The sequence below is a fragment of the Calypte anna genome, chromosome 5, assembly GCF_003957555.1.
Source record: "Calypte anna isolate BGI_N300 chromosome 5, bCalAnn1_v1.p, whole genome shotgun sequence".
NCBI lineage: Eukaryota > Metazoa > Chordata > Aves > Apodiformes > Trochilidae > Calypte > Calypte anna.
Window position 1 is genome coordinate 11,044,020 of NC_044250.1, and position 271,118 is coordinate 11,315,137.

The following is a 271,118-nucleotide window of genomic DNA, read 5'->3' on the forward strand; positions in this document are numbered from 1 at the left end:
TCGGTGGCCAAAAGGGAATAATGCACAAGCACTATACATTTAGTGACAGGTGAGCTTGGGACATCAAGCCAACACAGTGAGGAAGGGCACTTGGGGTACCTCAGTCAGGGACTGTGTGATACAGAGTTCCAGCAACTGCAGCAGGAGCCTGACAAAGGAAATGTCAGACTGCCAGGAAAACCCAGCTCTCACAATGAAGTCAGAAATTAGCAAAAGCAACACATCACAAATGCAAGTGTACCCACTTCTTTATCTTGCTGCAAGAGAAAGAGCAGCTTGTCAAGTAACAAATAATGTTTCTTTAAAAAAAAAAAATTAAAAATAGTAATTTCTGGAGGAACCAAACCCCTTGTGGGGTGAGACACTAAGTGACTATGAAACACTGAAGTACCACTGGGATACACCCAGCCCAGTAAAAGAAATTAGACCAAGTTATACCTAGAGATATCTATGAAAAAAAGCTAAAGCAGGAAGGACTGCAGAGAAGTTGCTGCATATGGTTGGTCACTAAGGCAACCAGTTTTCAAAAGAATTATCATATGTTACCCCTTAAATAACCAGTTTTTCAGCTCTTTTAAGCTTTACTGTAAAGAGTAAGGTTGGTACAAGAAAGCTTTGAAGTGGACATAAGAAAAACCTTTTTATAAGATGTTCTAAGACTTCAGACAGCTAACCACATCTGCTGCTGCCTGCGCTTGCAATAGCTACATGCAGGCAGGTAGTGGAAATAAGACATCTAAGATATGCAAGATCTCTGCATATCCTTGAGATCTCTCTGGCTCTGGGGAGAAAGAAGGTGCCTGCATGTTGCTGCTCCTTTCATACAAAAAGGATGCAGCAACATTGCTGAGAACTGAAGCAATGTCCCTCACAGTACATGTGGCTGCTATGAACACACTAGATGCACTGAATGAGTAACACTCCTTTGAGTACCACACTTTCTACAGCCATAGTTTTTTTGCCACCCTTGACCTACTAATTTTTAAGAAACAAAATACCAAGCAATGGATCACAGACTTCACTGAGTCCTGAGTGCCCAGAAACAACACCCAAGTATTGTGTGCTTATCCATTTTTGGATGGAGCTGTACCCTGTTTCATTTTTGTTATTCAGACACTCAGACCACCATCTTACATATTTTATCACTGGAGATATTCACAAGATTTCCAGCCAGTAATTTCTTCTTCCATTGCACAGATCCACAGGGAGAACTTAGCCTTTACAGTGAAAATCCTAACACCAAAATTTACTTCTTCAAATTAAGTGAAATAGTCAAACTATTTAGAAAAAATTAACTATGCTGAGCCTATTATGGAACTTTAAAGTTAAAGAAGATGCACTCTGGTTTTAGTTAGAACTCTACATTGTAGAAGTGGAAGCAGGCATCCAATTTTCACAACAGAGGACAGCACCTGAGTGGAAGAGCTCTTCTGAAAGAAGTTGGTTCAAGTAATTTCTTCCCCCTAATGTCACTTGAAAGTGTTAACCACAGTACACAATTATCTCAAAAGTGAAGACCTGATACTACCTTTCTTCAAACTCCAGACATGTTGCAACACAGAATGATTAGTGCTGTGATACCAACATCCCTACTTTAAAAATATACGCATGCTAAAACTAACTACAGACCCTTCTGAATTTGAATTTTGCAGCATGGGCACAGTGCACGAGAGGAAACAGGATACATTGTGCTAACATGACTATAGTATTGATGAATAAAAACCATAACCCCCAGGCTAAGCTGCCAAATAAGTAGTGAATTAATTTCTGTAAAGTACTCCAATATTACAAAGGTGTGTTGAAAGGTGTCTGCTCATGTTTCAAATTAAACGCACTGCTGGTCAGCATTAGCACCTCAGCTTTGAACAGCAGCCATTTGCCTATAACACTTCAGGGGCTGGGAAAAACGGATTTGCCGTTCACACTGGAATAATTAGAACATGTCAGGAAGAATTAATTTCCTCATTTTTCAAAAGGATACACAGAAATTACCATGTTATTATATGACAGGGTCCCTTGGAGAATTGTATTAAATTTAATTTCTAGCGCAGCCCACACAACAAATTAAAGTCATAAATAAGATGGAAAGAAGCGGGACGCAGAGCATATGTTTATGGCAATGAGTGAAGCCAAGGGACCAGAAACAACTATCTTCATTTCATTTTATTTAAATCAGCCAGACACTGTGTATCTGAATGACAGCACTTGTTAATGGTGCTGAGATTATAGGCTCCTTAATTTTAGGAAACAGAAGCAGTCACTCAGCATTTGAAATGTTGGGGGTTTTTTTCTACAATACAGTTATTAGTTTAGAGTTGGTCCCTTTCAAGGCAGCTACTCATGGCCTTCCAGCAATGTGCATCTTCCTAACATGAGATGCACTTTTAATTGTTTTGCCTTAGTAACAGAGCAGGGTTGACACGAGTATTTTTGACAGAAATACAAAGCCAGGAATAAGTGGTTGGTAATTGAGACAACTAAGCCTTTGGGCAGGCAAAATACTGCAACAGTCAGAAAGAGTGGAACTAGCCAGTTGCCACCATGGTTTTATTTGCTACAGTACTTAACTGCCAGTATGTAACGTAACTTTTTGCTTTCACACAATCCCAAATGTTTTGATAGAATAAAAAAGTAATCAGTGCAATATTACTGCTTGCTAAGATTCCAATCACACAAACTTCAAAGCAAGACTTACCTTTCCTAACATGCCTCAAACTCTTAGGTCCCTCCTCAGACCCAGGGAGCCATATAAAATCCTTTTACCCCCTCAGTCAGGAACTCACACTTACAAAAGGATATGTGAAAGCAGTCATTTTATACAACACTGAAGTCAACCCAACTGTACTTTAATAATGTTTATAAAAAATTAACACAGTTTTATAAAATATTAACAGTATTTTAACTTATTTGAATACCTTCTATATTATTCTCTGTAAGTTTCAATTTTTAATTGTTGTGAAACTCATGCACTAAGATTTTAAAATCAGAGAGCACTACATTGAACATTCCTTCCTGTCTCTGCATCTGCAGCAAGTAAGAAAACTTTTTGTTTCAGCTTCTGTACGTACAAAGGCACAACAAAGTCATTGTAAAACAGGATTTGATAGCTTAAATTCTGGACTACAGGTTGGCATAATTACTACTCATCTGTATATTGGAACTGCTGCATACCACAGCATTGTATGAAATGTATTTCAGCTTAACCCTCAGAAGCTTTTTCAGAAATGCTCACTAGGATTTCCTTTGACAGGAAAGATACTCCACAAGTATCAGAAACAAAATGTGACAACAGGTGGTAAGGAAAGTCAACAGAAGCCTTCAAAATTACAAAAACAACTGTTATAAAAAGACAGACTACTGTTCATTTCCAGACAAGACATTACCTTTTCTTATTGATAGTTATAAATTTTTTTCATATAGGTATTTGCTGTGATGTGAGGTAAAAAAACCTGGAGAAATCCTTTTAATACATTAGCTGGCACACTACAACCTGCCAATATTGAGCTTGCAACCATTTTGTCAAGCTTGGTGACTAAGACAAGCTTAAAAAGAAAAGAGAGTTTGCACAGTTTTAAGAAGTAGCTGCCTTGGATCTGAGCACTCCCTTGGGTGCAACAAACTTAAATAATTTGTGAATCAATTAACTGGTGACTCTCTACATAACACAGATTTCACACTCCCAGGTCACTGCATTATCAGCTTGATACGAATCACAACATTTTGGAGAAAAGTTCATAATTGAAATCATTAATTAATTTAACAGGAGCTTTTAGTTATGCATAGCATTACAAGCTGTAAAGGAGCAGAGATCAATTAGATGTTCGTATCACAATTTTCTCTACTTGGTGGAAAACTTTTCTGTTCATGAAGCATATTAATTATATAGTTTTTTATAACTACTTTAAACTCCAAATTGCTTTGTACAACTCTACATAAAAACTTGGGTAATATGAGGAAGAATCCACTATGACTGCAGAAACAGATACGGCTGCACTTAACAGAAAATAAAAATAATTATATTTAGATTGGGATCAAATATGTTTTACAGAAAAAGCAACATAACCAGGACCCAAAATTATTGACCCAACTTACTGAATTTTCTTAATTCTACTTCTACTAATAGGTGATATGTAAGAAAGCTGCAGCACTTACATGAGAAATGCATCAGCACTGTATGAGAAGCATTTGCAAAGTGTATAATAAACAGGGAAAGTCTTCACCAGAATCTACTTGGTGACAGCAGAAGCGCTACTACCTCTCCATAGGATTCCTTTAGAATTACGAAAAGCTAATATAGAACCATGAGAAAGATTTAATAATGTAGTGGAATACATAATCTGCAGTGAGGCAGCCAAATGCCTTAACTCCATCAAAGTTGTTGGGGAAAAAAAAAAAAAAAGAAAGAAAAAGAAACCTTTAGGTCAGAATCTAGCAGTGTGCACATGGAAAAGAATATATAATAACAGAATCTTTCAATCAAGTAGACAACCATGGCTGTAAACTTAGATTAAAGCAAGTCAGACTAGAATTATGGCACACAGCTTAATAAGTGAGAGAAATTAAACAGTAAAACAACTTAACAAAAGGTTCTGGTACATCTTCTATCACTGCAAATTTTTTCTGGTCAGGCTGCATCCCAGGAAGATAGATTGTCTACTCAGAGCCAGGGGACTTCAGGGACGCTTCTGTGCCTGCATTATGCAAGTCACACTAAATAATTACTATGGACCCTCTAGTCTTAAAAGTTATGAACCTATTAGAGGTGGAGTTTTTCAAACATGAATGTGGTCTTTCACCACAGGACTTTCAAACAAGCACTAGGGGAAACACAACAATTAATCTCTGGCCCATGTTCACGTACTCAAAGCTCCTTTGATTAGTTTTTTCCTGAAGGATGGGCAACTGAACTTTTACAAGCCTGTCAATTATAATAAATACAGAGACTGATTTAAATATTTTCTGTCCTCTACCTCCTGTCTGCATTGTCCACTTAGAAAGTAAATTATCAACAGATTCTTTCACTTCAAAGGAGCTCTGCTTTTAGTTGGAGGCTCTACATACTGTAATGCAAATAAAATAACAACAATAGGAAACCAATGATGCCCATCTCAGTAATGTCTCACACCTTTGTGGAAACCACTTTTCAGCTTTTCATTATTATGACATACCAGTAAAATGGGCATTTCATGCCTGTTTACTGACATGGAAACTGACATGTAGAAGTGTAAAAGAGATCACTCAATGACACATGAATTCCACCATAGGGCTAATTTCTAAGTCCTGCTTCCAAGTCTGCTGAACCAGATTTAGCCCATGTTGCATTTCAGTTTTGCCATGTAGATGCTTTCAAGTACTAAAACCAGGATATATGATTTTGTTCAGTATAACAATTATTATTTTTAAAAGAAAAAGTAAGAAAGATTCTTTGTAGGTGAAGCCAATTTTCAAAAATATTGCCTCACTTTCTCCATTTGGCAGGTTATATTTCAGTATTTAGCTCAATCAATTTCTAATCCATGGTCCTATAAATAAAGCAAAGCCCACTCTCTTCATTTATTCTAAATATACAAATCAAAAATAAAGTTGTTTCAGAAGAGTAAGGAGTAATTAGACATTAATAAATACAAGTTTAAAAAATACTGAGAATAATAATTAAAAATAAGTAAATTAGGTTTTCTACTTCCCAACAGATCTCTCTAGTTGAACATTTTCAAAATTAAATATTTTACAGTAATTTTTGTCAGAATAAATAAAATTTTGAGGTAACTGGGATTGGGTTTCCTCCCTCTTTGGAAGCTGTTTGGATAACAAATGTACTTCAAGCCATTATTAGTTTTTCAACACCTTGTCCATTCTAAGTGTGACCTATTACCACTCAACAGATGCAACCTCATTTTTAGAGCATCTAATGATTATTTCTCCCTTTCTGGAAAAAGTTTAGCTACTGTATTTAGTTACTTGTTTGCTGACACATGTCTTTCAGGAATGATTCTTCTGTGCAGCTACTTGGATTTTTCCAGTGAGCTAAAATAATAAAATTGCTCAGCCATGGTCAATTCTTATCTTTTTCTTTGAAAACATTGGATTATTTTAATATAATGAATCAGCTGCTGTAATATAAGCACCTGTGCTAGGGAAATCACTGCTGTTACAGTATCTCACTATATATAAATCTAAATCTCACTATCTCACTATATATAAATCTGAACTGGAAGTTTAGCTTTATTGCAGAGCACCATGGTGCCACACTTTATAGACCCGTAACAAATGTTTGATGACTTTTGGGGTGTTGTGATACACATATAAAAAATTAACTATTTGAACATAGGTAATAATGGTTTGAACTATGGACAGAGTGACAGGCTTACAGACTTCTCAAAAGCCTCTCAAACTCATCATTTTCAGTTTACTGAACTAAGGATTTTTTTTAAATATTAAAATTTGACTACAGATGTTTCAAAAAGGTATTCTGCAGGCAAAAACAGGCCAAGTAATACATGTGAGGGTTTCATTACCATCTAAAGAGTAAATAAGTCAGAATAAACGTTTACATGGAGGAAGACTTAGAAGCAGTTCATAATTCCTTGTTTGTATGTGTTTTAATTAGACCCTAAATGTAATCTGTACATATTTTTTTGTGGTTTCATAAAACATTGTTCTACTGTCCAGCCTGGTGATAGGTACTATCTGATGCTGCAGAAGGTTTACTGGTGTCAAACTCCCAGCTCTCCAGAAACAAACAATCACTTCCATCTGCGAAAGGCACCAGAATAAAAATAAAACCTAAATTGTAGTAGAAAGAAACACATAGACAGCAGGGAAAAAGGATCAACTGCCTCAATTGCCACGATTTATTACTATAGTTTAAATGATGCAGCAACTTTAATAGTGTAGCAGAGGCAGGGCACTTTACAGCAATATTGTTCTTAATAGAGCACTGCACTGTCAGAAAAAAGAAAAAAAGAGTTCATTCACAGACATTAAATATAGCACAGAAAATGTGGGGAAGTGATTTGTACTTCATGGCAAAGTGGTATATCCTCCCCTTTCCTGTCATGGGCCGTACTGGAACATACCAGACAAGTAGTGAATGTGGTCCACTGTTCAAAAGCAAGATTAATTGAGGTGCTCGCCATGGCAAGCAAAGAAATTTGTTTCCACTGAAATAATTTTTCTTATAGAATGTCATTCCCTCTCACAGCATAGAGACAGGTGATGACATTCAATAAAATGCAATTTTTATTCCCATTTATGGGACTACATGACATGGAGAGATATGTGACTTACTCAGCTCCTTTGAATTATATGCTCTGGGGTCACGACTTATTTTTTTTAGGATGCCATCACTGACTACATAATAGTTAAGTGACTAGGAAAAATGGGAATATTATTTTCCATTCAATATAACCCTGTGTATGTATCTGAAAGGGCAGCTACCCGTGCAGCATGCCCAGCAATATTGCAGTCTTTGTTTCTGCATTTTCAAAAGCTAATGCTATGTACATTTAAGCTATTTAGGCATATCTATGGCAAGTTACTATGTGACAAGTGTTCTAAATATCACAAGAGCTATTATCTGTAAAGAAAAAACAGAATCTATAACTCTTTGTACCATCTAATATTCCTTAGCATTTCAAGTAATTAGCAGCTTATTCCAAAAACATTTGAATAGTTAACAGATTTGATACCTACAGTTAATCCTCATTAAAATTACGATTACATGATATAATTACATGTAAATAAGAAAAATGAATTGAATAAAACTTTTACCCTTTTTCAGTGTTGGGCATTATGTTGGGAATCATACACTACATACAATTAGATTTATAGTGCTAAGCTAAAAATATTGGTGAAGATCTAAAAATGACGAACAGTGCCTTTTAAATTAATGTCTTATTAGTTGAGTGAAGTACACTGACAAAGAATAATTTATGCTTATTCAAACTGCTCTCGACATCTTCAGGTGTTTCCAAATGAGCTCACAGAAGAGTGATTAAATGCATCTGATAACAAGCCACACATTGCTGAAATTACTTACCGCCTCATTTTATGATTAATTAAACATGTAGATTAAAGTTGCAAAAGAATTTAGATTAATGAGCAAGTTAAGTCTTGCTGATATAAGTGAATTGGGAATTGGATGCTCTGTGGAACTTTATAAACATGCATTTTATAATGAGTAAGACAAGGCTACATGTTGAATCCTGGCCACAAGGGCCTTTGACGATGCAGTCTTTTTTAACATGGTTTGACAGCTTTCAAATAACATTCTACTATAGACTTTAAACTTTGTGCATTGCTGTAAAACACGAGACTACATAACTCATGTATTAGGAGTACGATTATTTCAAAGCTCTCCAAGGTAATGACCCCCTGTAGCAGCAGCTGTTCAGAAAAATTACAAGCTCAATTGTTATTTTAATCAGGGAGAGTTTAGCAGTAAAAGCAGTTATGCAACTAGTAAAATTATACGACACTCCATCAGTAGCCTTATAGCATCCTTCATAGCTCTGTTCCTCTCCAGTTCCCCTGCCCAAAAAAACATTGATCCTATTAGTAAAACAGGGTGCTCAGTCATTCATGAGATACTCAAGGCCATTTATTAAGTATGGTTTCTGTGGAAGGAAAGGCAACATTTAAATTTATGATGATTCTTATCGGCTCCAAAAGTGTGCCAAAATATCTGCTTAGTTTGCCAAGTGTCCAATTTTTCTCTTTTAAGATCAGCTATACCTAATCCACATATCTTAGTCAGTGTCAGAAAGCCAAGTTGGACTTGATGATCTGATTTGCCTTTCCCTACAAAGTCATGGAGATGTAGTACACTTTGTAGAAGGATGATGAAATTGAAGCTACAGAACTAGCTGTATGCTTATGTCATTTCTAACAACTTTCATGACCCATGGCACAAAGCAACTCTTGCAGACTCAGATGGTTATTTTTGAACCATTCAATTCTTACTTTTAATATTTAGAATAAGAATGCATTTCCTTGCTCTGGCTGCGTCCTTTCAATTTATGCTGTAACCTCAAAATGTCAAAAGTCTGTCCAACAAAAATCAAGGAAAACAGGAACCAAAAAGGTCCACATAGCACAAGTGGCACAGCACAGACATAAAGCTCAGGTCATTTACATACGTTCCTCTTTCCCATGCATGTGTACCAATACAAATACAATGCCTTAATTTAGAATTCTACAGCAGAACACATGCTTTGAATTCTTTAACTTTATTGATTCATTATAGCACTTTAGCATAAATTAATTCTCAAACTTCAGTTGGACTGATAGACGTAAGTATATTATTTACAATATCAAGACTGCTGATTCCTACTTCCTCTGTGCAGAGTGATGCTCTACAATAGTATCTACTGCCTTGGGATGACAAGCCTCATCTGATTTATTAAATACAGGACTGAATATGTTATTTAAGGTAAGGCATGTCTTGCAACAAGATATTAAAATTCTTAGTGTTCTTTTTTCTAAATAATTGTGAACTTTCTGTATAAAACTTCTTGGGTAATTTATTTGAAAACATTTTAAAAAACACTTCTAGGCTACTGCACTACACCACACACTACTTCAAATTTGCACAAGGATTTAGACTCCTCAATTTAACTGACTGGAGTTTTCCAGATCCATCAGCATACTATAAACAAACTTATCACAGACACCATGGTGTCTCCAAACTTTTGCCAAAACTAATGCACAAATACAGGTTGGGAGGAGAAAGTATTGAGGGCAGCCCTGAGAAGAAAGACTTGGGTGTGATAGTGCACCAGAAGCTTAACATGAGCCATTAATGTGCACTTGCAGCCCAGAGAGTCAACCATGTCCCTGGCTACATCAAAAGAAGCACAGACAGCCCAACAAGGGAGGTGATTCTCCCTTCTACTCTGCTTTTGTGAAACCCCACCTGGAGTACTGTGTCCAGTTCTGGAGTCCCCAACACAAGGACATAGAGCTCCTTGAGCATGTCCAGGGGAGCCAAAAAAAAGATCAGAGGACTGCAGCACCTCCTCTATGAAGCCAGGCTGAGGAAGTTGGTGTTGTTCAGCCTGGAGAAGAGGAGGCTCTGAGGTGACCTTATAGCAGCTTTCCAGTACCTGAAGGGGGCCCAAAAGAAAGTCAGAGTAGGACTTCTTGCATGGGTGTATAACAAGAGGACAAGGGGCAATGGTTTGAAACTTGAAGAGGGGAGATTTAGATTAGATACTAGGAAGAAATTTTTTACTATGTGAATGGCAAGGCACTGACGCAGGTTGCCCAGCAACTTTGTGGCTGTCCCTCTCTGGAAGTGTTCCAGGTCAGGTTTGATGGGGTTTAGAGCAGCCTGGTCTTGTGAAAGGTGTTTAAGAAAACAGTCATTGAGAACTATTACCTTTTCCTTTTTTTTTTTTCTATCTCAGAATTGCACAGAAACGTTGCTGAAAGTTGCACCAAAGAACACTGTGGCTTTGTGGTTTTTTTGTTCCACACTGCTTGACAGAAGACAAAGATGTAAAAGGGCTTGAAATTAATTGCTTCAAAAGAAGACACCTTCACACTGTAATGTAGAAGAAAAGAAGAAACCTTAGGTGGAAGGAATTAAGGAGTGGCCTTTTAAGTTATCATGCTAACACATGAAACAGATATAAAATTCTCCTGCTAGTAGAGCTAGCTTGCATTCAGGGTTGATGGAACAAATGTTAACACATGAATAAGCCCAATACATACCACTAAAAAATGGACAGAAATATGTACATGTGCCAGTAGCATGTGGAAAAGCCCAAAGAATGCTCAGATGTTGATATCTGACATCAACACATGACAGACTGCATTATATTTAAAGATAAGAACCAAGATGACATGTGTAAGCTTCTAGAGCTCTTCATGCTCCTTTCTCACTTGCCTTCTAATATCCATCCTAAATTAATCTTAAGCGTTTCCCTGTGCAAGTCTAAAAACAGAGAAAAAGTAAGGTGCATATTGTAGGCCATGACACAGATGACATTTCACCAATTTTGTGAGATGAATTAATGCAAAGTGACTTCACAAAAGTCATTTTGATATAGTTGAGAGGCAGTAAAGCTAAATTACTTGCACATCCAGCATGCGTTACAGGCTTTTCAACATCTTTCCTTTTCTCCCTGGGATTAGTTGGAGAATGGAAGAGAGAATTTGGCAAACAAACATATATCTCTGCTTGGAGAGAATTAAGCAGAATGAGGACAGATGAGTTCCCTTATTTTACAGGCAGGAAAAATCATCCATTAGAATGATAAATACTGTACCTTTATACGGTCAAGGCCCATCTGCGAAGGTCTCAGAATTTGAGCAATACAGTGGTACTATTGTGAACTCATTGCTAATTTTATGTTAATTTGCTTTAAAGCTATGCATTTAACAATAGAAAATAACTTCTGAAGACATCAAGTGACAGTGCTTTAATAATAACTGAACACCTTAGAACATGAGTAGGCTACTCAAACTCTGAAAGACAAAGACATAGATTGTTTTTTCAGGTCTTGGGTTTTTTTTTTTATTTGGTTTGTTTTGTTTTGTTTTTTTATATGAATGGTAAGGAAGGCCAGGAATGTCAGCTTGTGTTTTTTGGTCTATTTATGTGAATGGATCAGATGTAAATTTAAATTTGTATAGACAATGAACCTTATGATCTCTATTGGTACATTAAACAGCAACTTTAGGAACTTCTCTAAGAAATCATTTGAGTTTGGAGCTCTGTAGATTAACAGGATGCCCAAACAAATCCAGGAGTCTAGAAACAAGACTAAGTGGATAATCTTAAAAGACTGTACTTCAATAGACCTCTCATGTGCCAGAGCTTGGATAGAAAAATAATGACTACTCCACTTCATCATCTAATATCTGTTAAAGACATTTAAATACTTCCTTAGTAATATTACTTCCTGTTTAAAACAACTGCAGACTGAGCTGTCCTGGGAAAATATTCTCTTATCTATAGAGCCTCTGTTTCTGTTACTATGAAACTTCTATCCTTCATTAACATTCAAATCACCTTCTTTCTCTGCAGCTGGTGGAGAGGCACTTCAGTTTTTTGTCCTAGCAGTGATATAGCAGAACCTTTAACCAAGAACAGGATGTGTCTGGGATCACCTTTGAAGTTTGTAAACTCTTCAGCTTTTTAGCAACGTGACAGCACAACAGAGAAATTGTCCAATAAAACGCTGCAATTAGGAATCATCCTTTTCTGTATGTTTTTTTCCCTGTTTTTAGAACCAGTATTTTAAATGTACTGGACTTAAACATTACATAAGAGGCTATCCCACTAGCTTGTTCTTGTGAGAGAAGTATTTAAGTTTCTTTTCTTTTTTTTTTTTTTTTTTTTAAAAAAAAGCATCATGTCAAAAGTATACTGCTGTCCCTAATACCAGGTAACTTCTCTCTTTCACTCACAGGAATACTGAAAATTGTAACCTTACATCTTTAAAGAATGAAAGAAAATTTTAGGCCAGCAGAATTCAAGACTTCTCTCAGCATTGTCTAGTAGGCTTAGGAAGTGATTTTGCAAACAGACTTTGGCAACACTACCAAAGAGATCTTTAGGCTGCCTGAATTGGCAGAGAAATGAGAAGATAAGTTTGCAGTGAAAACGAGATTACTTCTCTGAGTCAGAGAGCTAAAGACTACAACCCTTCATTTTAGTTCTATTACTTATACTGTCCCTGAACAGAATTACACAGTTATTACATATTTCAGTGACCTTCCACATGCAGTACAGGGAGGTAGGGGTAAGGGAAGAGGGTTTGCTGGGGAAGGAATCTGTTTAAATGACTCTTGGTGATTATTTAATATATGAAAAACACTTAAGGTATTTATTGTAAATATAACTTCCAAAAAAAAAAAAAAAAAAAAACTACATAAACTACATAAAACCCAGAATATTTCTAGGCCTTGGATCTTAAATTATAGTATTTACTCTCTATGTCAGGTTACCATTCCATTTTTAAATTATTTATATTTAAAGTTAAGTTGTAGTTATCAATTACATTTTTCAAACACAAAAATAATCCTCTTTTATTCTGTTCAGTGCACAGTACTGTGTACATCACTGAAGGTATTAATGGTAACATTGTTATTATTAGATTAACAATGAATGGGCAGTCACTTTTTACAGCGCAGATGCTTAGTTTTGTGCAACTTAATAGTTTCAGAAGGCTGTTTTTTTGGTGTTCACTTGATTTTATAGTTCTACCTTGGAATAACACAAAACATTTAATAGAATCAGAGACTATAATTTTTTAAAGAAAGCTTAAGCTATTTAATATTTTTTTGTTTCATGTTTGTATTTATTGGTCGTATTCTCAAATTATGCTAAGCCTATAGTGTAATTAATTTACCCAGTTTGACCTGGAAGAAAGAAAATATAACAAGCTAGCATATTTTAAAAGAAATAGTATTAAGCTGCTGGATGAAAAGTACTGAATGCATTAACATCATTAACACTAAATGCTCTGTTGTGATACATGGAAAACATGGTCATATCTAAACAAAAAACCCACAACTTTGAAGTTGTTTTTTCTATAGCTATCTATATGCAAAATTATGATTGGCCAAAGGGTTATTTCTACAACTGAATCTAAAAATAATTTTGTGCATTGAAAGTGGTGCTGCAGTAGAAAAACATTTAACATCTGTATCAGAACATGCAGAAACTTGTACCCTTAAAAGCAGTAGGACATGATGGCTGTGGGCAGCTTTAGAGCTATTATTATCTCTGTAGTTTAAAACTGCACTTAGTGAACTGTACTACAGGTAGCAGCAGTTGCTACTACTGTGTTTTTAATTATAATAATAATCATAATCAGTATTACAGCCATTTCTGGAGGCCTTCACTAATCCCACTTTTAGGCACCAGAGTTTACCTTCCATGATGAGATTACACTTTACAAATGTAAAATAGTTAGTCCAAGATTAAGGAAAAAAAAAATTATGTGAACTTTTCAGAACCATAAAGCCAGGAATGAACATCAACCACTGGGCTTACTGCAAGTCAACCTGATTAGACAGAATCACTGAATGACCTTGTAGAGTTTGCATTTTCGTAATTCATGAGTACTTATCAGAACAAATATCCTCTCTGTACATCCAAACGGGAAAGAATCTGAGTGCCCACCAAGAAAAATGCTTAGGAAAAACATATCAGCATATCAGAGCATGGTACCAACTGAACAAAGTGGAGCTTTCTACTAACTCTCAAGGAGAAACAAGTGCATGCAAGTTGATCCCTCCCATCTTTACCAACTCAAACTTCCCTTCCACTTGGTGGAGCAGCTCCCCTGAATGCTAACACTGATCACGTATCCTTAAAAAGCAAATTGCCCTACATTTCATTGGGCTGGACAGAACAATGTTGCAAAAAGCAGCTGGTTTTGGTAGCGTTCAAATTTATCTGCAATCCTTATAGAACTGCCCCCCATAACACGCAATGGGTCTGATCTCAAGAAGGCTTTTCTCTAAAGAGTATTGAATCATTTTAACATAGATTCTACTGCTTGCTGGCTTACTCTGCTTTCAAGGTAGCTTGTAAATTCAGCTTTACTACAGTACTATAAAAATGTAAAAGAACTGTAACAGCATCTAAAAATGAGCTGTTACCAATATATTGTTCATTTCAGAAAACTCTAAACAGAATACTGATGAAAAATGTTAATGATAGTTTGCTGCATTGCCAAGAGGAATGAGATAAGACAATTCACTATATTTTAGTTATAAAGCATAAATTATAATGTCCTAAAGAATCCGCCACAACTCCAAGGACTAAAAAGAACTTATAAACAACAGGGTATTTCAGTAATTTAATTTTTAAAAAGAGCTATCCAGGAGCCACACTTACATAATCAGTACTGTCTCAGCAAATACCCTCCAGTATGCACAGGATTTTGGCTTCTGCAAAGACCTGTCATTTGCAATGAAGTACCTCAAAGTACTTAAAGCACCTTGCTGAATTAAGGCCTAATCATATATGTATATACCTCTGAGCAGTTTGCATTAGATCACCAATAGAGTCTCAATAGACAGGATAAGTAGGGAAATTCAAAATTTCTAATGTAAAATGTTAGAAATGAACCTTGAGTCTATGATCCTTTAGCTTTGAAGAGGTGAACTGTCTCATTCACCCTACCCTGGCTTCTTACCCTGAATTTCAAGGCTGAAAATGAATAATTTTTTTCTTGGGCAATGATAATGAAATTATTTTGTAGTCCCTGCCTATTCCCAGACTCTGTAAACTAAGTCGATGGTATTGCCTCAGTCCTGCAGCTCATAAATGGCACAAAAGGTACTGAGAAAAGGCAAAAAGGGTAGGCAGTGTATCTCCTGGCATCTCTGCATGGCAGCTGGTGAGACAAAACAAAAAATCAGATCACTGCCTAGAGAGTCTATTGGCAACTCTCAGTTGCATCTGGGAACAATGGGCCATCAAAGCTAACTACGTATTGTTAATATCCCTACCTAATCCAGGCAATGGGAAAGAAAAGTACAAACTCCTCTAGCACATCTTATAACCTTTCAATCACTTGCATCTCCATTTTCCTGAGTTTTCCATGCATACCCACAATGTTGTTACAGCAGCTTCCCTGTGCTGCCACAAACACCACATCGGTGAGGTTGGGGCTGAGGGTGTATTCACTGCTGCCAGAAGGTATTTATTCCACATTTCCACAAAACACAGGGAAGCTGATAAGGTCCCATGCCATACTCCCACCTCACAAGTCCAAGGAGAAATTAGGATAGTGCAGAACTTCTCTACCTGAAAACCCTGGGGGCTGGGAAACTTGTTTCTGAGGGCTGGGTTATGATTTTTTGCGATACAGAAATTTTGAGCTATTGGGTTCTAAACCTGCACAGTCTTAAACTTGCAGCTATTGACATGTTTGACATTTTAAACTATGAAATACCAACCTATTTTGAAATTGTCCAAATCATTAGTTGTGGAATTTTCCTAGCACTTCATGAATACCACTGTTAATTGGGCAATTAACTCGAAACTACAGAATATGCTGTGATGGCATGATATGATATAAGCCATGTAAAAGAAGGAACAGCCAAGCAACTCAGTATGTTGAAAGATATTAATGAAGTGGCAAAATCTGCCAGAAAAATAATAATGGGTGATTTTAACTACCCCAATATTAACTGGTTGAATAACACATCTGTACATGGTTTGGAGAAGCAGCTTATTGATACTATAAATGGCTTCTTTTTGGAGCAGCTCCTTCTGGAGCTCAGCAGAGGAGGAGTTCCACTCAGTTATTAATTTGTGTGTGTGTGTGTGTGTTTGTGTAGAAAGCAAGCATGGGTGTTCTGCTAAGCAACAATGGCCACAGGACAAATGAGTTTGAATCTCAATGATGAAGTATTTGAAGTGGTAGACAAACAGTTAATGGCAGGTGGGTGGGTGAGGAAAACCCCATAAACAACAGCCAAAGGAAGGCTGTTTTGGAGGAACTGAAGAGTTTATTCACATGCAGAAACAAACCATCAGAGTTAAAAAGAGAAGGAGAAAAAATAATTTTAAAAAATGGCAGGCTGGAGTGTATCTGGGGTAAATTACAAAGAACTCACAGGGACTTAAAAAAACACCCTTTGAATGCATGAACTCCACCTTAATGCTTTTAATAGGACAGAACATTCATTACTGTTGTCACTTGTTGCTGAATATTGCACAATCTGAAATAAACCTATAATGTCAACTGTGGCAATCATAATGTATGAATTCAGGTGTTCTGTTTTTTTAAATCATATTTAAATATTATTACTTTTTGTTTCAATAATTCTATTCTATTATATAATGAGATAATTACACATATTATATTATTTAAGTAAATTGCAGAGGATGCATAAACGTTAACTAAAGAATCTGGAGTAAGAGTATACAGGTCTTGCTGTTTTGAAAAATTCAGCAAAAAAATAAATTGTTTCATAAACAGGTACATTCTGGAACATTTTCAGTTGTCTCTTAAATGCAAAGGGCTACCTGTTTTTCATTGATAGATTGGCTAATCAGGAGCCTGAAATGATCAAGGAACATTACCACACACTCCAAAGCTAACCACATCTCTGGTCACTTGTGCTCACTGTAGGAGCACCTCTCAGGTTTTAGGCAGTTAGTTATGGGTTTAGGGAGTGAAGTTTTTACTTCACTTTTATCCTGCACGTTACTCTGATCAGCAGAACTAACTGTATGTTAGTGTTATATCAGTGACAGGAAATTGTTTAAAAATATGTATCAAATACTAAGCCATTCACATAGAAAACAGACACTAAACCTGCAGGAATTCTGTACATAGCCAGTTTCCTAGCCAGTCATCCATCTTCACCCTGGTGCCCTACAGTACTTTGGACTTTTTGCAGAATCATGTCTCGGTCCAACACTCATTCTTGCCAATTTCCAGATGAAGATCATCTCTTTTTCTAAATCAAGCTTTTCTTTTTAAACTGAAAATAAGAACTTCATATTAAGTCTTCCATTTAGTGGACTGTCTCATTGAGGAAGGCAAAAGTGACAGGTAAAAGATCAGAAAGTCATGTAATCTGCTTTGTTTTAGCATCAGAGAATTGGATTACTCCCTGAGGCTTTTTGGCTCCTACAGGGAGCATCTTTCAGACTAACTTTCAGAGCCAGGATTATACAGTAATCTCTAATAAACCCATAAAGATAATATGGTTTTACACAATTAAGTGTAGTCTTTGATTGTTTTATGATGCATAATACTGAGCACATCACACACATTAGGAACAGAAGCTGCGACCTCATAGTTCAAATAGATTTTGTTAATCTCTTTAAACAGATACCCCAAAATACTAGTTCATCATCACTGTGCACGTACTTGAACTATTAAAACTATTTGATGAATATTTTCACATTTGTATTTTATAAGTATTTTTATTTTAATTAGTAACTAAAACACTGACAAGAAAAAAATTCTAAATTCACTCAAAATAAAAGTAGATACTTATTTCTAAAATGTACTTTTGTACTCTCTGTTATCTTTAATATATTAAAGATAACATTTTTCATGAAGGTTTCGCTTTTATCATCTCTTTTTAATTAACTTTAGAAATGTGGGTGTTTTACACTAGTCTTTTTTTTTTTTTTTTCTTTTAATTTAGCTATTAACAGTACTATTTTGCCTTCAATAGACCATTATCAGATTTCTATCAAGTTAGGCTTTGGTATACACCAAAGATCTTGATACATCTAGCAAGCAGTTAACCTCTTACCCCCCACTCTCTTGTAACTGTGATTATGATGAATGAGTGGTTAGTTCTAAGCAATTTTGGTTCACGTCAATAAATTATCAAGTAACCATTGGTATATGTGCATTAAGAAGACAGAGAGAAAATGAAGCTGTCTGTGGACATTTTATAACCCTCACCCTTATAAGTAATGTGATTTGAAAAGTTAGCACTGACATCAACTGTTCATATTGCTCATCCACACTGTAGAATAAGAAATGCTTTCTGTAATTTACATAGAATGAGAAGCACTGTATATAATTTACTGCTTGCAGCGTGGCTTAAGGAAAATTCTCTTTAGAGCTTGTCTAAGATCCTGCATTGTAGTTATTACATAACCTGAGGCTTTGCTTTTGTGATGAACAACCATTTCTTCTAAAAATATTTTCACGACAAATGCCAATCAGTTACAGAAAGCCTATAGGACTCTGTCCACGTATGGACTTGTACAAATACTTGGCTTTCACATTCTTCATTCAGCTTCTTAGCACAAATATTTCCTAACAGATTCCTCTCCCAAGCATTGCATGTAATTTCAACAGCATGTAGAATTGTTTGGATGTGGATTTCTATTTTATTGCTTAGTACTTTGACAAAGAATTTTTCACAGTAGATGGATCTTGTGCATTACATGGATCTCATCCAGCACACACGGAGAAGCAGTGGAGCAAGGAGGTGCTCGCTTACACCCAGAGCATGATAAACCTTTGAAAACCTATTTCTAACAGCAGCCCCACTAAATGGCTCAAGTTTACCTAAAATATGGAAAGACCACCTAACACAGCCTCTGTGCAGTGTGTCAGAAGCTGGCTGGATAGCTCTCTCACCTCAGTGGTGCCCTCATTTTAATAAGTGGTAAACAGTCTAATAGCACGAAATGCTTTGGGTTTACATGAATGAAAACTGACATTTTGTGTATTTTCTCTTGTGGCAAACATTTCATTCTTCATAAATAATTGAAGATTTCTGTATTACATTAAATAACAAAATCCTAGAAGTAGTTTAAGTGCCTTATTTGCTTATTATAAGGACAACTGGCTAACATGAATACAATGTATATTACTTCTACAACATGAACATTCTGTATCTCTACTAATTTATTTACTTCCTACCAAGTAGCAGTCTGCAGGGTCAATAGAGAAGCAGCCAAAATAATGTCTGCTGCAAACAGAATGTAAAAGGGAACTTGGATAGAAACATGCTTCTGTGCCAGTATCATGCAACAGATACTGCTTCTATCAGAACCATTAGTCCCCAGGTGACCCTGCACAACCACACGGCTTTAGAAGAATTAACACAGGAGGGACCATCAGACACCTGAGCTAGAAGCATAGAGCAGGGAGGCAGAACTTTTCATAATTTTGATTGGACTTCTGTACTGTACTCAGTAGATTAATGTCCTTTCTCTCTCCTTCAGTCTTTTTTCCACACCTTCCTCTCTTCAGAGCTACAAAGCTCTGGAGGGATACAACCGTGCAAATACACAGTAGCTACTACTTTTAAAAAAGCTGGTACAAATATAAAGTATGAATCTATTTGGTCAGACACTCTATATTGTCAATAAACACACTCTATAAACTTTAAATAGAACCACTACAAATTAAAAAAGCAAATTATAAAAATGCTTTAAAAATAAGACTGAGAAAAAAGTGTTGCATTTGAAGTGAAGTATACTCCCTGATGATTTGAATAGATTTGACTAGAATAAGTGTTTGAAAAAGTTTACCTACTCATCATATCAGCTTTGTTGTGGTGCAGTGTGTGTGTGCATTCATGTGTGTCCATTAAGTGTTTCTAGTTTTGTTTTTAAGCCTTCCATGAAAAAAAATCGCTGCTCTTTGTTTTTAAAGCAATTTGACTTTAGTCTCAAACACTTTTATTTTTACCATATTTCAATAAAGGCTTTGCACTGAAGAGCTGTTCTTGCAAGACACTGAAGTTTCATGGGATTTAACACCACTTATTTCAGGGGTTTTTTTTCCCCCCTTCTATCAGTGTCTTCACTTTGTAGTCAAGTCACAGTAAGATGTTTACACAAAAACTGAACTCCTAGTAAAAAGGAATTTCTAATTGCTGATGAACAAGCAAAAAATTTTAAATGCTGTTATTAGGGAACATTCATTTTGCCAACTGTAACTTTAAATAACCACTGTAGTTTACTACTGGACAAGCCTACTTGAGAAGAACAATTAAATAAATTAAACCATGTTAAGACCGCATCCTTGAAAAAAAGTAACCTTTAGTTAGGACAATTACTCTGTGGGCATAACACAAAAGTACAAATGTCACATTTTCCATGAAATTTACTTTTGCATGAATCATCAATCCAGTTTTCTCCTGAACAAAACTATCCAAATATGACAAAAAAAAAAAAAAAACCAAACCCAAAGTTGTCTGAACTGGATGATCCAAGTAATTACATGTTAGAGCAGACTGCATCTATGACAAAACTTCCAAAAATTTGAGGAAAAAGTTATTATAGCCCCTGGTTGAAATATCTTTGGTATAGACCTATAGCAGTATTTAGTTGATCTTGTATTCCCATGTAACAAATATGCAGTTTCAAAGATCAGTCTTCCTAGAACTGATATACACTCCTTCCCTTTGGAGTACAGATCAAACAAACACACTATAAAACATGCACAAATATTGTAGCACAACAAGGAAAAGATATAAACTTCTAATTAGCATTTTTCAAATGCTGTGTAGAATTTACTCAAAACTCCTTACATATGCAAACTTTTTGTCTTCCACAACAACCCCACAACACTCCCAGCTCATATGGTAGCATTTGCTTACAGCCTATTTGTTCTGCTTCAGGTATTGATCCTGATTTCCTCAGCTTCCACAGTCACCTCACATGAGTAAGTATCTGCAGAAATGAAGCCTTTGAACTGAAAGATACTTTAGGTAACAGCCTGACCTATTAATCTGTAGAGCACAGGGAAAATTTATGACACTGCATGTATTACTGTTACTGAACAGAAAGACTCTGTATTTGCTAAAGTAGTGTATTCTACAGAATGTTTGCAGATTTGGAGAGGTACAATATAGATGATTTAAAAATATGTAAGCCTGTGCTACTGTAGAATGAATACTTCAATCCTGTTTGCATTATGTGAGGAAAAACTGGGCTGAATCCATCACTTGTACATCCTATATTTTCTTCTCAATTTATATGAACTCAAAGCCTGTGTATATTCCTAGATATACAATGCTAAATACTAAAAGAAGTGCAAGAGACTGCTACAGTTTTAGTTTCTCCAGATGATCATGCCAGTGTGATAGAACTTTGAGTTTCAGAGAATACCTACAAAAGACCAGACTGTGGTTCATTTTGACAGTCATTCCATGTAGTCATTCACTTAGCTTCACTGGCAAGGCTGCTGAACCCCGTTCCAGACCTCATGGTCACAATACTTTACAGTGTACACTCCACAGTCCTCATTAAAGTTAAGTAGTTACTTGATTGACCTAAACACAAACACTGTTTCCAAAGAAGTTTTTATGTCAATTTTGTTTACCAAGGCTTTTTATCATTGTCAAGTAAGAAAAGCAGGGCTCAGATCAGGAGTCCACAATACAATTACTAAAGTTCTTTATATGAATGTGAATTAAACATATGAACATGAATTAAACAATACTTATAGGCTTTCATCCAATTAGCCTGGTGTGTGCACAAATAAGTTCACCATGAACCTACCACTGCATTTATTCCATTGTTTTGATTGGAAAGTGTAATTCATATTGAGGTATAAAGAGGTATTGTTTGCACTGAGGGATATATAACTATTTCCATTTATAGATGAGAAGAATGAGGCACAGAACACCTAAATGATTGCTTGGGAAAAAAAAAAAAAAAAGTCAGGAAGAGCTACAATCTATTCCTCACTCTCAGTTCACTAATTACTTCACGATGCCTTCTCAGGACTATTTTTGAATGGTAATACTTTTTAAAAGGTTTTGGGGTTTTGGTTTTGTTTTGGGTTTTTTTTGTAACAATGTTTTCTTTAAATATGGCTGACAATGCTCATTAAAAAGTTACTGACCTGTAAGTGAAGGAAACTGCAAATATAACACCAAAATTATATACGAAAATAAACATTTCTAAAGACGAAATGTTACAAATTGAGTACATTTCCATATTAAGAGGAGAACCAGTCATATTTTTACCTGATGAATGTAGTTTTATGAACATCTTTTTCCACAAATGATCGAATAAATAGTTATTTATAAACTATATTCATGACTTAAGAGAACAAGCTGCATAGACTTGTTTCATTTGTACCACAACATGCAAGAGGTATTGCAATAACTTATATCATGCCAAGTCTAAGTCCCATTAGATTTTCCTTATTATATTTGACTGAAGGTGAATAATACCCAAAACAACAATTCTGAAAGCTTCCTATTTGTTGCTTAAATAACTATCTTCCTCTCAGATCTTCTCCTCTTTCTCTTTCTTAAAGCATTTATGTATGGGCCTAGTTCCATTTGCTTTATTTGAACCTGGGCAAACAGCAAAACATATTTTAGGGTCATGGCCTAAATGATTACAGTCTCGGTCATTCTGCTGTAACCAGTCAGCTTTCCCCAGTGTATATAAAAACGCATTCCCAGTTCAGCAGGTACTGGTCATCCTACTGTTCCCTCAATAAACTCATGTAGCATTTCTTGTAAAAGTTCTATCACTCTTAAATCCCAGCTCAAATTAATTTTTAGGAATAATTGTCTTCACAACAGAGAGATGAGCTGCTACCATTCCTAAGTGTGATAACTGATGTGTTATTGTAAGCAACACTGTTCTCTCATTGTTACAAAAACCAAAAGAAAACTTGAAATAACAAGAATATGAACTGTTAATTCAAGCATCCATAGCCCCACTGAATAACCGAGGCATTAGTTGATAACAAAAAAGCTACAAGAAGTTTGTAAGCATTTAGATATATTTCTTAATAAAAGAACATTATAAATCTGTGATCTGACAGGGTTTTAAAAGAGCTTTCATTGTTCATGTTAAAAGAGTATTAGAAAGAAATAATAGGAAAGCTAATCAATAAATACTTACAAGTACACGAGAAAATCAGCCCCAGCTCCCAGAAATCACTGGTAAGTTGCTTTTGAATTCATGAAACTGACCTGAAAATGTAAAAGAAAAAAAACCAAACTGAAACAAAAGAAAGCCCAGACCTGATAAATGTTACTTTTTTATTATTATTTAATAGTTACAACTTTTTGCTATGAATTTAAAAAAAAAAAAATCTCAGAAGACTGCTGTCACTATTTCAGCCAAGGAGTTTACACAGAATTTGTTTCCAGGAAGCCAATACCAATAGAAACAATTATTTCATTGTTCTGCACCTCACACCATAGCAACCCAGTCCATTACAGCTTCTAAGAACTATCATAAATGCAAGCATGGTTATCCTTTAATAAGGAAAATAGCTGTGAGCTGTTTTTTGGCTGGCTGGGGTTTTTGCTTGTTATTTTGTTCTCTAGTGTTACAGAACATTCATTACTTTTTTACGTATCTTACTAACCACATTTTGCTGCTTAACTGGTGTAAAATAATATTGTTTAGGTGTGTTTAACTGGAAGCCATTGAAGGCAAAATTTATACAGAAAGACAGACGAAAGATTTTGTTCTCCAACAGTCTAGATCCCAGTTAGAAGGTTAGCTTAAGCACAATGCCTTCACTATAAGGCAAGATTAAATTCAACATTTTTGCCTGCATACCCCTCAGTTCTAGTTGGAAAGGTAACAGATGCAACTCAAACCCACAGAGCTCGCCTTATAAAATTCTTGAACTAGCACAATGACTCACTTTATGCCTCTAAATATCCATGGTTTCCTCTCTCCAGAACCCCCATGCATTAGAAGGTAGCTCAGTAGTTTATTTTTATTGTTTGGTCTACATACAGCACATTTTTAGTTCTTATGAAAACAAAGAAACTTTGTTGCACAGCCCTTGTTTTCTTTCCAAGATGTGAGGATGGATATGGGTAACATTAAACTGAAAATAGGAACCAAGCCTGGGCAACTAGTTCAGGTCAAAACCTTTTTGTTCTCTGGGAGCTATCTGATTAATTTGCAGTTCATAAAACAGTGGGTGTAAGCTCAGTTTTAAAACATGTAACTATATTTAAAATGAAATCATCATTTTTGTTAGCCTCCAGTAATCTGTAAGAAACACCTTCCCACAACATTTCTGTATCCTAAAATGCACCAGCCAGTACTGCACAGTGCCTAGAGACAAGGAGAGAATACCAAACTTATCTTGATGTAGAATATCCTCCTTATTTCATACACCCACCCTGAAGTGCATATTATTCATTCCAACCAAACCCTCCCCCATCCTGAAAGTACATACTTAATTGTGTCTTCTCTCCTGTAATACCAACAGAGTCAACAAATCTCATTTATTATATCAATGCAGCATTATATATATATATATTATTTTTAAAAAAACAAGTCCGAATATCATTATTAGCTGATTTATACCATTAGTATACTTTGGAGCCACCAATTAAGCAAGAACAGTACTTCATAAGGTCACAGTTAATTTATCTCAAAGAGTGCAAATGCAATTTAATGCACACCACCTCATGTAGAGAATTTAGGAACAAAACACCAAACCTGGACAAGCTGGACAAGCAATTAAGGGGATGGGTTAATTTCTCAAAATTCTAAATTTTGCTTTAGCAATCTGCTAATCTATCAGGGGAAAAAGTTCAGTATGGTAAAAAAGCCTGCAGAATAATATCTATGTGAAGCCTTGATTCTTATGGCAGCAGTGCAAGTGAGGGAGAAGGCATAAGGGGGCAAACCATACCCAGTGATCCTGAGCAAATGAAGGCTTGTTGCTCAGGTAACACCTCAGAACTGGGAGGCTGCTGGAGGCTTATCTATGATGTAGCTGGTCAGGGGGGGAAAAGCAAAAAAAAATGCAACCCCAAAGAGCCCAGTCTGTTCCAAATAGACTCATCTGAGCTAGACTGTTGTATTCAGTACTTTACAGAAAATTAAACTTTTCCTTCAGCTCCATATCTTTTACTAATTCACTAAAATAAAGAAATCAATTAGTGTTCAGTAATAGCAGGAGTCTACTTGCACAGTTCCTTCCTCAAAAGATAGATGATGTAACTAGCACACATGAAGAAAATTAAAGGAAATCTTATTACCTAATTAGATTAAATATTAGCTAACTAACTATATACATAGTTCTGCATTTCTGTTCTACCACTTTGTTAAAATGAAAAAAAGTTTTGTCAGCAGAGGAAAAACAGTGTAAAGGCTGAAATCTGGTACCACTCAGCATCTCAACCTGCAAGCTGGAGCACAGCTGCAGAGAACTGAAGCAGAAGCAGATGCAATATAGCAGATCTGCATGAACTTACCAGCCACACCAGCTACACCTCTGTGACACTTGCTCTTGAGAACACTCAGAGATAACACCACAGCCTCCCAGGTCTCGGGAAGTAGGAAAAAAACCCAAACACAAACTGCCAACACCATGAAAACAATAAACCACAAAAACCTAACAGGTCAGGCAACCAGCTTTCAATGAAAGCTGCAAAGGTTTATTATCTCCTCATTAACCTCAAAAATGCCATTTCAGAAAGCCATAAAAAGGTTACATTCTAAGTGAAAAGTTTTGGTTAAGAGCAAACACCATTTCAGTTTTCATGGGTTTGACAGTTTGTTTGTTTAGGGTTGTTTATTCAAAAAGGACAAGTTGTCCTAACATCAGATAATATGAAATAAGACTAAGGTCACTTCTGAAAATAGCAAAAAGTCACTGACTGGGCCTAAACAGACTGCTAATAAAATTAACCATCTCTCATTGACTTGACTAAGAAAAATGTAAAGTGATCAAAGAATTTCACAGAACCTTTCAAAACAACCCACCTTTCAAAAACCTAAGCTTTTGCTTGTCTTACAAATGCATATTGACACCAAGAGAATGCTCGGGACAAAACAGATTATGCTCACCACTAAAAGACTGCAGGACCTCATATGCCTTGAGTGTTATGAATTAAAAAAAAATAATCTGTAAACTGCCAAATGTCACTTCCAAAATAGTCCTCTTGTTGCCCATTTACTGTCAGCTCCAATAATTCAAAAAGATTTTAGTTTTTAGAACATAAGATTTCACTGCATTTAGAAAGCAGAAAAAATTCTTAATTTAAAAAAATACTTAATCAATAGCTTTTTGATTCTTCTAAGACAGAACCTCAACAGGTAGCCTGTGTTTTCTGTGCACAGTCATCAATAAGCATAAAGGAATGCTGCAGGTAGAAAATGTAAGCAGCTATTTAGCAGAAAACATGGCATCACGTTGTATCATCTGAGAACCTGGCCTATAACTGTGGGCTGCTGGGACTAAAATATGTACCATTCAACTACTGCTAAAAAACTGTTTTCAGAATTATAAGCATAATGTGAAATGAGAGAATGGAGTAATACACAAATGAAGCTATAGATTCAGGGCCTGAATCACATAACAATTTCACACCTTGAAATACACAAAATTTCACAATTAAAACAACATTGATGACCTGTAAGCCTCTAGCCACAATCTCAAAGTATACAGAGGAGTAGGCTGATTACGGTGAGATCCTTTCAGATGGGTATCTAAAAATCTTTCTTGAGGTAAAGTGTGCAGTTTCAAGAAGACTCAATGAAGAATGCTTTACTTACACACAGAAAAATTTTCATACATGATCATTTTGAAACAGGGAAGTAAGGACAATAATTAAGCACTGTGGATTTTTACAAAATACACAAGGAATTCTGTGTTGTCTTTATGTTACTTCTCTTCAATAGCCTGGGACTGTGTTTTACTGCCTTTGCTGGCTTGTTTCTTAAACTGCTCAGTCTCCTTGGATCCATGTGTTATCAAAAACAAAACAAAAACACACAGCCAAATGAAAACAACCACAATGTTGTTTATATATTGATTTTCATTTTAGAACAGTATCTCTGCAAGGATCCTCATCTGGATTTTTGTACCCTTTAACAGAGATTGCAGCCAAATGATCTATCAAAGCAAGAATCAGACCGTATCACCTGTTACAGCTCTGGCCATTTTAAAACACCTCAGTGAGTTAAGAACAGTAACATGCTGCATCCGATGTAAACGATGCTCCAAAGCTCTGGAGTCTGCCACTGCCTTTGCTACAGATTTTCTGCTCAACCTTCATCAAAAGAGCTTCTTTGTGCTTCTTAGCTTCTTATTTGCAATAAGGACCTATTATTTCTTCCTTTTATAAAAGTGATGCTTTACAGTTCTACATACCAGAAGCTGTGATGCAGTTATTACAGAAACTAGGCTCAAAAAAATACCGAAAATAGGATACATCTCCACAGCGTTTTGCAGGGAGATGTGAGCTCACTCTGCCCACACTTGGAGATGACTGGCCACAAACCCACTCTAATCCAGTTTAGCTATGGTTAGCACTTACGTAAACTACATGACTTCCAGTTTAGAGCAACCTCACATCTGCCTACAAAAAGCAAGCCGCCATACATATGGCGTTTCTGTAAACTACCTCTTAAAAAAAGGAACGCAATAAGCATCAGCACTCAACAGTTGTTCCCTGGCTCTCCCAAAAGGGTATCACTCAGCAGTGGCACGTGATCTGGCAGCATTATATTATATAACTGGCTATAAGAGCTCCTTATAATCTCTTCTGTAAGTGCATTTGCATTTGCAACATTGCACTGTGTCTTCAACAGGCAGTTCATGAAGCTTTCTCTGCTGTGTGCCTGCATATCTATAAAGTACCCAATCACTGCAGGACCTGAGTACAGAATGCAAAATTCAGGTCTTTTCACTGTATCACTTCACGGTGTAGCATCAGCTTAAGACTAAAAAGGATTTTGATCAAAAACTACTGCACATGTCCAACAACTCATTCAAATGTATTACTATATTTGCCACTAAAATTGCACTCAAAAACACAAAAAATGTCTAATTTGCTGTACAGATGAAAGAAATACCTAAATGTGTATTTACTCTTTTGTACAAAAGGAAGAGGGCTGGCATTCCAGATCTGATAAGCTCTGTACTCATACTTTCAAGCAGATAAGAACCACAAGACATACAGCACGCTGCTTGGAAGGCTGAAGGGAGGGGAGGAGCAGCAGTTATAACTCATGGGTTAGAGATAGCAAAAGCCTCCTCAGTGGCCTGGGGCAGGCTGGTGAGCACTGCTGGCTCCCTGCTCCCACATCAAGGGATTTGGATTTCCCAGCAGTTCCTGCACCAGCCCACTGCCAGCCACATGATGTAGCTATGACAGAAAAAAAACACATCTTGTAAGATATATGCCATTGTAATAGCCATGGGCTGGGTCATTCCCAGTCAATATGATTGAATTAAAGAAAACAAAGAAAGCTTTCAAAACAGGGATGCGTATGTAGCACATACACAGATCCATGAGCTGAAGGCACTACAGGGCAAATTAGGCATTACAAGAGACAAAAAGTATGACTGGTGTTCCATAGACCAGAAACACTTCCAATATATGGTACTGCTGAAACATATATCAAACACAGAGAAAGTTTTACAGCAAATACAAACCGCACTTGAAAAGTTACTTTCTACACCTAGAGAAGCAGCAGTGTGCAGAGCACATGGCTTGGAAACAGCATCCAGTCCCACTCTTCAGAGCCTCACATTTGTCAGTCATTGAAAGCAATTACACAAAGACAGATTTGGCTGTTCTGCCACTGATCTGCATTGTCATATTTGGCAATTTGATTCTCTTCTCTCTGTCTGTGCCCCAACTGTACCTTTTAATAGCTTTGGAATAACAGCTTTTTAATCTCTTCCTGCGTGTGTGTCCAGGGACCTGCAGATGTAACAGGGTCTTGGGGCTGTACAATTTGACAAAGGTTCTCTGGATACAACTTGAACACGAAGTAATAACACTGTTTCTGTGAAAAACATTCTGTGATTATGTGTATGTGTTTATTACATAACATTATGTAATAATTACTGACCAAGAAGAACAACATACATAACAGAAGCTGTTAGTCTACCATAATGATGTATTTTTGTTGGACAAAATCTCTGAAAATTAATAGCAATTTTAAGCTCCCTTTATCTTTTGAGAACGTAACATTTGTCAGGTTTCCTGCTCTTTAATATTCAGATCAATGTTTAAATAATATTACTGAAGAATCATGTTTGTTTGAAAGATGTTACACTCATTCAGCTCAGTCATATGACCAAAAAGGTCATACCAGACACAAACTCCTTGGTACAATTTCTGATAGTGTAACACCTACACATGCATAAGGCAAGGCTTAGTAACAAGAAGCCTCTTCAAGGGGAAACTAAAGCCCTCAAAGGAAAGCCATGAACAGGGGGGAGGGAAGGAAGTGCTAATTATGAAAGCCCAAATTTACCATAATTTCCAAAAGCTACAAATGGTAAGAGAGGCAAAATGTCCAGCTGATATTTTAGAGATATCAATGACAATACTAGTGCTTAGGAACACATCGCCATATTTCAAATGCCAGCATAAATATACCATATAGCACTTAAATTCTTGGATTTGAAAATTCCCTGAAAATTGGAGATTCTGCTTGTCACAATTACAGTGCACTTACACAACAATGAAAAATTAGATTCATGATCTTAGATTGGGGGGGTTGAACAAAACAAGCAACAATGTAGCATTACCTTCAGAACTTAATGCAAGTAAGCTGTGAGCCAGTGGCCAGGAGCTAAGAGAGCTGTACACAAACTTACTTTTTTTTTTTTTTTTTTCTGTCAACTCTATTTTGTAAAATTACAAGTGTTTCGTTTGCTCCCTCTGAAAATGGCACCAAGCCAGAAAAAAATATTGGGGTTCTCTATTAGAGAAAAACGTATTAGTGAAGCTCAGACTTTCAAAGCTAGTTAAGTAGGACATAAAAATCAAATAGAAAGTCTTAGGAATCTCTGCCTTTGGGTCTACTTCCTTGGACTCCCTGAGGGACAAAACCTCCTTACTACATATCTTGGTGGTTTTGGGTTTTTTTTCCCTAAAACCCAGCAATTGTATTTAAAACAAAACAAAAAACACAAACAAAACAAAACAATCATTTTTTTTAAATGCTTCATATACTAACTTCCCCTCTCAGCTCTGATTTTTAAAATTCATTTCTCCTGACATTATAACCAGAGAAAAGGAGGTCCAGGTGCTCTCATTTTAATTTCACTTTAGAAGAATCATGAATAAATAAAACTTTTTTCTTTCAAGGATCTGTTCAGTCAGTTAGGATCTCATCTTATGAATCTGCCAGAAAACTGTTCTCCCAGGTATGTGGCACAGAGTGCTAACAGCAAGGACATGGCTTTGTATCCTTCCCAAAGGACCACTCCATTTGTTATTATCTGCAATAATCAATCTTGAAGACAATTAACTCTCACCTGCTGGACCAATAAATCACATGGAAGGAGGAAAAAAAAATAAATAAATAATTATGTTACCTCACCACCTCACCAAGCCCTCAAAATAAGACTCTCTGCAGTCTCTCCTAAACCGTGACTACTTCATTAGCAATAGACCAAGAAAAAAGCCATATTTTGTAAAGGAAAGAGTACATCTTGAAATACATTTGCCTTCCATATTAAAGCTATCAATTTGGTATCTGCAAGATATATTGGAACCAGAGCTAAAATATGTTCAAAATGTGTTCATATGTTCATAGAAATCCTTGCAGGCAATACTGACCACCAAATAAATGATTTGACAATACCTAACTTCAGTTTATGCTAAGCCCAGTCACAAGGACTAAAAGTTAAGCAGGTTAAAATGCACTACTATCAGTCCACAAAAATTGGCCTTATGTTCCTAGCCTAGTTTTTGTATTTTGTAGAGACAACATATTACTACACTTTCCATCCTTTGCACTTCAGGGCACCAAAGAAAGGCTGACTGCTAGAGGAGTGGCTACTGAGTGCTCTGCATGTGATGTTTTAAAAATGTAAATGGAATACTAATCTTAAAAAATATATTAAAAATTTTGAAAATCGTAAAGTCAGAAAGTTGGCATTAATCTCAATAGCAAACTCAAGTGTTTGACAAAATTAACTCATCAGCCTGACATGTCTCATTACAGGATCTCAACACTGAATAAGAAAAAAAAAATCAGGAAAGAAAAATATACAGGGAATAACATATTTCTTGAACAAGAAAGTTCTTTAGGAAATGCTTCAAATATATTTCTGACTTATGCTAAATGAAGCTGATATTGCTCTGGAATTTTAAGGTGCTGTTTTCTCCATTTTCTTTTTAACAAACACCAGAGTGAACATTACAGTAACATCCATCTGAAATCATTAGAGCTCAAGTTATAACTGCACCCCAGCAGCTATGAAGCATGTAGATTGCTTGCTTGCTTGTAAAATTTTCTGATTCCACAATTTACTACAACTAGACATGTTTGCTCCTTTGAGCTAGAAATGTCTCTTTTTCCAGGTGACCCTGGCATATGCACTCTTTAGAATTCAGTACAAAGTTATTTACTTACATATAAGTAAACTTACACTAAAACATTCCTGGAAATCAAGGAAAGGGAAAAGGTTTTAAATCTAACCCAATGACACTCTAAGAACCAAAACCACATTGATAGAACACCTTTCTCACTTGGCATAATTTTAATCCTTATTCTTCTCTTTCTTCATTTTAGAGACTGTAAAATGTTAGTTATAATCCCAATTATTACATTTAAAACATATTATTGCTCCTTTTATATATATGTATATATAAACATATATATGCTTCTTGCTTCGAAATAACTTAGTCCTTTGCTTTGTTTCCAAGTGCATGAGGTTGGTGCTGCAGGCCATGGATCCCATCATGCTCAGTGCTGTTTAAATTGCCAGAAAGTGTCAACAGTCACACTACTCAGTGTGAATAACTATGGTCCCTCAACAAAACAGAGCAAATTCTGGGGACTCTCACGATCTTACAGGAAGGCACAATTATTTTTAGAGTGCTAGGGTAAAACCCAGCTATATTTGATTCACTGAAGAACAACTATGATTTTAATAGATCTAGGATGTTGCTCTTTACTCTCTTCACCAATGAGCTAATGAAATTTTCAGTATTTTTTTGAACTACCGATACCTGCTTGTACTTGTATTACTCATCACCTCAAGAATATATTGTGCACTGATATAAAGCTTTCAAGATGAAATTTTAAATTACAAGAAAATAGATATTTAAGAATAGTAGAGCTGGATATTTCTCTCTTTGGAGTGGCAGCATAAAAGTCTGGAACTTTCAAACTATAACTTGTGGATCTAGGAGGGAGTTACAGACATTTCAAATACCTGTATTTATAACAGCTTGTATTGTGGTCATTTGTGCAATTAAGCAACACCTAGGCAAGTCTCCTCCTTGAAAATCAGGAAATTAGAATCTACTCAGAGACAGAAGAATCTGTCTTTGACATGTAGAGCTTTGCAAAAATCTGTAAAAATAGCATTAAAGCATTTTAAAAGTTGGAAATATAAAAAAAATACATTATTCTCAGAAGTCAGATGAACCTCCTCTGTAAGCATGCTGACTCCAGTTTTAAGATGAACTAATCACAAGTTGCTTAAATGCATGTACAAAAACTAGGAGAGATTTATATAAAAGTTTACAAAGTGGCTCAATGCCAACAAGAGAGTCTCCCATCAATCATATACAATACTTTTCTTGATACCTTTCACTACCTGAAAAGTGGCTGTGCTCTATATCAAGTCCCAACAATCTTTAAAACCTGGCTCCTGCAGACACAGTAAGAGGGTCTGAAAACATAACCACTTAGAGCTTTCTGGTTTTGTTCACTATTATGTAGCAACATAAGAAGCAGGGTTCTCACATTTTATTAACCTCAAATTTCACAGCATTTCACAGTTGCACCAGTCCAATACTATAGAAGCATAAGGACTTCATCTTTATGATGGCTACACTTGGCCTCATCCTCTCAACTATACCTCATCCAGGATGTCTTTCAAAGCTGACCCCAGTGAACAATTCAGTGGCAATAACAAGTAAAGCTTGAGACAAAAGTAATACTATTCTTGTGTAAATACTGGTAGCAACTACTAACATCTCCAGGTCCTCTAACATTACTAGGATTTAGCAGACATACAAATGCAAGAAAAAACATCATAGACAGAACAGTTAATTCAAATCCATACAAAGTCCTTTGTGATTACAGCATGCAAATTACTGCTGTGCTGGTATTAGGGCTGGCTGAAAGGTATTGAAATCAAAAGTCAAATTTTAACATTGCAGAAGCAAATCAATCAACACTTCAAACTTCTATGGACTTACTTGATAAAACCAAGCAACATTCGGGAAGGTATAAAACATTCTGTGTGACCTACAATTTGTTTAGTTCCTCTGCTCTCTAGATGTGGCCTGTCCAAATTCCTCTGATGGGAAAATCTTCTACAAAACCAGACCACTCTTGAGCCATTTCAGACTGTATGTGAAAAACAAATTATTTTTATATACCTGAATCCAAAATTGGGGATATATTAATATTGTAGGCGAGTTAACAGCACCTTGTGAAAACCAAGCATGCTGTGAAAATTTCAAGGTACTTGACCAAAACAGTATCCTTCATAAGATAGTTTTTCAACTTTAGAAGCATAATTTGGCACCCTTTCTATGAGGTCCAAGTATTATCAGTTTCAGATACTCCTACAGAGATGCTAAGTGGCTTTTATTCAGCTACATGCAAAGAAATAGATGGTTCTTCCTTTTTTGTGTCTGAAAATAACTTGTTCACTCTGATAAAAGCTATGCTGCTAGAGAGGTTGGTAATTAAGCCTTTGGAGCATGCCATCCATTAAAACTTGGTGATCCCACCCAAAGCACTTCATCATCAGAACCATCTGGTGTTCTTCCTGCATAATTACCAAAATACAGAACATATTTTGACTTGGCACTTGCATTTGGTAGACACTTTAGTCATTTTATAAGTAACAAGACAGCACCTTGCCAAAGCATGGCCTCAAAAAAGAATTTCAATACACCAGAATCTGACTTCTGTCCTAGGAAGTCTTACCAGAATAGAAAGAAGAAACATCTTTCGCTAAAGTCCTTGCCTTCCCATACAAGACACCTCTTACCAGCTTCACTATTCTGTGCTTCCTCTATATGCTGCAGATTCAGAGTATTATCTAACAGATTATGAGTAAAGTGAATTGCCTTTAGTTCGAAACTCTATTAGTTTTAAAATGCCACAGTCTGAAATCAAACCAATGATCTACCATAAATTAAACCCTCCAAAGTAAAAGGAATATTCACAACAATACTCTGAAGAACAGTATCAAGAGTATTTTGCATCAGGCTCTGCCACCACATTTTTCTTCAGTGCCTGCACATGTAATAATAATATAAGCAAAGCTCTAAATGCAGGAAAGTCTGAAAAGTAAAGGGAAAAGACAGGAACACAGACTACTCTTAAGGGATACTAGATTTCTTTTTGGGTCTTAGTTTTCAAGATAAATATAAAAGAAATGATGATGATTGAATATATATCAACTGGCATGAATAAATCTCTCTTTTACTTATTTTACTAATTTGTGCCATTAAAATTTGCTGCAAAAGGTGAAAAATTCTATGCAATAATGATGCTACTCACAGCTTGGTCAGGATAGTGTGGACAGGATGAAAAAAAATCAGAAAGTTCAGAAAAACTGATGACAAATAATTCTCAGATCTAGAAATTTGGGTTTCTTTGGGGAATACTGAGGAAAGGTCTACATTTAATGTCCCTCACCTACAATCATCCCATACTGAAGGACACAAAATTATGCAGACTTGTCAGAACATATGCTCTAAGGAATTTACTTTTTATCATATCCTAGGTAGAAAAAATTGTTTCTCTCAAAGACTTCTGCTTATTGAACATACATAGTATTAGTCAAGTTAGTGTCAAAACAGGTCAACTGCTCTGCAATTAGAGAAAATACATGAAAAAGCAACAGGCAAGTATTCAAAAAAATACTTTAGTGTAGAAAATATACCCCAAATGAAAAGTACAAATGCCACAGTAAATAAGCTGCTACACTCAATATTGCATGGAAACCTCTAAAGTAACACAGCAATATACACAAACCAGGAAACTGGCTTTCAGACCAGTGGAATTAATATTTTGGTTTAAATTTCACAATATCTAGAAAAGATCAAACACAATGGAGCAAACATATTTTAACTTCACAGAAAAAATGGGGTCTCATTTGCTAGTAGACAAAGTAAATAGGTCTAATATCTGCATTAAAAGAGATATCCTAACACCTCCATCTCACTAAAAAAAAATTCCATATGTGACTTTTGCTTTACTTTTTATAATAAAACAGTTTACCATTTAGGTAACTGATACATTCTGACATTTTTTGATGCAAATTCTGCACAAGTAAGGACATGGGACAGCAGTAGACATAAATTTCTTGAGCACGTTAAGCTCTGAAAAAAGAGATCGTTTTTGCAGAGAGTGTGAGCTAGTCATGAGCCTAGCACATGGCTCTCCCTACAATTGCACTCTGATGAAAGCAAGGAGAAGCTGGGAGATGCAAACAGAACAAGATACTGTCTGTCCCTACTCTTATCTACCCAAATGGTAACAGGACCCAGCAGAGATTTGCCAAGTCCTCCCCATGCACAAATATATGTATTTCTAGATGTTTTGGCCTTCACAACTGTGGATCTGAAACCAGGATCAGGCCAGAAATAACTGCAGTCTGCTTTACACAGAAATGCAATTTTCTTGTTATTGCCTGCTACAGTTATATATCTTTCAATGTTATTCTTGTCACATTCTAAAAATCTGCATCACTTTTTTTTGCTTCAGGATGAATTCTGCCTTCAGCTGCAAACTAGGAGTTCCCACAAAAGACATGCACAGTGGCATACCAGGAAAAACAGAACTCACACTTTGAGTTAATAATATCCTATGTATTAACATACTTTTATAGTAGTATAATACACACAGTTTATGTTGTGATTTAAGAATTAAAAACTAATCATATGTAAAATCAGGCCATTCAAGAAATAACTGCCACATAAGCTGGAATTAGAGCTGCATATGATCCATTCAATGCTTGCACTTGCATCAGTGAACTGGAAAAGCTCAGTAAGCCAGTAAGGCTTAGGTATGGAAGCTGACACTAGAATTATCCACAATCTCCTCTAAACAGCTAAAAGAATCCTGCCATTTGATGGCAAAGAACAGGGAAGGAGCAAAGAGGAAAAAGGAAAGAACGAATAAGGAAATAAACCCTTAACAGTATAGCCCAGAAGGATTAACCTTTTCCAGGGTCTGGTCAAAAATTAGTCCATTCTGTTTTAGTTCTGAATGCATGTGAAGTTCTTCCTTGTTTCACATTTAATTATAATAAAAAATTATGAGAGGAGATAATGTCTTCTCTAAACCTCAATTAAAAAAACCTGAGGTCTGCCAATAACAAAATGTTCTATGAGTTTCTCGACTTCCTGTATAATTATTCCTTCACTGTCCGGCTGCAAAACATCTGTATTGAAGTAAACAGGCTATTTTTCACTAACTCAATGTAGATATTTTCCTAGAATTTAGAACTGCAAGTCAGTCACATGCTAAATTAATCCAGAATATTAATTGATCCATATATGATCAGGTTGCAGCCAGCCATATTAGTCTTAGCAAATTATTGTGTTGCTCATGCATTGGCATCAGCAGTTTTTAGTTTATTTTTCTAGTCCCTTGACTGTTAGATTGAAATTTTCACCAGCTCTTTTGATGAACAGAGGATATAAAAGCTGAGCTGTGACAAACTGCTTTGGGGAGTATTATTTAAGTTAACAGAGATATAACTTCAAATTATAAAACATGTTTTCACAAACCTATACACATATATTCACACTCACAACTAGCCAGACACACAAAAAATACTCCTGAACCAAGAGATATTCTAGAAAAATCAGAACATGACTGCTTCCTTCATACATATGTAACTTTCTTCAACTTTTGAAATCCTAAGGGAATCTATAAGCTCAATCCATTTATTTTTCACAATTTCTTCTTCTCCTCCCCCTTTCTGTTTTCCTCCTCTCCATTTCATGTACAGAAATTCTGCCACACCAGTATATTTTTAGTCAGACTGCTGCTGCCTTCAAAACTGTACCTTGACTTTTGGATACTGTTTTTGATACAAAACAACATGATGAACAGAAAAGGTGGAAGACAATGCAGAGAAGCAGGGACACAAGGAATCCTGAATATGCAAAAGAAAAAGTGAAGTCTTTCAAGGAAAATAAAGGTTAAATAAGAATATGCATAAATGTACAAAACTGCAGCAGGTAGTTTAAAGACTATAAGTAAATCTGCTCTTAAAAGTAGCCAATCATTTTTTAAAACTCCATCTTGAGATGACCCTGATTTTCCTAAAGATAATGCCAAACCACAATTCTACAGAATCTCAAGTTTAACCCTAAAAAAAACCCACAGACAATCAATTTTGATTTGAAAATGTTGACCTTTCATATCTTTTGAGCTCCTGTAAATACACTGAAAAATTAACTGACCTTGCAAGCTATGGAACAGGTATAAGGAACCATTAGCAAATTCTAGCTTAAATTTTCAACATAGCTTTCAAGAGAAAAATATATAACCACTTATGAAGAGAGATGAAAATATATCATACGCTAAAGAAAACAGCTGGCCTTGTGAGATGCCTCAGAAATAGTAACAGTAGCATATTTGGCCTGTTTCAGGCCCTTAGCAAAGTTTCCACTCTAACAAAATGAAAATAAATTCATAAATTTGGGCAGAATATATATATATATATTTTCACACACACATATGTGCATATATATATATGTATATAATATATATATGTGTGAAAATGTGAAATATATCTTTTCACAGATGCAGATATATGGACATGATATTTAAATATCTGTGTAATTACAGAAGAGAGAGAATATGATACTTAACAAATAAGAAATGGAAATCTTATTGAAAGACCCTGTTCTTACTGGAAATCTGGACTAGCCAGATGTTTCTGCATAATGGATTAGCTGTTTGTGGATGTTACACAGTTTGAGATGGTCTGGAGGACTAACAGGGTTGGTAGGGCCACAGATTTGATTAGAGGCCTCTACTGAGGACCTACAGCTTTGGTAACTAACAAAACCATACAGCTTCTGTATAGGCTGCAAGAGCTACTGGAGATATACCACAGTACATCCTCTGATTGTGGTTTTGTCATGAATACCATGGAAATTAATTTGCACACTTCCTGGCAAGCCTACAGTTATTTGCAAAGTAAATCTGTACCAGCTTTGCTGCTAGGGAGAGTAAGAATAAGTGCAGGTGAGGAATTTGACTCTCTATCCTTAACTGCATTTGATTAGGTTTCCCTAAGTGACACACCTGAATGAACTGTTCGCCAAACCCACATATCTGAAACAACAAGTCAAGAGACTCAGCTGCATGCAAAAGCAGATGAGAAGTACTGACATATGCAGAAGCTATCTCTGGTTTTGTCTAGTCTTATCTGTACCACAACTGTCTTTCAATGTATCATTTGTGCTCTTATTTAACAAAGCACATCAGGAAAAAAAATAATTTTACAGTAAAAGAATAGTAATATATGGCCAGGTGATGGCTCAAATCAAAACACTCATCCTTGCTATTTCAGTGCTAAGAATATGAAAGATCAAATTGGTGACAGCACTCAAATACAGCAGTGCTTTATTTTCACATCTGAGATACGTAAGATTTTTCCACCATAAAAACTCCAAGTAGAACATTTGTGAATTATGAAGGTCCTTCCTTTTAAACAAATTTAGAAAATGTAATCATCCTTCACAGGTGAGATATTCTGTTTATTCTATGGAGAATCATTTCAGTCTAAATTAAACTCTTCAAATGGTTTTAATGATTGCTGCAATAAGGACACAACAGGGAAAAAATCTGGGGAGAGTAACACGTGTTAGATGAATGGCTGACAGAAATGTTTCAAGTACATGATAACCAGTGAGTTTTGTTGGGTTTTTTTAACCACATATCAGTATTACTTTTTAAAGCATAAAAAATAATGCTGCTTACCCCTCCTAAGTGATAATGCCACTCTGCACTCTCCTCTTCAATTATCTTCAGAATGGACTGCGAACTCCAAAGATCAATAAAAAATACAGATCTTTTCAGTATTAAAAAAAACCCACCAGTGGTACCAGTGGTAACTTTCTAGATACTAGATGGTCAGAAAAACCCATCTATTTACCATTTAAAAACGGGGTCTTTTGGGGTGTCTTTGTCTTGAATGACCAAACACAGGGCAGAGTGAAAATGGCTTGTCTATTCAAAATTCAAGACTCAAGTCCTGTCATAGATCTCCTAGAATCTAAGCAACTCAGTATCTAAATTAGATTTTGACAAAACAAGTAGAGACAATAAGAAAAGAAAGAGATTAAAAGCACAATATGGATCTCTGGCATTATCTGTTTTTTCTGACCCTAACCTCAAACATCACAGAAAGAACATAACCAAATAGATGCCCATCAAAAAAATCCCACAGGATTGTTTCATGTGTTCCCCTCTTCCAAGCTGTCTCTAGATTCACACTTGTTTAACCATGTGATTAAGAACACTACTGACAGCAATCAAGAGGCATTCTAATACAAAGTTACAGAACTACAAGAGTATTGAGAAACAAGTGCAAGATATCCTACAGATTTTGGTTGTTTGTAGGATGACATGCTTTCCAGTTCATGACTTAAAGTATCTCAATAGCATATGTATTTTTAAGAGAAATCTCAAAAGAGTATCTGGGAACATTGAAACCCAGATAACTTAAAGCAGATGTCTGAGGCACCCGATAAGCTGTCTTTTGAAAGTATAACTCGCTCATTCCCAGTGCTAACACTCTTATTTCCGAGGAATACTCAGTGATTCTTTACATGCTGTTCAAGGTAAACTGCAGTAAATCTCTGTTTGTAAAGTGGCTTCTACAAGTATCACTTTTCTTTCTTAAGGATATTTGCTTTTCATAGCAATGTACCCCCTGGAGGCCACCTTGTACACACCAAGCAGTCAACAAATGGGCTGAAGACAGAGGAGACCAAGACAGACTCATTTCACCTCCCTGGATGATGTTCCCATGGAGGGTCTTTACAAAGACAAGTCGGCTCCAAGCTGCACCATTTGCACAATTTATCCTCCTCTGTAATTTCGAAGTCTCACTGAAACCAAAGTGGGTTTGCTGGTATTGTCAAGATGGGCACACTGATCAGGGTTTATGCATGGCAATGCTCAGTCTGCAGAGCAAAGGAGCTGAACTGCAGCTTAGGGTTTTTAGACCCTTAAGGCAAGTGAGGGGAATGAAGAAAAGGACCTGGGACATGGTTCTTGCTAGTGGGGCAGTTTGCAGTATAGAGCTCTTGGATGAGAAGGGGTCCAACCTACAAAAGTGCCATAGGTTTAAAGTTACAACTGTACATAATTAAGCAATAAGAAGCCTATTATATATTTGGTTGAGTACCTCATAATTAAGGGCTTGTAGCAACACCTATTCAAGCCAATAGAAATCTCTCTATTGACTTCCCAGGGGCTTTTGATCAAGCCCTGCTTATTTAGTAGGATACTTCTCTCCCCCTGTCATAACTTGGCAGTTGCCATCAGGAGGTACTCAAACTGGGTCTCATTGCTTAACTACAAAGGGGCTGGTGAGAGGACATTTTCATTTAAGGACATCTGACCCCCCATTTTGTAGCTCCAGCCATCTTCAGGACTTGGGACATCAACCTAGCAAGAAGAGAAAAACTTCACAGACATGACTTAAGGGAAAGGGTAGAACTGAGAGAGCCCTTGTGTTAACTGGACCTAATTTTTGTTGGTGCATGTACAACAACATAGACTGCTGGCACAGAATACAAAATGTACATAAATATTTTTCAAGGCAAACAAAAAAATGCAGGAATGACAAAGTTCCCTCAGACACACATAATACATTATTTATATACTTCCCTGACCATTCAGCAGTATCACATAATAATAATTTACACAGTTACATATTTCTGCATACATATGAATTCTGAAAATGCATACTCCATGGCCACACTGTAACTTGTCAATGACAGACATTGTAGAAATCCCCCTTATTTCATGGATCATTGATCCAATGTGTAAATCCTTCTTAGCTTGCAAGCCATTGACCAGATAAGCCATAAGGGCTCCGAAGGGAAAGAGCCTTTCTGGTCTGTCGAGCAAATTCAGGAGTAGCACATGTACTTCAAGTCCAAAAACTCTTTGAAATTAGGGTCCTGATCCTGCAAATCCTTATGCCCATATCCTACCAGTCATCCCAATACAAGCCTAATAATCAGGCACATCAAGACAAACAACATTGTGCTATTCAAGATAAATATTTGTTTCAAGAATCAAGACCTAAATACAACTGGAACAATAGTGCCTAAAAATAATTCAGCCTTTTAGGATTTTCCACTCAAAATAAACACTATGTACTGTTTGAAACAGGGAAAAATGTTTTTTTAAAAAACAGCAAGAGGGAAAATTTGCATGGATATATACTAGCCTTTCTAATTTGTCCAGTCTCCTACCTTTCAGAAGAGGCAATTGGACTTTTCCTACCATTTTTTATACTATTAAGAATCACAGATTTTAAGCCAATTCTGCCATTCTCTTTACATCTATGATTCAGCAGCTGAATGCTTTTGAAAATGTATCTACTAGTAATCCAGACAATGCTCTTACAATAATATTTTGCCTTTTAAGCATTTTGTTAGAAACCCTATATTTTCCTTAATTTCAGATCTGAGGCAAATACAAATCCAAAGTACAGAAACACAAATGTTATTTTCTCTGGTGCTGGCACACTGTTATTTTCCAGATCACCCTAACATGAGGTAACTATTATCGATTGTGAAAGCACAACAGGTGGGTCACATGAAAGGTCACATTAGTTTTGTTCACAGGGCCAAACAGAAGGTTTTCATTATCCTTAATAAAAACAGAAGCAAGTAATAAAATATATCATTGCAATAATATATATCTCCATTCATATGCAATAACCTCATACATTAGATCCTACCATTTCAAAATACTGCTGTTGGCTCCAGCAGCATGATTATTTTTGCGGTTGCTACTTGTAAAAATAGTATTATAAATCATAGCTTTACTTGCAAATTTCCACACAGTTCTTTTCAACTGCTTTTTGAAATGTTTTTCTGGATAAACGTCCTCAAAGCATGAGTTTACTTAGCACTATTAAGCCACTTTAAATGGTCAATAAGGCAGCAAAAAATTTTTGTAATTTCTGCCTTCAGTGTAATAGCAAGTCATGGTACTTAGAAGTAGTCAGGCATCTTGATCAAATATTGGTGGTAAACAAAAGTAGAGTTGTAACTGAGACATGATGTAAAAAAAGTCAAAACATATCAGATCCTTTCACAAGAGTCTTCAGGACAAACTAGCTGACCAGCTCTCTTCTGCCTGCAGGACACACACACACACACACACACACACACACACACGTATCAGCGTTCTCATCAGTGCACCGGCATGGAAAACAAAGGTTTACAGTTTAAAGTAAATATAACATTCTTGCACCTATTGAAAACATATTTTATTTTTATCACTTCAATTTCTTATATGTATATCATCTTACATACACTTCAATACAAACTAAAAAAGCCCTGTATTTAAAAGAACATTGATCAGTTGCTTTTGACATCTATTTCAGAGAAAATGTTAGTTTCTTTCCAGACAAGTACATTTTCTATGTAAATTTTACTTTTATTTACTTATAAATGAAGCCTAAATATTTCTAGGCTGAATGATAATTACTAAATTGGCTTTTCTCACTAGCTGTTTCTAACTACACTGTTCTCCAGTGCTGCTTTTTCTGCTGTGCATCCCCATCTCAGGATGAACATACCAGGCTATTCTATATAGTTGAAACCAAAAAATATAAAATAATTTTGCATTTGCTTAAAACAATAATTCCAAAATAACATGGGTTATAGGCATCAGTAGTAACAGTCCAGTGCCTTCCCACTGATACTAGAGCAACAGAGAAAGCCTGCTCCTGAAAGCACTGCCTTGTTATCCAAAAGCAACATGTGTTATTGGAAACAGCAAATGTATAGAACAATTTACAGCTATCTCAAAATGCAAAATACCCCTGCTGAAGTGACTTTTGAGTTTGGTTCCAAGAAAACGAGCTGCTTATCAGTCTGTCAGCTAACTGTGCAAAGCTCATCTTGGGGCATGTTGTGTCTGCAGAGTGACTTCCACTCAGGGAGTGAGGCAGCCACAGCCCATGCAAGGCCTCACTCCCCGGAGCCCCCCCATTCCCACAAGTTTTAGGACAATGCATTTATTTTCAGAGCCACACCTGCTGGCACTTCTGAGAGACTACTTTGTTGTGTGCTCCCTTAAGAGGTTTAAAAACCTTTCTCACAATTTGAAAATACTAAGCTGCAACTTTTTCACACCTTACTCTTCCCCTCTCACAGCTTGATGTGATAATATTAAAAATCCTAGAACATAAATCAGTAAGTATATTTCCATGTTGGGTGAGGCAAGGGTGCAGAGGATCTCAAGCATTTTAGGTCAGGAAAAAAGTCTCCTCAATTACAGTATAGCTGATACAGACACACACTGTGTGGTATACTCCAGTTTACAGAGTATGCCAAAATCTTTATCTATAAAGTGCTAAAGTAAAAGTAGTGGCAGGTAAATAATTTAGACATGACAAAAATGCATTTTGAAAGCATTGTTTGACCAAACAAATGTGTTTTATTCTTTCTGCTTGTTAAAAATTCCAAGGAGTTATTGGAATTATTCCAATCAATTTAGATAACCAAATTTCTGTTTCCCTTTTTGTTTGCTGTACTAAAAGCACTTTTCAAAATAAATATAATTTTAAAAAAAATATAAATCCTCTAATTGTCTCTCTGAACTTTAGAATAAAATAGCAGTTTGACAAATTATCTAAAGCCACAGTGATAAAGAAGTAAAAGGATTTTTTCCCCTCCCATATCCCAGGGTGGTGGAAAGCTAAATGAGCCTAATCTAAAGCATGGTTTGTAGCTGACATTTTGTAAAGAAAGCCTAGTTTAAAAAATAAAAACATTGGAGGAAAATTTTCTATGTCAATAACATGATTTATATGATTTTAAAAATGGCAGTCATTTCTGGACAATCTTTAGAAAGATTTACAATATTTACTATTCAACTATTTCTACATCTTTTATGGTATTGGAACACTAAATTGAATATTTAGTTTCTTCAGTGCTCATATCAAAGCATTATCTATACTACAGTTAAAATGGGGCACCCGTGTACAAATGGCTTATAATCAAATACAGTCTCATCTCCACTATAGACTTTTCCTCTAAGAATCCATGAGTAACCAGATTTGTTGTAAGTGTAGGGTGAATTAAAAATAATGCTGTTTTAGGATTGGCACCAATGGTTGCTGTTTCTAAAAACATAACTGGTAAAGCAGCTGAAACAGGAGAACCAAAGCAAGACTTCTAATTTCCTTTTGTAGCCACCAAGCCAAAAGTTCACCTGATTTTGAGAAGTGTTTGGCAACATCTCTTCCTCCCTGATTCCAAGGACTTGCACCTTTCCGAAGTCAAACATACTCACTTTGAATTGCCAGTGTCAATCAGAACACTATTACTACTTTAGACATTTTATTCTGAGAACATCATCCCAGTGACAGTGGCTCAGTTTCAGCAGGACTTCCCCACCCAGCATTTGCAGCTTGTTTTGGTTCCCCCCCCCCCCCCCCAAGACCTTTCCTGATCAATATGTATCATGACAGACTCATTCCTGCCACCCATCCCAACCTCCTCTATATTCATATAGAGGAGTTTACACACCTTTGTGACTTTGTTTCTCATCTGACACTAAACTGTTGTTTTCACTCAAGCTATTACCCAACAACAAACCTAGCATTTCCTTCAGTATTACACACATGCCTGTGCCCACTCATGCACACATTTTAATGTATATGTGCTACACACCCTTTTCTAGACAGAAAGATCAGTTCCCTCCAAAAATATATGAAAACAGATGACAGACACCTGTTGCATCCAGACCTTCTGTAGTGTACAAGATACAGACTGAAGTGCTTCTGTATTGTTCCTATTTGTCCCATTTCACACTGAGAGCTGCAGGTATAAATGGCTGTTTTCATAAATAAATGTTATTTTTTGTCTAGAAAAGGAACGGGCAGTTTGGACTGAAATTTCAAAAAGGTCATGAAAATCTGGAAGAAAGTCAAAGCGTTCTTCCAAAATTGCAAAGCCCATTTCACAAATGTATCCTCCTCCCTCTTGCTTAAGTGCTGTTCTTAGTTGTTCTCAATCACATTTCTTCAATAGCAATGAAAATATATGCTAACTTTGGCTGGCTGGAAGAGCCATCTCTAAAGAAGACCAAATCACTTGGATTTTATTTGTATGATTTATCAGCAGTGTCTATAACCTTGATAGCATTCATACACTACTAATTAATTCCACTAATTCAGGCAGCATACCCATTGACTCAAGTAAATTTCAGACTCTGGTCAGTATAAGAAATTATGTTACATCCTGTAGATGATGAAAAAAAAGGAAGGAAAAACCTTTGTACCTACCAAATTGAGCTGTTGTGATCTCAAATCAGTTGTTCTGCACGTACGGATATAATGACAGGAAAAAAAGTAATTATAATTAGGTGTCTATTTTGATTTTTCTCTTCGTAGTATCCGTACTGAATGTCATTTGATTTTAACAAACTATAAAGTCATTTCAGGCAGGCACTGTATATCCTTGAAGTTACTGGCATACTTGTAGTCTCTAGTCTATTTCAACATTTTCATATGAAAGCATTTAAACATTTTTAAGGCTTAAGCAAAAAAGCAAAAAAACAACAAAACAAAACACACCAGACTTAAACAGCACGGTGATAATCCAGAAAGACAAAAGAAAAAAAAAAAATCACTGAATTGAGTAAATTTTTGAGGAATGAAAAGAGAGAAAAATCTCTCAATAATAATAATATTTTTTAAAATATGCTCAGCTCAATAAGTGGTCTGATTTTGAAATTGGAGCTCTACTACATTTATACTACATGTGTGTCCTGAGCCCAGAAAAAGTTGTATTGGACTTCAATGGGAATCAATAAGGTGCCTGTACCATATAAGGAGTCCTTAATTTTCAAAAGATGTCTTTTATTAAACTAATTTCTACTACTAAGATGCCCAGTGTGTTACCCATACCTGCCTTGAAATTTTCTGTAACATCAACCTGCTTGGCAGCACTAGACCACACTTTATCATTATCCAGAAATTGAGAAATTCCTATTAGAGAATATTCACTCCACTTCAGATATGTAACATAAATGTCTAAATTAGGAGCTAGGGCTCTCTATACAGCTACTGACATTACCAAAATCATAAAAGCAAAACAAATATGAGATGCACTCTTCCTACTCACTGCATAAAAAAGCCTGAAGTTAGATAAACTGTGAATACTACAGAAAACATTTTCATTTGTATTAAGCTTCTCCAGGAAAAAAATATCTCAGGTTAAATAAATGGAATATTTCTATAGAAAGAAAATCCTGCAGTGTTCAGGGCACATCTAAGAATTACACTTTGGGAGAAGTTAGTCTTGCAGTTTCAGTAAGTATTAATGCAGATTCTTACCCCAGGATGTTCAGATTAGTACTGAAGATTTATCATTGGAGAAATAAGTTAGGTAAAGGAAATTAATTCAATCCTGATGAAAAAGATGATGATCATAAATCCATCAACCTAAGGAATGTTTCCCCAGAGATAGCAGTAGAAGTTCAAATGTTCCATGAAACATTTAAAAATATACTCTATGTGATAAGAAAGATATTGATGATAATGAAGAAACATTTACATTAACAGTTGCAGAATAATTTAACAATTTCCATTTGTTACAGTAGCACAAATGGGAAAAAATGCTTCTTTAACAATAGTACTGCAATAGCATCTGTCCAGTAAAAAAAACAGTAGTCAATCTTCCTGGAAATGCAAACTACTTTCCATTTCATATGCATACAAAATGCTGCCATTTATAAGCAGTACCAGGCTTTCAGCTAGTTACGTCAAGGAGCTGACCTAAAACTTCCTGAGACCATTGCTCTCATGCCTCTACTGGAGTTTCTTCAGTCGTCCATATCATATTCAACACTTCAGTATCTCTATATTTTTCACAAGACCACAAAACTGCACCATAGTAACTTGAGTTATGTGAAAATTAAATTAAGATGACAGCATTACCTTCATATCAAGGCCATTTGTCTGCCACCATGTTATAAACAGACACTGTTCATACAAATTGTTTCAGAAACATAGCTTTAGAAGTGTCACAGTTTATTTTAAAAAATGTTAATATGTCAGGATGTAGACTTATTTCCTATTTCCCTGCTCTGTTTCCTCAAGTTAAAGAATTTGCTTCTGTACCCTATCTTAATCCATCCCTAAAACACATAATGTCAGATGCTTTCCTAATCCACAAGAGGCTTCCAGGACAGTAAGAGTACCTTACAGTGCTGAAGTTGTATATATTGAAAAGTAAGTTTTTCCAGCCTAGTTTTCCTTCCCAGGTCGCCTCCAGTGTGATACTACCTTCATTTGGATTTTCAGACCAAGTAAATCACTTCCTGAATGCTATGCCTCATTTTCTTTTACAGGCAGTTTCCAAGAGGCACTGGCATTGAATGAGTTGTGAAACTACACTGAAGACTCTGACTCAAAACCTTAGCAACTGGATGTTTTTGACCTCACAGCAAGTAAGCTTCTGACTTATGATTCCTGAAAGACCAAATATTTTTAATTAGAAATACTAAGCAGAAAATTTCAACCATCTTTTTTATGCTTTTATGTGTCCTGTAATGCTCTCTTTATCGAAGACAGACAATCTAACCAATGCATTTCCTTCTTCATTTGTCTGGCTTAATTTAAGAAAACAGCTGGCACAGTAAGGGTTTTTTCACTGTTCCTGACCAAATGCTGCCTATCCCAGTTCAAGAGGAAAAACAGTAAGACGAACCTTAATCTACTTCTCTCTGCTACTTTTGCACATGGGCACCAATTAAAATATTGAATCCAGGAGTTTAATAGGTCTCTCATTCAAAATTAATGACAACCCCCTCCAATACATTTCCTAACACTTAAAATGCATCTGTTTAAAAAAAATACATTGTTTTTTAGTACCAGCAAGCATCTTAATTGTAGTAAAATGAACAATACTGGAATTGTTTGAAGATGGAATTAATTTTAATGAAATTCACAAACAAACCCCTTTTAGAAAGTAACAACTATTTTTCAAACATTAAAGACAAGCTCATTATATCAAGACAACTCCAATGTAAAAGGCAACCCGACTTCAATCACTGCAAAGCTGCATGTTAATGAACTTGCTGTGTGCAGCAGGGACTGAACAGAGTAAATAATGGGAAGACTGTCTTAAAGCATACAGTACAGTTAAAAAAACAAAACAAAAAAAAAAAAACGCCACCTTTAATCAATGAAACACCTTTTCATTCGTACCTTAATAGCATCTGAAATGATTTCAAACGTAACACAAAGGGAAGATGATACTTAGTAAAGGTTTCTTTAAGACATAACATTTCTTGCACATTCTTTCAGCATTCACATGCTGTCAGCATCACTGTGGCAAAGACTTTCAAGTTTCAGCAGACAGATACCGCCTAGTACAAAGTCTTTGTCATAATAATTTCATTGCAGCCCCCTGATCAAACATCTAGACAAATCTGAGACTGAAAAGTGAGAGCTAACCAGTGACCTTTGATTAGAACCACAAGCACCAGTTTTAATAAAATGCCTCATTCATTGCCTTCCACTGCCAACAAGGAAGGTGTGTTTGAGCCTGAAAAACATAGTCAATATACCATTTAAACCCATATAATGATTCCTATTATTCACAGGTAGAATTTGTGACTGTAGCAAGTGAAACGCAGTCAACCTAAAATAGCTAAATGAAAACATACTGACAACATACTACCTTTAAAATATATTCAGGAGCCTGCCTCTAGCTTTCTTTTGCCTGCTTTCATGTCTTGCTGATTGTATTGTAATAGGTTTGGCTTTCCTACTCCCCCCCCAAAAAAACACCTTCATTTACAGAATGTTTGGTTTGTTACTACTTCTCAAAATCTATGGCTACTGGCGAAGTCCACTTAAGGGGCCTTTAACTTTGTACTTCACTCAGGTAACACTGCTCCATTCAAATATATGTTTACAAAGCTGCATTTTTATTAAACATCAACATTTATTAAATTTTGCAAATTCAACTCATTTCTGGAGCTTAATATCCTATGAAACTTTGAGGCAAGGTTGTAAAAAGAATTTGCAAACTTGAGCACTTGTTCAACACACATATTTGCTTTAAACTATCCCGGTTGCTGGCCTCTAACACAGAGGCTCAAGGAAATACAAGTAAATCCATTTCACATATTTGTGCTTTAGTATATCAGGCAAGAGGACAGAAAGGGGTCTTATCACATTTATTTCCCACTTGAAAAGCAAAAGTCTTAAGCAGGGTAATAAATATTCAAATTACTTTGAACCACTGAGCTACCATATCAAGCTAATGATCTGTAGTCTGGAGCTCTATAAAAAGCAAGCTTACTGCCTGCCATCACCTAGAGGTGTTGCTGTAAACACTGTGGGGGGATATTCACCTCTCAGTGTGTGTGCGCATAACTACACTTAATGTTGTTTTCAAGACAGAAGATATTGCTGAGTCCTAAAACAGTAAGACAGGATGAAACAAATGCAAAAAAATGCAAGGACAAAATGAATTAAAAGAAAGTTTCTGAAGATTTAACTTCTTCCTTCACTGTGTTATGTAGGAGTGGGTTTGCATTTCAGGCCTCACTTGCATAGCCAAAAACAAGAGAGATGTTCAGCCACACATGAAGTGGGAGCCCATGGCTAGTTAACTAAGAGCAAGGTGGGTGAACTCCACAGCCTGCTGGAGTCTGCTGTAATCTTGAATTCACTGTATCAGAACTACTAATGCAGTCCTCTTCAGTGAGGAAGAAAACAGGAATAAATGACAGATTTGTTGTGAACAGTCTGCATCCCTGCTCAAGCATGGATCAAGCAGACATATGGTCCATCAAAAATATGCTCCATCATCATGGAAAGGGTGATCAAGCATTGGAATGGGCTGCCCAGGGAAGTAGTGGATTCTCCATCCCTGGAGATATTTAAAAAGAGACTGGATGTGGCACTCAGTGCCATGGTCTAGTAACTGCAGCAGTAGTGGACCAAGGGTTGGACTTGATGATCTCTGAAGTCCCTTCCAGCCCAGCCAATTCTATGATTCTATGGAGAAAAGGCAGCTCCAAGTACACAAAGAACTATTTTGAACTGCATATGTAATGGTATAAAAAGTCTTATCTTTATTACAAAATATTGCATAAGAAAAAGAGAGAGAGATGGTCTGCAATTTAAGCATAGGCCTGGAAATGAGCCATATCTTCCAAGTTTGAATTCTGGCTGGGACTCAAACCATCTTGAAACCTTCCTGCTACAGTTTCCCAACTGGAAAAGCGAGAATAAACATACTTGCCTACAGTATTTCTCTCTCAAGACTGAAGGATTTATTAAACACAGTGTACTACTATCTTGTCTATTTAGGAGGTCCAATGTCTCTTATAATCTGTAAACAGAGATAAAAGAGAAATAGCAATCATGCATATTTCTTTTACATACATTCCCTTCTAGCCTGTGAGGGAGTTTAGACATGATTAGGTAGGTGATTTACAGAAAAATAGAAACTGAAAGAAAACTGCATGGAAAAGGCACGTAGAATCAAAACTAAAGCTCCTCCAAGGTCCACATTTACTTTCTTCTGAGTCTTCCTCTTAATAAAAGAACCAACCAAGTAAACCTGTGCCTACAGAGAGTGTCATCAAACCCTCAGGTAGCTTCTCACTAAAGCCAACAGGGCTACAAACGACAAGTAACCTGGAACTGGATAGCAAGGGAGGATGAAACAGCTTGTCTCTCTCCCAACACAGTAGCATAAACCAGACTTACTCTGTCTCTGCTTTTTTTTTCTTATAGACTACCTAGCAATCCCTCCTGGCCCAAAGATGGCCGATTGTGTCTTCTTGCCTAATGCATACAGCAAGTTCTTTTAGCTTTTAAATCATTCGAGAGATGCAATGTTCTGTTCAGTTATAAAAATAATACATTATCAGATACTAAGTTTTGACTTCTCATGACTCCATTAGGGCTGAACTACACTATTTTACCCAGCAGCCATTCTAACTCTAAGACCTGAATCAGCCACAGTTTTTCCCATACCAGGATACAGGTTAAGATCCTGTTTAGCCTCAGTTCTGGAAGACAGTGTTCACAGGATTTCACAGTTTCTTTCCAACACCTGCCTGAAGTATATCCAATGACTCTTGCATTTCCAAATACAGGAATAACTCTCCAAATACAGTGGCCAGTCTCCTCCGACTTTTAATTTCTAGCAGAAGCAGAACTGTCAGAAAGAAAAAAGATGCCTGACTCTTTGAACAGGAGTGGGATGTTGAATTAGAATGAGCAACTAAGACAGCTATGACTATTGGAGTATCAAAACAACTATTTTAAGGGGGGAGAAAAAAAAAAAGATCGCTTTTATGTTTCATTTGAAGGAGAAAAATATCTCCATATTAACTGTAATTCATAAGGTTTGCTCAACTTCCAAAAGACACCTTCTGAGCTGTCCAAGCACATAAGTCTAGTTCATGCATATCATACATGCCAAAACTTTGCACACTTTGCAATTACTGAATCAGGCTCAGCATTCAATTCTGTTTACCCAAGGCCTGAACGATTCCTGAAAATATATACAAGTTTATTATCCTGGTTCATTAGGTGTTACCAAAGCAAAATTGAAAGGCTAAGAGAGGAAACTTTATCACCTTCAACTAAGCCTTTCTTACTTCTACTTATACATTGTAAATATGCAAGAGACAAAGATCTCAGAAGCATTTTAAGTACTGTGGAGACTAAAAAAAGGCAGGAGAAGCCTGAGCTATCTATTGGAAGCTGCCAAGGGATACTGTCTGTGTATGTATGTACCACACCTTTATTGACTCTGTACTTCTCATTTTCATTCTATAAGAGGAAAAGCTAGCAAGGGACTAACATATCCTAAGGTTAGATTTCTTAGGTTTTTCTTAAGTGGGGTCTGTACAATCATGGATTTAAAGCATGTTTTAGATTTAGAATATAATTAGTCTTTGTTTCCACTAGATGACTGAAAAACTGCTTAATGTACATTCATGGGCTGGACATTTTTTCAACTTTTCACTTGCAGACAACTAAATATAACTGCTTCTGCAATACAATATAATACAACTGTTTGTTTCTTCCCTGGTAGTGCCTGGCCTTTACATGAACATTGCCACAAAAAAATGGAGCAAACCAGACTGTTAAGCATTAGCCCTAAGTTAAGTGGTAACATGATCTGTTTAGTGGCACACTTATCAAGTCAGTTCTACTGCTGTTTATTTAAACAGAAATTGAAATATTAGCTGTTCAACAAACTCCAGGCATTCTATGCAGGAAATTGGGAGGACTCCAGACCTTCCTATAATGAGAGAATTTTTGACAAGTCCTCCCTAACCAGTTTCTCAAATACAGTAACATTTCTAATAGTCAAGGAATTAAAAAAAATAAAAAATAAACCAAAACAAAACCATAACCCCATAATGAAGCTGCAAGAAGAAACATTATTTACCTAGGACACTGCGCAGATAAACTAGTAAGCATCGTTATTTTAATGTAACAAAGTTCTTAGCCTTTGCTTTTACAGGAAAATGAAAGGATATGCTGTCCAAAATTATAAAATACTCCAATGGATTTCTGATAGAACACACTGTTTGCTAAGATTTGTTTTAAAACAGTTTTACATTATAACTTTTAAATCATAGATAAAAGGAAGGGAAATCTACCTACACTCTCACACTTCTGAGGACATTAAAATGACTATCAACAAATATTTTAGGTATGGTAGCTAACCAGGTTATGTCATGTACCTTTGTAACAGTTAAATTCTCTGCAAGACCTAGCTCAACTACCCACCATTTTCTTTCTGTATATATACTTCAAAGGATGTGACTTGAGATTACAGCACTGAAGGGCAATTCTGTATTTCACTGTTGCCACCTTTCTGTATTTCCTAAGGGTAGTGCTACCATACCCAGAGCTTCACACAGGAGTACACAGGCCTAGTTTTCCTCCTAAGCTAGATGCCTCTGAATGTTCAGCAACGAAGATTTTTATTTGCTGATAGGTGTGTTACAATGCAGGAAAACCCAAGAAGTCAAGCTATGTTATCTAAAAAAACCTAAAATCATCCTGCCAAATCAAAGCTAACAAAGCTAACTTTGGTCGACTGACATAGCTTAAATAGCATTTTCTACTGCAATATCAACTATAGAATTGATCCTGCAAGCTTTCAGTGAACAGAAAAGCCCACAGAATAACCAGATTATTTGTTTAACTTAACAAGAACCTAGAGACCTATCTCTTATTCCTGACTACACTGAAAAACAATTCACAACAAAGAAAGAGGTATATTCTTCATGTCATTTTACTCATGCCTTAAAGTATTAAATATATAGCACAAATAAGGCTGGTGTCTTCTCTATGACTAAACAGTACAGTTCAGCTTCTTAGTTTTTTTTCTTTTTTTGCTAAAGAAGTATTACTCTATTGTACACATTTTCATTTTTGATAGATGACTCGCTTGATACTAAATGGAAAAAATGCCTTAGTAATGTAATCAAAAATATGCAGACATGTGTTTCCAAAATTAATTTTGATATTTCCTGTCACTGAACTTGCCTCATCAGAGCATAATAGTAATTTTATAGTTGTAGCAAGGCTGATTTCACCACATAAGAATCTACAGGAACACTGAAGTTGCGCATGTTCAAGAATTTTTTTTTTTCCTGAACAGCTACACAGACAGTTTCAAGTTTCCATCATCTTCTCTTTAAGTCAGACAGAAAGTGGATTAACAGTTTCCAAAGAAAATAACTGAAACTGCAATCTATACACAGCTAGTTTCTCTCTTACAAAAAAGATGCAAGATTCAGAAATTACTTTTATGCTTTTGCTTGCCATTTAAATTGCTTTCATACTATTTAAAATGTGTATCTTGATCCTTTTAAGTAATTAGGCAATCACTAAAAAAGAATTTGGGCTATTACAATTATTGTTCAAGGCTTAATTTATATGTGCACTGCAGGGGCTATACTGAACACTTACTTTATTAAAGTACTTTTCCTCTTGTTTCACATACCATTTTTCAGAAAATAAGCAGTTGCACAAAAATGTTAACATATGGCAGTATTTTTGGAAGTGCTGTATAAATTAAAGACAATAAAAATTGCCTTGGACAAGAAAGGACAAATAGGCCAAACCAAATAATTATTCTTGCAGCTTTCTTTTACCACTAACTCCATTTTATATGCAGTTTCCAATCTCTCATATTAAATCTGATCATATATTTTTAATTCCATTCTTAAAAATTTCAGTAGACAACTTCAGTGCTACCCTACAACTGCCCTGTCAGAAAATCTTTGATGTCACTGCGTAATAGCTCCTGAAAGAACAGCACTAATACTTAATGTAACATGAAACCAGGGCCCTGCAGTGGGGCTGTCTCCTGTCAGGAACAAACAGTTTCACCGCCCTTCCCCAGAAGTGACAAGATTGAGAACTAACAGGGCAGCACCTCCTCAGTGCTACAGGAGACCTGTGCACCAGAGTCACTTGCAAATCCAATTTCATCAATTTAAATATAGCACCTCTACTAAATAAAGAAATAAATATGCCCAGCATTGCAGCCATTCTTCATCCGAGATGCTCTCCTCAGCTATTGTAAATACAACTTTTCTGATGTGAAAAAGAGTTACTTGTATGCTGGAAATGATGAACCAGGAATCTGTGTTTATGTGGAATTTCTTTAAATTTCATTCTTGTAAATAAAGATACTTTTGTTGATTGATGTATCCTCAAATCTATTCTGGGATTTACTATATTGCTTGCTATGACCTTTGGGTCTCCTTTGAATTGGATTTTTAAGGTTAAAAACATTGCTATATAGCCTTCAGCATAAAGCATAAGATTTTTCTCCATTTCTAACACAGGAGATTATAGGCCCACCTGTGAATTTATTATCAGAGTTTAGCTAATGAAAACCATTGCATCTGACAAAAAAGCACTAAAAAATTACATTCTAAAATCCTATGAGACCTCTCTTCTGGACAGTACTGAATGTCACTTGTTCAGTGCCCCTTTCAATGGAACAAAAGGCTCTCAAGGAAGTATGAGATCCAGAATCAGGCCCCATACATCTCCCCTTTGCACTCCAGATTTTTACTTCTTCAAAACATTTTTATGATTTGCATGTAGCATTGCTTTAGGTCAAAATACATTATTATACATGAGAGTACCAAGTTCCTATGGAAATCAGCTCCATTGCTGGATTTATTTTCTCTCTTGGGAAGCTGACTGGTCTATTTTATAAACTATCAATAGCTGTATTTTTTAAGTTTATAAAACCTGGCCTCTGGCTAACTTGTAAACATAGGATACATTATCCTTTTGTTTGTAAAGCTTAATCCTACAAATGTCAAGCTGAATAAGCCTTTAGAAGAATAGGAAAAATATATAGCTAAAACAAAACAAAACAAAAAACCCAACACACAGTTGCTGTTAACAAAAAACTGAACTCACATTAAGATAAAAATGTCAGTTTCACAATTTTTCATATGGGTGATAGTACACATAGAACTGGGGACAGTTTTTCACATTCAAATTTCTCAAAATCATTTTTGGGCCACTCAATTTTAGAAGTCACAGATCAATAAATACTTTTTAAAAGTATCTATGCTTCACCATTCTCCTTCAATGAAACTCTAGTAGTTAACAAAAAAATAATTCATAATGTTTTAATCATGTAGGACCTTGCTGACACAGAACTGGAAATGAAATTCTTTTTACAGCTTCAGAGCATGTAACCGTACAGCAGCATTAAAAACTATCTGCTTATGTATTTGCAGCTCTTAGCATTTGTTCCCAGATCATACTTAAATACAATACCCATGGTACAAACACTGAGTCAGAAACATTCCTTACACCTTGTAGTCTAAGTAGATTACACAAGAGAAAAAAAGGATACTGAGTAAATTAAAATGTTTGTAATCATGGTCTGTGGCAGTGTCAAAACAAAAGACAATGCCAAGTTTTCCTACCTCCCTGTTCAGTGCCCTAAGTACCAGCACCCACCACTCCCTGAGCTACAAGAGAGGCAGATATTGTTCCTCCTCTTCTGACTGCAACTGGAATTGTTTAAGAAGCCACTGCTCTCCTTGCTAGAACTTACTGTCCCTTCACTTAGACATTACATGGTTTGTGCTGTGGTTTCAACTAACTCCCTTTGCCACACAGTGACATTACATTTGAAGCATTCACACAGTCATTTACTGCATCTCAGCTGAGAAGCAGAAAAGAACAGCTAAATGTATGATTTCTTCTGTCCCTTCAGCTAGACACGCAACAACATGCCTGTGTACACTCTAATCTAGGCTATATATATACTTTACCTCAGCTATTTTAAAGATAGAGCATAAAAAGAAAGACAGTCAAGATTTAAGCTAGCACTTAACTGTACCCCTATTCCATCGTAGAGGAAGCAAGCAAAAACTCTTATGGAAACAATGACCTGGCCTGAAAAGACCAAGGTTTGTTCCTGTAAGGAGAAACTGCACCCACTACCTTTGCCTGAGACATCCAGGATTTTCCTGAGGTTTTTTTTTGGTTTTTTTTTAATTCCATTTGTTGGAATCTTTGGTAATTAATTTAGAGAGAAGAATGGACAAATACATAGGTAAACATTTTAAAATATAATTGGGAATAATTGCGCAATAACAGAAGAAAGTTTCTCTGGCTCCTGTAATTCTAATACCACTGAGATAGAGCCAAGATTATGCTTTGTAACAAAACAGGTGAGAGGAGGAAGAAAACAATTAGAAACATTACTTTATGAGGCAAAGAAATTTTGAGTGAAGACCAAATATCTGACAGAACTGTTTAGAGATCTCAGTTCAGATAAAGCCCACTGCCAATTATTACCTGAAGAACACTATTTTGGAATTTCAAAAAATGTTAGAAAGCAGAGACAACTTGGAAAAATAAACAAGTAATTGTAAACAAATAGAAGTTATGTTCCAAACTTGATATGCTAATTGTAGACAGGCATTAGTAACTTCTGCAGACAAACAACATAATTCTAAACAAGCGAAGAAACAAAATCTGGGTTAAATGTTGGTCTCCTGGTCAAAAATCTTAGTAATTTCATATTAAACATAAGTTGATTATAAAGAACATATTTGTTTAGCTCCAGCAATTATGTGAAATGAGCCATTCCTTCTAGAGATTATCCATAGTCTTCTAGACAAAACAAGCCCTAGAAGTTTCTAATCCTGACCGCCTTGTGGGTTGACCATTAAACAATGAAGCAGGTCAGTAAGAAAATTCACGAGCCAAAAAATATATAAACCACCACTACTGAATAAGGATTCAGTCCTCCAAAGTGTTAAGCACGCTGGCTCCAATCCAACAAAGAACTTAACTAAATGCTGAATTTTAAGCACATGTATAGTCTCATTCTCACTGAGACTATTCATGAGCTTTGGAGATGAGCGCATGCTTATGTAGTCTGTTGAAGCAGGACCAGAACACTTGGTATCTTCCAGGACTTGAACCCTGAATGTTATCAGCTGAACCTGAAAGAGCTCAAAAAAATGAATTTTCTACCTGTTTTAGCTAGCAACTCTGAACTTCATTCTAAAAATGTAAGCCATCCACAGATTATGAGCTCGGATTACCCTTCTTCCACAATTACAAGTAGAAGAATGAGGCCTCAGGAGCCATTTCTGTGGTCCATGGCAGCATTTTCTTTTGGCTTGGGAAAGACAGACATAAAGAAGGAAGAGAAAAAAAGGAGGAGTGGAGGAGGAAAGTGACTTTCCCTTAAGTTTAGAATAATTACCAAAGCCCCCCAGCTCATCTGGCTGAGAAAAAACACATGCTCCTGAGTTCAGTTTTAAGAATCATAATTGCCTGAAATACTGGGAACAAATGCCAACTATCCACTTCATCTTTGCTATTTATTTTAATACAAAAATTGTGAGAAGAAGCAAACTGCCCTTCATATATCTGATCATATTTGTTATGGCTCCAACACCAGAGGACACCAGCCTGTGGCTGTCAATGACTTCTGACAAATGACACTCTCTTACCCAGTGATTGCTTTTTCCACAACTCTGGAATTCACCATGAGGAAGCTGAAGCTGAAAGTGTGACCTATGAAAACTGAGCATGCCTTCAGACAAGCAAAAGGCAAATTAATTAATTTCTCACATCAAACAAGTGATGCTAAGTAGCCTTTTATCTGTGTATAGAAGGGTTTGCTTGGCTTTCTACCTTTTTTTTAGTTTGGTTTGGGTTTTTTATTTTGTTTTGTTTTCATTTTGAGGCCCTATTCATTGCATGAAACTGATATACAAGTATTTTTAAACACAAGTAAAGGCATTTTACTAGAATCTGAGTTTTTAAAAAGCTTAGTAAGAAACTGATATCTTAATCAAGTGAGAATTAGCACAGAGAATCTTAGATGGAATAGAAAAAAACCCACATGCACCTTCATGTATGAAACAAGACTTGAAACAAATTATGAAGGACTATTTTGTGTAGTGGCTGCTGGGCCTCCTTTGGACAACTACATTACATTATGGCATGGAAAACAACCAGTGAATATGCATAATCAGAGTGACCCCATTGGACAGTCCACAGCCCCAATGTAGCAGCTTTAACTAAAAAGAATATTGCTATGGGGAAACCTGGTCAACAGCATCCACAAAGAAGAAGAGTTGACATGCACAGAGCTTATTTTACATGCTCAAGAATTCCAATTAAGCCACAGTAACAGATGATCCTACTAACCCTGCACACTCTTAAGAGGGACATTAAGTATATGTGGAACCTCCCTTGGAAGTTTCAGTGGCTAAGTTACTTTTATGATTAAGCTTCATATTTCTTGTATTTTTGGACTGGCTCCCTATTTGTTACCTCTACAATACAACTAGCAGGCCAGCCTGTGTCTCAGGTCCCAGCCCAACCTAACATGCACAACTGGAAGACAGAGGGCCATAGTCTAGTTCTTCCAAAAGAGTTGTCTGTCACAGGAAGTCCAAAAAAACCTCTCAAGAACCACACAACTTTTCAGAATGATGAGAATACAGGAAAACTATTTTTCCTTCTTAAATAAGACAATACTCCCAGTTCAGGAGACTATGCATCCCAGATATCAACAGCTCTTCAAATATTTCTCCCATTTTAAGCTCAATTAATATTCTATTTAATTGTGAGTTACAGAAATCCTGATTTTATTATCTCATCCTCAGTTTCATTTCTTGAAAAATGGAAAAGAACAAGTGAAGAAGAATAAAGTCATTAAGTATGGCTTGAAAGGCTGCATCCACTAATGCTGATCTGAAAAAAATCCTACATTTTTTTCTATCTCTTTGCTTCTTACCTTATCCTTCTCCTTCCTTTTCCCTCCTCTCATTTCCTGTCATTCAAATATTCTCCCTCACTTCCCATTCACAAAAACTGACTGCTCCATGTTCTAAAGCCCCCATTCCATTTCTGCTTTCTTTTTAGCTACTTTCAAATCTTCACCACTGAAAGATCAAAAAGCTGTCACTTCTGCTCACAACTATTTGGAAGATACAAAATACAATTTCATTTCATACACAACATTTAGATCACAAGTTGTGGCACAAGTGTATTTAGATCACTAATTTATACTGATAATACAGAATCTGCAAAGCCTTTCAACAGTATTTGCTATCAACCAGTTGTTGGAAGGATGACTAAAGCACAAATATGTTTAAGATTCCTGCTAAGTATTCACTAGCTATTCATATAATATTTATGTACACATACAAGAATTGCTAAAAAATACAAAAATTACCAAACTGATCCACTCAAAGCTTCCTCAGAAACCTAATAGTTTTTTCAGGCAACAAGGACAGATAACTTCTGTCTCAAAGTATTTGTTGTGAACAACTTGATGAGAAACAAAAATGGAAAATGGAGTACAATCTTGAAAACATAAAACACAAAAGGTCTTTTTTGACCACTGCATGTTATCTTCTTAAAAAGAAAGCATTACACCATCTACACAGAGAAGTTTGAATAATTTAACTGTCCCAAGCTATTACCAAATACTGCCTGACAACAGATATTCTCTATACACGTTCAAAAGCAATAAGAGCATTACAGTTACTATTCAGTTCAACACATTCACTCTTCCCTCCCATCTTTGTCCTTTCATATTGGTTCCCCTCCTCTTCCTCTATCTTTTTTTTTTCTTCCCTTCTCTTCACCAACACACTTTCAAGAAGGCCCAATTCAACACTGTGGCATCAGTAGAGACCAGCAACAGCTGCTGTTCAGCTAAACAGTGAGTGGATTTAAAAAAAAAAAAAAAAATCAAGAAAAAAAAAATCAAGGGACAGCTTTAAAGTTTAGGAAAGCTGTTTAAATTTAATATGTAATAACTCTACTGAGGATTTGGACTTTAGCTATACTCAATAGGGGTGCTTCATTACCTACTTGTGGGAATGCCACTTGTCTGTGATGAGGTCACAGCCTCCTGGCGATAAATTCCATATCTGCTGTTTAGCCCAGTCAGCTGAAAACGGACCAGCAGATGCCATGCTGATTTGCATCTAGTTGCTATCAACACTGAAGAGACAATGCATGAAAGACAGGAAGTATCATGTGGGAGCCATACTTAGTGAGGGAAAACAAGCACTCACCTTCTTTATCTAATCATCCCCATGCCGAACTACTGAAAGAAAAAGAGGAACATGGTACACAGTAATCAAAACAGTTTTGAACAGGATTTGTCTTTTACTGGTTTATTTTGGGTTTTTTGGGTTTTTTTCCCTAGGGATTTCTGTCCATTGTGATTGGAAAAAAAAAAAAAACAACCATCAGAAGTAGAATCAGCAACAGCTTATGCCTTAAAGTTCCTCTGTAAGAAATCACCCTTACATACAATTCAGCAAAACAAATTTTACTTTTACTTTTGGTCATTTTATACAATATACTCAATTCATGAACAACTAAATTCAGCATGTCCAAGTGAGGATTTCATAAATTAGAAATTCCTGCTGATACTCAGTGATTACTCCCTAGGTCCTTCAGCTACCTCCTTTCACCTATCCACATTTTCTCTTTCCCTGAAAAGACTATATATAACATTCAAAGGCTGCATTCAAAGCCTTTCACTTCTACACCATCATCTTGATTTTGGCTCTGTAATTTGATTCCATTCCAACAGAGTGTTGTGCAATGGTGTTTTCAATTCAACTGTTAGTGGACACACCCATTCACCCCATAAACTGCATATCTGCACTAAAGTACACACTGGTGTAGCTCCATTACTATGGCTAATTAAGGTTATTGTTACATTCTTCAAATAAATATTAGAGATTCAAGCATTATTCTTCAGAGGCAATGCTGGAAATTAAAATAATAGGGAGAGTTTCCACTGACAGGATAAAAAGGAATCACAATAAATCAAAAGATTCCATTGTTACTTTCAAAGAGAAATACTACAGGTACCATAATTTCTGTATGCAAAGAACAAGCAGTATACTGAGAACTAGAGCTTACAGAAGGTAACCAGAAAGCACAAAAGAGTTTTCTTGGAATTCATCTTCAACCTTTCCAGCAAGCAATGAGGATAGATACAGATAGCAGAATGTAAGAACATAGGTAAACACATGTAAACCAGAGGTGAATACAATATCTCAACTGCAGGCACTACTATAATAAAAATACTATTAAAACTATGTCAAAACATATCTACTTAAATACATTACAGTTTTTTCATGTGCACATCCACATATACTTGCACTAAAACTTGAATAAAGTATATTCCTAATGTAGTGACCTACATTAATTTCCCAACAGAAGAAAAACATGAAAGAATCTGCAGGAAGATAATGTGTCCTCAGCAGATCAGGTGTGACAAAGGAAAAAAAAAAGGCACAGCCACAGCCTCCACACTTACAGGAGGTCATCAGAAAGAATCCCCCCTCTCTGCATATACTATACCAGAAGACCCACTGGAAGATTAGATATGTAGAGACAGTTGATCTAACACATAATTCACATGAGATGAATTTCTGTTAGTTGTCCTAGAGAGACAAGCTAAAACCAAGTTCTTTTCTACAGAGAATCCAATGCAAATATATTGGGCCTTCACATGCAACCCCTCTCCCAAAACAGTCACAGAAAGGTCTTTACATTTAATCCAGAAGGAACTGCATTGTGTCTTAAGGAATGCACTTGTCCCTGGAGTAAAATGGCATCCTTCCACTTAAGTAAATGGGGTTACACTGGCTTATACCTGTTGAGAATCTGCCAAATACCAAATTATAGCAAACCATTCCTCTGAAATAGCTCAATATTCAAATACAATGTATATTAAATCCCTCAAAATGTTCATTCTAATAATAATAAGCTAGTCAAGTATACAGCACCTCTCTTATCTAGAAAGCTCCCCAAACGTGATTCTTTACCTACTTCCACCTATTACCTCAATAGCTGAATTTGGTACTTCTGACATAAAATGCAGCAAATGTCTTTGGCATGATACTCTACTGCACTGAAGAAGGGAAGCGAGGATTAACTCAGACAGTTAAAACTATAAGAAGAAAGTAGATGGGCAACTACATCCCATCTTGGCTGGAATTAGGCCATGGCACTGAGGTTAACCCCCCTACTTATGCAAAAATACCACAGGTTTTTACTAACCACGAATGGTCAGAGAGAGTTTAACAAGGCCATCCACAACAATAATACAGATGTAAAAAGTAGGCAGAACAATATCTGAACATGTGATATTCTAGATAGATGTACTGACATATTCATACAATTGTAATCTAAAACGAGACAAAATGAGATTGCAAGACTGATGTAATGCAATTCTCCCACTGTACAAACATCTGTTTAAATATTGAGACTTCCTAAAAGCTTCACCTCAATAGTTTTGGAGCATTAATGGAGCCTCTGTAGAAGGAGGATCTGTGAGTAATGAGGAAATTTGCAGCACTCGCTGCCTCCTCCACACTGGGACACTGACCAATACACTTTACAAAGTAAACAATTCAACAACAGCCCTTCTGAAACAGCTCCTCCGTAGGGCAATCTATTCAGGAATTAAAGTCACATATATTGCAGAAAAGTCTCAAGATAGGGAGTGCTTTGCAGTATTTTATGTCAATTTTCCTGCATCAGCAGGTACTTATAGTAACATATTAATACTCCTTAAGTTGTGTAGCAGTTAGTTGGAATTAGTAAATACATAGTTTCATTAAAAATATTCTTTTCCAGTACATACATTTAATGTGCCATGAAGTATGGTGTATAAGAAATCACACCACCTTCAATTATTCTAAAAAGATACCAGTGTTCTTGTTTCTAATACAAGATATTTCAAGCAAGTAGCAAAATTGAGTGGTATCGGGAAGGGGTCTCAGAGAACACACAGGAAAATATAACTATAAACAAGCCATCATTCTGGTAGGAGGAAATACAAACAACCAGAATAAAAATAGTTGATGCACAAAAGCCATAATGAGGGGGTTGCTCAAAAAATAACTTCTACTTTGAATGGTTTGGATGAAATACAAATTATCCACAGAAAAGTGTGGACTGGCATAAATGTTTGTACAAAATTATAAGTATATTTCTAGAAGTATGCAAGAGACAACCGCCTGCATGCTGCACAAGGTCCCAACAACGCTCTGCGTAAGTGCTAGTGCAGAGAGTCCAAACCACTGCATTTTAATTACTATGCAGCCTCAGATATATTGCCTTTGATATGGAAATGTTCTTGTTCTCTCATCTTCACATACAGTCTCATGCACAGAAATCTTTATCTGATTCATAAAAAATAAACTAGAATCCAATCTCAACACCTGACCTCAGTGCTTAGAAGTTTTTTTACTAAGCATGGTGTCACTATAAAAAGAATGGGTAATATTGGTGTAAAGTTAGATATTTGGAGCAATGATATGAAGGATTTGCAGTTAGGAATCAAATCAATACTGCACCTCTGAGGTTTTACAGTTTTCTATTGCCTTGTGTCAGCCAACCAATAAGTGGAAAAACAATCGACTGTACATCTTTCTGTCTAGCTCAAGAAGAAAGAAAAACTATTTAAATGACATCCTGTCTTACTACCAATAGAAGAAATGCAACTTGAGCACTTGGTGTATCTAATACGTTCTGAAATCTAACAAATCACTAACATCAAACTTTCCAGCTTTTTTCTCATTTTTAATTTGTGCATAATATTTTTCTGTATTCTAATGGTATGCACTACAAAGTTCATGTGGGAAGAAGCAAAATGTTTCCCAAGCTTTAATTTATCATACAGGTAAAATAAAGAATACTTAAAACACAAACCTAGTACTTTTCTCTACCTTACATTAATATGCTGCTTCTAAGAAGGCCAAAAAAAATTTTCTTTGACAAATTCTACCGGCTTCTTGGGACAAATGTAAATATTCAGACCCACTTAGATGATTCTCCTTGCTCTATAGAATTACATTTATTTATTATAAAGAATATGATCCGTATGACCTCTCTATAGAAGATAATGATCCATCTGTAAATCATTTTGTTGCAGGTTATCTGTTTTTTATCACTTCTAGTACCTGTCTGTGCCTGATATGATACCCTTAAACACATTACCTTGATGGAATGTTTTGCCTGACTTCAAACAAACATCGGTTGATAGATATTTCTTCTCCACTATAAATGAATGACTCTGATTAACCTAGTTTACCAATATATCTAATGTTGTATTAGTCTTTTCAATTCACATGGCTTAAGAAATATTTGACTAAATTAATTTCCAAGCAATGATTTTCAGGCTTGGGATACTATTTTCTTTCTTCTTAATTTAAGGCGACAAAACAGTAAACACAGAACAGATAGGAATGTTTTAAAATATACAGGAGGAAAGAAATGTCTATGTACTGATTCTTGTTTCTTTAAGAGAAAATCCATTTTTCAGGTTCCTGTTGTACTAATTGAAAGAGAATTATTTAAAACTTCACTGAATACTTGAATATACGATGGGTTTGTATAGCAGTTTCACCAGTGCCAAAGAACTCTAGACTTTCTGAAAGACAATAAACTAAAAATTGGCAGGAAATCTCTTCCAATGATGTCACAAATATTTGTTGTTGCCACAGAATAATGTTTTAAAAGAACACCTACTTCTGTGCTGAAAAGGCTTTGGGAACATGTAATTATCCAGTTTTATCACTGTAGAAATCGCCTGCTTTCCAGTACATATATCGATCAGATCTCTCCCTTCTGTGCAGATCAGCCTCTAAATAAACAGACATCACATATTCCACACAGGCATCACACCAGCCCACTACACAACCTCACTAATGAAAGAAATTAGCCATATTTTGTTGTTTTCATACTATGACCTCATGGCCTGTAATGATACATCAAAAAATACTGTTGGAGAATAGTTTGTCCAAAAAATTCTAAGTAGCTCATACAAAATCAAAGGAAATTGAGTGTTCTGGTAGTAAGTCCCCTAAAGTTTCCATTCCTACCTAAGGAAAAACAAAACCAAACCAAAGAAAACAATAGCAACAAAAATTACACAAATAGACACTGCAAGAGACAACTAGTAACTGGCACAAACTTGAACCTTGCACCCTTGTGTTTTGCTGCTATTTGGCAAGTAAGCTATATGTGAACTACCAAATATATTATAAAGCAGTACTTCTCTCCCAGGTTCTGACATCATACAAAAATGTTTCAAAGCTACATCTCTGGGATTTAGTGTATTAACTGAAATGTTTTTAAAATGTGTCCTTCAATCGACACAGCTTATATAGACACAAACACCCCTATTTACATAACTTTTAAAACATTAGTCATTACACACAACCTCTGCCAAACCAGCCCACTGATCTTTCAAGTCACACTATGTAAAAGAAATATACATCACTCCATTGTATGGGATATCAAGAAAAGTGTACAGCGACTTCTCTTTCCTAAGTAACTTTTGATCCATGAAATAAAGAAATAAATTGATGGAAGCCTTTAAGTGTGAGCTATACACTTTTAAGGGGGAAATCAAACCAAGTGTAAAAGATGAATGGATATGCTTCCTGAAGTGATAGCTCCCAAGGTGACTACAGTTTTTAGCAGATACAAAGTCATGACTAAAGAAACTTTCTAATGTCCACCAAGAAAAAACTGTATTTGGTTTTGCTATCATCATGCAAAGCTTTATTACCACAAGATACTCCAAGGCCCTAAGAACTACAAATGTACATAGATATTTTTGACTAAAAATACGATCAAAGATGCAAAAGAGGTGTCCAAAAGGCTTCTTTTTTTTCCCCATTGGGCAAAATAAGTTCAGCTGCAAATGACCACTAACAATTGCTGGCCACATATTAAAAACCACTAGCTAGGAATCAAGCACTGGCAGTTCCCACTTGTGAACAAAATCCAATTGACAAGTGAAGGCAACTAACTCTGGAAACGGGTTACTATTTTCTGCAGGCAGCAGTGGTCTTACAAAGGTCTTACAAAGGATATTGGTGGGCTCTGCTTTGTTTCTCTTCTCACTTTCATCAGTGTAAACATAAGAAGGAAAAAATGAACCTGAGTTACGTAAGTTCAGCAGAGAATCAGTAACGCGCAGGGAGAGACAGCCATCTGTCTCACTCCCTTTATGCGAAGTGTTATACACATGGCACCAGTTTGCGCCCTACGATCTAGCAGAAAGGGGAACTAAGTGAGCTTTGAAGCAGCCCAGCTGAAGTCTCCCAGCAGTACAGAAACAGAGTACTGAACATCAAGCAACAGAGAAAAAATAATGCATTTAGCAGAGGATGCGAGATTGCAGACCTAATGGCCTCTTACGTTCTCATCGCTGAATGAATTAAAGTTCTATTTATCCAGAGAGGAGGTTGGATAAATCAGGGAGTGAAACAAAAAGTATGACAGGAGAAAAGGAGCCAGGAACCGTAAATCTGGGGACAACGCGAGGAGACGCCAGTGGCCGGAGCCCGCGGCCCAGCGACCCTGGAAGGCGCGGGGTCCCCCGGCGGCAGCCGCTCCTTCCCCGCGGGGCTCCGGCTGTTCCTGCCCGCCACGGGAGCCCTTCCGACAGCATCCACGGCTCTGCGGGGCGAGGAGGGCCGGCACCCCCACCCCCGCCCCGGGGGGGCAGATCCGCTACAGGACCCAGGGCGCTGCAGCGAGGGGGGGTAGGAGGGGGGTGACCGGGCCACTCCTGACCGCCCCAGACGCGGGCCACTCGCAGCACGGCCGGGGCAGGGACGAGCCGAGCCCAGCCGGGTCCGCCGCCGGGCCCCAGCCCTCGCAGCCCCCCCCGCAGCGGGAGCCCGGCGGCAGCCAGGGAAGCGGCCTGGAGAGCGGTGCTCGGAGCGATGCCCAGGGCTCACCTTCCCCTCCCCCCGCAGAAGTGCGCTTCAAAATGGTTTTGCAGGCGAGTCTGGCCAGGCAGCGCTTGGTGCATTGATTCCAAGTGCAGTGCCTGGTTTGGTTTCCGTATATTCTTTGGCTTTTAATAGCTAGCTGAGGAAAAAAGAAAGCATTATTGTTTTCTTTCTTTCCTTCTCTCATTGCCTATTCTAAATTTGACTCCAAAGTTTAAGCAGTTGAATTGGCTAATTCTGAATACAGTCTATTGAGAGACCAGACACAGCAGTATATCCCTGTATAGCAATAGATACAATGTGCTGAATTGGCAGTCTAATTATAAATGTGGCATTTGGACCTCCTTTCAGACCCAGTGCCACCTTACCTTATGAGGGAACTTCAACTACAGCAACTGTTCAAAACAAAATGCCATTACAGGATCAGCTTCACCCAACACTGGAACCAGCCAGGGGATTGTTTTACAAACAGCCTTTCTCACTTAACACAAGAATGTATTATAAGGAAAAGTTATGGATAGTGCAGAGTCTGAAGAAAAAGCATATGTAGTTTCTGCCAGGTGTTGAGCTACTTCAAACTGGAGTATACTCCAAATGACCTCATTATTTTCTTTTAAATGTACTCACTATAAATAGATTATTTCTTAGTTTTACTAGAATGAGCTGCTAGGTATCCTTGCTGTTTATATTCCGAGTGTAGCATGCATGTAACGTTGTGAGCACAGAAAAACGCATAATATCCTGGCTCAAAACAAAAACTTGCAATAAGATCTTGCCAAAGAACCATGATGTGCTGAAAAAAAGTTTTTTTAAAGCATCTCTCCCAAGGAAATATTTGTATATAATGGCAGACTACATACACATATCTTACATTCATTCTCATTATTTACTTTATGGTATAATGGCTTAATTAAATGAGTGGGCACAAGCACGTCAATAAAACAAGTCAAGTCAAGTCTAAGTCTCAAAACAGGTTTCAAAATTACTCCATTACACGAATTCAGAAGGGGATATTCGTTAATTTTTGGACTTCAAACCCTCTTTGGGTACTGGATAAAACTGTTCTTCCGCCCTCACGTTCAGCACTGAAGGTGGAAACACCAAAAATGTTAAAATTTGGGGGGTAAAATAAAACATTAGGAACAAAGTGCCGCTTGTGTGCCGAAGGCTATTTAAATTAGCTTAATAAACATATACCTTATCTACAAACAGCAGGCGAAGATATATTACTTTATCACAGAAAGTTTCAGCGTCTATGTTTTTGGGAAACACCCCTGGGACAGAACTAATCTGTCCTCCCCAGGCTCCCACCAGGCTGACTTTCCCTGCAGCCCCCACCCCACCCCCCGCCACAACACTAATTGTCTTTTCACGTTGCCACTTTCACTCCTTCCTGTCTAAGAAAAAAAAACAAAAACAAAAAAACAAAACAAAACAAAAAAACCAAAAAAAACCACAAAACAAAACAAAAGCAACCACAGCGAAACCGTCCGCAGAAAGCAAAGACAGCAATCAAATCGATATGATCAGTGCCTCTGATTGACCTCAAGGCCCTGCTCTGCTAAAGCACACAGCCCCTGCTGCAAAGCGGGTTAACTGCTCAACGCTGCTCAGCACAACTCAGGAAGGGAGCTGGGAAGCTCTCTCGGCACAGGAGCAACTCTCTGGCAGCTCAATTATTAGTGCACGCGTGGAAGTACCTGCTCACATCACGCCTATATGCTCTCCCTCACGTATCTACACACAGCTGCGCTCACGCAGGGGCGACCCCGCCGCCGGTACACGCGTGCATGCATTACACGAGCGGGCTCGGCGGCAGCACCGGTGCCCGCTCCTCCCCGGAGCAGGGCAAGCCGCAGAGGCACACTCATTAGCTCCCACTGATGATTCCTTTCAGGATCATGAATGGAACAATTGTCAAAAACTGCGGGAAAAAAAAACAAGCCCCGAGACTATTATATACAGACACAGCTTGTGTTCGCGCATGTGACATTTGCAGGCAACCCAGATTTGTTCATAAACTCTTCAGCATTATCCAAGATAAAACATTAAATTGCTTATACGGTTAAAGAGGTTTCTTATCCCAAATCAAAAAAACAAACAGCTTTGAAGGTAGGGAAAGCCAGGAAAAGAACAAGCTCTTCACCAGACACACCTTGCCTTACTCGTATCGTACAGCACCGTCTGTAAACAGCTGCGCTAGTTTGTTGCTACTGCCACTATTTTATTTTTAAATAAAAATAATAGTAAGTTAAATACTTCCTGAAAACTTACTTTGCATTTAGTTTAGGCACTATTCTTTTTTTCAGCTCGCAAAGGAAGCCGTTTTGTCCAGGTTAGGTATTGTCTACTTATGGATCAGCCTCTGGCTAAGGGTTTATTTTAATTTATGGCTTATGCATTCTTTTAAGGTCGATTTGCATGACCTCCGGCAAAGAGCTAAGGCAGCAAGAAATCCCAAGTCGAGTGTTGCCACAAAGCGGCACACATCTCCCATTCCCCCGATGTAAACAGAGCTCTCTGATGATGGACTGCTTTATTCCCCCCTCCTTGTGTATCACAAATTGGGATGCGATATCAATTTTAAACTTTTCACTATAACTTTATCCAAACCCTCTGCTTGGAGAGATAAGGCGCCGCCACAGGACTGCAAGTCCTCAGGACAGTGCCCCGGTGTGGCCAAAATCAACATTACCTCCTCCACTCCAGGAGCTTTGTATTATTCCATGCTCCATGGACAGCACTCATTTGTGGCGAACTTCAAAGCAGTTACCCACCTCAAACTTAACGGAGATTTTAAAAGAACCACTAAACTCTGTTCACCTTTCTCTATCCCGTGTCCTTTAGGGTTATGCGAGCCCTTCGGAGTAATGACAACAGCGCTGTGCTCTCAAAGATTTATTTAGGATTTTAATTTCCTCTCCCTCTCTTTCTCCCTCTCGTGTTAGTTCCGTACGTATAATATCTTCCCAGCACCATGCGTTCGCCTGCCGTGCGTGATCTTAAAATACAACGCTGATCTGTCACTACATTTTAAAATAAACTCTACTAGGGAAGGATGAGAAAGTGTTGTGATTTCAAGGTACTAGGGTCCCTATCGTCTGTGAAACCTCAGGATTTTGAATCCCCGGAAACTTGCACGGGGACGAGACTATAACTACTTTTCTCTAACCCTAACGGTGAAAAAAAAAAAATCAACAACAAAAAACCCACTCTCGTGGTATAAAAGTAAATAATCGTGCAAGGGGAGGCGGGGGGAGGGGGGAAATCAGCATTGTTAAAACCTAAACAACAGATCTACCTCCGGACGCTGCTGCTTCACTCAATTGCAACTAACAACCCATTAAAGACAGCGCAGGGGGAACCGGATTCTCTCCTGCAAAGCGACATAAATCCAGCGAAAACCCATTAAACCACCACCGCCACCACCAAGCCACGCAGCACTACACAGCACAGCAAACAACAGGTATACAACACAATAGGGCTTTTTTTTCCTGGTTACCTCCTCGGGATCCAGTGTGGCACAAAGCAATGGGAGAGCCTCCTTTTTTTTTTTTTTTGCAACGCGCTTCGGTAATTTTCATTAAAAAAAAAAAAAATAGGGAAGGAGGTGAAAGGTGAAAGGGGAGAGAGAAAGAAGAATAAATGGGTGGTAATTCGGTAAAATAAAATAAATAAAACAAATGCACTAGAGTCTGCTGGTGTTTCTCCGGGCCATGGATGTGCAGGATCCCGATCGTTAGAAGTTTGCGGATGGGTTGCCTGGAGATTTGGTTACAGTCAGGTTCATTATTATTTTTTTTTCCCTCCTGAAACAAGTGAAGGCGATGGTTACTGCTGTCAATCTTGGCAATCAATGTGAGCGGCCATGTCGTAAGTATTCAAAGCATTTCCCGTCGTGCAACATCAGAAAGTGAGTGGCCAGGGCATTGATCTGAGGAAGGCAAAAGGAGGCAGGGCTCCCCCGCCCAGACAGCACAGGCAAGATGAGACAACACAGAGAGAGAGAGAGGGAGAAGGGAAGAGAGAGAGAGAGAGGGAGGCTGAGAGCGAGCGAGCGGGGAAAGCAACAACTGCGGAGAAAGTGAGCACAAAACAGAAAGTGAAATCACCCCAGGCTGCCAGCCGCATCCCCGAGAAGCTATCACCACTCACATTGCTATTAGACAAATGAAACCTTAAACCTCTCTCCTCTAATGACCACTGATTGCTCGGAGTGGTGAGGAAAGGTACTAGAAAGTTACCGGGGAGGGGGTGCGAGGGCGGGGAGGGGAGCGAGGGCGGGCGGGGGCCGGAAAGGGAGGAGGGGGAGCGGGGGGGGTCCCGGGAGAGCCGGTTCGCGGGGCCGGGGCTGCGCGGGGGGAGCGGCGTAGTACACGCCGGCCCTCCCCCGCCCGGCACAGCCCTTCCTGGGGAGTGCGTGGGGAGACAGACACACGCGGGAAAAAAAAAAAAAAAAAAAAAAAAAAAAAAAAGAAAAAAGAAAAAAGTTATACCAGGATCCTGCTCGCAAAGAAGGAAAAAAAAAAAAAAGCGGGAGAAAGACAATCTGCAGGACATGGGAAGGACTGGTGGAGAAGCGGGGACGTGGAGAGCGCTCAGCAAGCGCTTGCTGACAGCTGATAAATGGGGCTCTGAGGAGCCCGATCCCATAGCCCTGTCAGGGTAAAAAGCACATGAAATATAAAGTATAAATTATAGTAGAGATGGTAGTCCAGCTACAGACAGGGGAGAGGAGGAAGCAGAAGTCACTCAGAGTCCACAAACTGTTTAGTGACGCGCCCAACAGAAAGGTAAAACGTGAGCACAGTTTAAAAGCGAAAGACAGGTATGACCGGAGAAGAAAAACTGACTTAGGATGGAGTCGAGCTGAAGCTGGGATTCTCGTGGCGACGAGAGATTTTAGCAGCGGCGATATATAAATATCTCCCCCTCTCCCTACCAAAAGGGATAGGGACTTGAATATCAGCTTGAATACCAATTTAGGAACCCACGCTCCCTTGGAAGTGCTAATTGGGACGGAAAAAAATCTGGGAGAAAGAAGGAAAAACTATAAGGAGTTGAGCAGAAAATCAACCAGTGGCACAGAGTTTTGCAAAAGCAAGTATCTCTGCTGTATTTTTCATTCCAAAGGTAAACATAAAAGACTCTTTCAAACTGTCAGGGGCCCGCAGATCAGGTGGGCAAACAGCGCTGCAAAGCTAACGTCTCCCTCTTTTGATAGTATTCACACCTAAGCTAAACTGTTGTTAAGATGGGAGTGCGGAAAGCAACCTCAAGCCCACAAAATGAGAGAGAAAGAAGTTGTTGATTCATCTCTGTATTTTTGGCACTTCATCCCCATTTTCCAGAAGGCGCCTGGAACAGTTAGTAACAGAGAAACTTTAATTTTAAAATAGCTTCATAACTTATCAAGGCCAAAAAGATGAGGATAAAGCCTGATTTCGCTTTCTTCCTCTCTTAAGTAAAAATTTGAGGAACAGGTTAGACCCAGAAGCATCCTCAGCCCCACTGCGAATGAATCTTGCTTCATAAAAACGTGATAAAAATTCAGCATTAACGTGATGGCATAGGGCTGATCTGACCTGGCTCTATTTCATTTTGTTAACAAGGTGTAAAACTCACCACACTACTGGAGTCCTGCACATTGCATGCTCTACCTTGCTAACCGAGGTACTATCGTCCCTCTCGAGTCGAGTCCAGGGATAATTAATTTTAATTCAGAATCTCTTGGAATAAAGGACCTATTCTATCTAGTGTTTTTGGCAATTCTAGTACTATAATGGGAGCAATCGAGCCCTGTTCAGCAAGCAGCAAACACCTTAAAACAGAAGTTTAAAATTACCTGGTAAAGCTTTATTATCAAATTAGCTAGCTGAGGGCAAGTTAGCTAATTTCTGTACATTCTTTCAATTTTAATAAAAGATACTAAAAACCTCATATTCGGAGACAGGGAGTAAATTGTAAGATTGTAAGTTCTGAGTTTGTATCCACCTGCATTCAGCTAATTCAAAGTATTCACCTTGCTGCAGTTATCTGGGCTATGAATTTAACAGCAGGAAATAGCTGCCTTTCCAGATATTGCTATGTCCATTTTAATCTTTAATTATAAGAATTCCTGTGACTGGTCACTGAGACTTTCCTTGTAACACATTTAAACCTTGTAACACGTTTAAACCTGCTGCAAGTAAGGGAAACATCTTGACTTTCTGTGTAACTAGTAGCTCTGGCGCGCCAAAAAAAATGACCTGTGTAAGAAAAGAGATGTTACGAGACTACAAAGAGCAACTATCCTGCCTTAGTTTGCAACCCAATCAATTTGTTACTGGAAGTTTTTTTTCTTTCAAGAAACAAGTAAGAAAGAAAAAAACCAAACCAAACAAACAACCCAAACTAAAAACCCACTCCTCAAATGTAGCGTCCTCCTTATTAAGAACGAGGTGGTAATGGGACAAGAGATAATTAACGCAACAGATAACTATAACCTCCCACCAAGCTCCAAATCGGGGGAGCATCTCGCCGCATTCCCGAAAATCCTGTGCAGGGAATGATACTCGGCTGGGGCAGGACACGCTGAGAAGCGTCCACATTCCCAGGCAGAGCGCAACTAACACTCTCTAGCTTGTTGCATCCCCTGTGTGATCAATTAAGTCACAGATGTAACACAGTGCCAGAGCGCTGCAACTTCTCCGCGGTAGGAAAAGAGGACTCCTTGGGCATTGTATGCAAATATTGCGTGTATGTGCGCTGCACAGGAATAATTGTGGTTCTCTCTTTGTTTGCATAAGTGAACACCCGCCGTGTAGATACATGTACACGTGCTGAGAAACAAGAAAACGCTTTTACTTTTAGCGTTACCATACCTTTAGGAATAAGGTTTTAAATTACTTCCCCTGCTTTTGCTTCATTAAGGCTAAAACCAGCCAGAGCAGCCAGCGCAGGCAGATGTTGAGGAGGGATGCTGAACCGCTGTGGGTCCTTGCAGAGGAAAGGGATCGGAGGCGCGCAGTTCATGTCAGGGCACTTACCTGCTCACAGCTGTCAATGCATTTTGCACTGTCTTTCTCATTAAATACGTACAAGCAAAGCAATATTCAACAAGCAAAGCAATCTGCCTTTGTGTTAAGTTTTACACACTGCATCTTTAGGATGATGAGTAAACCTACAACTCCTGTAGAGTTGGTGGAACAGTTTCAAAAGTTTTGATTCAAAAGGGCAAGAAATTCCACCTTAAAAGTCATTCACCCGATTCTAAACTCCCCTCTCTCCCTCGTTAATGCCGGACAATTAACAGGCATATTTATAAATGCCCTCTGCTGACACTCTCCGATAATGAAGACTTTTTATAGGCTTGTTAAAGATGTGCAGATAAACTTCTGCAAAATAATCAACAGCATCTGAGAGAAAGCTAAAGGAAAAGAAGTTAAAGCCTAATCATCCTATTGGGAGAAAGTTTTGTTAGACAAAACAGAAGCATATTACTGCACGTTTCTTCATAAGCAAATCCATCAGCTGACACGAGTTTCCCTAGAAAAGAACCTCTGGCGATCTCCTCAAAAATTTAGGGGACGTTTACATTTTATAACGTTCAAAGCAAACAAAAACTCTGTATTCCTGAGAGTATATTCTGCCAACACACTATATTGTCCTGGCGGAAAGAGGATCGAGCAGATTTTAATTTCATTTGAAAATGTGCATCATCTTGGTAGTGAAGCAAATAACACAGCAACAATCTCTCACTCCAACCCCCCCTTTGAAAAAAAAAAAAAAAAAAAAAAAAAAAAAAAAAAAAAAAGAGGGGAGGACGGGACTGGAAAACCACATAAAGTTTTACAAAGAAAATAAAAGCAAGTTTCACATGAAAACCCCTTCCTGTCTCGGAAAGTTCATTTTAAAGGTCCTCTCTGTAAATCTAAAGTGCAAACACCAGGCTAAGGTAGTGAGTGGATGGAATTTGCATGCTGATAAGAGAAAGCTGTTGTACTTACAGTGACAGAGGGCAGGCTGCGGAAGAAAAGCTGTTTGTGTTAGCCTGAGAGTCACCCAGGGCTGCAATGAGAGGAGAAGAGAGGAGTGGGAGTGCCAAGCTGGATACACCTTCACCGCATCTCATCACATCTGCCAGCCTCTCTCTCCCTCTCTCTTTCATTTCCACATTCCCTTTGTTCCTGAAAAAAAAAAAAAAAAAAAAAAACACGTCACATCAGTCCCCAGATGCAGTCTACACCAAAGAAAAAAAATGAATAATTCAATCAAACTGTGCATAGTCTCTAAGGCAATAAATCTATTGCACTTAAAGAAACGAAGGGTAATTACCGCTATAGAATTAGAATAAGGCCAGAGAGCTCAGGGAGCCCAGGGTCTGTAAACTCCACGGTCAAATAAAGTTTCATTTATTTAATCCTTTGACAAGTCCAATGTAAACTAAAGGGGAGGATCGGAACTTATTCCGGTTGGGCTTGAGCATGATTAAAGTGAATGTTATAAACGGAGAGCGCCCATCATCTGTAACAAACACAATGCAAGGAAGTAGAAGTGTTTCACTGCATCACCTCCAGGGTCCGTTCCCCCCTCCCTAATGAAGAACAGACCACACTTCTGCCGGCTTCTGCTGCTCTCTGCAAGTGCAACGGGAATCGCTGGCAGCCAGCAGCCGCCTTACCTGCTCCTAGATTGCCAGAAAAGCCTGACAAAAACTCAGGGTAACCGGCAATTTTTTTTCCACGCTCTAGCGGAGAGAAGCCTTGGGGGACTGGCACCAGCATGGATTGACTCGAAACGCTGCCCCTGACTTCTGGATTTGTTCTGGGCTGAGTTTGGGGACTGCCTGCCGGAGGGCGGGGGGAGCACGCTGGGGAGCGGATCCCAGCTGGGCAGGCGGCGGCAGCGCTGCCGGAGCCCTGCGACAAACCGGCCGAGGTAGGATGAAGGAGAGCCACACTTTTCCCTCTCCTACCTCTGACGTTGCTCTCTCGGCTCGGAGGTAAGACGACTCTATATTGTGTTTATTCACTGTGGGTAACTCAGGTCCCAGGGGCATGCTTCTGTATTAATGAGGGCGGCGGCTCAGGGCTGTGTCTCGGATCGTTATACTCAAATCAAGTTGGAGTTTAACGTCGGCCTCTGCTGCTTTACACTTTCAATCGCGTTCTTTGTAAACTTCTCCTGGGGGGCTGGGGGAGGAGAGAGAGAGAAGGAGGAGAAAACACAACCCCAGGTGAGACTCTGCTGTTCAGATGACACAGACTCTCGCTCTAATTCAGCCGGGTTTTGCGCCGGCCGGACAGATTAAAAAACCCTCCATTGACGTCGGGCATCACGCATCTCCTATACTTGAACCGCTTTAACAGACAGTCTTGATTTATCCAAAACATTAACGGAACTGTTATTCCAATAAAGGTAAACCAGAAAACACACATGCCTCTCCGCTCACTTGGGCTTTGTTTATGTGCTTAAAACGCCACCGTGAGGCGAGTGCAAATAAAGCAGCGAGAGCGACCGCCTGCCAAGGAGCTCTCGGATTAGCACTTCGCAAAGCAAAACAAACAGCCTTAGCGGCAGCGCGAAAGTCATCGAAGAATCCGCTACCAGCGGGCGCGGGGTCGGCAGCTCCGCCGCGGGATCTCTGCCCGGCAGCCTCCCCCCGCCCTGGGGCCCGCGGCCAGGACATGAACACGCTTCCGCTCGCTCTCATGGGCGAGAGAAAGAACGGTAGAAATTTATACAGGGAGATGGGAATTTACAGAGCAAACCGCCATCAAGAGCGCTCTCCTCGACCCTCTGCCCCGAATGCCTCTTCTTCCTTTGCCTTCGCTCACCAGCACTGAGCGCACCCTACGCCTTCCCTCGGGGGCACCTGGAGGGTGAGGGGAGCGCAGCTCGGCCCCTCTGCTCCCGCCGGCACCGCTCTCTGCCAAGCGCTTCCGACCGCCCTGCTCAAAAACAGTTTCTTCTCTCAGCCTGTGCCAGGGAGCACTTCTCACTCCTCTGCCCATCTTCTTTCTACCTCCTTCCCCGGCCAAAACCAGGCCAGTCGCAGTGCCCAGGCTTTCCTGAGGGGTTTTTCTTCTTTTGGGTGAGTTCGAGACAGAGGGTGGGTTTATGGTTTATAATTACATTTTTAATATTTTTAATTTTTTTAAACATATTTTTGTTGGAAGGGGAACGGAAAAAAGGAAAAAAAAAGAGTAGACCCGTGAGCCGTACCAGTGGTGACACTGCCAACAGTTCTGGGCAAGGCTCAGCACAGTGATTTTCTCAGGCACACGAAAGCTACAGGAATGGATCAGCTTTAGGACACAGGGGCACAATGCACCACAATACATTGTGGTTAAAAGACTTGAACCAGCAAGGGGTCCTCTCGTGGGATTTGTAACAACTGGTGAGACTGATGCTCTCCCCAAGCCACCAGAAATCATCCATCACATCAGGGCATCCTGGCATCCAGAAAAGCATCAACTGCACACTCAGTGTCACCAAACTTGGCTACAAGTCGCCCTGGTGGAGTAAGCTCTGTGAGCAAATCATGAGAACACTAATAAGCTCAAAAGAAATAGGTAGCAAATACATTCATCTGTGATTAAAAATCACAGCAAGACTGAATACCTGACAATCCACAGGTATAGAAATACAGAGAGAAAAAAAAAAAAAAAGCCAGAAAAAACCCAAAATGTAGCATAGCTGTGGAAGGTGCAAACATTTCCACTGAAATACTCCTATTCTGGGCACGTCACCTAACTGCTGGATTTGCCTGCTTGCCATCTTAATAGGTTTTTTACTCCTATCTCTGTAAAATAGGATGACCATAAAAAATTTAAATTAAAAAAACATATTAAGATTAACAACTATTTAAAACATACATTTTTAGAAGCAACCCATAGTCATGCAAGAGATGCTCACAGCATTTGTCATCATACCAAGGCATATCTTTTTATCATACACCTGTGTGGCCTCACATATTATAACACCAGTCCCAGCTTCAGCTGAGAAAAGGCACAAGTCTTGTGAACGATGAAGGATAGAAAGAAGGACACACTGTCATACCTATAGCCACATGCAGACTTGAGGAGCTGGGAGGGGATGCATGCTAGAAGGTCCCCTTACAGCCTGCAGTAATCCTGTTTCATATTAAGTATCCTGTTTCATTAGTCAGTGATATAACAGTTGCTAAATATTTTACCAAGAATCTCAATCACAGAAAAACCTTTGCTAAACATTTTTGCCTCTAATAGCCCTACCAACACACCACACTGCTTTCCTTTTTCCACTGTCCATGTGTCCTTCTGGACAGCAGATGCTGGAATTCAACAGAATATGCATAGAGTTTATGTTATAATACTCTATTTATTCCATCAGCTTATCTTTGTATCACAGCCTCTCCCCAAAGGGGGAGGAAAAAAAAAGTGCTATAATCCTAACAACGATTTTTAAAGTTCCTGACAAAACTACCATTCTACAAACAAGACATTCTATATATAAAAAAAAAATAATAAAGAAAGAAACCCCCCCGAAGCCTATAATAAATATACAAAGCTGTCTTTGACCTGAGGACTGGCCCATATTGCAAATAGATGAATTGCCACTAAGGCACATACATATAACACACGAACAGAAATAAAACGAATCCTCCAGATAGGCCAATGAATTTGTATTTTATATTAATGCTCCTGTGCACTTATAAATTGCATTGGTTTTAAGATGTTCCTGTGGGTTTGTGATAATATGGCTTAATATGGCAGGATCTTGACACTGTCAATTTTTTCAGCCAGAGGCTCAAGCCTTGTGCATGCTTCTTCTTAAGAGGATCAAAATTATGAGGATGGAAAGGATAAGTCATATAAAAAATATGAAGAAAAAAGGTGAAAATGCCTACAAATGAATTTTAGGGCACAATGTTGTTTCAGATTGCCCCATTTTGCCTGGAGCTCATAAATACATGGCATATTGAAAGTGTAGTATTGCTGTCCCCTCTCTTTGATCACCTCTTATAACACTTTGCATTTTCTTACCAAAATATGCAGTAGTAACTTCTTGCAACAAAGTTGACTAAGAAGAAAATCAGTGTATAAATCTTTCAAAACATGTTTAAATATAGCTTACTAAACCAGGAACATTGGGTAGAAACTGCTGAAAGCATTCAGACTGTTAAAAACTAACATGCGACATGATCTCAACATATTTGAACATTCAATTATATTTAATGCTTTTCCAACGTAATATCAAATTTAAGTGTGATTTGACTGTTTTGGAATCTTTGTAAGACAAATGACTGAAAGATCAAGGTGTTTTATTTCCTATTTGAATCAATGATCAATAAGTCTTACACAGGAGAATCATGCATTTTGAATATAAACCACACTTTTTTAATAAGTGCAAGTTAGATGGAAAAAAATAACTATGTTTTGGGAACAAACCTCAGTATTTTTAAAGTCATTGCAATCTATATAATGATGAAGTAACTTGAATAAGGCATCTTACATTCATCCTAATTTTTTTACTCAAGTAAAACACTCATTGATTCCAATGTGAGTGTTGCCTGAGTAATAGAGCTCCCTGTCAAGCTGTTAAAATCAGCTAACTTCTAAAAGCCTGCAGATTGATGGAACAGTGTGATTATAGTATAGGTATGTATTTAATATGGAAAAAAAAAAATCAAGTTACCAGGCAAAGCTTTTTAACATTTATGATAAAAGAAGGCAGTAATATAAGTGGATATTTTTAGGAGCTTTATAATTCTGTGCCTTGTCATGCTGACACTTAGGCTTTTGACTTTATTTGTGTAAGTCATGCCAGTGATCAGTACTCTCATGTCACAAGCATTTGAGGGTTAGCATGTAGGACAATAGAAACAGGAATACATTTGCTTCAAACATTCCACTAGAAATACAAGACTACATTTAAATCAGTTGCTGTGGATTACACTATAAGAGTTATTTTAGAATGTCATATTTAAAAGTTTACTACTGATGCTATACATTTTCTTTGTTTTGATTGAATAAGCTCTGCATCAACGTTCTGTAGCAGAGCTAGATTTTTAAAGTGTTCTTATAAAAATTAGAACTACTTCATAAAAAAAATTCAACATCAAACAAGAAGCACTGATATACACCTTTTTATAATTTTTTTAATGAAGCATCGAAAGATTAGATCTAGTGAGAATATTAATAAGATAAATGCTAACATTACTTAGTGGCATTGGTATAGTTGAAATTGTACTTTATAAATTTTATAAGTTTTGAGAGCATCAGCATCATTATATGGTTGTCATAGAAACTGCAACAATATGTCATTTCTATTAATTTTACATGCACTGATGCTGAAGTCCATATAACAATTATTTTAAGAAGCTCTAGAACTAAATATTGAAATGCAGGGATATAAATATGAATAGGAAGCAGTACCCTTCAATTATTAGTTAATTAACAAAACAGAGAGGATTCTAAGTTATTTTAAAACTATAGCCAAGCTGGACAAACTAGGTAAGTAGACTTTGACTTTGAAAATATCAAAATTAAAAGATGAAAGCTACAGAAACAATCAAACTGTAACTGAATTTTTTAAAAAGTATCTTTTCCCAATGAAGCAGATCTGGGAAAATATGTAAAAAAAAATTCTAAGAAATATGAAATATTTTTAAATCATGAATGTTCTCTTTCTGTGTGCAAGAAGCATAAAGTCAAATGTTGCAAATCTAGGACCACAATACAATATTTTAAAAAAAGCTTTAAATGTAGGAAATGTTACATGAATAGATTTATTTTTCCTGTATAATGCAGCTACTGTGTGTTACGAATGCTACCTTAAGTAAATCACTGCCAGATACACTCAGCTGACATTAATGACTTAATTATTAGAACAGAAAAGCCAACTAAAATAAAGGCAGTGTTTAAAAAAATATTAATTGTAGCAGCATAAGAATTATTTCTTTATTTTTGCTATTACAGGACAGTAGGAACATGTAATCGTTTCCATATTGTATATGTATGGTATGATACCCAATCCAATAGCTGATACGTGAAAGAACATATTAAACAGCTCCTAATGAGAAAAAATGTTGATTTTCAAACACATTTTATACAGTAATCAATAATGACACAGTATATTTTGTTTAAATTTACTCACTTGCTACACAGACCAGAATGAGTAAAACCTTTTGAACTGAGACATGAAACGAGCAGTTTGTAAGTAAATAAAAACTATCAATATTAAAAAAAAAAACAAATAAGGAAAAAAAAAAAAAGAAAAAACCACATAGCCTAGAGAAACTATCTGCAGTGAGAAAAAGAAGCATCTAGAGCTATCCTTTCTGGTAGGATTAAGGAATGCTACAAAAGAAGCATTTCAATCTCTAGTTTTCCCTGACAATTAACAATGAAAAGCAGATGTTTACAAAGCTATTTTACATGCTCTTTATAAGATGCTAAAAGATGGTTTGTGGAGGGTAAGAAGGAAGAGCTGGATAACTGCTTGTCTGGTGTATATTTAAAAGCATTTTCATTGGCTCAGTTATTCTTAATAATGAAAGAAACACTTTGTGCTGTATGGCTGTGACTATAGAAAACTGCCGTCATAAAGTCCTCAACAAACTCTTAAGATGCAATTTACAAAGATAATAATAACACAGAATTATTTCACTTCTCTGAATGCTACACATTTGCATACCAGGACTGTGTACAATATACTCATAATGCACATTCATAACAACAAGGACTTTTTAACATTGCAATGGCACAAGATCTGTGCATTAAAAATCTACATTTCCAAGTTTTCCTTTTTGGTGGAAAACAATTTGTATAAACCAGATGCTCTGCATCTCCAAAGGGTAAGCCCACATTCAGTTTGACACCTTTATTAGATGGGATCATATCAAGAAAACTATGAAAAACTGAAAGGTACTAATAAATTCCCCCTGATACAGAAACATGGCAAATTAACTTTTCATGCAAATTTATGAAGACTGGTCTGTAATTCAGGAGATGAGAGTTCTATTCCTGGCTGTACTACAAACCTGCAGAGTGTTTTTGAACAAGTCACTTACATTGTCACTTAAGTAGAAAAATTCAAAGAACGTGTGCCCCCAGCTCTATTTAGATAGATTGGTATCTGTTTATATTGGATGCATGTGAGCAGAGACATGTATCTGAAAAGCTAGGGTCTACCCCTTTTGGACTTTTCATCTTCTTACTCTATTTCTCTACATGGAGAGAGACTGTTGGGTACAATTAATCAAAGACTCCTTACATACCAATTATATTTATGTGTATCAAAATTACCATTAAAAGTCCCAGCCTTGCAAAGACTCACATGCACATTTCACTTCACACATTCGTAGTAGTCCAATTTAGCCTAATAAAATTATTCACTCTGTGTAATTTGAGGCATATAAACTTCTGCAGTATCAGGAACTAAGTTAATGGAATAGATAATGTATAAAAATACTCATACAAGTTAGTAATAAGGTTGAGGCTTCTCATTCTTAAAGTCCCACTTCACATTGAATAGAAGGATTTTTAAAATCTCATTAATACAATGTCCTGGTACAATTAAGAGGATGCACAGCTGACTTGACATTAACAAAAATCACTGTCTTGCAATATCTACATTTTCAAACCAAACAAAATCTGCTTTGCAAAATGTAAAATAATAAAAAAACCCCACTTCAGTTCTAATAATAAAAGGTACACATAAATCAACTGTGTGATACCACTATATCCAACCTTGTTTTGGTTTTCACCGCAAACACTGAAGAAATTTTAATTTCTATTAATGCTTATGCTATTCCTAGTACTTACTCAGTTGTGAATGAATGTACTCTAAAGTACAGAAATATTTAATTTATATTAGTTGGCCGGATTTCATTTCTTCGATGGATTCTTCCACAACTCAGACTTCCCATCAACACGCTACTCTGGGACTAAAATTATGCTAGATACATAATGATATGCAAAGTAGGTCAAGTTTCCAACTTGCAGCTACAGCCATACTTTACTTGACCCAGATGAATACTGCTCACATGGATAAAACTAAACATGCATATAAATGTTTATAGAATTTGGGCTGAAAGTAGCAAACAATCTTCCTCATTTGGATGGATTTTTACCATAACACAAATTATTTACACAGAAATCTAAAAGCAAAGCAAAATTGAAAATATTTTGTATACCTTTCAAAAAAGACCATGGGGAAAACACCTTCCCAGCAGATGTTATTGGTAGAGAAAATAGGGACAAAAGAGGGAATCAACTTCTCCCACAGTCTACACTGGTACTGCACTAATGCAAAGTACCAAATTGGCTTGAAGCTGCCTGTTTTTTCTAGTACCGTGATCCTCAGCCCAGAGACACAAAAGGTATGCTCTCTTCTCCCTCCTCGTCTTCCCACAGAAATTATACTCCTGGCTGAGTTCTTGAATGCTGGCCTGCCACAGCCACAGAGGAGGGGACACAATTTGCCTTCATCTCAGTAGTTTGCCATTATTTCAATTTGATGGCATTCTAATAATATGGAATGGTTCCTCAGACTGCCATCTCAAATTCCTGTAACTAAGATTTCTGCTCCATGTGTTTTTCCTGGTTTTTGGTGTTTGGGGGTTTTTTTTGTTTGTTTGTTTTGGTTTGGTTTTGCTTGTTTGTTTTGGTTTGTTTTTTTGTTTTTTTTCTTGTTCTCTGTCTTGAATGTCTTTGAATTAGCTTTCTAATTTAGGGTGGGGGGAAAAAGAAAAAAAGCATACCCAGGGTTAATATTAAAGTTTTACAAAAATTTAACTTAGGAAACGTTCACGTTGTACAGCAAAGAAACCCATGCTTATGGAAGTTGGAATTAAAAAGACAAATATGTTGAGCAGAATGAGAGAGCTTTAGCATCAATATGGTCACACATGCCCTAAACCCCAAGCTCTTATGATCAGCAAGTAATAACTTATTTAGCATGGTAATTTTCCACTTAAGCACTGAAACCTAAACCTAGATTGTAAAGCAGAATTCAAAGGGTTGTAACTTCTGACTTTGCTCTTCCTGTCCTTTCTAGAACCACATTGCAAAGAAAATTTGTCATGTTATGATTTTAATGTACAAAACTGGGGAGAACTGAATTGTAGAGTTAGCAGTGTGTTAGATTTGAATGCAAGCATCTGTAGCCACACATGATGAATGTTTTTTTAAATATGCTTCATAATAATTGTGTTCAGCACTACAGTAATTCCTGAGAAACAACACAAAACAGTCCAACATACTTTCTAAGGTTCTGGGTCAAAGGAGGTGAAACAAGGATTTGCAAAGGGCTACTTAATGAAAGACTGAGATAGAAAAAGAGTAAAATCTCTGCTTTAGATGTAGTACACCATACTGAATCCTTTTTCAGTTCCAAAAAACCCAGCCCTCTCCTAGACAGTATTTGGCACACTTGTGTTCCAAGACTGAGTCAAACTTCTCAAAACCCTTAATTGAGCAACTTTTTTCTTTTTGCTCAAAAAATAATGAAAGATACAAATCCTTTGATATAGAGAGAAGCTTTATTTTGTGGAGCATATTAAGAGATTTTACTGTTGATATTTTCCCATTAATATACATTATTTATCTCCACAGGGTGGCAAAAAAGAGAAAATTGCAAAGACTTACTGGGTGGCAGGAAGTGGGATTCACTATAATCAACAGCAGCAGCATACTCTTTGAGGTTGTGTTGCAAGATACATTGAAGATCTTAGCAGAAAGAAAATAATTGCATTTAATATTGTGCTGGTGGGAAATAACATGTTCAGTCTTTTCCAGCTTTTATACTTATATTCAGATATAAACTTTTGCCCTTTAGATTCAGAGATACTACTCCTTAAAAATCTGGACACTTTTTGGGTTTTTTTAGTACACTTATGCAGAGGATGGACTATTATCAAACCAGCCTAAAGAAAGAGCAGAACTGCAGCCTGCATGTGGGGTTCTATGGCACCTTAAACCTACAAACATTCAGGTTGACAGAGCCTTGCCTCCCCTCCTTTCTCTACCAAATAAGATTTTCTATTTTTTCCCTTGCACAGCAGCACTAACACCCACAGAAGTATGCAGAACCCAGCCCAGGGAGGTGACTTGTATGGCAGCTGACCCCATAAATGTAAAAACAAAACAAAACCACTAAACAAAAAACTTTTAACCAGATCTGCTCCAATGAGCAATTCACAGAACGATCAGACAAGCTATTGCCAGCACATCACAGAAGGTGGAAACCCAGAGCCAGAGGCAATAGAAAAGAGGACAAGGCAGCCCAAACTTAGATCAACTCCAGCTGTGATGGACCCAGAGCTGGAGCCAGCATGACCGCTTACAAACTTCCTCTAAAACCCCTCCACTTTCTTTGAAAACACTGTGATAGAATGACTAAGTATACAGAGCTGAAATTGCCACGATGCCAAGGAAATAAAATCAAGACACTTACTTATACACTGAACAAGTCAAGGAGCAAGAAATAAACCCATAGTCCTAAAAGCTATCTAGCAGAGTTTCTACAGAATGTAACAGGCAAGGGCAAATCATTCCTGGCTGGAATATTGGAGCTATACAGACTACACTTTTGACTCAATTTCATCTTTCTAGGGCTTCACAGTGCAGTTTTGGGCTGACAGGAAGATATTTAGCAGTGGCTTCAGAAAGCATTACTCATAGTTTACAGGACTTCATATCAGCATCATTATAAAACACATAATTCTACATGTTATTTTTGCAACACAGTCATCATGGAGATGAGAGATAAGGTAGAGGCAGATTGAGGACTGGAAAAAAGTGAAACTGAGAAAACAAGGAGCTAGCATTTAGGTAATTACTAGCACAGAACACTGGACTTTTTTCTCTATGCAAATATCTAAATTCTGTCATCCCGCATCAACGTGAATATAAATTTTTTGTTACTTTAGGATACATAAGTTTTTATAGCAAAGAGATTTACCTTTAGTAAGTTTGTAAGGGCAACTATGTAGACATGATAAAGTGTTGGAAAACAATTTAAAAGAAAGGAGAAAAATCTCTCTTCAAGGAGAAATAACATCAACAACAAAAACATTTCTAGTATTAGTCACAATGTAAAGAACTAAAATCTAATATGTTGCCTACAGTAGCAACATTAAGAAAAAAAACCTTTGTAAAAGAAAGATCTTCCTAAAGCTTCAGAAACTGCAGACAAAAGCTGAAGGGAATATATAAAAGGACTGGCATGTTAATTGCTGAAAGAGAAATAGGCTATTTGCAAGTAACCAAGATGAGTTCTGTAAGCCAGCTACATGGAGACTCAGACCACTGAAATGTTTGACTTGTTTATGTATGCACAGTACATAAACACACGAAGAATTCCTACTTAGTAGGTTTAGATTTCCCATCCACAGCCTGTAGTAGCTGGAGAAAAGAAAAACTGTCACTGATTTGTGGAAAAACATTGAAGAAAAGATAAAAAAATTTGCTATGCACCACCTGACTTGCCAAGAAGCACATTTGTGCTCCCACTGTTCTAGTATCTTTATGTACTGTATTAAAAATTGCTAGGATCCTCTGCTGATAACTTTGGACAGTTAGACTAAATTATATGAAGACATGAAAAGATTTCCCTAAGTTAGGTAGAATGCACAAGGTATGCTAAAGATTAACAGAAATATTTTAACATATGATGGGATAAAAATGTCTGCTTCTGGAGGACAGCAGTGGACAGCAGCAAGGAAATAGTGTAAAGGATACTTCAAGGGGGAAATGCTAGAAAACAACTGTCAAAGGAATTCAAAGAGAAAATTAAGCAGATGTAATTCACAAGCAATTGAGTAATTTTCAGATTTGGAGAACTATTTGATGATATCCTTCTAGAAATAAAAGTTTCTCAGAACTAAAGGGTTTGTGTGTTACTGTCTCTTGGCCCTACGTACAGACAGGGAGGAGAGAAAAGGTAAGGAAACAGAGTTCTGAAGCTTTGATTACTGGTCTATACTGGCTGAGAAAATAATAGCAAAGTTAGTTGAGATAATCCAGTTTGGATGTATATTGATTTTTGTTATTGTTGTTAGCAGCATTGCTATGGAACATTTTCTGTCTTCTTGTACAAGCACAAAGCACCTTGAGAAGGGAAAAATAAATGGCAAGGGGAAGAAAAGGATGGTAACTGAGCCTGGGAAAAGGAAATACAAGCTTCAATGACACAACTGAAACAACACCTGTAAATTCCACGTCTTTCTGATTTGCTTTTTTTATAGAGATTTGGTAGCAGCCCTCAAAACTGAGTTCTCATTAGTCAAGCAGATCAAGTCAGTTTAACTCAAACTGCCCGTAGCAGTTCAACCACAGTATTAAAATACACTTAGTGGCTAGACCTAATTAGATTCAACATCTGAACTTATTTCCCTAGGGGGTTGTCACATAGACAAGATAGTATTTTTCTTTTCTTAAACAAACAAAAAAACCCAACCAAATAAAACAAAACAAACAAAAAAAAAAACAAACCCCAAGTAACAAGCTTAGTTTCATCTCAACAGCAGAAATGTAGCAAAGCATATGTATAAGAATATAATGACCACAGAATGTCTTTCCTATCTGCAGTATTTTAATCTAGGAACTACAATTCTTGTCTAAGTCTGTCATCACAGAGTGGAGTGCCTGGATTTTAACTGATAGTCTTTTTAACCACTCTGTGTTGGTGCACAACTGTGTACCTTTGAGTGAAGCCTGGAACTGCAGTCTTCAGAGCAGATGATTCAGGCAATGTTTTGCAACTGTGTACATACTGTGTACAACAGGTTTATTCAATCCACCACGCTTCCTCACAGCCTTACCATCATAATACATTATGATACACATACAGAAAACATTATGGAAAAAAAAATCATGAAGTAACAACCTAGGTTTACTTGATCACATGTAGTATTCCAAAACCAGTAACACATTTCTTACCTAAAATTTAAAAGATTGCTGCTAGTGAGGGGAGATCACTGGTCTCTTTTTGCAATGAGTTAACTAGGTCAAATGTCCTCTTTATCTGATGTTGGTAACTGGGAGATTTCATAGGTAATCAGTGATGTTTTTAAATCTGCTGGATTGTCACTCACCTGCTATAATACTCTAAGAAATATGACTAGATGTTTTGGTACCAAAAGGCAATTCATTAAAAAATCACATTGAGATTAAGGTTTGCAAATGCAGACCAGTGCAAGCACATACTGCTTTATAAAAACTAGAAAGTAGACATTCAACATACCAGAACACTAGACCTAGACAGTCAGGTTGCCTTTTTTTTTTTTTTTTTTTTTTACCGGCTGGAAACATGCCCAACTCACTCAAAATCTTAGCTCTTCTGTAGAAAGACATACAAAAGGTTAAATCACTAGACAATAAAGAGAAAATCAAACATATTCCTCCATCCTAAATTACCACTACAATTCAAATTGCAAGCATTACAATGCAAGTGCAACACAACAATATGAACTAGGTTGCTTATATGTGGTGTGTAAACTGAAAACTGTTCTACTCTGAGGGCTCATGTTTCTTGCTTACTGTCTCATACTATGGAAAAATATTTTTCCCTGCACAACAATTAAAAGTACTTCCAAGTGCTTTTCATGCATACAGGTACTTTGTACATTTCTCAGGAATTGTAAATTTGGACATTTGAAGTTGAGAATTCTTAATTAAATTACATATAGTTGCAGACTGTCTTTTGGCTTGTTAGAACTTTAATTTTAAAAACGCAATAATTGCCTGTTTACATGTTGAAAAGCTGCATTTTAAAATGGAAATAGTTACAGTTCCAATTTGCTACTTCTAACATACAAAACAGATATACATAATTCCAGCAGGCACTGTGCTTTACTATATTAGCCTTTACCAAGAAAAACATTTTAAAGTAATTTTTCTGACCAGAAGTTTATGAACCAAAGTTGGAAAGGTAGTCTAAAATCAAGTAAACAATGTCACTATTGATCACTTTCTCCCCTGCTTCCAAATATCTGTTGTACACAGAGACATCATTAAAGTGGATGGCAAAAAAATTATACAATATTTGCTTTTCATGTTGCAGCTTCAATTTATTTATATTATCATACACTTCCAAACCAATAATCAGTAGCCTTAAATTCCTTGCCTTTTTTTCACCAACAAAAACTAGAGTATTTAAAAATAATTGTTCTTGGTAATGTTGTGAATATTAGTTTCATTGAAAACAAAATAAAATGCATTGTATTGCTATCAAAGAGCAACCAAGTAAGTTACAAACAAAAAACCACCATAAAAACACAAGAAATAGCCTTTGCCTGTATGTTGATTTAATTACATATCTAAAAGACTTTGTTACTTCTGTTTAATTGCTCAAGAGTTCAATATCCAGAATCAATTCCTGTGGCCACCCCTACCATAACAAATTTAGTAATTTTTAGCTGTTTTACAAAATGACAAAAAACTAGAAACCCCAACCCACAACTACTCATACAGACAAAAGACACTAAAAGGCAGTCACATATGGCTCGTAGTCACAGAGGAAGATCATGGCAGAGCCAGACACTACAGGAGATCTCAGGTTGTCCTCTAACACAAAAGAACTCCTGTCTCCACACATACAGCTTTGCTTGCCTTTCTGCAGGTCTTAGGCCTTATTAAAACTTAGAGTGAAATAAAGATATTTAGGCCCTTCTTCAGATTAAAATCTGATCATTATCCCAAGTATCACCTGTAAAGATGAAAATTTCAGCTTGTCTCTTGCTACTAATAGCTCCCTTTCATTCAGTGTTTGGAAGAAAATGTAAAATTACAAATTTTTATTCAGTGAGTACAGGAAAATAATGTACTCTGAAAGTTTCCTTTGACATTTTATAATGGGAACCATGTAATTATGACAAGGGAAATGTCCTCGTTGTGTTCTTAACTTTTGGTTCACACATTCACCTAACAAGAAATACATAGCATAAAATACATATCATCGTAATGAATTATATAAAGTATATTTGAGTACACACATTCACATTCTTAAATGCTCATATATTTATCTATGTATATATTTATATCCATAAAGACACAGAAAGACAAATAGACATTCAGTATATAGACACTTAGATATGTAAGCTTCCTGAAGAAATCAAAACATTTTAAAAAAAACTTGCTTGACCAAACTTATAACCTGCTAGTGAGCTGTTATTTCAGACTTTTCTTAGGAAAATGCACAGCTATGAATTTTACTATAAGGTTAGTTTTTTTAAGAAAAACCTTTGTTCAGCAGATTTCCAATAATATAAACTAAACATTAGCTTTTTGTCTGAATAATTGGTATATTAAGTGTATTTACAGTATCAAAAATAATACCTGCACAATAAAAATAATTCTAGCCTTACAAGTGGTATTAATGCCTGTTATAAAAAGGGATAATGGGGCCCAGCACACCAGAAAAGAAGTTGGGCTTTTTATGGGCTTTCTGACACAACTCTTCCTATGCCAGAGGGTGTAATGCTCTATATCATTTGCTATTTCTCTGATCCTAACCCTTAACTTCATGATTTAAACTACTAGGTTTGTGGCAGCCAAAGCAAAATCGGTAGTACAGATGTATTCTCACAGAAGGTTAAAACACTCAAGGAAAAAAAAGAAGTAATAGCCCACTTCAAGATAAGGCTTGGAGCAACCTGTCTAGTGGCAGGTTTTCCCACCCATGCAAGGGGGTTGGAACTAGATCTTTAAAGTTCTTCCAACCCAAACCATTCTATGATTTTGTGATTTTAAATATAACTTATCCTTACTCTTCCTTTGTATTTCTGAAGATCTATTTGCCCACTATTTTAGTTTATCTATCACCAACTTATATGTTTTGTTCTTTGTTTTGTTCAGTAGAGATATTGCTGTTGCTGTTGCCTAACAGCAAGAGCCAGAACAATAATCAGTTCCAAATAAGTTCCCTTAACACAGTCTTGGACGTGCTAAAAATTTACCAGCTAAAGCCTGATCACAAGAGAAATGTGTTAGAATTTTGTCAGTCCTCAAAACAGAACATTTCATTCACCCTGACATAAACATGATGAAACCTAGATTTAAAACTTAAAAATAACAAAACAAAACACAAACCACACCAACAAAACATCCCATCACAGTAAAGCAGAACTAAATGGATTCTTTCTTAGTGGTGCTCTCAGAGATCATTCTCAATATTCATTTAAAGACAGAAAATAATAATCAAGTGCAAAAATAATAAACAATAAATATGCATAACAATAAAGTGCATAAAATATTCTAACAGCAGATCCAATGCTGCTCCTTCTTACTTTCACTAGTTAACAGTTACTCATACAAGCTAATATCAACTAAATTGCTGCCACTGATAAGTCTCTTTGCTACTGCATTTGACATGAAAATTAACAGAGGAATAGTTTTCAGAAGAGAATAAGAATTCTTCTAGAAGTTTACCACACAATATGGAAAATTTTCCTCCTAAATATCAAAATCACAGGCATTCATTATCTAAATTATTTTTTTTAAGTCCAGCTTTCTCACATTTCTCCACGATTAAGTTAAGTTGGCCATCACTGGAGAACAGAGGGCTAAAACTTAAAAATTGAAATTGACAGGACACTGTGCAGACTGCAAAAGGCTTTCTTGAATGTGTGTCTACTAAATCAAATATTCTACCTATTCTCTGAGATTTTAACAAACAAGATAGACTGTACATTACATTTATTGTTCTTCCCTTCTATTTTCATGCTTCGTTTTGCTTTAGTACACATTTGGATCTATTTTCTTCATTAAATCTCAGAAGATATTGTAAGAGCTTACCCAATATACACTTTTTGAAATATCCTCAAAACATGTTACCTAGCTTACAAAACACTCAAATAAATGGCAATTGCACTGAAGTTTTCAGCATCTTAAACACTCTTCACAACAATACAGATTTGTTTAAATAGTTTAAAAAGGAGAGATAAGCCTACATTGGTATATCTGAAGTACAGCTAAAGCAGCATGCAATCACCATGGTTTTCAGACTCATTAAGCACAGAGAACTGAAAGTTACCATCTTTTTGGAAGAGTGGCATTACCAGCTATGAAATATTTTTTAAGTCCCAACACCTAGAGCAGTTATCTTGTAACTTTAAAAGCAATTGCATGCACCTTTCAAAACTAATAAAGCCAATCTTGCAATAACCTGCTGCCAGTATACTACCTCCACTGTACCTACTGAGAAGGAGAGACCTAAAAGGGGACTTGATTTACTCCATCCACAAAGAATGTCTGTAGCATAACTGCAAGAAAAACTCTGACCTCTTGAGTCCATATGCCTTAACCACTCAAACAACATAAACACCCTCTGCGCCCTAATAATTATTATCTAAGAAATAAACATTGCATACTTGCAAAACTGTAGCACAGATAGACTAAAACAACTCTTCAGCTGCTTATACTCACAGATATAAACAGTACATAGTTCATAACCCACCTGGAGTTTTCCAAAGGTTTTGATGTCAATGCTGTTCAAACATATCCTCTAAAATGTTGAGTCTATAATCCCTCAATACGTGTCAAATAAAGGGTTTCTTATTGATTCGAGGTCAGGATTTCAGCAGAGGGTAGCTCGTGAAAACTTCAGGCTTTTTATATTGTTTCTTTTCCTTTGTCTGGCTACTCCCTTTTCACTATTAAACATGCAATCTGTGATCCATGAGACTTAGGAAAAAATCCAAAACTGTTTTCCTTGTAATTCAGTACATCCAGATAAAACCATGCTAGAAGGTTATCATTGATGCCTTGTTTGCTCATGCTACACACACAACCTATTACATGTAATCCCTGGATGTTCTGAAGAATCATGGCTAAAATTAAAGAACCTTTGTTTAAACTTAAGAGTGAAAGGCACCTGCTAATAGAAGAAAAGCTTAGGGAAAAAAAAAAAGCAGAAAACTATACTTCCTTATTTTTACTACTTTTTCAAGGTAGCCACAAAGAAACCATGCTAGGTAACCTCAACAAATTGGTTCAGGTGCATAAGATTAACATTCACAGTGCTTTCTGAGACTTATCTTGCTCTCCTTAACACACACAGAGTTGCATCATTAACTCATTAAGTTTATTTAAAAATTGTTCTCCCTATTTGCGTGATAGGCTGCAACTAACAGTCTGGTTTGTAAACTAAGCAAGTTTATTCTTGGTTTGTGTTCATGCAATGCTTAAGATTTGTCTACATACAAAAGTTATGCTTAATTGCACTGATTTAATTTAATCAGCTCAAGCTCTGTACTGTGATAAGATCATGAGGTTGCTTTCTACATGTCTTGTTAGGAGAGATGGACACAGAGCTTTTATATGATTACAATTGCATTCACACCCAGGTTACACCTGGAAAATTATTCCAATAAAACAATTAAGACAAGCTGTGTGGTTGCCTATAGATGCTGCTGTGTTCACTCCACAGTCTGAGCTGCATAAAGAAGCATTTTGGATCACTCTTTCCCTATCTAGTCACCAGCTTTTCTGAAGCTCCTAAAATCTCAGTGTCTGAAAAAATCTGTCAAATTCTATTGAAATCAGCCAACATTTTCTCAGATACAGAATGGCACAGGCACAGGCATTGCCAGTGTTTTTATCAGAGACAAGACTGAAATATGCTTGGTGATGAATATATCTATTTTTTGTGGAGATAAGTAGTTGTCCTGCTTTTCCATTCCCAAACTTTGTTCATTTGAGTCTGAGTAACCAGAGGTGTCACATTGCACAGTCACAATAGCTGATAGTAGAAAACTCAGATTTGTTAAATTCTACCTTCACCAATATTTCTGGGCAACATTCTACTATATATATATATTTATGTATATATGCTACATCAGTAGCATAAAAACATTATTAATTCTGTGGATATCATGACAAACTTCTAAATGGTATAAGACTATAAAAACAGTATGTTATGAACTCCTGGAATACTGGGCAACAGATTATGGTATCTCCTATATGAATTTTCAATTTTGGATGAGTAACATTATTTACATAAGAAAATTTTTCTGTATAATATTACTTCCTCACAAAATGTCAGTAGATTTAGAGAGGGAAAATGACACTGAAATGTAGGAGTTAGGTATACATGCAAATGACAGAGTGCATGCAAAAGACTGTGTGCTGTTGTGTATTATATACAGTGTGCTTGCATACTTGTGTATGAATTTAACATCCTGTGAAAATCAGTGTAAAATAATGGAAGTACAGACAGACTTGCAGATGAGCATTTAGACTTCTCATTCTAATTTCTGTTATCCACTGTAAAGCAAAAATGGTCTAAAATGGCCAAACCTGTCTTAAACAGATACATCTTTTTAAACTAGATATATGAATGATACACAACAGTCTAAAAACTTCCATATTATTAATCACTTCAGAAATAATGATCGATTTATAACTCCCCCTCCACAGTGCAGACAAGTGCCATGCTAATCCCAGCCACTGAGATCATGCAGGTTGCATAATAGACCCTCACTCAGCACTGTTCACATCCAACTAAGCATCAGTGCTGCAGATTATTAGCATTTAGAATGATAGTATATTTACTACTGTTCCTATGTAAAATCTTCTTTTAAGTATTTTGTAATTTCCTGAAGTTTCACTGAGGAATATTTATTGGTTATTAAATCCCTACCCTATTGGGTGGGTGGTTGCTCTACAGGACAACACTGCATGCTCTTAAAGGCTTGGGTGGCCTAACACAGTCTCTGGCTGCCCCCAGACTTCACTTGCTAGATGTATTTACCTCGCTTCTACCATTTCATATGGAATTATTTGTCAGTGTCAGTCCCATTTCTTCCTCTGTGTCTGAGCTTTCATTTTCTTTTATTTATCTTTTAAAATCATTTTGCCTCTACAAGGGATAAGGAAATTGAGGAACCAACTCAAAATCTAACTTCATATGGCTTCCATCTCTTTAGGATAACCCTCTAGATTAACAGGCACATTCTGAAAAGCACAATGATAGCTTCCTTAATATGGTGGTCTCTTTTCATAACGCACAAATAGGCATAAAAAAATTCTTAACTAACATGGAATTTCAGTTGAGACAGTCACAAATTAACCAGAGAAGTGTGTATGCTAGTTGAAACAAATTACACACATTTTCCATTTTTGGTCTATAGCATCAGAAATTAGATAGTTAATTTTAAATGCAAAACTTTGTGCAGAGTACAAATCATGTCTGTATGTCAAAGTAAAATAACAAACCTAATGAGGAATGCTAAAAAAGCAAGACCCATTAGTTTAAAGATACATGGAAGCAGCCAAAGATGACAAACATGCATAAAATTCAAAACATGATGGAAAAGGGAACAGGCACTGAACCACATAAATCAGTGTTTTGAATTCTATTTCTCTGTGGGTATAATTGTACCTTAGTTTCTTATAATGATTTATTGAGGTAAATAGTCTGTATGGTTTAACAGCTACAGCTTCAAAGTGTCAGGCACAGACTCTCCTTTATTCATGAGGCAGCTGAGTATTGGGATGTGAATTAGCTTCTGTATTCTGGGACTTGGCAAAGTTTGTTTTTAAGGTCCTTATAAAGGATTCATGTTGATGCAGCTATTCAAATGTGAAAAACACTGTGCTGTACGGGATGAAATAGAAAAGCTTTACAGTAATTCTGTAGGCAAAAAAGTAAAAACACTGAAATAACCCATTCAGAATTACCTTCAGCAAGATAAAGGAGTGCTGAAGTTAGTTAATTTAATACATTATATCATTTTGGGGAACACAGAAAAAACTATTATCTTGAAGAAGCACAAAAGTGTGATGGAATTCCAGAATTTACTTTTAAGTTAAAATAAAATAAAACTATCAAGAAGAAATTATAGGAGTTTAAGCTGTGAGATTCACATTTGGGGTTCATTGCCAAACCACACGTTCTATTGCTCTCAGACCAGGATAAACCAACCATTAACTAATCAAAAGGATCATCATCCATGAAAGCTATGATGGCATTTTAACAGTTCTTAATCTATTAATAACAAAGAATAATTTGCAAAATATATTCCCTCTTCTGTTTATATTCACAGGGCCATTCTTAGTAGAAATTATATGTAGGCTCCTACGGTGTAGAAACCCTATGAAAGCCATGAAAATTCACTAAGCTTCCTTACGAACTGTGCCAAGATAGTCAGCAGGAACTTTGGCTGTTGCCAAGAAACACGTGTGCCTCAGATACAGAAGCTCTGCATGTACCGGTATTTCAACATTCCTGGAGAGAAATGTGACCCCTTGATGCACACACTGCTTTGCTGGCATGCTTGCATTCCTCCCCATCTGTCAGAGTGGCATGCTGCCTTCTCTCAAGGTGGGATGCCAGTTTTGGAGCACAGGTGCCAACCAAATATAGGTTCAGCCTAATACACTGCAAAATGTGGCACATGACATTTCACCTGCAAGATCATCCTACCTCTGCCCCATGCCAAATTAGGATTGCATGCTTCATTAGCAAAGAGGGTCATCAGCTGAAAATCACAGGCAGCACCAGAAATGCTGGTTTTCTGTATAACATCTCCTAGCTGAGAGGCTTCAGCACTGAGGCTTAATTTACAATACACCAAATTTTTCTAACATTGTGGACATACAGCCCTTCTGAGAAAGCTGCAACAGACCATAGACAGAGATCTGCTGAATTCATCCTCCCAGGCTAGTTTCTGACAAACTCCAGGATTCTTAAAAAGGGCAAATTAATTAACAGTGGGGGAAAGGCATTAAGTAAAGATTTGTGTTATCTCCAAGGGAGCTCGCTACCAACATACAGAAAACTACCTTTAATATGACAGTCAAAAAAACCCAAACAAAAACCAGTTGTTATTAAATAACAAATTGTTCATATAATTCTAAAATTATTAAATTTTAATAAAATATTTATTATTAAAATGGCATACAATATGAAAAGTAATCTTTTAGTTTGAGAATTTCTGTACATTGGAAAGCACACTAGTCATGAACAACCATTAATATGAAAGCCATTCAACATACAATGACAACACTGGATAATATAGAATGGCCTTTTGATAGCCTCAGAATAAAGTAAATTTTGAGCTCTTTCAGTGATGAAAGCATTCCACACCAACTAATCTAACCAGACAATGCAAACATTCAGTGGAACAATAAACAGAATAACCACAAAGTAGTGTTGGCTTTGCTTGCAAATTAGCATATCTTACTTTACAAACACAAAAGAAAACTGAAGCATCACTTATCTAACAACTTACCTGCTTTAAGGAAACAATTCACAATCTCTTCTTCGGTAATTCACTATGTTTTCTGTAATTTACCACTGGATGCACCTGATACATCATCAGCTTTAGGTCATTTGGTTAAACTGACTATCCAAAAATTAGTCGTATTATGCATAATTCTGCATTATTTAGGCTATTCAGAAGGCATGCCACTGCTGTTCCCAAATGACAAACTCAGAGCTACTAATTCTTATGTGCCCAAAATTACAACTTAATATATTGAATTCTATCATTAAAATACAATACATTAAGACGCAGAGTCCCGCATCAGAGATGGAATAAGCCCATACAACATTACAAGCTAGGGGCCAACTGGCTAGAAAACCTATTTGCAAAAAAAAAAACTGGAGGTCCCTGTGGACAACAAGCTGATCATGAGCCAGCAGTGTGCTGTGGCAGCAAAGGCAGCCAGCAGCATCCTGAGCTGTTTTAACAAGAGCACTGCCGGCAGGTTGAGGGACCTGATAATGCCTTTCTATCTGGCACTTGTGAGACTGCACCAGAACAATGTCTCCAGCTCTGGTCTTTCCAGTACCAGACAGATACTGAAACAGTGGAGCAAGTCCCACAGCACAAGTTTGCAGTACTATATAGCCTGGGTATGCACTGCTTGGGGAAGAGAAGGTGACAGCTTGTTGCCACCTGCAGTAAGAACACGTAGGGAAGATGGAACAAAGCTCCTCATAGGGGTGCACACTGACATGACAAGAGGCCATGGACACAAGCTGAAATGTGGGAAATTCCAATTCAGTATAAAGAAAAAAATCCTTAGAGGTATTTCAATTGACCGGAGATGGCCCTGTGCAACGTGCTTTAACTGGACCTGAATTGAGCATGAGGTAGGACTAGATGATCCCTGACAGCCCTTTCCAGACTGCACAATTCTGTGTTTCTATGACATACATTATATGAATTTGTATGATACACATATCAGTTTTGACAATGCTATATGCAGCAACGTTTATGAGCATCACACTGTAGGTAAAAAAACCAGCCTTATATTTGCTTTTCTCAGCATTTCATTCAAACAAAGGCCTCAGGCTTTTGTACAGAACTTATTTCTAGTAAATTAACAGCCTGGTATTTATAGTTAGCTTTTGCACTTTGTATCCCAGGTGCTTTAGAAGTAATGCATCACCTAAAGTAGGAAAAGGCCCCCAGAAAAACATAGAAGGTGGCATCGGGTCAGTATAACAGCATGTTTTTCCTTGTTTTTCCTCCTGGCACATTGTGGCTGTATGTCACAGTCATAATGTAAAGGACACTGTAGGCAGGATGCCACACTTCCACGATAGTCTCAGACCTATCAGAAATACCAGTATTTATCAGTATTAAGAGGACATGGTCTTTAATTCCTAGGTTAATTTATTTAAACTTTATTACTTCAGACTAATAAAGATATCCCAATGCCTGAGCTACATATTTCTATGCTCAAAGTCAAACCCAACAAAAGTTGCTGCAGTACTACACCTGCAACTTACTGTCATTTATTGTAATAAAATGAATACCAAAATGGTAAAGTCAGCTTCACTGTGGGAGGAGTTCTTCTTGGCAAACATGCCAGATAGTTCATAGTTCATTTATACAGTGTTGAGCTTGAAAAGATCACTATGTTACTTTTAGAGAAGAATTTAGATGGTGTCAAACAAGTAAAAGGCAATGAATTTTCCTTTCATTTTGGTGTTCATGGCAGTCATTCAAAGGCAACAGGATGGGACTGATCCACAACTAATAATCCATGAGCCCAGTTCACAGACAAAGCAAATATGTATTTGCTTGTCCTATTGTACAGTAAAGATTTTCTAGTAATTAAAATGAGGAAAAATCAGCACTGCCAAGGAAATATGCTGCCTACATTTTAAGTTACACACATAGCCAGAACACAAACTGGCTACAATGGACCTGATTCATCTTACTATGGGCTACTGTAAATAAGAACAGTAACAAATGATCAAATATTTGGAACATATACTGTCAGGATACAAATAAATGAAAATGCTTTCCCAGGAGAAAAAAATCTTTCTGATTCAATGGCAACAGCCAGTATTGTGCTATTGCTCTATCAGAGAGATGCAGATATTGTCAGAAAAAGAAAATCTTCAACAGTCTTCAAATTTTATTTGGACTTTGGGTGTATATGAAAAGTTTATGTGCTCCACCAGCAATGAAAGTTAAGCAGAAACCTTTCTTTTCAAAAAGGACTCTGACAAGGGAGCTATGCAGATATTTCAGTTTTGATGTCCATTTTTTTCACACCTTTATAATCTTTCTCAAAGAATTTTAGATCAAGTGAAGACTAGAAGTATAAAGATATGTGGTGCTATTTCTTATTCCTGTCTACTGACCACTTCCACAAATGTTATTTAAGTCCCTGGGGAGGAGCAACTACTACAATGGTACAAAGTTAGGAAGAAGAACATATGGAGCCACTGTTTTTCCCTTAACAATTACATTTCCTTCTAGTTTCTCTTTGCCCATAGAATAAAAGATTCAAACGTTTAAGGAACAGGAGTAATTATGTGAAAAGACAAATTTTCTATACATGCAACTTTCAACTGACTTTAAAGATTCTGGCTTTCAAATTACCACATGACTTTAGAAAGGACAATGTTACTTTTATTCAACCTTTTTCAGCACAGTCACTGAAGTATGTTAAGGAGTTGTTTGTCCACACCATTTCCAAATTACCCAGTAATTTAAATTCCCCATAAAAAATGAAAATGTTAGATTCCCTTTTCTTTTTTCTGCTTTGCTACAGATGGATGAAACAGAAGATGCACCAAAGAAAGGAACTACCAAGTTTTCACGCTAAACAAGCACAGTTCATTTTGATAATACAGAAGATTTTGTCTCATCATTCAGATTTCACAGTCAAATAATTGAATTTGGCAGATACTTTCTGTGAAATGTCTTATCTTTATTGGTGCTTTTATGTGTTAGCAAGCACAAAAGAAAAAGAAGGAAAAGAATTGAGATGTATAAAGCTCTATCTTCATTGCAATAAAAATGATTTCTTCTCAGGTACAATATTCTAGCACTCTCCTATGTACAGTGGCAAATGAAGAGGCCTAGACACTTTACTATGATGTAAAATCTTAGAGGAAGCAAAGTGCTATATTTCCTTATTTTGATGTAGCTGGTACACATCAACTCGAAGTAAGAGATATATGGTTTGCCTTGACTGGCTTCACTGGTATAAAAACTACCAGTGTCCTCTCTCCACTAGGACTGTACCTAGAGAAATGTGTCCTAAAATACCTTTCATGTTGTTAAAAAATTGGGATTTTTTTTTTTTAATCTTTACATCAAAGACAAGGCCTAGTAGATGCCATAGTACTGGAAGCTTGCATGGTACTAGGTCCAAAGACTTAATTTCTCCATTCTTTGTTTTGACTTAATTTCTCAATTCTTTCTTTTCTTCAGTCATTAAACTGAGGACACAACTCTTCTTCTTTTTTTTTTTTTTTTTTTTTTTTTTCCCTATGGTATTGAATAATGGCCTGTTCTGATAGCCCAGAAATAAAAGTAAGTGGAGATAGTCCTGTGTTGTTTATGATAGAAACTATTCTGGTTTTAGAAGGGAAGTGTTCTAAGAAAAGCTTTTATAACAGGTTCAGAAATATAAAAGCCATTTCAGGATGAGGATATCTCTATCTTTTATTTTGTTAGTCCTTGAAAGGGCTTTTTAAATGTTAACACTTTATGACTGCCTTTCCTCAACTGATGCTCCTTTCTCAGCAATCCTTCTGTTGACATGTCTTTGTTTGCTCTTAGCTTCATTCTTCCCAACCCCTTAAAACACTACTTGGCATTTGAACTTTTGTCAGACAATGGGTCACTAAAACACACCAAATAAGTATCCTGCATAAGCAGATTTCAAAAAAAAAAAATTTCTTTGCCCACTTCCAGTGATATACAGAATATTTTCCACTCTTCTCTGTGGCAACCTCTATATATTGCAGTGAAAATGACTAAGCAAAGCTGGCCAGAAAACAGCAAGTATTTTCATTTTAAAATATGCTGAAAGAGATGAAACAGTTTTGAAATGCTAGGGTAATGTCCTGTTTCCATTTAAAAAGAAATAAAGCTTTATGCCTAAAACAAGTTTAAACTGTGCACTTAATGTAGGTGTGTGTGCACATATATACTTCTTTCTTTTTATTTTAAGCTAAAAAATTAATTGTTCTCTTGTTAAGCTTTTCTGCAGGCAGACAGTGGCAGCATTACCTGTCTCATGGTGACGGCTACTTTGAGTATCAGAAGTTCATTAGTAACAATTAAAAATTCTACAGCACTTGAATTTTATCCTATTTTATATGCTAGTGTCAGTTATCATACTCTAAATTGCTCCAATTAGCTGATATTTAGCACTTATACATTGCTTTGAACACACACTGTGCATCCCTTACTTAATTCCTAATTCTGACATGTATATTATCGTAATTTCACAGATTAGCTGAAAGGTGAGAGAATTTGCCAAAGACCACTGAGCCTTGGGAGGAGCCAGCACTAAATCATAGCTTCCAAGCTAGGGCTGTCCAATATCTTGGTCAACATGCAATAGCTTCATTATTGCAGGTTAGGCTATTAATGTATGGCAAAGACATCCTGATCACATTACACAATGAAAAAAGTCTTTTGGATGTCAGACCTGGTTTTACTGTAAGGTACTCTACCTCTACAAAGAGAGCTAAAAAACTTGGAATATTCTACATCAGGTTCTTCAAACACAAAACTGTTTCTGCAGTTAAGCCTCAACTTTCCCATATGTAGCTTTTCTAAAATGCTGTCTGCCTGAAAGTTTATATAATACAGATTGCAGGGGTTCAAAACTTGGAATGGGATGGAAAATCTTCATGAAGGTAATTTTTCTGACATTTCCTGTAATAGAGCTGGTGTTCACTTACTCTCCACCCCCAAAAGATGGTACCCATTCACAGACTGAAGCTCACTCCAGAAGCATAAATATACAGTAAAGTCTAAGACAGAGTATAATTGTACACGACAGCACATTATTTTGTTAATTTATTTGTCATTTTACCTCATCTCACTCTCACCTTATTGTCTATCTCTATTCATTCCCAACAAAGAACCTCATCATTCCTCCCTATTGTGCTTTAGCTGTACTGAATGACAGCCATTAAACTGAGGTCTGATTTCTGCACCGCAGCTAGTTTCTGCTTCATGAAAAAATCTCACCTCCTGTGAATTAAATGTTAATTTCAAGATAGTCTCTTCAGAGGGATTGTGTCAAAGAAATATGGAAAACACACAAAAATATTGCTCAGGATCCTTACTGTTTTGTTTGTATGCTAAAACAGTCTGACAGATCAGAGAAAACAGGTCTTTTCTCAGGAACCAAACCTACCTTGTTCTCCTGTGAATCCCTCTATTGCTCACTTCAAAAGAATACAGCAAATGTAACACTGAATCCTAACATGACAGGAATTTCAGAACTCTTTTCTTATATTTTCTAGTGTTATTGTTTTATATAATAAAGCTTGTGAGCTGCATATCCTCAGAGCTATCTGTAGTATCTCTATAAAGAGATACTTTTACACAGGCAGTCTGCTACTGAGAGAATCTGCATTGTTGTTAGCAGTGAGATTACCCATAAGCTAGGGGATGCCATTTAATCCTAGGGATGTCTTTGTTTATTAAAGTAATTCTTCTCTGCAAAACCATAGCATTTTTATCTCAAGTGAGCAATAAACTAAGGAGAAAAAAAAATGTAAAAGCCTCTCTCTAAAATATCAGCACATCATTATTCAAAATATAAACAAAAGCAAAATCACCAAACTACCAGTCAGCCACATAAACACTGGTATGTTTCAGTTGTCCTGAAAAATATTAATTTAACAACAACCCACAACTAAGGCCCAGTTATAGTAGATGATTTAAACAGGCCCTTTTTCTTACACTTTTTCTTCCAAAGGCAAACTTTCTTATTTTGTCCCATGAGGGAACTAGAGCCACAAAGCTGAAATTTCATACTTCTTTTTATTAAGAAACAGGTCTTCATGCATAATAGTACAGAAACCATGAAAAATGCTTAAGTTTAAAAAGATGGAAAAGGTACATTTTCATTGGTATTAAATTAAAACAGTTCCTAGTAACAGCCTAAATATGCTGCTAGATACTATACCAAAAAGACTGGGGTTTTTTAATTTATGAAGTTATATTATTTTTTTTTCATCTCTATTCCCTTTCTAATAGAAATAAGCCTTTAAATACTGAAATTTCAATTAATCCACCATTACAGTAACTATATAATACCCTATACATTTAAATATACTTGTAAAAATAACATTGTCTCATATTAATTCTCTCTTCTGCTCTTTCATGTTGTCAAACAGTAACTACAGAATTTGTAAAAAGCAGGGGTAACAGCTGTACCTTTCTATTTGATTTGGCACATTCAAGCAGTGCAATATATGTGAACATGAATTTAGCTTTCGCTATCCTAGTGCCGTTCTATGAAAATAATATTTTGAAAGAATTATATTCTACATATATCTTAAAGTATGAATTTACCTACCCAGGAGAGCAAGGGCTATACCAGCAATTCTCTGGATTATTAGACCTCCTGAATTTTTGTGCTCCATCTTCCAGAATATTTTATCAACTCTTCTTTCGTTGTATTTCAGTCCTATAAAAGAACAATGGGTAGTATCTGAATAACAAGGCTCAGGGAAACTGTTAAAAAGACTGAAGTGACTTCAGAGTTTTATTGCCATGGTCACAAAAAAACATTGTATTGACACAATTTTAGCCCTGTCAGAAAGAAATTCATGGCAAACTTAGCCAGGAGCAGTTCATCCTCCAAGAACAAAGATTCCTCCCAGGGACAGTTCAAAGCAGAAACCAAACTGTGGAATCACTATGGGAACTTTTCATTCACTACAGGGAGAACACAGGAAAACTACATTCAGAAAACTGAAGGTAGCCACTCCTGCATCTTCCCCCAAGTGTCTGAAAGCTGGGCACAGCTCAGATCAGCTGTCAGATCACTTCAGCTAAAAGTGAGTTAATGGATCCAAATCTACCACCATCCCCAGCCCCAAGAGAAGCTACATGCTGCTGAACAGCATTCCTTTATGAGATATGTGTAAACCTATGTGCTCCATTATCAATATTATGTTTAGCCCTGATCACTCTTTGCAGAGTGTGGTCTGCCTTGCAGGTAACTACACCTGGCATTAGCAGGTGCCACCTTGTCCTTCCTTCCCTCTGACCCTCAAAATCCAAAAATTTCCTTGATGGAACACAGTCTTAAACAGGTGGGTAATGGCTCAAATAAAAAATGTTTAACAGTCATAGTGATAAAATAAATAAAAACCAGAATAAAAACTGGTAAATAGAAAAAATAGACCAAACTAACCACTCAAGATATGTAGATGCAAGGAAATATAGCTTAGATCAATGCAAGTTAAAAGACAGCTCAGACACAGTCAACAGATTCACAAAGGGAAAGTCTTAATTAACTAGATATCCATCTATGAAAAGGTCACCCATCTAGTGGATGAGGGGAAGGCTGTGGATATAGTTTTTCTAGATTTTAGTACAGCTTTTGATGTTGTTCCTCTAAGCACCCTTCTGGACAAGTTGTCCAACTGTGAAATAAGTGGTTCATTGTGTGCTGGGTGAAGAACTGGCTGAAAGTCAGAGCTCAAAGGGTTGTAGTGGACAGGGCTAAACTGGTTGGTGATGGATCATCAGGGTTCAATTCCAAGGCTAGTACTGTTCAATATATTTATTAACGAAATAGATAAAGGTGAGTGCACCAGTAGAAAGTCTGCTGATGATACCAAACTGGGATGTGCTGTTGACTCTCTTGAAGGACAAGAGAAACGCCTTGCAGGGCAACTCACTCAAACTATGCAAATTCTGAAGCAGAAAAGAGAAAACTTTATCTTGGGAGTAGGAAGCAAATTTGTACTTCGTACATGGTATATTTATGGAGCAGATGAGACTGCAGACACTGGAAACATCTGGAGCTCGAATTGGACTCCACACAGGTCACTCACTGCCACTCTCCACACGAGTTGGCCCTACAGCAGCCGTCCCCTCAGGTGTGGTGGTTGTGAGGTGTTTTGGGTCAGGCTAAAGCTGAGGGGACACAGCCGACGTGAACCAAGACCCGTGGGGGAAGCGCCTCATCTTGGCCTCTACTCTCCAGCTCCGGGAGGTGAGGAAAAGTGTTGGGGGGGGATGAGGAAAAGTCGCGGAGCCTTCGAGACTCCATCCGCTACCTGAGGCGGGAGGGTGGGGGGGGGGGGGCAACCACCGCCTCCAGGCGACACCGCCCAACCTGAGGCGCCGCCACCGGCACACACGGCCGAGGGCGGTCGCTGCCTTCACGTCGGCGACTCAAACACCTGACTGCCGCCAAAGCTCGCCTCCCATCCGCAGGGATTACCTCAGGTTTCACGACAGCCGCCGCCTGGCCGCGCTCGCAGAAAAGTCGCCCGGGGTCGAAGCCCCTTTACTCCCCACCCTCACTCCCCATTTCCCCAGCGGCACTTCACGCCTGACTCCACACCGAAACGACCGTCTGCGGGTCTTCCACGGCCACCGGCACGGCATAGAGCTCCACCGTCCCCACATCCCCGTCGCCTCTTAGGCTGCTGGGCACGACAGAGAGCGACGAACACCTCGCCTCAGCCGCGCGCAGCCCGCCTCAGCCGCGCGACCCCCAGCCCGCCTCAGCCGCGCGCAGCCCGCCTCAGCCGCGCGACCCCCGAGCCCGCCTCAGCCGCGCGACGCCACCACCCTGCGGAGGCGGCACTGGGGAGGTGCACGCGCCCCTGCCAATCAACGCTCAGAGACGCCCCCGCTGCCGCAGAGGCCTGTGGGGCGGGGAGTCCCCGCTGCCCTCGCCGCGCTCCCAGGACCCGGACCAGAACTACCATTCCCGGCGTGCCCCGCGGCCCAGCCGGGGCTGCGACCTGACGCTTGCGGAGGGAGCGGCTCCGTCAGGAAGGCGGCAGTGGGCCCGGTCACCCAGCCGCAGCGATGAGCTCGGCCAGGGAATCCCAGGGCCACCACGGCCTCAAGCGAGCGGCCTCCCCCGATGTAAATGGGCGCGGGGCCCGGGGCAGCCGCGCGGCGGGAGGGAGGGAGGAGGAGGCCGGGCGGGAGGCAGAGGGAGGGCGGGAGGCCGCAGCTTGGCCCCGGTATGGCGCCCGATCCCCGCGGCGGGACGAAGGGAAGGCCGCGGCCTTGCCGGCCGCCCCATTCCTCAGGCTCTCGGCCGACGGGGGCGACCACGGCCGGCAGAGGCGTCCCGGGGGAGGCTGTGGCTTGGGGTGAGGGGCCGCCGGGCCCGCCTGGGCGGAGGGGGCGGGCGGACGGACGCAGTCAGCGTGTGCTCCCGCAGGGCTCAAGCAGCTGGGAGGCGGCGGACCTGGGCAACGAGGAGCGGAAACAGAAGTTCCTGCGACTGATGGGCGCTGGGAAGGTGAGGCCGCCCCGCTTTCCACCTCCCCCTGCCTCCACACGGGTACCCGAGAGGGAGAAATCCCCCAGCCCCCCAACACATACTCACAGCGGCTGCCTAGGGATTCCTTTTTGCCATGCGAAAACCATACCTCGAGGAGGGAGGTCTGGTGCAGGCTGCAGTGCTCTAGGAAGAAAAAAAAAACCCCAACACTCAAAGGCAGTTTCGCTTTGGGACCCTCCTTTAAGGAGGATTTGGGTTTCAGAGCCGCGGCTGTTATGTCAGCAGCGGTGTAATGCCAAATACCAGTCTGAAATGGTCAAATCCCAACTTCCTCCCCACCCCACACCTTTATATTTTAAGACCAGAGAATGGAATTGTTCACTGATATTGCCAAGAGATTCCTTGTTAGAAACAAACAAACCTGTGTACTAGGCCTGTAAAATTCTTTCTCATTGAAAAAAAAAAAAATTAAAAAAGGTAGTTGTAGATTAAAACAGCAAAATAATAACCTAAATAATCCAGGAAATATTCTTAATGATAAATGATCTAAACCAAAATATCTACTATGCTTTTTACAAGAAAAGCAGCAACACCAGTAAAATACAAATTGTGCTTTTTCCATGTACAAAATGTGGTTTAATATTTTACAGTACTAAGGAGGTGAAAGTTAATATTCCTAGTGGATGGGAAGACACTACCTATTACAATATCACACTACCACTAACCTTGCTTTCTGCTTGCATACTTACTGCTGCTTGCTATGTAATACCAGTTCTTACCTACAGGGATGCATTTGCTAATGAGCAACGACTGAGCCAATATGTTAATGAACACTGTAAAGTTCCTACCTGATACTGTGAGCAGCCTCAAAGTGGAATGATTGTAAGATGCACAGGCTGAACAACTGCATAGTGCCAGAGAAAGATACCCAAAGGGTAAATTGCCAGAACCTAAATTCACAGTCCAGCAGTGTGTAGTGTAGTTTTCATGCCAGGTGATCACCATTGCTCCTTGTTTAGCTGATGTACTGGCATGACTTGTCTTCGTCTTTGGAGTAGCAAGAAACAGAATGAAATAGAACCAGCTTTGGGGTGTGGGAAGATTAAAGATTATGTAGCTGTTGGGGGTTCTTTTTTAGAAAATTCAACAAAACAAAGATGAAACAAGTTCATCAAGAGACAGCAGTTGTTATCTAGTAACTTACAGTTGGTTGTCAAGATTTGACAGCAAACCTCTTCCATTCAAGACTTCCAGAATGCTGGCAGAGCTGTCAGTGCACTGTAAAGCTCCAAAACAAACTGCCTTTTTTTTTAGAAAGAACATACTGGCCGCCTTGTTATCGGAGACCACAGATCAACCTCTCACTTCAGGACAGGTCAGTTTATCCAACAGCTGACACAAAGTTGGAAATGGAATTCTTATTTAGGAACATCCCAGTACTTTGAGCATCATGGATGTTGCAGGGAGGGGATTCAGCTTTCATGGCTGAAGCTGAAGACAGATTAGGCTGTGGAGGTGTAGAAGTTCCTGGTTTCCCATGTTAAATTACTGACAGTTTCTCTTACTTGCCTTATAAAGTCCTGGTTCAGCATAGTACTTGATGGTCATTTAAACCTGTGTACAAATGCACTGGAAATTGGGGCCTATAGGTTCACAGTCTTGTTTTGCTTCAAAGTAAGAAAGAAAAGTTTTATTGCTCCTGGTACCTAGCAGTGTCATACTGCTTTCTTGCTGCCAGGTATGGATATACAAACCTCTAAATGATTGTGCATGGAAAAGAACAGGGTGATATCACACTTGAACAGGAAGATCTCTGCCTTAAAGTAGTGGGGTAGAAGCTGAAAATATCTGTAAGGTCATCTGGGCAGTCAGCAATAATTTGATGTGTAATTTGATATATGATAATGGTAACTTCTTATCAGGCTTGCTTAGGTAGTAAGTCAAAGCACATTGAAACCAAACTGGGCTTGACTGTCTGAGAGAAGTTTTTACAAAGCTGTATGGAATAGCAACTGTCAGAGTTCCAGAAAACTTCTTTCCCGGATAAGCTCCACTAATAATTTTCCAATTTACTAAAAATTATCTATGGACCAAAACACAAACAGAAGATTGAGGATTGGTTCCAGTTTGCAGACTGGGAATCACTTCCTTATACCCAAATTCCCTAAAAATTTCTTAGAGATGATGTTTTCTCTAGCGAGTCATAAAGAATGAGTACTACTTTCTTATTAATAAAAAGATGCTAATAAAAGATGCTGGTTTTTTGCAAGATGTCAGAACTTGACAGTTTACTTCCTTGTACATCATAATTATTCTCCTTTTATAGCAACATACAGCTAACTTCCAAATGAGGAAATGTTAATTTGCAATGCAAGCTTTCAACTTTACAGAGGTACTAATTAAAAACTAGCTTATTGTGGGCTCGTCAAGGGGAGAATTAGAGATTGGTACCTTTCACAGGAATAGTAGATTTTTAACTATTTTAAAACAGGTCTTCCCCCTGTAATTGTTTATTTCCTCACAGGAGTAAGTAAAGGGCATGTCCAAGTAGCTCTTGAAAATTATTTTTTGTGCTAATTCCTAAAGATGGAAAAATGCAGAGCTGTAGTAACTGCTTTTGATAATTCAGGATGCATGAAATAGTTTCAGATGCAGCTCTATAAATGAGAGTGGTGGTATTGACCTAAATTCTGCTGCTGTATAGTAACAGTTTAATGCTAGTAATTCCTAGTGATGACACAAGTTGTAAAGGCCAGAAACCATGTCCTTGCTGTGATGTGTTGCAGGAAGCACAGAGAAGTCATCCTGGTTACGTTGACTTGTTTAGCAGAACACAGACCACACCTAGTACAGCTGTACAAATGCACCACATCTTAGGAACTTACCAAACCATCTTTGTATCAGAGCAACTTTGCTTGCACACTTAGGATTGCTTATAAATCTGTTGGTTTTGCATGCAGAAATACTCGGTCCAGTATTGAATATTTCTCTCTTTAAACTTTTTCACACACATCGTGATAAACTCTGGAAGTATGACTTTGTGTAATTTGATGTCTTTGATAATTTGAATGAACCATAACCAAAGTACACTGGACAATGCAGGGGAAGAAGACAAGAAGATGAATGAAGAACTGGAGTCCCAGTACCAGCAGAGCATGGACAGCACGATGTCTGGACGAAACCGGCGCCACTGTGGACTTGGTTTCAGTGAGGTAGTAAGTTATTTCCATAATGATTTGGCTTTCACTAATACAAGGTGATTCATCATTTAAAAATCCAACCACCACAGCTAGGGGAAAACTTAGACAGTTTGAGTTAAGGGACAAGCTTACTGCAAGCACTGGGCCCCTCTTGTATGCTGTGGTGGCCATTTAGATGCTGAAAATAATGGATGCTTCTCACTGCTCTGAGAAAGTGATGTGACATGCTTAATGTGCCATAGTAGTCAAGGCTGATTTGGACAGGAAGTGACAAATAGATTAAATCAGGGTGTTGCCAAGGAATACATAAGAAGGCAAGATAACCATCTGCACTGACAGTGGTAGCTAATAATCTTGGCTTCTTTTTGCAGTGAGGCACATACCTCTCTATGGTGCTGACACCTGACTGGTCTTGTACTTGCAAGGAGTTCCATAGGAATGAGCAGGAAGAGAAGTGTGACAAACAGAATTAAATTATTAGGGATATGTCTCTGCATGCCAATTGAAAGGTGCAATAATTAATTTTTTGCTAATTGTTATCATGAATTACTGCATTAAAACTTACCTGATGTTTCCAGAATTAGCTAAAAAAACCCTGTGTGGTGCTGGGAATTCTTAATATTACACACAGGGAGGCTTTGCTTTTTAGGAGAATGAGAAAAAATCCATTTGGGGATTGTTCTTGTTAGCTGTATCATTGGATTACTGCATCATTCCTTATGCTGCAGAGTTTGCTAAACTTATTTTCAAAGATTAATAACAAATACGAGTTCTTGATGGTCTAGTCATTCATTTCATCATGTTTCCCTCCATAACAGATATTAAAAGTGTCCACCAAGGTAAGGAATTACTAAGCTGTAAGCTGCTAGGAAGCTTTTCAGACTCATTACATGGTGTGTTTAGGATTTCTGCTGTAATTAAATAAGAATGCAGCTGAGGAAACCATGGAAGTCACTGTTGGTACAATTAGGCACTGTGATGAAGTCACTTTCTGGCTAATAAATTGTATATTAAAGACCTGCATTTAGCAACATAGCCCATTTTATTATTAAAATGAAAGGAGCCATTAAACAAAATAACCTCACTGGGAAATTTTAACAGCTGCAATGGAGTTGCCAGGAAATAATGGTTTATTTGTCTTATAATCTGAACTTCTAGTTTCAGGAAAGTGAAGAACAAGAAGAGGCAGCTGGGCACTCCTCTGATGAGAGTTCAGAGGACTCCGAAAGTGGCTCTGAGTCAGAGCAAGAGGAGTCTGCAGAGGAGCTACAAGCTGCTGAAAAACATGATGAAGCTGAGGTTCCAGAGAGCAAGAAAGAAGCAAAAAGCAACTATAAAATGATGTTTGTTAAAGCCAGTGGTTCATAACTGCAGATGTAACAGCTTTGTATTTAAAAGTACGGTAAGCCTTATTGTTACAGTGCAAAGTGGAGGACTGCTACAGCACAAATCTTTGTATTATGATTTTAAAAAGACCCCTTAGATGACATAAAGTAGTATTTGCTTTCAGTTGCCATGGATAACATTTTTATGGGCAAAAGTGGTATCACTGGTTTTTGTAAAGTGTATAAAATACTGGATGGAGAAATAAATTCTTTTTGTTCCTGCCCAATCTCTATGATGTTATCTAAACTATCCTTCCCTCTCCTCCCTTATGCCAGATAAGGAAACTTCATGTTAGTGGTTTCTTTAGTTAGTCCCCCAGTCTTGAATTTTAACTATTAAGAGTACATGTGAATTACTCGCTGTTGCATTAGTTGTAAAATATTATTATCAGTGCTATCCTGTGATGTGCTAGAGCTTTAAACAATGAGCTTGTCTGTAGATGCTGGTGTTGACAGGGCTAAGAGGAGAAATGACTTCTGTGACAGTATTAATAACTGGATCTGTCCACAGTCCTACAGCAGTTGCAGGGGAGACACCGTTTAGGAAATGCATGCTAGAACAGAAAGCTCTAATTGCTGCTTTGGCTTTATAATGAGAGGGATAAGCTGTAGTTCTTTGTACCTTTTAGTAGAAAAGAGTGGTTTTTGAATGACTGGCTACTGGTTATAGCACTGACGTGTTACTAAAAATTACTCCTGAAGAAAGCAGTTTAGTTTGAAAGAGAATATATACTTTGATAATGAAAAGGCTATACAAAACATTTAGCTTTTTAAAATATAAAATATAGAGTTAAAAGTATGCAAGCCCTTCTTCCTTTTCTCCCCATAACATGCCTCACTTGGAGGTTTAAGGCAATTACCACAAAAAGGTTGTACACCTCTCAAGTAAAGTTGATATGCTTAAAGAGTTCCAGTAACTCCTTCCAGCAAGAATTAAGCACATCCTTGCAAATTTATAGTTTATTGTATTCATATAATTAATAAAATATCAGATTTCTTTTAGACTTCTTTTAATACATCAGACAGATCAACTGCCTGTCCTTGCTAGGAGAGCAGAATATCTGATCTGTACCTCTAGTACAGCCTCAATCCACCATAAATATGTTCCAAGAAACACTGTAGATGCTTGTGGAGAATCTTTTGTTTCCATATACAATTCATGGTATGCAGACAACGTTTGCAAGCCCATTGGCTTACATGAAAGCAGCAGTATGTGCTATCATTGTAAAGGTCTACTGAACGTAAACATGAAAGCATCAGTTACTGGGGGAGGATTTGGAGTAAGTTATATTATGGAAAAAATAAAAGTAATATGATTGTAAATAAAATGGAGTAGATTCTGATTAATGTTTTCCTACTTTGGGGCCTTGAGCAACCTGATCTAGTGGAAGGTATCTGCCCGTGCTGGATGATCTTTAAGATCCCTTCCAATCCCAGCAATTCTGTGATGCTACTGTTCAACACAAAAGTCCCCAGTCATTCAGTTTTAAGAACAGCATTACAGCAGCTACGTATGGGCAGTGATATGTAATTGATTTGTATGGATGTGGCTTCCCACTACTGCAAGCTTCTAATACATAGACAAAAATTAAAAGTTGCTTGTACATGGTAAAGGAAGAAAAACCTCACCATGACTTAACAAAAGCTGCTCAAGATAAGAGGCCCTCCCCAAAAGATGAACTGATAGAGTGATACCAGTTTATTCCTCTGCAGACACTAGCTACCCTTAAACCAGCATGTCACTGGTGAATTCTTTTAGGTGTGGCTGCTGGCTATTTGTTGCCTGGGGTGCAATTACAGAATTAAGGTGTAGGCTGCAAAATGCTGTATATACACTGACCTCTCTGCCTTCCCTGGTCCAGCACTAAAGCACTGCTCTTACAACCTTTTCTTCTGCAGTTGCTCAGCATCCACCCAGATACCTGGACTCTAACAGAGACAGACTCACTTTCAGAAGGCAATAGATTGATTCCCTTGCTGCAGACCTACCCTGCCAGGCAGAGGGCCCTGCTGCTTTCCCACTGGCCTCAAAGGAAAAGCATGGTAAAGCCTTACCTGAAAGCTCTCTGCAGTGCAACCAACCTGGAAAGCCCCAGGAAAAGCAGATCCACCTGGCAGGCCCTGCATGGGTTCCTCCACCCTGCCTCAACAAATGCCATCAAGGGAGTCTTAAGCTCTGCTCCAAATCAGAGTCTCCTGCCTTGTAAACCAGATTTTTCTGTCAGTTCCAAAAAGAAGTAAATAGACCACACAAAGATTAAAAAAAATATAATTTAAACTATCCTAGTAACAGCTCTGTCCAGAAAAAAAAAATAAACACAACTTACATTCCTCAAAAGTGTAATACTACTGTGAACAGCCTGATGAGGTTTGGCATAACTCCTTTATGATGCTGACCTAAGAATCATCTGCTCAAAACTGGAAGAGGTTTACATAATCAATCACATCTGTTTCTGTGTAACACTTAAAAACATATTAAGAACTTGCAGTCATCTATGAAGCAGCCTAAGAAGCTTCTCTGTATATAGTATATATTCTCTATTTTTAGTTCAGTGTAGATTGTATAGTAAATGTTTTACTTTGGGAGTCAGTTTTGGCAACATTTGGTGTAATAGCATAAGCAGTAGTGTCACAGATAGTAGCAGAATGGTTTCAGCTCATACTTACTGGAGTCAGAGAACACAGGAAAAATCAATGCAGGTGTCTTGGTTGATTCTAGTTGGGTCTTCACTTGTACAGACTGGTACAGAAGGAGCTCCCAGAGATGATAGCATCATAAAGAAGGCAATTGTATTTGTCTTTTCAGACAAGATTTGGTGGCTGAAATTCCTCAAAGAACAGCTTATTTCCATCTCAACAGAAGGACAGAAATCTGCCCATATTTCAACTAATTTCAGAAACAACTGGTGAACCTTATATCTGTCACACAACAACTTAAGCATGTGGGAGATGTTCTCACCTATTGCTACCCACACGGAAAATCTGCCTACACACAGGTCAGTGCAGATGCATTATCAGCGTTTAGCTTTGGAAGACTGAAAACACTTCCACAGGCTGGAAGTACCTATGTGCCTGTTCCCTTTCCATTTGCCCAGGAATAGGGAAGCCCTCCAGACAGGTACCATGACAGCCCCACTGACCACAAGGTCCTGCAGTTACAAATGAGGATGCTTCTAAGACTAGTAAAACAGGATGTGTTTTTTGCTCAAAGGAATTCTTCCAGGCCAAGAAAACCAAATCTAGAAGTTGCCCTGTAGCTTTATGCAACTGCTTTACAGTTTACTCTCCCTTTCTTCCTGAAGAGAAGGCTGACAACTCGATCCCTGAAAGCACAATTTATAGGCCAGCTTCAAAGCTATAGGTCCTTCTAAGGCTCTGGTTGGGGAATTCACATCAAAGATGTGCACATGTTGTTCTGATGCCAGAGAGGATGGTTGGTAGAAATCTCTGTGGATTTGCTGCAGTCCCCAGAACATGGATTAAATTATGCACTGAAGCTGCCTCTGTAAACTGCAGGAGACAAAGAGAAAAAGTGGCAGTGCAATATCTCATAATCAAAGCCTGGCACAGTTATTTGCATCAGTCTCCTGGAAGCTGTGAGGGGATTAAGAGAAGGGACATGTGTCAAGGTACCCTCACTGAGGGGACAAAGCAGAAGTTGGTTTTGTTTGCTTTTAAGACTACCACCTTAAGTGTACTTTTCCTGAGAAAAATACCTGAGTAGTACATAGATGTAGTGTCATGATGGATACAGCAGTAAAGAAAGTGACTTATCTCATTTGATTTGGTTTTGATGTACAGGTGCAGAATAAGATCACACTGGCAGTGTGCACTATTATTTATCCAAATCTAATACCATTTTATGGTGTCCATACCTCAGGAAGCTCTAGTTGAGAGAAAAAGAGAAGACTGACAAATAACATCATAAGAGGGATTTTGTATCAGTCAAGCAATACAAGGGCCCATATGAAAAATAACTTCCCTGCTTTTAACTTTTTCATAACTGCCCATCTTGACCTGCAGGGAAATTCTCTGAAACCATTACCATAAGTAGGCACACTCAGCACAAGTATATCAAGCTACATTAAAGATTACAGAAACTTCTGGCAAACCAGGCTGGCTCCTTTTCACCCTCGTATTAATTGCTAAAGCTTTAAAACAAATGGAGGTAAAGTTTTTGATCCTTTGATCCAACTCTCCTTCCCATTACAACTACTGAAATCTAGTAATTGTTATCTATTTATAAGGACACAATAACAGAACATCTCTTTCCAAAATGTAATTTTTTGTTTGTGAGAAATACTTCTTAATCAATACTAGACACATACACACAAACTAAGAAGAGATCAAATTTACTCAGTAGTCAATTGATGGAACCACTACCCTGCATATAAAATCATTCACCAAATAACTTTTAAACTACTGAGTGAAGTCCTCTGGCATGCAGATGGCTTTAAGGAAACCAGAGGACACAGCTACATTCATGAGATGTTAATCTCTCTTCCCTCTGAGCCTCTCATCCAGGTTAGGACTGGGAGCCACTTCTGCTACTCATTTCAGCAGTGGTCCCTCAGCTTTTGCTGATTCTGCACCTTGGAACCAAACAGAGGAAGCATGGGATCAACATGCATGTGAGTGCTTATGTTCACACTCCCCAGCACATACACACACACATTACAACATGTCAGGAAAGAACAAAATCCTCTTCCATGCTGGCAGAAAATGCTCAAAGGTACAGTATGGAAGCAGCAGAGCAGACAGAACTACTTAGTGTAAACTAAACAAAAAAAGCTAACAAAATAGACAATACAAATGACAAAGAGAATTGGCAGTGACTTCTCTCATGTCAACTTTTTCTCCCCAAAGTGGTACAACTCATTATAACTAAATGTTGCCAACTACTTCATGTCATTAGGGTTACACCTCACATAAGCCATCAGACAGGGTTCCAAAAAAACCCCCAAAGCCCTCTGGTGTCTCAAGAGATGAACCAGAAAACAATGTTAATGCTTTTCTCAGTTCTGGCTCTAGAGATAAAACCAAGCCAGTCCAAACAGACAACAGAACTGAGGCCAGAGACTGCAGCAGGCCACACAACACCTTCTTACGCTGGCACATCACAGCTATAAAGAGTGCAGCATTCATGCAGAGCAGGCTCTGTGCCAGGGAGGACCAACCTTTTCCATCCTTGGCTCTGAGGCAAGCTGCTTCTACAGGGAAAGGGAGAGTTTGACTGATACTAACCATTCTTAACTGGTTTTTGTTAAAAGAGATGACAGAAGCTGCCTATTCAAAAGACAATTATCACATAATCATAATTCTCCCAGCATTTTCTTTGGAGGCTGTTCTACCTTCTCTGTAAGGCAACCAGGAGCACTTGCAAATAAATAACAAGTAAGCAGTGCACAAATGTGCACATATCCAATATTTCCTGGGTTTATTTACTTTTATAATTAGCATTCAAAGTTATTCTGCCATTTCCCAGTAATTTAATGGTAGACCTTATAATTTTATCTTCCTCTTAGGTCTACCTGTAGTTTAACATTCAAAGTATGGATGTTGCACAGAATACCTCAACTGACTTGTATTAAAAATGCTCTTTAAAATTCCAAAGCTTTGAACTTAAGAAGTATCTCAAGAAGTTTTCATGGAAAGTTCATCTTGGTTGGTTCAATTCAGCTACAGTTAGATGCACCTTTTCAAATAATGGGAAAAAAATGTAAAGGGGTCAGACCCAATCAATACAGCTGTTCAAACAGAATTTCAGGCACTGTGATGTGTATACTTTTTGTGCTCTTTCTTTGTACTGCTCCACTATGAAAGAAAGGTTGCTTTTGCTGGTAGAGCAATAAAAGTCTTAGCCTTTTGAATACAGCCAAATAACCAATGGGAATGTTTAATAGGTGTGGAAAATATAGCAATTTTTCATGTTCTTATGCATGGCTTTGTTCTTTCTATAACTACGCAACACAGAGAGTGCAAGCAAACACTTCAAAATACCCAAACACAGACATAAATCAGAGAGGTGACATCAAATCATGTCTTCTATATCTGGTCTTGCCTTCATATTACAGCCAGAAGTTAATTGCTAAGACACATGGGAAATACGTGGGTTTCCAGAGGGGAACAGACACCGATATAAATTACATACACATACATTTGAAGATCTGGAAATCTGATGAATAAAATGTGCAGATGGAAAAATTAACAGTGTAAACAATAGCAGAACCTGTTGGGATTGCTCTGTTTTATTACAACAGCAACTTCTCCCTCCAAAGGCTACGGGGTAACAGAGAAGACCTCCCCCATTACTGAAACTGCAGCACACAAGGTTAGTAGTATCTGTCATTAGCTTTTAGTTTCACATATAAACAATCTTCCAGAATAAAATTCCTTAACAGAGTTGCTTCCTGGCTCTAACTATTGCTCCTGTCTAGTCCTTCAAAATAAAGAGAACCACCAACTCAGAGCTCTACAGGATTTCCTAGCAGCCCAGCAATACCTACCAACTCCAAATTACAGTATTTTAAAAAAAGAGGGAGAGGGGGAAAGGTCTCGTGCAAGTTCAAAAAGGTGAAAGCAGTGCTCCTTGTATTGGGCTCTAGTTTTATAAATTCAGCTGTGCAATAAAATTTTAATAACTTCAGTTGAAGAAACTGAAAACATCTACAAGGGAAGGCAGTCTGCATAATTTTGCTTGGTATGACATTATAAAAACACTAATTAGAAAACAGTGCCTTCAAAAGAATAGCTGATATTGCTTTCTAATGAATTTCTGTTTCTTTATAATCAGTCCCAAACACTTATGCTGCTAAATAGACAGAGGTGGGGGGAGGGGGAGGAAGTGACTTTCTGACCAAAATTATATTGGATCTGTAAGCATACATAATTTTTTTTCCTAGTCTTAATGTTACAGAGTAGCATGTAATATTTATGAAACAGCATTTTGATTTAAAGAAACAGAACTGAAAAAGGAAATTGACTCTTAAAAACTCATTATGTCTATGAAAATAAGATCTAATAATCTAAATCCATCAGAGAACAGCATTTCACAGATCCAATAAAAAGATTTGGAGGATAAATAATCTCAAAAATGGGATTAACTACAGGCACAGACCGAAATCTTGAGAAAACCAAGTTTTGTTAGAAACATTAATGGTTTAATTACCCAGGATAAAATCCTTCTCTTTCGGGCAAGCCTAAATGAGGAGATTTTACATGTGTGATTAAAGGAAAGAAAATTAACATCTCCCACATGCGACAGAGCCAAAGTGCCTGCACCCCTTCCCCTCCATGGCCAAGGCAGCAGACAGAACTCAGCCGCTGCATCCCCACCCCCTGCGCTGTGCTCTTCACCCAGGCCACCCGCTCTTCCCTCCTGCATAACAAAGCTGCTGGAGAAAGAATGCGGTTCCACTGAACCACAAAACCTGTGGTGAAAGGCTCCTTTGTGTGCCTGAGAAACAGGACAAGCCTGTCCTAAGCTCAGCTCTGAAACCCTCCCGCCCGCCTCTGAAGCTCAAGTACGGACACCGACACACTCCGCAGTCAGCACTTCCCCACAGAAACGCTGACGACTGCTGCTTTCCAGTTGGTTCCAGAGACAAAGCGTCAGAGAACGAAACATTTCCACTGTTCTCCATCAAACTGAGGCGGTCTGGGGGCAGGCTCAGCGCTGGGCAGCGGCCACCGACCCCCAAGCACAGTGCCTGGCACTGCCCCTGCCTCCCTGGCTGGTTTGCCAGTGAAGTTACGTCTGGTACTTAAATTTCACCAGCAACTAAAGGGCTAAGAATGTGTCAGACAAATACAGGTATCTAGGAGATAGAAAGGACAGCACGGTAGTCAAAGCCACTAGTGGACAACTCTGAATAAAATCTTTATACTCAAGAAAGCAGATACTTAATAACGTACTAAGAAACATTCCTTAAAAAAGAAAAACGACTCTTTAGTGTAGGACAAACCTGATCCAAATCCCAGTGAAATAAGTGCAAAACTGGGGAACTTTCAACTATATGGATGCTGATAAAAGAGCAGACAAGACAGAGGCAATAGGAGGCAGTTAGGTTAATACTTTAATCTGTACATATACCATCTTCCAAACCGTTACATCTTATTAAATTAATGTTTTCTTGCAAAATATTCATTTACGCTTTCAAAATGTCTTATAAAGGCAAAAATAAATCATTATTTTGGCAAAATGTTTTGAAATTGATACCGGCAGTATTGAGGTAAAATAGATTGCATAAGCTAAATACATACTTTTTAGAATATTTCTGAGTATAGTGTTAATATATGATTTGTTTTAAAGTCTGAAACTTGAAGGTTAATCAATTTCAAGGCTTTTGTACCTATTATTTGAACACGGCAAAGAAACAAGTTAGTAGTTCCACAAAATACTGCAGAAGCATTTCTCAGTCATTTCTCATCCAGAGCTGAACTCAACTGGTTATTACAAAGCACGGGGAAATTTCTGCCAGTCTTGCATTCAATGCACACATAGTCTGTTTTCAAGTAAAGCAGATGCAGCAAGTCATTTAATCTTACTTTCTCTTTATGTAACTACCTCACCCTTTGCCCTACACATAGGTAAAACACTGAATTTCAAAGTTTGGCAAAGTTAGGCATCAGGTGAATATACATATGAAATTAGGAAGTGCCACATGATATAAGTTTTGCTGTTTCCAGGATAAATACTGTCAATACATTATACTGTAGTGTTTAGTGAAAAAAATCAAAAGGAGAATACATACTTACTATTAAAATGACATATCCTTTTTTTTTTTTTTTATTATTGCTCAGTTCATGTATTTTAATTAAAAGTTTTCTTCTTGCACACCTCAACTTTCAAAAAATTATAATTCATTAGCTGCTTGTTACTGAAGAGACAGCACTACTGTCAAGGGCAACCTAGCATACAGTGGATACATACCAGCAAGTTAATCATACAGGATCAGAAGAGGAAACAGGAATTAAAACTGGCTTTCATCATGGCTTATGTGGGAAATTTCAGCTATCCATGGTCACTGACATTTAGAAATTCACATTAAAAGTTCCTTGTAACATATTAAATGGGCAAAAGGGTGAGTTATTAATGCCACCAAAATATTCAAACCAAAACACCCTTTTGGCAAACATCTCACTTGCATTAGCTCTACCCATGCCCTATGAATGTGCTTCTAGGTTTGTCCAAATTTACTTTTTCTTTTCATGAAACTTTACATTGTGCATACGAGCATGAGGGGAAAGTGACAGTATCTTTTAACATCTATGCAAGTGTTTTCTCTTAGAATTAATTCAGCCCTTGATTAAAAAAAAAAAATTAAAAAAAAATCTAAAATACGTTGTTCTAAAAATACATTGTTGGTATTTTACAGAGTTTATTAAAAGTGCCATTTATTCATATAAAAAGTCTAAACTAAAGTGAAGTCAAAATAAAATGATTTGCAGTTCTCTTCATTTTCATAGAAAATCCCCCATTATTCTCTGAATGTTTTACCAGAAGAACATGTCATCTGCCAACGAGTATCTTCATGGAAAGCTGGTGAAGAGCTTCCTTCCTTCCTTCCACACGGCATCACTAGGTGGGATTGGCTTTAAGTCCTATGTCAGTGTTCACTTACTGCTTTGGCTGGTATGAAGTAAACAAAACATGGTTAAATATTAAAGTAAACACAGTAATATCAAGCTGTAAGCACTTTCAGGAAACTTCTGTGGAAGCATGGTGAGTGTCTGAACTACGACCACGCTTAGCAGGGAAGTATTACCACATCTCCATGTTTTCCTATTCCAAATACAGAAAACTCTGAAGAAGAGTTGATACCTATACTAAGAAGAGATGATACCTATTTCTTTATAAAATCAATTAAATTATTCTAATTTTAATACTTGAAAACAACCCAACTGGAGACAATAACTAAGTCTCCTGTTAACACAATTCAGTGAAAAACACATCAAAGGCATGAGAAAGCCAATCACCATACTGGAGAATTAGCCAGAAAGGGCCAAATTTTCAGCTCACTTCAATTAAGACTCTGGTGTCAGTTAGGTCTATGATGCCAGCCCTGAAACAAACATTTTGCATGTTCCTATGTGGCAATGGTATATGCCACATGCAAGCAAAACCAGTTACTCTCCCCCATGGTAGCCACTGGAGCACAAAATGGTAGCCACCAGAGGACAAACTTGCTGAAAATCTGGCCCCACGTCACGCAGAGTACAGATGGCTCTTTCCTTCACCACAGGAAGATTATGGAAGCACCTTATCTGTGGAGCAACAGCAGTAGTTTGAAGACTTCATTAGCCCCTGTTAGCTCATTAGAAGCAATACTGACAAGAAGGAAATATTTTTGAAAAACAGATGCATGCGTTCATTTGGATCTAATTTAGGTTTAGTACAAATGTTACAAGTCATCAAGCCACAGCAAAGGTACAATGGCAAACCAGACATGCTGAGAGCAGTTAGTTCTTACTTTTAAGGTGTTTAAACAAATGTGTAGTGAAATCCATTGCTTAAGGGGGAGTGAGGTGGCTGTGGTACAGAAGGTGAGGGTGCTTTAGATGGATAGGTCAACTGCTGAGCTAGAAGGGATCACATATAGGAATTAGGCTGCACAATCAAACATTCATATTATAACAGAGCCACCTTAATTTTCTGTGACACAAATTGGAACCCTGATTAGTAACGTAATGAGGTGTTACACTATTTTAGTTACATGGAACACAATTTAAACAACATTTCTATCTGCTGAGGTTTTTTTCTATCAGTTGCCCAAGTTATGCAAATAGACATTCCTGTTTTGATAAGAATATGGACAATCTAACTTAAGATGCAGTTTCACTAAAACATTTTAAAGCACACAACACTGATATACCCTAATCCAGCCCTGCTTTTAAAACTGCACTTCTGGAATAGCACCTATATTTGCTTTCAAGATTTCACTGAGGTTGTACAGATGTTCAACATTTCCTTTGTTAAATGCCAATGAGCAGTCACAAAAATAATATATAGAAATATCACCCCCAAAATTACACATGCATATGACATTTTACTTACTACAATGCCTGTTAGAGTAATTACATTTTCAGATCTCATCTTGAAACTTCAGGATAGAGAATAAAATGATTAAAACTATGCTTGTTTACTGACCAGAGTAACTGCATATTACAAGACAATAATCATAAAACTAAGGAAACTCAATCTTTCATTCTGCTTATACTCTGGAAGGCAAAAGGCAGGCTTATTTCCAAAACACAGAATTCAGGAAATGACTTCCTGATACTCCTAAATTTTATTTTAATCTTTCAGATTCCTGGCATGATTTCAGTTTAGAAGACTGATTTCTTACTAGGAACAGAGGAACTCTAAAATGCTACTTTACAAGGGCTGCTATACAACTTACTTTAAAAGATTTATACTATCATAGTATCTTAATATAGTTTAACTACTTCTCCTCCCCAAAAATATGGGAAAAGTTAAGCTTCAGTATTTTTTATAAGCAAATCTTTGTAAAGGGTCTAGACATTTAGTAACAGATTGTCAGATATGGTCTGCTTCACCAACAAGGACCAAATGACAACCCATACTTTAAAAATCAAAATACAAAAATAAGAATGTTAAAGAATCAGTAAAATCAGAGTGAATGAGGACAAACAAATCAGCTGTGCAAATTATTTTCCCTTTAATCACTTTAGGTTGTCAGAAAATAGGCCGTAACTTAAAAAAATTAACTCTTCGTATGGTTTGTAAATTTTCTATCAAAACCAAATGACACAGACTTTATTTTTTTTACCTTTTTTTAATTCCTTGAAAGGTGTTTGTTTTGAAAAGAGCAAGCAATAATTGAATACAAAGCAAGACATGTTACAAGATGTATCTGAGATACAAATGTGGCAAAAACTGTGTGTGGATGCACATGTTTGGGCTTCCTTAAAGAAGCAAGGACTTGGCTACTATGATAGGTTTTTTTTAAGTGTCTGAAAGACCAAAGAGCTACTTGCCATACTTTAGAAAGAAAATTGCATTTTAAATCATCTTGCAACTGACTGCAAGTTTTTTCCAACAGCATTTAAACACTTCATTCCAATACACATTTTAATTCTCTCTTTGGATAGAACTGCAGAAGTAGGTATTTTGTGGTTATGTATCCCTAAGAATATGTGGCAACCACACTTTGGAAATAATTACAATTTAAAAAATCAAGTATAAGCAAAAACCTGTAGGGATGAACACATAGTTCCTACATTCACTACATAATATAAACAGATCAAACATACTTCAGTACTGTACAGTTACTGTAACTTCACACACACACAGAAGGAAGTTAACTGGCCACATGAAGGCTCTTTGTATGGCAGGCACTCCGTCTGCCTGCCCTTGGAATGACAAAGAGGAGTAATTTCGAGTATGGGCTACATTCATCTTGGTTTGATGCCACCTTTGCCCAGGTGCTGGGACTGATGTGGCATAATGCTGCCTCAGCTTGTACCTCCGGGGATGCTGCAGCCCACACCACAACCAAAGTGTGTGAGTCCCCGTGACAAGGAGCTGCTTACTAGAAATAGAACCAGACTGCCTGCAGAGAAGCTGTTTTAACAGAGAGATGCTTGAAGATCAGAAAGATTCATCTTGAAATGCTCCCAAGATTTTACAGGTCTGGGTTTTTTTTGTTCAGTTTGTTGTTTAAACTGTCCAGCCTCAGTGAATCATTTTATCACTTCTAGTCAGTTGAATTACCCATAGAACATCTCCAAAGTCACAAATATTTGTATCTTGAAAACGTATTCCTTCCCCTAAAAATAAATTTCCCTCAGGTTTAGCTGTCTGCATTGGTGAGTATACAGCCACGTTCAATCAACATACTGCTACTAGAGATGCACGTTATGCATCTGGATATTGGAATAATCTGTCTTAAATGGGGAGGTCTTAGGGCTTCTATGGCAAGTGCCATAAGTTTAAACTGACAACTTCAGATGAGAAATGAACATATTTTTTCTCCATCATAGTCAAGTTTTCATTATTTCCATTCTCCACTGGAACAGTGAACTGTGCCAGTTATAAATGGCCAGTCAGATACTTGCTAGAATAGCTGCTCCACATCTTACTGTGCAATACAAATCTTGACTTTTCTTCCTTATTTCAACTATAAAGCAATCAAGAATTAAATCATCACTTCTGTAACATGCTGCAAAGAATTACCAGGCATCAATCAGAATTCATGCACTGCTCTCTTGCTCTGACCTCTAATCTTGGCCACCAGGCAGGAGCCTGCCAATAACCATTTTACAATGTCTTTTTCAACCTGTTGTCATACAGCTCATGCTGCACACGACTGTACTCTAATCTCAGACCAGGGAATCTTTCTGCTAGAAAGAAAAATAAAACCCTGTTTGTCCTGATTTTTTTTTTTTTTTGAGTCACAGATCAATATACTTTAAAAAACCAAATATATAAATAAATCATTTGATATAATTATAGAGAAATCACTAAAAATGTTTAACTTTTGGTACTATTAGTAACAGCAGGTTTCCAAGTTCCAAACTTACTGATCACACTAATTTGTCCCCTTCACCCTGCCCGTTGGAGGCCAAATACTCAACATATACCTACAGTCTCTCTAAATCCATCTATACACACTTTTCACTATTTGGAATACAGATGACTAAAAGTCTCTCTTATGCCAGGAGTTCAGCAAGAGCCCCATACAACTTTAGAAGCTGGTAAGAAATAGCTGTTATTTTGTAAATAACTAAGTATTACCTGCTACCTCCTTGCTCCTCTGAGAGGCTTCAGAAGCCAAAGCGTATGATATGGTAATGATGCGCTCCTGCTCTTGCAGCTGTGAATCTAAATCAACCGAGTTGTGTTTGTCCTGGGCTACAGTGGGCTGTAGATTGTGCATACTAGTGGGAAAGTGCAAAACAACATTAACATTTACAAACACTAAGAAGAATCCACCATGCAGAGGAGAACAAGCTTGAATTCATGGAGCAGTTTTCAGATCTTACCTATCAAGCTCTGTATTTTATGTTCTTTAAAGAGGTGTTTGATATTGTATGTAAATGACTGCAGCATACAAAGAGAAATGGTGCAGCCATTACATATTCAGTCACCACTTCTGCATAGCCTTAGGTACATCTGACAGCCCTTTGTTGTAAATACACTGTTTACATGAAAGCACTATGAAAAAAAGCTACTTATTTGAAGTTGTTAGTGAAATTTCTTGTTCCTGCCCAGAGGAAAAGACAAATAACCTGGTGTGCCTCAGGCAGGGGCTCTTCAATAGTCATCCAAAGAGACAGTAGTTAAGGTAATCAAATTCTTGTAACTGAATGTTTCAGCTGACTCTGTTTTAGCTTAGTGTCAAGTATTTCTCCAGAACTCCAGCTATGTGTAGACAACAGAAACTTGCTCTTACACCAATGTCTGCTTTTGGCCAGATCTTTGCGTTTCCTTCTCCTGACTCTCATCTACAACTTGCTACTATTTTAGGATGTTCTGAACAAGAAAACAGACATATACAGAATTTGTCATCATATCTTCTAGCCCATTTTAAAAAGGAGCTTTAAGCATTCTACATAAATTCTGTGTATTTTCTAAAAGCCAGAAGTTACCCTTGGATAGTTGAACCACACAACAGAAACTGACCTTGACTTAGTAAGAATATTCTTGATCTTCTCTGCTTTACGCTGCCTGGCTGCCCGTTCCTCGGTAGAAAGGGGCTCTTCTGGCTCAAGTTCCACGTAGCGTTCTGGAATTGCAACCTTCTCAGGTTTTGACAACTGTGGAAAGCAAGCATCATGCACTTCATAACAAAAGACTGTGAAAATGGAGATAAATCCTCCTTAATGGGACAACACAGTGAAAAGAATAAGGCATGGGATTTCACAGTCAGCACACGTGCCCAGTGCTTAACACTCCCTCTGGATATGAGTCGATGCCCTTTTAACAGTGTCTTTTCCCCTTTATTTATTTCATTTTAGAATACAGCTAAAAAATATATTAAAGGAAAGTACAAAAGAAATAAGAAACAGCCAGGAGCCTTTCTCCAACTCAGGTTAGAGCCCAAAGTAGTAAACTGCCTAAAGCTGTTACAGTAGAAAGAAACAACCACTATAAGACCTAGATCAGCTCATCCTGCCACTTCCAGAATAACAAACTCAGTTATCATGGGAACAGGAGATTTTCATTGGCCTTAAAGACACAGATGAGTACATTGCCTTATGAGGCACACAAGTACCTCAAGTACAGAAGTACCTGCCAGGAGAAGAAGATGGAAAAGAACAATCTGGGTCATTTCAGACAGAAGCCTGACATTCAGAGCTTCAGACCAGCTTCAGCTACTCTGAAGCAGGACGGAAATGCCTATAATGCAAAAATGTTTCCTATCCTAGGCTTAAGGCAATGATTTGGATGTATGAAGTGATTCACATAGCCCTGGAGTCCTTCTGGGAAAAAAACTAATAGCAAAGCTCATCAAGGGAAGGTAATACAACAGAAGTATTTTTCCTGTGGCTAAGTTTACAGAAGAACTTCATTTTCTGTAGATTAACTGAAAAATAAATCCATTCACAGAGATCAACAGGTATTGACTCTCAGATTCAACCTCTTACAAACACCCCTCTCTATAAAATGATGCACTGCCAACAGCTTTCAGAAGAGTAGAGGAGCTTACTGGTCTAATTATCATTAATAATATAGAGTACCTACTGATATTTTTCCACTTGCTATATTCTTTCTTTCCCACCAGATGGCTCAATCGCATTTCAAACACACACTTTATCCAGTTACTAGAGTCAAAAAAATATCCAGAGCACAGAAAACTGATCGAGTCACTTGAAAGTTGACAGGAAGGTGTTTTCTGCTCTGACCAGAATAAAGCAGTGCTTGCTCTTCTCTACCATGTTTGCCAGTCAAAATGAAGAGGAAGGTAGCTCTGAGGAACTGGCTTTTACTTCTCTTTTTTTTCTTTCAAATATTCTTGATGTTGTCTCACCTTTTTTTTTTTTTTTTTAATTTATGGAACATTCCATAACTTAATCACTTTCTCCTTTGCAATTGCTGAGATAATGTATTTCAAACAGCAGAGCCAATCTTTCAATCTCATCTCTCCACTAAAACACAACATGAACATGAACTTTACAGAGATTCTAAGTGCCAGGCCATACATTTTCAATTTCCAAAAGACTCCTTTTTAGTTCAAACTTCCACCTAACTTTTGAAAGAAAAAAAGAAAATTCACTACCTAAAGCTTAGAATGGTTAATACTTTTAGGGCACAGAATAGGAGGCAAAAAGTTATGTGTTACCTCTTTGTTGATATCCAAATCATAGTCTTGAGGCTCCAGGTCTGTCTCTGTCACTGCCACTGGCTGAACTTTTAACCATTCATTTTCATCCTTATCTTCTCCACGAATTGCCCTCTCAAGTAACTGCAAATCAAATTCTTGCTCTCGCTTCCACTGGTAACAGATACAAAACAATTAAAAGCATTCAACCATACTGACAAACTCATTATTGAGCAATGTACATCACTACTGCTGCAAGTTCTATATTGCCGAAAGAATCCAGAGAGTAAACCCCTTAAATTACAACCAAAAGAAAATACAACTGTATTTCTTGGAATGTGTGGTTGGAAGATGTGATCTGTAGCTGTGCTGCACACATTTTGAAGAACTGTTTCATTTTACAGTACTCAAGTACTGTTTCATTTACATTCAGCAGCATTAAATTCTAACAAATGTATTAATCCTAATTTAATCAATGCTGATGAACATGGAACCAGCTACTCACAAACATCTCTGGAAGCACAGGTGTCACTACAAGTGAGTCTATGAGCTGACAGACCAGTCCTAAGGCATTCTAACCAGGCAGTGCTGTGTGATTCTGAATCACTACACAGAAGGGGTATTTATACTGCAGGTTGAGAATTGCAAGTTGAATATTTTACATACCTTTCTAGAACAATACCTAGTTATAAAAGCTGTTAGTATTTTATGTACCAGCATTAACTTGTCTTGAATTTAAAAATAAAGCTTTAGTAACTTCTAAGCTCTTATGTCTTTACAAAGTCATCTATCAACATGCAAAGATTAAAAAAAATCACATTCTGTCTTCACAACGTAATATTTAGCAATAATTAATTCAGAACATACTTAAATTAAGCAGCATAATTTTAGAGTTCCCACTGCATAGTAGCTTCTTTACAGAAATACAGCTGCTACCACCACTTTTTGTTCAAAAAATTAAATTCAGTTGCAGGATGATTCCATCCAGCAGACCTCAGCAACTTTACCACATAAAACTGAAACACAGTATTAAAAGTGGTGGGAAAGAGAAGGGACAAAAAGAAAAACAATAAGGAGAACACCTCCTTGAGCATCTGAGGGTATCAATAAGAAAATGTACCATTATTTGTTTCTTAAAAGCACCTCTAGTATTTCTGTTACAAATCTTTGGCTTGTTTTGGTTGAAGTTTGAACTTCATATGAATTTATTAAGATTTCATTATGCTACTTGCATTAATAACTCTAATTGAAACCTATTCATGCACAAGCTCTCACAATATTCACTCAGAACATACATATCTTCCACATATTTTTTTTTAAAGTTAAATGGCTCAGAGGGAATTATATCTCAAAAATTAAGATATTTCTTTATTTCTATACAGAATTCAAAGGAGAAAAAAAACTTTTCTCATATGGTTACTCCAAACTCATTCTTCTACTCATTTTCGAACCAGGCCTGATTGAAATAGTATATTTTAAATACACAATCATTTTCAAGTTAATATATAAAGGTAAGAAAAACATCAAACCACTATTAGGAAGCAGTATTTTTATTGGCTTTGATGTTGCGACTTGTACATGAAAAAGGGATTGTATATAACAAATGACTGCATGTACTGGGATCAATACTTGAAATGCCATACTACACTTCAGAGCTGACCAATTAAAAATTTGATTTACACAAACAATGTGTGTTTAAAGCAAATGTTACATTCTGAGCAGCACTTCAGTGATACATTTAACTGCCTGCCATTTTGGCTGCTAAATAATGGTAATGCTGTAAGAAACTGTGCTATCAAACATGCTTTTTGCATACTGAAGCCCTATAGGTACAAGAGATGACCGCTAAAAACACTGCTAGGGCTGAAAGATTCTGTTTTAATTCTTTACAGCAAGAAGACCAAGATGGCACCCAAATCTATAGATAAATTGTTTGCCACAAATGTTAATAAGGGGTGTTACAAAAACTTGAATTGTGTATGTGAGTCAGAAAACGTAAGAAGCTCAGATTTAGTTCTTTGAGTTAAAATATGAAAAAACAGAGAAACTATAGCTCTACACTTTCCAGTTATGCACTACCTTTCATAAATTACTGATTGCAAAAAGAGATAACAAAGTAGATTAATGTCTCCAAGTAGTGCACTCATTTATTGGGAAAGTAAACACAAACAATTGGCTGTAAATTAGTGCTCCTGAACAGTAGGAATGAAAGGCTGAATGTTATAGGGGGGTTTTAATGCTAGCAATTGACACACGTACTAAATGCAATTAAGCCTGGTAAAAATTGAGTAGTCCAGTTAGAAATTTTAAAATAACTACAAAATTCTGCAAATTAAAAACAAGCAAACAAAAAAGGAGGCATTAAGTATGATGAGTGACAAATCAGAAAGCAAGAGATCTTGTGCAATGAATTAGGTAAAACAAGGTGATCATTCTAAAGCTCAAGTGGACCAAATAAAAAATAAATTAGAAGACCATAGCATAAGTGCAATTACAGTACAATCTTGGTTTAGCACCAAGTGAGTGACTGGGTAACTTCACCAACTAAAATTGCTTTGGTTAGTATCCAAAATGTATCTTTACAAGTTATCATCTGTACAGCATTTTATCTCAGAATGCAACAAAAATCCTTTTCTTCAGCAGCTTAAATTTGAGCCTTATTAGAATATTCTATGTTTTGAGCTTTAAAAAAGAATTTGTACCAATTAAAACACATTAGCTCTTACATAAATTTCTGATCAGCATGACTAGATTTTAAAACTGATTACCCTTTTAACACCTCTGTTAAAAAAAAAAATCATCACTTTAGTCTGGTATTACCATGACTATCTTGCAGGCTAGTTTATGAATTAAAAAAGAGAAATGCCCATGGTGAATAAGAACATTCTAAAAGGCCCATTCCATTATGATTATGAAGCAGTTTTAATACTGTACAAGCTTCTTACACTTTCTAAATACAATTCCAATAAAAAGCAATCATGTTTCTGAAACCACTCCAATATACTCACATCTCCACTCAGCACACTAACTTCTGACCAACTTACCTGCTGAACCTGCTACATATACTGTAAGTACCAGTAAAAAAGACATCATTTGTTACTCACACTCTCTGAACTCATTTGACAATGTATATAACACTAATTTAATTAGACCAGAAGCATCACACACACTTAAGTGAAAGTGCCTGCTAGGAAAAAAACAATGCAAAGACATTTTAGTTTAGTCCTTTTAAGGCATATCTAACATACTGAGCCTATGTCTGCAGAAATGGGCCTGATGAAAGAGCGAGATGAACCAGGCTGCCTCTCTCCTTGGCTGAGAGTTCTCTTGCGTTCCCGAACCAGCGCCTTCTGATGCCTCTTCATTCTCTCCAGTTGTTCCTCTGCACTCATCTTGCCTCTTTGGTGGTCTCCAGAGTATAAACGTTCCAAGGCACTCTTTGGTCTCTCCTGTAGAAATCACATGACACACAAAATATGTTGTAATTAACACTTTATAAGAAGTATACAAAAAAATTCACTTTCTCCTACCTTATTACTAAATAAGCATGTTCTATGACTTTTGCATTTATTTGCATATTTCAGCTCTAGGTGTTGTATTAGTATTGCTGATTTTTAGTCCCCAACCTTGTTTTATACATCTGTTTCAAATACAGTAAGTCACTAGTCTGCTTCCTTATTCATTTAAGAAAGTGAAAAATTTGAGATTTTATCAGATCACAAGTGGTGGTTCCTCTACTATGCTACTACAATCCCACTTCCTGCTACACAAAATATATTCTGGGCTTAACTATTTTGAACAATTCAGACATTTGCCTTCAGGAGTTCATTTACAACTTACCTTGGACCTATCCCTTCGAAGTGTTGCATATGACAAAACGGTAGAGGATTGGTGCAATCTGGAAGTTGATCCAGATAAACCTTTAAAAGGAAAAAAAGAATGCTTTAAAAACAAACAGCAGACAAAATGAAGACAAGTGTCATATCTTTTAAATTACCATGCTTTTTCTATGATATCCTGGCTACTATTTCAGCTCACATTTCCCATCTTGCAGTTCAGAAGCTCATGAGAGGCGTGAAATTTCATTTCAGCCAGAAGTGATGTGTACAAGGTCACTATTGATCAAAATTCAGAAAGAGCTATAGTAATTTAGAAACTTCTCTTAAATGAAGTATGGGGTGAACTCAGCTATACAACAGTAGATAAATTGTACAAATAATCACATCTCTGAAGAAAATCATGCTTAACATTCAACAGTGAAAAAGGTAAGAAATAAGAAAAAGGCTCAGAAATTAACTGCTCTTGCCCAGATCCACTCTCACACTCACATTCTCCTCATTCATGGACGGTTATAGGAAAGTAGTGGGAATAGGGGGAATTCCATAGTGGGAGTGGAGTGTCAAGTCACATGTTGTGTCTGGGGGGATTATATTTTTATTCTTCAATTGCCAATAGAAGTGTCTAAAAATACCTCAGTTTGTTAAATATCATACAGAAATTAAGAAAAATAACTGAATATAGGATTTATTCTAACAGCTAATTTCATCTTTTGCTATTTTTTTTTTAAGCATTATGTATTAACTTGCTTTGCAATAAGGCTGGGTGTCAATAAAGGCACCATTAAAATGCACAAAATCTCTAGCTTTTCACAGCACTGTATAGTTAATCTTTAAAAAAATATTTCAGGATTAAGACCATCTCCAGAAAATCCTAAGAGAGCAAAGCTCTTGTACTGTTAAAAATCAGATACCCGTCTTACCACGGGTAGGTAACGTCTGGTATCCACTCTCAGAGCTCATTAACCCACTGGCAGGTTGGCTGAGGTCACCAGCTATGGTTGCTAGTTCTGGTTCACTCATGTATGAACGCAGTTCCACCTGTACAGAAAAAAAAAATCCTCAGTTGTAATGAAATCACAGACAGTAAGTCTTAATAATCTTAAAACAAATCTAAAGCTGTGTTTCTACATTACTCATCTCTTTGCCATTATTGTATGGCAGAGATCTATCCCTGCCATTACTCTCTCTACCAGTATCTCTCTCTCCTCATTAAAAGACTGAGAGGTCCATATATTTTATAGACAATATCTTTCCTTATAGGTTCACCTATCAGTAAAGTGCAGGTGTACAGGTTTACAAGTGCTCACCCTATAATCTCCATTTACATACTGTCCAAGTTCTCTGTCTCTCTTTCTTTCATCTGACTGACGTTTCAGGCCCCGCACTGATGTGTGTCTGATGACCGTGGCTTCTCTTGGGAGAGGTGGAACAGCTGGTGGCTGATCATCAGGACTGTACAACTGAGGGAGAGGAGGTCTGGGTGGTGCATCATCTTCCTGGTAAGAGGAAAACACAGCAAAGAGCTTGAATTCATTATATTACATCAATTATTTGTGACCACTTCACCTTTGTCCACCAGAAGCTTGAGTCTTGAAAAATCAAACAAGACCCAAGAGAGGAAACAACTAAACAACCACAAAGTCTGACCAAGGAAAGGTCTTCATTAGTGCACTTTATAACCATGAAACTTGCACCGTTTCTGCCTCAAGTAAACAGAAACATTGGTGAGGTAATTAGACAAGAGCAGTACTTACAACCTTTGGCTTTAGCTTAAAAGGTGACTGAAGAGGCGGCTCGATTTTTTTCAGCTGCTGTGCTTGGTGCTGTGTTCTTGACTGGAAATAAGGCTGTGGGTACAGCCTGACCTCCAGAGAGGATTTAACTGGACTGGATGGAGGGCTCTGAGGGACTGAAAGTTTGCTCTCCATAGTTGCAAGGGAAGCTGGTAAGGAAGGCACTGAAGACTGAGAAAACGAAGGCACTATTTTTCTCTCTAGAGAAGAAACAAACAAACATGTTAGCTGTTCTTTCTTATCAATCATGTTTATGAAATCAGTTTGTAGGCTGTATCTGGCCCCATGCCCCAGGCTCCTTAAGATGCCTATAGATCTAGACGAGGCTCACAGTCATTCCTTAAATAAAATAAGACCTTGCCATCTCAGAACTATTTTATCTCTGTATGTAAAAAGATAAGCAAGGATACTTTATATTTGAAGTGAACTCACAGGAGGCACTGTGTTTTGCTACCCCAGTGCCTTAGGTCTTTTCTTTGAAAAATAATAAAGCAATTGAAATGCAGACCACACACACTTTCCCCTCCTATTTTCCATAGCTGATGGTGTTGCCCTGCCCAGAAAACACCTGCCTGAAGAGGGAGAGGAAAGGCAACTGCAGCAAGGGCAGCATCCAAGGGATGAGAAGAACACAGAGAGAAGTTCCTGGACAGAATGCAGACTAAATACTGTGCTGGTATGACCCTGGCATGTGACAGAAACTCCTTCTGCAACTTGCACGACTTAGCCTGTCATCATCATCATCATCATCATAATTATTCCCTTTTTAAGGCTTGTCACATTTTAGTGTCATCAGTATGTGAAAACAAACGATTTAAAAACCTAAGACAAAGAAACCCCAAATTAATATGTTCAATCAACAGAGATTTCTGATGCAATCAACAGCTGAATTAACTGAATTTTCTGCAGTAGAACAAACTTCTAGAGTATGTGCACAGACCTAAAGTTTCATCTGTGTTGGTATATTTTTAAATTTTAATTATATTCTACTTACCTGGATTCTTGATAGAGTCTACTATGGTTTTGTAATTTGCTTTATTTGCACTCAAGCCAGCTGTAACGTCTTCAATTCTCCACAAATCTTTTTGTATTTGTGTTTTCTCCTGATGTTTGTAGCAAAAAAAAAAGAAGAAAAATAAATCATATGTGATTTCTAATTTATTATGGGCTTATCCTTGCTTTGATAACAAAACCAAAACAGTGTTTCAGAACTTACATGAAAACTTATGAGTCCAGAAACTAGTTAAATAACTGTTTTAAAGTAATAAAGAAAACCAAAATAAAACACCAACACAAACCAACATATCTTGCCCATTAAATTCATCAGAACATTTCCTGAGTCTTGGAAGACTTCCTAGAGAAGGTTCTGGGAAAGAAACATGTCTACATTCTTCTCTACAATATTATTCAGGCTAGGAAAGCCTTGTTTAATGTTCTGCATAAAATGAGGTTACAGAACATTTTCATTTCATTTGAATGTTGCTCTTAAGTCCTGTACTAACACATTTCAGACTGCTAAGGCAGCCTTCTGAATCTCATCTTAATACATCTAGGGAAAATGTCCAATATTAAAACAGCATAAAATAAGTGTAGACTCCCTAAGTACTGCCATGAACTTCCTAACGACTTTCAGTGGATGAAATATAAAATCAAAACTAACTCAGAAGAGCTGAAAAATTTAATTTCTGCTTATATTTGGCTTATAGGAATGATGTGTTATAGGCTGAAACAGTATATTGCTGCTGTTCCAGGATTTGTTCTCATTTTGCAACCTATTTGCTTTACCCAGCCTTTCCAAGAGGAAGGAAAAGGAAGCTTGGTCCATAGTCTGGAGTCAGGCTTTGATTGCACCTTGCAGCCAGAGGTCTTGGCTCCTTAAGCCACCACTTTGTTCAGATGTTCATTGCAATCATCTTAAATAGCTATTCTTACCTATTTAATCAGAGCCTAGTAATGCTGCCTTCAAAACTGGCAATAAGAATAAAATTACTAAAACCAAGATAAAACCAACACTAAAGAAAGCAGACAGCAGTGAAACACTTAAGAATTGCTTGCAAACTGCTCAAGAACTCTAGAAATCCATCACTTGCCATGAGCTGCAAAATAAGAGCTAATTAATCCTATAAGCCTGAAAGAGAAAAATTTTAGTAAAAGCCCTTACACCTCATCGAGCTAAGGAAGGGTTATAAATTGCTTTCCAGTCTCTGTCTTAGATCAGAAAATATGTTCAACTAGGCTACAGATCAGCAAACAGGGTGCCAAGAACACAAACATTTAAATGATGGAGAATGTTATTTGTCTGTAGTAAACTCATTCGATAGATGGGACATATCTTGAAAGATAGTCAGGATAAAAACTATAAATTTGCACGTTTCATTTCATTCTTCTGAGATTAATCATACTATGAGGAACCAAATGATGGATTTATAATAATCAAGCCTCAGAACTCATTAAAAAACACCACATGTACAAAAAATCCTGCATTGAAACCACTCAGAAAATGTTCGATCAGTAATGTACAAAAGTCAGGAGATCTTTTAATATTATTTCTTCCCATTACTTAAATATTGATGTGAAGAGAATTTTTCGAATAAAAAATAGACTAGATCTAAAAGATACAGATTAATTTATTTTTAAATTATGAAAGCCAAAGTTGCTGTCCACAAGAGGGTACAAATATACTTTATGAGGAAGCATGAAAAGGTATCTTGGAGAGATAAATCTAACTCACACAGAACCGTAATTTAGAATGATTTATAAAGCTAGAGGAGAAACACTTACCAACTAAAAAGTTATCACTGACAAAATACCACATCTCAGTTAATTCCAGCACGTGTAGACCTCTCCAGCCCTTAAGCAACAATGAAGCTACACTTTTAAAAGCAAGATTTACTCTGACTGAGCTGCTTGAAATCTTGTTTTTAACCTCTTCATGAACAGAAACAACATGAGCCGTTTCTTACAGCAACTTGCCTGCAATTTTATTAAATTTTTAATAATATTCCATGAAGACTGTTTGTTGGTTTTTGTTTTGGTTTGGTTTTTATTTAATATAGTGTATAATGGTTTAGTACTAACAAGATAAACTATCCTGAGTCTACATACCCTTGTTCAGATGATCAAAAAACCCTCTAACCATTATGGGTACTTCAAGTGAGAATTTTTAAAAAATATAGTTTTAAGAACCTTTGGTACTCTGAAAAAATCAATTCTTCTTAGTATCTCCAAAAATACTTATGCAGAAACTACTTTTAAAATCTAAGCCAAGCATATCTATGCACAGCTATAGATGTGTGCATATATATACATATTACAGCACACACACACACAAAACATAACATGCATATATTTGTGTGTGTGCATGTGTATTTTTTTATAATTATGCACATATCCAATACTCTGACTCTAGAAACTGAATCACTTCCCCACCTCCAAATTAGAAGCAAATGAAAAGGACTTTGAAGATTGATGCAATCTTAAGTTTTATATCTCTTGCTTTGATACAAAACATTTATCCATTAATAGTGAAAATAAACAGCCTTCCTATCTGAATATATATTTGTTGCAAATAAGTAAATTTAAAATTTAATTTGAAGTCTTTTGCTTCAGAATATTTCGAGAAGTAGGCTAAGACTTGAGCAAAATGGATACATTAGCTTTGCTCCTCGTGTTTCATCTTTTAAATAAAACTGTTCTTTTTAAACACAGGACAAATAATCCAGCCTGTATAAATCACCAGTTGAAAGCAGGTATGTAGAAATAATCTGGTCTGCCACATCCAGTTCAGCAAACAGAATATCTTATAAAAAAGCTTTGTTTGAAGCTAAGACTCAAAACTGAATAATTGATTTAAACCCAAGATGCCTTTCAATTACTGATGGCTGTTAAACACTTATCCCACTTCACAAAACAATCTGCAGAGATAAATCTTCCATAAATAGAACATGACAAAGAACAAGTAATGACAATAACAAGCTAGTCACTGATGTTCTTAAAAATGGATTAAGACACCAATGTCAGATCAAATATGTAGAAGAGTAAGAAGTCCTGCATAGCCTTATAAATTAAATACGTAATCAATGTCAAGATGTCAGCATGTAATAAAAACATAATAAAATAATGACAAATTTGCGTGCACAACTTATGAGAAACTGTTACACATGCAGTAAGATACCTAGTGACTGGCACAGCTGTGCTGGCACCACGTCTGACCTTTGCAAACTGGGCTGTGTGACGACTGAACACAGTGCAAAAATTGCAGAGAATTTATCTTATGACAGCTTTTAAGTTCATGTCATACTTAGGAGATGATTTTGTCTGAACCTGAAAGCTATCAATCATCTCATAAGTTAACCTGTGTCTGGACATGGACCCACCTGAGATAGCAATGAACTATTCATCCGTTCCTGTAAGGCTTTTTTCAGCTGGCTCACATCCTTTTCTAGTTTTAGGTATTCATTCCAGGCATTTTCCATTTCCTATTAACAGAGGTGATACTCTATTACAATGTTATAATAAACTTCAAAAACACTGTATTCTCGAATTGAGCACCAAAGTGTTTTTAAGATGGAGGTGTTATATTACAGGGAGAAGAAAAAAAAAATCCCCTTTTTTGTAGCCTGTATTTTTGCTTAGAGTTGATGATAAACTTCAAAATGCTTTATAGCTTCTAAGGTCAAAACAAGAATCCCTAGTTAAAAAATTCTGGCCAGCTTGCTGACTCAAAATCATTTCTTAAGCTTAAAACTGGTAATAGAATCTGAACTATGGCTAGTATGCTATAAAGGAATCAGATCTATTCCAGTTCCATTTCCCTTTATTCCCCTATTTAAAACAAGTGTATAATTAAAATCCAAGCAGTCACCTAAACCAAAACTCATGTTTTGAAACAAATACCAGGATATTCTTAGAAGTTCTACAGACTGTGCTGCAATACCACTTTCACAGAATCACAGAATCACTTGAAATGAACAAACCAACAAACACCTGAAAGAAAAGGCTATCCAATCACCCTTACTTTACCTAGATTATTTCCATCATCCATGTCAATGTAATCCACCTTCTGACCCAGAACTGAGAAAAATCAAGAGCCTGGAGCATTTTTATGTAAGGAATGATGAAATGAGATTTTTCTCTTAAGTCTAGAAAACAGATTACTTGAAACTTGAGGGGAAGAAATAATGGAAGTCTCTCTAATATACTCTCTTTCATGGTCAAGTCTTAGAAATATTTTTTTACTAATAAAAATACACCATTAAACTGCATTTAAATGTAACTGAAGTCTAACATCAACAGTAAAATGTGACCAAAATATCAAACTTTCCCAATTCCTTTTCCTCTTGAAAAATATCATGAAATCATATTTCTATTTCTTTTTTCTGGTTCAGTGTTCTGTACCTTAACCAAGTAAGTTCAGGACAGAACTTAACTCTCCCATACAATGAAAAATACAGTTTTACTCTAGCTGGTGCTTTAATTGTGATTTCCTTGAAACAACAAAAAACACTTACTGTTGAAACTTTGGATATTTCAGCCCGGATATGTATGAGATCCTCTTGCAAAAGTCTCTGCTGGTAAGAAATTTTTTCTGCATGCTGTGGTTGGTCTTTGTACTGCTCCATCTGTCTGTGTAAAACCTCCAAAACAGACTCCAGCTGGTCCTAACAAAGAAGATGGCAGTAAGATGACAAGATTTACATGGAATTTTACAGATGTACCTGCAGGAAAATAAAAGTCGTTTTCCACAGTCTCAATCTTAACTAGAAGTCACTAGGGTTAGGATTGGCTTGACCTCTTGCAGATACTAAGATACAAATGAAAAAATGCAAGAGTCTTGATTAATCACTATAATCAAAATTATCTGGCATTTGCCATTAAATCTTTCCCTCAAGTAACCAAATTTGTAGAAAACACAAAGCAGTGAGAGGGACTTTTTGTATTTGCTGTCTGTACAAAATCATAACTTACAGTTTAAGAAAAGTTCCCTTCACAGTACAGGACTGTGTCAGCATTAGCTGTTTATTGAAGGCTAGGTTCTCATTCATTGCTGAAGTTAAACCAGTTATAGTTAAATTAAATACTAAATTTAAGTATTAAATTAATATAGTTTAGATTTTGCCTGAACTACTAAGTAACCCTGACTCATTCCATCTTAAGTAAATAACACTGGATGACTTTTTGACTGTAGTTCATTGGAAGGACAAATCTGGACAGTATTTTCATTTTAGAATAGATTATTTTTCTGAACTACCTCAATCTATTGAGGTCACAGGCAGTAAAATAGATAAGGATAGAGACAGGCAAGGAAAGACAAGCCATTTTGCTGTTATTTACAAAAAACAAAACCAAAAACCAACAATCCACAACAAAAGTTACAGTAATATTTCATTATGGTAGCAGACCTCTATTAATGCAAACAGTATTTGTGCAGGTGGAAGGAATTGCAAATGAAACATGACTCCCCTCACAACATACACATATTAAAACATAAATCAAAACTACATAGAAAAGTGTACATACTACAATTTGTAATAAATGCCAGAAAATTAAGTGTATGAGGGTTTAAATATTCATTTTTAAGACTGCATTTTCCAAAAGTGGATACTCAACCCTAGGAGAAACACCAATGTGTTTTTTTAAACTCATATACATGTCCAAAGAAAATTACTACAATGCAAGCAGCATCCAGCAATTTCATTCTTTGTTTGTGATTCCATATTTTATGATTACAGGAATTGTTAATTGATAAAATCCTTTCTAATCTACTTACTTTATTTTCCTTAAGGGCTCTTATTTTGTCCTCCAAGTCCTGCAGAATTCTGTCCTGCTCACAGAAAATGCTTAGCTTGACCTGAAAATGAAAATGTAAATCTACAATGTAGATTATAGAGAGAAGAAAAAAACCCAAACCCTTTAAATTAACATTTTAATTTTAAAAAATTAACCTGAAAAGTCACCACTAGGAGTTTTTTACCCCAAAGAGCATGATAATGTGAACATGAAACAGTACAAGATAAAGAGCCAAAACAATGCAAGAGGTTCTGAAGTGGTGTTTGATACTTACATCAATATCACTTTCTGCAATCTTGACAGGTTTTGTACTCCGTTCTTTTAAGGTGTCCCTCCCTGTCACCTACAGGGAATAGGTTTTGAAGATCTGAGAAATTGGTTGCAAACTCAAAGCTAGTTATGCTTCAGCAAATAAGTTTTGTTAAATACTTAGGGTTACCAAAAAAGATGAATAACATTTTGTTTCAAGTCTTTTCAAACATTCTAGTTTTAAAAAAATGTTATCAGAAAGGGTTCCTAGTTATAGTAAGCTATTTAGTAACTCTTACAGTAGCTTAAGATTCTCTCCCAAACAGCATAATCCCACTTGTTTATGCTTACAAAGGTTCTGGTCCTGCAAAACCTCATAGTTTTAAGTTTGCCTCTGGCTTTCTTGAAGCCAGAGGACCTAAATAATTAGATAGCATGGTTGCTATCTGTTTCAAACAAAAGTTTAGTAGTAGCCTGTTACAGATGTCAAAATAAAAACCCAATATTAATTAATGACTAAAAATACAATTTTTTCATTCTCCAATGGACAGTCTCTTCCATAGGGCAGGGTGAATTTTATTGAAAGCAGAATGCTATAAAAAGGCTATAGTGGAGTTAAATGTAATTTGTCTTTTTTGAAATGTTTATAATATTACAAAGTTCTCATTCCACGAATTACTCATTTCATACTCATTTTCTTGTGAGAAGATTATCACCTAACACAATTTTGGAAACAATACAGAAACTATATATAACTATATATAAACTATATACTATTCTTCCAACCTTCACAGCAATCTTAAAATGAAGGCATGTCTACCTTTGTAGAAAAATTTTATTATTTCTGGTGTCTACATGGGACCCTTTCTGTGAATAAATGAGGTTAAGAGAACAGCAGTATAATATAGCTTATTAATCAGTCCAAGTCTTGAAATCTAATGACTTAGTATTACTAGATTAAAGCATTTTAAAAGATCAATCAAAGCAAATACTACCTTGCAAAGAAACACCTGATGTTTAGAATTACAATGTTTATATACAGTATATTTCTATTCATACACAGGCAAGAATTTATGAAGAAGAAAACCACCTAAATATTGTGTTTAATAATATAAAAGCAGAAATTGTTGGCTTTTCTGGTGAGGTAGAAGTGGTAGGTTGCTTTTTTACCTACTCTGACTTCAATCTCCAGACTCGAAGCTACTTAGTTTTCTCATTAACCTACAGGACCCTGGTAGCTGAAAGCACCTACATTTTACTGTAAGTGTAGAGAAAACTTTGCTACAATCTCAGCTTCCCGTTTACCATGTAATATGAAGTTAGCCATCTACACAGTTTTTTCAAGTAATAAAGTAGGTTTAAGACAGAGCAGTAAGATCATAATTTATTTTTACTGTCTTCTCCAACAGGAAGCTTAATTCGAAGACTTATCATAAGTTTTCACATGGTGAAATGCTATTCCCCCACCATCAAAATCAAAAGCATTTGCTGCCTCTCAAAACTTTCAATTTTCAGACACTAAAATTTTCATCAATTAAGTGTTTTATATTGGAAAAATCTTTCCTTTCAAAATTATTAATGAAATTATGTAAATGCTGAAGCCTACATTTAATAGTAACAAATAAACATAAGCATAAATACTCGCATGTCCAAGTAATAGCTGCAAACTAAGAGAAAGCAGAAGCATTTTTCAAAGTAACAGAATTAACACAAAAAACAGAGTTTACAAATTTTGGGAATATTATACACTGCATTATTAGAATTGTAAAGATTTTCTTATTATCAAGCAGTGAACATGAGAACATAATGAAGATTCAAGCATGCTTCCACATTTTCAAAATTATACATAGGAGTCACTAATTCACAAAATCATTTCGAAAACATGATAAAATGCAACCAAACACTGAGTTCAGCCATAATTTTGCATACAGACTCCAAAAGGGGAAAGAGAAAGAAAAAAAGAAAAAAAAAAAAAAAAAAAAAGTCTTACAGAAAGCTTGACTCTACCATAAGACACCTGTAAAAGCCAAAACGTGTAAACATTGACTGCTATTTTAAAAAGCAATGGGATGAGCACATTTCAGATGCAAGCAGTCTTACATGTATACTGGATAGTAACCCTTGTGCTGAGTTCTTTAGCACTTTGTATATCATGTTGATCAGAGGTCCATTATTTTCTATCTGTTTCAAACAAAAGTTTAGTAATAGTTTGTTACAGATGTAAAAATGAAAACCCCCAAACCTTACAACTCAGAACTCCATTAGCAGCAGTAATCACATGCTCTTACAGTTGTTTTTTGCAGAACACACACACTAACACACAAAGTAAGATTTGCTGAGGCTTCCCAATTGCAATTTTAAGTGCTGGAAATACAGCAAGACATTTTCTGCCATTTAATCTGTAGTAATGCTTGTACCAAGAGCTCTATATATGTCATCTGAGCAACCCAGCTAAAAACTCAGTGAACAAGTTCTTTCCATCACACTTACCCTTCATCCCATAACAAATACCTGCTCTGCACTATTCCCTTCATTACCTATTACACAGACTTGCTCTGGTAACCTCTTTCAACTGCAGCAGAAACTGAACAACTTCATATATTACAGTGTGACTGTAGAATGAAGCAAGACAAGTGCTGAATCACTGAGAGGGCCCCAGATTGTCTTTAACTGACTGCAGCATTTATACTTGGTGACACAAACTGTCCTGGGCTTCTTCATCCATATTTTGCATAACCTCCTTGGGAATCTTTGCAAACTATTCTGAAGTTAAGCTGCTCATCCACTGCTCCTGTAGCCTGCCTGAACTTCATTTCATAATCACAAGAAGGGAACCTTCCCTCACCACTTGTCTTTCACCTTACTTACACAGTCACTCTAGAAGCTTGTGGGGAAAATAAGACCTCTTCTTTCCTATGCTCTTCCTTTCTGTTTTTCTAATAAAGGCTCCATCAACTTTTGAGATAAAAAGACCTGGACATCTGTTTGAGCAAGTGGCATGGTTGTGCTATAACATAGTTACGTCATTTTTTCATGCTCCACATCTCTCAAGCTCATGAAGAAAAGGAGAATACAGAGCTATTGAAACTTTTTTTGTGGAAAAAATGGTTCATACACTAAGGGCAATATTGTTAAAGGAAACCTGTACAACACATGGCATTTGGTGAATTCAGAATTATCAGTAATGTTTCTCATATTATGTGTAAACAGCCTTTAGACTTTTTTTTTTTTTTATGTCAGGACTAGCTTGCATGCAGAAGAGTACTAGTGAAATGGATTGATAATTCCAGAGCACTTTTATTTTATTTACACCTATAAGAATACAAAGTAATATTGTACAATATCATCTTGATATTAAAACAAAAAAATGTATTAGATAATATTTTTAAACTCTTAAAGAATAAAAATAAGGCTGGTATAAAATGACTAGAGCAAGGGGGGAACAATATGTAATGTATGTAATGATAGTAATAAAATAAAAACCCATAAAATAGTAATGATAAAGTACTAATTGCTGTGTTAGCAGTTAGTGTAATCAGTTTTAGTATTATGGCATACATTAGGCTGTTAATTGCTTAAACACTATTTCATATTGAAAAGCTGTATTTCAAAACCTCTGGAACAGAGATCTTCAGAAAGGATGGATGGAAAATAAAAGTAAAGAACATAAAAAGAAGAGAAAAGTCAGCTCAAGCAGATTTAAAGGGAAAAAGCTTTTAGAGGAGCTGACTTTATACTTTTTCTAATGCTATGGCAGATAAACATTTTTAATATTTTCTCTTTTTTTTTTTAATCCAATTTCATTAAACCAACATGATACCATTCATCTGGAGTACCAGTAACACAAATTCTTCCTACAAACTGATGCAACTCTATTTTCAGAGTTGCATTTTAATTGTATAGTCTCTGCTCTAAAGACACTCAATATTGAGCACAACAGAGCTGGCAACAACAGTTTCTATTTCTGAACAGCTGATCTGAAAACCTGCAGAGACAAAGAAGACCACTGGGTTTAAAAAACATAATAGAAGTAGAGTTCTATAAGAACCTTACCTTTAGATCCAAATACTCCAAATCCTTTTTCAACTGGATATAAGTGTCATCCGCCTTCAGGTAAGCACATAGGGGAAAAAATGCAATGTATTTGAATGTTTGAAACAATTTCAAAACACCTGGGCTGGTTATACATAAGGAAACGGATAAAAGAGAAAAAATAACATAGTAGGAAGTACATAAAAAAGCACATTTGCTCCACCAGCAGGTTGCTATTCACAGCTAATGGGCAAAATAATTCCCAAAAGTATTACTACCTCATGCCCACCCTTCAAACATATAGATTCAAGTTTTCCACCTCTAATGAGACACATAACTACACGAAACAATAGGTTTTCAAAAGTTACTTTTTCAAGAGCAATTTCTCCTGACTATCCCTTCACTGAAAATGTTATGGTGTTGCCCTCCAGCATAATATGTCCCTTTGGGAGAAAAAGAGAAGATTTGCACCTAACTGAATGTCAGATGTAACTAGAAGCCATTTTGTAACAAATCACTAGAATACCTTTGATCACCTGTCATACACATTTTAAGACATGAATTCCTTTATGCAGGAAATGTACAGAAGATATTTTGGAATAAAATGCTGAAAAAGACCTTCTATAATCAGAGAATCCATGATGTCTTTTAAGTAATAGCAATCAACTTGATCCTTATTTTTCATTGGCTCACCTGTACTTGCTATACGCTTGATTTTATCACTACATTCATCTAGCAACTTCTTCATTACAGATGCTTCAGGAAAAGCATGCACAGAAGTCATACAAAGTTACTGATCCTTTTTTTTTAAAAAGCCATTTGTAATTCACATCAAAATAAAGTTTAACTGTTGCAAATGTGCTTTGTAATCAGGCAAAATGCCCCAAAATTCAGATTTTTTTCTGCTATTTTGACAGATTTTATTTCCTGGGTAAATTAAACTTCAGAATTAAAGAAAAACAGCACTATACCTTTTCTCAAGTTTTGAGCCAATGAGAATGTGTAGTTCAAAAAGAAAAGAAAAATCCTTTATGCCATAAAATCAATACATTACTCTTGCATTTCTTTAGAAGTATTCAGTTACAATTTTTATCTCATCAGCTTATAAGTCAGGATGAGGACTTGACTGGAAAGTCTGCCCCTTTTTGGAAAAACCCCTCTAACTGTTACCCATCTCAGTGCAATTGTTCTGTAGGTGAGGTAAATTGGGAAATAAACTTTTCCAAACTCAAACTGTTCCTTTAGTTTTGGGCCAACATAAAGCCTTCACCAATTCCTAGAAGAGTCATCAGATTTTATTCCCAGACAGCTCCATGTTTGAAGCTTTGAATGCATCGAAGAGCTCTATAAATACATTCCTGTTGGATCTCACACGATCAAGTTTTGTACCTCAGTGCAACCTACAGCACTGTTGATGATCCAAGATGCCCATGAGCTTTTATGAACCAAAATTCACCTGCAGAACTGACACAGGTACAAGCTCATATGAATATACAAACTGGCTGATGCATTTCAATTTGCAGGTGACACGCAGCATGTGACACAGGGAGCCAATCCCATCATTGAAGCAGCACAAAGAAATGGTTTTGCTTTAGAATCAACTTATCTAGTATTTTAACCCACATTTCTGAAGATACAGCATCTTCAGAAATAGTAAAAAAAAAGGAGGTACACGTAACACTTAGAAATAGATGTAACTGGTGCCCTATAACTTAAAACACTCATCTTTGAAAGCAAATACAATAGCAAAGAAAAAACAGAAACAACCTTGAAATTGGAGAAAACCAAATCAGCAAGAAAGCACAGACTCAAGCATGCCACTAATGAAGCATTTGCAGAGTCACAAGATGTCATACGGCACAGATGAGCCAAGCAGCAGCTGACCTGATAGGTGGAATTAGTTGGCAAGTGCTGCAGTAATTGTGCAATTGTGTAATTTCGTATACTAGCCAACTTAGCCTGATGTCTCCTTAATCGAATGAGAAGCAATGTTAGCTCTTCAGGCTGCAGGTATTTAGACACATTGTAAAGAGGAAATTAGCAGTCTTCAGGGAGAGTAACTGTAATTACATTTTTCACCTCAGTGCCCAGAAAGCAGTTACTTGACATGATTAAGCAATTATTTCATTAACTCTGCATTTGGTCAAATAAACATAATAAAAGTTGAATCCTCCAGTAACATGCAGCTCATCCCTTTTCACACTGCAGATAGCAGTAAAAATCCTACAGGCTTTACTGGGAGCTGGTTAAGATTTAAGTTTTCATTCAAGTTATTTATGTCTCAGCTAATAAAACACAACTACGGTGCCAGCAGGATTTTAAAACTTAACTATGAAACGATGACACAAAACAAGAAGTAACAGCTCTCTCAACTCACCGACTTGCCATGCAAGCTGGGTGCACTCACAGTATGTGTCATGTAGCCCATAGCAGGCATGGAGCGTCGATCCATGTGAGTTGAGCTCTGGAAGAAGCCACAGCCAGAATTAGAAGGATTGTCTCAAGTGCAAAGTATGCTGTACTTGGGGAAAAATTTAGAAGATAGACAGCTCTGCCACAAATTTGCTGTGTGAATTCACAGCACACTTACTAAGGATAACATTCATAGGCCAACCAGATCCTTCAATGATTCAGTAAAACTTATGAATGAACGAATGCAAATTTAGCACTCGTGATGCTGGGAAGATCAGTGGATTCTGACAGCACATGATGCTTCAGCAAAACAGATTAAGTGACTTCCAGCAAATAAAAAACTACTCCTTTAAGTTCCCTCTCACCTGATGTCTCCCACATCAAGTCTGGTCGAGTTTATGATCTGCAACGGCAGACTTGTACAATGCACAGTACCAACCGTAAATGCCCCCTTCCAGCCAGGGAACACTAAGTTACTGACATGAGTGACACCTTGTGGCAATGGGTTCCATTAATACCAGGTTTTATTAAAATGTATTTGATTTACCTCTTTCTGCTTACAGTATAAAAACCTACTGCACACCCATTCTTTCATCTTTCTCTTCATCCAAACCTTTATGGTTTCTCCATGGCAGACTCCTGATTTGGTTTTATTCCTGTTTCTGAATTTTAGTGAATGCTGCAGTTTTCTTCATATGCAAGTATAACTGCATGGAACTTAATAAAGACTTCCAGGGAGGGGGGAGTATTACAGATTTCTGTAGATGTATGCCTTTATATGTAAAATAATCCTGTGTGCTTACATATAAAAAAAATTAATATTTTTCTCTAGAAACTTCTACAGAAGTTTCACAGAAATGTTTTACAGGTAAGGAAAATTATGTTTCCTTATACTGGTAAAATCAATCTGACATAAAAACAGTTTTATTTTATGAGTAACATTTATGCAGCTACATTTCACAGGAAGGGAAAAGGCTGCTGCACATTCCTTTGTAAGGGATGTAATGCTCCTTCAGCTTAGACATGGAGAAACCAATGTCTGGTATAATATAAGCAGGAATCAAAAAAAAAAAAAAATTTCCCATGCTCCACATCACTACACTATTCCATTCTCTGACAGAACATTATAAATCTATAAAGGGTGAAAGACATCTGACAGCTACACTGCATATGCATTAGGAAAAAGTCCAAACTGGCATGTAACATAAAGTCATGGTCCCATGCTGAATATCTGTAATTACAAGTCTCTGTTGTTGCAAAGACTTTCCCCATCAGAGCCCACGGCTGAGGTCAAAGAATTAGGTGAATACAAAGGCTTCAGTTCCATTTATTCCAGTGTAAGAGGTACCAAGACAAGTGAACTCTCCATTGATTCAATCCTGATTTTTCCAAATTTCCTTAGGCAAGGAGAGACACATGGAATACCAAATAGGGAAACCTGTATCACCACCAAATAAAAGGGTACAGCAGTGCCTACAAATAATCACACTGAAATTCTGTAGAAGGTTCAAGTTTCACACCAACTCCATCTGATTTTGTCTAGCCCAATGATAATTACTCTACAAAGGGCTTAAACTATCAATTTGTATATTTCATACATACAAATATAAGCCTGTCAGTTTTTTTAATAAAAATCCTCCAGACCAATGTGATGTACCACCAATTTTCCTTTCCTAACCGACAAAAAAATAACAAATCTGAAAGGATCAGAAAGATAAGAGATTTAAGAGAAAATTGTTCAATTTAAGAGGAAATTGTTCAACATATTAACTTTTACAACTTGCATGATCTTTCATACACAAGGAAGGATACAACTAAAAATTACTATATTAGATCATGAACGTCTGACATCACATTTAGAATAGTTATAAACCTATAAATAGTTATAAATAGTATACAAACCTGTACAGCATGATTTTGCATCTTCCTGGGTGATCCAGCAAAAGGAACATCTACAGTCTGTCTCTCATCAGATGGTTTCACTGTAAGCCTTTCTGCAGGAGTATGTGGTCTCCTTGGGGGAAAGCTTTTTGGAGGTCCAGGAGGAGGGATATCAGATGGAGAAGGTGGAACAGATATTGATCGTGGAACATCTAATGAACTCTTTGACTTACCACGATCAATAAAGTCTGAAGAACCTACATAAAGTGGGGCAGTGGGGCTGCCATGTTTAAATTGCTGTCTCTGCTGCCACTCATACAGCTGCCAAACAGTTCCATCCTTGTTGGCTTTCCTTTCCTCCTGGGACATCTTCAAGTGGCTAACACGATCTTGTGCGTATTTGTAGTCACTTGGCAAGTTGCGGTTTGGTGGTGGTGGTGAGCTCCCTGAAGGCTGCCTGGTATTCTTTGGCAAAGTGTGATAATTTTCAGGAAAAGGTGGATTGGGCCCCTGACGTGTAAGAGTCTGATCAGAAGCGAGGCTACAAAGGAAGGGGGGGGAAATGGGTAAATTTTAGGATACAAGGATGAGCAGGACTAAATAAAAAAAAATAATCTCTTAAATGCCATTTGTATAGGATGACCTGCCAGAAGGAAACCTAATGGACAACAGCATTTCCTAAACATGTTACTTGGACTAAAAAGAAAGTCAAGAACATGAAGAAAGTAATTATTGTTTTGTTCAGAGCCAATCCATAAATTATCTTTTGCTGAAAGCCTGCTCACCACTAGGTGGTGCAGTTTACGAACAACAAATGCATGCTTATTAAAAAACCCAACAACATTAAAGTGCAAGCAGAAACCTCATTAATCACAGTACTTAAGATCATTTTTATTTATGTCAAGAGAAAAAAAGTAAAAAATTGTTCTAAGGTCCCAACTCTGCTGGTTCTACTGCTTTAAGCAACACCAGGCTTTTTGCAACAGAACTCATTGACAAACTAGAATATAAAAGAGGCATTACAACCTGTCTTTAGTACTACATCCATAATGCAGATAAACTGCAGAAATCAAATCTTTTAGTATTCTGTCTTAAGACAGAACTGGCAAAAGCTTTGATAAAGTGTAGCTGGCTCACTCTCCTACTTACAAGTCAAAATCTTTCAGTAGCTTCATGCATAAGAACTTTCCTAATTTGTGATTCCCCAGTTAAATATCTGGGGCTTTTGTACTTGCAGTCACTCACTCATTGATCAGGATCTCCAGACAGAATACTATTCTGGTAGACTTGCTACAGAGCAACAATATAAAGAACAGCAAAAAAAACACAAATTAAGAAATTCAGAGCATGTTCATCATTCCATTTGGTAGGTTCCACTCTGCAGCAGAGGGAGACCTGACAGTGTGGGAACCACTGGAATTCCACATGAAAGAAAGGGCAGTATGGAAAAGAACATCTTTGTTCTGCATCCAGGAATAACAGAAGCAGGAGGAAAGGAATTGCTACCAGTAGGTGCTTCCACCTATTTCTACTTGCAGGATTTGGCACTGCTGGGCTGTGTTGAAATACAGATGCTCTTGAGAGGATACATAATTCCTCAAGTCAGAAAGAGTAACTCCCCTGCACTGCATGGAGGATTACAAATTCATAAAAGCTCTGCTCTTCCACAACACAGAACCTTGATACTAACTCAAATTTCACACTAAAGGCTAAAGCAGGCAGGTAGTATGACCAGAGGAAACTCAACAATCAACTTTTAGTGGTCAAGTAACCTCTTATTTGTCTAGCTCATTACACCATGTGTACTCTGTGTGTTCTGTACTGTACTGCCAATTCTTTCCACACAAAAATCAAAGCACTTGGTAGAAATGTGTTTTCCCTAGATAGGAATGAGAAATCAGAAGGTGTGGAGCAGGCAATGCTTTGAAAGGACATCTGAAACAGGCATGAAGCTAGGACAGGTCCTTTTGGTGACTTCTCTGAGGAAAAAACAGGAAGGGGGTTTGACAGTTCCTACTGATCAAGATAGTGGAACTCTCATGAAAGCATTGGCAAACTACATAATGTTGCAAAATGTGGTTATTTTCTAATTGGACAAGAAAGATTAATGTATTCAGATCAGCAGGGATTACTGGTAGTCCATGGCTGGTACTTTTAGGAGCAAAAACAGTCTGAACACAAAGGCCCCATGAGTTTTCTGGGGAAAAAATCATGCCTTTTTTTTCCAAACAGAATTAGCAAGCCTTAAATTTCTTACTGGATCCAAAATGACAAATGTTGGCTTCCATAAATATTAAAAAAAAATCAAAGAATGCTTTCTCCTTCCTAAGACCATAAGCTAATATCTCCTATTGTTCTATATTATAATTAGATTTTAGCAGATTTAAGGTACTAATTCAGTAGATTACCCATATGTGAAAAACCCTCACATGCAGCAGAGTTCAAGTGTCCTTCCTGCCACTTGACATAAGGTGAAATTCTAAACAGATGAATATATACATATTTTTTTTCAACTGGTACTTAATCTGGACTAATTGGGACTGCACACTCTGAGAGTAAAGCAATTATGAGTTTTTTAAATTACAAAAGCATTCCAGCATGCATTCCACATCTTGGTACAATTTATGTAATTTGTAGAGACTGGAAAGGGAAAAGAGAATCCTGGAGACCATGGGAACATCCTCAATATGTGATGCACATACCCTGAGTGCAGTGATCTGATAGAGAGGAATGAATGGATGTTTGGAACAGGAACAGAAGGAAGAAAAAAGAAATGGCATTCCTTACTTTTAAGTGGACAACAAACGATTATCTACATATTGTGCACTTTTTCTATGAATAAAAGGTAATCAAGCACTGCACTTTCCTTTCTGGTGTTTCAGCTGTATCAAATTTTAATAAGTTTTAAGCATTCATAGTGATTTAAAAAACAGTTAAGAAAAAATAGCATTCTAATCTTAGTTTTTCTATTTGCAATATAGTGACAACATTACAGAGATTTGATTTGCCAATCCCATATTGGCTTTCTCATAAGAGAAATACTTGAAAAATACCATTCTGCACTGGAAAAGTAAGTCTTGTTACGTACTGCCTCCACAAAATATCATTCTGATGTGCACTAAGTATATTAGTAATACATACTTTAATTTAAGGAAACACCATCTGGCAGTCTATTTAAAAGATCTTCCTATTACTGACCTTTTCGTGTCTCCTTTTTGGACTTTTACCCAGTGCTCCACTTGAGCCATGTTACTTTTCCTTTGAATCTGTTTATCTGGATTCGTTCTGGGAACAAGCCCTCTTTTATATGAGCTAGTACCATTCTGCTCCACTAGGCCAGCACTCATACTTAATGAACTGGGAAGTGTTCCATTCTTCTCAGCTGGCTGAGGCTGAGCTGCTTGGGACTGCGACGCGTTTGTTAAGTTTGGAAACAGTGAATCAGCTTCTGTTAACGCATGCTTAGCCTTTCCCTTCTTAGTTTCCAGAGTTTCTTTTCTGTGTATGTAATGCTCCTCCTCTTTTTCTCTTCTTGTCTCTTCACGCTTATCATATCCAAGCATTTCAGCTGATTTTTGAAAGCTTTCTTTTGTATCGGGAATCTCTGCCTTCACGTAATCTTTACAGGCATCCACATGATTGACTTGGGGAACAGCATGCTGATCCACTTTTTCAATTTCTCTGAAAAGAAAATATATGTCAGTAATGAACACTGCTTAATTGTGAAAAGTTATGTGGTCTTTTTAGAATTTTAGGAAGGATACCAACAAAAGCACCTCCTCCAGTCTGTAGTAAATGTGGCAGAATTATGTTAGAACAGCTATGCACAGTTCAACTCAGTTCTTATCCCAGTTAGACAAATTTACCTCTACAGGGAAATCAAGGAAGTACAAATCATTTATATGCATCTGTAAAAATGACTGAAAATACTAATACTCTGTGAAAGAATTGTTCAACTTGTAGTACATACATACAACTAAAAAAAAAAAAAAGTCTTCCTATCCTGGGAAACACTGGAAGCCAAAAAATGAAAACCAAACTGCCAACTGCTCATTTCAAAGTCAAAAAAGTCTTTTATATCTTTGTAGATGCCTCAGGGCCTAGTAATTTCTGGCCAAGAGGACAGAACAGTATCTACGTTTGAGTCAGTACTATCATTGTCCAGGGAATTTCTGAGCTGGGGGCTACTTCTGCAAAAAATAAAGTAAAATAAAATATAAAATAATATAATCTCTGCTCCTAGTATATGCTGCAATGCACACTACTTTACTTACTTACCTTATTGCCCATATATTTAAAAAACTCCCTGCTAGGAATCTTTATATAGAAACTTACATTATAATATAAAATGTCTAGAGACCCTAAAGGCTTTATGATGCTTTTGACACATAATGTACTTCACTTGGAATTTTCTCTGCCTCCACACAGTGATAAGCTTCTCAGCAACATTTTTCCTATTACAATTCAATGGAGTGTCATTCATCTCACAGTAGCACCTCACCTTCTCTGAAACTAAGTTCTGCTTCTTTAAAGATTTATGGAAGATTAATTCAGAGTAAGTGCCATGAAATAATTGTTTTCACTTCAGTCTACTTTGTGTCTCAAAAGGCATGGTCTACTATGAGGAAGGACAGTGGATCAATACTTCTAATGTGGCAGATTTCCCCAATTTTTCTTTCAATTATTTCTAACTTTATATAGAAAAAAACACCAGGTAACAAGTTAATTGAAATTTAAATGAAATGCAGAAAATCTTAACACAAAGGAAATACATGATGCATAGCCCTGAAAGAGATGTTGATCCTTTGCTTATATTTGATTGGGCAAAAGCAAGCAATAGTGAGAAACTGCACCGTGACATTTTAATCCTCACAGCCCCAAGGGTTAAAAGCAGGATTGTCTCACATTACAAAGTTTTGTCTCACAAGGAGTTTCAGGGAAAGAATCCCATTCCCCAAGTCAAAATATCAAGAAGATTATGCCAATTTTACAAAAAGGGAAAAACAGGAAGGCCATGAATGCAAAGCTGAATTCGTTTGCCTCTAGGACTAATGGGACAAAGGATATCCTGTTGGTAAGAATGGTTTTTTTTTTCTGTATCAAGAAAAACATAAAAAGCTCTTACAAGGAAAAAGGGCCACCAAAGTAAGTAAAAAAATTAGCACTTAACACCTGCATAAACTACATCCACAACTCTAGGCACTAGGATTTACCCATCTTTCACATTCTCTTCCCTCTTAACAGCTTTTTAATTTACTTCTAAACAATCATTACAAACAACTGGTAACACTTCTGTCTGCTTTTTCCTTAGCTCTCAAGGCTGCCAACTGACTGTTTCATGTGTACAAACTTTAACTTTTTAACTAAAATTCCCTAAAAAAATAAACACATACAGAAATTAATCCACGTCAACAAACGTAAACACACCACGCTTCCTTAATTTATGCTACTGAACTGATTTGCACCAAAACATGAATTTAGTAAGATTTATTTAAAACTGGAATGAGTTTCATGCATACATTTACAAAGCTGACTCTCAGAAATCACCACCAATCTGATTTATAAATCTATACAACACTTATTTTAAAGATCCTTAGAACAGTTTGTGTATTGAACTTGCCTCCTCAGTGAAGAGCGTGTTTGCATAAGAGCAGCTTGATTCATAGCCCTGATCCAGCCATTCATATCCTCTTGTGTATCTGCACTGAAGTAGTATGTCCTCATCCCTGAATGCTCTGCCTGAGAGCCAATAACAGAATTCTTATTATAAATATATGCCCGCATACCTGTATGAACAGCCTGCAAGAAAAAAAGGAATACAAGTCAGAAAGCCCTTTCATTTTTTCACAAAAAAATAGTTACTGTAGCTTTCCCAGATATCTTTAAATAACTTTCGAGTATCTTTGACTTTTTCTTGTATTTTGGGAAAAATTATTACAATGCCACAATGGGCTGCAGTGCAGCAAACTCAAAGAGTTTGCAAACTCTGTGATTCTTAATGAAATTCCTCTACCTCTTTCTCCCACTATTAAGCTAAAAGTTCAGTGCTTCTTTTTTTCATGGTAGGAATTTTCAGCTTTTAATTTTCTCATAACAGATAAATTTTATTTGCCATAAATACCATACAAAAGAAATTAAATAAATTCTCACTGAGACATGCGTAAGCAAGCCAATTTTTCCAGCTTATTTAATAAAGCAATTTATTCAGACAAAACAGACAAAAACATCTTACAATTCAAGCAATTACATTGCTTACTTAAGAACCGATTATAAGGCATGGTAAGATCTTTTGGTTAAAGCGTGCACTTGAACCTCTGCATTAGCTGCAAAATCACAATGCTTACTGATAAAGTTAGTAATACTGATGAAATTATCACAGCACAGAAAATACTGACAAGCACCTCTGCACACCAGAGTACTCCATGAAATTCCACTGCAAACTAGAGCTCTAACTCTAGGCTAGTTGAATTTAATCAAATCTAATCTACATTTGTATAAGCAACAAAACAGATATTACTAATTCACCAGTCCTGAAACACTTGACTATATTTCCTCAAAGCTACGTTATAGATTTGTTTTACATTAGCAGGGTAGGATTAATTTCCTTACTTTCCAAAAAACTAAAGACATTATACCGGCTTCTATGCTCTTGTAATAATATTTTTAAAAATAAATTAGTAATTTAAACTGCTTTTATGAAAGTAAATCTGCTATCACACAAAAAAACTAATGGCATATAACAGAGCTGAGACATGGAGATTTTAAAAGGAAAAAAAAACCCTCAACTTTTAAAGCTGTATACATCTTTTCTTAAAGGTTAAACATATTTAAGAAAACTTCCCTAAATGACTGGTCTTTTTATTTAATGATACCTTCCCCTCTCCTTATTATGAATTAAAACCACCCACTCTTCAATCACAAATTGCTTCACAAACACAGTAATACTTCTGACAAAACCTGGGCTGCTTAATCCAAAGCAACTTAAATTTTTTAATTTCAGTTGTTTGCCCTGGATTTCCTAAACTACCATGATCTTAGAGACTCATATCAACAACTCCAAAGAGCAAAATCTTTCCTTGCTATTGTAGTGCTTTAAGTTTTGTGGAAAATTTCCTCCCTTTCAGCCTGTTCTTATGACCATGTGAAACATGGCCTTTCCATCTGTGTCTCAAGCATGGAGGCCTCAGCTTGTTTTGAAAACTGTGCTAACAGACTCTGCAGGGCTAAGTTGCTGCCCTGACATCACACCCGTAGGGAAGAAAGAAAGGGTGACATAGGGAAGTCTAAGATTCCCCCCTGCTAGAAAGTGTTTCTGCTTCCCAATAGTGCTGGCCAATATGAGAACACCAGAAGGTTTCTCTGTCCCCACCATTAGCAACCTCCCTTACCATGGGAAAACAGGACTGACACGAAGCAGTAGCTCTGATCAACTGGGCATTTAGGAAACAAAGGATTTTTTTTCACATTTAACTGTCTGAATCCTTTGAGTTTTTGCTTTGTTTGTGCAGTTCTGGGCTCTGCAGCATAGGAAGGACATGGAGGTGCTGGGGAGAGTGAGAGGGAGCAGAGAAGGGCAACTGGGCTGGCTAGTGGGGTCTGGAGAACAGGTCTTGTGAGGAGAGGCTGAGGGAGCTGGGGCTGTTCAACCTGGAGAAGAGGAGGCTGAGGGGAGGTGGTGTCACTCTCTACAGCTACCTGAAAGGAGTTGGTAGTGAGGGGGGTATTGGCCTTTTCTCCCCAGTGAGTAGCTAAAGGAAAAGAGGAAAAAGGTTCAAGTTGTGCTAGGGGAAGTTAAGATTGGATATCAGGAAGAATTTCTTCACCAAAACAGTGGTGAACCATTGGAACAGGCTGCTCAGGGGCTAGCAGAGTCACCATCCCTTGGGGTGTTTAAAAAGCAGGTAGACATGGCTCTTCATGAGATGATTTAGTGGTTACAGTGGTGTAGGACTGACTTGACCTGGAAGGTCCTTTCCAACCTTGATGATTCTATGATTCATTGAATCCTAGTGTCCACTTTATTGTTAGCATCCAGTATAAGTACAGACCAAAAACTGGCAGCTCCAGATGTAAAGGAAATCAGTGATTTTAATTCTAGACTTTATGACTACAGGATTCCTTCACAGACCATGTTGAGCCCATAGCAGATGACAGAATTTGGAATTGAAGCAGCTCCTGCAGAAAAGCAGGCTATGTGTGTGCCACTGCAGATAACAGACCAGGCCCCTACCACTCATGGCCATATACTTGCTGAAAAAAAACAGAACCTTGGGAGAAGAACTGCAGAGAGTGCATACCACATCTACAAATGGATTTAACAGCTGTCTGCCCTAACTGACCCACACATCCTGATCAACACACCCCAGGCTCTCTTTCAGCAATGCATGATGAACACAGCATTGGCTAAGAGGCTGTGGGTAAAAACAGAATAAAAATGTGATGTTGGACCATTCTCCCTTGAGAGACTTAAGGTATCAGAGGCATAAACATCCATAGCTTCAGAAGGCACACTGGAGATGCTGTGTTATTACCAACTGACGTGACATTCTAAAGTTCACAATATATAAAACTGGTCAAAAAAAATTTCAAACATATTTCAGTTATTTATTAGTAGTATGTTTTATATGCAAGAAAGCCACTTTGTGCCATTGCCCTGTAGCTGCCACTGCTAGCAGACACAGAAGCTAGCAGCTGTTAATTTTGGTTTTTTGGGGGTTTTTTGCAATTTTTTTTTTAAAGCAAAAGCTATTAAGATGACTACAGCACACTAGAAAGCCTAAAACACAACACGTGTGCACACGTACACCAAACACACAACAGAAAAAACAATATTGGTACCTATTCATGCATTCAGATGCCTGAATGTGGATAGATTGAGAAGAAAAGCAGTCTCTCTCCCATAATGCACAGAAGGAGAAATGGACAGTAAACCCCAAGGGCATAATATCAGCAAGACAAGACAAGGACAAAAAGTTAAACAAGTTAAAACCATGAGGAGATTCATGTTTCCAAAGAAAACACTTAAAAAACTATATTAGAAGTAACCAACGCCTGGAGCTATTACATTCACCTTCAATAATGCAAAATTCTGAGAGAAAAAGCCACATTTCATAGGATGGAGGAATGGGGAGAGGAACTATTTTCCAATAACTGCAGTCTTTCCAAGGTAGTCCTCTCAATAACCTCTTTTGAAGTTTGATATTTATGAAACATGTATGGGCAAAAATTGAAATAATACTCTAAGCCTTCACCTATAAACAACAGCACACTAGAATCTAACTCACATTTCAGTCTCAAATAATACAGAGTTTTTTCAGGACTTCTAGAAGGTAGAACCTTCCCTCTTTCAGATTCTAAAATGGCACTTCTTAAATTTATAGCCCTTGCCATTTCTTCATCCTTTATTTACAGCAAATGCTGGTATGACTTCCAAGTTTCTCCATGTGTGTTAGTATCAGATTGATATAAATGAGTTTACATTCAGCATTCTCACATGTTTTTAAACATGTAAGACCAGTGAAAAATTGTTTTTATGACTGAGGACAATGAGACTTCTACAGGGACTGAGATGACATTAATCTTCATAAATTGGTGCTACTCATGTTTAAAATTTGGTATTACTAAAAAGTACAGTCAATTCTCTATTAATCACAGGGAGTACTTCCAGCTATATATTAATGTTGTACAATTCTTTTCACATTGAAATCTGTACACTGGGCTTGTGCTCCCTCACATCTTATCAGCAAAAAATATATTGTATTCAAAAAATATAGCAATTGGATTAACTAAGTATCTCTGTTAACGTTAACTACTGAACTATATATGCAGTAAGAATCCTGAGTTCTAGCCTAACCATAGCTTATAGCTACTCACAGCACTTTGCTAGGGACAAATAAACAATCTAAACAATTAATTACAATAAATATTTAAAAGCAGAGTTTCTAAATACAACAATTTAAGATAGATACTGTTACACTTCAAAAGAAGTTTCTGATTGCATTTGAACACCCCGTATTTAGTTCTGCAGGCCTGTAATTGTTAAAGATTCTATGAGAATCAAATTTTTAAAGCTGGGTCTTAGGAAATAATGAAAGGAAAATAATTTTGTGAACTCCTACACTGTACATTATTTCAAGAACCTTCTTCTAACTGAATCACATGCTAAAAGTGTCTGTGTATCTGCTAAGTAAATTTCCTTTGTTTAATTTTACAATCTAAGATGTTGACATTTTTCACAGTTTGACTGCTTCCCTAGCTTCAAAAAGTCATTGTTCCAGAAAACAGACACTTAAAATGAGAGCCAAAGCCTCTATTGTAACAGAGGATTTGCAGCAATCTGAATAAATGACAGGACAAACGTAAAAAGTGTCACGGCATATTCTCCCACTCATTCAGGACTTACATGCAAAAAACTCCTGTCTTTATTTTGGGCTTAATCTGTTTGTGTTTTCTATTTCTGGCTGCAGGACATTGTGAGACAGAACGTCCGTCTGCTCTGGGTATCGAAGCGTGCTGAAGAGATTAGATAAAGGTAATGGCTGGTGAGTGATGGATGGGATCCCAGCACAGCCACTCTGGGACCACTGAACATCAGTGCTGGATGGGGCCCAGGCAACAGGAATCTCACAAAATCCTCCTACAGGCCTAGGAGTTGCTTCCATATCAAATGAAACTGCAGCATCAAGTCTGCAGCTCGTCAAACACCTAAAGCAGAGTTAAGATTGACGCCGCAAACTAATACATGAAAGGTATGGTGTGGATTTTTCATACAGATTTCTAGCACAGCATTTGTTTTGCTATTAGCTCCCTATTTCCATATCAACCTTTTAGTAATGGCTATGTCAAAAGCTTACTGGCTCATGCTGCTGTTCAGAAAAAGACTCAGATTAAAGACTCGGTTGAGCACACATAGGTATGATATCCTAAAAGAGAATGGGGAAGTCTGCAACTGCTTCTGAAACCATTTAACCACCATCACAAGCATAGATTCTACTCTGCAGGAAAGGAGAGGCACAACATGGCAGTGGTGACACCAGGGTTTGCCTACAGAACTGCTTGGAAACTATTCGTGTGCATGTGTGTGTATTTACAAGTGATTTTTTTTCCCCTTCATCCACATTTGATTAACATTTGCAAGCAAACTTTAAAAACATCAAAAACTTCTAAATTATCACTATTTTCCTATCTTCTTCCCCAGTCTGAACTAAGAGTTACTCAAGAGAAGTAGAAGCCTAGAAGTACATTGGGCCCTCTTTCATAGGTGCTTCTTCCTAGGAAAAGGCTCTAGAAGAGGAGGCCTTGATAAATTATACTGATTAAATATTACAATGGAATGTTTTTCTAAAACAAAGGTTCCTTTGTAGCTTGTCCTCCTATTTCATGGTAATTGTTTTTTTAAAGTACAATAACAATTTCCACAAAATGTACTGGGTCTTTTTTTAAACACAACTTAATATTTGTTTAATGGATTTCACACCATTATCCCCTGGAAAATAGAACACAAACCAACAAAAGGAAGTTAGCAATTTTAAAACACCCCAAAAGTCAAAGTATAAGCTGAGCACATATTCTTTGTAAAATCAGCACAGAAAGGATTTAAACAAACTTTTCTTCTAGAGCTCCTAAGTTAGAACTAATCAAAGCTCAATTTCTAAAATTCCTTTTTTTCAAGTACACAGCTCATTTGCTTGGTAGAAAAACAGGTTCTGCTCCAAGTACTGGCAGAATTTACACATTCAACATACACTGCAGTTTTTAAACTGCCTTAGTGCTGCAGCTGAGATGAAAATCAGTTAGCATCAGGTTTCCCAACTGTCAAGAACAAATGTATGTTTTATTTCATTTCTGTAGGATTTTATATCAAATAATATAACTTTATACAGTTACTAGTTCTTTATTTAAAAAAAAAACAATGCAAAACCAACCTCACACTATATCAAAATGAGTATTTTTTTCTTTAAAGATTTTCGTGTCACTTGGGACACAAATTGTTTAAGACAACTGTTGCTTACTTTTCCCTTTGAAATGAGAAAATTATGCATTAAAAGCTACAGTGTTGTCATTTTCTAGCTGCAAGAGCTGAGCTGATAATTTTCTTTAGAAAAGAACACAACAAAATCAGAAGACCATCAGTCCACTATGAGATCAAGTATTCCCTGAAGAAAAAAATATGGCTTTTATTTCAGGTCATAAACAGCACTGGAACAACTTAGTAATTTCTAATTTTAGAAACAGCATCTTTGCTCTCAGACACATTATTAAGCTCTAAAGACAGTTGCACAGTAATAGATATATCAATGTCAATCTGTAAGCAACTAAACAGTTCTATGTCACACTGCAAGGGGCAGTCAATAAACCTGTCTACTCTAAAAAAATAAGGAAATAAAATAGGAGAGCAGGTGGTGTTTCTGTTTACAACAGCATCTTTTGTAATGAAAAAACCCAAACCAAACCAAATAAAAAGCCAAAACAAAAACAACATTTTAAGAGATGATTAACTGATAAGTTTTGTAACTGTACCTTAAAAGAAAACTTGCGATTTATGCGATCTTCAGGTCCAACTGGAGATATGACATAGCTAGGCAAGGGTATGCTACCCAAAACAGATTCTTCTCTGCTGTCTGTTGAATAATTTAAAAAACTATTAGATTATTATACATAATCTAATTCACTACAGATTTTAGTGAGGTAACAATACATTCTCCTTTATGAACACACAGACAACAGGAATTAATGAGAATGAGCAGCAGTTCAGACTGAATAGAAGAGGGGAACTTTGCCCAGGAGGACAGAGCAGCAGTGGAACAGGCCAGCCAGGGAGGCTTCTGCTCTCTCAATTCTTGGAGGCTGACCTGATTACACTCTGTGCCTGACCAGATTACACTCTGAGCCACCTGGGCTGACTTCTTTCCTGACCCTGCTTCCACCAGGTGGTTGGTCTAGACACTTCCTGAAGTCCCTTCTGACAGAATATTCTTATGACTCAGCACCCATAAAACATTGTGAAAAACATTTTACTTTTAAAGAAACAAGATTGAAACTTTTTTAAAGAAATATCAGTTTGGGGGTTGTTGAGTTTTTTTAGGGGGTGGGTGAATTTTTAGGTTCAGACAGAAAAATATGATTTGAGAATAAAGCTTATTGTGACAAATGAACTTTGCTGGCTGAGTAACATGATGGACCTTCTATTTAGCATTCTACATCTAGGCTAACTGCCATAATTTGGCTCTTCAACAATCAGCAACAGAAGTGCAGTCCCTGGCAATTATGTATTTGTTTCATATTCTGTAATGCTTTCCAAAAATTGTAACACACTACACAATATTCAAAACTTCAAAATAATCTTGATTCAGAAATCCTCACTCCTAAATCATCACTTGGATTACAGCTGAAACATTACCCTGGTCTAGCTATAAGGTAGATTTTCAAAAAATCAGCTGTCCAAGTGCAAGCAAGTACATAACAATGCAGATCAAAAGCTGGACAAATCTTAAACTGGTATTGCTGCCAAATCTTTTTCAATATAACCTTGGCATGTATCAAAAGTGAATTATGTGACAAAATATCATACACCACCCACCCAAATTTGCCCTGAAATTTGCTGTGCATTAAAGACATAAATAATTGTTTCACTATCCTTCTTCTCGGAATACCTAACTATATATATCTGAAAAGTTCAACTAGTTTATGCTTGCAATGTGATTTGGACAGGTGAACTGTTACAGACTAAACATCCAATCAAAAGAGCCAGTGTTTACTCACCTTTGTAGTAAAACAAACAGTAATCAGCAAGCACAAACCATCGTCTTTTCCATAACCGCATGCCTGAGCTATCCTGAAATGCAAGACATGCAAAGCATTTGTCACTTAAGGAAAGCTACCAGCTTATCATAACATGCTGTAGCAGTGGGTAAATCACCTCAAGTTTACCTAAATACAGTACTAATTGCAAAAACAAGTGCTTAATATTTTAGCACAATATTATGTACTAAGAAAGATAAGAGGCAAAACATCCAGCTATAAAATAATCAGGGTAAAACATTCAAGCTGCTAATTTTCATTAAGCAATTAATCTCGCATCCCAAAGTGCATTCAGATTAACCTTACAAACAATCAATGCATATTTTATCTAAAATATTTTATCTAATCTATTCTACCTAAACAGATTTATCCTGCAATAAAGAAGCAACGTATGCAAGGATTGCCTGTGGACCAAGATGAAAATCACAGCTGTGAAGTTTGACCTCACATTTCAGACAACTCTCCCCTATAATTCTACAGTCCCATATATTACCCATGTCTAAAATACAGTTTATTCAAATATTCTTTAGGAAATGAAACAGAGTGCACAATGTGTAGGTTTTAATGAAATATAACATAATATAAATATAACATATGCCTGGAGGTCTATGTATATCTCTTTAAATATAATATATATTACCCTGTCAAAATGGGTAATATCTACATTGAAATTAATTTTAGAGGCTTGTAAAAATGCAAGAGTGCAGCCTAAGCAATTACAACTTATTCAGCTATGGTAGGAGGCTTTAATAAGACCAGCAACACAGAAAGCATCTTCAGGCTTGGCCAGCAAGTAGAGGAAAAGGGGACAGAAGGGGATAGACAAATGTTGTATATACTATTTCACTTCTTTCTGCAGTCATACAAAGTATGCAAGGACTTTTTTCCCTTTCCTGCAACACTGTCAACACACACTGTGAGCTGTGATTCTGTCCTGAAAACTAATGGACTTGGGTAGTGGATACCAACCAGGTTGGTAGAATACAGCTCTCTATGCAGAATGAAGTTGATGGGCTGTCAGCAATTTCACTTCCTTGTATATGTAGAATTGTAATTGTAAGCCTTAGATTTCAGCCTTCTCCTATTCATCCCTAAGCTGCTTCTGATGGATCTGATGGACACTGACTGACAAATTAGAAGCAGGGAAGTATTATCATACAACAAACAGCTTTATTTACTTTTTGCACTCAAGGATGTGCTTCTGACAGCCTAACAGTTCAAGATGCAGCAGCTCTACAATTCTGTTTGTTGGATGAAATCCTATAATCCAGCCTTTGCTTGAACACTGGTCTTGGTAGCAGTGATATGTGGTGTACAGGGCCCTGTCTCCTTTCATTTTCTACCTCTTGCTTCTGGAGAGCAAAAGGCATATGGGTTGGAATTAAGCCTTCAACCAGGGTATAAAGGCACAAGCAAGCAGATGGAATAAGGCCTCCACAGCCAACCTTGGGTTTATAGTCATTGAGGGAGACTGAGATCAGCACAGCAGCAAGCCAGCAGGATACATCAGGGAAAATCAGATTTTCCAGATAACCAGACAACATAACGGTGATGTCTATTCATTATTGCTCTACTTCTGAATCAAACCTGTACATAAAACTTGGTTTTCACACTTGCTGAAGCACAAGCTCTGTTTTCTCAGTTACTTGGATGGCACTTCTATTTGATGATTGTACTTAGGTATATGAATAGAAACAGATAACACACACATACCTGCTTGTGTAGCCAGCCTCTTACTATGACAGGAACATTGGGATTCCTCCTGATAGCTTGTTCCCTCTTCCCAAAGCTATGAACTTTGTTTCCAGTCTTCACAACCTGTAAAGAAGTAAAATGTAGCAGTGGTTTTTAAGCTGTACCCAGACTCATTTCATAATACATATAACCTTGTTGCAATAAGTCATACCACAGGACACAGCAACAAAGTATTTATAACATTTTCAAGGGCAAGTAAATAGACAAATTTACAACACAGCGAAGTTAATCTCTCACTTTCATCAGCACATCAGTGGACAGCCCACCAACTCCCAGCTGAAAAGCAGAAGCACTCGTGCCTGAAGTCTGAAAGCAGAACTCCTTAAGTTTTAGTGTGCTTGGGAAGTAGTTTTGAGTGCACAGCAAGAGGTACATGTAAGTCTGGCAACACGGCCCAAGTTTCTTCCATGCACAGGACTTAGTGTGCATGAATCGTACTGACTGTTCAGTACCTGGGTTTTGTGTTTTGTTTTTGTTTTTTTGTTGTTGTTGTTGCCTTTCCTATTTAAATTAGACAACACTCACAGCTTGTAAAATGCCTGGACTTTGACTCTGCAAACAAAAGAAGATGCAGAGTGACACTGCTAAGGAAGAGACCTAAACAGCAAACTGGAAATCACAAAGAAAGATAAATTATTGAACTTTTGGGCTAAACCCGTGGCCCTGTCAAAATCAGATTTAAAAAATATTGGTTTTAAAGTGAGCAAAATTCTACCCCCAAAACATCAGCCTTTACCTTAGAGCCAGGTTTGGTATCAACAGCAGATGTAGTTACTGCAGTGGATGTTTCACTGACCATGCTTGAAGGTCTTTGGTTTAGTTGTTGCTTGGACATAGATGAATTCTGCCTAGAAAACAAACAAAACCAGATTCTTTAAAAGACATTGTTTCTAACAGTCAGCTTTGCCTCTTTATATGCAGGATTCACAGTGAGCAAATGAATGACAGGCTACTCAAACATTTCCCATACTTCTGCAGTTTCCTTTGCAGCTCTCTATTATTTTGATTTCAGGTATTTTTCATGCAGATGTTGCCAGTGACATCTGATGATTGGTATTTGCCAGTGCATCAGAAAGAAGAAACCTGCCAATTTTTCTGCAAATCCAGCAGAGAATGAAGAAATGACAAAGAGCACTCAGAGAAGCTAAGGCTAATGCAGGGAAACAACATTGGAGGCAATTTAGTGGTTTAGCTGAAAACATGTGGAGGGAAGGATAGGAATCAGCACTTTGCAATAACAGGCTGCTTATTTAAGATCAAAATGAGACTAGCCCACTGTTAGATCTTTCACTAACTTAATGTTAGATCTTTAAATCTGCCCAAAATATGATTCATACTACATTATGAATTACTAAAGTACCTTTTAAGTGAAATGATGCAATTCATGGCAGATATTGTTAGAAATAAATAACTTCTGAGTCATACTGAGATTCAAGAAATCTTGATAAGTGGCTCAGCTGCAGGTATCTATTTAAAGCACAGGTAAGCTCAATCCTACCACAAGAACCTGTTCAACAAGTATGAATTCAGTGCAGATGCCCAGATGAAGAAATGAGAGGATAAACAGAAGTGCAAAATCTTGTGGAAACTCATATGCAAGCTGTGAGAAGTCTCATCAGCCAAGCAGAACACCAACTAATGAATTAAAACCACAGGTGGTATTTTCAAAAATCACAAATAACATGATTTAGCAAACTGTGGCTTATGAACAAGTAGCAATACAGTCACATCAGGAAAAACAAACAAACCCCCAACCAACCTAACAGAAAACCCAAAACAATGACAAAAAACCCCAAACAAACAAACAAAACCTACCCTAAAATAAACTATTAACAACCTAACATTTTCCTTCTTTTCCCATCTCAATAAATCCCCAGACATTGAAGAAAAAAAAAAAAAAAGGCCACAGACAAGCCACAAAGCAAGCATTACTGTTGCTGTCACTGAAATTCAATTCCAATTCTGAATGCCACAGAGAACAGAGTAATTTTGAGAAGCTACTACTTGTAGGAACAGAGAAGAAGAGTTTGTGAATGTAGTAGCTCACCACCTGGTTTAACAAGGACAAGGTGTTTGCCACTGCTGCTCTTCCTCAGTTACAATCTGAACAATTACCTGCTCAAATCTTTTATAGATTATTTTGTGCAGGGAAAGCACATTTTTCCATTCATGACAACATAATTTTAATTAAATGAGATTGTTTAGACTGTCCACACCATAAGCTACTACGGAGTTTATCCTTGTGGGATAGTTGCACAATACGTGTTATTTTTTAGATACTCACTGGGGAAAGGAGGGGAAAAAAGAGGAGGGGAGGGGAGAGATGAGAGTACATGTAACATGCATTGTCAGAAAATTTCTAGGCTTTCCAGAATATAGATCATCTGATTAGATTGTATTTATTTATTTTATACAGTAGCTATTTCAGGGAGGTAGCTTTCTCAGGACAGGCAAACATGAAAAATAAATTTAAGTCCAAAAAAATTGCAATTAATTTTTCCAACAAAAAACATCTATAGGGAAAGAGAAAGCATCCCAGAGGAATGCATTGAATGTACCAGTTGGGGTAGACAAAGTCAGATGGAACAAATTTTCAATATTCTACAATATACTGTTTCACCATAGGTTAAACATACTGTAGATTAAAAAAAGGAGAGACAGAGAGAGACAGAGAGAGACAGAAAGAGACAGAAAGAGACAGAAAGAGACAGAAAGAGACAGAAAGAGACAGAAAGAGACAGAAAGAGACAGAAAGAGACAGAAAGAGACAGAAGATAAGCTTTACATTTTTAACAAGACTATATCAGAAAGTCATAGATACAATATAGAACCATAAATGCATAATTTCTATGAATTTATAATTTGGTTAGTTAGTGAATTATCTTCCACTTACTAATCAAAATTATCACTGTCAATAAATCTGTCTTTCCCTTCCTAGTAGAACCAAGATTAATAATTAACTGGGAAAAGAATACATTCACAATGAATCAAATGTTTTTTAATAAATATGATATTGTTGCCCTGCGGGAGAACTCATGTAGCCAAAGAGACAGTAAGTCCAATGAAAGAGAAAATACATTATTCCTCTCCTTATAGAAAGTCTTTGGCAGCAAATACTGGTGATCCAAATTTTCTGCACCTAAGATGTATCAGAAAACACCAAACAATACTGAAAATTAGTTTAAGTAAAGTATTTCAAGGATAAAATAGACTTGCATGAACACATAGCACAACAAAACTCAAGTGTTCAATTTTTTCAATAGCTAATCAAAATTCTCAGTCTGATTTCAAAAGCAAACAACAGGATGCAGAACATGCAGAATTACCTGAAACAGGTAATGGAACATGTTAATGGAGCTAATACTGTCCTAATAGACTTTACAGATTAATCTTTAAAAATCAGTGACAACACCATTGACTCTATGCATTCAGAAATGTTAGATGAGAATCACTGTTAATAAAGATGTTCGATGTGTCCTTCAAGACATCTCAACACTGCTGGGTTTTGTCTGTTTTCAGGATGGTTTTCTTACTGCCTCTGGGTATACACACAGACAGAACTGCACTATTTATATTCATAGCTCCATTCCTCTGTAAACTTTTTAAAAATACTTGACAATAATACTCTATACAGTATCTCTTGTTGAACAGCTTCCTGCACTACTGAAACAGTACTAGTATGTCTACAGAAATCACATTTATCAGCTACAAAAATTACATGGCCAAGATTTGTTTTATTAAAAGAAACCCAATAAACAGCTCTGATAAACAACAATGAATTAGGGCACTAGTAGCCCATATTAAAATGCAATACTCACAAGAGAACACATTCCTTTTCTCTAAAGGATCATAAAGATCAGTCGACTTAGAAGATCCACATTCATACCAGGAACTCAAAAAGTTTATTTTGTTTCAACCAAATTCAACACAAAAACACGATGTCGATCTAGTTTTAATACTAGTGTACTAATCCTATTCAGCTAGAGAAAAAATTAACTGTCCTGGTTATAACTGTCCTCCTATACATGTAAACATGGCAGATGTTTATTTTGGGGCTGTTTGGGTTTCCTCCTTTCTCTCCACCTGATACCTTTTGCTGCTATAGTAACCAAATGCAATAGACAAAATAAGATGACTCTGTCCCCAGAGGTGATACACAGATTCTCAGTTGCAGAAAAAACAGGCAAAAAAAAGGATAACATTCATTGCATGAAGCATACTATGTATTTTTATTTCTATATTTCTACATTTATGTTGAAGTCTTGCCATTTTTAAGGTACCATCTTCCCTTTTGCAAGCACACTATTACCAAAAAAATATATTGTAAAGCTTCTGATACAGAAGTACCAGTGTTTATCAACACATAGGATTAGATACATGGCTGGAAGTGCCTACTTCTTCCTTGCTGCTTGAAATTATTTTTAAAATGTTATTAAAAAGACAGAAATCAAAACATTATGTATCATAGAATCATAGAATCATAGAATTGGCTGGGTTGGAAGGGACCTCAGAGATCATCGAGTCCAACCCTTGAACCACCGTTGCGGTTGCTAGACCATGGCACTGAGTGCCACATCCAGTCTCTTTTTAAATATCTCCAGGGATGGAGAATCCACCACTTCAGTGGGCAGCCCATTCCAATGACGGATCACTCTTTCCGTAAAGAAATTCTTTCTAATATCTAACCTAAACTTCCCCTGGCACAACTTAAGTCCATGCCCTCTTGTCTTGTTGAAAGTCGTTTGGTAAAAGAGCCCAACCCCCACCTGGCTACACCCTCCTTTCAGGTAGTTGTAGAGAGCGATGAGGTCTCCCCTGAGCCGCCTCTTCTTTAGGCTGAACAACCCCAGTTCTCTCAGCCTCTCCTCGTAGGGTCTATGCTCGAGTCCCTTCACCAGCCTGGTTGCCCTCCTTTGGACCTGCTCCAGGACCTCGATGTACTATCTTAAGGAACTCTATCATGGGGTTTTTTCAGAGAAATGTGCATATAACAATGTGGTTAAACTAAATCAAAGACTTGTTTGGCAGCCTTATCAATACTGATACTCATTTCTCTACTGGTTGTTTAAAAAAGTTCTCCTTGTGGATTAAGGGTTCATTAAAAACATCAAAGTAAAGCACAGGAGTTGACACAGTTGTGAAGTGAAAGGAAGCTACCCAAGGCATTACCCATACAGCCAAGGTGTTTAAATCATTTAGAGGTCATACTGAAAACTGTGAGGTGACCAAATTAATAGAAAACAAAAATTTCTCTTAGCAAAATCTGAAATGCTGACAGGAACAGATGGAAAAATAATCTTCTGATACGAGTAACCAGGTGATAAGATGCCAAACTGAATTCAGTGTCAACAACAGAAAACTAAGTCAAAGTAGAAAGAAATTAGAGAATGGGTTAGGAAGTACAGAACTATTTAATCATTGCTTCTCAAGTAAATCTGAATGAGAACGTGTTTATGAAGAAGGAATAGAATAATGATCAAAAAATAATGTAGCTTAAAAGTTACAGGTTTCAGGCAACAGTCTGTTTTTATCCTCCCGTTACAATGAAGTTGAAGAAATCAGATTTTGGCTTAAAATGCAAGATTGATGTGATACTGCTTAAAAAGGGAAGCACCCTGGCAAAAGACTAGTAAAACAGTGTCTCAGCCTTCTACTGAAAGCATCCAGCAGTTCTCATTTCATAAAAGTGAGGCAAGGGCATCTGGTTCATAATAAACTTATAATCAAGCTATGATTACACGATTCATTGACATAATTTTCAAAAACTTTTCAAATCTTCTTGCCAGAACTTTGTTTCCTGGATGAGAAATGGTCAGAGCAGTCTGTACATTCACCATTTCTAGCTTACTGTAAACTACTTTTTTGATGTTAAATGTATCCTTTTAATAGATCTGTCTGTTGCAACCTGAACAAGTTTGTGCTTACATCTCCTCACAAGCTCACAGTCAACATCTGGTGACAAATCCTGGCTTTGGCCCTAATCTTAAATTAAAATCAACCCATAAGTAATAAATCATGTCACAGCAGCACTGAAGAACAAATTGCCATTTATAAAACTCTTAAGAGTGCTACTACGTCAAAAAGGATTCTTCAGCTACTCTTGGTCAAAATGATCTCCTACTGAAAAGGAGCACACAAATCCAGAAAAAGCTCAGGAAAGCATCACCAACCCAGAGAGGCACTCCAAGGAGTTTTACCCAGTGTTTTCCCTTATCTGCGTACAAAATTTCTTTATGTTCAGTTCAGTTGAACCTTTACAACAGATTAAATAAAAAACAACGAACTGATGGAAGTTGGCACACAGATGTAGAGTCCGAACTGTCTTTGAGATTTGCTCCATTGCAATAGATCTGTTCTCCTTCCTAAACACCTTGGGGCACCTTGTTTGTATATTTGTATGGAGCCAAACCCCTCCCCAGCACCAAGTCACCCCTTACCACACAACACCTGTGGTGACCTCCAGCTCAGGAGCTGTCAGTCTGTCAGGTAATGAAAGGCCTCTCCCACACACTGCAAACATGTCCACTGCTGTACTTCACACGGGTTCACTGTCTGTGCTGTAACACACAACCAGCCCTCGGATTGCCTTTGGGCTTGGGGGAATGGCAGCTCTTTAGTTGTGGTTTTGTTGCTACTGCTGGTTTTGTTTGGCTGGTTTGGTTTGTAAACCATTTGAGCAGCACTTCTTCCAGAAGCTCTGAGCAGAAAGCTGCACTGCCATGCTGTAATTCTCCTTTCCTCAGCGAGGCCTTGACAGACGACATTGCCGAAAAGGCCTCAGTCTGCAGGGAGTCTCACGCGGCCTTTTTCTAGGCCTTGTTTTTATTAATGCTACACTGCTTTAAATTAAATGCAAACCAAATTATATGTCACATAATTTGAAACGTAAAGTGTTCAGAATCATGTGGGCAGCCATACAAAGCATCATCTCTGGGCCATCACAGCGTGATGCCAAGCCTGAGACTGAATGCAGGGCCTGAGGCTCCCCTAATAGTGTTGGAAGACTGGGATGGAAAAGGAAGAGTTGTCTGGTGTGGTTCCATTCCTCTTGTCCTTTGGAGTGGTTTTAGAAGCAATGTAGAACTTCCTGCTAAACTCTGTCCACGGAAAGATGTCCAGTCATCCTATTACAGAAGGGATTCCAGGAGCATTCTAGCAAGCAGCAAGGATGAGAGGAGTAGTTAGACCCTAGAGCACAACAGGGAGTGATCCCAGCCAACACCAAAGACATGCCCACCAGCCATTTGATCTGGTTTTCTTTTTTCTTCTTCTATTTTTTTAAACCAGACAATCAAGATAAAAATTATGGAAAACCATACATATTTTATTTCTCTAAAATAAAATGAGAAGGCCTATCAAAAATTCTGTAACAAATACCAGCCCCAGCCAGGAAGCACAGAAAATCTAAAAGTAAAAAAACCAATGGATTTTAATGGAAACTAGTAATATTTTGTGTGTTACAATTTCATTACAAACTTTCCAGTTTGCTGTAAAGACATTTTGCATTTCTGTCCTATAGATCTAACATTTAGCCAGAGATGAGGTTAGGAAAGCTAAAGTCCTCATAGAATTCAATATGTCCTGGGACAACAAGGAGAACAAGAAAAGCTGCTGTAGGTATGTTGCTGATAAAAGGAAGCCTAGGGAAAACGTGGGCCCTCTCAATAAGGAAATGGGTGACCTAGTTACCTGGGATATGGAGAAGACTGAGGTACTCAATGAATTTTTGCCTCAGTCTGCACAGGCAAGTGCTCAAGCCACACGTCCCAAGTCATAGATGGCAAAGACTGGGAGAATGAAGAACCACCCACAGCAGTGGCATATCAAGTTCAAGATCATCTAAGGAACCTGAAAGTGAAAAAATCCTGAAGTGCAACAATGCTAGAATCAAAAATATCCTATCAAAATGGCAGTAATTTTTAAAGCATAAACCACCTCAACATCTTTTGTCCAATAGCAGAAGAACTGTCAAATTATTAAACTACTGTAGGTAAATGTGTTACTGTTTTAGATCTCAAAGTGGGTATATAATGAACTACTTACTCTTCTCGCAAAATAAATTCAATATTTTCTGGAGAAACCTGTCCTGTCACAGGGTGTCTAAATGACGTGGTCTGGTGATTATGGCTGAAATGAAAAAAAAAAAAAAAGAAAGAAAAAAAAAGCAATTAATATTGCTGATCTCAGTAAATATATCTATGATCTCTAAAAGGCAGATGTCTTGCTGCTGCTTCTTCAGAAATGAAGCAGATTACTGAGGCACTTTTCAATCCTCAGATGTTTTCAGCTCTTTCCTGCATTCTTGTTGACTTTGCCAGTAGTGCACTGCATCATTTAATTATTAAGCAGGTTAATTTTTTAAAAGTAAACTAGTTGTAATCCTTAGTTAGGAAGATGCACTTTAATTTATGATTATTTACACCCAACTGTTACCCAGATTATTTAAACACAACACAGAAATTGCACAACTTAAAATACCAAACTTTATTTCTCTAAATTGCAGAGAACAGAATCAGTAAAATAATTTCAAGTTTTGCTGGACAACAAATTACACAATTAGTAATATTTAATGAATCACAGAGACTTTGTTAAATCTATTTGTTACATGCTCTTTTTCCCTCTGATATGGTAGTTCTTCAGTGATTTTTCTTTACACCTCCATGCAGAAGATCATATATAAACCTGGTTGCTTATATAAAACAACATAATTTAGAATTTCATCTGAATAGAAGAAGAGGCCTTTTACTCTGCAGCTTTGTCCAAAGAAGCAATCTATAAAAATCACAGTTCTTAAGATGAAATAAGAAATTGAAGCTCTTATTTCAGATTTAGAAAGGTCGTGACTACCATGCTGCTAAGAAGCCTTACAATTAGAGAGAGGAGAGAACCAAAAGCTTATGTATTTAAGGATCTGGATTTTTATGGGTTTAATTAAAAATATTTAAAATAAAAATAATTAGGTAAACACCATTCAAAACTAGAGTTCCCACCAAATACAGAAAAATGTTAACACATTTTGAGTATGTTCAGAAAAAAGAAATCATAAGGCAGTTAAAAGTATTATACCTCAAGGAGCCAAAATCAACACTTCAGCTATTAAAAAAAAAATAAAAAAATTTGTGAGTTTTCTCCCATAATGCCCAGCAATTTCAGGGCTAACAGATTTCACCCAACTGTCTACCATAGTGGGATGCTCCTCCAGGAAGAGAGTAAGCTGTTTGCTGTTGCAAACAGCAACAAAACAAAACAAAAACAAAAGCAAAACCAAAACTAACCAACAAAAAAACACCACCAGAGGAAAACCAAACCAAACCAAACCAAAAACCCAATCAAATAACCCCAACCCCTCCCAACAACCACAGCCACAAACTGCTCTAAGTCCCACTTGGACTATGAACAGTGGAGGATGTTTTGGGTTATCAACTTCTCACTTCTTTTCCAATATGCCTCGGGGCAGGAAATCACATATCAAGGGGACCAACCTAATGAACACATGAAATGGTAACCTGAGAGCTGAGCCAGCTCATTTTACACCAAATGGATTTTTTCCAGCCTCGCCTATTACAAAACTCTAGCCCTAGAGCCACTAAAAACTGGGAACAACATATTAGGCCATCAACTATCTCATGCCAGCAGAAACAGCACTCAGTCCCTCGAGTGGTGAGACTGACCTCTTCTGCCCAGGTGGGCCAATGAAGTACCCTTGCAGCTTCCAACTCCTGCATGTCCCCACGAAATCAGAGATCACAACAAAGTATGTTCATGAAGTCTTCAGTGCTGACATCTACAAAGCAATCATGACCTTTTTGTCAGAAAAGGAGGAGTATTGTTTTCTAAAGGAGCACTTTGGTGTGAGTTTACATTCTAATTTTGGGTATACATCCAAAGAAAGGAATAAGAACCAGCAAATGTTTTCAAAGAAAATAATAAATAAATTATAGCAGCCACCATTAAGCTCCACGTTTCTTACACAGTTCAATTTTAAGCTATAATCCTTTCAAATCAGGACTGAAGCATTTTGATACTTCCTTTGATACTTGGATAGGACTAACAAAAATGCAGATTCATTGCTAGCTTTAAAAATGAAAGTACATTGTCAGCTTTATTCTCCAGGGGCAAAGTGTCAACAAGCTCTCATCTGCAGGCTTTTAGTCATTAGTAACTCATTCTACAATTAAGACTAAGAAAAAAGACAGTTACTTGGGAAATAAAGTTTCCCATTATACTATACAAGCACTTTTACAAATGCTTTATTATTCCCCTTAAAATACATTCACCAGGCCTTCAGAAGATTAATTAGTCCTCCTGATGGACTTTCTCTTTAATTACATTACTAACAGACTAAATATTATTTGCTAATAATAAAAGTTTTAGCTGGCAAGTAAATACTTCTTAAATACCTGACCAATTGCATTTTGGGACAAGTTTTACACTTCAAATAGTAAGAGCAGGAAACAGAAGGATAGTTCCATTCCTACTTAAAATGCAGATGTCAATTTCACTCAGAAGTCAGAAAACTAAAACTTTGTGCAGATCTGCAGCTTCAGGCTGGGAAGAAAGGAATTAAACTGCTGCCACTAACAATTAGATAGGCAGAACACAGTGGTTTATTTGAATTTGAAAAGTGAGAGTTTCGGTGTTTTGCCTCCTAAGACTCATTAAGACTGAGCAATAAGATTCAAAACAACCTCTGCACCAGATGGCTAACGCCTTGCAACAAGGAATTAGATAGCAGGGAGATTTTTGGCCACAATGAGAGCAGTCAAACATTGCAAGAGGTTGCCTAGCAGGGCTGTGGAATCTCCATCCTTAGAGACATATGAGAAGTGTCTGGGTAAGGCCCTGAGCAACCAGACTGCACTTTGTAAGTTGGTTCCAACTTTGGAGCTGGCCTGGCTCTCAACAGGAAGGGCTGCAACTCATGGGCTCCAGAGGTTCCTTCCAAACTAATTTATTGTGTTCTGCCATTCTCTGCTGCTCCCTCCATCTTCCTCTGTAAATACCATTTAATTCTTACAAACTCTTTGAGGGTTTTCCTGGGATTTCAATAGAACTCTTCCAAGAATATTAGCAGTACCTTGTTTTTATTAGGAAGGAACTGTCATAGTAGAGACTCTTCAATCTAGAGGACCCTTTCTTTGGTTTTGCTTTCATGTTCTTTGAACATTTGCTTAATGCTAATATCTATTTACACAGCAATGGTAACAATAAGGTGTACAGTCAGAGGAATCTAGTAAACTTGTTGCAGTGAAAGTTCTTCCTTTCCAGGCACAGACTAAGAAAAAACCTGGCACAGTTTTCCTCCAGACACCAAGGTAACCTCAAGCTAACACCTCAAGCTAACCAATCCTTGTGGTAGTTCACCACCTGTAACAGCTCCTCCAAACAACAACTTCTGAATGTGTTTCTACTGTCCAGAAATCTATCACGTACAACAGGCACAACAAATGAGCCTTAATAAGGCTGTTCCACTTCTCATGTCTCCTTTCCTCTTTTTTCACTGAAGAATTTCCACATCCTACCCCCAACAAAACTGAGACAGGCTTTTAAGATACTTCCTGTGAATTCTGAACACCATGTAACTCGCATTAGATTTTGAAATGTCAAGCTGATTTTCTAGTTACATTACACATTTTGTGTGATATATTATGGCATTTTTCTTAGAAATAATCTTAATTTTAACAGTTTTGTAGTATTCCAATTTTGTACAATTACTCATCAACAGAACCATGGAACCAAAGCAAGCATGGAAATATGAAAAATCCACATAAAAGTTATATTCATTAGCATCTACCACTGCCATCATTATTAAACTACCCTATTGACTGCTAAAAGTAAATCTGGATTTCTAACTCCCAGAACACCATTTTCCAAGGCCTGATGTTGGTTTGTAGTAGTTAAGACACAGACAAACTGTAATTCAGTTATTAAAACACTGGTTCTCTGAAATTAGATACTGCAGTACATAATCTACCATGCATACACAACATTTACAAACATTAAGAATTGATACTCACCCACTGTCTTAAGATCAATGTACTACAGCTCTTGAGAAACACTCAAAACCCTCAAGACATAAAAATGGTAATTCAGCTGGCTAGTACTAGCCACATGCTGCTTGAGCATCTAATATAACTTCTAAGTTAGCCCTGGGTTCAGGGGTGGGTGGGTGGAACCTGATCACCTCCTCACAAATTGGGTGCTGTTTATCAACCTGCGGGGTGGGTGGGAATGCAGACAGACAGACAGACAGACCCATCCATCCTCTGATTGCACCTTGCTGCCCGCCATCACAATGCAGCCTAAAACGTTTCTCAGATATTGTATAAGCAAATCTGCAAAGTTAACACTGCCTATCACTTGTTTGCACTAACTTAACCTATAGTATGATGCAACTGAACATGTGAAAAGCACACAATTACAAGCCAGTCCTATAGGATAATTTACACAAACAAGGATTTTTTCCTTTTGCAGAACTCATCATCAACATGACTGCAGCTATAATTATTTTTTTTTTCCAGTTCATTTTGTATTTGAGTGAAAGTCAAGTTCTAATAATTCACTTTTGGACATGACTGATGCTGATGACCTTTCATTTGAAGTCAAGCAAGTTTATAGATTGCCTCTAGAGTAATCTAAATGCCCAGACAGATGAGTGTTGAAATGTGTGAATCAACTACCAATTGAGTCTACAGCTGCAAATTTTTAAGTTGCAAGAGGAAGTCACATTGTCATCCAATAGTTTCCTATAAATTATCACGAGCTGCTACAGCACCTGTTTTCCATGCATTCTGACTCCTTTATGCTTACCTGCAAGACTAGATAAGCATAAATATTTTTAAGTTGAACCCCCCCAAATGGCTGGGATAGTTACAGGAGAGCACTGATGCTTCTGTGGGAGTTACTGGTGTGGGTGCAGCTGACAGAACTCGAGTGGTGAAGAACTGCTGTTCAGCCAGGGAGTTCTCACTCCAAGCAGAAGGAAGTGCTTGTAGCTAAGCAGGCAAACAGCCAGGCACAGTTTGTTGAATGGCATAACATATTTCTCAAAGACATCAATAGCTTCAAAATTATTTCAGCATTGCCTTCTAGTATTTTTTTAGATACTAGCATTTAGAATTGGTTGGAAAGAATATTAATGAAAAGTCCAAGATAATCAGTGCCAAAAAGGTTCTAGGAATAATATTATTGGAAGAAAAATGCAGTGCAATGCAGACATTATTTGGGAGAATTAGGAGAAATACTACCTAACTGTATCACATAAGCTATAGCACCCACTACAAGCTGGACACAATCAAAACCCATCTTTTCAAGGTCCTAGACATTATCCACAGCTGAACACAGTTGTGTGCCTCCTCTGGGCAGAGGTAAAATCCTTGCTCCACTGTAAGCAGTGGCCAGGAGACTTTCATAAGGTTAAAATTTCACTCCATCACATTTACTCCATTACACTCCACTTAATTAGCATCTTGACCTATATATAAACTATTCCATTTTAGAATCGCAGAGTAAAAGTGACTTTCTCAAATCTTGCATCCTCTTTAGACTATAACCCTGAGGATAATTCCCAAATGTTTACTTATTTAGGCAGAAAATTCTGCAAGTACCTTGAGCAGCTACATCTGCTTTATAAGCACAAAAGCCTGTGCTTATGAAGACAGCTAAGGGGACAGCTGGCAAGACACCAGATAATAGTGTATTTTCACTTCTTGTGAAAGCTTTTTTTTGCATTTTTTTGTGAAGTAAAAACCCCAGATGGCATTAAAGCCTGTTTTTTATTTAACCTTAAATAACACCATTACTACTGGATTCCTGTATGTGCTTTTCATGTTTAAGGACAGGTTTCAACCAAAGTTGAGTACTTCTGAGAGCCACACAACATCAAGCTTTTGCTTAAGAGAAGACTAGTAATACAAGATCATCTTGCATAGAGCAACAAGTATAAATTAGCAGTCTATCAGGCCAACTCTTCAGAGCTCTGAGTTACACACCTAGTATTTATTGTCCTTTCACTTATTTTCCTTTCCAAAAGACACCCAACACCTACAGCACTGAAATGCTAACACCTAGGAAAGCCATGACATTAGCATCAGTTCACAGAAGGCTATTCAAAGTCACACACAGATCCATACAAACACAGAGAAGAATTTACAACCCAAAACTAAAACCAACATGTGGCCAGTTAACCAGGGGCAGCTCTTACCCTGGGCCACTGTAAGCAGAACTTGGATCATCCCCTCTTTCTGACCCTTTCCTCCCTCCCACAGGTGGAACAACCCTCAGACCTGTGGGCACAACTGGCCCCACAAGGCATGGGACAATCCCTTCTAGTTGGAGGAAAAAAACAAACACACTTCAGCTGCCACTGCCACTTGAAAGATTACAGAAAGGGGTTATTTGCACTGTTGAAGAGCAGTGTCTCTTAAAAGAAAAACACTCTAAAATTAACCACATTCAACCAATACAGTACTATGAGTTACCATGTATTAATCCCAGCCTTTCATACTCATATAAAAATGATTTTGAGACCAAAGCTATAAATCTGATAAAACTCTATTAAAATGTTATTTACCCAAATTTTTCATAGTGAGAGACTCATCATGATTTATAGCCTAAAACTAATTCCAGATAAATATTTGAGATTATAACTGTAAAGCAGACATGAAAGATTCTCTGTTTAGAATATTCACAGTTTAAGCTATGTAGAAATGTATTTTCAATTCAACAAGAAGCTCTTCAGCACTAGGGGGAAAAAAACAAAACAACAACCAAACAAAAAACCCCCACACAAAACCCAAAGAATTTACAACTACATAAGTTGTAGACAACTTAAGTCAAACTTGCTGAAAGAAATAAACTAGAGTAAACTTGTCTTTACAGAGATGTAGAAATACCCTGTGGCCCCAAGTCAGACAAGCAGAGAAACTCCTATGACATTTCCAAACAATCACAGAAATACTGCTGTAGAATTTATTTCAAGATTCCAAGTATTCTCTATGTCACCTTGTAGAACAGAAAATATGCTAAAATATACATAACACTACTAGACAAGCTTTAGGAAAGCAAACAAAAAAATAACATTAAGATATTAAGAATTTCAACATTATACTAAACAACTCTGACCTCTAAAACTTTTCTGCTCTAAATATTCATTGTTTTACTCAATGTAGAAAGCCAAGCAACCTGTTTTGAAAATTAATTGTTCTGGTGTGTGTAATGGCAGAATTTTCTTTGTTAAACATAAATAAATGAGTTAATTCTGCAGAAAGAAGGCAATAATTTATAGCCATCCTGTGTCTCCTCTCCAACCCCCAAACCCACCACTGTGGAATCAAAGCATGTCAAATCACAATCCAGATGAATAGCAATTCACTTTATTGGCATAAATTACACTGAATTTACTGTAATGAGTATATAAGTATGGGAACCAAACATAAATCAAATTTAGAAAACTCTCATATAATCTCATTCTGTGTTTAATTTCTTGAATCAATACTATGAGAAGGTGGAAATTTGAGAACCAAATATTAAAATACAATCAGCAAGCTGTCAGAAGGGTAGCACTGAAAATAATCCAGCTGCAGAAAAAACATCTGCATTCCCTTAGTGCCACTAAGTAATCATGTTAAAAGTGTCCAAACAGCCAGGTCAGAAAAAGCCCAAAGCAGAGAGAGGTTCCAACAATATGAAGATCTAGCAGCTTGGGCAAACGCCACAAGGAATGTAAAAAGAAACATATTTTCACTCTGTCTCAAAATTACCTTTACCTAGCAAAGACATTTTTAAACTACTTGGTTTTCTAGGAAAGGGTTTGGAAGTTTTATTTCTATCAGCAAACATCAATATGGATTACTGGACAGCACAGAGTCACTTGGGGCCAAGCATGCATCTTCAAAATCAGCTCTGAATTAGACTCTGCATGAAACCACATCATCCCATCAGGAAAGAGGAAAACTCCTTCCTCTAAACACATGGAAAGTGCCATCATTTTTCAAAGTAATTGGAAGGATGAAGCACCTACCACCTTCCACAATAAGCCTGGACGTCAAGAACCAAACACAACAGCCAAACCAGATGAAAACAGGCTCCTTAACTTTGGTTCAGGGAGCAAAATCCTGCCAAAAGACAGCTGCTTGTACACCACTAACTATAGTGGAGCCGCCAGCTACATTCCTGCTACACCACTACAGCAGCACGTTACGGACACTTCGGTTCTCGTCCTGGAGCTTCACCGAACCGGAGTCCCCTCCAGAGCACTCGGTTCTCCCCAGCAGGAACTGCTCCTGCTGTGGCTTCATCACCAGCGCTCCCAGCCCACACGAAGCCCTCGGATATCCACAGTATTACCCACCTCTCACCTTCACAATGCAAGAAGTCGTTCTCTGCCACTGGGCAGCGACCTGGGAGGGCGGTCCGGTGCCGGTTCGCTTTCTGATCTGAAAGCAGCAGAACCCAGCGGGGCTGGAGCAGCGCAGGGGCAGCGCTCGGGGAGGGCTCTGCCCCGCATGGCTCCTGCAGCCCCGGCGCAGGCAGAGGCAAAGCTGCAGCCAGAGAACCCGGCACCAGCACAGCTCTCACGATGCTGACGAGGCCCGGGGTGAGGATGGGAGTGCTGCCAGGATTAGAGATTGAAAGAAATTCCAAAAAAACCTTCTTCAGATCCTGCCTTAAGTCCTTTGAATGCCGAGCAAGTCTCTGTCAAGCATGTGACTGAAACTTGGCAGCTACGAGGGTGAAGTAACTTTGTAGGAAATAATATTTGTTCTGCAGGTAATTATTTAGCAATTCGTATGATGACAGAATGTCTTTGAAAAATGTGCATCTTCCATTTAGAGAAAACGTTCTCTAAAACGTTTTCTCTTTAAAAAGATAGGTATTAAATAGTCCTCCACTCTTCAGGGAATTAAAACGTTTTCTTTTCCCCTATAGATGCAGTGAGTTCAAAAAGCAAGTACTCCAAAACACCTGAGTGAGCAGAGCAAGACTCAGAGCTAGGCAGACTCTCCAGATACATTCAACCAGCACCATGGTAAAAATGGGTTTATTTAATGCTATGTTTTAAAATGAAAAACCCCTGACGCAACATGATGACTATTAGAAGTGTATGTATTTGATCAAGAGGATGACAAGCAGCAGAGCACCTTTTCATGTTTTCAATGTTTCTATTATATTTTAATTTACCAATTACAGAAAACCACATTATTTTTTTTAAAATGGTTAGTTTGACTTAAATGTATAATGTAGCAACTTCATTATTTGCAAAAGAAGATTCAGTGTTGTTTTGTTGTTTTGACTATTCTATACTAGTAAACTACAACCAGGCAACAACATTGCTGGGATTTTCTCAAGAATTCTTGAAATCTTCCTCTCTTCTCCAAAGCTATATTTGACATTACAGCAATCGAAAACAAAGCTATGATTTATTTCTATCTCCTTGTGTGCAACACTACATTAAAAATTTTTAGCTTTAACTTCATGAAACCTACTTCAGTTTATTTGCTTTTCATTTTGTACAACTGTAAAATATGCTAACTGTTCTTTTTCAAGTGTCCTAGCTGGTTTCCTAAGCAGTTACAAAGTACAAAATAATTTGCCTGCCCAGGCACTGATTTTGTCTCTCATCCTTGCACGTGAATTCTGCATGGTTGTGAGGAAGCTGTAGCTTACAGCAATCATCTCCACCAAAAGTGAGAAAAACTGCAGGCCTATTGCTTGGCAGCTGCTCAGCTGGGACTGCCACACTCACCTTTCTCTAGGACCAGTCATCAGTCATCACTCTGAACATCTGCTGCCCATACTTATTTAATTCCAAGAAAGTGACTGACAAATTATGCTCGTTCCTAAAATCTAACTTAATAGACACTAAAACTACACTAGTTTTTAAAAAATGAGGAATTCACAAGTAGCACAGAAAAGAGAAATACTTTGGAGTGACTAATTTTTGCCCAGTAAGTCACCACTGACTCACCCAGTGATTCCACTTCAAAGTTAAATGAATCGTTTTGGCAACATCCAGGTGAAACAACTTGAATTCCTTGAGTGATGACAATTCAGTTATTGCAGGTACTGGATCAGAACCCAGAAAAATGTCTTTACAAAGAAATGGGGTTTTCCCACAAGAAAAAAATGAAAGAAGTGGCTAAATTTGTTAAACCTCAAGTGCAGCAAATTCTTCTGCAGCATTAAATAAAACAAGGGAACAGTTTTGGCATTGCTACACTGAGATTTGGGAGATCAGGATTCAGACCTTAGATACACCTTACACCTTATATGCCTAACATGCCTCAGAATATGCTTGGCTTTGTAATATCACATACAGTAATCTTATTACTATTCTTTGAAAATTGTCTAAGCATCTCAATCAAAATTAGTGATGCTAATACAATAGATCAAATTCTAGAAGTGATGAGGGGCACCATTCATTCATCTCAAACTAGAAAGAAACAACTACATGGCAATGCAAACTAAATGAGAATAAAAGAAGTGATAATGCCCTGTTCCTAAATAGCAAGATGGAAAAAAAAATTTTCTCTTATCTTGTATGACACAGACTTTGTTTTACATCCAGCATTCTGGGACTTCCATGCTATACACCTTATGACCCTGAGTTTTCTTAGCTCTGAGTTTAACTATTCTCAGACAGCTCACAAATTCTGCAAATACCATGAACATATATTGTACATTCCTTTGACATGAACAGGTTGCAGAGTAAGACACTGTATTTGTAAGACATAAAGAAAAAGCAGCTCATACTTTCTGGCACCATGAAATGTCTGGCCCTACATACCCATGTACCTGTTTTCACTCTCAAATATTTCTTATTGAAATGAATGTCTAGTTTATCTTAATGAGAATCAGAAAATAGACATAAGAGCTATTTTGTTCATATATTAGAAAATCACAATTGAGAGTTACTGTGGGAAAAAAACCCTCACCAGAGTTTACTTGGAAATAGTCTTATTTTTAGCGGAAGAAAACAGGTCTAAGTGTTTTTCTTTTAAATAACGTGATCTAGACAAAATAAACAATGCAAATACTAACACTGTTTCTGATTAGTCACATGCCCTAAAGGGAAAGACAACAAAAATATGAAAAAACGTACAAACAAAAACCCAAAACCCACAAACACTCTAACACTACTATTTCTGTAAAGAAACTGAACTTCATCTTTAATACACAGTTACTTGAAACTGGATTTCTAAGCCCTAAATTTGATTATTTCCCTATTAGTTGTTATCAGTAGCAGACAGTACTTTCCTTCAGCTGAGGGAACCCAAAACCCACACTGGCAGAATACCCACTGACCTTCCAGCTGCCACAACAGAGCCCCAGCCCAGCAGAGCCCAGTAGGTACTTCACAGGTAATTAATTGTGAGTCCACATCCCTGCAATTAATATTGAAGCCACTGGAAGAAACAAATGGGAAAAAAAACCCAAAACAACAACCTTGCCAGCAGGACCAAGATTATGTTACCTTCCTTCAGTCTTCCCCAGAAGTTCATCTGAAGGAATTATAAAAGCTAGGTGTACCATGTTCAGTAGGTGTTCTTATTCTACCCAGAAAATCACTAGGAGTAGGGGCTCATTTTAGAAGTATTTTAGAACCGAACAAAAAAACCCCACATTTATGTGAGACCTAAACCCAACTATTTTGGAATCAAAGAACTTCATCTATATGCCTGATGGTTACTATAAAAGACTTTTGAAAGATGCCAGTTTTCTAACTGCTTATCAACCAAAGAGAAAAAAAAAATTTCTTTCATTAAATTACTATTAAGCAAACCAACAAATGCAGGGGAATAATTATCCTTTAAGTTGCATCCTTTAAGTTTACACAACCTGACCTCATTACATGTTTGAAGAAATTATATGTTCATCTATTTGATAGAGGAAGTAAAGAGGGCACTTAGAATATCAGAACCATACATTATCTCTACTGTCACCTTGTGTAATTATGAAAAGTTATTGCAGGCAACAAACTACCTCAAACCATGAGATAATTACAGCACTGGATGGATCCAGCACCCATGAAGCTCCACAGTCCATGTACCTATAAGCTAGAGGCCAAACATTACACCCATTTTCATCTGGATTCTATCAATGCTGTATCCAGACAAAATAATGTGAGACATACAGATATATAGATATATAGATAGCAAGGAATCTCTCTGATATGAGAATCACAGAATGGTTTGGGTTGGAAGGATCCATCCAGTTCCAACCCCCTGCATGGGCAGGAACACCTCCCACGAGACCAGGTTGCTCAAAGTCCCATCCAACCTGAGCCTCAACACTTCCAGAGAAACAGCCATGACAATCTTCCTGGGCAGCCTGTGCCAGTGTCTCACCAAAGAATCACAGAACCACCCTCACACTAAAGAGTTTTTTCCTAGTATCTAATCTAAAGTTCCCCTCTTTCCGCTCCAAACTGTTGGTCCTTATCCTATCACCATGTACCTCTGTCAAAAGCCCCTCCCCAGCTTTCCTGTAGCCCCTGTACTGCAAGGCCACTATTACAAGGCCTCCCCAAAGCCTTCTCTTCTCAAGGCTGAATAATCCCCAACTCTCTCAGCCTGTACTCACAGGAGAGGTTCTCCAGCCCTTGGATCATCCTCACAGTCCTCCTCTGCACTTGCTCCAGTTCATTGTGTTGGGAGCTCCAGAACTGGACACAGTACTTCAGGTGCAGTTTCACAAGAGCAGAGGGGCAGAATCACCTCCTACCTACTAACCACAACTTGCCCATTGAAATTTCCCCAAGTTTGTGTACAGTGTATTTTGACCAGTGTTCACTTCATATACATTGTCTGCACACATCCTTACCCATGACAACTTGATTCTAGATTGCTCAAAGGTTTCCTATGCTTGCTGGAAGTATCTAAGCATCATGTAGAGTTCATAAACTAGGTGGTACACAAATTATTCTCCCATCATTTTCAAGGCAGCTAGAGATTTTATACATTTTATCTGCTCTTCATGTTCTGCTGTACTGCAGTGGAAATAGCTGAGTCAGGAAGGAAGAATGAGGATGCAGGAGCAGTAAGGAAGGGAACATGCAAGGAGTCAAGGGAAGGAAGGCTCTGTCAAGGGCTGCACAAGGCCAAATGCCCATGACAAAGTGACTTCTTTGCTGTTGCAATTGAGGAAGAAAAAAAGGCTGAAGAGAATTTTGGTTCCATTACAGGAAAATTATCTCTAGAGCTCAGAAACTACTACATAAAACAATGACATGAAGGACTGCACTATCAGGAAATTTTTTGCTTCAATAGGCAAACGGTATTGCAATACTCAGCCCAGATCCCTGACTTTCCACAGGATTCTCCCTCAGGCAAATCACATTCCAGCAACTAAAGAAAGTCATATAAGCACTAAAGGGATTTTCCTTGCTCCTTAATCCTTTACAACTGAGATGTTCTTTTCACTCCCAGTTGTTGCCTGGGGCTGGAAGTACAGGTAATTCCAGCTCTCCAAAGAAATACCCTGTCTTCTTCACATAGTAACTAAGCCATATTATAAGCATATTGTAACCATATATGTAATATTCTTATATAATTATACAACTCTTATAATCAAGATCACTATTTTCATAAATTCAGGAATCAAAAATGAAGTATAAACTGACCTATGAGATTCCAAATTGAGCAGACCTTTCAAAATGCTGAATGTGGAGCATTAGCAGCAGCAGTTGTTTGTACAAATTAAATCTCAATGGTCCCAATTAGCAGCTTTTTTAGGAAATAATTAAAACAGGACTCTCAATTCAGTACTCACACCACCACTTCTACTGCAACATCTGTAATACAATAGACTTTTAGAAACACTTTTCAACTGACAGAGAGCCTGTATTTACAATTCCATTCTCTAAATGACAATTTTCAGACACTTTCATCTATCCAAATATTATGACAAAACTTGACAGGGATTGCTCCAGGCTCTCAGACACTCAGTCTCTTTAAACCACTTCCCTCCAAGCAGGATTTTCACTTTGCACTACTTTTAGTCCAACCACACTGTCATACCACTCTGGTCACTATATATATCCTGAAGTACGAGCAAAGAGACTGCAGAGACACAGCTTATTTTTAAAAATAAAAGCTCAAGTTCAAGATGAATCCATCTCAACCTTTCCTAAGAATATTTTCCACCAAGTTTTCACTCTTCAGTCATGGAAAACCATTAGGCAGCTGTACCAAGATGGCACCTGAATGTACAGAAACAGAATTTAAGACCTTGAGTTAGGGAATAACATTGTTCTGGGCAAATTTTATTTTCCTTATTCTGTTTTTTTCACCTCTTATCAGAATATTTGTAGTTCCTGAGCTCAAAGTTACAAACCAGAAGCAAACAGAGAAATCATTTGTTCCTTGGCAAATGAAACCAAAACATGTTAGGCTTTACTGAGCACAGAATGCCAGTTCAGATCTAACATGCATTACCAACACTGAGAAAAACCTGACCAAATTTATCTAAATCACAGCCATGGAGAAAATGCCATTGCCTGGTCTCACCAGAGCTTCCCCCACAGTCACAGCAGTCCTTCACCCTCTCCAACTGCCCCACTGACAGTCAGTAGAAAGTAAGGCTATCAAGGTGACCTGAACTACTCTGCGGCCAAAGCCAAAAATTGAAATTATTCCCTTGGGCTGTTGCTTTTTTGCTAAGAACAAAAATAAACCAAACAAATGTATGTTTACCAAATGCATTTACTTGTACTTTTTATATGTATATACACACATATGCACACATAAAATGTGTGCATCCATGTCCACACTTGCAAGTTTTCAATTGGAGGCTCCAGACACATCCCATGTTAAGCATATTTCCCAAAGAATAACATTCTTATAATTCACAGAGCTGATCTTTTGCACACATTTAGGACACCACGTATGATGCTTCAATTATAATGTGCTCATACTATTAATTGCTGTGCATTTTAGAATAGGGTACCAGAACACACAAATCAGAGAAGCACTATAAAGAATGAAGCCACTAAAATCCAAGGGAAATCTCCTATTCAGCTTACTAACAGAAAGCTGATACCACCAGTAAGCTACTATAAATTGATTCATGTCTACCAGTGGAAAGAAGTCCTGGAAACCTGGAAACCCAGGCAGTCAGGTTAGCACACAGTAATGATCTTAAGGAATTCTTATTCTACAAATTCTAATTCCATATCTTCCATTTCTTCTCATCAGAGCATGCAAAAAAAAAAAACCAAAAACCAAAAAAAAAAACCAACCAAACAACCAACGAAAAAAAAAAAAAACCAAAAAAAAAAAACCCAAAAAGAACAAACCAAAAAGCTCTTAGCAATAATATTTTACATGGTTCTTAAAAAGAACCTTGCAAAACAAAATCACCTAGACACTGTTTCTTTATATAAAAACACCACATTAAAAAAGAAGTTTTGAAAGCCCAGCAAGGAAGTCCTATTTTGTCCTGAAATCTTTCTGAAACGCTGCAAATGTTCATAATGGAGCTCTCAGTAGCAATTACTCACTGTAAAGCTGTCACTCAACTGTCACCATGACAACAACAAAAACCTTTTCACACCTAGAGAAGACAATAAGAATTTTAATTACTGCAATTGACTCTGCTGACAGTTTGAGTGAAACAAAATTCTACTCTCTAAAAAAAGAAAAATACCATTTGAGATTTCAAGAATAATGTGGGTTTTTTTCCTCCTCAGACATCCTGCTCTTTAAAATTTTTCCCCACATTTAGCTCTCACAATTGCTATTTACCAAACACTTTGGTGAATAGAAATTCTAGGAGAGATGGCAGAATTCTTTTCATGTCAATGAGGAGTATGCTTTCTAAGTCATCTCAGTAGGAAACCTCAGATGTTTATTAGAGACTGACTTGTCCAAATCAGTATCAGCACAGTGCTTAGGTGCAGAAGGCTGGGGGTAAAGCTGTGGTCATCTCACATCTTTTCCCAGTGTTCCCAACAGCATTCAAGATTTTAGTCTTGAGGGAAAAATAAAGACAATTTTAAGAGCTGTCGTGGATTTTTTTTTTTTTTTTAAATAATATTCCACATACTGTTTTGAAAAAAAAATAATTAAAAACCATCATGGTTTGGATGCTGCAGATTCTTAAACATAAACCCCCAAATTGGCAGGGCCATTCATTAATCACAGGGTGAATAAAGCAACCCTGGAGAATTAGAAAATATTTTCAGCTCCCTGGTAAAAATACACAAGGGGACAAAAAGAGAAGCATTTGGTGACAGTTCTGCTCCATGCTACCACAAAACACAAACTGCTGGTGTTATTTTCTATAACCACATAGCAATGTTTTTCTCTAACAAGGTACCAAATGGATACAGCTTGATGTAATTTGCCATTATTAGTAGCTGTTCATATAGCACAGCCTCTTGTGAGACAACAGTATTCAAAGTACATTTGGAACATCAGGTTAGATCACAGAACAAACTAAAAAACAAACTTCCTGACCTAAATCCACCATGACGTATTTTATTTTTACATTTCCTAGTAGGACATAACAAAAACCCCAAAACTTGTACGATATAAGAATATAGAAATGAAGTTAGAAGTGCACAATGGCATAAAAATTGGTATTTATACTATTTATACATGCCTGAGAGTAATCACTTTTTCTTAGAAATTTTATAATACACACATAAGGGATATGAATGAATTGGAAATGCAGTTAGATTGCTCAGGGGGAAAAAAACTTTTTCCTTTTATATTGAGAACACATGTAAGTTTAGATTATGCAAATAAATTCCTACAGAATATATATGGTATCCTAATCAGTAAAGTGTTAGGACTATTCCTCCCATGTTTTTTTTAATCAGGCATAAAGTTTGAGATAGGAAGGGGTAACCTTCACAGAATATGTGAATAGATGACATTTTCAATCCCTTGCTTGAAAACAAAGTTAAAAGTGGATGTTTACAAAAAGAAAAAGAAGAAGAGATGTGTAAGAGCACAATGAATGTGAATTAATTCAGTTTCTCCAGAACAAGAAGTTTAGATGAACAGAATGCAGCCAAACATGACAAAATGCAATATGAAGACCAAAACAAACAAAAAAAAGAAATGCACAAAGGAACAACGAGAAGTCCCTTATTCTGCTATTCCAGAACATCCTGAATAGGAAATCTGGAGTCAACATAGAAAGCACTTCTGGTGAGAGAGTTCTAAAACAATATTCAAGGACACTTGGAAACCACCAGTACCAGAAAGTTCAGTTCAGTGGCCAGAACACAACCACACACTGAACAGAGGGAGAAGGATGAAGTTTTGATTGGTGAATAAGATCTTCACATCAATGAGAATGTTACATGGAGAACCATGAATTACTGACCTCTTGAAAGTAAAGGAGATGACAGGAAACTCAACATTTTGGGATGAAGCATGAAGTCACCTGTCTGAGTAATCAAAGCCACTATTTCACTAATACCACCAATCCATCAGGAGCCTGATCCAGAGTACTGAAAGCACAACATTGAAGTAAAGCACTTCACAAACACTGCAGAAGTCTCAAATCTGCCTGGAGATAACAACCCAAAAACTTTTTTACAGGCAGTGGTTTAGATCACTTTCAAGTTATTAAAAGAACATAAATGGCAAAATAAGAGCAGCACACGTTAAATAGTCCACTGATGTTAGATTTAGTACAGAAAAAACCTTCTCGTCTCAGCCTTTAATTTCCTATGCAGCTGAAAGGTTTGGTTTGTTATTTTTTCTAAATCAAGGGCATAATTTCTATTGTCATCCAGAATTCATAAAGGCACTCAATCAAGTAGCAAAGGACAAAAATTAGTGTTGACTATTCTCAGAAAATATGTACATATTTTTCAACTAACCAGGTGCCCTTCTATGAAGATTAAGAGTTTAATTACTTCTTACTGTAAAGGCAAGAAGGAGTAGAGAGTCAAAGCCCTTTACTTCTGCACATTGTTCCAAATCATGACCAATGAGTGCTGATTGCCTTTCCAAAATACACCAGGCTTACTCACACAGCGTAGTAAATTCTACTGGCAGAAGGTTTTAAATCAGTACCAAAACCAGGATGGGTATTCATTAGAAAAAAAAAAATCTATAGCATTAATAACCTGCATTTAATTTGTTAAAACCAACACATTATAGAAGTTAATGATCAAAACCTATAAAGTCTTTATCACCAACACTCACTTAAATTAAATTTCCTACAGGGAAATTACTTGGGGACCAACAGAATTATTTACATCAGTATGTTGAAAGCAGACTGGGGTGATAAAGAGGATAAATCACTAACACACAGTGCCTGAATAGAGGTTTTTATGAAATATTAATGGAATCAATCCTTATCACAAAAGCCTAACGTGACATCAATTTCCAGTATCACTTGAGAAATTCAAGCCTTTTTAAGAAATGGCAGAACTATCTAATTGTCTTCTAGTTGATCAATCATAGCTGTGCTTTTTAGGAAAAAATACATAGATGTGCAGGTTACTCATGTTATGGTATATCTAATCTGATAAAAAGCAGTGGATTTTACATCAAAATGCTCAGGGTTGTTCAGTGCAGCAAAATTTTTAAAAGATCAGAATACAAAATGAACAATCCACCTTGTGATAGTGGTTTTAGTTTCATATCTAAGTATGGCCAGTGAAAATGGTAATGAAAATACACACACTTACTCACTTATATCTCCCAGATGTATTTTCCTTTTGGTTCGAAAATTTATTGCTATGTTATTTAAAGCTTAAACAGTGTTACAAGGAGCATGAGAAAGAAGTGATTTCAGCTTCATGGAGATTTATTATAACTTTTAATTAACTGAAAACGAAGCATTCAGGAAAGTCACATCTAAAATCAAGGAATAAACTTTCATCCTACCAAGTACCCAATTATTAGCTTAAATAATTCTAAACATTTTGGTGGCTATCCTTAGTTATCTGGACCTTAATCATCTACTGTCTACACAATACAGAACAGGGATAAGAAGTATCATTCCATTGGTGCAATCTTTGGCTTTCCTCTCTTCTGGGAATAAAACTCATCTATTAGTGGAATCTTATTACATATGTGCTCTGGAACACTTTCATGTTGGATTCTTTCTGGTTTAAAGTTTATTGGTAAAATTATGAAGTGATAGAAGTCAATATCAACTATCAACACACATTTCACATAATAAAGCAAAAAAAGAAAAAGAAAAAAAGAGACAGTAAGTAATTCTAATTTTCTTTGCTGAATTATTAAGCCCTCATATTTGGTCATGCATCAAATCTCATAAGTGCTGTAATTTGCACTACACACAGAAGCATTTAACTTCTCTTTTATCAGAAAGAACACTAGAGCTTTACAAGTAGAAAGGGGTAGTGACTCAAAACCAAGAGCTGCCAGATGCCACTATTATTAATCACATTAATCAGATGATCTACTTCGAGCACAAGGGTTACTGAAATTATTTAAATCATTAGCTCATTTTCTTGAAATATTTGAAAAGTAAAGAACTTCCAAATTCCCAAACATCAGGATCCATGTTTTACAAGGAAAGTGCCTTATTAGGAGAAAAATAGAAATATTAGACTATAAAATGTATAAAACTTCAGCAGGTGTTATCATTTTAGTGAAAGCGAATTCCAAGCTAAAATTATAATCACCCCTTTCAAAGCAGCAAAAAGAAAAATAGTACATGTTCAGTTGTGGTTTTTACTTAGTAGCCAATAATATTCACTTCTTTACACCACAAAATTATCTGCCTCAAAAGTGTATTCAGACACACTGTTTTCATATGAAGTCCTTTTGGCTCTACAGTCACAATAAATCATAGCTAAAAGTATTCTGATCTTCACTAATCAAACAACAAAAGGCATCCTAAGGAATTAATCTGAAGATAATCTTATGAAGAGAGTTCCTAATGATTACTCAGTGACCACATATTTACTGTCTGGTCAGATTCCCATGTTATTTAATGTACCAGCACCACAACTCAGTTACCCAAGAGGCAGTAAACATAATACACATTCTTTGAAACATCCTTGCAGAGTGCTGGTGCTTTGCTACAAACAAGGATGGCCTTAGCACTGAGTGAGCCTGGTTGTTTGCACAGCTCTGACTTCCAAGTTTTCAAGATAGATATTGTCAGGTACCAGCCTGGCTAATGGGATGGCCCAGTTAAAGCAACTGGTACATTCAAATTAAGATTCATGAGACAATTCATGCATATGAGCTTATGAATCTGCTCTAAAGCAGTTTTGCTTTCCACTGCCCAGAAAGCAAAGCCATTCTTTAAAATAACAAATGTAACCATCTGAGTTAAATTTCTAAACTTGAACCAAAGAAACTTGCATAATAGATGGAGCATTCAGCTGGGCTCCAGTGAAGGCTGCAAATATTTCATCAGTCTGCTATGAAGTTTATAAACACTTCTGGCTTGGATCCGAGACACATGTCCTAACACCTACAGATCTCCCCTTCCAAATCAGAGCACTTAACAAGGATCTGCAGATTAACTATGATCACTTCACCAAAAAGCTTCTGGCTCATCTTCAAGCTGGGCTTAATAGGCCATGAATGATGCAATGAGAAGCTGAATAAACTGTCAAGAAAAACAAACAGTGAGGGTATTAACAACTGGAAAAACAACCAATGAGAAGGCAATAATTTAAAAATAACACATCAGAGAATAGATTCTTGTATTGGGACACAACTACTTAACCCAACTAACTAGGCAGCAGCATTGCTTCAAAGAACCTAAGCCCACTTTTTGCAGTTCCTAACCTGTCCTGTACTGAAGTAGAAAAGAATAAAAGCTGAAACTTACTACAGATCTGTAATGCTTCCAACTTCTAAATATTCACTGTCATAATACAAAAAAACAGAGATTATGGGAGTCTGCTTGTTGACTTTGATAAACCACACCCTACCCAAGTTTAATCTGAATCTGGAAAGAGTAGAGGATATTTTAGAAGAAAGTTTTAATCTATGTTAATATTATTATTGAACCACACTGGAAGTTTCTTTCAAATCACTGCAGTAAGTAGGCTATGCAAACTTACTGAGAACCAGCATTCAATAGCTTAGCTGTTTAGGGTATGAAACATGGAAAATTATGACATTTAAACAACTGAGGTTTTCGGAACAGCTTGTGCTTTAAAATAAGGGGCTTATCTTAGGAGCTTTCAGCATCTGAAATACAGCAAACCATGATCCAGCAGGGTGAGAGCAAGAAAAAAAGAAAAGAAGGAGAAAGCACAATGGAGTGACAGCAAGGCTCGTGGTGCATAGCAATAAAAAAGTTTACATTAGCAAATCCACTGCAGATTTGCCTAATGTTTTCAGCACATGGAAATAAGGCAGGTTCAGCAGGCAGCAGCAATAAATCCATAAAATAAAAGTACTCTGCCAGTGAAAGAACATAAAAGCCTCCTAGCTGGCATTAATAGATCTGAGCCACTTTTCCTCAACTGGAGCTGTCCTGAACTGTGAACTGAGATTTTAGGATTGCAAGCTGACACAGGCCACATTCTAAATACTCTACATTTTATCCATCTATGGTAACAATGCATGGAGAAAATAAACCTGCCTGTAAGCTTTCTGTAATAGCCAGAATCAGAAAAAAAATCTGACTGCATCTTTCTCCATCCAAAAGCTGTATCAGCACTTGCTAACTGTGCTTCAGACACCCCAGCTCAGCTCACACAAGCTGGAGCTAAAACAACAGAAGTATCTTGCAGACACATCTCAAAATCATTCTCTTTAAAGTCCATCTGACCTGAAAAACAATATACATACATTTCTGTAACCTGTACATGCATGCTGACTTCTCATTAGTTGAACAACTTAGAACAGATAAACTCTTGGGAACTCTGACATCACCTGGAACCCACCTTCCCTCACATCACACTAACAGAAGACAAAAGCCCAATTAAAGGGCTCCACAATTATGGATAATACTCCAGGTTTGTCTTTTATTTCCCTTCAACTTTTAGAGCAATGGAAAGGACAGAATGGTAGTAGGAAAATGAAGGGAAGCACTCTAGTTTTTACCCAAAATGAGACATGAGGACGGGTGGGAAATCAGTAAAAGCCAAGAGAAACTGAGAAAGACAAGACAGTTAAGTTTTCAGAACAGTAGTAAGTGAATAATTACCCTTAACACAACGTCTGTAAACCAGGGTATATTTCAAATCTAAAGTCTTACCTAGTCAACAGCAGACAACCATAAACCAAATCATTTTTACTATAGCCACATTTGAATAGACTTAAACAGAGGGAGTAACCTGGTAAGAAACCAGAGTGAGGACAGAGCTAATGACATGTCTTGAAGCAAGACAGACAAGCTTGAACTTGATGCAGTTCAACAGGAGAGCCAAGAAAGGGATTTTTTTAAAACAGATGATGTAGTTAAAGCAAAAGGTAAAATGTGGATTACTTACATGGAAATAAGGAAGAGGAGGGAAAGTGCTACAGAGCTTTAAGAAGTTATTATAACCCTGCAGAAAGACAGAGCCTCTTAACAGGAGGCTCTGAAAATCCTAAGTGAAAGGGAACAGGTCTTCAGCATTTTAGGGGAAGAGGCTGCAAACTGCAGGCACAGCTGGAATTTGAAGAGTAAAAGAAAGCAGCAGAGACCCTGTCCCAGGAGCTCTCCCCTTTCAGGAGGAGATGGAAGCCACAGGGCAGACAGAGCCAACATCAGTAATGTCACAGCAATCCACACTTAACAGTACAACATCCAACAGTTCCCAAGGAAAGAGACTAATGCTCAACGATGTCTGAATATTCCATGGATATTAATTGCTGAGAAAGCACTCTAAGCCACCTGATGTCTCACCTGGGACAAGCTGTATCCAAGACAGACATGCTGGGAAAAGGCATGGTTATGGAGTGTCCTGGTGCCCCCAACATGAGGAGCTCATCTCAGCCATTACACTCTTCTCCACTGTCATTTTCTTCAGCAAATGATTACACCTTACCTAAAGTTAGAAGTAAATGAAATCCCTCACAGGAGCTGAAAACCTGAAGTAAATTTTGAAAAGGCTCCATCCTCAGCTTTATCTGCAATGCAGTCATCTCAGCACTGTAGAGAGGCACTTAAAAGTCAACAGGACTGACAGTTTTGTCTAAGTGTCTTTAACTTTAAATGGCTCTCCACAGCATGGGAGAAAGACGTAGTCTATTTTTTGTAAAAAAAAAAAATAATCTAGAAATTGAATATGTATTAGTACCAATTTACTAAGTGCTCAAATTTATGCTAATTTTCTGCAGGAAGATGCCCTTCAAATGAATTGCTGGACTCATGAAACTGGTTTAACAATGTCATAAATCTTACACTTGACAAAAATAACGGCTTAAAAAGTGAGACTAAATATAATCTACACCTTATTTGAATAGATACTATCCAACAATTTGTTATAATTCAAATATTAGCTGACATTCAAGTTCGAACATAAATCACTGTATTAGTTAACTGTTTTAAAAATAGCTTCTGCAGTGCCCTTATTTCTGATTTAATAAATTTTAATTTGCATCAGGAAGAAAACTGCAAATTTACGCCTTCCAAATTTTCTGCCAGAGCTTCAAGGTTTTTTTCTGGTTCACATTTCTCAAATTATCAAGTAAATGCTGTGCAATCCAAGACCATTTCTAGGACCATCCTCTAAACTGCAGTATCTATTGCAAGTCAAGGTTTCCTTTATGTACACTAAAAATAAGAGTATTTCTCTTTAGGCTCAATTTCAAAGACACAGTTTGTTTCCATATTTAATTTGCAAAACCAACTTATTAGGAGTGTAAACTCTCAGCATTACAGGGTGCTTCTTTGATGTACATTTTACTGGATACTCTAGACTCCCAAACACACTCAGCTCCTGAGGTAGAAATGGTAATGGAAAGAAGAGAAGAACTGATCATCATTCAGGAAACCAAGTCAGTGTACATTTCTAATTACAGCACACTTTTGTTTCCCAACATACACATGCACAAATTCCTCTAAAAGAAAAGAAATCATGCACAATGTTCCAAAAATAAAGAAACAAACTGCCCTTCCATGCTGAAATTCTCAGAATACTGGAAGTAAAAAAGATTTTACGTCTGAATATCCAGTTACACAAGACATTTTCCTTTTTTACAATGGAGAATTGGATAGAAAATAGCTGCTAAGAGAACAGTAACACAGAACTTGATGTAACTGGTTCTGCTGGCCAAATATCTATGTCATTAGAACAACTACAATTACATTTCTGTGCAAAAGAGCCTGAAATACCAGATATCAAAAAATAAACAAAAAGCATTATTCAAAGTTTCAGTCAGAATTAATTAGAAAAGTAATCCACATCACAGCTATTGGTTTGCATCACATGCAGTTTATACTTTTGTCTGCTTTTAAGGACTCTTTAATAGAGAACATTATCATCATGCTCACATTTTTCCTCAGTTTCCTCTTTTCTGACAGAATGATTTATAATTAATTGTTGCAATCTGCCACCCATTCATCTGATTTCACCCTCACCAGCAAGTGTAACCCCAGCCACGCTTCCAGTGTGGAAAGAGACCTGGAGAGCCAGAAGGGAAGGTGGGTTAAGCCAGCCAGAAGTGACACACCTGCCTAAAGACTGCAATACCCAACAGAGCTCAGCATCAGTGACACTCACAGGTACCACTGCCACCAGTTTCTCAAGTGCCCAACTTAACTCTGGGGCAGCACCGAGCTGAGCTGGAGGTGGGAAGGGAGCAATGTGGAGGGTTCTGTCAACCTACTGCCCACCTGCTCAGGCCTCAGGTTTTTATTCCCAGCTCAGACATGACAAAATAAGAGAGACTTAAAGATTTCTTGCTCACTAGAGTGAGAAAAAAAAAGGGGAGGTAGGAGATCAGACAAAGAGAACAGACTTGCCATACCAGAGGTATTTTGTAAGCAAAGCCTTCTTATCCAGCTCCATTTTTCCAAGGAAACAGAGAGAAGTCACTCAGGACCACTCCACACCTTAATCAACATCTCTCATGATTTTGTGCTTCTCTCTTCTGGAAAAAATTGAGAGCTGGTCACCTTGCAACCTGCCTCACCTTTAGCAGTTTTCCTATCACTGTCTTCTCAGAGAGCAGCCTGTACTTAAGTTTTATTCCCTGCAAGCAAAACTCTTTTTTCAAGTTCAGTCTTGCTTAATGAGTTACTTTTTATTATGTGAAAGTTTTTAATGTGTTGTTTGTTCCGTCAAGCTCAAATAACTGCTGACATTCTCATCATGAGGTTCCTTAGAAAAAGAGGTGGTTGGGGTTTTTTTGCTTAAGAGCAATCTTTATATTTGCCTGTGAATCAGCTATATCATGCTCCAAACATTTTAATATAAAAATAGCCTGCCCACATTTTACAGACTGCAGAAAATAAAATATGAAAAACTGTCTTCAGACTCTGATCATTCCCTCTCTTACTTAAATGTGAATTTAATATACTCCTTTTTTGATATAAAGGAGATAGCTAGGGATTGATAGGTAACTTCTTCACTAGTTCTTATCAAGTCCTGAACAAGGAATTACCCATGTAAAAGCAGACTGATCTCCCTCTCCTAACATGATAGCTACATTGTGATAGGCATATACCAAATATATATAAAAAAGCCTCTCAAACTTGAGAGGGTCCAGAGAATGGCCACAAAAATTATCAGAGCACTGGGAAATCCACCATATGAGGATAGGCTGAAATGAAAGAACTGAGTTTGCTCAGCCTAGAGAAAAGAAGGCTTTGAGGAGACCTTATTGCCATGTTCCAGTACTTAAAGGGTGGCTGCCAGGAAGATGGAGGCTCCCTTTTAACAAGGAGTCACATGGAAAAGATGAGGGATAATGGGCCCAAGTTACTGCTGGGGAGACCCCAATTTGACTCCAGAAGACAATTTTTCACTATGTGAACAGTCAGGCATTGGAATCACCTCCCCAGAGAAGTGGTGAATTACTCAACAGAGTAATTTTAAGACAGCCTGATGAGCTGTTGGGCCGTGCACCTAAACTGTGTTCCTGCCTAGAAAAGTTGGACCAGATGAACCTTGATGTTCCATTTAACCTGGCATTCTGTAAGTCTACAATTCTATAATAAAAATCAAATTATATGGGGAAAAGCTTCTAAGAGCAGCTGGAATTTAGTACACCACTTTTTTGCATTTATTCTGTCAATTTCTGACAAAATCTCTGCCTTCCTTTCTCTCCTACTCTTCTCCCTGTAGGTGAAAGGGAACAGCTCTGAACCAACAATGAAAAAAAAAAAAGGGTAAGTTTTGCTCACCTGATTTAGTTATTTCAAGAAAAATGCAATTGTGAATCCCTGTCAGACACACGCATACTGCTGAATATTCAAAAGAGCAATATTAAATATTAAATCTATATTAAATAGATATTAAATTATCTATGACCTAAACAGTACCAAACAAACCAGTAATGCAGTTTTTGTTGTATCGATTGCTATTTGCCAACCTCATTTTTTCTCAAAAATTTCAGTTTCACTAAACTTGACAGACTGTGCTACAAAACTGTCAGATTATGCTACACAGAAAACTCAGTAACAGTCTTGTTTCTTTATAAGCAGTGTCTCCTAACACTCTAAAACACAGAAGTGATCAAGATTTATTCCTTTATCTCAAACTACAGTAGAATTTTATTTTTTTTTAAGAAATGCACACTCATTAAAGACCAAAATATGAAGTGGGCAGCAGCTGCCTCCTCAGAGGAAAAGCAGCAGCTTGGTGATGAAAAACCTTTTCACTTTCCACATTTAAACACTGGCAGTTTGCTACTTATTTTAAGTTATTATAGGTTACTTACAATACTGTTATGACAGGATGGGATCTGCATGACTGCATTTGAAATCAACTGCACGCATAGAATTGACTCATCCTGAATTCCCAAGTTTTCACTCTCCCCACTGGAGAGCTTCCCCCCTTTTTTTAGCAGACAGAAAGCAGATAACAACATGTATGATTCCAAGGAAAAGCAGCCTAATATTGTGACCATGGTTTCCACCAGCCTCCCTAGAAAATAAGTCCCAGTATTACAATGGGCTGCAGAAGGCTCTGATATGGGTGGGACTAAAGGATGATGACACCCCTGATAAACCCTAAATACTGCTTTGCTGCTTTGGATGTGACTGCTGAAAACTGTAAGAACTCTCATCTATGCGGAACACCCAGGTCTTGACCCCTATGTATTTGTGTCAGAAACAAGATGATTCTTTCTGAAAAGGAAGCTTCTGAAGAGTATGACAGTGCCCCAGCAGAACACCAACTACCTTACAGAAACACCAGGACTTGCTCCATAGCTGAGACAGGGTTGGGTTTTCTATTACCTCATGTTTCCATATGAGGAAAGAGATGTAGCTCCTCCTATTCAAAATAAGTCCTCCTACTCAAAATTAGTTTTGAATGTATTTTTGAGACAAAAACAACCTATGACCATTTTCTAAAATGGCTCCAATCTGCTATTATCCACACAGAGCTGAAAGCTCTGGCCTCTCTTGTAAAATGTGGCTAGGATACAACATCTCTTTACTTTTCTCTTTGCCAAAGAAAAACTTGTAAGGCTACCATCTTCTCCTCTAGCAGCCTAAAGCAAAGAGAAATAGCAAATGTTCTTACAGAAAAGGTCTCTTGCTATACCAGGGTAGCTGGGAATGAGACATGAGCACAGCTTTTACAAGCTCTCCCAGATAAAACTTTGTGTTTAATCTCTACTGATTAAGCTTATGAAAATCAAAACATATAAGCATATTTTCAAAGACTTTTGAACAGACTTCCTTCTCCACTAGAGGACATATGAAAGAAAGACATTACGACATGAGGCAGGTGATAAAATACAAGCTTCCTGGCAAATACCATTCTACCTGCTGCAAGATGACACCTACCAAGTTTACTTGCATGCTTTGGCTACTGTTTAACCACCAATACTCACTTCATATTTCCTGTTACTTATCCTAAAGTACAGGAATTAAAAATGGCAACATTTCTATAATAAATACCAAATGTGTAAAAAAAAACAAATTACTTGAGGAAGAGCTTTTCAGTCCCATGGGGTGTTTTCTACAACTGATATCTAGATCAGATCTCTGATCTGTGCCATAAAAGAAACAACAATAAATTGATCAATCTTAACATAAATTATATTAATCAATAAATTTTGTTTAAAAATGGAAAAGCTCCCAGGAAATTCCAATCCTGAATTACATGAATACAAAAAATGAGTTACAATATGACCCAGAAACACAGATCCCCAGGTGAACTCATTTAGGCAATTCCATAATTCACAGCCAACCAAGACATCATGCAACCCTCAGTGATGGAGTTTTGGAGACTGACAATTCTGATTGCTCAAAAATTAATTTTGTCTACATAAAAGACAAAGTTTCCTGAAAAAAGAACTTTTCCAGAACTCTGTTCAAGACTTTTATGCCATCCTTCATATTTGATTAATGTCTCTGTCAAAATACAAACTCCACATCATGTATACTGGCCCTTCCCACACCGTGGATATAACAAACCAATTATGATAAACAGTACTCTCACTGCCTATTTATTTTACTGGAAAAAATCCACTCACCAGAATACAACAACTAGAGTGAAATAAAAGTCTTAATTCAGTCCTGTGTTTGTAAATTAAATTTGTCCCCAGACAGAAACAAACATGTTACTATTCTGAAGAAAAGTTCTGCATTGAGGATGTATAAAATGACTGAGGGAATACTCATCTTACACAGTTGGAGCTGTCAAGTTATCAGTGGCTGTAAACAATGTAAAGAATTTCTCTTTATAGTACCAGTACAAATACACAGTCACAAGTCAGAATGACTCAGTGATTAAAGAAAATAAGTCCACCCAATTCTACATACATAAAATAGGATCTAATGATCTCAACTGCATACCACAGGAACTCGTTATCTAATCTGAAAACTATTAAACACAGGCTTTATTGAAATGGAGAATAACTATTTGAAAACACATAAGAAACACAGAGGAGTGGATTAAAAAGATTTTTTAAAAGTTACAACAGGGATCCAGAAGTTCAGGAACTTCAATCTCTCTCTTTTCACAACAGAAAGTTTAGAACTCAGAACTTGCTGATGAGACCTTCACTCTGTCCAGAAGGTCACTGTCAAAAGCAGGGAGTTGGGTAGTAATCTCTGGTGATTTTGATCTGAAGTAGTAGGATTGAAAATGTATGTATTTGACTAAGGATCTAGCATACTTTTCAGAAAAGAAGCATTTTACATCAGCTGCCATTCATTGAATTTCCACCATCTTAAATTTATACCTTATTCATGCCTACAATCACAAAAAAGGTGAGAAAAAAGAAAGGCTGCTAGACTTCAGCATCCTTCAAAGTTAGGCCAAAGAACAACACCTTCAAAGTTAGGCCAAAGGACAACACCTTGTAAGTTAGGCCAAAGGACAACACCTTCAAAGTTAGGCCAAAGGACAACACCTTGTAAGTTAGGCCAAAGGACAACACCTTCAAAGTTAGGCCAAAGGACAACCATGAGCAGTCACAGTGATTGACCTCTCAATGACTAAATCTGGTTTCGTTAAAAGCCTTCTGCTACCTTTGCCAAGACAGCCTGGTAGTGCTACAGAGATACAAATATGCAAGTAAGTGCAGGAATTTATTTCAAGAAACACAGAAAACTGGTTAAATGAACACCACACAGAGCCACTTAAGTTCCTAGGCATAAATGACTATCAGGGCAGTCTGCAAAAACTAACCCATACCACTGTGTATGCTGCAGCTTATAAAAAGTATTTGCCAGGTTCATTCTCTAGGTATGAACATGGTAATAATTAACTTATTCACTTATTCTACTCTTCAAATGTCTTCCAGAAGGATGAGTAATAGCACAAAGCTCCTCTTCCTGCTCTGATTTTCCCCTCCCTCTGTTATCATTGCAGCATGAGAGGCAGGGACTTCAGGTTTAGACACAAGAAACAGAGATTCCATTCCTGTATTAAGGTGTGCCAGAAACCTGAGATATTTCAGTCAGAAGTATTATAACACATTCCCTCTAATTATTACACAATATTACAGCCTTCAACTACAGCAGGAACAGTAATTTCATGGTTAGAACCCTACCCATTCACTAGAAAACTGTTAGAAAAATATCACTCTCAGAGGGAAGGTTTCTTAACATAATGAGATGTGAATCAAAAAGATAAACCAACAATAAGCTTATATGGTTAAGCTTTACTGCAATGCTATCTTTTATCACCTTTCTACATATGCACTTTCTTGTCAATTTTCTTAAAATGACAATGAAAGTATTTTTATCTACCTTATGCAATTCTGCATGAAAAGAGTTAAAATTACTCTTATTTCTAGAAATCTGTATAATTCCAGTTTTCAACACTGTAGATAACTGGTTCCTAGTAAATAACTGAAATATCTTAACACATAACTAAAAAAAAAAAAATATCTCCAGGGGTACAACTTCATTTTTCCAGTTAGAAAAAGTCTTAATATATTTACTATGTTTAGAAATAAAAAAATATTCACTAAGTAAATGCAAACCTGATTATGAAGTCAGGCACAAAGCATTCTAAAACTGTATTTATGCTTTTCACCTTCTTAAGACTCCGATTTCATAATTTTTTTCACAGAACAAAGAAACAGAAACAAAAATCTGTTAGCACAAAGCATCGTGCTACAGCTCCATAGGCAAGTGCATTAAAACATAAAACTTAAACCATGAGATACCTGCATGGCACCTGGTAGAATGGATATCCCGGCAGAGAAACAGAGTTTGGAAATCCAGACTGACTTGACATTGCCTTCAGGTATTGTATCCACTTAAATTGCTTCTATATTCCATATGCTAATTCCTTGCACAAAAATAGTAAACAAAATAAAATTTTAAAAGTATGTATGTATCCATCTGTACCATTTGCTCACAGGTAACTAAGAAGAACCCCAGCGCATATTCGGAGGTCTCGAAGATCCTGCCTGCATTTCAAACTGCTTCCTCGGTAGTGAAATTCCTGAAAGCCAACACCCCCATGACATCACACACGGCAAAATCGGAACCACGCAATTGTTTCAGTGAAGCAAGGCCAGCCCGGCGGTTTGGACTCCAGATGAAACCCTGCACCGCATTCTTCTTGCGAGCACTCGGTGCCTTTCCGGCTGCCGAGAGGCTGAGCTCTCCCTGCGCTCCCCGAGCAGCCCTGGCAGGCAGCCAGCAACCAGCACAACTTCGTGCCAGTGCCGCAAATCCCTCCCATCAGCTCACCAAGAGCCAGACTGCAGGTGAACCGCGGGTTTAGCCTATGACAAGAATTTCCTTGAAAACACACAAGATCCGTGACCTTGAATTCGGGGACACAAACGCCTTTTAAAAATTTCGGTTCGGGGTACAAAACGTGTTGCTGTCTGAACAGCAACAGCACTGCACATCACAGTGGTAGAAAAAAATACAATCAGACTGAGTTCTCCCCTGCAAAAAAAGAATCCTACCCATGCTACACCCCTCCCAGCAATGGGAAAAGCAGGTGGGAAGGACAGCAAACAGAATCTTAAACCACATTATTTAAGCTACTGAATACAGAAATAAAATTATGTGCACGCATTCATACTACAGCTTAAGAAATATAAAAGGTGAGATTTCTTTTGATACACAGTACTATGGTAAGTTACATGGAAGTTTTTTTGGCCTTTTTCAGAAGAAAAGACAACTGGGAAGAAGGAAGGCCTGAGCAGGCAAAGTACAGCCCAGTGGCACAACCAATGTCAAGTTGACTGAAATGATCATCTGCCTACACTGCTCTTAAAGGTGCACAGTGACCCCACATGAAGTGTGGTGAAATACCAAATAAAGTACATGTAAAATTATTCCATTACCTGTGTTAGCTACACTGGAAAACATTAAAATGTTAAATTTAATACCTCTACCCCGTGGCACATTATTTATCTATCATATTGTTTTGCTTTGTTTCTCAGGTTTGGAAAAAACCTGAAGTGATTTCATTTGGTTTATCCCAAGTTTGCCGTGACATCTCAGTCATTAGAAAAATGGTGTAAAAGTGCAACTATTCTAGGTACTTCCTAAAGTCTGACTTAAAAAACGGGCTTGTTCTTCTGCCTTTAATACATCCTAAATATAAAACTAAACCTGATCTCAGTGAAATGTTTAGTTTCTTGTCCAAACAACTGAACTGTTTTTATAGTGTTTTAACAGCATTGTGATGTTTGACGTTGCCTTATACCTCAAGGTGTAAAAAAAATAAAATTGAGAACATGGCAACAACATTTCAAATGAAGATGAAAGAGTAGAGGAAAAAAACAAGCAAACAAACAAACAAAAAAACCCAACTGCAGACTGCAGAATAAGGGCTTGGTACCTAAAGAATGGGAATGTTTATCAGTTAGCTCTGCACATGCTCACACAGAGCTCAGTCACTGCTCCCACAGAGCTCAGTCACTGCTCCCACCATCTATAACTTCAGGAATCCCAGGTCATTTTCCATAACAAATGAAATTTACACTTGCACACAGAATAACAGGCAGATACCATCAGTTACTGGATATGGCACCAATTTTTGAAGTTCTGTAAAAATGCCAGGATAACTCAAAGAGAGCACAGTTTGCCCACAGAAGTAATTTTTTTTTTTAGCCCGACTGATCCAAGAGAACCAAACAAGCTTCTGGGCATGTTATTTTGCAGAATTTTTTACACCTCTCCTGGCTGTTAAGATAAAGCTTGAAAATGCAATTCAAGCATGATGAACAGAACAAATGATGTTCTGGTATCAGCTGACTTTTTACAAGGAGACTTGAAAAAGCAGTTTTTATAAACAGAATCTCTTTCATGTCTAATACGGAGCATTTATTCCAAAGCCCATGATACTCAAAACCTACACAGCTAACAGCAAAAAAAAAAGTCTGGGTACATGTGAGAGGAAGGGAAAGCTCTATCAGGTCTGAGCCCCCTTTCCCTGCCACCTCACCAGGGATTTAGGATGCGGACTGTCAGCTTTCACCCCTACATCCACAGCTGCTGAAGGCCACAGAAACCATTCTGCTACACTGCTGGGGCTGGACCTGGTGAGCTGTCTATGTGTGCACAGCCCTATAGCACTTACATTTCTATCCTATATATTTTCTCTTTTTTTTTTTTTTTTTGTGCCTCCTTGATTCTGATAGTTACAGCATTAACACATCCAAGCAGCAATTCTCATCTCAGAATAATTCTTTTCAGCCCCAACCAGGATTTAGGGTGTTTCCATTTGATTTGCCAGCTGAAAAGACTGTTAGTATCTGTTAGTCAGCAGATTATAGGCTTATAAAGTAGGAGTCTTAGAGGCTGCCAGTGACTTGCCATGCCATTTTGCAGAAAACACTTAGTCCCTTAATGCCTAGCTTATCCACATAATAAGGAAAATACTGGCTGACAGAAAAGGAATGATGCGAGGTTAGAATTTTTTTTGTAATTAAGTATTGAAATCCTCTGATTAAAGATTTATGAAGGGATAAAACAGCTATAGCATTTGAGAGAAAAGATGTGTGGGAATATTCAGAATAGAGCTTTTTCTTTTTTTTTTTTTTTTTTTTTAATCTCCTGCTCCTAGCTCTAACACAACAAAAGCATTATTACTGTGAAATTGCAATTTAAATATAAAAGCCATTTAAATTTTCAAATGTGGTGGAAACTACACAGTTTTGAAATGAAGGAAGAACGTTATATGGCATTTAAAGATAGGGATAAGCAAGATGGCAATAGGCAGCCAAAAACTGAATTTAAAATGATCTTTACAGAAGCTTGATTGGTAAGCATCATACCAGTTTAGAGATATGGAAATAGGAAGGGAAAGTGTGGTATAAGAGGGAGAAAGGGGGAAGAGAAAATTTGGTAGGGACCAAAAAGACAGCCTCCACACAATGATAACCAACATTGACCAATTGCCCCTTTTGTTTCTTTCCTCATGCAGGCTTCCTTAGAGTACAGAACTACTCCTGGGATCCAGACCTGCTTGCCAAACACCACCTCCAATAAAAAAGGTAAGTGGGTTTCATTTCAACAGCAGTCATGTTTGTTTTTGTTTTACTTCCCTGTTTTAATGCCAACAGACTTACTTAAAAATAACCACATTACCATTATTTGGCATTGTATGCCATGGAATACTGAATTGCATTGCTGGAACAAAATTAAACAAAGAAAATAAGTTTGAGGTACAAATACTGCTGTGTTCCAAAATTTACAATGACCTTAATACTGAAGTAACTGATCTGTCAGTCACCACAGGATTTAATGCTGCAGCTTGAAAAGGTATGCAGTACTTAAGTGAGGTGTGACTGCACTTCAAAAAGCAGTGATAGGCTGAAAGGCTTGAGAAAAGCAAGCTCATGACCACTTTCAGGTACTTCAAACAAGCAGCATCCTTTTAATCGTTCCAATTTAGAACAAAAAAGCAGAAACTCTTAAATTCTCATCTAAGCAAGATGCTACTTCAAGCTGAAACATAAAATTGCTCTTAGTTACTTAGCTACTAGACAGAATGTAAAGATGCTCAAGTCCAGTCCCAGCACTCACAAGGCAAACCCAAAAGTCATTCCAGCTACCAGCAGTTCACAGTGCAGCCTGCACAGCACCCACTGACCTCACACATTCCACTTCAAGTCAAAAAACCACACCGTAAGTACTAATCACATATTGCCACTAATATGGAAAGCACATCTTCCTTGACTTTGTGCCCAAAGGTGGCACTCACACCTCTCTCTCTGCCTCTTCCCCTTGTCCTGGGAGCTGCCACTCCCCATGGCACTGACTCTTCAAAGGCCACTCGGGAGTGACCATTCCATCCTCTGCTTATTGCACTGGGAAACACAGAGCCTCCATCTTATGTGCTGTCAGATTGCAGGTATTCCACACTTCTGTTCAAAGTAAACCAGAGAATCAAATTATATTCTCTCACTGTACGAAATCATTCCATCTTAAATCCGATGTAACTCTTCTAAACAAACAAACAAAAAGGCATTGAAGAAGACATGACATTTATATAAAAAAATACACAGAGCCTGAACTGGGATTAAGCTACTTGATCCTACTTAAAAATGAATTATATGAGATAGAGACAAAAATTCTTCCTGCCAAGTGACATGAAAGTATCTCATAGAAAACTAACAAAAGGGTTGAATAATAAAACATTTAGTCAAAGAAAGTTTAAAGTACCAAACTTTTTCTAAAAATAACCAAGAAATCGATCCTTTCTCCAAATATGGATTCATGTAAATTTAGTGAACTAGTGATTAGTGAAAAAGTGATTTAGTAGTGATATTATAGGCAATTTATTTAATAACTTTGAATTTAGAAGGCAGGTTCCTCTCTACCATGACTGAAATAAGCTTTAATTTACTTTAGCTACCAGAACACAGTAAATTTGTCCCTCCATCAGACACAACTCATTAATACAAACAAAAGCAATTCCAAACTTCAGTTTGCTGGCCCTTGAGGAAGCTCCAGATACACCTTGTAGGATTGCAGATAGGAAGATTGAGTCTATTTCTGATCTTCAAGATAAATGAGAGTCTTCCACATGACAGGACAGTGTCCTTTTTAACTCCAGTGTATTTTATGTTAACAGCCTTGATGAATTTGTATCTGTCAGAATAACCTACTCAAAATTCTTACTATTAAATAAACTGTAACTACACTGCCTTGTAATTGTGCAAACCACATCTCAGATTACAGAAAAACGTTACAATTAGGGACCAATTAAACACTGTCATTTCACTTTAAAGTTGGTAATTGTATGATTTGACAGGCCTCTAAAGAATAAGAGTCAAAATAAACTGTGTAGTGTACAAACTCCTGAGAGGTCAGGGTGATAAAGGAAACCACTTCCAAAATAAGCTTTCCTAATTAAGGCTTCTGAACCAGAGCTGGCTTGCATTCAGTTAATATCACTGCTACAAGTAATCTGAAATATTCTTGATAAAATATTTTTAGTATCAACTCCAGCATATTGAAACCAGTTGAAGGTCATTATGAGGATGAAAACAAGAAAGTTCCAACACAGAAGTTAACAAATTCTTTCCTAACACTACACAAAATTTTTTTGAGAACTCTGTAATTTAAATCAAGATTGTTTGTTTGTTACTCTCATCCTAAAGTATTCTAATCCAATCATTAAGAAAAAGAAACAAGCTATCTGTTGGTTCTAGGATTACATGGACTAACCCTTACCTATTTGCCCCCAGAGGCACACCTGAAATACTAAAAGCAGGGTGAGAGTGTTTTAGTTAATAACAGAACTTTGGATACATAATGCTAATCAAGTTTATGTCATCCAAGCCTCCCTGAAGAAATATTTAATTTGCTTAATTAGACAGATGGCACTTCCTACTATACTTGTATTTGTTCACTGCACTCAAGAAGTTTAATTTGTATAGCAAAACTTTACCATTTGCTGGGTCAATTCATGTGCCACCAAATGACAATTCAGCACTACAAACTAAAGAGAAATCTAACATATTCTCTGAAATGTAAACATTTCATACTAGTCTTTTTAAACAGTTAACTCTTTAAACTCTTCATGCTGTGTTGGTATAAGAGCTCATGTAATTAATTTTGGCATATGCTTTAACCTCAAGAAAAAACAGCACTAAGGAATCCTTATATTCTGTTACATTCTTATGATTTTGACCATCAGACACAATATTGAAGTGGAAGAAAATAAGCTTCAGCACCAAATGATACAATACACAACACCTTTGAAACCCATCCACACTGTTAGGGACTGAGCAAACCACAAAGAACTCTAAACTAGCAAGAATATTTATGGAAACACCAAAAAATTAAATAATACACATAATGGCAGTGTGCAAGGTAACAGGGAAAACAGACCATCCCTTAAAACATTAAGTGACTTGAAGACACAAATAAAAATCACTAATGATGTTTGATTACTTCTCTGAAGCCTGTAAAATTATATGTTTACACCCACCTAACATCAGGTGCTTGGCTTTTTTTGTTCTCTTCCTAAGAACAACTAAGATAAAATGCAAAGGATAGAAACTCAAAGCTGGACAATAATACCTATGACTCTCCATTATAAGAAACACCTAGGTATTTTTCCAAGATCAGCCACTATTTAATTTGCTACTGACCTTTTGATTGCTAAAGCAATTTCATTACTTCAGAAGGCATTACAAGTATTTCCTCTCTTCAACCCTCATAATAAAATCTGTTTTGAAATAAGGCAAACATTTATTCACTTGGATAAGAATTAATCATGAATTTGAAGGCAAAGTCCACAATGACCAAGAAACAATTCTACCCTTCTCATGAGGATCTTTCACAAAATTAAATAAGTACTGAGAGAGACCCAGTGTTATCAGCATTCACTACTCTAATTATTCATAACTAACATTACTCAACTTTCAGGCAGGTATTCTAATCACAAACCAAACTTCAAAGAACATGGCACTAAATATACACTGCACATTTAAAGGTCCAGGATGGAAAACTCAAAAGAGTAAGCAAGAGATCAGTACAAAATCCTTACATTAATTCAGGCATTATAAAACATACAGGAAAACAAACAGGTTTTCTAGGGAAACATTACAATCTTTTTTGCAAGGACTGAATGCTGATACATACCTAAGATAATACTTTTTCATAGCACTGTTTACAGACTGTGTCGACTTCAGTCACTCATTACCCATTCTCATGATTAAGCCTGAAGCATTCATAAGCATTCAAAAGTGAAGCACAGTCATTAAAAAAGACCACGCTTGCCCTCTCCCCATTTGCTGAAAAAATCATTAACGCCTTCACTCCTCTCTTTCTGCCCAGGGAAAGAAAGAAAGGGGAGGGAAGAGGATTAGGGCAGAACACCGCCTACCTCACTGCCATCATTTCCTCCCTACGTGTTATCTACGCACAGAAAAAGGACTAAAACTCTTCTCTAAGTCACTTCCAGTGCTTCAGTCTGGCTTAAGAGAAGCAAACCATAATTCACTCATTTTAAGTAACTGATGTAATTTTGAACATTTAATGTTAGCTGACTGCATGCTGGTGTTGAAACCACTTTCTCCTGGACATGACCTAGCATGAACACATCCACAGAGTGCCATCATTTTTCCATACTTCAAGATAAAGGTGACAAATTTAAATATCAATTATCGAGAAGCTTTAATAATATATCCCTGATAATTTCTAGTAACAGGAAATTGATGTTTTAATAGAGCTGTATTATTTTAATGAGCTCTCAGCATTAGTGACTGCAATGACAGCAGCTTTGCACAATGAGGTCTGCAATCAATCACCCTCTGGGTTTCCTCCCATCTAAGTTAACAATTTTGTAACATAAAGGCAAATTTCTCTTAAGAAAATATCCCTCCTTAGATTAATTACTAAAAGCAGAGCAGAAACAGTACTTATAAGCAGGATTTTAATGGAAGTAGTTAAGAAACTGGAGAACTTTTGAAAGAGGTGGATTAAATCTGTAAATTTCTCCTCAGATGTATGAATTAGAAACTCTGCATTTTTATGATATGAGATTTACTAAAAGAGCCTAGAAGTGTTCCATGACTCCTACTTCAAAGTAACTATATTATCAGGAATTATTATATTGTATTATTTAACTGCCTTCAAAAAAACTCCTTATCAGAAAATAACTTCTGGCCCAATCACTTCACTAAGTTGAAAACTTCTCTGTAACAAACTTCCACAGAAGGCAAGCAGAATACACGCCGATCTGTTCCTGGTAACTCTGTTCTGTCTCAACAATAATGTTAAAACAATTATCTAACATGTTATGCTAATTTAAGTAGGTCACACTGTTTCTCTCAGATCTGCCTTAAAGCTCTTCCTAATAAATGTAGTTGCAAGAGAAGTGTTGCCCTGACTGCACTCTAAGAGGTGCATTTAAAGTTATGTATTGGGCAACCTGCGGGCTTTGAGAGACTCAACACATTCTCTGCCACATATCCCAAAGTACAGATGTTTTTTGGATTAATTTTGTTATGCTGCAGATACACACAGAAGCCTTTGTGAAAATAACATCATTTACAACTGAAATTCCGAATTTAGGAGGAAAAAGGGGCTGAAGGGGGTTTATTATTTATCGTGAAGCTGCTCTGAATTTACTCTCACCATTGAAATGCTCTTTGCAGCCCTTGTGATTTTCACTGCTCCCCATGCTGTGGGTGTGCTCAAAAGGGCAGAATGCAAAGTAGGACACAAAATGGGAAGCAGTCCATCTGTATAGCTTGAGCATACGTGAGCTATATTAACATACAGTATTCATATAAAAATATATCTTTTGATTGAAATAAAATGCAGTGCAAACAATAAAAGGCAGAAGCACCATGCGCTTTTTATTACTGGATAAAATTTTAATAAAATAAAATTAAATAAAACCGTATAAAATTGTAAGAGCTTTTGGTTTCATCTCTAGTTCACCAAACATATGTGTGAGAAATTAAACTTCTTCCTAAGCTTTCATTTTGCTCATTACCACAGGATCAAAAACTTCAAAGTCTGGAAATACTCCTGTTTCTCCTTATTTACCTTTTAAATGAGATATGAAAATCCATGCAAAGAAGTAGTTTTAGGAGTAAATAATATACAAGTACCTCCCTTAAATCCTAACAGAAGATGAAATCTGGCATGTAATCCATCCTAATTCAGTATTTGTTTTAATTACTTTATATTACATGGCAGATGCTTGCAAAGTTTACAAAAAAAAAAACAATGATCTCTACTTACTCCAAAATATTTTAAGCTGAAATCATAATATTAATTAGCCACCAGTAACTTATTTTTGCTTTGAAATAATATTTACATAATGTTACATCAGCAAACACGTCCCAGACAGTACTTCCTGAGGGTACCTTACAACCAGAAACAAGCACATACAAGGTTCAGAGTAACCTCAGAAAGAAGCTCTTGTGTTACAGCTGCGTGGCCCTGACAAACTTTTACTCTTCTGCTTCATACAAATGCAACAGTAACTACCAGCATAACCTGACACCAGTTCCTCCTTTTTCACGCCCACAAACTGCATGGCATAAAAGGGGTTTAACACCTCCCTGCATTGCTGAAATCCCAGTGTCCTGTCCTGATCACTTCCCAGAACCAGCCAGAAGTGTCTTCTCCACAGTAAGCTACAAGTAAAATCAATTCTTACAGCCTCTGGCTCCAAGGAGGTTTTTTGCCTATAGCAATTCTTTATCAACACATCTGATAAGTAATGGTTGTTTTGGGTTTTTTTTTAGATAGCTCTATCCAATCCTTTTGAATATTTAAGCAACCACTTTACTTCCCCAGGTCACAGCTTCACTGACCTGGTGACTTTCTCCACAGCCTTTTCCAATCCTCCTTCTATCTTTCCCATACTACAGCTGCTGCTTTTGTCTCTGGCACCTTCCACATTTGGGAACTATCTATAACTTGAACTCTTATCATGTTGAAGCATTCAGCCTTGATGATCTTCTGAGGTCCCTTCTAACCTCAGACATTCTGCGATTCTATGTACTTACTTCCAGATGCTTGTACTTGAAAGATTTTTTTTGTTATTAATATTTAGTTATTTAATTAAAAAAAAAAATACACTACTAATTCTGTAAGCATCCTCAACAGCCTTAACTTAGAACTGTTTAAATGATGACCAAGTGCCACAGTGTAGAAGCAGCTCCTTGTAATAAGATTTCCTCATGATGGCAGCATAAACCATCCTGATGAAGACCATACACGTTCCTACTCATACAAGACAGTGAAACCTGAACTGCTCTAGAAAGTATGTTTTTAGTTTTACTTTTAGTTTTCTCTCTCTTCACATTGCCATTTCTACTCTACAGTCTTAGTCCCAGAATTCTATAGAAATCCTATTCGACTTCACGTGTACAGTTTATCCAGAAAGAAGAGGTATCATCCTACAGAGTATTTCGACAAGTGATACATAATTTTATGCACCTAACCCATGTTCTCCATTAGATTTTGTATTATTTTTATATTCTATTTGGAAAAGTCTATGACAAATGCACAATCTCTGCATTTGCATGAATTACTAAGCTGAGGCTTCAATCAAGATCTATAAAGTTCTTCTGAGGAATTATCATCTATCAAGCTCTATTTGCTTTTAAGATTTCTGCAAGAAAATACCATGACTTTAATGATTCCATTATGGAAGTGAGAATAATTTCAAAACTGGCCAGAAGGATTCTTGAAATATTAGATATTATCTGACTGACTTTCCACATTATATAAATTACAAAGATTTATAGCCAGCTGCATACTTTTTATAAGGCCTGACATTGAGTTAAAAATCTACATAGTTTTAAGCTTATAAATAGATCATATCAACTAAATCTGCTTTGGTAAAGAACAGATTTGGTATTTAAAAGATCACTATGCTTGGAAAGACTTTCTTTAAAGGCTATTACCAGTGCAATTCACTGTTCACAGACTATGCTGCATGCAAGACATTGCTGAGGCCACTATCTCCAGAAGTTCATCACCTCACAGTTCCAAAGCTCAGCTAACATTCCCTTCAGATCAGCCACTGCAACGGTACATGTACTTGTTTCTTACCCAATTCTATCAAAATGATCTTCGTTGTTGAAAACTTTGCAATAAAGTAAGACAGAACACTGAGACACCAGGTTAGAAAGTTATTCTGGGTGATTCAAACAGACAGTAAACTTCCCAGAGAAGAAACGACAAACACAGCTCAATCTCCTATTCAGTTGCAAGTTTCAGTCTCCTGCCTTTTAAAGTGCACTCAGCCCCCACTTGTTTCTGTTAAAACACCTACATGGAGTTTATCAGAGGAGAATCTTTAGATTTTTCATCTTCATAGTACAGACTAGGTATCCATAAATATACTTAAATATAGTTAAAGCCTCTGATTTTACACCCTCTGATTAATCACGAACTGAAGGAAACAATCTTGAAACTCCACCCAACTGAAGGTAAACTGCCACTCCCCCTATTTCTAGATGTTAACAAAGACTGTAAGAAGAAACACTCAGAAGGAAAGCAAAAAGAAAATCAGTCTGTTAGATAAAACAGAAGCTAGAGGAAAGACAAATGAAAATTTCTAACCCAGGAAACACAGAACCAGTGTATTTGTTCTAGAAGTTGAACTCCCAGCACAGGCTGCAATACTACAGCCTCCACCACCTGGCAGCCCACAAGACTTTGCATTCCTGGACAGAGCAAACAAACACCAAACACACTTGCAGAGAGATGTAACAGCCAAAAGCAGCAGTGGAGGGGGCTTGGCTGTAGTTAAGCTTTTCCTTAAATGTCTTCTTTCATGGTTTGGCAGCTTTATCTCCACTGTGGTAAGGAGGGTGGTTAACACCAATTTTCTCCAATCAGACTCAGATTACACTGCCTGAAAAGATGGACCATAGCTTAATTTGAGGGTTTACAATAAGAAGATTAAAACAAACCAGCAGCATCTTTGTTTTTAAGCAATAGAATCACTGCATAGCAAATGTTTACCACATCAAAGAAAAAGCAGCTTTATAATGAAAGCCCATATCCCAAACATTTATGGTTTCTAACAGAATTCTTATTCCTCCAGAAACCTCTCATTTTCTTCTCTGCACACCCTTAGAGTACACCTAATTTGGCCAAGACAGAAGCAGAGCTTTTAGCATATTTCCTCTGCTAGCAGGATTTTTTCAAATGAGCAGCAAAGATTGGGAACAGCTGAAGTTTCAGAAGTGGATTGCCTCAATACCAGCAATCAACAGAATAAATCAAGCAGAGAAATAAGCCAAGTTCCCCATGTAAAGTAAAAGTTACTAGCATAAAAAAAAAAATCAAAAAAATCACAGCTTAAAATCAAGACCCTGCTGCTGGCATCTCCATTTGTCTGTATTACTATATAACAAAAATAATGTAATAGGAGTCCTATGTCAATTTATGGCTTTTTGTTTCTTTGAGTACTGGTAGTTTAGTTCAAGAAACAGGATGAGGTCAATTAAGTTATGTAAAAGAACTACCCAGATGTAACTAGAAACCACTACTTCTACCATTTCCATCCAGGCACTTCTTCAAACATATAATGAAATATTCATGGACATGCTGTGAGAGAATAACTTACAATTTTAAAAGAAGCAAAAGGAACTGCTTAACAGCCTCTCAATTACAAAAGAAAAGAAAAGCAGCACAAAGGTGTATTTGGCAAGACAAATTTTCACACTCAACTTATTTTTTCCTTTAGTCTTTGCTCTCATTGTTAGAGACTGCAGAAAATGCTAATTTTATAGAGACTTAACTGTGCAATAAACATAAAATGAAGAATTTTTTTCAATTGTGAGGCAAAAGGTTTCATGTCTAGGAAATAATTAGTGAAATATAAGTCTAAGTAAAAAAAGTAAAATTAAGTTTTAAAAACCAAGGGAGACAGAACCTTCAAAATTAGATCCAAAGAATGAGCTAACAATTCAATGTACAGACATAAAATATACATCCAACAGCAAGCTGATCAGTAAGCAGGACTCACCATTGTAATATGGCAGTGAAGAGACAAAATTCAGTCCCAAGATATATCATGACAGGTATTTCCAGAAGAATCAAGGAAATATTTTAAACAATCTTTAGCTGTAATACTTTACAAGGAATGTCATGTACCAGTCTAGATGATCTAGATTTAGCAAATATCAAATAGGGACACATAAAAGGTAGGACTTTCTGTATCTGGGGAAGGGATCACAAAACATCAAGTACTCTGTTATTTGCAACAAGCCAGGGCACATCTGCTTTGTAAAACAGCACAAGGCAGAGAAACTTGAGCTAAAGCAAGCCAAGCTAATGTCTGAACCACACTGAGTGAAGATGAAACACTATGAGCCATCTGATAGCCACATCATCATGTAGACATGGCTATACTGCTTTTGGCAGAAAACTAATGCCTCTGCCTTGCACTGTGCTGCACAGGTACCTGAGCTGGGCCTCGTGTCCAATCCACTGCCCAGTGCAGACATGCAGTAACATGAAGCTAATCCTACCCTTGATTTTGTAGGGTACAGAACTGCTCTGTTTAAAAACAAATCAACCAACCAGTAACACAAACACTAGAGGAAGGAAAGTTGCCTTTGTCAAACAATAGCAGTGGCAGGAGACCAACCAGTACTAGACTGCTACAAGTTAATACAATATTTCTTTATTTCTTACACAATCTGGTAGGTACAGGGAAAAAAAGAAGAAAAATGCCCAAACACTAAAAAACAAGATGCAGATTAATCAGTCCAGGAGACAATTTAAATGATGTGGCAAAAATCAGAAGACATGATTGAGTCAATACTTGAGTGCAGACACCACCATACTGTCTGCAAAACTTAAAAACAAAAGTTAATATATTTACTAGCATTTAATAACAGTATTTACACAAAGAATTTATATCTATTTGTAAACACCAATTAATATCTTGGATTCTACTATGCCTCTGAAGTCATAAAACTTCCCGAGTTGTTTCTGAACCATTTTTGTAGTACTGAAAATTCTACCCCCTCATCAAAATAGAGACACTTAAAATAACTTTCACCTTGCATTAATTGCAATCTGATATTTCCAGTGAGGAAGAAACATGGAGAAAAGAGTGCAGGACAGGCTTGAATATTTTGGCAAAGTTTGTTTTTACAGAAGGCCAAGTAAATATGCAAAACAAAACCCACCAAAAAAAACCCCAACACACAATTCCTATGCTCTGTGTTAAATTTCATCACAAAATAGAAGAAGGACAACATCCAAATTCACCACCTCAAGTTAGAAACATGAGTTTGTTTTGCATCTACGAAAACTATTTTGCAGCTAGTCAATACCACAAAGATTGATAAACCAAATAATAGGCTTGCTTCCTAGTCCTTTGTAAATCACATCATATTAGCATAAAAAGTAGACAGTAGAAGATTGAAGATGAGCTGCAGCTTTCAATATGACAACATAAGCATTTGAAGCACAATAGACAATTTGCCTTATTTGTTCAAATTAATCATTTTTATTTGCTCACCAAGAACTATCTATGTTCAGATAATCCTTCTGCTTCCTGGGATACACAGAAGGATGCCTCCTGCCATTTGGTTTAAGCCTCAAATACTCCAAGAACACTCTCCAGAACCACGGTGCCATTCTCTACCTGAGCAGGAAATACCTTCTGCAGAACTCAAGGACAGGCATGAGATCTCTCAAGAAGGGCTCCTATTGCACACATCTCTACAATTAAACTGGGCTTTCTCAAAGCTGTTCAAAACCACATTTTGCTAAATGTCATACCAAGTGCATTCCATGCAATGGAATGTACGTGGTGGTGTCCCTGCAGAAACCACCTCCTCCCACCACAGCTGTAAACTTCAATGTTGCTTTGTATTCCTTGTTTGGGAGAAAAAGAAAAAAAATATCCAGGTTTTTTTACAAAAGTAACACTCCAGGCACCAAAACAGTGGCTTGGTATTTTGGAAAGTTCTTGAAAGGCAACTGATTGGGATCAGTTTCCCCATCTCAAAGAGCAGCAAAGCAACCCAAGTGCTAAGCACTATCATATCTCTACAGGTAAAACCATGTACCATAAATAAGTATCAGAATGTACCAGTGACCTAGCCTGGGTGTCTGTACATCCTTAAAGAACACTCAAGCTCCATAAATGGTACTTCCAAGACTAAACTAGATTAAAACTCTGCATCCAAATCTCCACAAAACATTCATTGTCTATAAGCATTAATAAAGTTTCCAAAATCCCATTGCTACTGAAAGGAACAGTCCCACCTCCTGCCTTCCCAATGCTTCCTCTGCATCAGCACTTGTGCTTGTGCAGCCATGCAGCAAAATGAAGGGCAAGTGACTGAGCTGAAATCAGTCTAGATCAAAGCCAGATCAAAGTAGTGAGCTGGAGCATCAGGCCACTAAACAAGTGTTCCAGGAAAGGGTTGCAAAGAAAAGATGGAAAAGTGAGCATCCCTTTCATTGTGAGCTCATTCTTAGATCAATTTAAGTCATGAAATTTGCTAATCAATTTGTGTTCTTCTCACCTACAGTAATCAGCATAGGACTTGAGACCTTTTTCTCTAATGAAAGTAAAGAACTTGACTTAATTGGCCTCTAATGCAGTAATCCAGAATTCACCAAAATCATCAGCCTTCAGAGCAGACCTTGATTGATCTAGATATGTGAAAGCACAGAATTTACTTCTCTTTTGCTTCTAAAGAAATGCTCAGAGCCAGGCACACATTAACTCCTTTCACCCCTGCACTCCCCCCCAGTGGATGTACACAACCCACCATCAACAGCCACGCACATAATACCTTCCTAGCAAGAACAGTCACCTAAGAAAAAAATTCCAGCTGAGTTTAAAGAAGCAACAAGAAGCTTTTCAGGGCACCATTTAAAACCTGGCAGGATACACAATGCATATGCCTACGGTGGGGTGAGGGGAGTGGGACTTGGGAAATGGTACCAAACAGAAGATTAAAGTATAAAACTACCCAAGATCAGCTGTTTACAAAAGTCTTTCTTCTTTTCCCCACATATTTTATAACCTGAAAGAGGCAAACAAAGGAACCTATTAAAGGTAGGGGGAAAAAATGAAGAAGAGTTTTTAATAATCATAGAACTTTCAAAACAGGTCCTGCAGTACCCTTAATGCTTTGTTCATGTATTACCTGACTTTAATCACCCCAGTTCTTTGTCTTCTGCTTAGATAATCTTGCTAACAGTATTTTGTTAGCTGTCTGGAATTTGGAAGTTCACAACAGCTATTGTCACAAACAAGAAGCATAACTGGAGACTTTGTTGAACAGCTTAATTGTATGCAGGCAGAATACGTTTTGGAGCCAAACTGAATGCTGAAAACCAGCAAGATATCTGAATCTGTTGAGGCTCTTACTCAGAATCAAGTCTGTGATTAATCCCAGAGAGTATGGCAACTAATAAGCAAAACCCAGGAAATGTTACAACACAGAATCAATGGAGAGACTTTGAAAAATAACATGAATTTCAAAAAAGCCCACGCTACTGTTTTCTTTTATAAACACTTGTTATTCCCTCAGTCCCAGACTAGTAGGCAGCTGCAGCTGAAAACACTGTCTAGCAAGAAGAAAGTTCTCCTATCTGGACTGAAATTGACAGGATTATTATTATTATTATTTATAAATTATTATTATTATTAAATGTTAGGATCTTTACTGAAAATACTTTAGAAAGTTTTTTTACCCAGAACAGCTACATAGGTAACCTACTCTTCTAATCCTGTACCAAAAGACCTACCAGCAACCAAGTCCTGACTGACTAATAAGTTGGTAGAAAGCATCTCCACAGAAAGTTGCCACATAATACATGACATGGGATTATTTCTTACCTCTCTGAACAACAGCTGAGCCAGTCATTGCATTGCAGAACAATGCATTTCACATGTGGAGAGAAAGGGAATTTGGGGTAAAAAAACGGGGGGATGAGAAGAATCTGAAAGTAGTGAGAAGAAAAAAACCAGCAAGAAACGAATAGAGAATAATGAATAATCTGACTGATAAATAAATCTTACTCTATATATCCCTCAACATTAATTTTGTTTTTCCAACAGAGATACATACAAACATAACAAGCATTACTAAAAACTGACTAAAGCTTAGTTAAAAATAGAAAAATGTTTGGTTTAAGACAGATCTCCAAATACCTTTCTGTCTCTCATACCATTTACCGAGAACCTTCACAACAATTGTCTCTGTATTTCTGGATGACAGACTTTGCTACAATCTCCACATAGCCTGAAAGCTTAACTTTGAATCACAGTGTTTGGCTATGTAAAAGTAGGGTATTTTCTATATAAACACAGATTATTTTTCCTTTGTAAAAATATCCTGTTTTAAAATGCAGAACTCTGACAACTGAGCTTTTCCAGTTTTACTGTATTTCCTAGCACAGTTAAGAAAAAGTTAAACTGCAGGAAAATTCATGTCAAGAATGTAAGAGCATGCAAAAATGAATCTGTAACAAGGTTTTATGGGAGTGTAACTACATTAATTTTCAATACATTTAACTTTTCCTGTAGACAATCTGAGTGATCCATTATGTTACATTCCTGATTTTCCATCCACTAAAATTTCACTTCAGAATACTTCTCACAACCACCAGCTTACTTGTTAAAAGCTCATTTAAAAAAGGAGACAATAGAGACTACAGGTTTATTTCAGAGAACAGAAACAGATTCTGGAAAAAAGTGAAGATATGATATTAGAGATGAACTACTAAAGTCTTTAATTATCATTCAGCAGATCAAAGTATGCTTACTTATCACTGGGCAAGTAAACATCAGGTTCTTCAAAGGTTTCTTCTATTTCCCACATAATTTTTCTTCCTATCTTTACATATATTTTCTAAAACTCACTATTTTTGGGTAAGTAGGTAGAAAACCCACCACAATGGATGACACACATTCGGGCAAAACTTCATATGCAAGGAGGACTCACTGGAGGGAGGGGTGGTGGAATCTCAAAAGTTCAGTGTCTTGGCTAAAAGGAAGGCACATCAGAGCTACAGAATATGTGAGACAAAATGGTGTAAAACATGCTACTCCTTTTTGTTGTAACACTTCCCTGTGTGTTTCCTTCTATGAGTAGGCTCAATCAATACTGCTGTGACTTACTGATGGCTTTTCCTTCTAAGCTAAATTCTCAGCTTTCTGGGGGCTACAGGGCTCTGGCCACTGAGGTCCAACACTTCCCAACACAAATCAGGCCACTGCTCACACATCCCTACATTCCTTCTGCCTGGCTGCTGAATACACTATCTCCATTACTTTTTCAGCTGATTACAACTTGGATAACTGAATGGAACTTACCAGGCACACATAATGAGTGTTAATTATATTCACATGGGGCAATTGAATTTACAGTCACACAAAATGTCAGCTACTGTAATGATTACACAGACCTAGAAAATCCTCATGCCCAAAGCAACAGACACAGCACTGTGCCACTAGAGGAGGTAAGACAGAACACGAACATCAGCACCACCATAAGGCCTATGAACCTAAACCATGGCAAGATGCTTTACCTGAGTCTTCTCTATATTAAGGATTTGGCCTTGGCTTCAAACCACAAAGCAAACATACTCTATTTATATCCTTTAGTGGTACATTGTTTAGTAGGATAACCACTGTATTTTTTCCACACCAAGTGATACAGTAATCACAGATGTAAAGTGAGGACTCGTGTCTACTCATTTATAGACCAGTTTACAGCTGAATAACCTCCTAACAATTTCTTAGAAAAGCTTTTGTCCAAATATAAGTTTGGGAATAGTCACTGGCATTGTGTACAAATCCTCCATTGAGTCTTTCCCTCTCCTAATATGAACTGCACAAAGTAAAATTTTCCCAGGCCTTACCTGAGCACATCAATCACTGTTCTAATATTTCCAAAACATGGAGAACATGTATGAGAGGAAATGTTTCAAACAAGTGGTTTTCTACAGAAGTTACCACTAAATAAGAAAACTATTAGGAAAAATATCTACCCTGTAGAGCCCAATCTATTCAACAGTCCATCACCTTAGCTGAAGATACTGTTTTCCAAAGCCACTCCAGATGCACCAGAAGTCAACCATCATTACTTGAAAAGTGCCATTTACATTACACCTCGGAACAAAAGCAATCATTGTCTTGTCTGAATAAGCCTGACTGCAAATGATTTACACTACAACAAACCCTTTATTGTTCTATGCAAGAGCTTTACCTATTTGAAGTTACAGTGAAGTAAGAGTAAACTTCCCTGGAATGATTTGTCAGACAGGAGTCCACTGGAAATATTAACTCTGTAAAACCTCACCATCCAAAACATAACTGCTGGCAAGACATGTAGGGTCTTACTTTCCACAAACCCAGTGCCCTTTTTCCTCACATGCATGGCACAAGTAGTGTAGCTCTCTGCTGATGCAAATGGTAAGGCTTGACATTTCTACACGTGGATGTGTGGGCAGAGGGAGGGTATGTTTGTTTTCAAATACAGCTACCACAACTTGTCACACTTCCCACACTCTAGATTTAGAACAGGAGGCTTTTTGAGAAGTGTTTTATTGGCAGCATGAGCTTCAACTCATGTATGTATCTGCAGGCAACTACATCTGTTGCATAGGTGCACATTTTTGGAATTCTACCAGCTTCTCCTGCAGTTTAACACCAATTTATAGTAGAATTTATAGAGGAATACAACAGAGATTCCATGAGTAATCAAAGCCAAGCCTTAATTAAGACTTACACAGTAATTACCTGGTGCCAGTTTTGAGAGTACTACTAACACAAACATGCTTTAAGAATCCAAGAAGGGGTAGGCATAAACTGCAAATACTTGGCCTTACTCACATTTATTCAGTCTCCAAAAGTATATATAAACCCAAATTTACATCATCTTTCGGCATTGTTGCCTGTCACCCCTAACACTGGAAAGAACACTGCTGCAGTTAGCAACTAGTATGCAAAAATAAGGTTAAAAAGCTTAAAAATAGAAATAGGTCAAAACATTTTCAATTAGCATCCTAGTGTTAATAAAATCTAATGACAAAATAGTCTTCCTTAAGGGTAAATAATACAAGTTACCAGCACCTGCACTTTTTCATTAAAATTCTTTGACAGCCTCAAAATGAGGATGTCAGAAGACACAGGAGCACTGCGGAATCCAGATTTTTACAAAATAAATCTGATAAGTTTATCCTTTCTTCCAGTATGTATTCAGCTTGCTATTTCTTCTTTCAAAGCACACGCACTACAACAGTGTTTTCACTTGTTTTAATTTTTTAGAAAATCAATAAAGTAGACTTTCCTTCAAAGAGGGGAAAAAAAAAGCTGTCAATTAACTAATCTAACTTTTGGCAAGCAAACCACAAAACCAGGCACATAATAAAGAAAGCACGTAAATTTCAGGAAAAATACAGTACAATAAAAAAATCCCAGTAGAAAACCACAACAGCAAAAGAATTAATGTTTTTCAAGAAAAATTATTGGTGCAAAGAGAAAAAAATGCACATTGACTGAAGTAGATAAAGCTAAGAGAATTTCCATGAGTTTTTATTTCCCTTAAGTTTCCATAGTTCCATTAAGTTTTTATAGACAGAGAACTGATACTATCTTTGAAGTAGTAATGCATGGGTTAGTTATTAAACTAATAAGTTTGATATTTTGGTTTTTAATGTGAATTTGGTGAAGCAAAAATTAGATGATCCAATGCAGTAAAATTTTGCTGCAGACGGAATTTTTTTGAGAATTTTTGCCAATTCTCAGTTTTGGTTTTGTAGTATTTGCTAATGTCCTCTTCCTAAAGTTGGCCCAACAGCTTGAGAGCATAAGCAATGGTTCACAAGCCTTAAACTGTTACATTTTAAAAGCAAATAGACAAAGGAAACCCTATCGCAATAATGTTTTGAGTTCAACAAATGGGAAAGCCCCTGCAGTTTAGTTGAGATGGCAAACAACCCAAACCTGCCAGAACAACTCATCTGGCTTATTCGTTGTTCCTTGGGGCCACGTTTCCTGAGGAATGATCAAACCCAGACCTAATTGAAGTTTGATAAACTGTTCTGGCATGCTACTCCTGAAACCCTTTTTTTTTTTTAATAAAGAGCCCCCATGACAGGCTTGGGAATCAGGATCATCAACTGAAGTGCATGAATCCTCCCACCTGAGAATGCACAGGCTGGAGAACCCCCCTGCTGCTGAGAGGATGGGTGCTCACACACATCCCACATGTGCTGAAGCAATTGCTTGCAGAGAAGAAGGAAGCAACAAGCAAAGGTCTTGTAGGGCTTACTGAGTGTGGCTCAGCCCACTGCAAAGGGTGAATATCTCTACTTTAACAGCAAGTCAGCCTTGCTGTTCATCCCGTTTACAAAATGCACTCTTTCCTCCCATTTACAAAACGCAAACTTGCCCGAGTTTCAGCTGGGATAAAGTTCTTCTTCTTCCTAGTAGCTGGCACAGTGCTGTGTTTTGAGCATGAGGATGAGAATAATGCTGATAAAGTGAGAATAATGTTGATAACATACTCATGTTAGAATTGTTGCTAAGCAGTGTTTATATTCAGTCAATGACTTTTCAGCTTCTCATACTGCCCTGCCAGCAGAGTGCACGACTGGGAGGTACAGCAAGGACAGCTGATGAGATGATGGCCCTACCCAGTACCGAAACTGGGGGACACTATCACTCAGAGATTGGCTGAGCATTAGTAAGCAGGTGGTGAGCAACTGTATTGTGCAACACTTGTTTTGTACATTGTATTATTATTATCATCCCTTCCTCTTCCATCCTATTAAACTGTCTTTATCTCAACCTATGAGTTTTACTCTCTTTTTTTTCCTCCCTTCAGTTCTCACCCAGTGAATGGCTGTGTGCTGCTTAACTGCCTGCTGGGGTTAAACCACTGCAATATGGAAAACAGTTCTCACATCATCTTTTCTTCTATGTCCATCTTCATTCTTTGCAATCAGTAGTAGACAGTTTAAATCAACCTCACTGGGCATAAAATTCTGAATCTAACACAACTCTGAATTCTCAGGCTTTACGTAATTACAAAATTCATTCACCAATTTCATGTTAACTAGGAAAACAAAGATCTCAAGCTGAGATCAATTATGAAATTAAGGTGCTTGGAGAAAAGGTGCATGATTTTAGTGCTATTTATCAAGATTAATTCATCCAAGGCACTTTTATTCCTTAACAGTTGCACAGTTGGCACTAAAAATGCCCTCTTGTGGCATAGAGAAACCCTACAGAACCTTACTCCAAGTTCTTTCAATGTTAATTTTAAAATAAGAATGTATTACTCAAAGTTTATTTTGAAACTAGAATGAGATAGGAAAGCCCTAATAAACTAAACTAAAATGGCAGATATTGTTCAGAGTTTGAATGAATGCCTGAACTTAGTTTTTCTGTGTGGGTCTTTCATTTTTCTTCTTTTTAGCATTAGTGTAAGTAGTGAAAACATCTGGTCCCTCCTGGAAATCTACACATCATCTAACTCCTGGGGAAAGCTGTTCTGGGAACAGAGGACTGTTACTTTGGCAGACTCCTGAAAGGGGAATCTTCTTGTTTCCAATTTATTTATTAAGGAATGTATATAAAAACAACTTGACTGGGAAAGTATCGGTGCAATTCCAACAATAAGCAACAACTTCCAGGACTGTCTCCCTATCATCCTGACAGACTACTAACTCTCAGGGGTGTACCACTGAACTTAAGAGGAACAATCAGACAACTACAATCAACACAGAACTACCCAGCAGACTTGTTCTTCCACGGAGCAATGCTAGAACACTACATTCCTTTCTGTTTATAGAAACGTGTCTGACGGCTTCAATTCCCTTCTTTGAAAACAGCATCTTTTACACAAGTTTTATTTTAACTCTTAGTCTGCCAAAACGACATTAACTTAGAGGTTCGTTTGGAAAAAAAAAAAAAAAAAAAAAAAAGCAAACTAAAGAAGCCTTTTAACTGCATGAAATCCTGATGCCCAGCGAGGGAAGGAGGCGGAAGGGGGAAATCTCTCAGCTTGCCCCTACAATACAGCACAGTTAAGAGCACATTCCTTAACACATCTCTCTTGGTTGCATTTTCCCGAGTGATGGCAACCCGGGCTCCTTGGCAGTCCGCCAGATTATTCATGAGGATCGTCCCTACCAGCCCCGTCCTGCTCCTCCCGAAACCCTCTTCTGTCAAATGTGGTACTCCTGGGTTTCGTTTGTTGTTTTATTTTGTTTTCAAATCACAGCTCAAATAGGAAACTTTAGGTAAGCACAGGAGCACCGTATTTCAGCCGGGAGTCCCCTTGCGTCCAGGCCGAGCTGGCGGTGGCACCCGCACCCCGCGCAACCCCGCGCATCCCCCAGCGCAGCCAGCAGCCAGACCTAAGGTGGTCAGGCTGGGAGGGAAAACACCACCCACGGCTTTGGCCAAACAGGAAATCATTCATCCAGTATTTTTACCTCGGTGCAGTAATTAAAACCAAAAAACCAAAGGCACCCCACACTTTGACAACCTTTCATAAATCATCACAAAAGCCCAACGTTTTAGTTGGAGGTTTCAGACAACCTTAGCAAAAAAAGCACATTTTAATTATTGGAGTATCTGAAACTCTGTTTTTAGACAGAAAACATCCATGATTGGTTCATTCAAAACATAAACCAACAACTTCACAGTTTTCAAATTAAGTTTGAAATTTTTTTCCAAATACTTATGATAAAAACAGTGCTATCATTTAATCCTTAGTGAAATCACTGTTACTTCATCTGTGAGAGCACAGATGTAAACTTAAAAGGAAAAATCCTGTTTAACAAGTGTCAGCTTTTTCTTAAAACTTGGTTTGTAGATAGCTGTGATGCAAGTCACCCTGTAAAGAGAAAAAGAAATCACCAAGTTTCCTTATTACCTGAGAACAGCAATTAAGCCACACCTAAGACTGGAAGAGAGAAACCTCCTATCAGCAGCATGCAGCCTTGCACAGCCTCCTCTTCAAGCAGCCTTCCTCAGGCATATCATAAGAAAAACACCTCTCTCCATACCTTAGCCCAGATAACCAACCTGTGCAGCATCCCAGGATGCCTGGAGCTCCCTTAGCCTCCAAGAGATCTGATCCTGGGAGGAAATTCTCAATCTGTACCCACACACCTTGACTGAGCAAGTGTCCTCTGCAGAGCACCAGCCTCCCCACTGAGACACAGAACATCATTTCCCAATCCCTACAGGAAGTAACTCCTCATAATCCTTGAGGAGCTGAATGCTAAAACCTCTAATTTACAATTTCACTTCAGTGTATCAAAGCTTAAAGAAATGGTATTATGCAGCTCACAAGTATCTCAGTTTGCCTGACACTAGAAGCAATTTCCCATCAGTTTCAGTCTCTACACACATACTTCACAACAATTGTGTAAAGAATGCAAGTATTTATTTGTCTGTTGTAGGTCCCTCTGTTGTTTGCAGCTACCCTGAGCAATCAATACAACATACTACACAGGATATCCAGATACAAATCAACTTCAAAAAGGCAGCCATGGCATTCAAGATGTGCTTCTTTAGCAGGCCATCTAAGGAAAAACTCATACGTATTCAAACAAAACAAAAACCACCACATTAAGGACATAATAAGCAATAGCTCATTTGAGTGGGTTGGTCTGTCCTTCTTCCAAGTAATCAACACATTGTTTTCTGAAACAGAAGATATCTAACAAATGTTTTTATTATAGTCTTTTTAAAGTTTATTTCCAAAGAAGCATTACCTAAATATAGTTATCTGGTTTTTGTATTGTGTAGAAACAATTTTCAACAGCAGGGCTGGGTTGGAAGGTAACAGCCTAAGAGCTAGAAAGCTTTAAATAACATACCTGCCCTGTACAAACTCCTTCCTCTAATTTTTAGACCTGTTGACCAGTAGCCATCCTCATCATTAGCTACCTTAAGGATAAAAAAATTAATTAAAAGCTTCACTGCAAGATGTACCCTAGTCTATTTGAATACTGAGTTAGTGAAGAGTATTTATCCCAATCAGTGGTAAAAGTCCACACTTAAGGAAAAAAAAAAAAAAAAAAAAGAAAATTAGCAGAACATCTATAATACTTCCTCAGAGCCATTTGTCTCAGTAAGGAGCATTCTTATGATGTTGTCTCAAGAAGTTGGCAAGCACTCACCTCTCAGAAGGCTTATTATTCAACATAAGATACAAAAAAAGCTTCCACTTGGACTGTCTTTGACCTGCTTGAGCCTCAAGAATATTTCTTGCAGGGGAAGGGGAGAAGCTGTCAGCTACACAATTAGAAATGTATTTTAACATAAATGCATTTTGGCACAAACTCATTAGGTAGAGATAATAACTTCACTGTCCAAATCTTCCAAGATGAGAGCTCTGGAGCTTTCTTAAAGAATGCAAGCCATCATAAAAGCAACTGCTATCTTAGATGGAATAACAAACAAAAAAATTCACATAATATAAATCATTTTACTTGGAATTGACATATTCACAAATCATTCTCTTTCAATTAAAAAAAAAAATAAAAATAGGGTTGAGATGGTTACAATCAGCTTATCAGCTGAGATGGTTACAATACATTTCAAGTGTGTGATAACTGCCATCTAAGAAAAATGATTTTTACCATTTTGCAGCTAACTTTTATTCATTTAAATTAATCCAGACAATTCAACATGGTTTTGAACCACCATCCACACCTAGATTTTGTCAGTCTTATCTCATCATGCAAACAGCTAATGTTTTAATTCCTGACCTTCAGAAAAATGTAAAGAAAATATTACTTATGCTGCTTTACAAACCAGTGAAAATTACACATAGTGAATGACACCCATCAGTATAGTTCTGTCTGCAGATGTGTTCAAATATTCTGCTGAAACAGACTTAACAGATCTATTATTCTAGGTATTAGGATAAACCCCATTTATTTTCCTTTGATCCAAAGTAGGTATTGAACTCAAGCACTAAGAGCTTAACCTGAAGAACACACATTTAAAACACCTACAAACCAGCTTAAGAAGACAACTATTAAAAAGAAAAATCATTTGCCTTTTGCCCTAGAGCTCCTAGGAAAAAAAAATTTATATCAGTTTTACATTGCAGAATCAACATATATTTTCAAAATGCTCACCAGTCAACTCTTAGTTCAGAATATTTGATTTCTAGGAAGTAAGTACAATAAAAGTCCTCACTTGACAAAGAACTGTAAATAGAACCCAGTAATTACTCAAATGCTTTGTTTCATCAGTAGATCCAAGTTTAATTTTCAAAGTGTTGGCGGGTTTAGTTGTACTTTTTATTAAACTAAAAATAACTTTTAAAGATACAGATAAGCAATAAGAAAAACAAGGGTTTCAAGAGAAAACTTCAGTCAGAAAAGCACATCCCTACTATGTTTTGGTAACAAGATTTTGTACCTGTCTGGACAAGTCAGTGATATTCTTGCCAACTACCACATGGCAGGCAATCAAAAAGAAAAGGGTTGGGCACTTAACCAGATTCTTCTTGGATTTTAACATCTTGAGCTATAAATCTGCTTTTAAAAGTTCTGCTTCTAAGGACAATACCTTAGAGCAGACCTTGTAAAACCATCTAATAATGCTGCAGGAAAAAAAATTAAACTACAAATAAATTGAGGGTTTAGCCCCATCCTTTACAATTATCCAAGCCAACCTCAAAAAAAAAAACCAAAAAACAAACAAAAAAAAAACCAAACAAACAAAAAAAAAAACCCAACCAAAACATTTTCTAAAAAGGAGCCAAAGACAAAACAAATTATATTGAACAGTAAATTAGCATCTACAGTCACACCAGATAGAATTGGGTGTGATATTAAGTAAATGTGACACATTATCCATGCTGGTACTTGCAGAGATGCAGCACCACAATACTGAAGCAGTACATTTAATCTGTACCAATGAAATTTAAAGATTTCAGAAATATTGAAAGCAACATGCAGCTTTCTAAACCATAAGCACTAGTTCACCTGCACCCAGATGCCATGAATGCTGAAGTGGACATCACTTCAGGAAAGAGGCTGAATGAAGTTTTTTCTTACAGACCCATGTTAAAAAAGCCAGAATGTATACTCCACATGTGGATTCTGCCAGCTATGGAGAACCAGTTCAGACCCTGGTTTCTGAGCTACATCACAAACAAGCCATATCACTCCAACCAGAACAAAAGAATATTCCTCTGTATCCCAGACAAGTTTGCTTTGGATGCTGAATACTTCTGAAAAATCAATGTCTGAAGTTATTGGGAACTATTCTTTAGGTTAATCAAAATTCTTTTTTCCAGCATTCATGTATTTTGGAAGCATGGACTGACAAACTAAACTGAGCACATTTTGGTACAGCCTTGCTTTAAAAAAAAAAAAAAAAAAAACAAAAAACCAGGACCTCCCCTCATGCACTCCTCCCTCCCCCAAGGAATGCACACAATGTTCCTCTTCATTCATGTACCTCGCTGAATCACACCACTCACGGCATTTTCCTTATTGCACAGTTCCAAGCTTTCTCTTCCAGAGGGCACTCTGCAATTCAAACAGAGGAACAGAACCTTTTGCCACTTTCTGGAAGCTGAACTCCAAAGTACTGTTTCTGCTGCCTGCAATTGTCAGCAGCCTCTGCCCGAGTACAAATCCATCAGCACTTACTTCACTCGCTAATGAGTGATCTCTCATTTTAACTGTCATCAAGGACAATTAATTGGTTCTCCAACCTGAGCAACATAGCTACTATATCTGCCCAGCAGGTCCAACATTCCCCACTCAGTTCTCTTCCCAATCAGGAGAACAAAGGACAGAGCAGAGATACAGTCATACAAGCATTACTATTTACTTTTACTGTACAGAGACTGTACAGAGTTGTTTTGTTTTCCGGTGGCGCAAATGGAACACTTCCTTACCAGAAACTTTATGACACAAAGAAGCACTGACACAGCCTCTCCCCATCCTGGCAGCTTTCTTCTCGTTCACCTCATGCCAGAGGACCAGCAGAGGCCGCTCCAGACCGTCTGTTGCTCCTGCAGGGCTGCAGATACCTGCCCTGCTCTGCCCTCCCATCTCCACATAAAAGACAGTTCCAGCGTTTTTCCTCCACTTTTCAATTTCACATCCCTTCTTCCACCTGTACAAATTACCCCAATGAAGTCTAGTCCCTTCAAAGAAAGCTCCTGGCTGAATTCTAGTAACCATCCATGACCTACAGATTGCCGTATATGGTGCCTCTCAAGTTTTATCCAAACCAGATCTTCACACACTGATGTGGAAACAGTACAGGTTTCCTTCACTAAAAGTTTCTCCATGATATTTCACAGCACACAGAATCTTTTCATTTTGCCAGAGACTATCCTGAGATTTACTGGTGATGGTATAAACATCTTCACTTTTGGCTGGAGATGTGGCTACATAATTTTTATTCCACTTCAGGAACTGGTCATACACAGCAATGACAGCACTTCATAGGCCAGCTCATCACAGTGGCTTTCATATCACTTTTTATTCTTACCTATGCACTAACTGAGACCTTTATTCTAATCACAGGCTCAAAACCCACAAGGAACATCATCTATATGGAAGATCTCATTATGAAGGACATCACTACTCCTCACCCACAGTAGTTAAGTGCTCTGTATCTCTCACCTTTACAGCAATAACCATGATTGCTGGTAAGCAAGAAAAATAAAAAATAAGAATTTGTATTTACAGCAGGCTATGCAACACAAACAGTAAGGAGTGCTTTAGTACACCTAAACAGCCACTGAAAAGGAACAGTCTTTCACAATTTACTAGGAGTGGGGAAGACAGGAATTTCTGCAGGAAGAGGACACTTGTTGATTAAATTTATTAATGAGATTATAAAACAATCTTCTCCAGTAACCAAAAGGACTGAACCCAATGATCCAGGTGGTCTCTTCCCCTTTGGACTTCTGTGATTAAATGATCATTAATTGGGTATCATCTATAGCCCAAACAGAGTGAATCTGGATCTTGTATGCTATTCTGTGACATGATGTATAAATGTGTGTGTTTGGCACAGCAGAATCAAAGTTACAAAGGCCCACTTCAATTTGGTGTTTACCAACTTCTCTGTTCTTTGCTCTTTTACTGTTTCCAAATACTCAAACACATACCATGCATACTTCCTACATACAGCAAACGATAAATAAAAAAATTTAAAAGAACAGGTGCAGACCATTGTTATGAACAACAGCAATTGCATAAAAAGTTCTGTTTCTTGTACATCCACTGATGCCCAAAGAAGAGTCCAGGTTGGACTAAAAACTGATTTCCAAAATAAATATAAAAGGGTTAACTTCAGATACAAGCCCGTTAAGTGTCTTATACTGGGAGACGAGATCCTTTAACATAAATACTCATCTCAATCTTTAAACCTACTAAAAGATAATTTAAAAAGCATTCCAGACTTCCATAGCTTTCCAGCTTCCCTAAATCTTTTGGATGACCAGAAAAAGACAATAAGCAAATGGCAACAAAAGCCTGCACCACTTTTCAATCAGTCACTATTTTCCCTGGATGTCACCTCTCCTAACCTAAAAAGAGAGTTTGCTAACCACACAACTAATCACTTCACAGCAGCAACCCAACTACTGGCAACAAACCAGACCAAGCATTGTCAAGTCCTCATTCAACTTCCCACAGGCTCAGCCACCACCACCTTTCTGCAGTGAGTAGCATAAAGCAGTTGCCCAACAAGCACAAGATATTTTTAAAACATCATCAGAAAACCAAAGAGAGTAGTGCAACCAGTCCTCAGCACTCCAAGATCCGTAACACTTTTCAACAAAGTAATAGATCCACTCCTATGATCACACCTAAATCAATATTCCTCTTAAGTTAGGGCAAAGGTTGGCATATCAAGCAAACTAAAGACTCCTTTTGGTTTGTGTTTAAAAAAAAAAAAAAAAAAGTCAAATGGCTCATTTTACACATTTTTCTCACTCAAAAAAAGAAGTCATATTGATGAAAGAAGTCTAACAGTTCATAGGCAATGGGTAACCAAATTGCAGCCTTCCATAAACAGTATCTATAGTAAGCATGGCTATTATACCATGGCTGTCTGATTAAAAGTAACACATATGCTGAGGCTATGTAGGAAGATGTAAAACTGATTAAAAGTTATCCCATGTTCTTCTCAGGACAAGCTATTTTAGTTGCAAATAAGCCACAGCAAGATTTTACCAAATGAAGATCCAGAAAAATCAGTTCAGACATCATTTATTAAGCATTTTATTTAGTGATTTAAAGATAAAAGGCAGGACCACACTAATAGGGCTTGCCACTGTATGGAAAATCTGAGGAACAATCAGGACAGAGAAAATCCTTCAGGAAGATGTGGATGTGTAGAAATGGGAAGAACTTGAATGTGGCTTCATACTTGGCTTCCTAATGTAAATTGCAGTCCTAAAAGTTAAAGCAGCAACAGAGAAGAAAAATCTGGATGTATCAGTCAATTGGCAGCATTCATATACATTGTCAGTGTGGGTATCTTCCCCAAATAGGCTAAAAAGCTAAAACACAGAAAGGTGGGAAATTGTGAGAGCCAAGAAAGCACTTTTGCTGTGTGAAAGGTTCACAAAAGCTCATTCCAGCATATAATTCTGTACAGCAAAGATGACTTTGTATCTCAAGAGGTGCAGAGAAGAACTACAGGACAGTCAAACAGATGGAGAGCTCTTTTTAAAAGACTAGACAAAGAACTCAGATTATTTAGTTGAGAAAAATAAGACCAAGAGGGGATGTGATTTCACAGAAACATCTCAACCAAATAACTGAAGGGAAAAGAATCCCCCTCTGACTACAGGACAGCTGCTTAACTATAGAACAACACTGAAACACTGTTAAAAAAATGCAAAAAGCAAACAAAACCAAAACCAACAAACAAAAACCCCACAATCTCAAAACATTGTAAACCACTGTGCATTCATTTGGAAAGCTTCATCAGAAGTGGAGTTCTAGACTCACAGTCTACAGAAAGCAGAGAAAAACTGACCTGGCTTTGCTATTAAGCTTGACCAGCTTACAAACCTTTGTTTTACTCCATTATGTTTCAAGACTGACCACAGTATTGAAGGAAGTAATAACAACATGGAAGTAAAAAAAAAAAATTAAATATTAATCCTACATCTTGTTAAGTCAAAGACAGCTCACATCCAATATTTTATCCAACACTGATTACTACTGTACCAGAAATCAGTTATGTAGTAGATTTAGCCTGTGTACATTGAGATGTTATTGTGTCCCACATGAAATGATTTAAAATATAAATAATAGTTAGTAGTACTTTAATCTCATTAAAGAAGTAATACTTAAATAATCTTTTAGGAAAATAAAGGATTGTATTAAGGATTGTAAAAGGATTGTATTTAAAGTGGAAATTATCATAAAAAAGAAGGGTTACTTGTAACATTCCTCCCGACACCCTTCCATGAACTAGTAGCCAAGGAGTGAGAACATGCTCATGAAATTTCTGTGGGTGACTCCACACTGAAAACTCTCTCCAGAACAAAGAGGACTGGGAAGTTACACAGAAGAGCTCATGGTTTTTCTGTGAGCTGGTATTCCATAAATTGTCATGAAATCATGTTTAGGGACCAAGAACCTTTTCTAGAAGCTGAGAATTTATCATGTGGAAGCAACATAGGAGGAATGAACAGAGCAGTGAGGTATGGAAATCCTCATCTAAGGATGCTGATGTCTACTTGAGCACAAATTCATGGAAGAAAAACTGAAAAATTTCACTTGGCTCAGGAAGCCTCTGAGCTGAAAAGAGAGAGGTCAGAGCAGTGCTGGGGGAAGGATTACTGCTGAAGAGGATACTCCATCAAATGAACCTTTGTTGTGACACAGTACAGCTGAACAGATTTCTGTCAAAACATTACTATTAACCTTTGCAAAACTTTGGCTAAAGATCATCAAGTTTACCCGGTTGCTCTATAAAATATACACTGTATTACATATTTCATTTGCTGCAGCAATCCCAGCTCAAGCTAAAATAGCTCAAGTTATGACAATGCACTATACAGTACTATAACTTAACGTATCAGAAATCAAAACATTTGTAACTGCTTGACAAACAAGACACACAAATGGTCTTCCAAGTAGAGCAGCAAGGAACAGTAATCTAAGATGTAAATCTAAAATTTCACCAGTAAGCTTCTGAAAAGGGCAGAAAAATAAATAGATACATTCCTGCAAATAAAAAAGACATTTGTGTAGATGTAGCTATGTAAATGATCTGTTTACACTACATGTACAGTCTGGACAGTTATATTTCAGAGTTCCACTGGCACAATTAAAGGGAAGCAGTACTCATCTGCTTTCCAATGCCTTGCTGCTATCTCCTGTTCACTAGTTGAGAGCTAAACTGCCCAGTCCAGCACTGTAATTCTCTGGATCAAACAGGAACTGACAGGCTTTTTCCTCCTTGGGAGTGAAAAAAGGACGTTTTAGGATCACCCAGGCTGTTTTTTTCAACAAACATCCTACCTACCATTGCAGGTATTCATGATACCTCCAGTTAAATTCCTACATCACCTGGCCCAGTATGGCTTTGAAGTTTGATCTTTACTAAGACCTTAAGTTTGTCACAGGTTCTAGGGCACACTCTGCAGGCTCTTCAAAAGTAGACATCTGTGACACAATCATCAGCAGTTATAGGGAGCTGAACTGAGCTTACTGACTTGGGTTAACCATTGCAGTTCAGCACTGAAGCAATAAGATAGCCTGAGTGTTTTCCAGTCCTTTTCTGTCAGTTTCAATGAATCTTACACACACTGAGATATCCAAAGGAAAATGCAAAGACATTGTAAGTGATACACAACTCCACATCCAAGGTATACCAGAGTTTTAGTGATATGATTACACCTCTAGTTTTTTACTTCAGCATTTGCATTGATAAAAACCTTTTATTTGTAATTTTTGAAAGAAGCTTTCTCAGTTATCCTATTTGCCTGTAACATGCTTCCATTTCATAAAATAAAAGAACCTTAACAGGCAGAATGCATCAAGATTTAGAATGTCTCAAGATTTTAGCAGTTCTCTGAACAAGATATGCCACATGAAAGATACGACAACCAACAACCAGGAAAGGCAAAATTCATCCGTTCATCTCCGTCTCTGAGAAGAAACATTGAAAGTCTTTCCCTTGTGAAACTTTCCAACGCTGCATCCGTAGCCACGAGCCATTTAAAATAAATAAAAAAAAAAAACCACGCACCTCCAACCTGCGCTCTGCAATACAACATTCCACCTGCCGCAAACCGCGCTTTAAATAGCGGGGAGAGAGGAGGAGAGGGTGGGAAACAAGCAAACTTAACAAAAAACAACACAAAAGACCCAACGAAAACTGAAGAGCCGCCTCCGAGGAAACCTGTTGCTAGACACCCAGAGCACGCCCGGCGGGGAGATCTCCGCATCCCTCCGGGCCCGCCAGCCAACTTTCCCCATCCGCCGCCGAAACCGCACACCTCGTTGTCACTTTCCCTCTCGTTGATCATTAATTAACAAGGCGGACGGACCCGCCGGGTTGGGGGTGGGGGAAGCGGCCCGGCTCCCCCCTCCTCCCGCCTCAGAGGTCCCCACAGGCGGGCCGGGGCCGCACCATCAACACCCCCCGCCAGCGGCGGCCCCCGGTCGGGGAGTACTCACTCGATGAAGTAGCTTGCGCCCTCCTCCGTGAACCCCTCCTCCCATCCGCGGGGCAGGTCTGCAAGGGAGGGGGAGAGAAAGAGAGAGAGTGAGAGAGTGAGAAAGAGAAAGAAAAAGAAAGCGGGGAAGGAGGGGTGAGAACTTCGCCCGCGCCCCCGAGCCGCCTCACGGGCTGCGGGGGTGGGGGCGGGGGGTGAGGAGGGGGAGCGAAGCGGCCGCTAAGGGTAAGCAGGGCGCGAGCAGCCTCCCCGCAGCCCCCGGGCACCCACCTGAGCGGATCATGTGGCCGGAGTTGACGGGCTCCCCAGTGCGAGGATGCAGCCAAGTGGTGGTGCGGGTCAGGTCGCTGGGAGGAAGAAGCGGAAAACATGCACCTGTTAGTGACTGCGTGCGGCCGCCCGGGAGGGCGGGAGGCAGGCGGGCAGCGGCAGGAGCGGGGCCACCCTCCACCCCCGCGCCCCTTCCCCCGGCGCCCCCGCCCGCCGGCGCCCCCTTACTCGATGAAGAAGACTCGCCCGTCCTTGCAAACGCCGTAGGACCAGTGCTCAGGTAGAGTGTCCCGCCCCACCGCCGCCGCCATGTTCGCCGTGCGCGCAGCCAGCCAGCCAGCCGGCCGGGGAGGGGGTGCGGGCAGGCGGCCGGCGCTCGGCGCCCAGCGGCCGTCTCTGCTCCGCAGCGCCATCCGCGGCCACCGGAGGCGCGGCTCCCGGGCGCGGGCCAGGGGCGAAACCTCCCGCCCGTCAGGAAGCGGCCGCCAGCCCCGGGGAAGCCCGGGAGCGCCCGCGAGGGAAGGGGCGGGGAGCGGCGGGAGCCTGAGGTGGCGCCCGCGGCCTTTGTCCAGCGCTGCCCCGCGCGCGCCATCCCCCTCCGGCGTCCCGCGTGAGCTGGCGGCCCCGTCCCCTCACGGCCCGGGGAGGCGCAGCAGCCCTCACGGTCACCTCCGGGTCCCAGGACACTGAGGGGGAGGTGGGGACGCCGCCTCGGAAGCGAGCAGCGTACCGCGAGGGCGGCTCCGCCGTCTGACAGGGAGGGTGCACATCCTTAAAGCCGCTCTTCATCCAGGGGAGAGGCCGGGTGAAGCTCCTGCACCTGTCTCGGAGCCTCGGCTGCCGTCCAGAAGGTGTCAAAAGGGCGGGTAAGTGCAGGTGTGAAAGACTTTCCCCCGTGTCCTAGGATACACTCTCACCCAGGGTGGAACGGCGAGGAGAGAAAGGCTGTAGGGACTTTGAACCTCGGGTACAAGATCGCTGCAAGGTTAAAAGATAGCAGAGTCAATAGAAGCCAGTTGATAAAATAGAGCTGTCACCAGTATCGCAAGGGACTGTGCCAATCCCTATATTCATCGATGACCTAGAAAAGGAGGGAGTGGTAATGCAACGGAGCTGCTGGATGAAGTTCTGCATTACTCCTTCCCAGCTCAGACCTGTGACATTGAGATCTCTGCCGGTGCTGATGCATGGGGAAGCTACAGCTGAGGACAAGAGTTCAGGGCTTCAGCCAAAGCTGCAGGCACCTGAGGACATGGCTGAGGGACTGCGTGGGTGGGACAGGCGAGGGGATGCTGTGGCCACACAATGAGGTCCTTACCCTTCTTTCTCTGGTCCTGGGTTGAGTGGGAAGGCCAGGGGGGATCAGGGTGGGGAAATCAGCAGCTGTTTGTTTCAGCTAAGGCAGGAGTGGTAGAGCCAAGCATGAGTGTGGGTTTTTTACTGTTCTGATACTGGAGACAGAAAAAGATGAAAAAGCCCCAGGTAATGGGATGTTTGCTGGTTAAGAGGAGAGGGTTAAACAGGGGAAAGGCAGGCTGCAAAGAGAGGTTGGAAAGTGTAGATGGGCCTGAGCTGGGGCAGTTAAGAAAAACAGAAGAGAACAACTGAAGGCATGGTTGTGGAGGAGGGGGAGAATTCATGCATGGATCTAAAAGGGGAAAGAGTGCTTCGGTGCAGGGAAAATAATAAATGTATGCTTTTTCTTCTTCTAAATAACAAGAAGACATAATCAGAAGAAAGTAGGAGCCAAGAAAAGGACCAGCAATGGGAAGAGAGAGGACTTTGCTGTATGTCACAGGAGTTTCAGACAATATGCAGGTATGGTGAATCAGGATGGTATTGTGTGGGGCACCCATTTTGACTGCTGGTGAAGATGACACTATGATGGACCAAGAGTGGTCATTAGTGTGGAACACATTACAGGTTAAATGTTGAAAAGTGGTTTGAATTCTGTTGCACAGGAGAAAGCATGGGCTTGAAATCAAGAATGGACCTTTTGTGAAAGTCTGCTAGAGCCCTACACCTTCAGAGCTACTGCTAACTTAGATGGATTAATTTCCCTGACATTACACGATCAAAAATTCTTCCTCAATATTGTCATCTTCCAACAACTCCAACTATTCACAGCATCTTAGTTCATCTGCAAATAAAAGCAGGAGAGAGTGTCTTCTAACCCCTTATCCTAAGTCAGAATTTCTATTAAAAAATAGAACTAAAACTTATACAACTAAAACTTCTGTGCTGCTTGTCTTTGAAACCCCAACAATTTTGTGTTATTTTGAGCTTTATATGAATGCTTTACTGGTGTTAATTGCTCCATCTGCATCCCCCGAGAGTACTTTTTTGGATTACTTCATTAAGTTTCTTCTGCCTTGAGAGAACAGCAATGTATTTTAATGTGTGCCAAAAATCTGTATCTATGGTTTGCTATTTCGAGAATAAAATGAAATAACTGAGCATGAACATCTTTCCTACTTCATCCCTTTCTTTGCAGCCCTTGCCCTTGAACTCAGCTTCACTCTGTCAGTACCAAGATCCAAATCTTCCCATTTTCTCCTTTTACACTTTTATTGCACAAATCTCCACCATCTACCCCATCCAGGTCTGCATATTTCCCTTCACTTTTTCAACCCTTCATAAACTAGAACTTTTCAACAAAACATGACAAAGGAATCTGAAATCAATACTGGAGACACTATGCAAGAATCTCAAAAAAAAAAAAAATCAAGTATAATTTCCATCAGTCACAATTAGATCCAGTATCTATGAGGTTAGAGACTCACTGCTGGATTTCACACTGCTCTGTACTTTAATGATCTATTCCCTATTTTTCTGAGAGATGAATGTAATTAAATTTTATGGTATTAGAGGTCAAAAGCTTCTGCTTTTTTGTGAAACTTAGCTGAAGTGAGATACAATGCATAGAAAAGCCTGCTAGTTATGACTTACCAATCACATCCTGCACATTTTTTAAAGGACAAGCAATTGAGGAGCAATGAATCCACATTATTAAACACATAGTCAAGAAAGCTCATAGGCCATAAGGTAAAAATGTGTCTTTTAGCATGATTTACCAGGTCTGCACAGAACCACAGAGAATTAAAATCACAAAAGACTTAACAGTGAGAAAAATTAATTTGCAAGGCAATTTCAGAGCAGTTTGTCCAATTCTTTTTCTGGTTACACAGAAATATAGGTTGTATAACCAAACTGTTCTTCAAGACTGTGCAGTGAGATCCTTATCTAGCAGTGGCAAGTGCTGAAGAGACCAGAAATCAAAACACTGTTTCTTAAAGGTAAAAAAAAATGTTAACCAGACAGTGGGGAAAATATGAAAGAGATCTTTGCTGGAATTAGGCAAATCCACATTTCAGGAAAATTTCTATTGTAATTTCTCCAAAACTGCAACACTTTTTCAGTTGATAGAGGACCTTCACTAAGGAATAGCTGTGGTGTATTGGTTCAAATTAGGAAGAACAACTTTCACAGTTGAACTCTCAAACAGCATGGGAAAAAAACATCTCAAGAGAACAGTATTAATGATTCCAAAAATAGCACAGTAAGAATAATGGATTCCTTTGTCCGTGGGTAATGCAAGAAGACATGCTGAGGTCCCTGATTGCTGCAAGTTTGAAATCACAAAAATGGTAGACTTCAGACACTTAGGACACTTCTGTGTAGGGTCTCTTTGAAAGCAATTAGGTTTCTATGCATACCAATCAAATGAATTCCATGTTTATTCATCTCAGGGCAAGAAGAAATGAGCTTGATTTAAGCCAAGATAATTTGAAGATAGATACTATATAGAAAATTATTATAGGCACTGAAATTAAGAGAAACATCTTTTGTGTTTGGTGAACAGCACAATTTATGCTGAGGGGAAAGTGATGACAAATTTTAGTGAAAGTAGGACTTTTAGAGCCTTTTCCTTTGCCACAGGTTTGAGACATTTCCTCCAATTTCCATGAGACTACTGTCAGGCAATAGAATTCTATGAGTATGAGAAGATAAATTTAGCTCATAAAGTAAGAAAGATTAAATAATGGTTGAGGCAATTCCAAATGCAGAAAAAGGAATTATTCATTTTCCTGACCACTGGAAAGAATATAAACAAGTTCAAATTGTATCCACTGGTCCTTTGAGGAAGATATGGGGCATGACACACATTGTACAAGAATAATTTCCAGAATCACTGTATCACTGTGCAGTATGATCTGACTGATGATTGCACACATGGATCAGCTGAGACTGTAACACTGCTGAGCAAGACAGATGGGAAAATGACATTGAGAAGGCAACACTCATGCTGCATAACAAATGAAAACTTATCCTTCCAAAACATCCTGAACTGTCCTAGGAGTAAGAAAAAATTGTAATTATCTTTAGTGAAAAGGCTTTCTTTTCCAAAACAGTGTCAGTATTTATACTGTATTTATGTTGAAAGTACCTTTTATGGAATCCAGCAGATATCTTAAAGATAATGCTGTTTTCCTTACAAATACCCTTAATTTTTAAAGAGATCTTATTGATTTACATTTCATATGCTAATGTCTGAATAGATCAAATTAACCCTCTCACCTGAATATCCTGTTGTCCAAAAAATAAGTATTTCAGGAACAGAGTGCAAGACCCAAAACTCCACTCTGGAATCTTCTTAATAATGATCCCCTTACAAAACTCCAGACAAGATTCAATTTTAGCATCTTCTGCACAGTGTTTCCAAAGATGCTTTCTCAGCAGGCTTATAACTCTGCAACATCTCAGCCCTCTTTCTAAATAAGCTGTTGCCAGGCAGAGCAATCTCTTCCTACTGAGGTCTTCCTGTTCCTCTTACAAAGACTCCTTTGCTGGACAATCTAAGATATTGGTTATCTCCTTGTCTCCAAAAGAAAATTGCTTGATTTTTCTGGTAACAAGAAATGTACATACCTCAGTCACAGGTTTTCTAATATCCTGCTTCTTTCCTGTTTCTTCCTACTTTCTGTTACAACCCTGGCAAGTGTGCCTTCTTGCCACTTCTCCACATCTGTTTTTGTCTCTTCCTATGCTGGACTTGAAGCCATCCATGGTTTTCCACTCTCTTGCTACACATCTGTATCCCTTGCACTCCTGGCTTCAATGGTGTGCAGAAAGAATCAATTTCTAAAGACAATGTGATAAAGCATCTGTATGTGAGCAGACAGAGCCAGTAGCTATAGTAACAGAAAAGCATATTTTAAACAAAAATTAAATAAAAAGGAATCTGAGAAGTATCTCTGATTTTTTTCCTGCATCCCCAAATACTGCAGTGTTCCATAAACACCTTGCTGCATACTTTCACCTGAGTGTTTTTCCTTATAACTCAAAAACACTCTTCCATATATTTCTTAAGTATTTACAGATTTATCACTATTTACAATAAAACCCACTTGGAATAATTTCCTTTCAATCAGTAAGATAAGTTACCATGCAATAAGGAGAGAATTATGTATTTCAGCAAATTATATCCTGATATTAATGAAACAGGAATATTGTTATATCTGGTTCAGTTTTATACTTTGACATCTCTCCACTGTTATTGAATGGTTAGAACTCTATAAGGCTGTTATGAAACACTTGTAATAAAGTTTTGTTATTTAGCTACCTAATTAATGTGATTGCTAATGTGATCTCTACAAATTATGAATTATATCCCACTTCTTAATTTCAGAGTCATCTGAAACCTGATTTAAGTCATAGCTAAGCAGACTAAATACAAAAAAAACCCCAGCAAAAGCAGTTTGCAAAAGGATAAGATAGTTTTTCCACAGATTGTTTTGTAAAGTATCATCTTTCTCAGTATCTTATTAGATCACTGTAATCTGGATTTACATATTGATTCATTCAGTTCCAATGTCAATCATAATGTGAAAATTTAATAAAAACAACTCTAATTGTTCTTCAGAGACTTCGCAGTAATTACTCCCATAGCATCTCAGTCAAGGAGATGTCTTTCACATGTTCTGTTTCTCAGGCTTAGCAATTGTAGGTTTCTTTTGGGCACTGCACACTTCTCAAATCAGTATTTCATTCACTGAGATGTCAACGGCTGCCTTAGCAACATATCACATAGGGGTTACACTTGATAAAACTGGAACTGTATTCTGTCAACAATAATTATGTGGGTGTTCTGCTCATTTACTGCTAGAGCTGTCCCATGGCAACAGTGTAATAGCAGCACTCATTTTTTAAGCACATAAATAACTCCTTAGATTACACGTTTCTGGCTCAGGTTTGGCAGAAGCATGTGAAACAAAGACTTATTTGAGAAACTATCACAATTACTTCCATTATATGCAAATCTGTAGGGAATGTGCTAATTCCTGAGTGTGGGGTGCAGCTTTGCTGTAGTAGTAGCAGTGGTGGCCTGAGGCATTTCCAGAGATTGATAGCAAACTAGCATTTTCACTCTGGGCCATTCTCTTCACTTTCTGGTGAATTTCCCAAGAAATGCCTCAAGCAAAGGTCATTATTCCAATTAACCCTGATTTTAGAGTTGTTGCTGCTAAAGAAAATGAGATAAAATCTTGTTAAAAATTCCAGTTTTTATCAGTGTTACCTCCCCTCTGAAGTGCAGAAAAAAGCAGCTGATGCTATCCATGATGATATTGTCATAAACTTTTGAAAAGAACTGAAGTTTGGTACGTAGGAAATCAACTTTGTAATTTTCAGATATAGTCTGGACATTATTTACTTTCCTAAGATTATTTTTTGCTTGTGAATCAAGAGTAGGGTAAATAGGTAATATTCATACAGTCCATAAAGCACTTACAAGATGAGTTAGGATATTGCAGGCTTTTTTATTCACACTTCTGTGAGCATCTGTGATCTAATGTAATAAGACCTGATGGCAGGATTAAGTGCACCTACAGCTCCAGCCATTCATATTTTAGTTTCACTGAGAAAATTAGCAAAAATTATATCATTATGGCTACTTTTTTCTTACCACGAGCACCATGACTAAACTGGTTTCATTCAAGCTGATGTTAATGTAATAAGAAACATCAGGAGATTAACAAACTGGATGGGATTCAGGATGGATTTTTAGAAGAAATTATTTAATAACCCATCCTGGGTCCCTGGAAGCTTCCTTTCTTTTGGTTTTACCATTCTAGAGGGATTTTAAGAAAAAAAATGTAGCATTAGGTAAGATATATAGATATATGTAAGATGTGTGTATTTAAGATATGTCTGTAACAGCATTCAACCATTTTGCAGTAGTGTAAAGAAACAAAACTCCAAGTAAGGCAGCAAATACAAGCTGTGTACTGGTGTATACAGTTTGCCTGCAATGTCAAGAGTGAATCTTCTGCTAGCCACATATCAATTGTCTTTTGTATTGTCCCATGGATGTAAAGGAAACCAAGAGTGTTTGCTGTCAGCATCTGATTAACCACTGAATGCTAACCATAGTTTTGGAACAAAGAACAATTTTTTTATTTGATGCCAACCATTGTCTGTGGCAGTGAAACAGCAAAGTTTCCATTAGAGAAGGATGAATGTGAATTCTGATAAGATGTGGGGATGAAATGTTAAGCCAAATGAATATTCATACAGCAAAGTGAAAATAGGTGTCAAGGACTTGCCTCTCTTTCATCCTTGGTTACATGAACACAGTGCCCCACTCACCAAAACAAAACAGTTTCCAATGATTACTTTCCCCGTATAATTTATTCATCTATTCCAGAGCAGTGTTTCGGGGCTTAATGAGTATTTGTAAAGCTTTGGCTGAAATGCACTCTCTAAATGCAAAACATTATACCCTTTACAATGAAGGAAGTAGTGTAGATTACTGGTTCAAAAAAGCTGCAGCAGCTCATCAACATGTGCGTTTGAAGGGTGCACTACTTCACCAGCTAGCAAAGCCCCCTGTTCACATCCTATCCAGCTGATAGGCTGTGTGCTTCCTTCCCACCCACTCCACTCTGAAGTACAGAGAGAAAAGTTTTGTAACTTTGTCTCTTCATGCCATTTCACCCTTAGACAGAGAGACATGCAGCCATCTTTTAAATGAAAGGCTAGTTTGTAATTCAACTATTCAGAAAAAGCGTATCTAATATTCCTCGTAGCATTAACACACAGCACATTCCACCCTTCTGAGTAATATAAGTCTCAAACCCTTCTAATTAATATTAATTAATAACATTACTGACCTGAGTTCATGGAGGGATCGAACTGAAGGGAGTTAACCAATTAAACACAAGTAGGCAGTGCTGGGGAATAAAAACCAAAACAAACCAAAATAATCCCATGTTTGCCTGTAGTTCTTTTCATCCCAACTTAAACAATTCAATGTGTGTTTTATCTTATCTGCTGTATAGACAGCATGGGTTGCCTTTCTAAATTTACTGTTACAGCCAGTTCTGGAGACACTGGAGTGCATGCTTAATTTCACATTGATTAAGCCCTAGAAGTCAATGAGTTTTTTCACCCAGGTAAACACAAGGTATATGTACAGATAACTATAGCATCAGGGGTTCACAGTCTGAGTTGTCTCCAGAGTAAAGACACGGAAAAAGAACTCTACAACTTATTTCTGTTCTCCTGCAAGCAAATCTGTGTGCTATGAATCTTCTGAAACATTAGGCCATGGCTGGCAGAGGTGTCACGTGCCTGGGGGAGGAATTTTGGAGCTTCACACCTATTTGCACATCTGAAATATTACCCAATTAAATTTTTCTCTGTATTTTGTGAGCCCTTAGCATCCATGGTAATTTAAACCATCTTATCATACCAGCTTGTGCTGTATTTCTGAGTCGAGTGTTCATTCTGTGGGTGCTTTTAAAGATGAAGCCTCCTCAAATTCAGACACAGGCTCAGCTGACCCGAGTGATCAGTGCACTGTATGCTGGCACAACAAGTGCAAATATTTGTCATCATGTCTCAGAAGGGTGCCTCATGACCTGAGAGCAAAGAGTATCTCTGTAGTGAAGAGCAACGAAAGTGATTTCAGAAAGATGAGGAGCAGACCGAGTAATGACAGACTCCTTCCTGTCCTAACACAAGCAGGATTCAGGCAGATTTTCAACATTCTTTGAAATCTGCTAGTTTTACATGTTCTGAATTTGTCCTACATTTTGAAAATCCTCTTGTTTTAACATTTACCTTAGGAGGAATGTCATTCCTAGCAGTAAAGTCACTCAGTGAAAGTAGCCCAGCAGAAATCCTTCCCATGCCATATGCTCTCCATCTCCAGTATGGGCCTCTGCTATGCAGGCTGCACCACCCCAAACTCTTACAATACAAGTGTGAGGTGTGCAGGTTTTATAACAGCATTCCAATGGGAGGAACAACAACTTGAAGACTGAACTTGGCAGGTTTAGGAAAGGGACTGAATGCTGTGGCACCTATGATATCAGTAGGCTGGATCCAATGATCCAAGAGGATCTGTATTTCAAAGCAAAGAAGCAAATGAAAGCACTGAAGTTGTGCGGAGAAAAGCTGAGCCTCGGGACAAACTACAAGCAGAGTGAAGTTAGTTACACATTAGCCAACATACCTGCTCCTACGTGGCTTGTGTGCCTGGATTGCTGAAGCTCACAGAGAAGCTCATGATCCAGCAGGACCAAGGCAGTCACTGCCACTTAATGTCTCCTTTGCCACAAAGAATAAGAAAATATTACAAAGCAAGAAGAAAAAAAAGAAAAATATTTAAAAAGCAACCTTTCTCCATCCCCACTCCATTTCCCAGATGTACATTAGTCTTGGAAAAAGAGGGAGAAGGGAAAAAATATTTTCAAGAAGGGTGATGCATCCACAACTCCTAGAAGCAAGGAGTCTGAGCAGATGTGGTACTGCAGTGACCAGAGACCTTAACTGCAATCAAGGTGCTACTGACTGTGTCCATGAAAACACATGCTGAGGGATTATTCCTATTTGGAAGAGTATATGCCTTTAAAATTACAAGAGACAAAAGGCAAGTAAGAAAGAGAAGAGAAGAGAAGAGAAGAGAAGAGAAGAAAGAAGAAGAGAAGGAAGAGAAGAGAAGAGAAGAGAAGAGAAGAGAAGAGAAGAGAAGAGAAGAGAGAGAAGAGAGAAGAGAGAAGAGAGAAGAGAGAAGAGAGAAGAGAGAAGAGAGAAGAGAGAAGAGAGAAGAGAGAAGAGAGAAGAGAGAAGAGAGAAGAAGAGAGAAGAGAGAAGAGAGAAGAGAGAAGAGAGAAGAGAGAAGAGAGAAGAGAGAAGAGAGAAGAGAGAAGAGAGAAGAGAGAAGAGAGAACTTATCCAAAGGGTGAGTCAGAAACAGTTCAGAGATAAATGCAGCCTCCTGAGTGTATGTAAAGCCAGTGCCCTCTCTTCTCTACTGGGTAACTCCTTTGTCCCACTTTTCCTTCCTTTTGCCTCCAATTCTTCAAACCAAACCAATAAGTGTAAGTCCTCTTCAGCTAAATTTTGGTGGGAATCTGGACCCAGGAGTAGATACAGAATTTCTGAACCAAGGAGCAATATGCAGATTGTTCTGCAGAGGGTGTAAAGTCAACCAAACCTTGATGGAGAGGGGGATCTGGCAGATTCGCAGGAAAGACTTGCACAGTATTTGCTGCACTCTTAACTATATTCTGCAGGTCTGCAGGTGAAAGAGGGAAGAGAATAATGGGTTCATTCTGAGAAACAAAAGTCTCCCAGTTCCTGAAAACCTGCTTCAACATTTGGGAAATCCTGGAAAGTAGGGAGAAGTTTTCCACTGTGAAACAAGCAATATTTTTGCTGTTTCCACTGAAAAGGGAGGTCACTTCCTTGCTGGCTTTCTGCAACTCATTTCTGCTCAACAGTATTTCAAATCAAGTTGAAAAGAATACAACTTTTATATAGATGCAACTTTTCTAGCTGCAGTAAGGCCACCTGCAATGGCTAATATCTCTGAAGTGGAATAACAGTGTTCCTGTGTGGGTAGGAGAGAAATTATGCTAGTAAAGGCTGGTTACAGTGTGGATTATTTGTAGTTTAGTAAAATTGCTTTACAAAACACTTTGATATAAATTTGGTGGCATTTTAAATCTAAGAGTTTCAATGACACAAATATTTAGTAAACCCCCCCCAAAAAATTAACCAACCCACAACATAAAACTAATATACAAGACAAACAGCAAAGGACCAATTCAAATCCCCTTGGAATTTCCTTAGGAATCAAAAACCACTTGGAGTAAACATTTACCAGCTCAACAAATTGAAATGTCCTATACACATCCCTCTTAATAGCTTCTGTAATAATTGACAGAGCACAAAACAGAGAAAAGATGCCAGCATATCACAATGTGAGGCTGTTGAGAGGATTAAGAGAAATCCTGTCTCACCAATGAATAAAGAATATAAGAAATGGAACCGTGTTGTGTTGAATAGCACTGAGTCAAAGATACACTAATGACAAGCTTTTGGGGTTTTTTTTGCTCCACAGAGATTCACTCAGGTCATGCATGAATTCTGAAAAAAATGGCATTATCACTGAGGAATGCCAGGCAAAGCAGGAAATAATCTTTAATTAATTTGTGAGGCAATTTCACTTGGCAGACACAGTCTGCCAAATAAAGACAGAACAGAAGCTTTCTTATTAAGCTGATAAAATCAACCAAAAGTGAAAAAATCCCATAGTTAAAAAGCATTAGAAAATGGATTTTTACTAGTGGATGTAATAAAAATCCACAGGGAATCCTGGCAACACTCGGTGGATTTTTTTGTCCTGAAATCAAAGGTATTTCTGACAGAAATGTAAAGAAAGAATCATAACATTTTCTGCTCTTCTAGACTTTGACTAAGTATTTTATCTCAGGTACTATAAAAGACAAGCAGATTCAAACTTATTCATTAATTCTCACAATTCAGAAATACCTGTTTTTTCTTATCAGTATTATTGTCTTTGTAATTCCATTTCCAATTGCCACCTCCATCTCCCACCAGCTTATACAGGTATTAAGAGATACTTTTGTCACTTATAAAATGCTGGAAGAACTTGAGATAATAGGCACTTCATAAATGTAATGTGGTATTTTAGTGAAACTGGGGCAAACTGCTAGTTTCAAACATAATTGGCTACCATGGTAAAACTGGAGCATCTGTAGAAAACTGGGACATGGTACATGTGAGGTGCTAATATTTACCCTAATGTGGCAGATTTCATAGGTGCTCACCTTTATATTTAGGGGTGTGAACAAAAGAGCGTTGAAAGAATTAAATCTTTATTTGGAAATGTTTCCTGAGAACAGGAAGCAATTCAGCAAATCAATGTGTTTGTTTTTCACATCCACAAGCCAAAATTTAAATCTAGCTTAAGCCTAAAGGGAAAAAAGTTGGGCAATTTCAGCATAATCCCTTCAGAAATGCATTCTCTTCACATGAACACAGTAGCAGCTCTGTGCAGGGGAAGCCTCTCACTGAAACATAAGAACTGCTACAGTTTAGGTTGAAGAGGAGACTCTTTATTGGCAGCCTTTATAATAATATCCTATATAAACTTATAAGTAACCTTAGCATATTGACATCCTGTAAAGGAAATGTGGAAATCTTGCCTAGGAGCTGCCTCTATTAATCTTCATTCTATCCTGTACTGGCATTTTTCCCAGTTTCCTATGCTCAAAGTTCACAGTATCTGTTTTTAAAGGAACATGCTGACCCTTATAGAGTAAAGCCCAGAAAGTCTGATTTGCTACTGGTTTTAATTTTTCCCTCCTCTTTCCCTCTAACAAGTAGGTTTTGAAGTACAGCTTCTAACAAGCCAGTGGAAAATGGTCTGTAAGTGAAAAAACTTGGCATGTAAATCAGATGACTAAAGAATGTGGCTTTATTGCACTACCAGGTCTGACAGAGAGAGAATAATACAAAGTAGTGGTATGCCATGAAGCTAAGGCTTATGGTCCAGCCTCATGAATATGTATCAAAACTGGTCACAGGCTTTAAGCAGCTATGCAGGAGCTGGTCTCCTAGTTAAAATCACCAGACTGTTTTCAGCCACAGTCTGTGAACTCCTTGCACAGCCACCAGTAATTTTGCCTTCATGAAGCAGATTTGATAGGGATAGGAGACTCCTCACACCTCCTCTGACTGAGAAAGTGAAAGAGCCAGGCAGCTGATAGCTGCTGCTCAGAGATACTCACTAAAAAGTTCCTGGAAAAACAGAATACCATATAATGTGACATGAGGAGGCTCAAGGCTTGGAACAGAACTGCTTCACCCACCCAGGAAACTAACAGCAACACAATTCTAGTGTACATGCAGATCTACTGGGAAAACTGCTTATGTCACCAGAAAAACACCTTCCCTCTCTGTGAAACAAGCTGTCTAGTGCCTGTTTAACACATGAACCTCCACCATTTCAGAAGCATGAACACCATCAAGGCCCATTATATAGGTCTGCCTTGTCTGCATTTAGAAGAGGTCAAAGAGTCTTTGAACCTGGGTTTTGGGAGAAGACTGCTCTGGGGCAGCTGTCCTGATGCCACCAAGTGTAAAGCCCCAAGCTCTCCCTCTGTTGAAGTCATCCACTTAAGCAGTGGTGAGTTTTCCACCAGCACATGTACACATTGCAAAGGTTAATGCATCACATTTAGAAAGAGGATCAGAGTGTCACTGACTCCTCCAGTAAATGCTGGGAAAGGCAGACAGGGGGACTGCATCTCTTTGAAACCCCTGGCAAAGGGAACAGGGCTTGTAGAGGTGTCCTGTTCAGAGGACATCATTGTCACATTCTCCAAATGAAGAGTCTGTGCCACCAAGGCAGAGAAGGAGGCTACAAGGAATCTGGGTTTGGTGTACGTATGTAAAACTAGAGGAACAATCAATGGTCCATCTGACTTATCTTACCTGTGACTAACCCAGAATGTGCTTCCAAAATCAAACTTTCTACTTAATGGTGATGGTGTGAATTAACTCTGGGTTATCAGGCACCTGCTGAGCTGAATACAGTAGTTTCTGTACTCATCTACCCCAAGGATACTGCCTGCTGTTCTTGTTTATCCAAGCCAATTTATTGACATTAAGCCAGTTTACCTGCTGGCCTACATGGGCTGCATTCAGTCCATGCTAATAGCTACTGGGAAAGTCCTCCCAACAGCAGAAGAAAAAAGATGAGCACTTTTTAAAGTTTTTCTAAGCAAAATTCCCTGTTGCAAGCACAGCATTCAGATAATACACTGTGTTAATGGAGACAAAAGACTAGCAGATATTCCAGGTCAAGTCTCATACACTTCCAGCACAGCTACTGTGGGTTTCATCTGGTAAATTTGAAAGAGGAGTTTACCCCTCACTGATAGAGTGAGGATGTGAATACAAGGAGATGACCACATAAATGAAATACAATGGACCTTTTACGTACTGGAGATCAAACTATCTCTCTTTCTAACATTTTGAAGCTTTCCTTCTAATGCATGAACATAATTTCTACTGATACCTGTGATGAGATCCATGCCCTAATTCCCATTACCATGGCACACTGCTGACAGAAGACACAGAGGACAAAGACAACAATAAAAGATACATTATTAAGGCAAGTAAAACCTTCCACAAGAATAAATCTTAAAATATATACCTTAGATGAATGGAAACAGTAACCATTTGCCTGAGGCTGCCTTTATTACTCAACCAAAAAGGAAGGAAAAGAATATATTTCTATTGCCTTGGCAAGGCACACAGCCTCTATCTGTTGATGAATGCACTCATTCACAGCTTTCCCTTATTTTTAAACAAACACCATGGTCTGATCTAGGCAGTAGTGTCAGCCACTATGGCTGATGTGATTTGCAGTTTGGCTCTGTGAGTTTTGCATAGGAAAGTCAGGATACTGCTGACAATTCTTGAGCCTAACATCTCTCCAGCTCCTTCTCCAACCCCAGCTAGACTTGCAGGAAGGGCAAGCTGCTGAAGCAGGTTCAGTGCCCTGTGATGGAGCCCTTTTTGTCAAGCAAGAGAAGACTAAAGCCTGTTTCAGTAGTTAGAAATATTTTTAATAATGTAAATAAATAAATCTGAGATTCTTTGCTTCATGGCCTTTCTGTTTCCTAAGCCTTAGGTTCACATTCTTAAGATCCTACAGCCTTAGTGAGAACTGGAAGCATTTTATTTTGAGACACAATCTGGCAGTCTGGCCTAATCACATGATTTGAGGCTTCTAAGTAAAAACAGCAAGGAAAAAAGTATAAATACCATAATAAAGCATGAAAATTAGCAATACCCAATCCAGGATTATATATCACAAATCAGACTCACAAAATGATTCTGTATCTAAGAATTTTTCTAACACAGCAGAACACAAAGTTTAATAAAATCCCTCAGGTTTACATTTTACTTGCAGACAAAAATGATGAATTCTTACTGGTGAAAGGCCAGCCAGAGGCCTTTGTCACTTGTCATTTTTCAGAAAAACTTTGCTTGTTACTGGAGAAATTAAATTTTGCATCAAGGAAATTTCAGTGTATGGGAATGGGGACCAAGGGCAAAAGTAAACACACAGAAAGAAGATTATGGAAGAGCTGCCCTGAAGTAGCTTCACAGTTTATCTGACTCTACCCTCATCCCAACCATGCAGTAAATACAAAAAACAGAGGAAGGATATCTTATGACTGAACACTGACCTGGGACATCTCAGTCCAGTTCCCAAATATTTCATTAACTTTCAGACACTGTTGTCATCTTGCAAATATACAAAGGAAAATAATGTTTCCTTTCTTGCCCTCTTGTTCTGTCCTTTGTCTGGCAAACCTGCTTCTCAATTTATACCAACTACTTAGCAAAAGGAAGCTCTGATCTCAGCAGGGGACTGTAGCTGCTGTAATACCTAACAATAACTGGTAAGAAATCTGAAACGAAGCCCACCTCAAACCTCTGCAAAGTTCAGAACTGGATCTGCCTTTAGGAACAGGAACATTTCTGCAGTAAATGGACTCTGAGCCAGTTATAAGCAGATGTCCCGCAGCTCTTATTCTAGCAACCACTAGCTTTTTGACTAAAATACTTAAAAAAAACCCTCAAAAACACCGAATAAAACTGCCTTAAATTCTACCTTCCTTCCCCTCAAATCCTATGTCTTTTATTCTGAAATGGACAAATAGCAAAAGCAACAATGAAAGGTGATTATTAATCTTTGATCCTGAGTCACTTTCTCCTACAGAGCCCTATTCTTTATCTCAGGAAGTGTGATACAAGAGCACTCCCACAGCCTGATTAAAGGTCCAGGTATGGGGTCACACAACACACAAAGAGAGCTACAGAGTTTCAGAGAGTGATGTGTATTTAATGTCTGGCTAAACACGAGCACGATAAAGAATGAAATTATGAACATTCTTAATGATTGCCATAACTGTGAAACTGCCACAGAACTGCCTGCGTAATTGTGGTAAGAAACTGAGTTTCTTTTTAAGAAAGAAATTACCAAGTCTGTTTTCCAGAGTGTTAGTCTGGGTGATTACAAAACAGAACTTGCTGAGAATGCCAAAGTGTTGGAAAATGGCAGAGTGCCCTTCTCAACAAAAAGCAGCAAAATGGACCTAGGTTTATTGGCTCACCCAAAAGCTAAGGAATTAGAATTGAAAACAACCTGAGGCAGCTAACAACTGGGATTTCAGGTTTGTCAGCAAAAAGATGCCTAGGACAAGGGTCAAAGGTTACACCTGGAGATTTAAAAGATAATGACAAAGGTCAGATAGGCATCAAACCCGTCTGGTCCCTCAGAAAGCAAATGATTGTTAAATGCAGTTTTTATGAGAACAACTTAGCTTAAGATGCAAAATTCATTACTTCCTAGGGAAGATGCTCTGTTCAGCACTTTCTTTATATCTTCTTAGAAAAATAAGAAATATTAAAAAATCATATCAAATGCTGGATTCTAAAAAGACTGCAGAAACAAACCAGCTGCTGGAGAAGCCTCACATAATCCTGCCTGCCTAAAACAATCTGCCTGAGAGCTCTTACCACCATTCTCTCTGAAATTGACTTTTAGGACAACTTTTCTACTAGGGATTTGCAGCTCTCTGAAAAGCACTGGAATTGCAGATGACAACAAAATTGTCTCTCTGAGAGCAAGCAGCATGGGGAGGGTGGCAGGCACAGGCAGCCCCCCTTGGGAATGGCATCCGGGTCCCCACACTGGGCAGGAGCCTCTTGTCACCAGCACAAAGGAGGACGTGTGAGCATGAAATCCACTCTGAGCACTGTTCACTCCACAGAGCTGAGTCTAAGACTGCTGTGGCTTGGGCACCATGAGGAGCTGCATTTTGATTTTTGAACTGCCAGTAAATACCCTCCCCCCCCTCCAGCACCTTTCCTGGGATTTTTATGTTCTGTCACCTTGGGAATCCATCTTATGAATTTGATTCTCACTATAGTTTACAGAATTTCCAAAAGGAGGACAGCTGTAAAGATTATGGGAAAGCAGTAGCTTTAGCCTTAACCCACAAGTCCCTCAAGACTTCTGCATCCTTGGTCAGATGCAAAAAAGCAACTTTCTCCTATAAACTCACGCTTTACACTCATACATAAGATTACCAAATTTTTAAGGTAATAACCAGGAAAAGAGTGATATTAGGACAAACTCAACATTTTAAAATTATTTTCCTAGCTCTAACAGCAATTCAGGATGTATCTAGAACACTGCTCAATTTATCAGTTGCTGAGCAATCTTCTAAGTAATCTAAACAAAAACCTTAGTCTAAACATAAAGGCTTACTCACCTATTTTGTCAACAGATTTTTTAAGTCTCTGAAAGAAATTTTCATTAGACAGAATACAAAAGAGGAATTGGCAGCCATTTAGTAACAAGAATTTAAAAATAGCACACACTTTTAATTTCAATCCAGATTTAGTCAAAGGTACTCAATGTCTGAAAGTATAAAACCATATTAGATGTTATAGGGGCCATTGTGATAACAGCTGTGTGCAAGTAGAAGAAAAAAAGATTTTGTGACCTTGTGTCTACATGTAATTGTGATTAAAAAAAACCAAAAACCACCTCAAAATTCAAACAATCTCTGCTTGTGATGGTCCATGAAAAGCCAAAGATCTTTAATGCTCTGAAAATCCTTGGTCTCATCTTGCCGCATATTAAGAATATTCACATTAAAATTTGACTTTCAGCAAAAACCAATGTCCTACACTGGGGTTCAGTTAGTGCAGTTCATGTCCTGTGTGATTCACATCCTATAGTCAAATATACTGTTTTACAAAAGGAGTGTCAAGGACACTCATCAGTATGCTAGAAAAATGCAGAACCATCACTGATAATTCAGACACTGTAAGATCCCTACACATTCTGTGTGCTCATTACTTAAAATAAGAACTGAACTGAAGACAGTAATAGCTACCAAAGATTAAGCACAGCAGGTATTTCAGCATAGCAGTTCTGCAATATGTTATTCTTAAGCTATTTTATTTTTAAGTTTCTAAAAAAGCTGCTGCATCCATCCACTGTACTGGAAAATTCAGTAGGATGAATGGTTCTAAATTTAGGATGCAGGACACTGCAGCTGTGATAACATTTCGGAAGTGGAAGGCATAGTAGAATCATGACATATTTAGATAAGACAACTATTTTTACTCAAAATGAAGCTCTGTTTTGGCTGCTTTAGCAAGTGCACTAATTTAGCTAATCAGTTCAGATACACTTTATTCCAGCTCTCATTCTTACCTATGAGATACTGCATATTATGACCCCTAATCCCTATTTGTCTTGTGCAAACAAGTAAAGCAGATGAAAAGCCACCATAAACTTGCCACATGTATTTCTGTTACCCTTCCTAAGCATCCAGTAGCAGATATTTGGAGGTAGGCCAGCGACCTGTCTAGTCCACCATCCCCTGACATAGTACAGCCATGCTTTCCCAGAATTTGTTCTTCTCCCACCCAGCTGCTTTTGTTGGTCTCCTCCAAATGAATCAAATTATCTGCTGATCTATTTCTGCTAAGTTCAGCTTTTTACTGTACCAAGAGATAGTGCAGTCTTTATCTCCTCCATGTATTTGAAGCATAAAACATTGCTCCATGACTGGATAATTTTTCATCTTTTTTTCTTTTCCTAGCAACTTCTCCCATTTACATCCTTTCTCCCTTGTAACACATCATGTCTTCAAAGTAATCTGTCCTGCTTTCTTAGGCCTTAGCCTGGCTTCTGTTGGATCTCATTTTGACACATACTTGCCTTGTCATTTTTAGATAGCAAGTTTTCTATCACATGGAAACAGATAATTGGCAGCTCTGAGTGAAGTGGCAGTTTTAAAATCAGACTCCAGGCTTTCAAGCCAGGAGCTATCAGGCACATGCTTTAAAAAAATTAGTATCAAGTTTTGTTGATAAAGACTTTTAATACATTTCAGTGAAGATGACTGATTATGAATCCCTGATCTGAATGCAGTCTGCTTGCATAGAATCATAGAATTATTTGAGGTGGAAGGGACCTCTAAACTCCATCTAGTCCAACCCCCTGCAGTAAGCAGGGACCTCCTCAACTAGATTAGGTTGCTCAGAGCTTTGAGACAGATTTTCCTTAAGAAACTGCAGAGAAATTAAGGTTCATTACTCCAAACTAATTAATTTAAGCTTCTCCAATATTTTTTTTTGGCAGTAATATTTTTCAATTACTGTTGTAGCTCTGGTTTCCAGCCAGAAAAGGGGAAGGAGATGTAAGTCTATTGGCACAGTGTTGTTTAGTATAATTGGGATTTGGGCAGAGCAGTGCTTTAGAGCTTCTCCCACAGCATGAAGTTCAGCTGATCAAGTTACATTTTTAAAAATGAAGCAAACTCTGGGTGCTAATGAGCTCTATGCAGCACACAAGATATTCACAGAGAACTCTCAGCCTGTGATTCCACAAAGTTGAGAGCCCAGATCTAAAGTCTGGAGCAAGCAGCTTCCAGTGCACTCAGTGCCTTTCCTGCGGATCTGAAAAACTGGCTGTACCATGCACAGATACACACACATCACCAAATTATACTCTGGGGTATACCCAGAAACTCCTGATTTCAAGTGAGTGACACAAGCAAATAAGGGAACATTGCCCTTTAGTCTATCAGTAGTGTGATGGAATTTGCCTAAACTCTGTGAAATTTTGCAAAGACTCCACAGTCATATCAATTATGTCTCACCTGAAAGTAGGCACCATTCATGACTTTTATTCTTTGTCCCGCTGAGCTCCTGGATTTGTTTCCCTGCGCTTGGCTTCTGGCAGCACCGCGGTGTGGGAGCTCCGGGTCCCGCTGATCGCACCAACACTGCGCTCCTGTGGCAGAGACTGGAAGTGAAGTTCTGACCTCCTGCTGCACAAACCCCAACTCGGTTCTAAATCCAGTTGGCAAGGGGATATTCAGAGCAAATCAGCACAACGGATGCTTAGATGTTTGATAGATGAAAGAGACAAAAGGCAAGATCATTAGACTTACCTTCTCAGACATATTCATGTGTTCATCCTCATGCCTCAATGCAAAGATTTTGCATAGAAAGCACTGCTACTGAAATTCTCTTTTCCAACCTGTTTTATTGAGACATATTTATCAGATCAATCCTATCATTATATTCATTTTCAAATACCTTTCAGAAATTAAAATCTTGCTCCAAAAAATGAAACTTCAATATCTCTAACTCCCAGTTACCTGATGATTTGAAATAACAAGTTATTTGTAAGTCAGCTGCTTCATCATTTTTTTCCTTAAAATCAGTAAAAATTATTCCCAGGCATGATTCATCCTAGCAAGCTTGTGAAGATAATTAAGTGAACAGCTTCAAGCATTAATTTTCCTGACTTGAAGGCTGCTAATGAGGACACAAATTCAAGGAGCAGAAGGACCCTGTGGCCAAGTGACTAGAAAGTACATGCCTACAAATGGGAAAGAGACTCCCATGTTGCAGTTCAGGGTTAGATATCTAAAGCATCTAAATTGCCCTCCGTTTCTGTATATTTTTGTCTTCATGGGCATACCATGCCAATGAGAATACCACTGATGCTTTACTGGACCAACTCTTGATCAGCATCAATGAGAAGGTTTGCTACTTTTTTTCTTTACTTGTTAAAAATTATAAAATTGCTTTTCTTCATCTTGGCAAGAAAAGAATAAACTCTGCATAGTATACACAACAACCATGAAGAGGTCAAACATTCCTTGAACAAGCAGGCACAACTACACACAGCATAGAAGTCTGACACTTTTATATAGATGTAATCATAAGTTGGTCATTTAAAACAGATACATAGTGTTAGGATACTTCAGCAGAACAGACTCGTAGCACTGAAATTAATCAATTATAACGGGCCACAGTGAAATCAGAAAAGTTGATTCAATCCATACTGAGCTAAATGTGTGTCTTCCAAATGTGTGATAACTCACTGGATCATTATGGGTTTTTTTGGGAAGGCAATTCAATGCATATACATAGTGATCAGAACTGAGCAGTTGGGATCACCAGTGAAAACAGGTGTTGGATTTTTACCAAGTAATGGTTTGCTCTTCCCCATTCTTTGCCTTTTCTTTCCTTGGTGCACAATTTGACTTGCAGAACTCAAAGCTGCTCTGCACCTGTTAGTGGAAAACAGAGCCCTCCACATGCAAACCTCCCACTCCAGCTGACAGGTATTTTGTCACTCCAGCCTCAGACACACTGACTGCTCTCCCAGCTTTTCACGTTACAGTCACACCCGAACCATAAAAACCACTTGCATAGGCTGCACCTTTTGCATGCAAGTTAATTGAGAACTTTCCCCAGGGCAGCTCCTAAAGAACTGAACCTCTGACCACTCAGCTTTTCCAGAAAGGTGAACACAGCAGCGTTGGAGCTGTCCTGTAACTTCTGCTGTGTGTACTTACAACTCTGGGCAAACAACCCCCTGCCAAGGCCAAAACCACTTGGCAAGTATCCAGCCGTCAAGAGTTACTGCAGGGAATGAAGAGTCAGGGAATCCACTGTTCAAACACACACCCTGACCCAGCACCTGGAAAGACCAACAGCACTATCACTGCTCTGAATCTCTGGGAGGATGACCTGGAGCTGCAGGATGATGGCTCTCATGGAAACCCTGCCCTGTTCAAGCACATGCACCACATGAAGGTGCACATCATCAAAACAGAGTCCCAGGCTAAGAGTGACTTTGCTCTCCCAGTGACATCCCACCATGAAACAGAACAGAGGCACCCAACATTTCACTCAATTGTCATGTTTTGATTGCATCTGTCACACACTGGGAGATCTTTAGGTTGAGTGATATGATGAGCTGTTAGATTTTCTTTCTTGCAGCTTCATACTATATGCCTCCACAGCAATGAACTTGTCAACTCAGAGGCAAAATGAATGAATGTCTTTTAATCACTTTGATAATGTTAACGTTATTGCTTTGACAGGATAGCAGTAGATACAGTTTGCTGATTCAGCCACTTGTATAATGATCTAATGAGCTTTTCTGACTAATGCCATGCTCTAAAAATATACAGTGGACTAATAGATGAGCCTCTGCTATGCTGAAAAACAGGCTCATTAAGACAATTCCTCTGAAAAGTGACATTTTTGTGACAAGATACTGAAGCATTTAATTACCTTGTATCCTGAAAATACTGAAAGATTAATTAAGAGAAAAAAATTGTGCAGCAGATCTTGAGGTAGGAAGAGATGCCAATAGTAACATCCAGGAGAAATTGAGACCTGCAAGGCTGTTTCACCAAAGGAAACGGTCTACAGACTGCAGTCGATTTACACAGAACAGAATGCCAGTTTCTGAGAGGAGGTTTGTCATTACAGAGCAATTAATTTTTCAGTTTCACCCTGCCAGGTGAATATCAGCTGCCATGAAAGGCCAGTGAAGTCAGAGATTTGGACAGTCAGAAAGTCTTCTGTGATATTTGAGGTGAGGCACTTGTTTTCACTACAGTGTTAGCTCACATTATCGACCCTTAAGCACATTCCCTGCTCTTCAAGTGAGTGTGTAAGGGGAGTCAGAAACCCTGCTCAGGCTGAACCATGCAGCTGGGTGGTTCAAGTGGAGGTTTTGGCAGCACTTTTGTCCCAGGAACCTGCTCCAAGTGACTGCATTGGCATAACTGGGGACAGAACTGTGATACACATGCAGATGGCATTAACTCACCGTGTTTGCTGGCCCTGTCATCAAAGATGAAAACAAATATTGTGCAATCCCTGTTGCTTTTTGGACTGAGATTTGCTCCAGTCTCAGACATAACCATTTGTACAGCAGCACAGTACACCGGAGAACTCTGGTTTTAAAAGTTTTTGGGTTTTTTTAAATGAAAATATCAATCACATAAAACCCCAACTTGTTTGTAACTTTTTTTCTTCCCAGGCTGTATTGGCCCTGACTCCAGCTGACCACAGTAACCCTGCTGACGCTACAGAAAAGAGAGTGGAAGGGTAGGAAGAAGGGCCTGAGGAGCAGACTGCTAAATCCTCCTTAAGCAGCACTGCTATCAAAGGAAAAATCCACAGCCTGTGTTGTCCCCACTGCAGCACTAAGCAAGCCTCAAGGCACTTCCTTACAAAGAGCTAACACTTAATCAGGCTAAAGACTTTTGCATGTGAATGAAGGCTACGTTAGAGGACAAGCTTTGAGCTGAACTTTCAAAGTGTTGCAGTAGTGAAGAGGTCCACAGTGATCATGAGTGGAGCAGATGGAATTTCCCCCCCACCATGAGAAATGGCTTCACTGGACACAACTCATCAGCTGATGGGTATGGCATGGATTGGACCTTACCTTTACAGAAAGTTTCAGCTTTAAAACTGTGGGCCGTGGCTTGCCTGTCACACATGGTTTGCCAGGGCAAAGTTTCCAGCCCATAGCTGTTTCTTGCAGCTCTCTTTCCTTTTCTGTCACAGACATAGATGGAACATGTAGCAGAGAGAAGTGTGACAGAATAGATGACACGATGACACACTCAAATAGCCCGTGCCAGTTTGTCTAGTGATGAAATGGGTTATTTTTTCATCCCTTTCCTTTTGTGATTTCCCCATTTGATGGCTGTTCTGAGTCAGCCCCATTGGCCTGTCTTCAAACTGCAGTGATAAAGTGCAACAGCTTTGGCTCCAGGACTATCACACTTAGCAGTCCATTGACATGACTAGAATGTGCATCTCCCAGAGTTACATGTCGATTCTATCACAGGTAGCACAGCCTTCATTACTCTCTGCATTTCATTTGCTTAAAACCTTTTTAACCTTAAAAGCTTAAAAAGCTTTTTTCATTGGTGGCACAAAAGCATAGCCACATACATCTGTTTTTCTTATTATTTTTCTTTATTTCAACTCTTTGGAGAACTGTCTGAAGTAACACAATCCCAGCAAACACAGAGCTATCTGAGCACCCCTCTGCCAGCTTGAAGCAAAAGCAGAATCCAAGCCAGTGTCAGAGAGTAAATGTAGGCATTGATGGGAGATGTTTGGGGTAACAGGACACTGCAGATACTTCAACCAAGGGCACCAAGGGCTCCTTGCCATCCTGCCAGATGTACCTGATCCACACTCCCTGCTTCTGAGGCCCATCTCACCAGCAAGGAGCTTAAAAACAGCCAATGAGGCATGGGGCACACGTCTGTGACTGACACACTCTGGGGAGACCTGGGAAGAACACCTAATCACCTGCATGGGTAAACACGTTGGCTAAAAAGATCAGGAAGCAACAGGATGGCCTCCCTAGTGCTTTCTTGCCTTTGGCTGTCATTGGGAAGCCAGCATGAGAAGGTCCCTGCTTGCTCTCATCCCACTGCCAGTGGAGCGGAGTAGCTCTGCATCTGCTGCACATTACTGTCTGCCTGGGAAGGGTGACCCTGGCAGGAGAGAGAATGCAGCAGTTCCCTCTTTGTGGGAGCCACTCTTCACTTGCAGTCATCACCTCTGTCCAAAACACAGAACTTTATTACCTCAAGCACAAAGAAGTGGCTGTTAAACAACAGATAGTGACAAGTGCTAAGAAACATATCCAGCTACAAAACGTGCAGTACCTTCCTGCTTCACAGAGGTTAAGAGAAGGACTGAAAACAGCTGAGTGGACATAAAGAGCTCACAAATGCCTTATTAATAAGTGTGTTGGATCTAATGATCTGTGAAACTGAAATGAGATTATTTGGATTATCTCATTAAACAAGAATAATAGCAATAGTATCCAGGCAGTAATTGGGAGTGGGCCAATCTAAGGACAAACTAAATAATAGGGCCAAGAAGACTCTTAATTAATACTCTGCATTTTTATGCCTTTACTTCTACTCCAGGAATTTATGAAGAAACCAAGAATCATGGCTAATCAAACAGCCTTATTTAAACAACTGGAAATTAAGGCACTGGCTGCATACACCCTTACTGATCATTCAGTCTGAAAACTGAAGAATGATTAAAGGGGGCTACTTTGGCAGAGCTAGCCTTGGGGAAACAAAAACACATCCCCACAATGTAAAATTGTTTTCAAAGGCTGAGAAATTAACAACCAGCTCAAGGCAAACCTGCAAGGCCAGGGCACAGGTAAAGCAGCAACAATCCCTAATCTGAGCCCTTTGTTTTACCTGCTGGCCATTGCAAACTGGCAACAAAAGCATAGCTTCTCAAAGTGTGAAAGTAATTCCTGAGCAGGTTCAATGCATAATTCAAGATGAAGTACCACACAGAATTTTACCTTTTAGGCCTTATTTATATGTAAATATCCAGAAGCTCTTTGGCTCAAACCAAAGAAAAGAACAAACACCTCTGCAACCTCCCAGGAGGGATGGGCCATGAGAGATTAAAAATTACAGATTTGGTCTGAGTGGCAATTAAGTCAAAAGGTCCCTGTTTGAAGCCCAAAGTAATTACTGCTGTGCAAAGCCACTGCTCCTGTTGCCTTCCCTCAGTACTCTTTACTTAAAAGGAAAAGCAGGCAATATAATATACAGTGCAGTAGTAAATGGCTTTCCCAGGCATAATGGATAAATGAATCTTAAAAGTTAAGACAAACTGCTCAAAGGGCTGGCACTTGACACACAGCACCATCCTCTCCTGGGTTTCCTAAGGCAACATGATCTAGCTGCACACTTCATGTTCCAGAGTTATTGAGGCTACACCGTAGCCCAGCAAGAAACAATGGACTGCATTTATCAAGAGAATTTAAATTCAGAAACGTTCATCTTATTGGTCAGGACTTAAAGTGTTTATTTCCCTTTTAAGGCTTCACTTACACATACTGATTTAGTAACATTAGCAAAGAAAAAACAAAGGGGGGGGGGGTAATTGAAGGAAGCTACTTAGAAGAAAGATGTCTTTGTTACTAGAGTTATTTTATTAAGAACAGAAACAGCAGCCCATCTAACACACTCATAATTTCACAGTGCCATTTGAATCTTGCTTTTGTAGCACGTTTGAACTACAGAAGGACTATGCTTTTTTAAAATTAATTTTAGAGATGACAGTGGCTTGGTAGACATTTCAAAGACACAGAGGAGGGAAAAAAATAAAAGCAAACCAAGTGACTGCTCAATTACCCTGAGGGCTAAAGAAGCAGAGCCACCTCTAGCACACTAAGAGCACTCAAGAATAATTAAAGACTGAGGGAGGAAGCATTTGAACAGTCATAAAAGAGGAAAACTCATTCTACCAAGAAAATCCCAAACTGCTCTGGGGTTCCTCCAAGAGAAATTGTGACAAAAAGTTAATAATCCTGATTTTCTGGGTTTTGCCATGCCCTTCACAAGGCTGTTTAGGCTGTGGCCTGCATGCCATACAAGGGACATCAGGGCGATGTCTCTGGACCACGGCTCCTTTCTCATGGCTTTTCCTCTTTTTATCACAGATCTATGTGGTTCACATAGCAGGGAGGAGAAAAGAGTCTCCCAGAAAAAGGAGCAGCCTCCTGTAATGAGAATGACAAGATCTCACAGTCAGTTTCCCATCTTTGTTGGGTCGATGGCACCAACTGTACCCAGACTGAGCCTGCTGGGGTGTCACAGCTTCTCCAGCACACAGCCAGCTATGTGACCTGAGCACCCACTCACTTCTGTGCTCTGCTGTCAGGCAAAGCTGAACTCTGCAGTTGGCCTGACAGTAAAGAGCATTTAAGAGATAGCTGTGCACTGAAAGGTATCCTCTTTTGCCTCCCACTCCTTCACTACCTCTTTCCTTATGACAGATCTGCAGACTGAGCTGCAATAGGAGCTGTGGGCTGGATTGTACTTTCAACAGTAGCAGCCTAATGCAGCACCACTGTTCAAGTAGTAAACTGCATCCCACTCACAGGGTGGCAACAAATGAGAATGTCAAATACATCAGTGGCAGGAGAGAGAAGAGCATCAGTTTAAGAGAAAACAGTCACACACTTGATGGACACAGAATGCATCCAAAGCCTATGTTTCTGTCACCTCTGGAAACTGTCTTGCCCTCTTAGCAAACACCAGTACCTTCAGCAGCTGTATAATAGAATTCCGAGAGTCACAAATTGGTCTTCTAAGAAATTCTATTTCAGATAAGGATTTCCATCAGCCTTGCTTCTGGTCTGATTCAAAGATCAAACAGGGATAAATCTGAGCAGTCTAATGAAACAATGTTATTTAAGCAAAGCAATCATGTCCTGCTGCAGCCTTGTTTGGTATTAAATAGCAATTACATTTGCCTCCCCAACAAAACTGAAACACTCCTCTGAAAGCAATTGTGAACAGCAACGTCACACTGCAGACACAGACCAGTGGAAGATACAGTTTAACAAAACACAGCCCTTGGCCTTAGCTCATCACTATGATGGATAATCCCAAGGCATACAGCAGTTCAGTACTGTTTATGTAGCTTGCAGTTTAGGTTGAATGTATTCCTCTCACTGTTGAATCTGCACCCATATTTTTCTCTTTAACTCTAGTGTGCCACATCCAACCATGTTAAATTGGAGTATTTTGCCCATGCACAGGAACTTTCACAAAGCTCCATCTCCTGGATTTAAGCCATTGTGCAACAATCTGAGCTTAAAAAGGCCAGAACGTATTGCACACGTCATGCACTGCAGGTTTAAAATGCTGACAAAGGCTAAGTCCAGGTCCATTTTCCTGGTGCTCTACAGAAGCAGCAAGAAGGGCCCAGCCAACTCCCTGTCCAGTCAAAGCAAGGTTAGGGAATTGTGGCCTCCATTCTCAACCTTACACATAGATCCGTGCAAAAAGGGGCTATCAGTAACTGCCCACTGTTGTCCACTGATAGTCACACCATATTTTTCTGTGCCTGGAGGAACTGCAATGAGCTGTGTCCCCAACTATCTCTGTGAACTGCTTCCAGGCACAGCTCTACACCACTTGCAACGTATGCAATTTACATACAAACATCATCTTTGTTTAAAGTGTAACTATTACAGGCTTACAGACAGGACATTGGATTTAGGACATCAGAGATCATCCCTTGCTGTCCTACAGCCCCGGGTAAGCTATTTCACTGCTTCATACCTGTCTTCCTGGAGAGGGTGGAAGAGAGTCTGCTTTATTCTCACATAAACCACCAAGATTTAAGGATCCAGAGTACTACAAAAGAGCTATACAGCAGTGCTCCTGCAGCATCAAAGTTGAAGCACGGATGTTTGATGACTACCAGAAAACTAAATCCCTTCTCCAGCAGCTGTCTACACCTGGTCATTACACAGCACAAGAGTGTTGGAATCTGGGCCCACCAAAACACTAAGTCATCTCCCTGCATATCACAGGAGTGTTATTTGTTAGTAAGGGCTCTATTTGTTAATTACATATTTCTGAGATCCCAGCTTGACTGAAAGTAGCTAAATACTATTTTAAAATATTATTCTTGCGTTGGTTTCCAGATACAGTGTGGTTTAATTTACAGGATACTAAAACAGAAGAGAATCAAGATCTGATTCTCCTGCTGAAGAGAGTTATTAATATAACTACTAGAATAAAAGGAGCTATCTGAAAGCATGAGTTTGAATACTTTGAATAGTTTGAAATGAGTAGAATACCCAATACAACTGACCAGCAGTTTCTGAAAATGTATAACATGATATTCCTAGTTTTGCCAAGACTGACAAAACTAAGGAGGATGAAATGGATGCTATTTTAAGGAAAAGTTATGTTTTTTTGTAACCATAAATAAACAAAACAAAAAACCAAACAAAACCAAAACACAAACAAGACAAAAAACCTTAGAAACAAGTTCTTCTACATGTTGTATTTTACAACAGTTTTTGGTGTGCTCCAATGTCCACTAACATATATTATAATAAAGAGAGGTTTCTACCCCCTTTCTTGCAAATACCTTTGCCATCAGAACTAATCCTCTGAGATGTGGATCCTTCCCAAGTTCATTTAACTTAATTAATTTTTAATAGCTGTCACTGGTTATCTCACCCAGTCAGTCAATAGTTTCTCCAGTTCAAAACTCCAACCACTCTTCTCACTCTAGCATAACACAGGAGCCATGGAAATTATTCATCTGCATCGTAAAGAACTTGAAGGAGCTGTAAAAGAGATTGATCCCTGACAGCTGCACTAAACTTGAAAGTCCTTCCTGGCTCTGAAGAAGAATTCTGACCTGAAAAGGGGTCTTGAGTGAGCAGCCACAAAGGGAATAAAATATTAGGCTGTAAAACCAGTACTCACTAGAAAACTCAGGTGATCTTTTAATGTAGGTACAACTTTTGCCTCAGGCACAGCCAATGTAATTAATTACCACACAGTATTTCAAGATTTCTGGTAGATGTAACAGGCTGTACTTCACCCTTCCTTTTGTCATAACTGCCAGTACTTCTTCCCTAGTGAGGAAGCCCTGTAGAACAAGGCTACTGTTTAGCATCATATCCAATAGATATTGCAATGCCTTTAATTTTTTATATTGATTCAGCTCCAGTTACTGCACCTCTGCTTGTTAATGTCCTTAAAAAGTCCTGTGGTGAGAGAAAACAACACACACCAGCCAGAAACACTGTTCATTACAGGGGTTGTAGATTTCAAAGCAGAAATGAAACTTATCCCCAAAGCAGCACAGAGTGCTGAGGAACAAAGGAGAGCTTCATTTATCCAAGTATGTCCAGAAATCCTTCGGAAGCAAGAAAGGGATATTCACAGACATCCCACTGGAGAACATTGTTGAACCATTTCCTGTTGCCAAGGTATGTGCTGGGAAGGAGGTTACCAGGGAGCGACCACGGATTGTCATGCAAATGATGCAGTTACTGAAGGGGCTTCTCAAGCACAATTTTTCACTGGTTTGATTCCAGCATTTAGAAGGAAGCAAAACGACTGCGTGAATATGAAGCAGCACCGGACTAAGCCAGAAACCTATCCCAGAGCTGTAGGAGTACCACACCTGACTGGTGAATTCAGCAGGCCCCACTGCTCTTCATTTAAATGCCAACAGGAGTGAACCTGGCCCTGGAGTCCCCAGAAACATGTGTAATGCTTTTAAACTACATTGTCTGTCATGATCTGTAAGTGACACTGCAAACAGTGGAAGAAAGGGACACAAACCTGCACTCAGAAAAATCAGAATACATTTTTTCAGTCACATTCTGCTATTTGGGATTGACTCGCTGTAATGATTTTGAGATGAAAACTGTAAAGAGCTTAATGGCAGAAAATGCAGCTGAAAACATCCATAAAGAGCTGTTTTCCAGAGAAAAGTAGAAGGGCACATACTTGCAGCCATATGTTTATAGACCCAAATAATTTTTTGCTTTTTCTAATTGTTATTGCTACAGCATGACTGACTTTTAAAACCCTTTTCTGGCAGAAAAATTCATTGTTTCCAGCTGGGGTAACTATTTATTAGCAGAATAACTAGTACTTAAGTTTCCTTACTTGAAATAAATTACTAAAAGTTTCTTAATTTTCATATAAGTACTTGTAAGCAGGAACTGACAATTAGAAAAATCCACAGAGACAATAACAAAATGGCTTATTTGCATCCACAAAAAAGACTCACCTTTTGGAACTTAGCATTCCAGGATGAATGCTGACTCAAGTCAGGGTAAGCTAAATTGATGCCATCTAGAGGGATGGAAGAAAATTGGCTTAACTGATTTGCAAGAGGGATATTTCCTCAACAGGAAAATCAAACACAGCCAGAATTGTCAGTGCAAACAGAGCACAAAAACTCCAAAGGAAAAAAAACTGCCGAAAGTCAAGAGAGGGAACAACTTAATGTTCCCAAAAAACATCTGGAATACAAGGGACTGGTAACCTGCATGGAAAACCCAACCTGCAACACAAAGAGTGACCTTTGTCTCATGTGCAATGGAGGACTTAATATCTCAGACCAGAAGGAAACCAGGTCCCTCCCTACCAGCCTCAGCAACCCCAGCAGTGACTGCAAGCATCATGAGGTTTTCCTGAAACAACCCTGCAAGAAACCTTCCCAGGAACAGGCAGACAACCCTGGTCAGCAGGTCTCTGGAAGTGCACAGGGTACCTCAGAAGCCAGCCCTCAAAACTGGCTGTTTATCAGCCAAAGGAGAGCAACCTCTGACATACAACCCACAGCCCTGCAATAGCTGCAGAGCTGGGAAGGACTGGGAGCCTCCTACTGGGAAGCTTTTATGAAGCAAACTTGCCGTGGGAACAAGCCTGGTGTGGAGCAGCAAAGCACAGCACAGCCATGTGGCTGCTGTGGGGGGCACCATGTTGTGTGACTCACTGAGGAGACAGAGCCCCCGTGGCTGTGCCTCTCCTGGGAAGGCTTCACTGCACCAGAGGGGCTGAGAGCTGGAAGTTGGGTAGGCAGAGTTCCCTTCTGATGTGTGTGCTGGCACAGCAAAGGAAAAAGCTCACATCGGATCAGGGCCGGGAAAAGAACAACCATGGCTCTGATTTGTATCTGCTGGGAAAGCAAACACTATTGCAAGAGTGACACTGGAAATTCAGAAAAGGCTGCTGAGAATGAGGCAGAAACAGGCACATAGCTACTGAAGTTTGAGCCAACGCAAAAAGCAAACATGAAGAGGTGAGACATTGTAATCAGAAAAAGGGCAAACTGGCTGAAAGCCTACAGAACCCAGGCTGCTGGAGAAAGGGAAACCAGGGTGGAGCCTGGAGATAACCACAGGGCAGAGACAGTTTGTGATAGTTCATACAAAGAACTAATTTTGGCAAATATTTACAGACCTGGATTCATTCATACAATATATTCACCCAGAGCAGCAGGAAGGACTCAGTAACTCTCCTGGTGCTTGGCTATGTGGTAAGGGAGTTAGGAGGAAAACCATTTCCCTCTCACCCAGGCACAGATCTGCACTGCCCCACACAGTACTTACGTGATGCTTCCTGTGTCCATGAAGCTCCCAGTGCCCCACTCCCCTCCTCAGACACATGCTGTAGGACCACATCCTCCAAATGCCTTGTTCAGTATCATGCTTTGGAAGAGCCCACTCCCCCGAGAGGATTTACCACACACACAGCCTGGCATGCACTGTCCTGTGTCATACCAGCTGCTGAGCTGACAAACTGTGTGTGCTGGGGCAAATGGATCTGACACACTGTACCTCTTCTGGTAATCACAGAAGTAAGGGATGGACAAACTGAATGAAAACAGGCAGCTTAATGCCAATAACTAGCAACTTAACTAGCCAATGATTTACAGGAAGTAGGTAGAACTACATGCAGAACAGTACAATCACAATACCATTATCATTCTTTGACAAGATTGCCAGGTTCTACAGGCAGGAGATATGATGTACCACTCTCTTTATCCTCAGGAGTACCTTCAACACCTTCATCTGATCATACTGCAAGCCCAGGATCTGTCTCTCAGTAACTTCTTTCCTGACAGCACAGCACAAGACAATTATTTACATGCCACTCCTTCCTGTCCTCCATTCCCCATCCCTGTAACAACCCCTGCCCTTCCCTCTTCCACTAAAGTCAGCAGCTTTCAGCACCACTGGATAGGCAAAACCCCATGACACAGTCTGCCTTCAGCCTCTCCAGCAAACCACTGCCAGAAAAGAAACAGTACAGACTGTGTTCAGAACACCCCAGAAGAACATTGTGTAATAGAGAAGCATATTGTGTAAGCTTCAACACTATGTGCTCAAAACCACGGTGTCAGTTGGCACTACACGATCAGTAGGTTTAGGATTCTGAATGTATCATCTGCTCACTGGCTTCGATCATCAGCCTTGACATCTTATCTCTAGGTGGCACTATTTGTAATGCAGAAGTTGTTAAAACAGTAGTGATTTAGAGTGCCATCTGCTGGTACTTTCATTATTTACACACAGCTATTTTAGAGAAACGAATGGCCAAAGCATTCATCTGCTTTTCAGAGTTCAGTCCAACCCCACTCACAGGAAGTTTTTATTTTGTACTATGAAACTGGTTTATCACCAAAAATTTAAATCCAGAAGTTAGCAGGTTCCACTGGTTATTATCTAGAAAGTAGCTCATAAACTTGACAAAAATGTTAAATTTACTTAAACAAGCCATAGTGACAGTTACACAATGCACCAAGACTCAGTCACAACAGCTCAGAGTAACTCTATGTAAAATTTCCTCCTAAAAAAAGGGAAAGAAAAAAATCTGTCTCTTCTCCATTTTTATCCAGCAAAAAAAATGACACAAGGTTGAAGCTATTTAGAACCTGGAGACAACAGTGACTGTAAAACTACTGCTCTTTGGGATGGGGAAAAACGCCTCAGTGAAGATGTAACATCTGAGGAGAGTTTAACTTCTGTCTTTATACAAATCTTCAAGTTTATTCTGAAAATTACTTAAAAAATTACAGCATAGTATCAGGAAATGGTTGAGGTCTGCTCAAGCTTTAAGCACAAGCAGCAGAGCTACGTTACCTGAAATGAATACTCA

The 271,118-nt window shown here is 37.9% G+C and overlaps 3 protein-coding genes and 1 long non-coding RNA gene across 16 annotated transcripts in view; 2 read left to right on the forward strand and 2 right to left on the reverse strand.

Annotated features, from left to right (window-relative positions):
* Window positions 1-71,473, reverse strand: part of SOX6 (SRY-box transcription factor 6) — a 334,845-nt gene extending 263,372 nt beyond the window's left edge. For 5 of the 7 annotated variants that reach the window (XM_030450944.1, XM_030450942.1, XM_030450940.1 and 2 more), the window contains exons 1-2: window positions 70,196-70,327; window positions 23,327-23,397 (exon numbers count right to left, since the gene is read on the reverse strand). The gene's annotated coding sequence lies outside the window, so the exon portion shown is untranslated. Of the gene's footprint in view, window positions 1-23,326; window positions 23,398-69,621; window positions 69,696-70,195; window positions 70,328-71,423 lie in introns of those variants that run through there. The other 2 variants (XM_030450938.1, XM_030450937.1) reach the window with 2 other exon arrangements.
* A 35,584-nt stretch (window positions 71,474-107,057) lies between these two features.
* Window positions 107,058-114,435, forward strand: C5H11orf58 (chromosome 5 C11orf58 homolog). Of its 2 annotated transcripts, XM_030451129.1 has the most exons (6): window positions 107,058-107,225; window positions 107,530-107,610; window positions 108,907-108,967; window positions 110,695-110,804; window positions 111,951-112,194; window positions 114,077-114,435. In XM_030451129.1, the coding sequence occupies exons 1-5, from the start codon at window positions 107,166-107,168 to the stop codon at window positions 112,158-112,160; spliced, it is 522 nt and encodes a 173-aa protein (XP_030306989.1). In that variant the 5' UTR covers window positions 107,058-107,165; the 3' UTR covers window positions 112,161-112,194; window positions 114,077-114,435. The 2 variants fall into 2 exon arrangements, with proteins under 2 accessions (XP_030306989.1, XP_030306988.1); XM_030451128.1 differs by lacking the exon at window positions 114,077-114,435 and having other exon boundaries at window positions 111,951-113,057.
* A 5,794-nt stretch (window positions 114,436-120,229) lies between these two features.
* On the reverse strand, window positions 120,230-237,757 carry PLEKHA7 (pleckstrin homology domain containing A7). 6 transcript variants are annotated; one of them, XM_030451291.1, is made up of 28 exons: window positions 237,622-237,757; window positions 237,394-237,470; window positions 237,125-237,182; window positions 173,057-173,140; window positions 165,750-165,861; window positions 164,972-165,076; window positions 163,220-163,292; window positions 161,978-162,078; window positions 155,079-155,257; window positions 152,657-153,139; window positions 149,480-149,999; window positions 147,543-147,629; window positions 145,187-145,240; window positions 141,159-141,227; window positions 140,865-140,945; window positions 139,606-139,755; window positions 138,472-138,573; window positions 135,090-135,198; window positions 134,057-134,295; window positions 133,610-133,798; window positions 133,223-133,340; window positions 132,304-132,383; window positions 131,712-131,912; window positions 128,485-128,637; window positions 126,825-126,958; window positions 125,937-126,079; window positions 122,650-122,758; window positions 120,230-121,808 (listed from the first exon to the last, which is right to left on the reverse strand). In XM_030451291.1, exons 1-27 carry the CDS (start codon window positions 237,702-237,704, stop codon window positions 122,661-122,663), a joined length of 3,882 nt encoding a protein of 1,293 aa, XP_030307151.1. In that variant the 5' UTR covers window positions 237,705-237,757; the 3' UTR covers window positions 120,230-121,808; window positions 122,650-122,660. The 6 variants fall into 6 exon arrangements, with proteins under 6 accessions (XP_030307151.1, XP_030307148.1, XP_030307147.1 ...); XM_030451288.1 differs by lacking the exon at window positions 122,650-122,758 and having other exon boundaries at window positions 134,060-134,295; XM_030451287.1 differs by lacking the exon at window positions 122,650-122,758.
* On the forward strand, window positions 237,586-240,114 carry LOC115598388. The gene is made up of 4 exons (XR_003987616.1): window positions 237,586-237,673; window positions 238,187-238,259; window positions 239,114-239,211; window positions 239,355-240,114. It is a non-coding gene; the product is annotated as an uncharacterized LOC115598388 (long non-coding RNA).
* The last annotated feature ends 31,004 nt before the right edge of the window (window positions 240,115-271,118 follow it).

Bases quoted from the DNA above. Each gene is read 5' to 3' on its own strand.
- PLEKHA7 (XM_030451291.1), bottom strand. From the start codon at position 237,704: ATGGCGGCGGCGGTGGGGCGGGACACTCTACCTGAGCACTGGTCCTAC. The intron at 150,000-152,656 runs GTCAGTAATAGG...CTTCCTTTGTAG, and splicing joins CAAAAAGGAGACACGAAAAG to CCTCGCTTCTGATCAGACTC. The intron at 126,080-126,824 runs GTCAGTTTCTGT...CTTTCCCACTAG, and splicing joins AATATTCTTACTAAGTCAAG to TATGCACAATCTACAGCCCA.
- C5H11orf58 (XM_030451129.1), top strand. From the start codon at position 107,166: ATGAGCTCGGCCAGGGAATCCCAGGGCCACCACGGCCTCAAGCGAGCG. The intron at 107,226-107,529 runs GTAAATGGGCGC...GTGCTCCCGCAG, and splicing joins AGCGAGCGGCCTCCCCCGAT to GGCTCAAGCAGCTGGGAGGC. The intron at 110,805-111,950 runs GTAGTAAGTTAT...CTGAACTTCTAG, and splicing joins GTGGACTTGGTTTCAGTGAG to TTTCAGGAAAGTGAAGAACA.